This window comes from Callorhinchus milii, unplaced genomic scaffold (assembly GCF_018977255.1).
Source record: "Callorhinchus milii isolate IMCB2004 unplaced genomic scaffold, IMCB_Cmil_1.0 Scaffold1, whole genome shotgun sequence".
Taxonomy (NCBI): Eukaryota; Metazoa; Chordata; class Chondrichthyes; order Chimaeriformes; family Callorhinchidae; genus Callorhinchus; species Callorhinchus milii.
In genome coordinates, this window is record NW_024704742.1 from 48,371,541 (window position 1) to 48,656,737 (window position 285,197).

A 285,197-nucleotide genomic window follows, 5' to 3' on the forward strand; every position below is an offset into this window, starting at 1 on the left:
CGATGGTGGGGTGGGTCGGGCGGGAGACATGGAGCAGGCCAGAGCCCGATGAACAGAGGGAGTGGGCAGGTTGGTAGGGAGTCAGCAGGTCAGAGAGGTAGGAGGGGGCAAGGCCATGGATGGCCTTGAAAGTGAGGATGAGGATCTTGAATTCGATCCTCTGATAGATGGGGAACCAGTGGAATCGGGCGAGGGTGGGAGTGATGGGGTCACGGAGCCTGGTGCGTGAGAGTACACGAGCTGCAGAGTTTTGGATGATCTGCAGCTTGTGAAGGGAAGAGTTGGGAAGGCCGATGAGAAGGAAGTTTCCATAATCGAGCCTTGATGTGATGAATGTGTAGGTGAGGGTTTCGGCAGCCTGAGGGGTGAGGCAGTGGCGGAATCTGGCAATGTTGTGGAGGTGGTGGTAGGCAGTGCTGGTCAGGGCGTGGATGTGGGGGAGAAAGGACAGTTCCGGGTCAAACAAGATACCCAGGTTCCTGACTGACTTAGTGAGGTTGAGTGTGTAGCCGTGGAGGCTGATGCTGCCAGGGCCTGAGGTGCGGAGGCGCTGGCGCGAGCCAATCAGGAGGGCCTCGGTCTTTCTGATGTTCAGCTGGAGAAAGTTGTCCCTAGTCCAGGACTTGATGTCGGACAGGCAGTCGGTCAGGACGCCAGTAGTCCTGGAGTTGAGGGTGGAGGCAGAGAGATAGAGTTGGGTGTGATCCGCATTCATGTGGAAATTTACGCCATGTCTGCGGATGATGCCACCAAGGGGAGCATGTAGAGGGTGAAGAGTAGGGGACCGAGGACAGAACCCTGAGGAACACTGCATGAGACGTTGCGGGGGCTGGAGGAGAAGCCGTTTGCAGAGATGAAGTGGAGGCGGTGTGAAAGGTAGGACCTGAACCAGTCAAGGACAGAACCTTGAAGGTTGAGGTGGGAGGAGAGGCCGATGAGGAGGCAGAGGGAGCCCTGGTCACACATGGTCAGGATGTCATTTGTGACCTTGACCAGAGCAGTGGGCAGCACAGAATCCCGATTGAAGGGGCTCATGTCGGGAATGGGAAGAGAGGAAAGAGTGAAGCTGGGTGGTGATGGCTCTCTCAAGGACCTTATACAGAAGGTCTCACCCCCTCCCTTGCCACCTTCAACACCCATCTCATGACACTCCTCTTCGATCACCCTCTTTCTCCCCCCCCGCCCTCCACCCTCCCCCACCTCTGTCTGTCCAGCACCTTGGGATGTCCTCCCGACATCATCATAATAATCCTTGCATTTGATATAGCGCTTTTCACGTCTTCTCGACGTCTCAAAGCGCTTCACAGAATAGACTGTAAAGTGAATTGACTGCGTATTTGTGGGCGAAACGCGGCGGCCAATTGCGCACAGCAGATATGAAAGGCGCTTTACAAATATAATGTTGTTGTTGGTGCAGCTGCAGAGGATGGACATGTTTCTGAATTCCCGTTGCCAAGCAGGTCACCTTGGAGCAAGCCCTGCTCCCCCACTCAGCCCCTTCCTGGTGGAGCTCAGTGGTGTGTGGGGAGGGCAGGGCTGTATGGGAGTATGGAGAGGGTGGGGCTGGGGAGGGGGCGGAGCTGGGGTATGGGGAGGGTGGGGCTGTGAGGGTGTGTAGAGAGGGCGGGGCTGGGGGGAGTGTGGGGCTGGGGAGAGGGTGGGGCTGGGGAGGGGGCGGGGGAGGGGCGGGGCTGGAGAGGGGGCGGGGCTGGGGTGTGGGGAGGGTGGGGCTGTGAGGGTGTAGAGGGGGCGGGGCTGGGGAGGGGGCGGGGCTGAAGCGGGGCGGGGGCGGGGCTGAATCGGGGCGGGCTGGAAAGGGGGCGGGACTGGGGTATGTAGAGGGGGCGGGGCTGAGGACGGGGCGGGGCTGGAGTGTGGGGAGGGTGGGGCTGTGAGGGTGTAGAGAGGGCGGGGCTGGAGAGGGGCGGGGCTGGGAGGGGGCGGGGCTGGGGTATGGGGAGGGTGGGGCTGTGAGGGTGTAGAGGGGGCGGGGCTGGGGAGGGGGCGGGGCTGAAGCGGGGCGGGGGCGGGGCTGAATCGGGGCGGGGCTGGAAAGGGGGCGGGGCTGGAGTGTGGGGAGGGTGGGGCTGTGAGGGTGTAGAGAGGGCGGGGCTGGAGAGGGGGCGGGGCTGGGAGGGGCGGGGCTGGGGTATGGGGAGGGTGGGGCTGTGAGGGTGTAGAGGGGCGGGGCTGGGGAGGGGGCGGGGCTGGGGTATGGGGAGGGTGGGGCTGTGAGGGTGTAGAGGGGGCGGGGCTGGGGAGGGGGCGGGACTGGGGTATGTAGAGGGGGCGGGGCTGAAGACGGGGCGGGGCTGGGGTATGGGGAGGGTGGGGCTGTGAGGGTGTAGAGGGGGCGGGGCTGGGGAGGGGGCGGGGCTGGGGTATGGGACGCCGGAGGCGGAGCACCAGTTCCGGGAGGCACCTGTGACCACGTGCACCTCAGGGCAGAGCCGCGCGAGCTCCAGCCGCTCCACTCGACGCCAGCGTTACCATGGGAGCCGCTCGCGCCAGGCGCGGCAAACACCAGAGAAAGGGAGGGAGCTGCACGAAAGGCGCGAAGTAAACGGTTCAGTTTCTTCGAAAAGGCTTCGAGAGTTACAGATATTGAATTATTTATCAGCTGTACTGTTGTTGTCTTCCGTCGCCTCAAACGGAAGGCGGGGCAGGTATGTAAGGGGCTGCTCCCCCCCCCCCCCCCTCTCGCACTCCCGGGAGCGGTGGTAAAGTCCAGATTTGAATGAAACCGCCCAGAGCGCGCGCTCCGCTCATTGTCACATCTGAGAGGTACACAGTGGGGAGAGAGAGAGTGAGAGAGAGGATAGAGAGAGAGTGTGAGAGAGGATAGAGAGAGAGTGTGAGAGAGGATAGAGAGAGAGTGTGAGAGAGGATAGAGAGAGAGTGTGAGAGAGGATAGAGAGAGAGTGTGAGAGAGGATAGAGAGAGAGTGTGAGAGAGGATAGAGAGAGAGTGTGAGAGAGGATAGAGAGAGAGTGTGAGAGAGGATAGAGAGAGAGTGTGAGAGAGGATAGAGAGAGAGTGTGAGAGAGGATAGAGAGAGAGTGAGAGAGGATAGAGAGAGAGTGTGAGAGAGGATAGAGAGATAGAGTGTGAGAGAGGATAGAGAGTGTGAGAGAGGATAGAGAGTGTGAGAGAGGATAGAGAGTGTGAGAGAGGATAGAGAGTGAGAGAGGATAGAGAGTGTGAGAGAGGATAGAGAGTGTGAGAGAGGATAGAGAGTGTGAGAGAGGATAGAGAGTGTGAGAGAGGATAGAGAGTGAGTGTGAGAGAGGATAGAGAGTGAGTGTGAGAGAGGATAGAGAGTGAGTGTGAGAGAGGATAGAGAGTGAGTGTGAGAGAGGATAGAGAGTGAGTGTGAGAGAGGATAGAGAGTGTGTGTGAGAGAGGATAGAGAGTGTGTGTGAGAGAGGATAGAGAGTGTGTGTGAGAGAGGATAGAGAGAGAGTGTGAGAGAGGATAGAGAGAGAGTGTGAGAGAGGATAGAGAGAGAGAGTGTGAGAGAGGATAGAGAGAGAGAGTGTGAGAGAGGATAGAGAGAGAGAGTGTGAGAGAGGATAGAGAGAGAGTGTGAGAGAGGATAGAGAGAGAGAGTGTGAGAGAGGATAGAGAGAGAGTGTGAGAGAGGACAGAGAGAGAGTGTGAGAGAGGACAGAGAGAGAGTGTGAGAGAGGACAGAGAGAGAGAGTGTGAGAGAGGACAGAGAGAGAGTGTGAGAGAGGATAGAGAGAGAGAGTGTGAGAGAGGATAGAGAGAGAGAGTGTGAGAGAGGACAGAGAGAGAGAGTGTGAGAGAGGATAGAGAGAGAGTGTGAGAGAGGATAGAGAGAGAGTGTGAGAGAGGATAGAGAGAGAGAGTGTGAGAGAGGAGAGAGAGAGAGAGTGTGAGAGAGGAGAGAGAGAGAGAGTGTGAGAGAGGAGAGAGAGAGAGAGTGTGAGAGAGGATAGGAGAGAGAGAGGATGTGAGAGAGGATAGAGAGGAAGAGAGTGTGAGAGAGGATAGAGAGAGAGTGTGAGAGAGGATAGAGAGAGAGTGTGAGAGAGGATAGAGAGAGAGTGTGAGAGAGGGAGTGAGAGAGTGTGAGAGAGGGAGTGAGAGAGTGTGAGAGAGGGAGTGATGAGAGAGTGTGAGAGAGGGAGAGAGAGAGTGTGAGAGAGGATAGAGAGAGAGAGTGTGAGAGAGGATAGAGAGAGAGGATAGGGAGAGAGGATAGAGAGAGAGAGTGAGAGAGGATAGAGAGAGAGAGTGTGAGAGAGGATAGAGAGAGAGAGTGTGAGAGAGGATAGAGAGAGAGAGTGTGAGAGAGGATAGAGAGAGAGAGTGTGAGAGAGGATAGAGAGAGAGAGTGTGAGAGAGGATAGAGAGAGAGAGTGTGAGAGAGGATAGAGAGAGAGAGTGTGAGAGAGGATAGAGAGAGAGAGTGTGAGAGAGGATAGAGAGAGAGAGTGTGAGAGAGGATAGAGAGAGAGAGTGTGAGAGAGGATAGAGAGAGAGAGTGTGAGAGAGGATAGAGAGAGAGAGGATAGGGAGAGAGGATAGAGAGAGAGAGTGAGAGAGGATAGAGAGAGAGAGAGTGTGAGAGAGAGAGAGGAGAGAGAGAGAGAGTGTGAGAGAGAGAGTGTGAGAGAGAGAGTGTGAGAGAGGAGAGAGAGAGAGTGTGTGAGAGGATAGAGAGAGAGAGTGAGTGTGTGAGAGATAGAGAGAGAGAGTGTGTGAGAGGAGAGAGAGAGAGAGAGTGAGAGAGAGGGTTAGAGAGAGAGAGAGTGTGAGAGAGGATAGAGAGAGAGAGTGTGAGAGAGGATAGAGAGAGAGAGTGTGAGAGAGGATAGAGAGAGAGAGTGTGAGAGAGGATAGAGAGAGAGAGTGTGAGAGAGGATAGAGAGAGAGAGTGTGAGAGAGGATAGAGAGAGTGTGAGAGAGGATAGAGAGAGTGTGAGAGAGGATAGAGAGAGTGTGAGAGAGGATAGAGAGAGTGTGAGAGAGGATAGAGAGAGAGAGAGAGTGTGGGAGAGGATAGAGAGAGAGAGAGAGTGTGGGAGAGGATAGAGAGAGAGAGAGTGTGGGAGAGGATAGAGAGAGAGAGTGTGGGAGAGGATAGAGAGAGAGAGTGTGAGAGAGGATAGAGAGAGAGAGTGTGAGAGAGGATAGAGAGAGAGAGTGTGAGAGAGGATAGAGAGAGTGTGAGAGAGGATAGAGAGAGTGTGAGAGAGGATAGAGAGAGTGTGAGAGAGGAGAGAGAGAGTGTGAGAGAGGATAGAGAGAGTGTGAGAGAGGAGAGAGAGAGTGTGAGAGAGGAGAGAGAGAGTGTGAGAGAGGATAGGGAGAGAGAGAGAGTGTGGGAGAGGATAGAGAGAGAGAGAGTGTGGGAGAGGATAGAGAGAGAGAGAGTGTGGGAGAGGATAGAGAGAGAGAGAGTGTGGGAGAGGATAGAGAGAGAGAGTGTGGGAGAGGATAGAGAGAGAGAGTGTGGGAGAGGATAGAGAGAGAGAGTGTGGGAGAGGATAGAGAGAGAGAGTGTGGGAGAGGATAGAGAGAGAGAGTGTGAGAGAGGATAGAGAGAGAGAGTGTGGGAGAGGATAGAGAGAGAGAGTGTGAGAGAGGATAGAGAGAGAGAGTGTGAGAGGAGAGAGAGGGAGGAGAGAGGAGAGAGAGAGAGAGAGTGTGAGAGAGGATAGAGAGAGAGAGTGTGAGAGAGGATAGAGAGAGAGAGAGAGTGAGAGAGGATAGAGAGAGAGTGTGTGAGAGAGGATAGAGAGAGAGTGTGAGACGAGAGAGAGAAGGATAGAGAGAGAGGATAGAGAGTGTGAGACGGGATAGAGAATGTGAGAGAGGATAGAGAGAGAGAGTGAGAGAAGATAGAGAGAGAGAGTGTGAGAGAGGATAGAGAGTGTGTGAGAGAGGACAGAGAGAGAGTGTGAGACGAGAGAGAGAAGGATAGAGAGAGAGGATAGAGAGTGTGAGACGGGATAGAGAGTGTGAGACGGGATAGAGAGAGAGTGTGAGAGAGGATAGAGAGAGCGTGTGAGAGAGGATAGAGAGAGAGTGTGAGAGGAGGATAGAGAGAGAGTGTGAGAGGAGGATAGAGAGAGAGTGTGGGAGAGGATAGAGAGAGTGTGGGAGAGGATAGAGAGAGTGTGGGAGAGGATAGAGAGAGTGTGGGAGAGGATAGAGAGAGTGTGGGAGAGGATAGAGAGAGTGGGGAGAGGATAGAGAGAGTGTGGGAGAGGATAGAGAGAGTGTGAGAGAGGATATAGAGAGAGAGGATAGAGAGAGTGTGAGGAAGAGAGGGAGGATAGAGAAAATGTGAGAGAGGATAGAGAGTGTGAGAGAGGAGAGAGAGAGGATATATATAGTGAGAGGGGATAGAGAGAGTGTGAGAGGATAGAGAGAGTGTGAGAGGATAGAGAGAGTGTGAGAGGATAGAGAGAGTGTGAGAGGATAGAGAGAGTGTGAGAGGATAGAGGGAGTGTGAGAGGATAGAGGGAGTGTGAGAGGATAGAGGGAGTGTGAGAGGATAGAGGGAGTGTGAGAGGATAGAGGGAGTGTGAGAGGATAGAGGAGTGTGAGAGGATAGAGGGAGTGTGAGAGGATAGAGGAGTGTGAGAGGATAGAGGAGTGTGAGAGGATAGAGGGAGTGTGAGAGGATAGAGGGAGTGTGAGAGGATAGAGGGAGTGTGAGAGGATAGAGGGAGTGTGAGAGGATAGAGGGAGTGTGAGAGGATAGAGGGAGTGTGAGAGGATAGAGGGAGTGTGAGAGGATAGAGGGAGTGTGAGAGGATAGAGGGAGTGTGAGAGGATAGAGGGAGTGTGAGAGGATAGAGGAGTGTGAGAGGATAGAGGGAGTGTGAGAGGATAGAGGGAGTGTGAGAGGATAGAGGGAGTGTGAGAGGATAGAGGGAGTGTGAGAGGATAGAGGGAGTGTGAGAGGATAGAGGGAGTGTGAGAGGATAGAGGGAGTGTGAGAGGATAGAGGGAGTGTGAGAGGGAGGATAGAGAGTGTGAGAGGGAGGATAGAGAGTGAGGGAGGATAGAGAATGGGGGAGGGAGGATAGAGAGAGAGGGAGGATAGAGAGAAGGGAGAGAGAGGGAGGATAGAGAGAGAGGGAGGATAGAGAGAGAGGGAGGATAGAGAGAGAGGGAGGATAGAGAGAGAGAGAGGGAGGATAGAGAGAGAGAGAGGGAGGATAGAGAGAGAGAGAGGGAGGATAGAGAGAGAGAGAGGGAGGATAGAGAGAGTGAGTGAGGGAGGACAGAGAGTGTGAGGAAGGTTAGAGAGAGTGAGGGGGGAATAGAGAGAGTGGGGGAGGGAGGATAGAGAGAGTGGGGGAGGGAGGATAGAGAGAGTGGGGGAGGGAGGATAGAGAGAGTGAGGGAGGATGGAGAGATTGAGAGAGGATTGATTGGGGGAGGATAGAGAGAGTGGGAGGCTAGAGAGAGAGAATAGAGAGAGTGAGTGAGGGAGGGTAGAGAGAGAGAGTGAGTGAGGGAGGATAGAGAGAGAGAGTGAGTGAGGCAAGATAGAGACAGTGAGTGAGGGAGGATAGAGAGAGAGAGTGAGTGAGGCAGGATAGAGACAGTGAGTGAGGGAGGATAGAGAGAGTGAGTGAGGGAGGATAGAGAGAGAGTGAGTGAGGCAGGATAGAGACAGTGAGTGAGGGAGGACAGAGAGAGAGAGTGAGTGAGGCAGGATAGAGACAGTGAGTGAGGGAGGATAGAGAGAGTGAGTGAGGGAGGATAGAGAGAGAGAGTGAGTGAGGCAGGATAGAGACAGTGAGTGAGGGAGGATAGAGAGAGTGAGTGAGGGAGGATAGAGAGAGAGTGAGTGAGGCAGGATAGAGACAGTGAGTGAGGGAGGATAGAGAGAGAGAGTGAGTGAGGCAGGATAGAGACAGTGAGTGAGGGAGGATAGAGAGAGTGAGTGAGGCAGGATAGAGAGAGTGAGTGAGGGAGGATAGAGAGAGAGTGAGTGAGGGAGGATAGAGAGAGTGAGTGAGGCAGGATAGAGAGAGTGAGTGAGTGAGGCAGGATAGAGACAGTGAGTGAGGGAGGATAGAGAGAGTGAGTGAGGCAGGATAGAGAGAGTGAGTGAGGCAGGATAGAGTGAGTGAGGGAGGATAGAGCGAGTGAGAAGGAGAGAAAAGAGAGAGAATAGAAGTGAGGAAAGAGAGAGAGGAACGAGAGTCAGAGATAGTATAAGGTAAGAGAGAGGACGAGAGCAAGGTGAGTGAGGAAAAACTATAGAGAGAGAGAGTGAGAAAATAAACAGAGGGAAGACATAGAGAGAGGAGCGAAGGTAGGTAGAGAAGGAAAGACACTACAGAGACGGAGAGACACATGAAGGAGGGAGAGACAGAGACACTGACAGAGAGAGGAGACAAGCGAAGACACCACCAGCCATCAGGGAGAGGAGGGACAGACCTGTAAAGAGAGGAGACAGAGCAGGGAGAGGAGAGGTAGACAGACAGGAGAAGATTGAGGAAATAGTATTCAGTAGAGAGAGGAAGGCACAGACTGAGCAGTAGCCCCGCACTCCACCTCTCTGACACTTTGGTAAGTAAACAGTTCAACTCTAAAGACAAAACAACTTCTTAGAATTCTTTGAGGGAATTTAGGGATTTGGGGTTTTTTTTGGGTGGGGGGAAAGCACAATTCTTGGGGTATAGTCGAATTGTCGCCTTGAGTATTTTTATTGCGTTTTTTTTCTTGCTGCGGGGTTTTTCATGTGGGTTTTTCGTACAAAAGCTTGTATTTTGTACGGAGCTCGGATCGTTTTCTTTCGGGTGCAGATTATTGTAAGATGTTTTATTTTACGTTTGCAGCACTTATGGCAATTTAGAGAAAGTTAAGTGGAAAATATCCTTTACTTCGGTTACAGTCGTTGCTGAAAGTTGTAAATATTCGTCCACGTTTGTGAGAACATCGGTGTAAGCAGTTGTGTCCTGATCCTCCAAAAGCTGTTGTCATACAACTGCACTAACAGGGCTTTGATACCCGAGTGTTCTCTTGGTGCTGGCGTTTCAATATCGGGAGATTTTTTCAGTACCCGAAAGTTTCAGTGAAACTATTGTTTCTCTTTGGATTTGTACTGAAATCTGTTCTCTTCTCAAGATCAAGATTGTATTTTCAAAGCTTGAGAATTGGGAGAAGGTATTCTGATTGTTTACTCGGTTTGTACTACAATGGGATTTTTTCCTCACTAAATTTCTCCCCGCATGTTTAGTAGACTTATGCTTTTTCATTTTACTAGGGTCCATTTCGAAGACATCAGATCTCTCGCCCAAGCGCCCATTATTGAGTTGCAAAACTTGACTGTGATTCATGGTCATTTAGTTGTGGGAGTTTTGCAGCTCGTAAACTGATGTCAATCAACCAACGCAAAGTCCACATGGGTATCTCCAGCAGAGAGATTGTCACACTCTGAGTGCTGCCCATCTGAGATCACCAAACTCGACGCAGACCTGTTGACCAGACTTGGGATCTTCCTGGTTTATAGATCAGCCACTCATTGGAAAGACTGGCTGAGCCACCAGAGAAAATAAAGAACTTACAAAACACTTCACAAAAGAAAATAAAGACCTTGCAAAACAATTCAAAGGTAATTGCTGTGAAGTGTAGTCACAGATTTTGTAGACAGTCAGAAAGAGCATGCACACTTTAATTGGAGAATCGTTTATTGAAAAGTTGAATTGGGAGAGAAATAAGACATCCTTAAAGTTCTAAAGTAATCCTTCCATTTCCACAACCAAATATGGGTTGTGCAATCTTTACTCATCGATGGGAGTAGAAATGATGTTTCATGACTTTTCCATTCTTATGAAGTATCTTTTTAGATTATGTAAGATTGTGTTGCTGGTATAACCTACAAGGAAATTCAAAATTTTGCGAGGACTACTTTTAATTTTGTGGGAGTCTGAGGCAGTTAGTGAATGTGGTGAGGAAACAATGTGAAGGCACTTACTGTGACATCACAGACACTGAGGTTTCATGGGAGGTATTTTAATCGGTCCTTTTACTAAACACTCAGTGGTGATTTGACTAAAAGATTGATGCATAATATTTAACAGCAGGTAACGAGCAATAAGGGCAATGCATAAATGAAAGTAATCTAAGAAAATTAAATTAACTTTAAGATTTAATAACATTTATAGAGTGAAGAAACTTTAGCAGAACTTGGAACTTTAACTACGTGAATGTTTTTTTTGCAACGGTGTGGACAAGTTTTGTAATACTGTAGATTTACATCCATCGTCTAGACTTTAGAACTTTAAGGGTGTAAGCTTTTACTATTTGCTATAAATTGCGTTGGGAAAAAAACAATTTTTTACAAGTAATAGTTTAATGTGTTATCTAATCAGATATTTGAAGTCTGTTTATATGAATGTACTTTCTGACATTTTGCAGGAAACCTCACACTGATATGAATGAATGAATCTTTTTACCACTTGATTAGACTTCAAAAATGCTGCCTTCTAAAAGTGTAATGGTTTATTCGTCTGACATTCCATCTGAGATCTCGAATCTTGATGAACTGACCATTTCGAGTAAGAAGAGCACTTCATCTCACGGTGAAAAGAATGGCTACCCTGATTACATCTATGTTACAGCAGCTAAAATATTTCAGAACATTCATGCAGAAAAAGAATATGATAGACAACTTGTAAACTATGGGACGGATCAAAGTTTAACTGTGCCAGAAATCAAAGATGAGAGAGCGCAACGCTGGGTGTACGAGCTGGCCTTTAGCACCCTGAAGTGTAAGTGAAACTGGTGAATAAATGGTATATTTGCAGCAGGGGAAAAGTCCTCCTCAGTTCTCCTTTTAACTTTTCTCCTTTTCCACATACTTCATGGTGTCCAATTCCACATGTGGAATGATGCCAGGTTATCTCTGCCTCTTCCCTAGATTCTTGGACCACTGCTGTTTTGACGGATTACCTGTCAGACACCCAAGTTTTCAATAAGTTCTAACTTTCTACAGCTTAATGTCTCCCATCAGCACCTTTTCACCTCTGTCTGACTTGTATGCTGATTCTGGGACTTGAAATCAAAGCTGGGTCAGATATCTGTAAAAACAATGATTATATCATCATTTTTTTAGGAAGTGCAAAAACGCTCATCCTAACCTGCAGAGGTTTGGGGTTGTTCAGTAATTTGTCTAAAGTTTTTATAACGCTTAATGTCATAATGTTAATTGTTCTCTGTTTGCCTACAAATACAATCACCACACTTTACAAAAAAAAAAGGTGCTTTGAATATTGCACACAGCAGTGCATCACAAATGACCATTTTTTAAACCTGGGGGATTGTTAACCAGGACATGAGGAAAAATTGTTGTCTTTTTCAAGTAGTGCCTTGGGATTTTTGAACATGCAGACGGAACTTCTGTAATGAGACTGATATCAAATGAAAGGCTTAGTATTAGTTTTATAATTTCTATACCATTTCTTCCATTTTGTAAATTATACTTGTATGTTTCCATCGGGTACAAATAGCTTGCATTATTACATATTGTTAGAAATCAATTGAAATGTTTTCTGTTCTAAAAACATAGATTTTATAAAGTTCTTCAAGAACCTAATCATTTTGAGAAGTATTTGGGATGTATTATGTTTGCTTCGTGCCTTTGAGCTATTGCATTAGTACATATTTATTTTGAAGCAGAGTTTTCCATTGAATAATTATTCCCTTTTAACAGATCAAGAACTCTTAGAAGAAATATTGGTGAACAGTTGTTTTTATCCATCTCAGTCAATTGTAAGTAAGCACTTTTTATACTGCAGAAAATTCTATAATTTTCCATTTCAGTGCCTCGTGAATTCAAGAATTATCTGGTTTCCGATCTTGTAGTTCTCTGCTTCTCTTGGGAAATGTGGCTTCTTTATCCTTTCAGTCGTTCCAAAACAGTTGACTGTCATTTGAGTGAGGACACTTGACTATTGAAATTTTTTTTATTACAAATGTCACTGAACGTTGGCCATTGTTTGCACAATCTGTAGCCATTACGTAAACGTTTGTATACATAATGGCACGTTGGGAGATCCTCCCGACATGAAATATAATTTTGTATTGTATATAATGTTCAAGCTTGTCATATTGCTCAGTTTCCCTTAGCTAAAATTAGTTTTGGATTCCTGTTAATGGCTTCCTTTCAAACAACATACAAGCTTGGGTTCAGTTTATGATTATGTATATCTATCACAGAAGAATATTGTCCAGTTCCTAAGTGGTGTGTGTGTGCACTTAATGTCTCGTGGTCAACAATCCTCCAGATAATATTGTTCATTCACTTAACAGTTGTTTGTAGGACATTGCTATGTGCAAGTTGGCTGCTGCTTTTGCCTTCGAATACACTCCAGTACTTTGGAATGTCCTCCTGACATGAAAGGCGCTATACATATGTAATTTGTTGTTTACAGTAAATCCTGAGTAGCGTTTTGAGAATGTGATAAGGAGCAATAGTCAAATGAAAGGATGATTTTTCTTATAATCTGAACAGTGCCCAAGTTGATACGGGGCAATCCCATTACATGGCCGTGGTCTAGGTCCAAACGCCAATTTACGGGTCATCAGTTTGCTGCTGACATCGCATCACTGCATGAAGTGACGTTAGTAACACTTCTTTTGCATAACTGCATGCACAGCATGTAGAAAGTGACTGTGGCAACCAATCTGTAATCTGTAAATTGGGCCATTTTTTAGGGTAGTAAACTGGACAGTCTGCACCACAAACCAGAAGTATATCTCACTTCCAGTATCCACAGAGACATCTGTGTTAAAAGTGAACCTGTACTTTACCAATGAGGAGAAAATAACTCTTTTAGAACAAAATGGTAAGCCTTTCAGAACATCAATTAGTATGGCTTCTAGCTTACTGTGCTTTGCATATGGAGGAACTGAAAAGGATTGATTAAATGTTTCTATTGGAGAGACTTGGTCTGCTTTCTCTCTTGGGAAGGCTGTGTGTCAGTGGTAGCACTCTCGCTTCTGAGTCGGAAGATTGTGCATTTGAAATGTCAAACTGATGTCCCATCTGTCTGTTCAGGTGGATGTTAAAGATCCCATGACATTATTTGAAAAGAGAAGGGAGTTTCTACTGGTGTCCTGGCCAACAATCTCCCAAATAAAATTGGTCACTCACTCCATGGCTGTTTGTGGGACATTGCTATGCGTAACTGGCTGCCACATTTCACTCACAAAATACAGTCAATTTACTTTATAGTATACACTATGAAGCACTTTGAGATGTCTTGATTAGGTGCTATATCAAATGCAAGAATTATTATTATAAATTGGAAGCTTTGTATTTTTTAGTTATCTGTTTGCCCTGTGAAGCCTGTAGGTGAGTTTATAGAAGTATCATGATGTGAATGGGCTTCATTTGAAACAGCAAGAGCCCGTAATTTGTAATTAGGAATTCAGTGATATATAATGATGAAGAAATATTTTTGTGCTATCTTCAATTAAACTCTCTAATAGTAAGATGTCCATCTGTGTTTTGAAATGTGGATTAGTTGGCGAACAGTATAATCTTAGGATAAAATGCATGTTCTGTGAGAAATTTAAGTTGCTAAATTTCACATTAGATGGACGGCAGGTTGAAACGTTGGGCAAGTTTCGTTATTTGACGCGCCTCTGTTTACCTAGAAGTAAGTAGGAACCCACTTGTTAGCCGATTGGCGGATCGCTTTTCCGGGGATAATAATTCCTTCAAAAAAAAATTGGTCACTCAATTCCACGACTGTTTGTGGGTCACTGCTGTGTGTAATTAGATGCTGCGTTTCGCCCATAAAATATACAGTCAACTCACTTTACAGAACATTCTGTGAAGTGCTTTGAGATGTCTTGAAGATGTGATAAGGCGCTATATCAAATGCAAGGATTATTATCATATCATAGTGACTAAAATATGTTTCTTTTCAGTTTGTGTTTAATAAATCTAGTGATGTTCACATACAATATATTATAACTTGAGGCAGCATGTAAATTTTGTTTGACTTAAATATAAACTAAAGTTTAGTTGGAGGGAAGAAGATTATTCTTAAAGAAAAGGAAGTTAATTAGCAATGACCTGTCTATTTCTTCAATGTCATCATTTTAATTTCAGCAACTTTGATTTTGCAAAGTTTTGTTTACCATAACTACACACCAGGGATTGGAGAAAATGGATTAAAGCAGCAAATATTAGATCTACAGTACAGAAGTATCGTGATTATTAGCATTATGAAAAATTTTTGGTAGTGAAAGGAAGATTACAGCATTTATTTTTATATGAAAGGCATTGATTTGCTTTATTAAAATTCATGCCTTGGTGATGTGTTGGCAGCATCACAGTGATTTGAATATGTTTCTATTTGCAGCTAAAACTATTGTGAAGTCACTAAGTGATGAAATCTGTTTCCAGAGAGAAAAATCTCTCTAGTCCCCTTCTGCTTTCCTGAGACATTTCCTTACAGGGCAGCATTAGGAAGTTACAAGTTTACCATCTCCTGCTTATGATTGGGTGCAGCCTGGAAAGGCTGAGGGGAAGAGGAAAGAACAATAAAATTTAAATCAAAATAATTTGAAGTGATAGGAGGTTGACAAGAAGACAAATGTCTTAAATAGGCTTGAAGTATCGAGGACAATTGAGTCTCACATTAAGGAGAGCAAATAATAGTGTAAAATTAACTGGCTTGTCTTTTTTGAATAGGGTTGTGATAGTGAAAGCCATGTGTCTGATTAAAGGTTATATTTTATTTGCAATTTGTAATTTTTCTTCCCTTTCCCTTTTTGTTTCTGAATCTTTTCCAGAATTGCAAATGAGACGAATATTATAGAAGAGATTTGTTCCATATCAGCCGCACCACTTTGCTTCCTCCCTCCACATAGATTATACTACCAGGGCAGGCTCAGTGGTGTAGTGGATATAGCCGCATCTTACAAAATAGGAACTTGCTGGTTTGAATCCAGGCCTGTGCTGAGTTTGCTGGTCTCAACTGGGGGAGGTGGGTGGCTAAATCAGCTCGACCATCCCAGCATTAGGGAGGGAAAAAGTTCTTGGACATAAAGAGAAATAATTCATAATTGTTATACCTCCCTTCTGTTGACCACCCAAAACTCAGAAATTTTGAAAATACAATGCGCATATAGATGGAATGAGGAATGTTACTTTTACACCTACCTCTAAAAAAGGTGTTTTTTTTAGATTTAGTGTATTAAATAATTTGTTTTGGATTTCGGATTTAGGTGTTAGACAGAAAGCACACAATTCTGATATTTTTCTCATCAGCTACATTTCCCCCAGTCCTGGCTACATTTCTAACATCCCCCAAATAAAATCAGTTATCCCCCAAATAAAATCAGTTATTCACTTCATTGATGTTTGTGGGACATTGTGTGCAAATTGGCTGCCATGATCACCACAAAACCACAGCTTTTTACTGCACTTTTACAGTACATCTTGTGAAGCCTTTTGGGATGTCCTCCCGAAATGAAATGGGCTATACCAAATATAAAGATTATTGTTAGAATTATTATAATATGGAATGATCATAAAATAAGTAGTGTAAGGAATAGAGGTCTATCCTTGTGTATTTTGAGTACAAATGCTGGGTGACCCTGTTACAATGTGCCCTAGTTGAGAATTGGCTCGCTTATATATTGGCCGCTTTCGAAGTCATCAGAAAGCCTCAGATATGACTTATTTCGTGCACAGGAAGCACTGCTGACATTACTTCCTGTGCAGTATGTGCCTGGCACTTTCTGTGCATGTGCACAACCCGCAAGAAGTAAAGTCAATGGAGGCTACAACAATTTGCATTGATTTGGATACTTATAAACATGGTGATGGGATAATGCATATCAGACACCAAGTTGATCAAAACTTTTTTTAACTTTCAGTGTTGCCTTACACAAAAGCAAATAAAGGCATAATTTTTTGGGGGTACGGGGGTATCTTTTTATGAGGAATTATCTTGAAGTTTACTGTAAAATCTGTGTGAATGCAGCTCACAATTTAGTGAGTGACTTGGGCAGATTCATATGGTCATGGTATAGAAAAAGGTAACTTAATTTTCTGACTTTGAATGTCAGAAGTGAGGGTGGCGCATTATGTACTTGATGAATTTGCTTCAACTTTGAAGGTTGAATGATCTATTCAGTGCAATGGTATAGAATGGTTGGTTGGTTGGTCTAGTCACTATGACCGGATTGTGGAATTTAATCAACATTTGTCATAAATTTGACCTGCATTTTTGCCTTCAGCAAGCAGGAACTGTTGCTATGCTGATAAATCGGTCAACCTACCATTTAGCATGTTTCTTCACTCTTGCCAAAGCTGCCAATTGAAATATTCAAATGGTTGCCGGGACACAGCTGGGGATTGTTCAGGTTTAAGAAGTGCCAAAGCCAGCAATGAGTAAGAAAGCAGTAAATCTGGTTGAACAGATAATGAGGTTTGTCTTTGCAGTTCCCTTCAAATGCCAGTTGAGGACACAGCTAAAATTCTGCTTCATTGAAAATGCGAGACATTGAAAACTGTCAAATGGAGAGGTAACTAGGATGTTAGTTCTTAATATATAGGAGCAAATCTTGGCTTTTATGTAAAAGTGCTGCAAAAGTTATAGTTTGGTTTAGTATTGTAGCTGATATTCCTCCCAATTAATTTATTTTGTATTTTTTGGAAACAACTGTATTTCCTGACACTACTGGTGGCAATGAAACCATTTTTGGGGGGATTGTGGGGTCCGGCATGGCAATTGCTAAAAAAAATTGGATCATGCAAGCAACAACACCATTATACTGTATAGCGCCTTTCACGTCGGGAGGACATCCCAAAGCCCTGGCCAATCAGTGTACCGGACCCGAGCTGGGGGTCAGAATCAGAGGGGGTGGAGAGTAGGGGGGGGAAGGAGGGTGACTGAAGGCACGGTCGAAGTGGAGGGTCTTGAGATTGTTGTTGAAGGAGGTGAAGGAGGGGGCGAGACGGAGGGACTGCAGGATAGAGTTCCAGAGGGTGGAGGCACTGCGTCAAAAGGCCCGCCCGCCAATGGTGGGCCGGGTGAGGCTGGGGGCATGAAGCAGGCTGGAGCCCACTGAATGGAGGGAGTGGGCAGTTTGGTAGGGGATTAGAAGGTCACAGAAGTAGGGGGGAGCAAGGCACTTAATAATGTTAAGACCTAGATTCTGTTGTTTTCTTTAAGAACATGAAGGTCTCAAAAAAGCTTCACTATTTACACCATTTAATCAAATCCTTTTGTTTATTACATTTTGTTTGTGGAAAAGACATGCATTTGTTTTCTGCTTTCACGAATATGTAAAATATCCAGCATTACACATTTTGTTTATAAATGCTTTGATACAAAACTAAATCAAACAATTGAATGTATTAAATAGCTAATTACAAGTATTTTAAAAATATATCTGGTCTGGTGAACAAAAAAAACAACTTTAAATAAGAAAAGTAGTGTGAGAGTGCTTTGAATGTATTGGGTATTTTTCAGCCAAATCTTATTCACAAGATTCCGTGCCACCCACAGCACAGAAACAGCTTTGGTCAAAGTGACAAATGAGTTTTTGTCCATTTGCGACCAGGGCTGCCTTTGCCTCCTCGTCTTCCTTGATCTTTCCGATGCTTTCGATACCATTGACTATATCCTCTTCCACTGCCTCTCCACTCACCTCAACTTTCATGGTTCTGTCCATGAATGGTTCCGATCCTACCTCTCAGACCGTCTCCAGTCCACAAACGGTTTCTCCTCTAGGCCCTGCACTGTCTTGTGCTGTGTTCCTCAGGGCTCTGTCCTTGGTCCCCTCCTCTTCAATATCTATATGCTCCCTTTTGGTGACATCATCTGCAGACACGGAGTCCACTTCCATATATTTGCGGATGACACCCAACTCTACCTACATGGATGTACACTCCACCTCACTGAGCCAGTCCGGAACCTTGGCGACCCTCTTGTTTGACCCTCAACTATCCTTTCTACCCCACATCCGTGCCATGACCCGTGTGCCTTCCCTTACCTCTGCAGCACCGCCTGGCTCCGCCACTGTCTCACACCGCAGGCCACCGAAACCCTCATATTCGCATTCATAACTTCCAGGCTTGACTATGCAAACTCCGTGCTTGTCAGCCTCCCCAACTCCTCCCTCCATAGGCTGCTGATCATCCAGAACTCTGCATCAGGCTCTGAGTCCCTATCACCCCCATCCTCGTCCGACTCCACTGGCTTCCCATCACACAGAGGATACAGTTCAAGATCTTGGTCCTCACCTTCAAAGCTTTCCATTTCCTTGCTCCCACCTATCCCTGTGACCTCCTAACCTCCAACCAACCTGGTTCCCTCCGCTCAGCGGGCTCCGTCCTGCTTCACGTCTCCAGCCTCACCTGCGAGCCTTCATCCACTTTGCCCCACCCATCCTGTTTTACTCCATTTGTTTACTTTTTTACCTATCCATTTACACCATCCCACAGTTTCTCTGCCTCGCCGCCTCCCTTGCCTCCTTCAAGACCTGTCTCTAGACCATCCTCTTCGACCATGCCTTCGATCACCCTCCTTCCCCCCACTGCCCTCCACCCTCCCCCAACTCGGGTTCGAATAACCGATTGCCCTGCGCCGTGGGATGTCCTCTTGACGTGAAAGGCGCTATACAAATGTAATTTTGTTGCTGTTTTTGTTGTAGTTAGGACTAAGAAGGCCCTTTGGCTGATCTGATCTCATCCTTCCAGAATACCCACTATCTTACCCACTCTGCCAGCCTTCCATCACAGCATCAAGCTGTTTTTGAAACTAATCCAGTGTGCTGGCCACAAGCACGCTTCCTGGCAACATGGTCTAGTCATTAATTGACCTCTGTATTTAAAATACACTTCCTGGTATCTGTTTTGAAATTGGCCCTTGCAACTCTAAATCTATGTCCTTTTGGTCTGACCAGAGCTTGAATCTGATGTCTGGAGATCTAAAGTAATCTACTAGTAATTTAGCCCAGCACCCATTTGCCTTTTCAGATTTCCAGCATCTGCAGTATTCTGCATTTTGATCCCATTTGCCTTGTTTATTGCTGCCTCACAATGTTGGCATAGTGAGCAATAAGTCAAGTTAGTTGGAGCATCCATTTTAAAATGAGTGATAATGAAGACTGGTAGAAGAGCATCATCAACTTGAATTGGGATATGTTGCTCGCTAATATGTTAGAGAAGTCTCTGCAAATGTTTCATAAATACTTGATGCTGATTACATTTTCCATTTGGGTGGTTTGATTCCTACATATATTAATCAAGATGACTTGAGAAGGGAATTCGAAGAGCTGGGATCCAAATTGAAGTTGAGATCATCGAAAGTGGTAATATCAGGACTACTGCCTATACCATATGACAATTGGTACAGGAACAAACAAATTAAGGACTTGAACGCATGGCTAAAAGAGTGGTGCGGAACTCAGGGGTTTCTTTTTATGGGCCATTGGCACGAGTATTGGAGGAAACGAGAGCTCTTTCAGAGAAAAGGGCTGCATTTAAATCGTGCTGAGACAAATGTCCTACCTAAACAAATTAACAGGGAAATAAATAGGAAGTGGGGGGAATATATAAGTAAGAGAAACCATAAGTTAGCATTAGAAAAAGTAAAGATGACAGTGCAGAATAGCATGCCAGATAATAGGAATATGTTAACTAGGGGTAAGAAGCTTGGCAAAGCAGATAAGGAATCAGAGAGTAGAGGAAATGGTAGGAAATTAAAAATGTTATATCTGAATGCGCGAAGGATTTGGAATAAAACTAATGAATTAAAAGCACAGATCGACACATGGGTACGATCTAGTAGCCATCACTGAAACATGGTTACAAGGAGATCTAGGGTGGGAGTTAAATATTCCAGGGTTCTCAGTTTACAGGAAAGATAGGCACTGTGGGTGGGTAGCCCTGTTAATTAGGGATGAAATAAAAGCAGTGGAGAGGAAGGATCTGAAATCCGATGACCAGGAGGTCGAGACAATATGGGTGGAAATTTTTTTTAAAGGGCAGAAAATATTAATGGGAGTGGTTTATAGACCCCCAAACAACGATCACAATATAGCACAGGGTATCAATCAAGAAATCAGTGGCGCATGTAGGAAAGGTAAAGCGATAATAGTGGGTGATTTCAATCTCCACATAGATTAGAAAAACCAAATCGGCAACAGTAGGTCAGAAGAAGAGTTCATTGAGTGTATGAGAGAGAACTTTCTAGAGCAGCATGCCGAGGAACCAACTAGGGGCAGGCCATCCTAGACCTTGTTTTGTGTAACGAAACAGGGGTAGTTGGCAGTGTAGGTAGTAAGACTCCTCTGGGGCAGAGTGATCACAATATGATTGAATTCTGCATTAAGTTAGAGAGGGATATAGTTAAATCCGAGGCAAGTATTCTGAATTTAAATAGGGCTAATTTTGTAGGTATGAGGAAAGATTTAGGTAAAATAGACTGGAGAATAAGATTAAGAGGTAAAAATGTAGACCAACAGTGGCAAATATTTAAGGATGTAGTGCAAAATTCTCAGCGGTCGCATATTCCCTTGCGGAATAAGAGTACCACAGGGAAAGCAATTCATCCGTGGCTAACTAGAGCAGTTAGGGAAAGCATCAAATTAAAAGAAAAGGCTTATAAAACTGCCAAGAAAAGCAGCAAATCTGAAGATTGGAAGAATTTTAGAAACCAGCAAAATAAAAATAAAAAATTCATTAAGAGCGAGAAAAAGGATTATGAGGGTAAGCTAGCTAGGAACATTAAGTCTGATTGTAAAAGTTTTTACGGATATATTAAGGGGAATAGGCCAGTGAGGGTAAATGTAGGTCCACTTCAGTCAGAGACGGGAGAAGTTATAATGGGGGATAAGGACATGGCAGAGTCCCTAAATGGGTGCTTTGCTTCTGTCTTCACCCTAGAAGACGCAACAAGTCTGCCAACAATAGAGATGCACCAAAGGGATAAGGACAGGGAGCAACTTAGGGAATTTTTTATTGGTGTTAGGGAAACTGTTAGCACTAAAAAGTGACAAATCCCCTGGTCCGGATGGCTTGCATCCCAGATTTTTAAAAGAGGTAGCTTATGAGATAGTGGAGGCCTTGTGTCTGATCTTCCCAAATTCTTTGGATTCTGGAACAGTCCCCATGGATTGGAAGATCGCAAATATCACACCACTATTTAAAAAAGGTGGAAATTTCAGCGCCTTGGGACGTCCTCCTGACGTGAAAGGCGCTTTATAAATGGAATCTTGTTGTTGTTGTTGGAAATTTCAGCGCCTTGGGACGTCCTCCTGACGTGAAAGGCGCTTTATAAATGGAATCTTGTTGTTGTTGTTGGAAAGGAAAAGATGGGGAACTATAGGCCAGTTAGTCTCACATCAGTGATGGGAAAAATTTTAGAATCATTGATTAAGGATGTGGTAGTGCGGTATTTAGAGGAGCACAATATAATTAGGCCAAGTCAACATGGCTTTACAAAAGGGAAGTCATGTTTGACAAATCTCATAGAGTTTTTGAGGATATTTCCAGTAAACTAGATAAGGGTGAATCAGTGGATGTGGTCTATTTGGACTTCCAGAGGCCATTCGATAAGGTGCCGCATAAAAGGTTAGTCCCAAAGATAAGGGCCCATGGAATTGGGGGGAGCATATTAACGTGGATTGGGGAATGGTTAACGGGTAGGAAACAAGCGGGTCCTTTTCAGATTGGCGGGATGTGACTAGTGGAGTGCCTCAAGAATCAGTCCTTGGGCCTCAGCTATTTACCATCTATATCAACGATCTAGATGAGGACATCGAAGTTAATATATCTAAATTTGCGGATGACACAAAACTAGGAGGAAGTGTCAACACAGAAGGTGACATTAAAAAAATGCAGCGCGACATAGATAGGTTACGTGATTGGGCAGGTAGGTGGCAGATGAAGTATAATGTGGGGAAGTGCGAAGTCATCCACCTCGGTAGCAAAAACAGTAGAGCGGGTTATTTTTTAGAAGGGGAGAGACTGGAATGTGTTGGCGTCCAGAGGGACTCGGGTGTCCTTGTACACCAATCACAGAAAGTTAGTCTGCAGGTGCAGCAGCAATTAGGAAGGCGAACGGTATGTTAGCATTCAGTATGAAAGGATTAGAGTATAAGAGTAGGGAAGTCTTGCTGCAACTGTATAGGGCCCTGGTGAGACCACACCTGGAATACTGTGTGCAGTTTTGGTCTCCTTATTTAAGGAAGGATGTACTTGCCTTGGAGGGGTGCAGCGTAGATTTACTAGGCTAGTGCCAGGGATGAAGGGGATGAGTTACGAGGATAGGCTGACCAATTTGGGCCTATATTCTCTAGAATATAGAAGAATTAGAGGGGATCTTATAGAAACCTATAAGATCATCAAAGGGCATGATAGAGTAGATAGTGGGAGGTTGTTTCCCCTGGTTGGAGAAACTAAAACCAGGGCTCACAACCTTAAAATCAGAGGCCAGCCCTTTCGCACCACCCTCAAAGGGTGGTGAATGTATGGAACTCACTACCCCCAAAGGCTAAAAACATATTCAAGACTGAGATAGATAGATTTCTTATTGCAAAAGGGATTAAGGGATATGGGGATAAGGCAGGGTTAGGTTATTAGCTGGAGTTAGATTAGAAGATCAGCCATGATTGAATGGCGGGGCAGGCTTGAAGGGCTGAATGGCCTACTCCTGCTCCTTTATCTTATGTTAATCCTACCTATGCCAATATTATGAGCAGAAATGCTGGTGGGGGTGTTCTCTTGGCAAATGTTCATTGTCTTGCAATGAATTAATTAAAAATCTGTAAAGCTTTTTTATATATAAAAGTTGTGGTTTGCATTTTTAATGCAAAATGTTCCCCTCTCTAAAGTTCTGGCATTTGCTGGCAGAATTGGGTCCCAGGGTTTAGCCAACAAATATGGTAATACCCACTCATCCAAATAGCTGTTCTTCCTATATTAACCTCAAAGGTGAATGTCAGCAGGTTTTTGAACTGTGTAGATATTTGGTGGAGCATGATCCGTTTCTTGCCCAATATCCACACACATTTTCAGCAAATATTAGAACGCATGGGGGAAGGGGCATAGATATTAAAGATAATTGAGCACCTCAACTGCTTGCTTACAAACCCAGTATGGATTGGGAATCAAACCTTCTCATCTGTATAGCCTTTGTGCTGCACCTTTACAAATTGTAGCCATCTGGGAAAATTGAAGTTTCAGACTGAAACCTTTCTCCCTCTGCACCATGTTTGTTTAGAGTCCCCTTTCCCTTTAAGGATTGTTTTGGGGGTTTATCATCAACACTTTATTTTTTCCTGTAAACTTCTTGTGTATCCAAAATTAAATCCAAGCCAAACAAAACAACCTTTTGGTCCTAAAGGATTAAGTTCCTTGAATATCTGTTTTCTGTTTTGGAATGCTACAACAGTACATTGATTACAAATGGACTAATAACTCGGCAACACTAGTAATTACTCATGATGCCTATGTTATTCCCTATTGGCTCTGATGAAATTAGATTTAAAAACGCTTCCAAGCATAGAAGCTTCATTATGATTTCTTTCAGATTTTTCTTATCAACTCAGGACCAGGAAAAATAAATATTTCAAGATTTCATTCCTTTTCACTGTAAAGACTCAGGCTCCAGGGACAGCCACCTGCTATATTACATATTGGAAAATAATGGAACCATAAATTTACTGCAACGTCACCATGGTCACAGTTACTATTTGAATGTGTCATAGTAAAATAATGATCAGAAATCAAGATTTCTGAAATTATCATGATGCAACTTACTCTGCTCAGCAAATATCAGTCTGCTTCATGTCTGTGATCTACCTCTGGGCTTTGTGCCATTCTATCTCTTTGACTTGGCTTTTGGTCACGGTTCCTCTTTTTCCACCCACACCACTACCAAAAGCTAAGGTGGCCTCCTCATGTGAAGGGCATTACATACATGTAAACCTGGGGTGTCCTCATGACTTGAAAGTCGCTTTCCAAATGTAATTTTTTTTGTTGTTATGATCTGTACTCCAAATCCATATTCAGAACCTCACATTGCTTGCTAAGCTATGGAAGGGCCACCTCAATCATAGGAGAAATTTGATTCTGGATTCAGCAATTGAGGAAAGGCCTTTTAGACCTCTGATTGATGTCTTCTGTGAGAATATTCCTGGCTATAATGTATTCAGGAGGGATAGGGAAGGAAAAAAAGGAGGGAGTGTGGCAATGTTAATCAAGGATACGGCTATAGCCGTGGAAGGGGTCGAAGTGCTGGAGGGCCCCAAAACGGAATCTATCTGGTTAGAGTTAAGGAACAAAAAAGGAGCTGTTATGCTGGTAGGGTTATACTATAGACCACCAAATAGTGGGAAGGAAATGGATGAGCAGATCTGCAAGCAGATCTCAGACGATGCAAGGCCAATAGAGTCGTGATAATGGAGGACTTTAATTATCCCAACATAGACTGGCAAAACAACAGCGCAAAGGGCAAGGAAGGGGAAAGATTCCTAAAATGCATACAGGACAACTTTCTTGATCAGTACGTTTCCAGCCCAACGAGGAAGGAAGCAGCGTTAGATCTAGTTCTGGGGAATGAAGTAGGGCAAGTGGAGCAGGTTTCAGTGGGAGAGCATCTGGGTAATAGTGATCATAACATCATTAGATTCAGAGTGCATATGGAAAGAGACAAGGAACCTCTAAGGTGAAGATACTCAACTGGAAGAGGGCAAATTTCAGTGAGTTAAAAAGCGACCTAGCCAAGGTGGACTGGAAAGAAAGATTGGCAGGTAAAACAACTAAAGAGCAGTGGGACGTCTTCAAGGATGAGATAGCTCGGGGGCAGAATAACTACATTCCCACAAAAGGGAAAAGTAGGGCATCCAAACCTCCTTGGATGACGAAGGTAATTGTATCTAGAATGAAGCAGAAAAAGGGGGTGTATGACAAATGTCAAACCCAAGACACAGAAGACAACCAAATAGAATATAGGAAGTGCAGAAGAGGTTTGAAAAAGGAAATAAGAGGGGCAAAAAGATGATACGAAAAAAGGTTAGCGGGTAACATTAATGGGAATTCTAAAATATTTTACAAACACCTCAAGAAAAAAAGGTTAGTCAAAGGTAGGGAGGGGCCAATTAAGGACCAAGGCGGAAATCTTATTGTGGAGGCAGAGGGCATGGCTGATGTACTGAATGAGTACTTTGCATCTGTCTTCACAAAAGAAGTGGATGCACCAAATTCAGCAGTATCGGAGGAGAGGGTAGAGGAAATGGATAGGAAAGTATAAACAGAGATGAAGTACTGAAAAGGTTGACTGGGCTGAAGGTAGATAAGTTGTCTGGACAGGATGCAACCAAGGTTACTATGGGAGGCACGGGTACAAATAGTGGAGGCTAAAATTTTTAAATCTTCGTTGGACACAGGAGTGGTGCCAGAGGACTGGAGAGTGGCCAATGTGATTCACCTGTACAAAAAGGGACAGAAGGACAAACCTGGGAACTACAGGCCAGTCAGCCTAACATCAGTCATGGGGAAACTCCTGGAGACTATAATCCGGGACGAAATAAATCGTCACTTAGAAGAATATGGGTTAATTAAGGACAGCCAGTCACAGATTTGTTAAAGGCAGATCTTGACTAACAAATCTATTAGAATTTTTCGATGAGGTAACGGAGAGGGTGGATAAAGGTAGTGCAGTTGATGTAGTTTATATGGACTTTCAAAAGGCATTTGACAAAGTGCCACATGAAAGACTTGTAAGAAAGATAGAAGCCCATGGTATAAAAGGGACAGTGGCAGCATGGATCCAGAACTGGCTGGGAGACAGAAAGCAGAGAGTTGTGGTGAACGACTGCTTTTCTGACTGGAGGGAAGTGTACAGTGGCGACCCCCAGGGATTGGTATTAGGACCACTGCTCTTCTTAATATACATAAATGATCTGGACTTGGATATAGTAAGTACCATTTCCAAGTTTGTGGACGACACAAAGTTAGGTAGGGGAGTAAACAGTGAGAAGGATAGCAGCCAACTGCAGGAAGACATAGACAGAATGGTAAAATGGGCAGACACATGGCCGATGAATTTCAATGTGGAGAAATGCGAGGTAATGCATTTTGGTAGAAAGAATGAGGGGAGGCAATATAGGCTGGTAATACAATCTTAAGGGGGGTAAAAAAACAGAGACTTGGGGGTTTCAGTAAATGAATACTTGAAGGTGGTAGGACAGGTAGATGAAGCTGTAAAAAAGCCATATGGCTTTATTAATAGGGGCATAGAGTACAAGAATATTGCGCCCAGGTCTGGGCACCACACTATAGGAAGGATGTTAAGGCATTGGAAAGGGTGCAGAGGAGATTTACAAAGATGGTACCAGGAATGAGGGACCTTGATTATGAGGAAAGGCACGAGAGGCTGGGATTATTCTCATTGGAGCAGAGAAGGTTATGAGGAGACCTAACAGGTTTTCAAAATCATGAGGGGATTTGATAGGTTAGAAAGGGAAAAACTGTTCCCACTGGTGGGTGTGTCAGTGACTCGAGGTCACAGATTCAAAATAGTATCTCAAAGAAACAGAGGGGAGGTGAGAAGAAATGTTTTCACGCAGCGAGTTGTTTGAATCTGGAAGGCATTGCCTGAAAGGGTGGTCGAGGCTGATTCGATAACTACTTTTAAAAACGCGGTGGACGGGTATTTGAAGAGGCTTTGCAGGGTTATGGGGAAAGGGCTGGGGAGTGGGTTGACATTACATTGCTCTTCTCAAAGAGCCGGCACAAACTCGATGGGCCGAATGGCCTCTTTTTGTGCTATATGATTCTATGAAGTGTTATTAGTTTTGCAGAACAGTTGAACCATTCCAGTTGGAATTTTGTAACGCTAACACAATAGTATGCATCTGGGTGTTATTGGGCTGTTCATGGGCATGAATATCTTCAATAGCTTCATAATACCAGTACAAAATCTCTTCTAGGATGGTATTATTGAACAATAAGCATCTGCTTTGTGTGCTTGATGTGTTCCCAGTCTTTTTCAGAAACTGGCATATTGGTTTATTTTGGATCCAAGAATGTTGCGTTGGACTACATTCTAGACTGAGAAACGTAGCAGTTAATTAGCAAAAGGATCTACGTGTTCAGGTTCATAATTCTTTTAAAAAATTAGGGCACAGAAAGTGCAATAGGTTATCAAAAGACTAATGCAATGTTGGAATTTATTAGAAGGAAGCTGGAATACAAGATCCAGGAAGTGGTGTTACGGCTGTATAAAGCACTGGTCAATTCCCATTTGGAGTATTGTGTGTAGTTTTGGGCCATGATCTTCGAAAGTGGGGGGACAGGCTCAATAGGACAAATTGCCAACTCCTGTTCAATGTTCCTATAAATCCTTAAAGATGGGAAGGCAGGTGAAATAAGCTGTCAAGAAAGCAAATGAAATCTTAGGCATTATATGTAGGGGTATAGAATACTAAACCAGAGGTATTGGTAATGTTAAGTGCTCTGGGTTGCTATCCTATGCGAGAGGCACTATATAAGTGCAAGTTGTTGTTGCTAAACTTAGAAATCATTAGTTAGACACCAGTAAGAATATTGTCTAGTTTGGTCAGCCCGCTTTAGGAAGGAAATTCAGGCAATAGAGTGGGTGCAGAGCAGATTTACTGGGATAGTATCAACTTTGGCCTGTGAGCAAAGAGTGATAGCATATAGCTGGGTGCCGGTGACTACTATGAGGATCTTTGCATGGAAGTGCAGGTTGGAGAGAGCAGCAGTTAACAAAGGTTGAGGATGACTTTTAAGATAACAATGATATACTGCTTTTTTTTTGAAAAATGAGAAGCTTTCGGTGAAGTGTTTTGGTTTGAACTGGAGCAGGATACAAGATGGAATTGATTGATGCTTGCTTATGTTTCTGACTCCTTTTCTTTTCCCCCCCTGCCTCCCCCATAGAAATTACTTGGTTGAAGAGGAGGGTTGATCTACTCTCAGCCCAATGCCTGTTTCCTGTTTTCCTGTTAAGTTATCCTTATTACCACAACCGTTATAGTGCCTTTCATGTAAGCAAATGCCTCAAAAGGGTTAAAAGAAACAAAGTGGAAACTGAGTAAGGTGACAAGTGAGAGAGTATCAAATGGGAATTTTGAGGGATGATTCAGAGCGCTGAGGCAATTGTGAAATGGAGAAGTGGAGCAGGCCTGAATTCTTGCAGTGGAGGAAGTGGACAGAAGAGTGAGGTTGCTAGAGATTGAAGAGTAGGGGGGAAGCAAGGGATAGAGGTATTTGAAAATCAGAACTAGGATTTTGAAGTGTGTCTGCTGGGTAGCAAAGACTAAGTGGAGCCTGTTGAAGATCAGGTTGTTATCACCCACTAATGGGGGTGATGATAACAGAAACAGCTTGCATTTATATAGGGCCCTTCATGTGGGGTAGCATCCTGGAGCGCTTTAGAGAGGAAGGGCTGCAGAGTTCTTTATAACTTTAAGCTGAAGGTAGCACGAATGGCTCAGAGTAATTTCTTCTACTGGTCTTCTTTCTGTCCGGAGGAGTGTTGAGCCTTTTTAGAATGTCACTACAATCATCAAATCTTGTCTGACCTTCTGTCCTATTCTGCTGTTGTGCTATAAAACACTAAACCACTGCCTTCCCGGCAGCTGCTCGACAAGATGCATTGCTTCATTTCACATGCTTCACATTCTACAAGTGTCAGGTTATCTCTACTGGGTACTGAAATGCAGGGATGTATGGAGGTGGTAGTTACTTGTAGAATGAAAAACGCACAATTATCTTCATTCTGCATTCTCCACACATAGCTGGCTCTAGTAGGTACACTTTGGTAACACGTACTGAGAGTATCAAAGATGCCAGCATTATGTGAAGAGTACTTCAGGCTGAATATTTTAAAACTATAAACTCATTCATAATTTAAAGTATAAGCACTGTTAACTTTGTTGGCTTTGTTGGCTTAGAAATCTAATTAATCTCTTCTGGTTCATCTCCCAACAGTCATTTATTAATTGTTGGTCAATAAAGTTGATATAATAGATGCACTTGTTTTTAATCATTAGTGTAGAGCTCAAAGTACCTTCTTCTAACGAAAAGGACTGAAAATATGATTTAAAAGCGACAACTTGCACTTAAATAGCACCCTTCACGTAGTATGATGTTCAGAGCATGTTTCAGTGATTGGGTAGGTTTTAAGGTATGACATTAAAGATGGCTATAGAGGACAGGGGATTGAGGTAAGGGAGTTCCAAACGTTGAGGGCATAGAATCTGGAGTGGAAGATATGTAGCAAGATCAAGTTAGTCGAGTGGAGGGGCAAGCAGAGGAGTAGATTAAGGGAAGATCAGAGATAGTGAGATGTTAGAGCATGAAGGGACTTATAATTGAGGGTGACTAGCTTGAAGTTGATCCAATGGGTGATAGTGAAGCAGTGGAGTCTGGTGGGAACTGGACTAATAGATATGCGGAGTTTAGTGCGGGTGAGAAAATGGGCGGTGTAGTTTATTGATGCCAGAGCTCGGGAGACCAGTGTGGATTGAAAATGCACTGAACTTCTCATACCCAAGGGTACATGAGAGTACTTTTTGAGGCAGTAATGAGTTTGGGGGATTTATTTAAATCCAAATCCACATGCTTTATTGCTTTTACTAATAGAATAATGTAGCATGTAGTTATTTTTCAGTCCACCGGACTAAAATTTAACATAATTGGAACTATTAATCAAAAGCACTGATACATTTGATATAAATTTGCTGAACAGTTTTCACAGTACAATATTTCCAATCTGGAAGTTGGCGTTGTCTGCTTATAAGAAGGAATCCCCAAAGACAGCCATTATGTTAATCCAAGATGGATTGGCCTGCAATAATCTTTAGCTGTTGGGAGGCCACGTGGAGACAAACAGATATTTTTATTACAGGAGTCCATTCAGTCCTTTGTCTGTTCCACTTCCACCTGTCTTATTAAATCATTTTTTTTATTAATCCCATTTCCCAACTATTATTCTTTAATCCCTTTACTGCCAAGGTGTCCATTCCCCTTTGAATTATTATATTGATCAGTCTCAATAGCCACTTCTAGCAATGAATTTCAAACCCAAACTTTCTGAGTGAAGACATTTTTTCAAACTGCTCCCCTACTTTTACTGCTTTAGCTTCATTACAAATGTACCCAATTGAAGGTTTGTTTTTCCCTATTTTGCCCATTTAGAATATTAGACCTCTATTGTTCTTCTTTACTCTGGTGGAAAAATCCCCAATTTAGTCAGTCTCTTCATAAGAACATTTTGTCATACCTGCATCCATCCTAGCAAATCTGAATTGCACCCTCCATCTCTTACATGCTCTTGTAATGGATGTCTGAGATTGGGCCATGGAGAAATGCGCCTGATTTCTCTACAGAACCCTCTGCTAGTGTCTGCATGTGTGGCAGCTGAGTGGGGAGAAGTCAGGTTTGGCTCTGATGCCATCAAGTTGGCAACTGACCCACAGCCAAGCACCATACATGAACCATGGTCACCTGGTTGGGATACTGGAGAAGCCCAGTGCCTGTGCAATCACATCTAGCAAGAGGAGGCCGGAGCAGAGAAGCATATGTCAATGGGGAAAAAATTAGAAAAAATTGGACACACTAAACTTTTTTAAAAAAAATCCACATTGCTGTAGAATCTTAGAAATTCAAGACAGAATGGTTTTATTGGCTAAAACTAGGTGGAATTTCATACCTTTAATGGTTATTGGTTTGTTGAAGATTGGATGTGTGCTCTTCAGGGATATCCATGATTCTGAATGCACAGTTCTACCCAGAAATGCTGACAACTCAATATTCCATCACATTGAGAAGAGCTGTGGAATATCTAATGTGTCCATGAAAGTCCAATAATGTTTGGCTGATTATTTTGAGTGTTGGTACATTTCAGTTGATTTTCATTTGTCATGATGACAATTCATATTTTATTTCAGATATGAAGGAGTTAGGTAGCCGATTCAAGTTGTTCTTTCACTTGTAGAAAATTGGCTGAAATCCAGCCTTAACTGATGGGATGAGGTCCCACTGTGGTTGTACTAAGCATTTTGGGAAGTCACAGAAAGTTCCCTCAACCCAGATGTGAAAGACTGTTCTGATCCATTGCAGCACCTTGTCCCCTCCATGAGTGCCGAAAGCTCAGATGATTAATCAGGGTCATGATGACAAGTGGAAGAACTGATGTACCATTGCTCAGTGCAATAGTCTGTTCATCCCAATGTATTACTGTGCTGCAATCTAAAATTGGTTTTATAATAATGAAACTGAGTAGATTGTGTTGTCGCTGAAAATCACTGTTTTAGTAAAAACACTGTTCCAGACAGCTGATAACCAAGTGCAATATCATCCTTGCTTCCTATCATATAGTCACTGTGGTATGAAAATTGTCTACCACGTTTGCCTACAAGTACAATCACTACACTTAACATTAAAATTCTGTGAAGCACTTTGAGAAGTCTCAATGATGTGATAAGGTGCTATATCAAATGCAAGGATTATTATTTGCTGTTCACAAAAACTCCTATTGTAATATTCTTATACAGTAAACATTTTTTTAGAGATGCTGTCTTTGATCCATTGTACCCCTCCTCCAATATACTTTAGTACATGTGTCAGCCTGGCTCAGTTAGTAGCATTCTTGCTTCTGGGTCAGAAGGGTTGTGGGTCCAAGCCCTACGCTGGAACTTTCAACTCAGCACACTTCAATGCAACCCTAATGTAATGCTGCATTGCTGAAAGTACCGTCTTTTGGATGAGATGTTAGACCGAGGTCCCGTCTGCCTGTTCGGGTGGAAACTAAAGATCCCGTGGTACTATTCGAAAATAGAAGGAAGTTTCTCGCAGTGTCCTGGTCGACAATCTCCCAAATAAAATTGGTCATTCACTTCATGGGTGTTTGTGGAACATTGTTGCATGCAAATTTGCTGCTGCTTTAGTCTACAAGATACACTTTATAGTGAAGCGCTTTGAGACAACCTCCTGATGCTATATCAGATGTAAGAATTATTTCATTATTAATATTCTGGAATATCACAATGAAGATTCATATCTTTTGTGTTGGATAATTTTGTAATAATTATAAAACCGTGAGTCATGAATAAAAGTGAAGACAATTTTAAGTGAAGTTCAGGCAGATTTTAATTCAAACTAAACATGGATATGTTTTTAAATCCTTCGAAATGATTGACCAGTGACCGAATTGTCAAATATGGTGCAAGTGAACAAAACCATGAAAATATCACTGTGTGGAGTGCTTTCATGCCAGAAATATATAGAGCCTTTATCATCAGTCTATATAATCCATGCCAAACAAGGCTTTGTTTATAAACTGAAACTAGAACAAGCTTGAACATGTTGGTGCAGGTGTAATTGAGAGTAATGTCCTGCATTACAGAATTAAGTAGAAAGAACGTGTGCGTAGGTTACTCTGAATCATAAAAGTTTCTTTCATACTTTTCGTAATGTCGTCACAAGAACCTTTTCCAAAGGATCTGTTGTGCATGTGCTTTAATAGTGACCAGATGTATTAATGAATTTCTGATTTGGGAAACGGAATGCATACTGGGAGTATGGGAGGTTCCAAAATTGGGCAATCATGAAATTAATGATGGGCTGATCAAAACTTTAATGTTGATTCAACTTTGGGTTTACTACGGCTAATGGATTTCATTTAAAAAAATTGATCACTCAATTCCTTACTGTTTGTGGGGCACTGCTGTCGCAGTTGGCTGCTGCTGTAGGCATTTCACTTACAAAAGATAGTCAATTCACTTTACAATATATTCTGTGAAGTGCTTTGAGATATCTCAAAGATGTGATAAAGCGCTATATCAAATGCAAGGATTATTATTTTATCATCTCTATGTGTTCTGTATTTGCTCAGCAATCAGGCCTTGCTGATCCTCTAGCAGTAGGAAAAGTTCTTAAGAAAGGAAAGTTTTCTATGTCCCACTGGATATCCTCTCAATTTCCGTTTGGAGCAAATGTGTTTTCTTATATGAACATCCCACCCAGAATCCTAAATCTGTTTCAAATACTCCTGGTTTAGATTACTCATACTGATACCACTGACCTGGATAAATAAATTACCAGGTCAACTGGAAGAGGCTAAAAAATATATCGCAAAGCTACAGCAGACTACAAACTGAGGTCTCATTCTCCTGAACTGCTACTACTACTGGCAATATCATCTTGGGAAAAGGGGTGGGGGGAAAAGGTAAGCAGGGTCAATGTGACTTGATGACTCCAATATGACTTTCTTAATGATAATAATAAAAATCCTTGCATTTGATATAGTGCCTTATCACGTCTTTGAGATGTCTCAGAGCGCTCAATAGAATATTCTGTAAAGTGAATTGACTGTATATTTTGTGGGCAAAACCTGGCAGCCAATTGCGCAGAGGAGTGTCCCATAACAGCCATGGATTAACTGACCAAATTATATTCTGTAATTTATTTTGAAGGGATTATTACCCCTGGAAAAGCAATCCACTAATTGATTAATAATTGGGTTCCTATATACTGCTAGGTAAACAGAGGCTTGTGGAGTAAAAAAAACTTGCCTATCGTTTTGCCCTGCCCGGGAATTGAACCCAAGTCCTCTCGCTTGCGAGGCGAGTGCTCTAACCAATACTTGAGTGAACTCTGTGGCGCTCTTGGTTGTCGATTTCCTGAGCAGGCAGGTCTGCAGTATTCCAGGATACTGTTAATGACAAACCAGCCAGCCTGGCTCGTTTGGCAGGATTTGGAGGGACAGACCAGACCCAGAAATTTTCATATAGATTGCATGCATGTGTAGAATGCTCAGCCTGATTTGGACACTCATAAATGTGGTGATGGGTGGGCGTCCGCATTTGTCCGACATCCGGCTGGCCAAACATAAGTAATGGCAGAGCAAACACAATCAAGTCCTGATCCACTGTTCCGTTGATGACGACAGATAGTAAGAGTGTTTGTAGGTTTCTCCCATTGCGCACCATTCCAATGTCTCTGACTAATGTACTCCTGTTTGTTCAGTCAATCCCTCTGAACTGTGCTACTTTATGGGTGTGGAGAGATAATAATAATGCTTGAATTTGATAAAGCGCCTTATCGCGTTGTTGAGATGTCTTAAAGCGCTTCACTGGATTCACTGTAAAATTAAATGACTGTGGTTTGTAGGCAAAACACAATTAAATAGCAAGAATATTACATCTCACTATCAGAGTAATATGGGAATTGAACCAGCCTCTGTGACGGTCTCTACTCTGGTTCCTGAGCCAGGCGGGTCCACAGTATTCCAGGGTACTGCTGATGACAGCACAGCCCAGCCTGTCTCACAGTAGCATAAGTAGACCTTTTCTGGTCGGCTAGGTAGGCGTCTGACACACAAGAAAACCCATCGCTGTGTTTAAGAGTATCCAAAGCAAATAGAGTTCCATGTATCCAACAACAACTTGCATTTACATAGTGTCATTAAACTTGCAGCTATGTGAAAGGCACAATAAAAATGCAAGGCTGAGATGTGGTCAACAGCCTAAGAGACTATCAAAAGTATCAGCCACTTAGTGCAAACCTAACAACCCAGTTCTCAGTTCAGTTTAGATACATGGTCAGAATTCCACTTCATAAGGAAAGAATTGTTTGGATGCTCAGACAATTAATCTTCTACCCCATTTGCTTCTCATGCTACTGTTTTACAACCCCAGTCACGTTTTACCTGTAAGAAATAAATACAATTACTGCACTTTACAATTTATCCTGGGAAGCACTTTCAGATATCTTGACATGACAGGCGTTATGTCAAACACATGGAACATTATTGTTAAATGCGGGCCCAAGTGATGCTCTTCGATTTTTTCAGCCCTGCATGTGTTACTTGGATTAGTTGTTGACAATTAAGCAAAACTGATATCAAACTGCCAAATCCAGTCAATACATTGGTTCTGGTCTGTTGTATAATATAAATGGATATCATGATATGATTTAACTTATTTAAATACATTTTTTTATAAACTATTCATATTTTGTTCCAGTATTCATTAAAATATTTATGTATAATTCAGTAACAGACTGAGAATTTATGGTCTACTTTGACTTAAATAAGCCATATTTGTTCATGCCTCATAAAAGAAATGTTTTGTGCTACTGAGAGTTGTGCTTAGCGTTGAATGACCAGAGTTCAGTGGCAAGGGAAATGACAAAAGGTGTTGTTGTTTTACAACCTTTGACAACAAACATCATTGGCAATAAATGCAAAGTATTACCACCTGAGGATAATCTGAGTAACCACATCTACCCAAACCTACATTTCTCGGTTGAAGACCTTTCTTTTCGACCGCACCTTTGGTCACCTTCCTCCACCTCCCTCCGGCTCGGCCCCGGGATCTGTTTCTGAAGCGCTCTGGCATGGAGGGCGCTATATAAATCCAAGTTGTTGTTATAATATTTTTTAAAAATTCACACAACATCATTTTTTTGAGGAGTTAGAACTTTGTTTCAAGTCAAACGATATTCACATTTTTTTTGATTGAAACACAATATTCTTAAGTATTATTCAGGGAATTCATGGACTGTTATTTAATAATTTGGTTTTTTCACAAATCTCAAATATCGTCATGAATAGCTATAATAAAACCAAAATTATATATGTCACTAAGTCAATGAAATGTCTGTTCAGAGTTTTATATGATATGGTATGTTGCATTCAGCATATTCTGTTTTAAATTGTATGTTTCTTTTCTTTTTCAGTCCACTGATCTGACTGGTCTGGTGATGGTTATGTTATATGATTTTCAAAATCGGAAATTCCAGCCACGCAGCGTCTGTGAAGCAGATGATGTAATAGCTGATGTTAGAGATATAGAACAGCATCTTCATAAGTATGCAAACCAGTAAATTATTTTAATCTAATACAGACATTAAAGTTTGGTTTCATAATTTAAGGGAATTAACTATGGGTAGATAAGTTTCCTTTTTGGTCAGCTAGATAGGCGACTGACACACGAGGAAACCCATCGCCATGAATCCAAAGCAAATAGAGTTCCATGCATCCAACAACAACTTGTATTTATATAGCGTCCTTTGAGTACTCATTAAACTTGCAACTATGTGAAAGCCGCTATAAAAATGCAAGTTGTTGTAATTTGAAGGGAAACATTTGAAAGGAAAAGTCAGGGTGCATGATGTGTTAATACATAACGCATCATGCACCCTGACTTTTGATTCATCATTGTTGAATCTTACCACAAGGTTGGTAGGAATGGATATTTTAATGAACATATATCTCCCGCTATAATTGGTTCTTTGCCAATTAAAAGCTGTTGTACTGCTAGTCATAACCATATATGCACTTGTAGTATTTGCACTCAAAATTGATGTAAGTATGAAGTGACAGCTTAAAAATCGATCAATTGTTCTCATTGTTTAGATTTAAAACTAAGATTGCTGCTGCACTAGCTCGATGTCGGATTAAGAATGATGCAATCTCCATTGACTTAATTCTTCCTGAAGCTGTGAGAAACCAGGAAAAACGAGCTTCTACTTTGCCACTTTACGCCTGGGTAAATGCATTAAAGATCAGGTAATCAATGGAAATGTTCTCATAAATTAGTGTGTAATCCAGATGCCATTTGTTTTCCTGACGGGAAGCAGATAGAGCACTAATATTAACATTGCTTCTAGCACCATTCATCAGGCATTTTATAGTAATATTGAAAACTGAAGTACCTGACTGCTTATGATTGATGACCAATAGGTACCAAAAATGAAGAATAACCACCTCTTTTATTTGTAGTTTCATACCCTGGCTTACAACCAATGTATGTATAGTTCCAGTACCAATACATGCAATACCGAAGTGTCAGTTTTAATGTTAGTTCTCCTACTTCTAACTGACTTAAAAGTTCTGTTTGTTTTTAAACTTTTGAATGATGAAAGGTATTGACTAATACCATATATTGACCTGAACAGCCTTGAAGATGTGATGAATATACTGGAGCTGGAAGGCTTTCCAAAGGTAAAGTCTGTCAGCGAATTTCAGGGGCAATCTTTTTGTCAGGATCGACACTGCCAGGACCTACTACTTTTCCCTTCTCAGATAAAATGTATGCTCTATGACCTGCAACTTTTTACCAGTTACAAGCTAGTAATCCAGGTAAGTGAAGAAATCAAATGTAAATTATAATTTAGAAAAATACATTTTCATTTCAATTAGCATAGATCGAAGAGTGGCTAACAGGCAGAAAACAGAGTGTAGGGATAAACGGGTCCTTCTCAGATTGGCAGGTTGTGACTAGTGGAGTGCCACAAGGCTCAGTGCTTGGGCCTCAACTGTTTACAGTCTACATCAATGATTTAGATGAGGAAGTAGAGCTTATTGTATCTAAATTCATGGACAATACAAAGCTAGGTGGGAAAGTTAGCTGTGAGGAGGACACAAGGTGGATGCAAAGGGATACAGACAGGTTAAGTGAGTGGCCAAGAAAGTGGCAGATGGAGTACAATGTGGGGAAGTGTGAAGTTATTCACCTAGGTAGAAAAAGTAGAAAAGCAGACTATTTTCTAGAGGGGGAGAGACTAGATAGTGTTAGTATTCAGAGGGATTTAGGTGCACTTGTACACCAATCACAGCAAGTTAGTGTGCAGGTAAAGCAAGCAATTAGGAAGGCTAATGCCATGTTAGCGTTCATTGCAAAGGGGTTAGAGTACAAGAGTAGGGAAGTCTTGCTGTAATTGGTGAGACCCCACCTAGAATATTGTGCGCAGTTTTGGTCTCCTTACCCAAAAAGGATATACTCGCCTTAGAGGGGGTGCAGCGTAGATTCACTAGGTTGGTTCATGGGATGAGGGGGTTGACCTATGAGGAGAGGTTGAGTAAACTAGGCCTATATTCTCTAGAATATAGAAGAATTAGAGGTGATCTTATAGAAACCTATAAGATTCTTAAAGGTCTTGTCAGGATAGATAGTGTGAGACTGTTTCCCCTGGTTGGAGAATCTAAAACTAGGGGTCATAGTCTCAGAATTAAAGGTCACCTCTTTAGAACTGATTTGCGAAAAAAAAATTCACTCAGAGAGTAGTGAATTTGTGGAATTCTCTACCCCAGAAGGCTGTGGATGCTCAGTCATTGAACATATTCAAGATGATAGATTTTTAAAAACTAAAGGGATTATGGGATATGCGGATAGGGCGGGTAAATGGAATTAGGTTAGAAGATCAGCCATGATCTTATTAAATGGCGGGGCAGGCTCGAGTGCCCGAATGGCCTACTCCTGTTTCTTATGTTTTTATGTAATTTTAACAGTACTGTCTGGTTCTGAAATTTAAATCATATAAAGTATTAACTTTTGTTTTGAGTATTTGTTTCACAACCAATGGTAAATTCCAGGTCCATCCTTTCCTTGCAGGATAAAACTCGGAGTCTCGCACCACACTCAGTGAAGGCCTTGATGAATATGGATGATGATATCGTAGTTACTAATGCATGTTCACGGCTGACTGTTGCCCATATGTCTGTTCTGACTGATCAGAACTCATCCAAGGTCTATGTTTGTGGGGTGAAGGCTGAATTGCAACAAACTGAACTGAGGAGGCTATTTGAAGAAATGGGCTGTAAAAGTGCGTGTTTAAGTGGTTGACTGTTCATCATCCGTACCATTGCATCAGATTGGAGGTTATTAAATGTATATAGAAATATTACATTGTAAAGAGCAGAAGGTTGATTCTACAGCAAAAGATTTATTACTAATGACCCCCAGAATGGTCTTAGCAAACAGAGGTATTTGCATGAATGGATAGAAGGATTTTGTAGACGTCATTATTGCTTCTCTGACTTCTCAACTACGCTAACTCCCTTCTTGACGGCCTTTCCAACTCTTCCCTCCACAAGTTACAGATCATTCAAACCTCTGCAGCTCATGTCCTCTCTCGCACCAGGCTCTGTGAGCCTTATCACTCCCACCCTTGCCCAGCTCCACTGGCACCCCATCCCCCGAGAAAAAAGTTTAAAATCCTTGTCCTCGCCTTCCAACACTCTCCGTGGTATTGGTCTTCCCTACCTCTTTCTGTGCCCTGCTAACTCCATCTAGACCTCTGCTCAGCAGGCTCCTACCTGGTCAGTGTCCCCCCTCCCGGTCCACCCCACCTCGGCGATCGGGCTTTCAGCCTCTGCCTTTTGGAACTCTATCCCACAAGTCCCCCTCTCCTTGCTCCCTCCCTTACCTCCTTTAAGGCGCCGTCTCAAGACCCTCCTTCGACCACACCTTCAGTCACTCCTACACCTATCTCCCTGCCCTCCATCTCTCCTGATCCCAACCCCTAGCTGGGACATTGGAATGTCCTCCCAACATGAAAGGCGCTATACCAATGTCATTTGTTGTTGAGAGAGTTTTGTCTTTTCTACTCACCTAGTGACTCAGTTGTGCTTAACAAAACTATCAGACATTGGCTTAAAATAAAAGTTGGTTCAGTTCGTCTCAAGAACTTCCTGTTTGACTGCGCCTTTGGTCATCTTCCTCCCCCTATCTTCACTTCCCTTGGCCTCCACCCTTCCCAAAACCAATCTCCAGCTCAGGTGCAAATCCTCGATTGACTAGTGCCTTGGGATGTTCTCCCAATGTGAAAGGCATTATATAAATGCAATTTGTTGCAGTATCAAATAGAAACTGATTTTAGAAACTTGAAAGAACAGACTAAGCATGTGTCATTCTTTGGAGGAAAATGCAAAATACTGCAGATGCTGAAAATCTGAACCAAAAGCAAGAGAGTTGTGGACCTGAATCATTGATTCACTTTCCCTTCTACATAGATGCTGTCTAACCTGCTGAGTATTCCCATCGACTTCTGTTTTTGTATCAAATAATGTACATTTGGTGCTGATTTTTAGATTTGTTACTGGGCCAATATTTATTTGTTTTGATGTTGGTGTCAGTACTTTTATAGGAGAAACAGAACTCATAGAAAATATTATGCCCACCATAATTTAAACAAATTATAATGTAGTATCAATATCACTAAAGAAGTAAAATAAATACCTGAAATAAATAGGACCACTTAAGATTTGTAAAAATGTTTAGTTTCCAGGAAGTAAGTACATATTTATATTTAATCAAATGAAAGCTTCAGATATAAGCTCACTATGACTCGTCTTATTTAAATGTTCTACAGACGTAAAGCTGATACCTCAGAACTTCACTGACATTGAGCCTACAGATCCCCGATTACAGAAGGTTAAAGTTATTCTGCTTGTGCCCCAGTGTTCAGCGTCTGGCGTCAGCAACCCAGTGGATTTTATCTTAAATGAGCATGGAGGTAAATACATCCTACAGATATTTAAATAATTATAAATGCCAACTGTTGCATAACCAGAGTGCAGTGAGTTCAAGCCTCTGCTTTGCTGAGTACCCATCTTAGCCATGGTACATCAGGAATTTAAGTGGAGGCTCAACAAACCCTCACAGAGAACTGGTAAGCTAAATGGTATTTCTGGTTCGTGTCGTGAGGCAATGGTGATGCATGATAGTGTGGTTTGGGGATTTTCCCATTTTAACACTGACTGGAATTTCAGCCCATTAAGTAATTGGTTTAAAAACAAAAAGGGGTGTATGTTGAGTATAAGGGTCTATGTACCTTATACTCAACATATGTTCAGGAGTGATTGATAATCAAGATTGGAATGGATATCCCCAGACCAATTTGGCTTTGACATTTCAAATATACACGCACTCATAACATCCAGGCTCAATTACTCAAACTCCCTGCTTGTTGGCCTTCCCAACTCCTCCCTCCATACGTTGCAGATCATCTCTGCAGCCTGTATGCTGTCCTGCACCAGGCTTTGCGACCCTATCACCCCCATCCTCGCCCGACTCCACTGGCTTCCCATCACACAGAGGATACAGTTCAAGATCGTGGTCTTCAAGTTCAAAGCCCTCCATGGCCTTGCTCCTCCTACCTCTGCGACCTTCCAACACCCTACTAAATTGCCTGCTCCCTTCGCTCAGCAGGCTCTGGTCTGCTTCACGCTCCACCTGGCCCAACCCACCATTGGCAGGCGGGTCTTCAGCCACTCTGTCTCCACCCTCTGGAACTCCATTTCACAGTCCCTCTGCCTCGCCCACTCCCTTGCCTCCTTCAAAACCTATCTAAAGACCCTCCTCTTCGACCATGCCTTTGGTCACCCTCCCCAATCCCTACCCTTAGCTCAGGTCCAAAACCCTAATTGTCTAGGGCCTCGGGACATCCTCCCGACGTGAAAAGCACAAATTGTATCAGTTGTGTCTTTTGGAAAGAAAACCTCACCATATGTTGCTGCTTTCTATTTGACAACATCTCATTAGTATTGATAGCTACTGATCCTGTTATTCAAATCATTTTTGAATCTTTGCCTTCAAACTGATCTTAGTTCTTAAACCCAAGATTTTAAACTGGTACAGAAACATTCCAGTCTCCCTAGCAGTGACATTTTTCAAAATGTTGTCAAATCTAATGCTTTGAGGATGAAGCTGTTATATTGCAGTACTGAAAGTCAAAGGCAAATTAAATGTACACAGTCGCTGCACATACCAGTGAATCCTATTAAGCTCTTTGGGATTTTGTCCCAATGTCATAAAACCCAATATCAATTGCAAGGATTATTATTTGTTCATTGTTTTCCTCTGCTCACTATAAATCAATTTCTCCCTTTTCTTTGTGTGCAGTTGTTTTATTTAAGCATCTAATTGCAAAAATCAGTCTTTTGATGATTCAGTGATTACATAAATGTACCCGCTGCTAAAAAGAAAATGGCAGGTCTGCCTGGTGTAGGTATGGGCTGGCCTTCAGCTTATAAAATAATAATAATCCTAGCATTTCATATAGAGCCTTATCACGTTGTTAAGATGTCTCAAAACACTTTTATATATATATATATTTTATACATATATGTATATATATATGCAAAATATACTTTGCAGTATATTCTGTGAAGGGCTTTGAGACATCTGGAAGATGTAATAAATGCTATATAAAATGCAACGGTTATTATAGCACTTCTCAAGATTGACTGTATTTCGTCGGTGAAATGTGGCAACCAATTTGCGCACAGCAATGTGCCACCAACAGCCATGGAGTGACTGACCAATTTGATTTTGGGGTATTGTTGGCCAATACAAAGGGACAGTAACTCCGAAATGCAACACGCACGGCATTGGTTTAATAAAATCATTAATATTTAATGCATAAATGAGTATAATAAATAAACTGTAATTATAATTAACACAATTTAATAAATATTTCATTTGCTTTAATGAGATCTTATTGCCAAGTTTATTTTAAAATAAATTAAGTTGGACACTTAAAAGAAGGAAATATTGACCCTTTTTTTTCTTTTTCTCCCAGATACTGGTTTGCTACAGGATCTTTCTCAGGGAACAGTGTCAGAAGAGAAGCTCAATGTGCTGGTAAAGAGACAAGCTGAGGAATTAATGCATGCTATCAAATGTAAGTCAGTAGTTCTAAACTTTATTTTGAATTTAAAAATTCTGACAGTACCGAGGTGGTGACTGATGTGAAGCTGAATTGGTGCACAATATTAAGGTAGTATATAATTTGTCAAAATTCTGATTATATATGGATGAGTTATATTTTCATTTCTGATGTGAAAACAGCAACTGTATTTCATTGAGGCAGAAACTGCTTTATTTATTAATACACTAGTAGATTTGTTGCTTTCGTTAAAAGTAAAGATGATTCAAAGTGTAAGGACTTCAAATTTTATTCCATTTGTGAATCTTGATCTTGCTCAGTCTTAGCAATTTTCACAATAGGTTCGAATGTATAACACAGAGAGCATATTTTTATAGTTTTTTTTTGTTGCATTAATTTTCAGATTCTCCTTTTCCGAAGGGCCAGAAATTATTTTGAAATAATTTTACAGTATGTAACATGAGCTTTATTAAAATTAAAAGATTAGCCATTCAGTATTGAAAAGATAATCTAGTGTTTGACACACAGATTATACATGGAAATGAGTAGCTTTTGCAAGCTGATGATGTATGTTATTATTCAAGTGGAAATGTCTGCAAAGTCTCATTACGAATCAAGGATCCTAATTTCAAAGATAATCAATCATGTTGTTGGAATCGCACTTTTTTAAAAAAAAGCAAAGGATGGTTATTCTGCTGGGAGCAAAGCTGCTTTACCTTGGTAATACAATAATACAGGGTAGAAACTAGGATTTATACTGCCTGCTCCACTTCATGTTGAGAAAAAGCCACTCTCCCAATTTTATTGCCCCACCTTTGGTTCATATGCAGAATGCCAAAATTGTGTGCTGAATTTTTAATGCTTTTAAAGAGCTGATTGCACAATATCATTGAATACCTTAATCAAAGTTCCCATGCCGAAAGCTATGAATGAATCTCAGAGGAGTGATTCCAATGTGACTCACATCTGGCACATTTATAAATGTGTATGTTGTCCTGAAACCCACCTCCAGAAAATTGCAGGAGTATTGTTTTAGCATGATTTGCACTGTTTATATAACACTTTGGGCTATGAATTATTGCCAAGATAGTGATTTGCCACTAAAAGACAATATAAATACAGAACAAGAGTTGCAGTTTATCATAGGAGCAAAGGCTTGTTTACTAAAGGTCAATTGGTGAGTCCAGGAGGATAAATTCAGAGTAAAAATCTGTGAACTGAAGCACTTTTCATTGCTTGTTAAAAGGGACTGTTAGATGAAAGGCTACAGTCGTCTTTAAACAACCAGTGTTTAACCGGGTAATTTATCTGACTGAGTAGTTTCAATTTGATATTGTAGTAATTTATGATCTTCATTATTTTTATGTAAATAATTTTGGTTGAAGTTAAATTTTGCTTTGTCCACCTTTTAAAACTTTTGGTTGCGCAGAATATCCAGTAAGCAGGACAGTTGGTATACAATAATTAACTCCATTCCCACGTACTTTACAAGGCTGAACATAAGCACAGGTTCCAGGTTTGTTGGGGATACAGATTCCACTTGTGAGAAATTTGTGAGGGTGTTACAAGAAGTGACAGTACAGAAACATGAATCTTCGAGAGTCATGTTTTGCAGTTCTTCAATTAACCCAGTTCAAATTATTCAGCTAAAACCTATACCTATATATGGTTTTATTGATTTAAGCAAGAGCAGGCGGAAAAATCTATCTTGCATTTGATGATAGCATAACTTTGAAATGTACCCTCAGTTGTTTTAAATGGTAAGAAAATATTATCAGAAACCTCACCTGGAACGCAATGTATAACTTTAAAACAAATCCGTCCATATAAAAATGACTAAAGAAATTAACACAATATATTTTCCATATATGCAATGGTTCATAGTAGAGTATGCCTGAAATCAAAATAAGTGGATTTGAAAATGGCTGCTTTACAGCAAAAATGTCAAACATTTTGGATAGCAGTATATCAGGATAATTTATCCCGAAACTGTTAAAAGCAAAAATCTGTTGATGTAAAAAAAGTTGGTTTTAAATTATGCAATAAAAATGCTTTGTTGCAGGCTTTTTTGAAAGGACTATAAATACTGCAACAAATCTATTCAAATTATGTTTGTTCACATGGCTAAAGATATTTATCAGAAATAAACACCCAACATTAGTTTCTTAGATTCTTTATTTAATGTCTTTAAATCACTGTGACATTTTTATTGCAGAGCTTTAAATGTGTCTTGTTCTGTAGCTGGAGTTACTGATAAAGCCAACTCACACCCCCATATACATGATAAACGGCACGTTTTGGATCATTAATCAAGTTGCTTGATGTTAAATTCTTTGGATCTTGTGTGTTAGAATCTGATGTGTTTTATCTTGTGTCAGTTCTTGATGGATGACTGTTGCTATTTGTAGTTTGGGAAAAAAGCCCTGAGAAATTAGTTTTCTATTTCTAAGGGGAACAAATTCATGTCGCAGTTTTCAAATGACAAACTAGTTATAGCAGCAGTGATAGAGAAAACTGCAAGAAAAGCAGAGAAATCATTTTGAAGATGAACAGCACTGTATTGTTTCATTGGTTGCATATTGATCACAACTTGACACTTACACGTGAGCAAAATATCTCAATCTTGATGGCTAGTTCAAAATGTTTGCATATAAACGGAAGATACAGATTGCACTATCACAAGTTTTTTTAAAACTCTTGAGTATTTCCACCCGCCTATCCACAGATCACATAATAATAATAATCCTTGCATTTGATATAGCGCCTTATCATGTCTTCGAGACGTCTCAAAGCGCTTCACAGAATATAGTGTAAAGTGAATTGACTATGTTTTGTGGGCGAAACGCGGCAGCCAATTGCACACAGCAGTGTCCCACAAACAATGGTGGATTGAGTGACCAAATTATTTTTTAAAAGGGATTATTACCCCCGGAAAAGTGATCCACCAATTGACTAATAACCGGGTTCCTACTCACTGCTAAGTAAGCAGAGGCGTATGGAGTAAGGAAACTTGTGATTGTTTCCAATGTTTTGCCCCTCCTGGGAATTGAACTCAGGTCCTCTCGCTTGCGAGGCAAATGCTCTAACCACTGAGGTACAGGACTCCACAAACTACTCCAGCATATATGCTTCTCCATCCGTTTATTGACTGAAATTTTAAAAATTGCATATAAACTCCCTGAGTCCTAATGTTAATGAAGATTCCTAAAGCGAAGTGGATTGAGCTTCAAATTTTGGATTAGAGATTCCGGGATTTGAATCCCAATGGTTTCACTCAACCCTTCACCCTTTTAAGGTCATTAGCACCAGTAAGGAGTTGCACACTTTTGCACTTTTGATAGTTATTTCAGGTTCATGAATGAAATTTGGGGATATTGACATGACCTTAACTTTGCAATCAAAACCCCCAAGGAATAGAGTAATTGTAGCTGGACAATTGCAGTATTTTGTTGCCGATGAGCTGTGTAATTACCATTGACTATCTATTCTAGTATTTAGTTAGCATAGACAGGCTCTCCGTCACTCCCTCTCTCTCTCTCTCTCTCTCTCTCACCCACACACACACAATCTCTGAGCCTCTTTCTCTCTCTCTCTCTTTCTCACTCATACTGTCTCACTCTCATTTTGTTCACAAAACACAGAGTCACTACACTTTACTGTGTATCCTGTGAAGTGCTTTGAGACGTCTCAAAAACATGATAAGGGGTTATGTCAAATGCAAGGATGATTATTATAATAGTAATTATTACTATTCACAATTCACACACACTCTCTCTGATACAATGCACAGACAATCTCTCTCACACACTCTTATCACTCATAATTCCTTAAAAATTTGGTCGCTCAGTCGACGGCTTTGTGGACACTGCTGTGTGCAATTGGCTGCCGCGTTTCACCCATGAAATACAGTCACTACACTTTATTATATTCTGTGAAGCGCTTTGATACGTCTCAAAGACGTAATAAGGCGCTATACCAAATACAAGGATTATTAGCTTTATCAAGAATACTTTATCTTCATTGGAAAACCATAGAATTATCAATAATCACATCGAAATCTTTTTACAAGTTTGTTAATGGACACCATTTTATGTACATAGGTTCACTGTTTATTGCTCCAATATGAATTACCTTGCACTAAAATGATCAGATTATTTTGAATGTTATTTATCTGTGTTGTATACGTCTTTTGATAATTTAGCTTGGTATTATTAGACACTAGTTCAGTGACTTTGAGAAAGAGGCCAGGGAAGTTGAAAGAGATCTGAGCCTGAAAACAGATGATGTTTGTGGGAGCCAAGGAGGATGGCTTCTGTCTTATCCATGTTGAGTTGTAAGAAATTGTGGTTCATCCAGGCCTTGCTGACTTATAGCAAGAGGACAGAACATCAAAAGGCCCTGGAATTGAGACTGAAAGTGGAAAATGGATTTGGGTGTCTTCGCATGCATGTAAAGTGATTGCATCTCAGAAGACAGTACATAAGTAGAATCAAGTATTAGAAGTGGAAAAGTAGACTTGGTTGTCATTCATATGCATATTGGAGTACTTGGAACATCCTTGTAGGAACAGGATTACGCCATTGAAACTGACATTCCACCATTTTATCAGTTCATGGCAGATCATGGCTCAAGTGCCATTGTATAACAAATTGGCACTTTCTGTACTGCTCTAGAGTCTTTCCCAGTCTTCTACTGGTTTGTGGTGCAATTTCCAATGCTAATAGCTTTATATAGATATAATCCCATATCAGTAAGTTTTAGTTTGTCAAGGGCAAGAATGTGACGTTTATAGATTCAGAACTCTGCAGCTCATGGCTTCTCCTGCACCAGGCTCTGGGAACCCATCACTCCTGTTCTTGCCCGGTTTCAGTTGCTCCCCATTCCTCAGAGAATCAAGTACAAAACCCTTGTTCTTACATTCAAAGCCCTCCACTGTCTTGCTTCCCCCTACCTCTCCTACCTCATAACACCATATCAGCCTGTCCGCTCCCTCCAGTAGGCAGACATCGGCCTGCTTCAGGTCCCCCCATTTTCCGCCCCACCATTGGCAGTCGGGCATTCAGCATCTCTGCCCCCACGCTCTGGAACTCTAAGCCGGAATCCCTCTGCCTCACACCCTCTCTTGCCTCCTTCAAGTCCCATCTGAAGACCTTCCTCTTTGACCGTGCCTTCAGCTACCTTCCATTTATATGTCCCAGTAATGGTCACTTGGGAGAAATGGAGTTACAAAGACAATTGTCACTGAAGTGATTGATGCAGCCAGATACTTGACAGTGAAGTTATTGAATAGTTGTCTACCAATATTGATGGATAGTCTTTACATGAACAAACTTATTCATTTTATTGGTGATAAAAATGAGTCTAGGTCAACTTGAAAAGAGGCCCAGTGATGTGATTGATGCTAAACTGACACCTCTTCCATCTTTGTAAGCTTGGGATTGTGCTGATTCTTATTTTATTAAAAGGGTAAAAACAGCATTTTATTGTGATTGATGAATGTTGGTTTCTGTTGGGTGGGTGTAATGATTAGATAAATCTAGGCTTTGAATTTGGAGAGTCCAATATTCAGATTTGTTCAGATTATACCAGACCATCAAACCTTGAACAATCACCTCTTGATCATCTGACGTAACACTGATTTCACACACCTCTAAATCTGTAAATCTTTTACTACATGACCATGGATCAAAGGCACGCATATACTGGGAGTCAAACAAAGTTTAAGCAAATAAACTTAAAACATGCCACAAATCTATTTCTAGGCCTATGCATCGTGAAAGTATGAGAGTTCCATTTAGGAGTATTACAACTTCAGACACTGCGTTAAATGTTGTGTCAAATAAATTAATTATTAGCTTCTGATACATTGGGGAGGAGAAGTTTGCAGGGCTATGAGGAGAGAGCGGAGGAGTGGGATTGATTTGGATAGCTCTTTTCAAAGAGCCGGCACACATGATGAGCCGAATGGCCTCCTTCTGTGCTGCATAATTCTATGATTGTTGGATATAATAGATATGTTATATTTGTGCTATAGTATGTGTCTATTGTACATGTTTATTTCTGTAACATATGTAACTTTAATTAATTTCAAAAAGATCCATAAAGAATAATCAGGATATGAATCATGGGTGGTATATTTTAGTTATCTCCATAGTTTTACTACAGTAGGAGCAAACCAGGTCATGCTGGGAATAACAACCACCACAAAATTTGATTGTTAAATACCACAAAAGAGTGCATTCAAAAGCTGAACATTTTTTCAGAGAAAGAATTATCAACTTTCACCCAAAATGGTGTATTTTTGATGGAACTTAGTAAAAATCCTTTACTGTATCTAAGACTTACTAATGCAGGCCACTCACCTTTTGTCCAGAGGACAGGCACTATTGCTAATCACAGCAAAATAGGGCAATCTATTGATTTTGCTAATAACAAGGTTCCACTATATTGACCAATTCGATAAAAGGAAGTTTATGAACTCAGCTCGCAGGCAGTTCACTGGCCCATCTTTACAATTTTAATGTCAATAAGGAGCTGCCATTCTCTTTACAAAGCAGTCAGAATCTGGTCATGAGTTTCACACCAAAAGTTTATAATTCAATTGTCAATTTGGTGCCCTGAGTACAACTGCAGCAAATGTGGGTAAAATGTTTTTGTTCCAATGTCTTGATGTACTAGATCAGCAAAATGTATATATATTAGCCAATTCTGCTTCTCCTGTCTAAGGCTGACTACAAACAATGTCTGAAGACGCTGAATAATTAAAAGAGTTTAAGTTTGTGGTCTTAACAAATCCAATTACAAGACACATCAAACATATTCACAAAGTGCTTAGTTGCGCTTGATTAGTTGGAGACTGGTTCTGGTCTCCTGAGTGCTGTTGTGTTAGGAATGACATTTTATTCAAGCAAACCTATTTTTCAGCAGCATTCTATATGTAGTGACAACATATTTGAAGTTACACTGAATGTTGACTGCTCAAGCTCCTTCCCATTACCTAAACATCATAAGTGATTATGTCATTTGCCTACAAAACAGTTCTTGTGTACATTTAAATTTATGAATTCAGCTTTAACAAATATTTATTGCTGAAGCCATATTTTCAGTTGATATCTGCAGTCGGTAATACATTCACAACTGTTTCTGTATTGACATGAAAATGTTGCTGATCTCCTTTTGGATGGTACATTAACATGTGATGAGAAATAACTTGGGTACAACTTGAGGGAATGTAAGTTTGATATTTATGGAGGTAAACATAACATTAAGATTACTGGCTTAAGCTGAATGTTTTTAGCTGATACATTTTTCATTAATTTCATTAAAATTGTATGTTTCTTTTTATCCACTAAACTTCCACATCTCTCCATAGTTCCCAAGGTCCAGGCCATTGTGTATTCTACATGTTCAGTGTACCCTGAGGAAAACGAGCAAATAGTGAATCCAGTATTGGGCAAGAGAATAGAGGGAAGCAAACTGCAGCCGTACAGGTATATTATATTTCGCCCAGAAAATATACAGTCAGTTCACTTTACAGTGCAATCTGTGAAGCACTTTGAGACATAAGGCGCTATATCAAATGCAAGGATTGCTTTATTATTATATACACCATATTTATATATAAAACTATCTCACAAAACAAAAAAGTAAGGAACAAAAAGCTAAAAACTTGCTCATTTTCTTAATAACAACAATAACTTACATTTATATAGTGCCCTTTGTGTCCCAGAGCGCTTGATAGTGGCAGAGCACAATGCCAAGCATCGAGTCTTATTAAATAATACTTTTTTTTAAGATTCAAAGTCTTGACATGGCATTTACTTTCCATAGACTAATATTCAATTACCAACTGTTTACCAATGTTTATGGAATGAGAATGTATTGCATTCTTTATTTTCTTTTGTTACGTTCTAAACATTTATTTTGTAATCTGTGGGACTAATTTAGCAACTCAGTGAATCAGCCATTCTATGATTTAATCGTACCCTTTGGATACAGTTGCTTCTGAGTCAACCTAAAGGAGTATTGTGCCACAGTAAAGCAATTGTGGAGTTCTGTAGCTTTGTGGTTAGAGCACTCGCCTCGCGAGCGAGAGACCTGGGTTCTATTCCCGGCAGGGCCAAATGTTGGGCAAGTTTACTTACTCCACATGCCTCTGTTTATCTAGCAGTAAGTAGGAACTCAGTTGTTAGTTGATTTGTGGATCGCTTTTCCGGAGATAATAACGTCTCAAAAAAATCCAATAATTTGGTCACTCAATCCACGACTGTTTATGGGACACTGCTGTGCGCAATTGGCTGCCGTGAATCGCCCACACATATACAGTCAATTCACTTTACAGTAAATACTTTGAAGTGCTTTGAGACGTGTAGAAGACGTGAAAAGTGCTGTATCAAGTGCAAGTATTATTATTATATGATTGACAAAACCTAGAGCTTGTGTTTGTAAACAAAGTAGTGCCCAGCAACATGACTAGTAATGTGTGTAAGATTACTAGCTAAATCTGCAACTACAGTATTTTAAGTATGACAGCTCATTATCATGAGAAATTCCTTGGAAAAGTTTGGACAGTGAAGTTATGTGCATTATTCCTGCTTTTTTGAGGAATATTAGTGAACTTTGGGGGTTTGTGCTTATAATGAGTTGTTTGTTCTAATGGACGATCGGTTTACCCACAAGTCGATTGTAATGCATGTTCACTGCCAAAAGTTGGTCAATTCATTGATGAGGGCAGGGTAGCCCATATGGGTAACATTGCATCCAATATTAAGTGAATCACCTTTGGTGATGTTGATCACTGATGGGATATCTTAGTTATTTGTCCATTGCCTAAGGCTCTATTTGTAACTATGAACAGAATTTATCCCAACAATGTTTGTTACAATGTAATCTTACCTTCCACGTGTTTTTAGAGCAGGCTTTTGTGGGATCTTAACTTTTCCAAATATCTTCAATAGGACGATAATGCACTTTCAATTTAGTGTCCTGGAGAGTATGTCTAGTATGACCTAGTATTTAATTGGCTCTTTCTTAATTGCCTTTTGCATCTCAGTGTGTTATTCCAAATAATGTGTACACATGAGTAGTGGATGAGGTGTTCATGCAGTTCTTTGAAGCCTACATGTATATTATACATATGAAAGGTGGAAATTGCTGTGATGTTTCATGGCAATTTCACCTCCTGTTCCATCTTGGGCTCCTTCAGTTGCTTTGACTCTAGGTTTTGCTTGCTCTTGGCTATCTCCTCGCCATCAGACAAGGACACCAGGAAAGTGGATAATCTGGATGTGGATAATATAGATTCCACTCAGCTCTTTTTTTTCTCTCTCCACAGACTTAGTGCTCCTGTTATTCCACTGTGTTGTGCATCAGAAATAACCTGTGCTGTTGATAAATTCTTCAAGATTGAGCCATCAGAACAAGTCAATGGCTGTTTTATTGCCGTCTTAACTAGAGAGGTAGGTTTCACAGTAATTGATTATTCTGAATTTTGCAAGGTTACTTAAGAACGAGTTTACAATTCAGTGCAATTGTTGCTGTCAGATGCTAACAGACAGCAACACAATTGTTTAAAAAAGTTACATTTTAATAAAAAATGTGATTTATTCAAATGGTCTATAATAATACTTGCATTTGACAAAGCACCTAATATTGGATTCGCTCAAAGCGTGCAGTCTAATGTGCAGTTTATTAGCTGTAGCAGCATAATTTATGGCAAATATTAGTTTTGAAAAATGTGACTGAAAATAATTCAAATGGGCATGAATAAACAATTGTGAATTAGTGAAGCCTAACTCAAACTTAAGCAATTGTGCAACACAATGCACTGATTTTCATTCAGAACAAAAATAGAGATGTTTTCCTTTTGTTTGAGTATGGACAAAGAAGTATCTTTGGAAGTGCAGTGAGGGTATTATGCAGCCGTTTACGAAAAGAATGAATGTGATTTATTCATTGCTCTACCCATTTATTTAATTCGTACCTAACAGTTACATTTTGCATTGAGTAATATTATTCGTGATTAACGTTGATCTCCTGACATTCACAGTAAAAGGATTTTCTCTTGATGTCCTGGCCAACAATTCCCCAAACAGAAAATTGATCATTCACTTCATAGTTGATTGTGGACATTGCTGTGTACCAATTGGCTGCTGTGCTTACCTACAAAAAAGTACACTGAATCCTGTGAATCACAGAGTAATAAAGCTCTGTTGAATATGCCCTAGGATGCAAGAATTATTATTAATCACTCAGAATATTGTTCAGGCATTTAAAAGTTTTGATAGCATTTTATGAACTTGTACACTGAGGAGTATAAAGCCTGCTTACATTAATAATCCTAGGAAAAGATGAATTTTGCAGAAACTCCTGGATTTCGACGTTTATAATAATATAATAATAATCCTTGCATTTGATATAGTGCTTTTCGCATCTTCTAGATGTCACAGTACTGCAAAGTGAATTGACTGTATATTTGTGGGCGAAACACAGCAGCTAATTGTCTATAGCAGTGTCCCCGTGGATTGAAGCGACCAATTTTATTATTGGCTTTTTTTTGAGGGATTATTATCAGGCATGTGGAGTAAGGAAATTTGCCTAAGGTTTCACCCTGCCTGGGAACGAACCCAGGTCTCTCGCTTGCGTGGCGAGTGGTCTAACCACTGAATTTAAGATCCTCATCCTCACCTACAAGGCTATTCACAGCCTTGCTCCCTCCTACCTCTCCGACCTACTATCCCCCTACCTACCTGCCCGTACCCTCCGTTCCTCTGGCTCCGGTCTGCTCCACATCCCCCGCCCCAACTGCCCTATCATCGGTGGCCGGGCCTTCAGCCTCTCAGCCCCGAGGCTCTGGAACTCCATCCCCCAGTGCCTTCGCCGCCTCCTCCCTTTCCTCCTTCAAGGCCGGTCTCAAGACCTTTCTCTTTGACCGTGCCTTCAGCTCCCCTCTCAACTCTCTACCCCCTCCTCGCTCCCTCCCTTCCCTCCCCTCACTCTGACCATTTCCCCCCTCCTCGCTCCCTCCCTTCCCTCCCCTCACTCTGACCATTTCCCCCCTGCTCGGGTCCTGAACTGTCCAGCGCCTTGGGACGTCCTCCCAACGTGAAAGGCGCTCTATAAATGAAATGTTGTTGTTGTTGAGCAAAAGGACTTCTGCAGGACCAGCAGCATGCAAGCTATATCTATTTTTTAACAGTTCATAATTTCTTTCCTGCTTGAGTATTCCTCTTCCCATCATCCAGCACCACAACAAGAGCAAGAAACAATACTTCAGTTACAGATTTAATCTCGCAAGAGGTCAACTAATCAAATGGCTTGCTAGCTCAGCTCCCCTTCTCCAATATTGAAATATTAGAATAAAAGGAAGGAGCACTGTATTCCCTCCACGACCTGCTGCTTTTATCTGAATGTTCTGATGCTGTTAAATTTCAGTGAGCACTGCCCTTTTGACTCCCTGCTATTATTAAACCAGGAGGGAAGCATTTTCCTCCATCCTAAAGCACAAAACAATGCCCAATGTGGAGGAGATCTTCACACCATTGGGAGGTATGCTACAAGAGCACAGTCTGGTTTACCATGATTGTTGCACATTGTTTGCAGGTAAGGGAATATTCCTCTAAATAATGAATAATACTCAACAACAAAATTACATTTGTAAAGCACTTTCACGTCAGGAGGACGTCCCGAGGCACTGACAGACAGAGTTACGGACCCGAGCTGAAGGTCGGGGTGAGAGAGAGGGGAGGGCGGGGGGGAAAGCAGGGAGATCGAAAGCACGGTCGAAGAGGAGGGTCTTGAAGAGGGCGAGAGAGGGGGTGAGACGAAGGGACTGCGGAATGAAGTTCCAGAGGGTGGGTGCAGAGTGGCAGAAAGCCCGCCCTCCGATAGTGGGGGTGAGCAAGATGGGGGACGTGAAGTAGACCGGAGCCCACTGAGCAGAGGGAGCGAACAAGGTGGTAGGGGGTTAGGAGGTCGCAGAGGTAGGGGGGAGCAAGACTGGAGGGCTTTGAAGGTGAGGACCAGGATCTTGAACTATATCCTTTGTGTGATGGGAAGCCAGTGGAGTTGGGCAAGGATGGGAGTGATAGGGTTGCAGAGCATAGTGCAGGAGAGGATATGGGCTGCAGAGTTCTGGATGCTCTGCAGCCTATGGAGGGAAGAGTTGGGGAGGCCGACAAGCAATGAGTGCATAGTCGAGCCTCGATGTAATGAATTCGTATATGAGGGTTTCAGTGCCCTGCCGTGTGAGACAGTGTCGGAGCCGGGTGACGTTGCGGAGGTGGGGGAATACAGAGCGGGTCATGCCGCAGATGTGGTATAGAAAGGATAGTTGAGGGTCAAACAAGACCCCAAGGTTCCGGACTGGCTTAGTGAGTTGGAGTGTACAACCATGGAGTCCTGTAGCTCAGTGGTTAGAGCACTCGCTTTGCAAGTGAGAGACCTGAGTTCAATTCCAGGCAGAGCGAAACCTTGGGCAAGTTTCCTTACTCCACACAGAGCCTAATAATAATCCCTCCAAAAAAAATACAATAATAAATTGGTCATTTTCAATCCATGACTGTTTGTGGGACATTGCTGTGCGCAATTGGCTGCCACGTTCGCCCACAAATATACAGTCAATTCACTTTACAGTATATTCTGTGAAGCGCTTCGGGACATCTAGAAGACGTGAAAAGTACTATATCAAATGCAAGGATTATTATTATTATTATGGATGGTGATGCTGTCAGCGCCTGGGGTGAGGAGGCGCTGACCGGAGCCAATCAGGAGAACCTCGGTCTTGTCGACGTTCAACTGAAGAAAGATAATTCTCATCCAGGACTTGATGTCTGAGAGACATTCTGTCAGCACAGCAGTGGTCCTGGAGTCAATGGTGGAGGCAGAGAGGTAGAGTTGGGTGTCATCCGCCTACATGTGGAAGTTGACCCCATGTCTGCGGATGATGTCACCAAGAGGGAGCATATAAATGTTGAAGAGAAGGGGACCAAGGACAGAGCCCTGAGGAACGCCGCACGAGATGGTCCGGGGCTTAGAGGAGAAACCGTTTGAGGAGATGAAGTGCAGGTGGAGTGAGACCCTATTGTCTGTAGGGTCTGGGGGAGAATCATGTTTTTCTTGTTGGTTATTGGCTCACACTGCTTGGCAATATTGAGGAACAAGTAGATTAACATCCCTAGATCTGTTCCAGCTTCTTCCTTGTTGAGTTCTATTCCTTCCAAGGAGTGATTACTATATGTTTTCCTACATAACTTGCAGTTACCATTGTTGAATTTAATTTACCAGTGATCTTCCCAGGTGCATACCGCCATTAGCTTTCTGTAAGGTTTCACTGTCTCCTTAAACTGCACATACCCATTCCCCAGATTGGTATTACTAAATTTAAATGTTCTCATTGTCAGTGACAGTAAGACTTTATAATGGTTTATTTTTACTTGGTTATCATCTCTTCAGCATGCTTGGAATTTTATCCTTGCTACACTGTCTTAATTATTAGAATGGGGAGGGAATTTCCAAAAGAAGTTTCCCTTCTCCCATATACAGCGGTTCAATTTGCTAAACTGGCAGTTGCCACTGGTAGAAAAACAATTCAACAAATAGGTTTAAAAAAAACTTAGGCTGCGGAAAATGTTTTGGCTATTGGTTTAAAATATTCTTCTCCCATCAATGCTTTTCTCTCTTGAAAGCATTTGACTCCCTTTGGTACCTCACTTAAGTGGCATTATTGACTCTGTGAACCTTGACTTTAGTGCGTTTGTTAAAGCCACCCAACCCTGTTATCACCTGATAGTCACACAATCACAGAGTCAAGCAGGAATTTCCAGATAACAGGAACCCAGACTTTTTTCCCCTCTCTCCGCTCCAGATATCAGCCTGGCTCCATTGGTGGCAGTTGCTCCTCTTAAGTCCTCTAAAGAGTCCTGTAGCTCAGTGGTTAGAGCACTCGCCTCACGAGCGAGACACCTGGGTTCAATTCCAGGCAGGGTGAAACCTTGAGCAAGTTTCCTTACTCCACACGCCTAATAATAATCCCTCCAAAACAAAACAATAATAAATTGGTCACTTCAGTCCATGACTGTTTGTGGGACACTGCTGTGCGCAATTGGCTGCTGCGTTTCGCCCACAAATATACAGTCAATTCACTTGCCAGTCTATTCTGTGAAGCGCTTTGAGACGTCTCAAAGACGTGAAAAGCGCTATATCAAATGCATGGATTATTATTATAAATCAGAATGTTGTGGATTCAAGCCCCTGTTGGGACTTTGAACTCACAAGGTCTTGGTTACAGTGCTATGTTGTATTGCTGGAATAAAAGCATAAAAGTTCTTCAGAAGAGATATTGTGCTGAGGTCCTGTCTGCCTGTTCAGGTAGACATTAAAAATCCTGTACTAAAAAAGAAAAGAAAGTTTCTCCTGTGTCCTGGTCAACAGTCCCACGGATAAAATTAGTCATTCACTTAATGGCTATTTGTGGGACATTGCTATGCGCAAATGGGCTGCCCTGTTTGACAAAACACAGTAACTTTATAGTAAAACCTGTGAAGCGCTTTGAAGCGTTTACCTTGCGTGAAAGGCACCAAATCAACTGCAAGGATTATTTAACCCAAGAGCACTGAAACCAATTTTTGCCCCAGTTGTGATCATCTGACTTAATAGAGATTGGAATTTTAACTTATGATTTAGTGTGTATGATCCTCTTGCTGCTTTCATCTGTTTGGTCATTGAAGAGCTTATCATTTGTTTTCATATGAAAATAATGAATTTGATTGAACTAGTTCTGACCTGTAAAATTTTTATTGAATTTAAAGCGAGATTCCTCAGCAGTTGTGTCTGTAAAGGATGTTTTGGCTCGAGCTGCAGCTAAGGGTTTGCTGGATGGACCTGAACCAAACAAACCAAGGAAGAGAGAAGACAAGCGAAAAAAACCAAAAAGTCTCAACCAGAAGAAAGGATCTTTCAGTGGAACTCAGTCAAGGATTACAGATTTCATAAATGAACAAAAAACAGTTGTTGCAAATGAAAACACTGCCATGGTCAAATCATACTCTGGTGAACAAACCACTGAGTTAAATTTGGACGCACAATCAGCCCAGCGAATATCTGTTCCTGCCTTACCCAGTCGCCCAAAGAAAAGTATTACAAGCATGACTTCAGTGAACAGATTGTCTGAGAGGAAGGCAAAAAGAGAGAACAAATTAGTGTTAAAGCCAGTTGAGATGTTGCTTCCTCCAGTTACAATACGCTACCTTGGTCCAACAGGAAGTCATACACGTAGTTTTGGTCAAACTTTTTTTTACCAGTACAACGGACTAATTAGTCAACCACCGTTCCCATATTCACGTAATTCATTTATAACTTCCCTTGGTGTGAAAAGACAAAGAGATGTAGGTTCAGCGTCAAGGAGGCAGCCCCGCCCCTGGCTATAAATGAAACAACATACTGAGCCAGAATATTTCATTTCAGATTTTCTGGGTTGTTTATATAAAATATTCAATATATGTTGCAGTACCTGTGGTTAGTAATGACATCCACAGATTTGCTGATAGCAATAAAACTATTTCAGAAATGTATGTGCGCAATTTTATCGATTGAAAACAGGTATCGTTAACCAAATGCCCACCATATGTTGGCAGCACAAATATATATAGATATTAATATATATAGTGTAGATACAAATATATATAAAAGACATCCTATAATAATTACATTAGCAGCTGAAATGCAGTTAAATCGTAACCCAGAATGAACTGTATTTAAATTAGCATTTGTTTTAGCTGCTGATATTTGAATTAAGGTATACTGCATATACTGTGGGAAAATGAGCCAGAAAAGAAAACAGTAATTATTTTCCATTAAATGAATTCAGGTCCAAACCATGTATAATTTCTGTCCTTTCTACATGAAATGTGGGATTCATTATGCATTCCATGAGACTCTCGGACCTGAAAATGAAGGAGGAAAGGAGTTGTGTATAAAATAAGTGATTTATAACAGAAATGTTATATTTACAGGCAAGTGTATATGTGCAGGAATTCCCCAACCCAAAAAAAAGAGATGGGACTAGGGAGAAATTCATCCCAACTGATTGAGAGGAGAATGTTAAGTGTGGAATGTACCCATATTCAGAATATAACTGCAACACCTAAAGTGAACTGATTTAACATCTTAACCTGTTTTACTCTACGTACTTTTAATTAACCAATACAGTAACATTTCTCAGAATGCAGTTTTCACACATCCTCTGGAAGTGAACAGGGCCCTCTCAAGTGAATAAGTTGGTCATTAAAATCTGGCACACTAAACAAAATGGATCTCTGTCATTCAGTATTTAAAGAGAGAGTGGCATAATATACTCCAGATAATTTTTTCCCCTGTAATCAGTGATTCCAATAGTTGGATCAACTCCAGTGCAGTACGTGTTAACACCAGAAAAAACTATATGTTGTCTGCATATAAGATTATTTCTGTACCTGTCTTAACTCTTAACCACCTAAAAGATTGGACAAAGAGACTAGTTCAAAAAAAGTAAGAGTGGCACTTTTTTACCCTGACATGACTTCACCAGTGGGTTCCTGAAACTCCATATGGGTGGATAATTTGTGTAAAGGGTGATCATAGCAAAAACTATCCACTTTGCAACTAATGCAACCATTAGTGTCTCATCCTAGAAATAGTTTCCTGTTTCACTTCCATCTGGAGTTGACAGACCAGTTTTTTCCCTCCCTTCTCTACCTCCAAATGATTGTTTCAAGTAGCTTTTGAAGGTTTGCCTTTTGTGCACATAACTCAATATTTTAGATTTCATTATAATAACACTGTGACCCATTTTCAGATAAACACAGGACGAAACATTCAACCTCCATATGCATGTCCATGTGAAGGCGAGGAGGTTGAGGGAAGGAGGTTTAAGGATGCAACCTCTATCTAAATAAGAACTTGTTTGAGACCAGAATGCAGCCAAATTGGGATTTAATAATTTCTGGAACATAACGTGTCCCTCATTCTTTCATCCTTTCCAGAACTAAACACTATAAAAGTCCAGGTATGCTTTAGTTGCCCTTTTTGCTATGTATCCTGTAATATCCTTGAATGTCTTGATCAACTCCATCAATGGGCTTCTGAGGCAGTCTGTTCCATATTTTCACAACTATGTAAATATTTTCTTTCAAAACTGCTATTATCAACTTAATTCTGATTTTAAGGTTATGTCTTTCTGAATATTTTAACTACAATGGAGTCATTCTCTATTTATTGTAAATTGCTAGTACCTGTAGTACCTTGCTAATTATTTTGAACATGTCAATCAGATTACACCCTACCTCCTGATCTCCAATAAATATAACTCCAGTTTACTCGGTCTCAAATCATAGTATGTTCTTTCGTCCCAGATATCATCTTGTCAAATCATTGCTGGACTTGCTCAAAGACTTGTATCTCCTTCCCCAGGTAGGTGTCTAAAAATGAAGACAATATTCCAAATAAAGTTCAGACTAATACAAATCCGCAGCAAAATTTCTTTGCTGTTATTTAACATTTGCCATAAAGTTTAACAGTCCATTTATTCTTTTTGATTGCTTTCTGCATGAGTGAACCTGGCTTTGAAAAACCTGTATACCTGGACCTCTACATCCCTTTGTTCATTCTATATCCATTTGGGTGGTTGGACACCTTTTTTGCATATGAATATGTTTTTACACTGAAGATTTCTGTACTTTTCATTAGCACAAACCATGACTGAGGTATTTATTTACCACAAGTGACAAGCAGAATTCTATTTTGTTTTCTTTAGAAAAATGCTAGTGCTTAAGTCAGCTTTGCTTTAGTGAGTTGCACTGCAAAAAATAAATGTATGTACAATTTGAAAGCGACAATATAAGGTGTAGATTTTTACATGTGCCTCATCACCAAACCACAACTACTTAATTTTGTTCTGAAGAATTCCTTTGAAGGTGGACAAATATAGATCCCGGGCAATATCACATTTAAATTCCCAGTCTGTTGCTAATGATGTGGGGAATATTTTTTCAGTGCAGCGTTTGAATTTAGTGCCACTAAATGTGCATGTTACATAGCAAATTTAACAGGTTTCTGTTTATAAAAGTCTTTAGTAGTTTGGTGTTCTTACCTGATTTGTTGGAAAGTCTGAGCTTGAATAAGTCTGTTTATTTTATATATCTATGTTATTTGTGCACAGCATTTAATTTGCAATAAAACTATTAAATGTGCATGTTTCCCTTTGCAGTGTGTAGTCTGATTTAAAAAGAAAGCCATTTCTTTGTTTAAAGAGGCTAGACTACAAAAAGATGAAATGTTGCAAGTGGATTTCTTCCCCACATTACTGTGCATTATGCAGAACATTTGACACAGAATTTCACTTGGAGAAAATTTAGTTTTATGGGTTTTAAGTTCCCAAGCTGTTTCAGCAGGTTTGAAGTCTACAAAGTATGATTTGAAACTATGGTGTTTTGCCTGCTCATCAAAACTTTATAACTACTGAAGTTCAAATATAGATGGGTTTAAGTAACAGGTCAATAGAGAATGAAGATGTATTTACAAATAGCTTTTCACAAATGCTTCCAAAGTGAAATTAATAGACATTTGGGAAATGTACTTTTAAAATTTACTTTCAAATGGATGCATTGGGAGTTGTAAAAAGCTCAAACCTTTTCAGACATGAATATCTACACTAGTTTTTGATGCTATTTGGATGACAAATGCAGGGCAGTTACATGTATTTATTACCGAAGTAGTAATACATGCTTTCCATATGTAAATTGATGGAGTTGATGTGAGCCAGAGAAGCAATGAAGAAGGGGATCAGAGTTCAGATTTCATTGGAGCAGGTGGTAACAGTGGCTTCCCTTTCATTGAATCCAGGACTTCAAAATCATTGTGGTATCATGTAAAAGGCATTAAATCCTTACGGTTCAGAAACTTGGGGGAGGGGGAAAGATGGAGAGAAGACGTCACTGCAGTGGCATTTTAGAACTGCCTTTTTACAATACAGTAAGCACTCACTATTGCAATAGACTTGCATATTTTGCCGTTATCTTTATTAGAGGCATCCTGATTTCAAATCAGAAAATGGAACACTGGAAAAAATGGGCTGAATAGTGAATTGTCCTGATTTCCTGATGCGATCCCAAGGTGACGTTTAATATGTTTTGGAAACTTGGAAATGTTTTTAAGAATCCTTATTGCAATGCACAATTATAGTAACACCATCACTCAGTCAGCAGCAGACCATTGGTCCATGTAGCCTACAATCCAATTTCCCAAATAATTTTGACACATCCATTTAATCCTTGAAATAACCTGAAGCTTCCATTTTTAAGATTTTGTCAAACTCCTTTATAGTAATATAATACAATATAAATTTATATAGCACCTTTCATGTTGAGAGGATATCCAAGGTGCTAGTAACAGTTTTTACAGATAACTAAAAATATTTTTTATTTATTTGAATAGTGATGCCTTTAAAATTTGATAGGGAGGATGGAGTTAGAACAAAAGGCACATGTCGAATTTTGAAAACAAATCTTAATTCAGTGTAATTTGGGCCTTCACTAACAACTTTTAAGGAATGAGAAAATCAGCAACCCTACTCCTCACAACTCTCCACTATCACGGTCTTCATTCACCCACTCTTTATCTCCCAGGGAAAAGCTCTGCTTAGTGTGTTCCTGAAACCCAAAGAGAATTGAGCAACAATTCCAGTGTATTCATTCACATTTACTCATTATTCATCTGGATTATTAATTGTTGGCACTTTTCATCAGACAGCATTCTCTCTCACTCTACCTTTTGGTTTAGAACATGTATTTTGCATTTAGAACATTCTTTCATCAAGATGGTTAACTGAGGTTTTTCTGGAGTAAATTCAACCCTACAAAAAAATGCCCATGATTAAGTACATCGTTCATATAATTTAGTGAAATAATTGATGGGATTGAAAGATGTCGCCTAGTAAATAAAACATTTCGAAGTAACCACGAATGGAAAATATTGGTGGGGGAAAAGAGTGGATACCAACTTTTACTGTTCCTTCTGCAAATGTGCAGAAATCCAATCTGTTATGAGCCACATGGCTGATTTTGGAGGAAAGTGCTCCTGAGGTGAAATGAGGGAAGAGGAGCTTTGGTCTGTGTGAAATGCCATGTAAACACCAGCCAACAAAATGGAAATTGTTGGGGTTGACTGTCTGTACAATCCTCCCAGAGCCACAGCTCACATTATATACAATAATCAGCCATTGTGGTTGAGTTGCTCCTCCAACTCTTCCACATTTGCGCTGGCATAGGAAATATTACAAAATATCTGCATTTTCCCATGTTAATTGTATCCTCATTCTTAAGTGAAATTTAATGTTTTACTAAATATAGACAGCTAGCCCAATTAGCACCCTGCTTACTTCCCGATTAGCTACATCGGAAGATTGGAGTGATAGATGCAGAAAGTCTGATCCCATCCATCACTAACTGTATCACATCTATTGAAGTGCAACAGATGGCAGATATTCAGCATAGGAACATTAAGCAGGCGTGCTGCTCTACTTCAAACTTTAAAAAAAAGGAATACAAGCGTAATTTTAATTTTGTATAGGTCAGATTGCAAGCAGGATAACAGGAATAGACAAGGTACTCAGCAAAGTGCCAGGCCCTTTCCCACTGTTTATGTGACTCCTAACAACTAGTTACAGTGCTGAGAGACCCAGATAGAGAAGTCACAATGTTCTGGTGATGATAGTCAACCGAGACCAACAGAAATCCAATTGTATGTAATATAATCAAATTTCAACACACAAAGCAAAATGACAATCTTGCAGCTCTTTAAAACAACAGGGCAAATAAAATAATGGGCAACTTCTATTTTCCATCATAAAGTGTACGGCGTAGTTTGAAGTCAATTAATTTATTTAGCTAAAATGGAGTCAAAGGTGTGTTGCCCCATAACTATAAGGAGACTCTTGTGTGTTCAATTGTAAAATCAGAGGCAGAGTTAAAAATACCATCCGTATATGTAGTTTATTCTCACAACAGATTACATTTACACGTGTAAAATAAGTGGGAAGCAGAAGAGAACAGCTATTGTCCTGTAAATCAGCTGCTGAATGTCCTTGTGTACAACTCTAACATAGATCATATTCTATAACAATAAGTGTACATAGTTCTCAGAGGATAGCAGAGAATCAAAAAAAAAATATACTGTATATAAGCCGTCAAAGGCTTGCACAGCTCAGGCTTTTAGCAACATAGTCAATTTTAGACTATCAAACTGGATACAGGGCTATTGATATCAAGCTACATCTGAAATTTCAATTAATGTCTTGTCAACCAAATAACAGCTATTGGAATGCTGGACACAATTAGTTTACTAGAGTCCCAACCTGGATGCCGGGAAGGGGGGAAGGAGGAAAGAGGGAGCTTCTATATCTTGCTCTGTCTGTCCGGTGTGATATATTCGTGCTTATATTACCAGTGTTGCGCAAACATGACCTGGGACCAAATCAAGGACAAAGACTCAAGCTCAGAAGAGGAAAGGTGAACAGACCATTCAGATTTAATTTACACATGAGGATGGTGAATATGTGCAATAGGTTATGTCCTCTCATGATCTATTCACTGAAACAGGACTGGAGTTTAGAAGTCCGAGTACTATTGCTCACTCTTCTCTCTTTCAGCTCTCAAGAATATGTCTGGGGTACAGCAGTCATATTATAATCGTTACTATGTCTATCATCGGAAGAAAGGAATGGTAAATATTTAAAATTTAGCCTTTGAAGCATTTACAATATTGGGGCCCAATTCATGATATTCAAGAAAGGAATGGGGAAGCAATAATTGCCATTTTTGAAAGCTGCCTAAGTCTAGCAAGTGAAACGCCATCTACCAATAGGCTTCTGTTTGATTCACTGGCCTTTTTTTTCCCTTGCCCTTTGGCGCCTTTCAGAAATTGGTGATCCCTTTACCTCGCCTCCCATTTGACCTCTCAGGCTGACAGAGGAGGATCAGAATAACACATCCCATGCCTTTGGTGCAAATATTCTGAAATTAGATGCTGTTCCACTTATATTACCTTGTTTCAATGAGAAGGTTATGTGTTGTGCAAAACAGCGACAATACAAGATTAGTGAACACCAACTACTGTACATACTGTGTACACTGAAAATATTTTTGAAACCTTTTGAGTCCAAGGTAAACATTCCCGTTCGTCTTAATGTCCCCCTTACTTAATAATATAATAATCCTTGAAATTAATATAATGCCTTATTACATCAAAACATCTCAAAGAGGGAAGGTAAACAGACAGTAATTACTGTTAAGGGTAGTGACTGTAATTGTAACAAACACAGCAGCCAATTTGCACACAGCAATGTCCCAGAAATAGCCAGGAGATGAATGACCAACTTAGCTGAATGAATGTTGGCCAGGATACCAGGAGAAACTCCCTTCTCTTTTTGAATAGAATAGGATCTATAACGTTCACATAAACAGGCAGATGGCACCTCAATTTAATGTCTCATCCAAAGAACGGTACCTCTGACAATACAGCGCTCCCCAACACTGCAGTGGAGTGTCAACTACAACCTTAAAGTACCTCACATGGGACTTGAACCCACAACCTTCTGACGCAGAAGAGTGCTACCAGCTGAGCCAGACTGACACCAGTCGAACATTTTTACAGACAATTATTCCAATAGGTCAAAGGGGGAATTGTTCAGGAGCAAATTGATAACGCACAGTACATATCTGAAACATAACAAATCCTATTTAAACTGGCTGTAACACAACAGTACTTTGGCTCATTGATATTATAGTATGAATTTTCCCCCTCACACAATATTGTTTGAATAGCCTTCAAATCAGACTACAGCGATTTAGACATTAATTAACACTAGCTACACTGTGAGAATCTACAGTAAAACATAATGGAACATAATTACCAGGGATATTTCAATATAAAATACAATAAATAAAATAAAAATATTAATATGCATTTATTTTTAAAGTTCACTTGCTGTGCTGCTTAAAATAGCTATATGGCATGCAAAGCAGTAGTGACCGCAATTTGTCTGGAGAGCCACTGCTTGTAATGGATGCATAGATAACAATTTGTAATCTAGTTACAACCAGCTTGTCTATTCATTAAAAAAATAAAAAAAAGGACCGATATTCTTCTACAAGTCTTGCATTTTACAGTAACAAATAAAAGAGAAAAGATATAAAATTCAGGCTTAGATTCCATGTATTTTAACCAAATTGACAAAAATATAAATCAAAAGACAGAACATTTGGTTAAACCCGATCCAAGTATTTTTACACAGTTTTGGCTTTGCTGCGCATCTAACATTTTGAAATGAAATGTCTTGTAAATGCATGACATCCGTTCTTTGCGATCGCCCTTGGTTGTTCACAGCTTTCCTCTGTGCTTGTGGTGTTTTCTGTAGGTGCATAAATCTTCACTGTGCACTTAAATGTTCAGCAGCTGGTAAAACTCAAGAAACCACAGCTACACCTTTACTTGCACCACCCTTCTTCTCCCTTCCTGTCTCCTCCAACCAGAATGCAGAGCAGTATTTTTAATGGGATGTTATGATTTCATTACGCTGTAGAATTACAAAGATGTACATTCCACCCAAATGTACCATAAAATTAAAGAAAGCAAACTAAACAGGTGAACTGCCCTTGAAGCTGAGCAACACCTTTTGAAGTGCTCAAAACAGAAAGAGCGAGACTTGAGAGTTCTTGAGAAACATTAGTAAATATAGTGCACTCAAACATCACAAGCACTAACAATGCTGATCTGTTGCCGGATCATAAAGTAAGTGTACATTAATTCTTTGGGTTCATTCCCACTTGTCACGAGTCAACTGGGTATGTGCTCACAGTCCCACTTATAAGACCCTCTTTTGACTCCATTGCCCCATTTCCACACTAATGTATTATGGCTCTCAATGCACCAATAACAGTGGTTTTAACATTTTCACAACATTCAATGAGATCCCGCTTGTCCCTTTTGCTAGTCTAGATGCAGTCTCCCAGTGCATTAAATGGGTACCATACTAAATGAGTTTACCATTTTTCTCTTCCTTAGCTTTTTTTAGTTATTTTTACTTCAACTCAAATCTTAACCCTTATTTGAAATTAAAAATGTACAGGGAGATTTGAACTGCTAGTTTAGTGACAGCATTTGCATTATTGCTCAATCTAAGCAAAGAATTTAGATCACTAGTTCTATTAACATAGCAAAATATCCGCTTGTTTTTAAGGTCAGGTTGCATCCTTGAGATAACTGACATGTAGAATTCAACTTGGTCCATTTTTTTTAACCCGAGTACTTTAGTAAGACAAGCGCCGAATGTAACTTTGATTAAAGTCTCCGGTTTGCAGATTTTCAACCCTCGCTTTTTCCACTCCGCAACCCTTACCCAACAACACATCCCAAAGCCGAAGCTGACCGCTGGCATTCTGATCATAAAATAAAGCTAACACCAAGTGTGGGGAGAGACTCCGCCTTGGGTCTAGATTTACTGCCTTTACCATTTACACTATTTAGAGAGCATTTTAGAATGTCCAGAGTTCGGCAAATTGTTGGATTCAGTCTCAAATTTACAATAGTCTTTCTCTAGTTCTTCCAAAAAAACTGGCTTCAAATTGAAGTCAGTAGAGATATTTGCTAAATTCTAGATGCTCTAAAATGCTTCAGTAAACTGCTGATAACCTGATCCCAGCTTAAGTTGTCACTACCACTTAAGTCATCGTGCTGTCAATATCCCGGACAGATTTATTTACATACAGTATTTATATACGCCTAACTCCCCACTTTGAATAACTCATGACCTTTGGAGTGCCGAGTTATCAGGAGTTTATTATACTTAAATAGAGTCGATCTAGACCGAGGTGAAATTTATTTCGAAAGGAGTATGTTTTAAATAGAAGTAGACCAAAAAAATCATTCCCCAAAGCAATGGAATAGACACAAGTATCTGGGCACTTTCTCAAAAGGTAAGAACGTGGATTTCATCAAAGAATGGTTGAACCGATGAATAAAGAGATCCAAGTGAAGCCAACAATTAAAGAGCAAACATTTCAAGCAGCTTCTAAAAAACAGTCACAAGTCGTAACTCCAACAGTATGGGCTTATCATGAGCGAGTGTATTATATTAGAGGGAATATGTATGTCTTATGCTAGAGGGCAATGATAATGTTTATAAAGCTTGTCATAACCAGTTAGAGACATGCATCCACCTTTCAATATTAATCTGAATTGTTTTAGTCAGTAAGTGCTCCGCAAGCAGGAAGCAGAGTAACAGAAGGGTCTTATAAGTCAGATACACATAATCACATTGACTGCAACGACCAAAAGGATAACAATGACAAAAAATAAGCAGCCCTATTACAGTCTAAGCACCACTCACTACATTGCACCAGTGTTAGTGACAGAAAAAGTGCACTAGTAAATACTTCCGATTTGAGCTTGGTTGTGAGATGTCCAGCTTTTAGTAGACAGCAAGATGAATTGCTTGGGCACCATTTAGTCCAGGGCTTATAGAAATTCCAGACACCTTCCATCAGTTAGTGAACTGAAACGATGATAGCAGAAAGTTATTCATGCGCCTCCCGATACCACGTCATGATGAAGAATGAGATAACATGCTCGTCTTACATTTATTCTGACAATAAACAATATATGTTGAAGACAAGAGGTTCAGCATATATAACTGGAAGGCTCAACATCCGCATGGATCATGAAGTGTTATCTCAGTTATTACTAGACTCTAGTGTTTAAAGAGATCTTTCCAGATCCTCTTCAAGGCGATTCAGATACTGGTTGCTTTTGTTTCAAAGTGTCAATGAGAGACAAAACACCACGTTTTACACTGGTCGTGACCCGTCTTGTCACAGAGTCTGTTGGAGGACCAGAAGAACACATCCTTGGCGGGGGAGGTCTGGCCACTAAACACTTCTGGTACCGAAGCTGTAATAAAATGAGATTAAATACTGTTATGTTTTCTAGATATCGTTCCCACCAATAAATCATGCACTTCTCAGCTTTCAAAAAATTCCAAAAATAAAATCCTTACAAATGTTCACATTTTAAGAATAAGAAATTAAACCCACAAAATAATTAACATGCAATAGTTCCTCGGTTTGATAGCTGTAGCTGCAGGGTATAAAGATAGTCCAGTTTGCAGCAGGCTGAATGGTCAAATACAAACAGACCGAAAAGTAACCGACAGCAAAATTCCTATTTAATTACAAAATTGCTATAAATTTTTCAATGAAAGTCAGCATTATGCTGGTGTCTATCCTAGACAAGACAAGTTTTGTGACAATCAGCAGTCAGTCTTGCAGTATCTAGGTCAGCAGTCTAAAAGCGGCACATTAAGAATTCTCTGTCTAACGTGGGAACATTTCAATATGTCGAACAGATCCCATTACCATCAGAAGCTTTGGTGAATCTTAAATAGTGATGTTCATGTCGGAAAACGTCTCAAGTGCTTTATAACAACTGGCACTTATATAGAGATGGGAGTGGGAGACTGAGCAAAGTAGGAGATTGGGGGAGGGAGGGGGTAAGTGGGAGATGACCAAAGGCACAAAGAGGCTTTTCATTGGGTTTTGAAAGCAATGAGGGAGAGTTTGAGGCGGAGGGATTTAGGAAGAATTCTAAAGAGTAGGGGCAACAGGTCTGAAGGCTCATCTGATGATGATGAGGCAGAGGGGGTGGAGCACATGGATGGGTCCTGAGTTGGCAGAGTGGAGGAAGTAGATAGGAGAGTAGGACTGGTGAAGATCACAGTAAGGGCATGGGGGCATTTTAAAGTTAAAACAAGAAGTAAAGCTTTGTTCAGAGGGTACACACCATACATGCTGCCTGAACAGCCTCAGATACGTTTCCTGCATTTGGCTCACACCAGAACACGTGACTCTCATAGCGCTGGTTCCCTGTGTCCATAATGAAGGCGAACGAGTGGATATCCTTCCCCACTCCGATGAAAGACAGAAAACGGACTCGGCACTCCAACAAAACCTCATCTTCATTCTGCTCAAAGTTTAATAAAGCGAAAGGAATTAGTTATAATGTGAGCAATATAACATATAGGAGATCAAATTAATTTTGTGAAGGTGTTCAGACATTGCACCAACTCAACATTTGAAGAATTGGAAGAGAATGGACTTCTTTACCTTCCAATAGCAGAGAATCATAGAAAATGTACAGCACTAAAGGAAGACATTAACTCCAGCATGTCTGTACTGGCGCAAGCTCCACACTGATTCTAATCCCATTCCCTTTCAATAGTATTTGGCAATTTTCCCTTGAAGTGTGGTTGAGAATTGCCATTGAACAGCCAATACAGCACATTTCACATTCCAACAACTCTGCAAACAATATTCCAACCTGTCCCTTTCTCCTTCATAGAGACTTAAATCACCAAAATAGCAAATTGGAGTCAATGACACAGAAAGAGTTAAGCCAGTCACCAGTGAGCCCCTCATTACATTATTGCCTCAGACAGTCCTATCTGAAAACCTGATCAAATGGTAATCTGCCGATAATGTTCTCTGGGATGAAAAATGTTCATATGAAAAGAAAAGTACAGAATAATGAGGGCACTGGGTGTCTGACACTTGAGAAAACTCATTGCCATACTAAAGTGTATCTAGAGCAGATCAGACTGAGAGTTCCACACGTGTATGCCATCTATATATGGAAATGTCCCTGTATCTGGATGGAATGAACACTCTCTCCGTGGAGGGACATACCCTGCTTATCTAGTTCTGGAGACCTAGGCTTGGGGACCTTTGGAATACTGCTGTAGTTCAACCAGCCCAAACCACAAAGCTGCACTATTGAAAGTACAAACAATGCTCTACAATACAACTTACTATAAAGGGAAACAAACAAGCATTCAAAAAAAGTGGTCTGTAAAATAGCACTTTCATTTCATTTACTGTATCAAGGTGTCACTTCCTAAAGCAGTTCACACAATGAGGTAATTTGAAGTGTAGTGACTGCTGCAGCACCAGGATTGACATCACCTGTTAGGTGGTGAGGGGTAGCTCAGTTTCTAATTCAGTGTTGTCAACGTCTCATGGCTTTAGGTTGCATTAACATCATCTCAGTGGTAATGTCTGGACACTGTCCTGAGGCCACTACAGTCAAATTTGACAAACAAATACATTTGATCAAGTTTGATTTCAGAAACCACAACAAACTAAAAGGCCCTCTTGCACAGCCTATAGCAACGTGAGGGTACAGGCTCAATCTCACACCCTAAAGTCTGATACATGGAGAGTGTCAGGCTGAATATATATTGTTTGCTGATATCCAAATGTGAGTCACACTGACCGATGGGAACTATGCACTGACTCACCAGTTGTCTGGTTCTGTCGGAGTTCTTATAATCCAACGAAAGGTACAAATCCTGAGTGAATCCTGAGCCAATGCAGGTTGCAATTCACACACTTCAGAGCCAACACAGCACAGCTGTCAAGACCACTGTCAGGAGCAGTGATCTCAGGAGGTGGTGGGTGGAGGGAAGTAAGGCATCCTTTTCCTTCTCCACCAGGGGGAGCCCTCCCTGGTCCTTCCTCACGTGCTCTGCTCTGGCAATCAGCTTGAAGCGGAGGTGATGGAGACTTCAGCCTCCTTCCTTCCTTCCTCTCAGCTGCTGACAGAACAAGACCCCAGGAGACGAAGGGAACCCAGTGAAAAAGAGGACATACAAACACAGACAAAAATGTTACCACTTACCTTCTGTCTTATCACTGTAACAGTGGCATCAGCAACGTTCATGATGACGGTTAGCCAGTCTGCTTTGTTAGTTGTGGCCAGTAAACTGTCTATTGCCCCGTTCAGTATTTCTATACCTACAGATCAAGTAAAATGGAAGAATTAGCGGGCAACATTCTCTTACTTTTATCTCATTTGGTTTTCTTTCCCTTTATGGCACATTATTATACCAAATTATTATTGCATTAACTTGTTCTTATTCTGAGTAATGGCAACAGCAATATGAAGTCAAATAGGCAATGTAACTAGTACTCTGTCCACCCAAGGCATCAAGGAGACAACTTACCTAGTGGCTTGGCCACAGGTAACATGCCCAGGTACTGAACATGAAACTTTTGTACCAGTTCCGTCTTTGGTGTTGGGAAATCTACTGCATAGCATGAAAGAAAAATTAAGACACGTCAAAATTAACTTTACTGCGCTGCAAACTTTGAACAATATGTTAACAATAACCATCATATTACAATTAGGGATATCAACTCAACAGAATCATAGAAATGAATAATATAGTAGGAGGCCATTTGACTCATTATTTTGTGTCAGTGTTTGCACTTCCAAAAAGCCACCCACCCTAATCCCAATTCTCTGCTCTTTCCCTATACCCTCCAATATTCCTCCTCTGCATGTTCTTGTCCAAGTCTGCTCTAAAACCACTTCTGAACCTCTCTAACTCCCCAAATCACAATGTTGATTTGCGCTGTCTTGTCCTTGAGTTCCCTCCCAGCAGAAAGTTTGTCGTGATTAATTCCCTCAAACCCTTTTATTAGCTTAAACACCTTGGATCATATAACTAAATTGAAGACACCCGTAGAGCTGGAACTACATTTCTGGATGTCGTTTGATGATAAAATTCAGATGTCACCCTGCCTCAGTTGGTTGCATTCAGCTGATTGTTTATTCCTGCCCACATTGGAAATTTGAACTCATATAGTCAAGGCTGACACATTGGTGTCAAAGAAGTTGACTCCTGACAGTGCTAGGGGTGTGCTGAATTTTTGGAGGTGTGTCCTTCAGATGAGATGTTAAACCAAGGTCCCACTGCCTGTTCAGATGGACATTAAAGATCCCATAGCACTATTTGAAAAGAAATGAGAGGCCTGGTCAACTGGATAAAATTAGTGATTCACTTCATGTAAGGACACTTCATTGTGGGAGATGCTGTCTGCAAACTGGCTTGTCTATAAAATGTGTTTGTCTATAAAATACACAGTTACTACACTTTGCAGTATACCCTGTGAGGTGATTTGATATGTCCTCTCAACCCGAAAAGGTGCTAAATCAAATGTAAGTTTTTTTAAATTATTATAATACATTGGACATCAGCTTTTATATCATGTAGGCCATGACATAACAGTCAATAGATTTTGTGTTTTTCAATCAATATTTTTCGAACCATTGATCATCCATTATTATTATTATTAATGATAATTAATATCATCATTAACTAAGAATGCACCAGGAATATTGAAACTATCGAGTACTCACTAAGGGTCTGTGGAATAATTTGTGTCAATTACGTGGACTCCCGACATGTTTCTCAAAAGCCACACCAGTGCTTTTGTTTTTAAAAAATCCTTTTAATTCTACTTCTGGCCACATCTGAATGAACTGGAAGCCACATCGAGCCGTGAAGCTGTATTTTATTATTGCAACCATCACTCTGTGAAAGGCAGTCGATGCAGTTGATGAAAATACGCACTTAAATATTTGACTGTACAACTTCACTTTGACATCCTGCAATATTTAAGTGCAGTGACAACTTTAGAAATTCATTCTTAATTTTAAGATGTAAACCTGATTTGACTTTCATATCCTGTCATCAGTCAATCTAGTTCACCCCACATAAAAAAGAGATCTGAGACTATAGTTAACTATGGTTAACACCACAGGTAAATGAGGACCGAGATAAGAGTGTGGCCTTACTTCTATCAAGCAAGATGCATCTCAACAACAACTTGCATTTATATAGCGCCCTTCATGCCGCACGGCATCTCGGAGTGCTTCCGAGACGTGAGCCAACTGAGTGGCCACCATTCTGAAACGTGCCACACCAAGGACAATGAACAGCCCTGAGTAGAAGATATAGCAACATTTGGAGCCAGGGAGAACTTCCAAGCCCGTGACAAGCCCGTGACAAGCCCAACTAAAGTTGGAAAACAAGTCAATTTCTAAACTGGAAAATGTCCACTGTGATACAGTGTCAATGATAGCTAAAGAAGGCAGTGCTGCTGTTTCTGGAGGTGAGTATAAGAAACTGAAGCCCATTGCAGGTGTGGGCTGAAGTCAAACATTCATTAACTCAACAAAAGACACAAGGTGACAATTGGAAACTGGGTCATAGTGGTTTGAAACACACTCGAGACTGGGGAATCTGTGCTAAAATAATCAATTTGAGAACTTTTCTGACTGTGAAAGAAACACTGTGACAGCCAGCAAATGGAGGAGGAAGAACAAAATGTGGTGTTGAGTGGTGGTTCATACACAGTATAGGCTTGGAAATGGAGCCGGGTGGAGGGAAAGAATCATGTGGCTGTTGTGATTGAAGCTTGTAAAGGAGATGTTCCTGTGGGCCTTTCTGTGAGGAGGTGACAGTAACCTGCTGTCTGTGCAGGACAAATTAATAAAGAAGAACATGCAGTTGTGGCGAGCCACACAACTGAAGCACTAACTAATGCTACACTGACCTCACATGTTAAAGCTACTCTTCTGTATTTATAAATCAGGTATGGAGCTACAATCTCATCCTAGCTTCTTAACCATTACTCTCATATCCAATTTAGGGTTGATGGACCTGTGAAGTCCATCTTTCTCAGGAGGATTTTCAAAGTGGTGGCTGAACATGGAAACAACACTCACTTATCCTGAAAGTAGATGGTGTCAGACTGAGATTCTAACACTACTGATACGATGCATTGTTATGCAATACTTGATATTAAAGCTTTGAGGGACAACATTTCATCTAAATTTAGGCTACAAGACTGTTTTGTCTTAAAAACTAAGAGCATGCAGAATTGTGGAAAATTCTTAAATCTTATATATTGATAATCCTTTAATTTGATATATTGCCTTATCAGGTTGTTGAGACGTCTCAAAATGCTTCACAGGATATCCTGTAAAGTGGATTGGCTGTATATTTAGCTTGAAAGCAGGTTTTCTGAAGTTCTTAAAAATACCAGATTGTAAATTAAGATTGAATTTTAGAACTTTACACAATTTGGGGCCTCAATTGTATAAAATATGATCACAGCAATTGAAAACTATAGACAAACTGAAGGTGTCTCACTTATGTCTCATTTTCATTTGCTTTACTTTCGTCATGGGATATATAAATTTAAGACATGTCAAAATGAGCGGCCTCAAAGAGGTTTATTTTTAAAATTCTCAACACATTGTGCATCCAGCTGATGTTATCGAAGCATTACCTTGCAGAGGAACCTCAAGGTTTACACTGACTCGCTCCTGGGAGACGCTGCAAGCCACAGCTTTGGCAGTCCTCCGTTCCGCCATAATCTGCAGAAATTGAATAATAATGTGATTATTATTCAAATGTTGAAACACAATAAAGATATTGCTTTATATTTATGGGTCCTGATACCCAAGCTGAATGGGGCTTGTTGTGAGACAGATCAAGATCAGACAACCTGTCCAATGCAGTATGAACAATAAATCTTTGAATACTTACAGTACACCAATATCAAATAGTATTCTGTCTGTTAGGTAGCTCAATGCCTCTTGCTCTTTGCTTCAAAGCAAAAGTGTTTTGTTGGCAGTGCTCAACCTTTATGTACTGACATTGCTCTTAATACCCAAGTGAGATGCCCAAAGATGGAAAAAGAGCAACACCAAAAGTGTAAGCAAGATAATTAACACAAGATGAAAAATGTCCTTCACATAATACTATTTCTTCCCTTTTCAGTAATCTTGTAGAGGAACATATGGGTCAGAAATTTCACCAGCCGCTTTTGTTAATTGAGCAGAATTCAAAATGTTTTATTCCTATTTTACATGTAAACATTACTGAGGCTCTTTTTAAACCAGTGATTTATCATTCCAGAACTTGGCAACATGATGGAGAAAATTCAAATGTTTCTTCCTGTTAGACAGATGAAACTCTTAAATTGACTATTATGCTGATGTACTGCTGTGCATGTTGTCTATAATGGAAAATTACTGAACACTTGTACTGATGTACCTTTAAGTGAAATTTTGCTAATAACTTTTGTAAATTGCTAGGCAATGTTAATGAGGAAGGTCTTTTCCTTATCCAATGTCCTTGGTGTGTCTAGCATGGTTATGAAGAAAAACGGATGCGCTAACAGACGACCTTTGTTATGTGAGATGTAAGACAAAGAACAGGTATCTGTGATAACTAGGTCACCCAGCAGCTATAGTATAATAGCTAACATTGAAGAAAGGCTAATTTACAAATGTAGTAAACAAGTTGGGTCTAAATGTAGCTGAAAGTAACTGTTGTATTTAGAACAGACCTGGGAAGAAAGCACAGAACCCACTATGCATCTGTTCTCCAGATTAGGTAACTTTGTCTTTTCTGTAGCTTTGCACTGTCCATAGTAAAGAATAATTGAATTAAACTGTTGTTGTGAGCTTGATTATCTGGTGTCCAAAACCAACATTCCTGAAAAGATTTTTTTTTATTGCAATACTCTCCACCCCCAAACTTTAAGAACTACAAAAGAGGAAGTTCACCAGCACTTGGCACAAAGGACAGCTTCTAGGACATCACAGTAACTGCTTTCTTTGTGAGTCTTAGAATCTGTAAATGGCCGCTCAGAGAAAATGTCAACAAACTCACTTTGACTTCCAGTAAGTACCAACAACAAATTACATTTGTATAACTCCTTTCAGGTCAGGACGATGTCCCGAGGCGCTGGACAGTCAAGGAGTTGCACCCGTATTTGGGGTTTGGGATCAGGAGAGGTGGAGGGCAGGGAGGGAAGGGGTAGGAGTGTGTCCAAAGGTGCAGTCGAAGAGGAGGGTCTTCAAACGGGCCTTGAAGGAAGCAAGGGAGGAGGCGAGGCGAAGGGACGATGGGATGGAGTTCCAAAGGGGGAGGGCAGGCCAGAGTCCACTGAGCAGAGGGAGCGGACAGGTTGGTGTGGGAACCCAGATGTAACATCTCATAGTTACAACAATAAGTTAATGTGTATTGTAATGGAACTTTGCACTGACCGAAGCCTCTCTGGAAAATATCCTAAAATTTCAGTGAAAGCGATGTAAAATTGTATGAAAGAAGGTTGATAAATTCCACTTTGCCACAAAATTATTTTTGCTGCAAAATACTAAGCAGTAGTCATAGACCCAAGAATGATGAAATAAAAAGCTGTAAACACTGAAAAAATTAATTAAAACAGGAAATGCTGGGATGACTAGCATCTGAAAGAAAAAGGTAGATTAACCTCTTGAGTTTTAGCTTCAGACAGGGAGCCCTGCCTGTCAGCTGACTTGAAACCAACACGTTTTGAGTTTGATTCAACCTTCGATCTTTCAAGGTTGGAGTAAATGGTAACTCTTTGGGAGAGACATCAGGAAACCCAAGTCAGGTCAACATCGATGCAAGGCTGAGCATTTAAGACTTGAAAGTGCAGGCATTTCCTCAGTACGTAAGTGCTTTGAATTTGACAGGGCCAGTACAGATAAGCTGTGCGGAGCCAAGTCAGAAGAGTTCAGCCTCTGAAACGTTAACTATCCTTCCCTTTCAGGCACTGTCTTGTTTCTAATTTTTGATCACGATAGCAACGCAAAAAAAAAGCATATTCCCATACAGACCAGAAACAGTATTTATAATTTGTTCAGCTTCCTTGCAGACACAGCACAGACGAGAAGGAAGGTATTGCAAGGACTATATTACTTAATACTGCAAAAATAAGCAAAAATATTGACCTGAAGTGTGGGGCTAATTTCTCATTCAAACAGATCTTTAAGGCAATATTTGCGCATTGGGTTTTACATTGAATGCATCTGAGAACAATTCCACTTGCAAATAATAAGGACGAACACTCACAGAGCAGGGAAATGAATTATTTTTACTGTCAATCATATTAGCACTGTTTGGTCTACAAATTTACATGTTGCCATCATTTACTTTAGAATCAAACTATTCTTTCATAACTCTCTCTCCAAAGCCTCCTACCCATCCTTTCCCTCTATGTTCTCAAATAGCTGCTGAAGACCTACATAATTGATACATAGACATGGATAAAACTCTCCTTGCTAATGAAGACAGTTTTATACCATTCAGCCAATGGGGAGAGTGTAATGTTTCAGATGGCACTGTTTGCCTTCTTTTCTTCCTCCTTCAGATACAACTTTTTCTCTTAAACATTCATAACTGTTAAGAATACCCACCCCCCCCCACCCCCGTTCCCGCTCAGCCTATGTAAGGTGCTTTGAGACCTTCTCCTAATGTGACAGGCACTAAATAAGCAAATTGTTCTTATATAATTGTTCCTGGCATATTCAAAATTGTTTTCTCTTTCTTCAATTTTAATACTTTGTGAGACATTGCTGCTGCTGTGTTTCACTACATTCTGCACCATTTTATTATTTATTTTCAGATCATCATCCCACTCTTTCATATGGCATGATAAGCCAATAATCAAATACAAGTGTTATTATATAACAAGCAGTTATTATTATTACTATCATAATAGTGTCGGAAGCCCACATTTTTCCTAATGCGAGTTGACAGATATAGGAGACCTAATTACAGCATTCATTTTTGAAGCCCATTTCTAGAGCCGTAAACCAACACAAATAACATTCTTCAACCCTGACAAGAGGCATTGACTCAATTGTAACCAAGGCTGTGTGCAACAGAATTGTTCAAATAGCACTGGTCAGGTAATTAAACTGAAGAAGTGCATAAGATTTAAAGACATGGTCAAGTCATGAAGCATATCAGTGTTGAGCATTGTGTGCATGCTGAGTACTGAGGTTGTCATGAATGATCATTTCAGCAGAAGAGACGTTAAGAGCTGATTGATGTGATTGTGTTGAACAAGTTAATATAAAATTATAGAAACACTGACATGAATGAAATCATTTTCTAATGTCAAGTGTTATGAGATATTCTTGAATTACGAGAGTTTGTCTGAAATACTTGAGCCCTAGACCATTCATGTTATTGAATTATTGCCCCACACCTAATGACATGAATCTATTGATCTCTAAAACATCCATCTCCTTTTTAATGAAGACAGATGAAACCATTCAGCCAATGTGGAAAGTGCGATGTTTCAGATGGCATTGCTTACCTCCTTTGTTCCTCCTTTGGATACAACTTTTTCCCTGAAACATTCATAAAGTTAAGAGTGTACTTTGGGTGCCACACACCTAGCCTTCCCAGGAGGGTTCTTTTCAGAGCTCAATGCCTCAACCCAGCAAAAGATCAGTCTGTGACAGTTACAGTGCAGATAAAAGCAGCAGACACACATAGGGGTAGGAATTCTACCTGGATCTAGACTCAATCTATTTTCTTAGCATTGTAGAGCACATAGAAATCGGCAAATTCTTAATGTACAGTCTTAATTTTGAACCCAGAAATGATGAGCAATACATTAACATACAGAATTGCAGCAAACATTAAGATTTCAGGTACTTGAATGACAGTTTACACAGGCAGCAACAGTGAAAATATCAAGTCTAATACAATAAAGATCCCCCAGAAGTTGGTCACTTTAACACATAAACTGGCTGGTGTACAAGGAACAAATGGGCTGGCTGAGTGCATGTCCAGTAATGGGATCGACACTGCCACTGTGTTACATCCAAATTTGCACTATAACGACATACGTTACAACGGAGCTGCACTGTACAATTATTTAAATTTTAGATTCAGGGAGTTTAAAGCTAAGACCAAATTCAGCAATTTGCTAAATTCTTCATGCTAAGAAAATAAGAATAAATCTAGACCAGTGGGGATTTCTCCCCAAAGGTTGTGATGAAAAATAGGTAGAATCCTTGTACTGAAAAAGGCTGAGAATATTTTACGAGCTCAGTTATGCTCGAAGCATCAGGCTATTATTCATCAGTAGCTAGCAACTAAAGTACATTGTACCCTTCCTCTCACCTTGGAACAGATTTCGTGAAGACTGGTTGCGATGGCTTTCGCTGGTGTATCACACCGGAACACATGACATTTTAGGATTCGTGTATCTTTATCTCTTGCAACATAGGCAAAATCCCTGCATAAACAAGAACACAAGCCATTAGTTAGTCCACGTCCCTGCAATTATTTTCCAATCCATCTTTGGTGCCATTTTCACTAGAAGATCAGGATTGATCTTAAACGAGTGCCATGCATTGATGCATTAATGAGTAAAGTATCATTTAACAGATGATTTGTGCATTGGAATCAAATAATAATAATCCTTGCATTTGATATAGCGCTTTTCACGTCGGGAGGACGTCCCAAAGCGCTTCACAGAACACACTGTAAAGTGAATTGACTGTATATTTGTGGGCGAACGCGGCAGCCAATTGCGCACAGCAATGTCCCACAAACAGTCGTGGATTGAAAATGACCAATTTATTATTGTTTTTGGTTTTGGAGGATTATTATTAGGCTCTGTGTGGAGTAAGGAATCTTGCCCAAGGTTTCGCCCTCTGCCTGGAATTGAACTCAGGTCTCTCACTTGCAAAGCGAGTGCTCTAACCACTGAGCTACAGGACTCCACAAAGGGTAGAGGGAGGATTTATTGATTTATTTTGGGGGGAAAAAATTAACAGATTAAACCAGCAACTAAAGGTAACCAAATTAGAAATCAGTAATTCAATTTCAGGAAGCAGGTTCCCAACAAACTCAAGATGGGCTCTTGCATTCAGAGAGCCGTTGAATATCTTAATTGGATTACCATGTTCTAAAGCTCACAGATATGTTGGTTGAAAGGCAATTGATGGCTTAAAGTATTCCTTGAACCATTTTTCAGTTTCGGGAGGCAGAAAAGGGAGGCAGGCACAACATCGGCCAGTATCATATACACAAGTGACACACAATGCATTTTTATGCAATTCGCAGGATGGCGTTGTGCATTTTTAAACAAGAAGACCGGTCACAGGCTTTTGCATCAAATCAATTCACTTTACAGTATATTCTGTGAAGATCTTTGAGACATCTAGAAGACATGATAAGGCGCTATATCAAATGCAAGGATTATTATTTATTATTAAGGTGCAACCTCTCTCATTGCCGGATGATAAATTAATATTTGTTTTTATTCATCTCGGGATATTGAGGTGGGGCGTGAGGGAGAGGAAAGAGTGAAGCTGTCTGGGCTAACATTTATTGACTATCCCTAGTTATCCTGGTGGTGGTGATGGGTTTTCCCTTTAAATACTGCAGTGCTGGGATGATGGTGATCCCACATGGTGTTGAGGAGGAGTTCTGAGATTGTAGATGAAGGGCTGGAGATATATATCGAAGTCAGGATGACAAGTGACTTGGAAGCACAATATAAATTGATTCAATTCCACACACTACACATAAAATAAAGATTGAAGCACCTTCACACACTACACAGCAAAATACACTCAAAACACGCTCCATTGTCGTTATTGCAATAGTTAATTTTTCGGGTCGCTCACTTTTTTTGCCTCCTGTAATAATTCACGTCACAGGTTACAGGTCTAATATTCCTTCAGATTCCACCTCGTGTGACAACTTGAAAAGGGATTTGTAACATGGCATTCTGATGCTAATAATATGACTGTGTAGAAGATTATGAATTTTCTTTATGGCTTTAATGCAAGGATTCAGGAGCAGATGTACAAGATAAACTACTTTTTTTATTCTTGCAGAACATGTCCTATGAACCCTTCTGCTGTTACACCACAGGTTGATTGTTAGAAAGCTCTTGTGATGAGATTTTCCTCAATCAGTTTGCCCCTTCTCAAGAAAATTGGAGATCACTGCAAACGTCAGCAAGATACCATCTATCAAACTTCCAGCTGAACATCATTTTTATGTAAAGTTAATAACAAAAACTGGTTAACCAAATGTAGCTGAATTGGCAAAAGAACTCTGAACAGCACCACAATCTTGTGGAGTCGATTGGCGGATCGCTTTTCCGGGAATAATAATCCCTCAAAAAAAATGTGGTCACTTAATCCATGACTGTTGTGGGACACTGCTGTGCACAATTGGCTGCCACGTTTCGCCCACAAATATACAGTCACTTCACTTTACAGTATATTCTGTGAAGCGCTTTGAGACGCCTAGAAGACGTGAAAAGCGCTATTTCAATTGCAAGGATTATTTATTATATGGAAGCTGGCAAACATCGGTTTCATAACTACAGAGGCATAAAACTGGAGGCTTTGTGGTGAGTGTGACATTCACAGGAATTCCAGCCGTTCTACCACCTATGTGAAATTGGAACATGTAGTAGACTTCTCTGCTGTGGTTTGGAGCAGTACAGAAAGCAAGCAGGAGTGTGTATGTGTGATCAGAAACAAGAGGATGTGGAGGGGATATTCTCATTGGCAAGTAAATATACAGGTCGCAGCTGCTGTGCGAGTCTGTTGGTCAATAATAATGACTTTCACACTGCCCAGATCATTGATAACAACTCACATTTATACAGTGATTCACATACAGGAACAGCTCAAATCACACGAGCAGCAGGCCATCCAGGAATCTACAGCCTGTCTCCTGTCCTCCATCAGGCTCAATGAACCCATCACCACAATCCTCACTCCTCTCCACAGGCTCCCCATCCCCCACCGGATTCATTTGAGATCCTCAACCTCATGTTCAAATCCCTCCATGTCCTCGCCCCATCCTACCTCTGAAACTTCCTACAATCATAACAACATGGACACTCCTTGGCCAGCTACCAGTGGCTTACTTGTGTGAATCATTTGAGACATCTTCCTGAAATTAAAAGCACTGTATAAAAACAAACTGCTGTTGGTGCACACCATGCAGCGCATTGACAGGTTTAAAGATATTGATCCAAGGCATGGTTGTAGAGACCCATTATTTATAGATTTTGAAGGCAGGGAGATGTAAGGTGAATAGTAAATTTACTGCCCAGCTATGCACTCTTCATATCAAAGTTGAAGCAGTGCGATATGTTAAATTTAGTAACAGTCGTTAGCCATTGTCACCTGGGTACTAGGTTTCTAGAGCATAACCGACAACCTTTTTCATTCTGTGGCATTTTTATAGTGGGAACAGGACATATGAATTCCCGATGTGTGAGCTGTCTGCTCTGAAAACACAGAGGTGGAGGTTTCCCATGGTTTAGAATTCACCTCTCTAACCTGCTTTCAAAACTCTTCTAAAAACCTACCTCTTAACCCTTGCGTTCAATCACTTTCTCCTTACCCTCCTTTTCGTTCCAACTTGCTGAGTGTCTGAAACTGTTCATGTAATTCACTTTGAGATGTTACTCTATGTGGAAGACTATATAAGTGCAAGTTGCTGTTGGTTGAAACTGCAGGCCTGTCGTTGCTGCTAATGTCACCAAAGGAGCCTCTGGTAAAGTCATATGATGCTTTCAAAGGTATGCTTATTGTGTGCCAATTAAAGGGACCCTACAGACTGGGGAGCATGCACATTTAAGTGAAAATCATTAAGTCATTAATTTTTATACAGTATATAAAAAAATGAAATGCAAGTTCTATGAATCATGTTTGCACCTTTCCTTCAGATTTCTAAACACCAAAAACTCTGACTGGTTTAACTTTAAGGCAACAATTGGGAAGAGTTACTTATCAATTGTTACTGTCCAGTGATATAAATTGTAGGCTAGATACCAGATCCACACCATCAATACACCACAACAGGCATTCTTGGCTATGATCATTGTTTGGCAAAGTATTTTTATTTTCAGTGAATGCTGTGCCTACAAACCACACTTGGTACCAAGCAAAGTCCTGAGACTATTTAACAATTAATTCAAATGCAAATTAGATAGATTTCTTTTAGAAAATAATATTTGGGGATACAGTATATGAGTAATTTGAGACATGAAATATAGTAAGTGAGGTATGTTTGAAAGAACTAAGGTCTAAGGTTCCCAAAGCATTCCACTGTGTTGGTAGTCTGATCCATAAGGGATTAATTGTTATCAACATCTCCATTTTTGTAGCAAGCGACTACCAGGATGGTAGAATGCAGACTTGATGGACCTTGGTCTTTTTTCGTCTAACAATTCCTATGTTCCTAATATTCCTATGTTCAATAAGTTACAGAACTGGTTCAATAATAATGTATTAGTTCAGAGTTTCTGTAAGCCTTTTTTGATCACATACCAACATGGGAGTGTACAGGTTTACCCACTAATGAATGCCCATTATTGTATGTTCAGTATCGAGTTTGCATTGAACTGAAAGCACCAGAGATTCAGTCTATTAACTAATTATTTGGGAACTACTCTTCCATTCTACACAAATAAATGACTTCTGGCTCCTGCAATGATCAACTGATTTATGCTGGATCATACGCTGTTTTAACAGCAGCTAAAAGCTATCAGGTTTACTGTTCTAAGCTATTACTGTTAATTGAATATTTTTCCTGACCCATTCTATACACAAGGGATATGTAGCACACAATGATTGCATGCATTCTGCTACTCAGTGCAATTTATGTGATGTTTCTGTATTTATACCATCAAGCCTCAGTTACAGATATTCAATACCACATCTAACTGAGAGAAAGTCCTTTCACTGTTTCCTTCACATTAATCCCGTCAGTATCCTGGTAATTATTTTTACCCACAAACTTCATTCCTTGTCAAAGATGTGGCTAAGAGGACAGAACAGCTTAAGTTAAACACAGTGGATTTTTAAAAATACATATAATTATTTTTTGAAAAAGATTAGTTAATGCCTATTGTTTCTCCTCCGCTACTGCAAACAAGGATTGTTTGCTGGGGTTGGGTTCTATAAGTGGAAAAGTTTTCAGGTAATGCATTTTAAAAAAGCATTTATATATTTTTGAAAATCCACTGTTTCAATAAAACTGAACATAATGTAAATGTTTAAATGATAACTTATAGACTTAAGATGTTCTGATAATTGATTCACACTCTAGGTTGATACTCTGATGCACTGATGGCAGAGGGAGGGTGCTCTTCAGTTATTGGAGACGCCGCCCTTTGAATAAGACATTAAACCAAGGTCCTGTCTGCTTGTTCAGCTGGACCTTAAACATCCCATGATCTATTCGAAAAGAGAAGGCCATTTCTCCTAGAGTTCTAGCTGACAATCCCACAAATAAAATTGGTCTCTCACTTTATGGCTGTTTTAGACATTGATGTGTGCAAATTGAGTGTTGTGTTTGCCTATAAATACACAGTCACTTCACATAAATGTTCAGTGCACCTCCCAATACACGCTTATCTCAGTTATTAATCTGTGGTTGAGCTTTTCCCTAAGTTTACAAAGATGATTGAGTTTCTGGGATCAACTGTTCCCACCGTGTTGAGTAAGCAGCTCCTCCATGATGATGTACTTATTGGGTCCGTGAAAGTTCTTCTCATCCTGGAGATGGTAAAATGTATCTTTGAGCCCCACTCTCAGAGAGTATGTGTGTGTTGGGGGGTGGGGGAGACCATTATTTGGTTCCCATGAAGCCCTATTTAAATTTAGGAATATACTACATGTTTATCATTTTAAACACAGTCCTGATCTGGGCATTGTCGTGTTGTTCTTTGAATATATAGGTTTAGAAAACAAGGTGTTCTGTGTCAGCTCATTAGAACGGAAGACATTAGTGACAACAACATAATTATGTTCATATAGGCCCTTTCACGTCGGAAGGTCTTCCCAACGAAGAAACGAATGAAGAAACTGATGCTGTCTGGAAAACATAACTTAACAAAACCCAGTTCCAAACATTGTCCACCAGATTCTGAATCATAATATTATATTACAATATCCACGAAGAGATTTGATGGGAAAGGGGTCAAAGGTTGTAGAAAAGTGTAAGAGGATACCAGGGAACTAACAGGGAACAGATCAAGAGGACAATGGATTGAGTAAAGAAACCTACAAGGTCAGAGACATATTTGAGGTTTATGTTCTTCTGTGCTGTAAATTTCTATAAATCTATAATTTATTTTTTTGGCGGTAAAAATAGCTTCCCTTTGCTTAACGTAGCAGTGAATAGCAGTTTGCATCATTGGGATAGAGGTGTGGAGCTGTATGTGAATACAACCATATACACCTCAACGTTAGGTTACATTTATTCTGACAAGATTTACTTGGCATGAAGAAGAATTCCCAAGGGTGTCTTGTACTGATACATTAGAGGTTTACTTATCCTAAGGGAATGCATTTATTCCATAAAATAAAATCCCAAACTACAATTTTAAAACTCTTATGGTTACAGCACTCCTAGTAATGTACTGCCAGTTCATATTTAGATCTTATGTCTGATCTTACAAAACCTATACCTGGTAATGAACATACGTGACTTAAACATAAGTTTGTTGGCTCAGTTGGTAGCACTCATTGTTGAGTGAGAAGAATTACATAGCACAGAAACAGGCCATTTGGCCCAACTGGTCTATGCTGCCGTTATGCTCCACATGAGCCTCCTCCTGCCCTTCCTCAACTAAGCCTATCAGCATAACCTTCTAAGATCCGGGGTTCAAAACCCAGTGTAAGGGCTCTGAACGTATCTAGTTCAGGCTGACACTCCAATGCAACATTGAGGGTTTGTTGCATTGTTGGATGCGTCACATCTTCCGATGAGATAAACCAAGGTTCTGTCTGCCTATTCAGGTGGTCATTAAACATCCCATGACACTTAAACTTCCTGGCCAACACTCGCCCTAAATAAAATTGGTCATTCACTTAATGGCTGCTGAGCACAAACTGGCTCTACAAAATGCACAGACAATACACTATAACAATATAACCTGTGAAGTGCTTTGAGACGTTCTCTTGACAAAGATGCTATGCCAATGCAAGGATTATTGTTGAAAAGGAATTATTTCAAATGGGAAGCTACTTCTTATAGCTTCACATTTGAAATAATAATTATTATATTATTATACACTATAGCATCTAAAATAACATTATTTTCTATATCAGCAATGATTACAATCAGATCTTCACTGCAATACACATAAACCATTAAAAAATTCCATTGGATTTGAAAACTAATTTAAATAAAATAATAATCTTTACATGTGATATAATAATAAGTCTATAGAGCCTTGCATATCTGAAGGATGTCTCAAAGCGCTTCAGAGGATTTACTATAAAGTGTAGTGAGTGTGTAATTGTAGGCGTACACAAACATAAAGTGGTAATATTCCACTTAATGTTTACCTTTTTAATATTTATGATTTTTTTTCAGGAGTGAATCTTAGCTGCGATACTGGACATAAAATAATTAGTTAAGTTATGCAACTTTGAAACTATCAACGCAAAACAATGTGTAGTACATCGGGAGATAAACAGGATTTCCGGCTACAGCATGAGCCGGTGGATCACCTGTACTAACTGTGCAGTTTGCTTCAAGGCAGATTGGGTAGGGAGCTGTACACCACACATCATCTTTAACAAGGGACCTAAATAATGAGCTGTCCTGAAGGCAGATCCAGCTGCTAAATATAGCTAGCAAATGCGAAAAGCAGTCTGGGAAAAGACGGTTCTTAAAAGAAATCAATTTCTTAACCACAAGTAAATGCTCAGCTATTTACACTTTGGGCAGCAACTGCAACAAAACACAAGCTACAATAAGAAAGAAAGATGTATTACCTCTCTCTGAGTCCAGGAAAGCAGAGGGAATAAAGCAGAAAGAATGCAATCAACAAGAGGAGAATTTTTAAACCCAGAGAAAAAAAGGGCAACACAGTGAAATACAATTATCACAATCCCAGATTTACCCAAACACTCATAAATTTGTCACACTTTGCAGTGGAAATTAGGCGAGAAAACAGACATGTCCCCCACAGTTAAGCAGCAAATTGCCTCAATACTTCTATCTACATCAGTGCTAGGGGCAAATGCAAATCAAAGAAAGGTTTCCTTTTCCAGAGCTGAAGAACTTGTTTCATTACCCAAAGTTTCAGACAAGGTGTATTTTGTGCTGTAATACTTATGCGATTTTAACACCACCAATCTCGACTCTGCTAAAAACCCAGAATGTAAACCCACCAAATTTAATGATGATGAATGACCTGAGACCCTTCTCAGAGTTGGATGGGCTGCTGTTTCTGCAGAGAGTTGCTTTAATCTCCAAAATGAAAAGCCAGAATGGCATCAGAACAATGGGAAATAGCGACTTTCCAAACATTTCGCCCACAAATATACAGTCAATTCACTTTGCAATATAATATGTGAAGCCCTTTGAGACGTCTAGAAGATGTGAAAAACGTTATATCAAATGCAAGGATTATTATTTTATTATTATTACATACTCTCCACATTGTGTGTGTGGTGAGATGATGACAAGATGCATCACACATGTGCAAGCTTTTTGAAGTTTATTTTCCTTGTCAAACGGAACCTGGAAAAAGACTGGGATTAAAATGAAAACATTCAACCCATTGCCTGATCTCTGCTATTATTTTGCCAGCGATGATTGCACAAAATGCGTTTTTAAAGCTTTTGTGTGTGTGCAATGTGTCTGTTGTCACTCTATTTGCACAATAATGTCACATGTTACATGTCACATGTTCCCTCTCCTCCTTTGGACATGAGGAGGGAATGAATGAAAAGGTGGTGTGTACTCACAATAAACTGTTGAACTGTCAGTGCATCCACTTTGGCACTAGCGTCTGTGCCACAGAATCAACAATATAAAAGCAGCATAAAGGTCATTTTTCATCAATTCTATACCTACCTGAGGTGTCAAGTTGCTTGTGCTTGTGGTACAAAATCAGCAAACGTAAGGAAATGGACCTGTACTGAGCAATTCTTATTTGCACAAATTGCACAACCTGGTTACTTGTTGATCCTTGGATTATGAAATTATATTTACTTATGGAACAAATAATTCGGCACACCGCTCTTTTCACTGTGTGCCCATGGCTTCAGTTAGCTGCACAAACTATTTCATCATTTGTTTGTCCTCCATCCAGGGGTCAGCCCCTGGACCCAATACACACACAATGTGTACTATAGTAGGCTCTGTAACCATACAGTCTAACAGCTAGAACTTGGTAAAGAGGAAAGTAGACAATATCAGCCACTTGCTGTTTGATCCATTCAGGCAGCTTCTATTCAGTGTCATTAAAGATTCTTTCATGTAGCAACACTACTACAATCAACCATACATTACGGTCCTGGAGAATGCTCAGCAATACATGACTGGCTTTCGTTAAAGATCTATTCTTATAGAAAGAACCAGGGTTCCTTCTTTTTCAAATATATTTTTTGTGGATATAAACTAATCTGCTTGGAATTAATAACCAGCAATGAAAGAAAATGAACATTATGTACTGCATGTTATGTTACAGCTATGAACAGTTGGCAAATTTATCTTTGAATTTTTCACTCCACAGATGCCATTATGGATGAAGAGAGAAAGAGGATGGGTGGCGGGGGGGAAGCAGGAGAGAAAATGCAGATCAATTGCATGGGAATTACTTACCATGCAGAACTGCAGTTTTTCTTCCATCTGATGTTGCTTATCTCCAATAAGCAGTTGTTAAAACACATACCATTCAAAACGTATCCAGCAATCACAAGCACGTTAATACTGTATGCAGCTAAAGGGCAGTAAGGAAGTAGCAGCCTAGTCATATCTGGTTTCTGAAGCACTGCCTTAGCATGTCATTCATTTAGTGCTGAAAGACTCACCTTCAACCCCAGAATTTAAACTAAGACTGGAGAGGTATCATAATCTATGCCTCAGGCAGGCAGGAAGATTATTCTTCACTACAACAACTTGCATTTATATGGTGCCCTTCACCTAAGGTAATGGATTGAACAGCGAGTTATGGGGGTTGTGGGGGGGGGGGGGGGGGGGCAAGGAGGAGCTAGCCATACACACATTCAAGAGGTATGACTTAAAGACAGAGAGAAAGGAGGTGAGACGGAGCAGTGGATTAAGGGAGTTCCAGAGGTTAGAGGTGTAGGAACTGAAGGCTCAACAACAACAACAACAACAACAAGATTCCATTTATAGAGCGCCTTTCACGTCAGGAGGACGTCCCAAGGCGCTGCACAGTTGGGTCATGACCCGAGCAGGGGGGAAATGGTCAGGGTGAGGGGAGGGAAGGGAGGGAGAGAGGAGGGGGGAAATGGTCAGGGTGAGGGGAGGGAAGGGAGGGAGCGAGGAGGGGGTAGAGAGGCGAGAGGGGAGCTGAAGGCACGGTCAAAGAGAAAGGTTTTGAGACCGGCCTTGAAGGAGGAAAGGGAGGAAGCGGCGAAGGCACTGGGGGATGGAGTTCCAGAGCCTCGGGGCTGAGAGGCTGAAGGCCCGACCACCGATAGTAGGGCGGTTGGGGCGGGGGACGTGGAGCAGACCGGAGCCAGAGGAACGGAGGGTACGGGCAGGTAGGTAGGGGGATAGTAGGTTGGAGAGGTAGGAGGGAGCGAGGCCGTGAATGGCCTTGTAGGTGAGGATGAGGATCTTGAAATCAATCCTCTGGGGGATGGGGAGCCAGTGGAGGCGAGCGAGGGTGGGAGTGATGTGGTCCCGAAGCCTGGTGCGGGACAGTACACGAGCTGCAGAGTTCTGAATGATGGTGGCACGGCGAGGGTGGGGTATGAACAGCAAGCTTGGATTAGTTGATTGGAGGGGCAGGCAAAATTACTGACTATCAACTTAAAATGATTTTACACCCAGTGGGTTTACGACACAACCTTCCTGGCTATTTACTGTCTCGTCCACTTTTCTGAGATTAGAACATCTCATTGTTTCTCTACCACAAAGGAACATAAGCGTATGGGAAGCGAGCAGTAAAGGGGAAACAGATTAGGTGGTTTATGTGGAAAAAACATCAGGATAAGCTTGATCGGCCAGATGGTCTACTTCTATATTCAATTAGTATATTTAACTTTCATGCAGTATAATAGTGTGTAATTGTGTGCAATCCAGTTGTGATTGAGCTCTAGTTTCCCATCAAGACACAGGTACACTGTACGGTGAACAGTGGTAAAGAGAACACTCACACATGGTACCAAATAATTCCTAGATCTTCAGTGATATAAAATTTTAGCTAAGGTTCAAAGCCGTTAAACAGTAGTTTAATCCCCTTTGTACCAAATGAAATCCTTTGTGTGATTTAAATAGACATTTGGTTTCAGACACTGATTACCATAATTCTATAGCTTAAATGAGTCATAGTAATATGTGGACTAAGCTGTTTTGTGTTTCTGACAAAGAACCACTGCATTTTTTTATTCTAATACAGAAACAAAATACAGATAAGTGTCACATCTCTGCACACTGAAAAACCACATGCCCACTTAACTGCACTAGGATAGAGGTAAAGTCACACTGAAATTTAGGCATAAAATATTTAATGGTGCTCGCACTTACACCAGGAACTGTCAAGAGAATGCCCTTAGCTTGTTTATTCAGATAGAGGTATAGTACAGAATTAGAAAGAGAGAAACAAAAACTGAGACACAGATAGTGAAAGAGAGATTCAAAGAGAGAGACTAATAAGGATAGTGAGACCGGTAGACAAACAACAGATGTGTGTATGTGCGCGTGAGAGATAGAGAGAGAGAATTTTCATTCATTGAAGCCTATATTTCAGTGGAACCGTTCCTGAGTTGATGAAGCAAGCTATTCATTTTAGTAACCAACATTTCTGCTTCAAACCTAAATGTCTCAGTGGTTTCTAAATCAGTCTTATACATTGTTATTTCCAACATAATTAAAAGGAGATGAAGCTGTTTACCCATTCAGCTACCAATTGCAGCAGTTATGGTTCAAATAAAGTACTGGAGGAAAGCTAAGGTCTCACAAATTAGTGGCTAGCACACAAAATAATACATGACAATATGAAACTGCGTGATTTCTGTTTCTAAATTGAATGCATTCAGGCTAGACAGCTTTATGCAAGGAACCATCAGGGTCACTGACTGGAATTATGGCAGAGCACATTCAAGCAAAACCAAAAAGGGGAAGGAAAGGCAGACTCCTTTTAAAAGGATTTAAAATCTGGGAGTTGGAACCTGGGTTTGCAAAGGATTCATAAATATCCAATCTTGCCAGCAACTGATGTGTGTCATGTTGATCTTGTTGGCCTTCCTCTCTGACGTGCTCGGAAGATCGTGTTGGAGCAAAGACCACACTTCTTGGATTGACGATCAAATATTTACAAATCCAGATCTCAATTCCTCCATTTTAGATTCCAAAGTCACTTCTGTATTCACAATTGATTGAGTAGTGCAAATGCAAGAATTATTATTATTATTATTATTAGTAATAGTAAAGATAGGTGAGATTGTGCTCAGAACATCGCCAGGCCATGTCGCTTCAACAAGTCTGACCCTTATGATTCTCAAACCACCTCCCTGTTTTCTCACCCCATCTCTCACTTCCTTCCCTCTCTGGAAACACACCTAGTTCCCTCTTGAACCCGCTTACACCATTCACTTTACAGCCCACACCAGTAACATTCCACAAGCTTTCCACTCTTTAAGACTTCTGACTGTTTTCCACATCAACATGTAATGATCAAATTAAGGAGTGACAAAATTAATTGTAAAGTTCAATGCTGATAGATAATTAAGAAAGTACAGCCATCAATAGGAACGTTTCAGGCTGTGATGAGATTTTAGGCAGGACACCCAAGGGATTAGCTTTCTCAATACCCTTCAAAACCTTAAAAGGCACAATCAGGCCACCTTGAAATCTTACCGTACTAAGAGGAAGGAGCCTAATTTCATCAATGCTTCCTTTTAATTTCAAATCCAAATTAAATCCCTACTTTCTCCTAAACCAAGGAGACCAGCCCATACTGGGACCGAGAATTAGAGGACATAATAATGCTTGCATTTGATATAGCTCCTTTTCACACCTTCGAGACGTCTCAAAGCTCTTCACAGAATATACTGTAAAGTAAATTAGTTGTATGTTATGTCGACAAAATGCGGCAGCCAATTGTGCACAGCAGTGTCTCACAAACAATCATGAATTGAACTGACCAATTTATTATTGTTTTTTTTCTTGAGGGATTATTATCAGGCGTGTGGAGTAAAGAAACCTACCCAAGGTTTCGCTCTGCCGGGAATCAAACCCAGGTCTCTTGCTTGCGAGGTGAGTGCTCTAACCACTGAGCTATAGGACTTTATTGATGTGATTCCTCTGATAGCTTAATGGTTAGAGCAGTTGCCTCGCAAAGCGAGAGGACCTGCGTTCAATTCTCGGGCAGGGCAAAACGGTGGGCAAGATTCCTTACTTCACACGCCTCTGTCTACCAGGCAGTAAGTAGGAACCCGGTTGTTAGTCGATTGGCGGATTGCTTTTTCGGGGATAATAATCTTTCCAAAAAAAACCAATAATAATAATTCAGTCACTCAATCCACGACTATTTATCGGACACTACTATGCGAGACACTACGAGTCCTGTAGCTCAGTGGTTAGAGCACTCGCTTTGCAAGTGAGAGACCTGAGTTCAATTCCAGGCAGAGCGAAACCTTGGGCAAGTTTCCTTACTCCACACAGAGCCTAATAATAATCCCTCCAAAACCAAAAACAATAATAAATTGGTCATTTTCGATCTACAACTGTTTGTGGGACATTGCTGTGCGCAATTGGCTGCCGCGTTCGCCCACAAATATACAGTCAATTCACTTTACAGTGTGTTCTGTGAAGCGCTTTGGGACGTCCTCCCGACGTGAAAAGCGCTATATCAAATGCAAGGATTATTATTATTATTATTATGCGCAATTGTCTGCCAGGTTTTGCCTACAAAAGACAGTCAAGTCACTTTGCATTCTGTAAATTCTGCGAACCGCTTTGAGACGTCTTGAAGATGTGATGAGACCCTATATCGAATGCAAGGAGTATTATTATTATAGCTTGATGGCACCTACTGCAATAGCACTGACAGACCAGAAGGTTTGAGGATTGAATTGTATTCAGTGCTGAGTTCGTCAACCGTACAGTACATCACTGTACAGTGACCCTGTGAAAAAGTACACATGTGGTAACGCAAGTTCAGAGAATGATCAGGCTCAGCTATAATCTTCGCAATAGCTGGCAACACCTGATAGTATCTATGCTCATACATGAAGTATGACCACTTGGGCAAAGCAGCCCTACCAGGGTCAGAACTCCAACAAGAGTCCTCTTTGTGGAGAAGAGAATGCATTGGCACGGCTGGGACCATAGTTCGTCTGGCTAAGGAGAGTGCTTCTTTGCCAGACACTGGCCTTATATAATTTTAATGGTGAAAATATAAAGATAAAAAGTCAAGGAAGTGGCTGTGACTCCAAACTCAGCTCATACTAAACTGAAACAAAACATAGCAGTCAAATTAACTGTAAGACACCCGAGGGAGAAACCATTCTCCCAGAGGCGGGGTGTGTGGGAGAAGGCATGTTCAGGTCCTTTATCAGACATTAAAATCTTAAAAGTTTTCATGCAGTTTCGTAACTGCAAATGTCTGTGGAGTCTGGGTCACTGTCTGCAAAGGATTTCTAAATATCCAATCCGGCTAGTAACAGATGTGTGTCACGTCAATCCCCCAGGAACTCCACTGCGATTTCCCCGGAAGGGGAGATCACATCACTTGGGAGTGGGGATGAAACGTGAAGCTCCAGGTTATTGGCAATCATGAATCCAGGTCCCGACTCTCTCATTTTAGACCCAGTCACTTCTGCATACAGACAATCAATTGTACAAACATATTGGTTGGATTGTGTACTAGTCTCGAAATGACACCAATGAAAATTAAGGAACGGAATTTCGTTTAGGAATACTGTGTAATTTGGAGACTACTATTCTATCGGCTGTAGTACAGTAGAGAGGAGAGGTGGAGGAGATTGAGGGGGGAGGAGAATACGACTGAAGCGGGAGAGGGGGAGGAGACTGAGGGAGAAAACCAAGGAAAATTGAGTGAGAGAACGGAGACAGGGTGTTTGACTGTATAATATAATTTAACTTCAATCTTACAAGAACTTGCATTTATATAGTGTCTTTCATGCATGGTAGCATCTCAGAGCAGTGTATGTTGGTGGCATTGAATAGCGAGCAAAGGAGAAGCTGAAGGTGATCAAAGGAGCAGTCAAAGAGGTAAGTCTTAAACTAGGATTTAAAGATAAATAAAGGTTAGTGGCTGACCACAGCCACTGATGTTCCAATACAAGCGAATTGGCAGCACTGGTGGGAAGACTGCTGGGAATCATTTATGAGGATTACAGCAGAAGAGTCCATATCTCGATCAGCACGAGCATTTATTTTATTGATTATTTGCTTTCTGACAAGTTCTTCCATTAAAATTATTTTTTGGTTCACAATCTACATCTGCAGAATATTGATTTCCAATGATTGTTTACAGTTGGATTACAGACAATCATTTCATGAAATGGGATTTAATCGTTATTTGGATAATTGAAAGATGACCATCTGGTTCCCCACAGATTTATTTGGTGAAAGTGTAAAGGGCATAAGAATAAGAATTGTCCAAACAATCAATAATGGTCTCCCTTGAAGTAAAAATATTTAACCCAAAAACAATTCAGAAAGCCTTTCCTTAAAGCACTAAGTACTACTAGTTGAATGCTTTTACATCCAACAACCATTTATCATGTCAAAGTGGTTTTCATTTAATAATAATCTTATTTTTCATGCAGCCAGAGAGTGGCATTTGATTTTGGGGGGGATGTTTTGCAACCAATCCTCACTCGTGTTTAAAAACTACTGTGCTCAAATTTCTTTTTAAAAAAAATCAAATCTACTTATCAACCCAAATGTTAATTCTACACAAAAAAATCAATTTGCTGCTTTAATACTCCGAGGACAAATTAGCATTTTTATTTCTGTCAAAAACGTGGTGAGAATACCATAAACTGATGCCTTTTATAGGAATCTGTGGATTCAAAGTTTTTGCAAATTAATACAAGGATTTAATTATCCTGTGCGACGCATAATTCGATTGCGAAAATCCAGCTTCTTATTAAACAAGGAAATGTGCTGCCTAATTAAAATAAAAAGCCCAATGTGTATTTGTTCACTATTCAGCTCCTTCCAAAAGGCTGCAAGGAAATATGTGGAGCAAAGTTATAACATAGTAGTTGGGGAGAGGGGTCCATAAAATCACATCAAACACTATAGTAGGTCACTATAGCCAGTCAGCACGCCTGCATGTATATAGAAAGATGGCTCATCAGCGCTCCAAAACCCTGGCCATCATATGGGAAACCAAAATGCCAACTTACAGGTCATCAGATCAATAATGTTACTTTCATGCGCACAGGAAGTGATGTCGGCAGCGACATGATAATCCTAGCTATTTTGACTTGTTGTTATTTAGAAATGCCAATAGAGCTAGCAAATGGTTTTTCCTCCCGCCCTCGCCTGGTCACCTGTGGGGTACCCCAAGGCTCTATCATTGGCTCCCTTCTTTTCTTCATCTACATGCTCCCTCTCAGCGATGTCATCCGCAGACATGGGGTCAACTTCCACATGTATGCGGATGACACCCAAATCTGCTTCTCCTCCTCCAGCTGCTGATGTCCTGTCAACTTGTTTGACGGACATTAAGGTCTGGATGAGCACAAATTTCCTGCAGTTAAATATCATCAAGACAGAAGCCATACTCTTTGGATCCCATCAACATCTTCTCTCCTGCGGGTCTGAATTCCTCAACCTCCCCGGGTTCTCCCTCAGACTCTCCGAACCCATGCACAACTTAGGGGTCAGGTTCAATCCCCAGCTTTCCTTTCTACCACAAATCCATTCTCTTTCTAGCACCGCTTTTTTTCCACCTATGTCACATTGCCCACCTCCGTCCGTATCTCACAACCGACACAGCTGAAATCCTCGTCCATGTCTTTGTCACGCCCATCTGAACTATTCAAATGCCCTCCATACTGGTCTCCCCAGTTCCACACAAAATCCAATTAATTCAAAGCTCCGCCGCCTGGACACTCACCCGCACAAAATTCTGTACCCCCATCACACCAGTCCTTGCCAGGCTCCACTGGCTTCCAATCACCAAATCTTGATTTCAAGATCCTCTCAATCGTTTCCAAATCCCTTCATGCCCTCACACCTCCTTATCTGACCTGCTCACCCCTACTCCACCACGGGCTGCCTCCGCTCGGCTCGCTCTGGCCTCCTATTTGTCCCTCGTCCCCTCTGTTCCACCATCGGTGGCTGTGCATTCGGTCACTATGCCCGAAACTTTGGAACTCTCTTCCTCAATCCCTCCATCTTGCCGCCTTCCTTCCCACCTTCAAATCCCGCCTAAAGACCTTGCTTTTTGATCATGCTTATGATCACCTCCCCTCTCCCCCTGGCTCTTTGTCAGACTCCGCCACTGTAAAGCCCTCGGGTTTTGCTCCCCCGCATTAAGGGCACGGTATCAATGCTAATTGTTATATTTCAGGATTTTGGGGTAAGTCAATTTTAGGGGTTCATAAAGTGATACAACAAAGCGAGTTATAATAAGGATTCTACTGTGCTACAGCAAAGTGCTACAGAAAGAACATAAAACAAAAAAATGGCAAATTTATTTCCGAGCAGAACAATCGCGTAATTCAGTTCTATTAATATTATCCAAAACATGATTTTGAGCGGGTAGAGAAGGAGATAAATGGACTCACGTGGGATGAACTAAAAGATATTTTCACCACAATTGCACGCCTCAGGATACATCTATATACATCCTCTCATAAACTGAATGCAGTACCAGAAGTAAAATAAAATAATAATCCTTGCATTTGATATAGCACCTTATCACATCGTCAAGACGTTTCAAAGCTCTTCACAGAATATACTGTAAAGTGAATTGACTATATAGTGTGTGGGCAAAACGCGGCTACCAATTGCTCACAGCAGTGGCCCACAACTACTGTGGATTAGGTGACCAAATTATTTATTTATTTTGAAGGGATTATTACCTCCAAAAAGCAATCCGCCAATTGACTATTTACTGCTATTCTTAAGGAAGAAGCAGGGAAACTGGCTTAGAATAGTTGGCTCCAGTGGGAAGGCAGTACCAGCAGAGACATGATGTGCTTCCTTCTGTGCTGTAAACTCTCTATGATTTTGCCACCAAAAATCTCATAAGACAGTTTTACTTCAGCATCCTCTCTCCGTCTGCTCCTTTCTCATAATAATAATAATCCTCACGTTTGATACAGCCCTTTATCACATCATCCAGACGGCTCAAAGTGCTTCACAGGACATATTGTAACTGACTGCATATTTTGTGGGCAAATGTTAGATTACATACTAGAGGTACAATCCACATGATCTTTTCAATTTCAGCCTCCATCTTTGGAACAGAATTACTGTCATCTACTGGAAGGGAGAATCACCTGGAGACATACAACAACAACAACAACAAGATTCCATTTATAGAGCGCCTTTCACGTCAGGAGGACGTCCCAAGGCGCTGCACAGTTGGGTCATGACCCGAGCAGGGGGGAAATGGTCAGGGTGAGGGGAGGGAAGGGAGGGAGCGAGGAGGGGGGAAATGGTCAGGGTGAGGGGAGGGAAGGGAGGGAGCGAGGAGGAGGAAGAGAGTCGAGAGGGGAGCTGAAGGCACGGTCAAAGAGAAAGGTTTTGAGACCGGCCTTGAAGGAGGAAAGGGAGGAAGCAAGGCGAAGGCACTGGGGGATGGAGTTCCAGAGCCTCGGGGCTGAGAGGCTGAAGGCCCGACCACCGATAGTAGGGCGGTTGGGGCGGGGGACGTGGAGCAGACCGGAGCCAGAGGAACGGAGGGTACGGGCAGGTAGGTAGGGGGATAGTAGGTTGGAGAGGTAGGAGGGAGCAAGGCCGTGAATGGCCTTGTAGGTGAGGATGAGGATCTTGAAATCAATCCTCTGGGGGATGGGGAGCCAGTGGAGGCGAGCGAGGGTGGGAGTGATGTGGTCCCGAAGCCTGGTGCGGGACAGTACACGAGCTGCAGAGTTCTGAATGACCTGCAGCTTGTGGAGGGAGGTGGCGGGAAGGCCGGCGAGGAGAGAGTTCCCATAGTCCAGCCTTGAGGTGACAAAGGCGTGAACCAGGGTTTCAGCAGCGTGAGGGGTGAGGTAGTGCCGTAGTCTGGCGATGTTCCGGAGGTGATGGAAGGCGGTGCCAGTTGTGGTGCGGATGTGAGGGAGAAAGGACAGCTCAGGGTCGAACAAAACGCCGAGGTTCCTGACTGGCTTTGAGAGGTGGAGAGTGCAGCCTTGGATGCTGATGGTGTCAGCGCCTGAGGTGCGGAGGCGCTGACGTGAGCCAATCAGGAGGGCCTCGGTTTTTTGCACGTTGAGCTGAAGAAAGTTGTCTCTCGTCCAGGACTCGATGTCGGACAGGCAGGCTGTCAGGACATCGGTGGTCGTGGAGTTGAGAGTAGAGGAGGAAAGGTAGAGTTGGGTGTCATCCGCATACATGTGGAAGTTAACCCCATGTTTGCGGATGATGTCACCAAGGGGGAGCATATAGAGGGTGAAGAGGAGGGGACCGAGGACAGAGCCCTGAGGGACACCACATGAGACAGTACGGGGGGTGGAGGAGAAGCCATTCGTTGAGACGAAGTGAAGACGGTGAGAAAGGTACGACCTAAACCATTCAAGGACAGTGCCTTGAAAGTTGAGGTGGGAGGACAAGCGGTGGAGTAGGATAGTGTGGTCGACCGTATCGAATGCTGCCGATAGGTCGAGGAGGACGAGGAGACAGAGGGAGCCCTGGTCACAGATGGTCAGGATATCATTGGTGACCTTGACCAGGGCAGTTTCTGTGCTATGAGCAGCACGGAAACCTGACTGAAGGGGTTCAAAAAGAGAATGGGTGGAGAGGAAAGAGCGCAGTTGGGAGGCGACAACTCTTTCCAAGACCTTGGAGAGAAAGGGGAGGTTGGAGATGGGCCGGTAGCTTGATAGCTGCGACGCATCAAGGGAGGGTTTTTTCAGGGTGGGCGTGATGATGGCAGTTTTTAATGGAATGGGGACAGAGCCAGAGGAGAGGGACAGGTTTATGATGTCAGTGATGTGTGGGACAAGAAAATGGAGCTGGGAGATAAGGAGTGGAGTGGGGATGGGGTCAAGGGAGCAGGTGGTTGGTTTTAGGGATAGGATGAGTTCAGTGACAGAGGGTGGGGAAACGGGTACGAAGGTGTGTAGGGGAGGATGGGTAGGAGTCGGAGTGTGGGAGGGAAGGGGTGGGTGGTGGGTGGAAGTTGGAGGGGAAGTGACCGCGGAGCGGATTCCCTTGATCTTGGATTCAAGGAAATCCAGCATCTCCTCGCAGTGAAGGTTGGAGGAGATGACCTGCGCGGGGTGGCGGGGGGGACGGAGGAGTCGGGATGTGGTGGAAAACAGTAGCCTGGGGTTGTTCTTCGCCTCCAGGATTATCCTGGAGTAGAAGGACGACTTGGCCGAGGCTAGAGTGGAGCGGTAAATTTTGAGGAGGTCCAGCCAGATTTGTCGGTGGACCGTTAAGCCGGATTTGACAAAGGTGCGCTCAGCAGCCCGCACCTGGCATTTCAGTGAGCGGAGGTGGGTGGTGTACCAGGGGGAGGAGCGGGAGTAGGAGACAGTGCGGGAAGTGATGGGGGCAAGAGTATTGAGTGTGGAGGAGAGGATATTGTGGAGGAGGGAGAGAGGAGAAGAGGGGTCGGTGAGGGTTGAAGGCCAGAGGGAGAGGAGTTCAGAGGACTCCAAGGCATCGGTTAGGGATTGTGGGGGTAACTTCTTCCAAGGGCGGTAGAAGATGGTGGTGGGTCTGGTGGAGGTGGGGAGGGGGGTGGAGGTGGTGAAGGAGATGAAGTAGTGGTCGGAGATGGCCTTGTCGGTAATAGTGACATCCGAGACACTGAGGCCCCGGGTGATCACCAAATCGAGTGGGTGGCCGTGACTGTGAGTGGGGGAGTTTATGTGTAGGGAAAGGTTGAGTGAGGAGAGCAGGGAAGAGAAGTCTGTGGAGATGGAGCAGGAGGGGGTGAAGTGTAGGTTAAAGTCGCACATATTCCTTTAAGAAATGTTTGCAGTGGCCCTTGGTTTAGAGAGTGCTCTGCACTTCCATACACTGAAGTACATATGACCTTGTTGTGAGCCACAGGCTTAGTTTGCTCTTTGACTACAAGCAACCTAGAGAGCAACAACATCATCCCAAATTATCAAACCCCAACAGAGCTGTGCAGCATGAGGCCAGGAAGGGGAGATGGCTGAGTGGCTAAGTGTGAAGGTTGCATTCCTTTCAAAGAAAAAACAGATCTGCAGGAGGTATTCAACATTCTTCCTCAGTTATTCAAACTCCACATGCGAATATGAAGAATAACCAAGTTGCATAGATATAGTTGGTGGTCGAGGCCTAATTGCGCAGTCCAGCTCAGAGCAGCGTATATGCCTTTAGATCAAGGCAAGAGCAAGATTTGGGAAGTTGTGTGGATGGATTGGATGGATTAATTGCTGTTAGAAACTCTATTTAAATATATATATATATATATATATAACGTGTTACTCTAAACCTTAAATGAGTTAGGCGACAAGTTTAGAAAGAACAGATGGAAAGAATTGCCTGGCCAAAATCAATCTTTGCAGTTGATTCAGCATCTCATTGAAAGTGTCAAACCTTTACAGATAATAACCATAAAAAGTTGTAAGAAAATGCAGCGAGTTTGTACGCAAGTTCCCAGAACAAGCCATTCATCTGAACAAATGTTGGCCAGGACACAGAGAGAAACTTACTTCTATTTTCAAACATATATGTGGGGAGCTAGTCTCCTGATCACTTTACTAAGACTGACTGCTTCGAATTTTAAACATTTGGGATTTTATCAGACTCAGGTTATAACGTGGATTCAGGCAAACGATTTTTTGTACTATGTCCACCACCTGTGAAATGCACTAGATTGTGTTTTCAAATTAGGGTTTTGTCTGGAACAAGTTTGTTTTAAGACATCAAAGCAAATACTGGTGGTTACACATATGTCATTGGTGGTGGGAGCAATGTAAGAGCACCACACAAGTGGCACATTATACAACATTACAGTCCAGTGACCCGCACTGTGAAGCCCATTCACACCTTTGGTGTAGCATATTGGAGATTAATACACAAAATATGCCCAACACTGAAAGCGACAGGAGAAAGGTCAAATAGTGGATAAATATTTAGTACTATTTTCAGAGATCAGCCAAACTGCAGACGCTTTTGAATAAAATAAATGTGCTTTAAGAACTTCCCTCTTTACTTGTCAAACAAGATATCAGATGGACGTTGTTTATTGGATTGGCCAATAAACGTGTAGCTTATTAACCCTTAATTAGAACTCAAATAAAGGTTTGCAAAACACTGTTAAACTGGCATACAGGAGAGAGACAGTAAACTCAGAGCAACGCCTTTGGATTGGCCGAGGCAGAAGGAGATGAAGACTCTGGTCCAGGATTGTAAAATGCTATGGAGCATATACTTATTTGTCTGTTTACACAGAGAATAATCAAAAGCTGAAATAGGTCACCAAGAAAAGCAGTAGAGGCCAGGACTTGGACTCTTTTAAAAAACAGCTTCACCCCATCTTGGGAATACGGTGATCTTGGCATTTCGGAAGGACAAAATTAAATGGTTCCAAAAAGCCTTCTTCATTCAAGCCTACCTTATGAATCCTAGTGACAGTGCTGATCTGTGTTATAGGAAATTCCATTAACTCTAAAGTAATCTCTGATTTTTCAGAACTACCCTTTAAAGTATAGACATTAAAAATTAAAACCAGATGCTTTGGCTGATGGCCTCCCTCACTGCTGAGTTGGTCAATCATAAGATCAGTTAGTATGGGTGTCAATGGATATCATTAGATGGTTTTCAAAGGGATAACATGACACCAGTTTTAGTGGCTCAGCAAACAACAATTAACAACTCTGATCAAGTTTCCTCACAGACAAGCCATCTATCTGTCTCATTAAAGGGAAACAGAAGAAGCAATTATTGTCTTCTCCAACTGAAACTCCAGTGCCTGGCTAATTTTTTTGTTGTAGTCGTGTAAATCTACCATCTCTGTGAATATCTATGGACCCTGCAATTTGAAATTCAATGGAAAATTGCTGACCAATTCAGCCTTCATAATTACAGTAGCTTCTGAATCAGACTGGAACTGTGACTTCTGTTTGAGAAGGTACTCAATCCTGTAGCGTTAATTTCGTCCGCGCAGGTGCCCCATCTGAGTAAGTCAGTCGGGTAGAACTTGACCACACCCAGTGGATTGAGCTTGTGACATATCTCAAATGTAGTTTCTCAGATGGAAGAAGGCTGTAGATTATAGTTATTAGATGTGGATCAAAATCCTAGAATGAAAGGATCGGTGACCTCTTGTTTCTTTCTTCCACTAAAAAAAGTTTTTAATTATACAATTCTGTGCAAAAGCTTCAAGCAAGTTAGCCAGCAGCCAGACATTAACAACAACAACAAAATTACATTTGTAAAGCACCTTTCACGTTGGGAGCTGAACAGTTGGTGATCAGGAACTGAGCGTGGAGGACAAGGTTGGGATGAGGGAGGGCAGAGAGGTAGGAGAGCGGCTCATAGTGCTGAAGTAAAGCTCGGCACTGCCAATATCAAGAGAAGTCAAAGGACTCAAAGAAAGTGCTGTTGTGGTCATCCACACAAAGATTGCAAAAGGCTTGCTACTGCAAAGAACAGTATTTATTGTCACCAACTGCTAAATCTAGAGACTTTCCATCACAAGTCACGGGGTAGGAGGGGAAGAGGGAATAAACATACACACAGTAGATACAAATACACACATTACAGGAATGTGTAACGTGCATGGATAAGGGTTTCGCTTGCGTTGGGTGTGAAGGAGGGCTGGAGGCTCGCGATGTGGTAGAGGTGGAGGAAAGTATTCCTGATTAGGGTCCGGATGTGGTGTAGGGGATCAAACTCGACTCCCAGGTTATGCACTGCTTCAGTAAGTTTAAGACATAGGTCAGGAGGTTAAGGAGGTCGGAGCTGCAGGTCAGAAAACATTGATGGGAAGATGACTAACACACACATTTCAGATTGCTACTGTATGAATACAATATGTGCTGCATCCAATGTACTTAAATTTTATGGCTCAAAAATTGTGATAGGGAAATGTAGAGCTTTCAAATGAAACCTTTCAAGGAAAAATTACAACTTAAATAAAGCCCCTAAATTTCAACCCTCAACCCAATCACAGATCTAAAGCAAAAATACATTTAAACACAGAAACCATATTACATGTCTCGCACCTGCAAATTTGACACTTTTCTGCATAATCTAACCCCTGAAGCACTAGGGCTGTAATAAAACGGAATACTAATACAAGAAAATTCGCTGGGAAAGTTATTACATACAGAAAAAACATGACAGATCACACTGTAAGGGAATGCTGCCATTAGCTTCAAAATCGATCATCTTAAACAGAGTTCACAGATTGCCTGACTATGACCAGAGGAAACAGTGAAACACTTTGAAGAGAAGAGTAAGGGAGAGTAGAACGATTGAGAGAAATTGAACAAGTAAACTAAAATCCAGCCAAAAGATAGCAAGGCTATTCCACATGCAGGCATTTATAAATCATTAAAAACTACAGCACATGCATGCATTTTTTTCTTTTTAAAAAAAGATGTTATTCCACCAATGCCTTCCGCTAGTAAACCATCTCTACTTACAGTTCCAGTCAATAAATGTTCTTTAGTGAAAAGCTTCAGGCCATCCTATCCAATGCCATTCCACCTCATTTAAAATTCACCTCAGCTGCATCAATGTTAATAGGCAGACACTAGGCAGAAAAAGAAATTCCACTCTCGGTGTAAAACATGACAATCATGCACACCTAAGAGAATAATTGTCTCTAATTATGAACTGGCGCTCCCATATTTTCTACCAGGCAGACACATTTGCAGCTTTTACGGATCACTTAAAGAACAGATACAATGGCAGGAATTACTATCATATGTTGGTTGAATCAACATGCAGCCAGTAACAGTGCAGATTTATCAGACCAGAAACATGTCACAGCTGCTTCCATTCCACTGGCCTACTTAGCAGACATGCCTTCAAGTGATACTGATAACCAACATAATATAAAAAATACATGTTTATATTATTTTCCCCAAATCTGCTGCTTTAAAACTATTTTTAACAAATTGTGCCACTTTGTGGAGGAATGGTGCCTGCCTTTTCTTATTCTCATGTAGAAATGACCTTTGTCTCTCAGACTTGTAAACTATACCCTGCACCACATGGATTCATGCATAGCATCCTCCCTCACAGACCCATCCCGGCTCTAGCTCATCCCATACACCAGTGTTGGCACCATTCAGCCCAGCCATCACAGAGCAATTACACAGGATTGCCCTCCACTCTCATTGAGATCTGGGTGATTGAATGCTATTGCACAAGGTAACCTTTGCCACAAAAATGCTTGTATTTACTGAGGCATTTGCCTCCAAAACAGCGCTTGACAAACAAAAAGCTTATCCTGAACACTCACCGCTTGCTGCAACTGCAAATCCATACCCTGAAAGTTGCTCCTCTTTCAGCTGCTGTATGTTAAGCACATCTCACATCATATTCATTACCAGCATCGATTTGGATTAAAAAGAAGAGAAGCACTGAGTACTTACAGTGCTGCAGACACACATTTCTACACTGGGAACCTGCTGTCCTATGGAACAGTGAATGACAGCACACAAGCCAAACACCTGGATTTCTTTCTCATGCCAGAAAAATTGTAGCTTCATTTCACGCTCCACTAGCTCAGAGATCTTTGCAGAAAAGAATGTGAACTGGAGCCCAGTCCTCTAGGAAGTGTGCCGCCCGGATTGCAAATACATTTCTCTTCCTTACCCCCTTCATGTGCTGCAGCGGAGAGGAATTAAAGTGCTGAGCACGTCAGATTGCCTTCACACTACAGACAGCACGCTGCCCGGATTCATTCCCACAGGCTTTAGCATGAATCAGGTGATGCTGAGTGCTCGTGATACAGCCATGTACTTTAATGACCTGTGGAAACCTCTCCAGAGTGACAGCTCACTCATTTATTAATACAGTAATCCAGGTTCTCTCAGCCCCTACATTCCTCCCCCTCAGACAATACCCTAACTATATCTCCCCATGTCTCGCTTAACATGAACAGATGCCATGGGTGTAGCCCCGGTCCTTTCCCAATGCTGCACACCCTCGGTAGCCTTCTTTCTCTACATATCCATCACCGTAGCAAAGCAATCTACCAGAGTGATAGCGATGGGAATAATCTAAATGAGAGAATATATATACACACACACTCTGCTGCATCTCTGAAATATTTTGTATATTTCAATTTTCTTTTTATTTGTTCCAAACCACAAGCCTGAAACAAATAGTCCTTACATTTCTCTAACATTCAAATTCTGTGATTTTCCGTTCTGGTACATTAGTCAATGTAAGAATAGAGAGAGAGAGAGAGAGAGAGAAAAATAGCACAGAGAAAAATACGCTGAGAAGAGAAAAATGACTAAAGTAATTACAAGTGTAATATTTCTAAACTTAGCTGAAACACACATGCGTATTAACCCTTGGTGTGCCATGGGTGAAATCTGTGCCTGTTTCTCTGTAATGGTGCTTCCTGCTGCTGCTGTGTGTGAAAATGTATAGGCTATTGACCTGGCCAAATCAATGCTGCAACCATGTCAACTGTTCCTTTTCGGTCTGTGCACAAAAAAGGGGTGTGTTAAAAGCTCTGGCTTTTGCAACTTGCGCCCTCCTCCAATATGTACAGTGGGAGCAGAAGGAGGAATACAGGCAAGAAACATCTTTCCAATTAGAGTTTCAGCAAGGCATAGAAACACTGAATTAATATTCTTAATTCATATCCTGTAATACAGTAGTCTGGAATTAACATTCAGTTATTTGAGATTTTGAAACAAATGCCTTTCCAATGTATACTCTGTGGGCGACAAGTACAGCTCCAAGTGACCAATATTCATGTGAGAGCCTTGATGACAGCAAGTATTGACAGGCCATTTGACTGTGTGGACGATCTGATCAGAGCCCCATCTTGTCCTAACCCGATGACCACACACCTCCAGCAAGGTTTACTCGACAATAAACAACAACTTGTGTCCTCCACATAGGATATTTCAGAACAACCAATAGCAATCAGTAGCTGAGAGTCCAAACAACAACTACAACAATAACTTACATTTATATAGCGCCCTTTTGCAGGGTAGTGTCCAAGAGAGCTTTGAATCAAACCTGGAGGATTCATGCCGATTGTAATACCCTGCTTGCTGGCCTGTCTGAAAGAAGCTAAATCAGCACCAACAGGTCAAACTCAATGCCTTCCCAAGTTTACATGCCCAGATACTCACTGGCTAGTCCTGGTGACCAGTGGTGAACTTATTTCAGTACTTTTAGTTTTGAAAATAAAAACACATTTTGATGATTTAAAAAATTCCCTTGGGAAACAGACATCCAGATCATCACTACCACCACCAACAACAAACTTACATTCATATAGCGCCTTTTATGTCGGGAGGATGCCATAAGGCGTTGGACAGTGAAGGGTTTGCCCCTGAGCTGGGGGTTGGAGTCAAGAGGGGTCACTCCAGCCTGTGCTGAGTTAATTGACACTAGTCAGTGCAGCAGTAGGGAGAGCTAAGGCTAGTCTGAGTGCATGTGGCTAGCAATATGAGAAATCAGCCTGGTTCCTGCTCCAAATGACCAGCCAGGGACCTGTGCTGTGCATAGACAAAACCTGACCTGCCTGTGATGACCCCTCACACACAGGGGTTTCCGGTGGAAATTTGTTCTACTCTGTTGGTAAATAAGTGCCTGCTCTTATCCTAACTGATGCTTTCATTTCAAACACACGCTCCAGTTCTGCCCTCGCAGTCTAGGACAAACATCTACATCATCTATAGTGCTCTTCATTTTAAATCCTGGATCACATCACCTTTAAATTTTTGTTTCTCCAGGAACAATTTCTGCTCTGCGATCATTCCTCACAACTGCACCTTTCTGTCCTGGAGACACCACTTTTTTGGTCTTCTCTGTATCCCCCTCAGCACTTCAATTTGTTCTCTTTAGGAGTCAAAGCAATCTTTAATGATAAAACGTTAATAAAGTTCAGGATTCTTCCCTCTGGGTACAAGGTTATAGTTCATCCTCTGAGACCACAGATCTCATCCACTCTCTGTAAAACAAATTTCAATTTCTCAGCTCAGTCATACAACATGGACCAGCCTTCGTGGAACTTATTCAGCCTCACACCATAGTCTGTAGCCTTACTTGAGGGAAACGGCTCCAGATAGCAGAGGATGCTTTCACCGAGATTCCACTCTTCAATTTGCTCCCAAAAATTCAGCCCCTCGGATATATTTCGCCTCCTTCGATATGCAATGGTATCTTTGTTCATGTCTGAGCACCATGCAGTTAGAGCAACAACAACGGCAAACCCACTACTTCAATCACGTCTGCAGCAGTCCTTCACCCAAGCAGCAGTGGAGCTTTCAGACAAACGCTACACAATTCTTTTTCCGCTTGTGTGCTTCAAGAAGAATTTTTCAGTGCAGTCCGTCACTGTAATTTCAGCGAGGGACTGCAAGAGTCTTTTTATTTTTATAAGCGAAGGACCCACAGAGAGCGTTACAAGAATTACGGCTAAAGACATTAGTGCCAGAGGGAACTAGCATTCTCAAGGATTAAACTTTTATCAGCAGTTACCTATAATTCATCAATCTTTCATTGTGGTCGCTCTTTGGGGGGAAAAATTATTGGGTCAGAAATCATTAGTGATACTTTCATTATCTGCGATTCTGTGTTTCAAAAATAAAATCACTGAGAACATTAGAAATGTAAAAAAAATGACAGTCGAGGTACTATCTGTCATCTTTAAGTGGAAACCTGAGATAATAAAATGTTTTACTGGAATTCTTGATTTACAACTGCTCCATAGGAGAGGTCTGGCCAAAATCCTCCAAATAAAAATTGGTCACTCACTTCATGGCTGTTTGTGGAACATTGCTATACACAGATTGGCTGGCATGGTCACCCACAAAATATATAATCTCACTATTTTATATAGTTTATATAGTGTTTTCGGGGTGTCTTCCCTATGTGAAAGGCGCTGTACCAAACGCAAGGATTATTATTATAATTTTTATTATGATTATATCCCTCTGTGTGTCTAGTGCTTGCTCCCTCAGGGAACAGTTACATTGCGGTATTGGCCAATCACTAGTCCACTGAATCCAGAGTTTGGTCTAAAAGGGTCACTGTCAACATGAATGAAAAGTGTTCAATAGACATTTTTTCTCGGGGGCCAGGGCAGGAAGAAAAGGAGGGGTAGGGAGAACCACATGGAAGAAACCTAGTGAAGAACCGGTAGGAACATCTCTGTATTGTTAGCTTTTAAATAATAATAACAATAATTCTTGCATTTAATACAGCGCTTTTCACGTCTTCTCGACGTCTCAAAGTGCTTCACAGAATATGCTGTAAAGTGAATTGACTGTATATTTGTGGGCGAAACGCGGCAGCCAATTGCGCACAGCAGTGTCCCACAAACAGTCGTGGATTGAAAATGTCCAATTTATTATTTTTTTGTTTTGGAGGGATTATTATTAGGCGTGTGGAGTAAGGGAACTTGCCCAAGGTTTCACCCTGCCTGGAATTGAACCCAGGTGTCTCGCTTACAAGGCGAGTGCTCTCACCACTGAGCTACAGGACTCCGACAAACCAAAGAAAAAATTACCTTCAGATAAAAATATTATCTAATGAGGATAACATGCTTATGCTTTAACATCGATATCGGGTTAAATAAAACCAGTTGAGCCCGACTGATTTGATGTCTGATGATAGCTAATTATAATAATAATCCTTGAATTTAGCTTATTATTTGTGTTTCTTTTTCATATCTTTTCTTACCGAATCTGACCTTTAACACTGGCAGGACAAGTAATCATTCTGAGCAGCTTTAGGCTATCATGCATTTGCAACGTCTGGGCAGGAACAATAGTATTTTTTTTAAAATGGTGAAGCTCTTGAAAAACACAGGCCCTGCTGCTGAAATAGCCATGTGGGGATTGTGCTCGCTAGAGTTACAAACATCGGCTACAGTTTGCGCATTTGCCTTACAATTTCTGGCAAAGCACAGAGGAGCCATTCACAACATTAATAGGCTACTTCTTCAGTGATATGCAGCCGTTTGTGTCATGAGACAATAGAAATGGTGTGGAATACATCATTACTAACTATCCAATGAATAAACAGCCCATCAGCTTCAATAACATATGTTTATATAGTGCAGTATTTTTCACATAAAAATATCTCAAAACGCTGAAACGACAATAATAATAATCATTGCATTTGATGTAGTCCCTTTCACATCATGAGGATGTCTCAAAGGGCTTCATAGGATTTACTGTAAAGTGTAGTGACTGTGTATTTTGTTGGTGAATGCAGTGGCAAGTTGCACACAGAAATTGTCCAACAAACAGCCAAGAAGTGAGGCCTGACTTGACAAGTGTGGTGATGTACACCAAGCAGGGATGTGGGAACTTCAAAGATATGGCCAAAAGCATGGTTGCTGCCATATGTCTTTACCAGGTTTTTGAAGGTAGGGAGAGAGGCAGCAAATGGCTTTTTGAAGAGATTTCCAGAGGATGGATGCTTGTTTGCTGATGACTCGGCTACCAAAGCTTCTGAAGAATGGACGTTGGGAGCCCAGCGAGGAAAGCTTTGGAAAACCCAACCCTGGAGGTGACATCAGTGCAAATAATATTTTGGCTGCAGTGAGGATAGATCAAACCCATTTCCAATTCAGTTTACATAAGACCAATGAGCTGCTATCACTTCCCTCTCTCATCCTATTCATCCTGTACTCTGTTCCTAATCTTATGATAATTTAGCTGAGGTGTGAATGACCCATAAGCATCAATCAACAGATACTGACCTCCTTTGAAAAAGAAACGTTAAACTATGCAGCAAGGTACTCGAGGAGCTGGGATCACTCTACCGGTTAAAAATGTGTCTTGTCCCCCACCTTTAAGTCTTCCTTGGATAATAGCAGACTTACAAGGCAAGAGCTACTTCATCTCCAAGGAGATCCCTCTTACATCCTCTCAATAAGATTTAATTTAAAGACACAGTGCTCATTTTATTGAGCTTGAGAAGTTGAAGGGTTATGTGGACCCAGAGTTTGATTTGAATCCAGAGCCTGACAGTGGTCTTAACTTAACCAACATAGCTGCCCAGGATGCAAATTAAGTCCCTTTTAAAAGTATAAACTGACCCAGAATTAACAGGGAGTCTCTTCCATTCAAGTACCAGCATGTGTCGAAAGATCCAGCCTAACTCCAGGGCAATGTTACTGAAAAAAGGAAAATGAATCACTGAAAGCTGTTCAAATTAAGGCTTCCAATACCTTGTTTAGATGTATCTACAACTCTCAGATTGAAGGAGCTGCTGGAAAGAGCAGTTGCCCGCAGGAATTCAGAATTTGCTTTCAATCTATTCAGCAGAGTTTGTGAACAAGCTGTTTTGTGGAGTCCCATAGCGCAGTGGTTAGTGCGCTTGCCTGGCAACTGAGAGGCTCTGGGCAGCATGAAACCTTATAGGCAAGATTCCTTGCTCCACACACTTCTGTTTAACTAGCACTAAGTAGAAAGGAACCCAGTTGTTAGTCGATTAGCAGATTGTTTTCCAGGGGTAATAATCCCCACGACTCTCAAAAGCATTATTTGTTACTAGTAGCATGAACATTTGGGGTATGAAACACCATATATAAAGTGCCAGCTGGCCTGGAATGCACAGCTGCAGTACAATGTCCAAATATATATATATATAAAATATATATATGATCACTTTACCAGAGACTCTAATTTGATATCAGTCATCTCATTGATTCATTCGTGCATTTTTGATAAACAATTTAAAATAATAAAATATCATTCACTACTCTACACAGTCTGAAAAAAATAACATTCACTGATCTAGATCAGTACTGAAAAGGGTGTGTGGTTAGCTTCATAGCTTGCTCTGGCTACAGACCCTCAAACAGCTAGGTGAACAATAGAAGTGCATTATTTCAATGTACTTCATGGGTCCATTGCTCTTTTACATTCATTTTGAACCAAGTTCTGATCTCTGTCCTTTGCAAATTCATCCTTATCCAATTGTCAGTTGGGGAGATTTGAAGATTACCCTACATCCTGTGCCAGCTCATTCCTCCACAATATTTTGAGAACTCAAGTGAAAAGCTCAGAATGGAGGACACCAACAACAACTTGCATTTATATAGAGCTCCTCAGGAAGGATAGCGTCCCTGAGCGCTTCACAGTGGCAGAGCATGCCATGAAGATGCCATGAATAGGGAGACGGGAGGAGCAAGGCAGAGGGATAGAGGGAAAGTGGTCCAGAGTTCCATCACCAGGGATAAAAACAGCACCAGAGAAACAAGATACATCAACAATGGTTAGGTAACACCAATAGTGGACACAAAAGACTGACAATTTTATGAGGAATGTAATAATAATAATCCTTGCACTTGATATAGCGCTTTTCACGTCTTCTAGACATCTCAAAGCGCTTCACAGAATAGACTGTAAAGTGAATTGACTGTATATTTATGAGTGAAATGTAAAGGAATGTAAAGGAAGAAAGGAGGTTTCACACTTGAATTCCTTAGAAGACTATCTTAATAGAGTTGAATTGGCTATCATAATCTCTCCCAGAATAACCATATGCTGCTACAGCCTACTGAGAAGACATTGCCCAATAGCGTTAACCTATTTCAACGATTTGGCATCCTATCAATGAGCAGTCACCTTTGTAGTGCTCACTGGACATCTTTAAGTAAAAAAGTTGCCTACGTAACAGTTGCTGTAAAATCAGATTTTTATTTGAAACATACATCAATTAGTCTGAATCCACTTCCTGGAGGTGTTTTCGGGGCAGGTCTCAAAGCAAATCAATAGCAATTTATACTACAGTCACGCAACACTTTTAGTGCCATTTTGAGGCAAAACCTAGTGGAGCAGAACTTGGACATGTTATTCCCTTCATTGTACAAAGCTCACAAATCAAAAATAACATGAATGTTCGGAGTATGTTGCAGCGTTGTTCACAGAACTGACCCACATTAGGTCATGTGCCACTGGATCCTAGTACTACAGCCTACTTTAAAAGCACTTGTTATGTAACCAGTCTATTTTACTTCAAGTCCGTTTGGCAATACAATTTAGATTTGCTCCAACAACAATTAGGAATTACTATGAAGACCTACTCTGGACATAAATGCCTCCAGAGACAGGATTTTAGCCAGGAGGAATTCTGCAATCTAAACCTGGTGTTAATTATTAGCATTGCATAATTGAGATTGAGAGTGAATACATTTTGAAATAAGAGAAAGGAAAAAAATAACATATCTTGTTGAAACCCAATCAGTAGATAGAGAGGTCTACTAACTTTTTTTAATCTTTCTAAACCAAAATCTATTCCCCTCCTAAACCTACTCAGTGATTCAGGGACATTTCTCTGTCTGCTAACAATGGCAGAAAAACCATCTGAGAGCCTTCATTACCAGCACAATGCTACTAAGCATTACACACCAGACTCACTCCTTCTCAAATAGGAGATAAAACACTTGGGGGCAGAAATTCCATCTGGTTTACTCTATTTAGGTAGCATTTTAGAGCATCCCAAATTTGGCAACTTCTTGAATTCAGTCTCAACCCTGAAGTCAGTCTTATGTACTTCTTAAAAGTAAACTACAGAAACTGGCGTCAGAACTACAACAGAATTTAAGAAACTGCAAAATTCTGGATTCTCAGAAATGCTAAGAAACTAGATTAAATCTAGATTTAGGTGGAATCTCTTCCCTTTGGTTCCCAGATAAGCTGATCTCCTGGAAGTTGACTTTACCAGGCAATGGAGGCTGATGTTTTCTTTCAACAGGTGATGTCTAGACGGACAAGCAATAGGGCAATGCCACACGTATAGCCTCAGCTCCTACTTCAGAGGAGAAAATGCTACTGGAGTGACTGCAAATTTGCAGCAGAGTGACAATGTAGGGAGGGAGAGAGCGAGAGGAAAGAGACAGAGAGAGAGAACAAATTAAATGGGAGCCTTGTCCTAGCATATTTTTCAGTGATGCATTTGTCTATTTTTTGGCTAAATTTACAGATGCCAAATTCTCTGTAGTAATAGTAATAAATCTTGCATTTGATATAGCGCCTTATCATGTCTTCGAGACGTCTCAAAGCACTTCACAGAATATACCTATAAGATTCTTAAGGGTTTTGACAGGGTAGATAGTGTGAGACTGTTTCCCCTGGTTGGAGAATCTAAAACTAGGGGTCATAGTCCCAGGATTAAAGGTCAGCCCTTTAGAACAGAGTTGAGAAAACATTTCTTCACTCAGAGAGCAGTGAATTTATGTAATTCTCTACGCCAGAAGGCTGTGGATGCTCAGTCATTGAACATATTTATGACTGAGATCGATAGATTTTTAAAAACGAAAGGGATTAAGGAATATGGGGATAGGGAGGGTAAATGGAATTAGGTTAGAAGATCAACCATGATCTTATTAAATGGAAGGGCAGGCTCGAGGGGCCGAATGGCCTACTCCTGCTCCTATTTCTTATGTTCTTATACTGTAAAGTGAATTGACTGTATATTTTGTGGGCCAAAAATGGCAGCCAATTGTGCACAGCAGTGTCCCACAAATAGTGGAGGATTAAAGTGCCCAATTTATTATTTATATTTTTTTGCAGGAATTATTAGTCCCGGAAAAGCAATCCACCAAACGAATAACAACCAGGTTCTTACTTACTGCTCGGTAAACAGAGTGTGTGGAATAAGGAAACTTGCCCAAGATTTCGTACCACTCGGGAATTGAACCCAGGTCATCTTACTTGCAAGGCGATTTCTCTAACCAATATGTTATAGGACTCCACGAATAATAAATAAAATCAAAACCATCAGCACAGAGGAAATTCAGTAATCAAACTCACCCCCTGTAGGGTGCGGAGTCCAGAAATGTGCAAATTCAGTGAAGACAGCAGCAAGGAAAACAAAACAAAGCAAGCCTTGGGCCAAGAGAGGATGTCGAAAAACATCTATGTCCTTTATATCTTTTTAAAAAATCTAGGAATCAAAAGCTTTATTGTATCCTCGCTGTGGATCCCCAAGGGCAAATAGCACAGCTTTGCTGCAGGCAACGTTCCTGTCACACAAATACAATTATCTATACGTTTGTAATCCTGGAAAACAATATAAAAATAATCTCCTACTGAAGTGTTCAAAACCACAATGCCAAGGATTTTCACAGCCGAAACCAATGTTATTTGAGGTTGAATCCTCAGACAGGGAATTGAAAATGCACACACTATGCTGTAGAAGCTCTTTTTCTTGCGTGAAAGAAGACAGTAGAGTTGGGCTACAGGAGAGCAGGCTGCTGCTGTGTCTGCACAGTGAATCGCTGGTTTAGTGAATGCCTCTCTAAACAGCTGATAACCTCAGGCAAAACTCCTCTGTTTTACACATTTTTAAAATTTTATTAAAAAATATTATTCAAAGCTTGTTGCACAGTTGCATGGTACCAGTATACCCAGGCTGACAAGAACCTGGATAATTGGGCTTCTGAGAGGCCTTTAACAAGGCATCTTTGTTGTTCTCATAATGAATCCTTCCAGAGCAATGATTACAATGCTTACATTGAAAGGGGAATCCAAAGCAACAAGGACACAACTGGGCAAGTGAGGACACAGGCATGTAGTCAATGCACTGTCGCGAGCTGTGACATTTATTTCTACTCATATATCTTCCTTGATCCCTAGCCGTTGGTGTAAACTTTCAGGGCTAGCCTACAGAGGTGGGCTGATACCTCAGGGCCCCCTGGCCAGAAAAACACAAAAGCCAACGTTCCATTTCTCTTACTGTCCTGGGTGCTGTTGCCTAGGGAAGTGGAATGAAGACCCACTCTGGGACTTGGAGATAAATGCCTCCAGAGACCAGATTTCAGCCAGCAGCAACGCTGCAATATAAACTTGGTGTTAACTATCAGCACTGCATAATGGGAGTTCCTATAGGAGACGTTAATGTTGTGTCCCAAAGGTGGGTCTTCTGTTCACTTTCTTAGGCATCACTGTATAGTGGGAATTCCTGTATCAATATATACAGAAATTATTCTTATCCATTAAATGCATAATATTAATGTCAATAGTTCATCATAAAAACATTCACTGGCTAGGTAAACATAACGAACACTGATGCAGAGCTTGCTGAAACGTCCTGAGACGTGGAAGAGATAAAGTGGTTGTCAAATTTGTCCCATTTGCTCTGCAGATGTTCCTGAAGGCTTTCGTTTTTGTGTGTGGAGGAGAACAGCAGGCACATTCTTAACTCTGTGAATACCACGTTTAAATTAATATTTATTTGTCAGTGCAACAGTTGAAGCACCCAATGTTCCTCCAAACCGCATGATTGTACCTAGAAAAATGTCAGATATTTGCACAAACAGCAGTCAGATCCACTGCATTTGCATCAGGTATTCCTTTCACTGCCTTTCACATCGGGCGAACAAGCTGCCCTGGTAAAAGAGTCAAGCAGCTACCCTTCCTACTCTGACAAAAAGGCTCCATAACATGCCCCCTCAGCATGCACACGCACACACACACACACACAGACCCAGTGTAATGGTTGTGTCTAGAGATTCTTGTGTTGCCATTGCTGTTTTAGATCTTTGATCACATAACTGAATGTGAGAAATGAGTCAACCCTTTTGTCTGGGCCTTGAGCCAGGCAGGTCCTCCAAATCACTGCTGATGACAGACAATTCAGTATGGCTTGTCAGTAGGATTTGGAAAGGGCAAACTAGTCAATGGAGCAAGGATTCTTCCCATCCAGTTCCTGTTAACCCTGCAAGCCAAAGCCCTAACAGCTAGAATGGTCCAAACTGGACAAGCAACAGGATGCTTGCCAGTCAAAGCTTTCACTGGCAAGTTGTGTGTTTTTAGCTGGCTAAACAACACATATTTGGGGTCCATAAGCCTTGGTTCTTGCAATCTGCATCTAATACTTTCGAGGGCAAGCAGGGTACATCCTCTCCAGAGAGACTGCTCATTTAATTTCCAGCCACAGGGACATTTCCACGTATAGGTGGCATATACACAGTATGTGAAACTTTCAGTCTGATTTGGATACTCTTAAGGGTATAATTCTGTACATTTTTTTTGAAATATGGCTCATGTATTTTTTAAAAAGGTGTGGCAGTAGTTGTAGTCATTGTAAATTCTTCCACTTCACCATTGATCACTTTTACTTTGGGTCCTAGGAACAAGTGAATAGGTAACAGGAGCCGCTTCATTTCAAACGTACATCAAGTCACCAGTTCAATGACTCCAGTGCCATTTTTACTGTTGTCGCGTCAACTGTCCTTCGAGGAAGAAGCCTGGAAGCTGCCAACCTTGAGATTAATGCTCAGCTGGGAAATTCAGTTTGTATTGAAATCTCGATAGTACTTCCACGCTGTTTTTCCTTACAGACCGAATTAGAATAATCATGTACTTCTTTTCAAATGAAAGTAGAGTAAATTTAAGGGACAAAGAGGAAACACTATGTGTGGCTTAGCTCAAGCTTACACTATAATCATTTGTACTCAGTGAAACCTCTTTCCGAAGCATTGCTTTGTGTTCCATAATAAAGGACAGACACAACTCAGGCTCACCCTCCAATCCAATTCACCTCTTTAGCTGCCACCCATATACCCTTCAAACTTCAGGGCCCTAAGGCATGCCTTAGTTGATTTATTGGTTAATCTGTCCCTGTCAACTGATAGGTCATTCAAGTTGAACTGTTTGTTTGGAGGATAGCTCCAGTTATCATCTTTGTAAAATAACTTGAAACTGAACAGTTAGAATGAATAATTCTTTAAGATAATAATCAAATCCTTTCATTTGATATAGAGTCTTTCACATCAGGGTAATATCTCAAAGCGGATCACAGGATTTCCCTGTAAAGAGTAGTGACTGTATTTTGTAGACAGAAACAACGTTTAGAAGGAAATTCTATTGGCAAAAAGCCTACATCTACTCTATGTCATCCTATATCCAAGTTGCTCTCTCTAGCTCCTCTTGAGAAAGTAGTGTTTTATTGCTGGTATCAGCAGTTCCATAGTAATTCAACAGTTCCAAAGGAACTAGTACCATTCGATACTTTGCCAAAGTGACTTCTCTTTGTGTCTGATCCTAAACAGTGAGTACAACCGAGCTATTTGACTGTGAAGTGATCACAGTCAAACCCGATCCTGTTTTCTGCTGACATTCACACACATTCACTTTCCAGTGTTGAGGAGGAAGTCATTGGGAATCGGAGCAGGTAGCTTGGCTTATTTTTACTCTGCATAATCCAGTGGACCATGCCAATTCCAGATGTCCCTTTCTCCACTGCTAAGAATTCACCCAAGCCAGGGATCTAAGTCTCTTGATCTGGAATGCTTAATATAACATCAGACTGTTCGTTTACCTACATATCAGAGGGCTCTTATTTGTCCAATTTCTGAAAGGTGTCAGCCTGGCTCAGTGGCAACACTGTACATCAGTCACAAGGTTCAAGCCACAGGTCAATACTTTGAACTCACAGTCTGGGCTGATATTCCAAAACATGGCCATTTACTTCATGGCTGTTTCTGGGACATTGCTGTGCACATATTGGCTGCTGCCTCGCTTACAAAATCACTTCACCACCTTTCACAGTAAATCTTATGAAGTGCTTTGAGACACCCTCCTGACATGAAAGATGTTATATCAAAGGCAAACATTATTAATATAATGGATTTCCTTAACAAGCAATCTGACTCAACAGTGTCTGCTTCCGATAAGCAGAAGTATGTCATGGCAACCTGGGGAAACTCCATGCTGACCTTTAAGCATGCAGGATAAGAATTGTGATTTTTAAATATTAACTTAATGTAAATGCTGCTTAGTTATTGTGTCCATTCTGACTCTTTCCTATTGCAATTAAACAAAATTAGTACACCACACTACATAAACACACACACACAAACACACATAAAACACTCCTTGTATCTGTGTTAGTAATTTAGAAGCAAGCCGGATCTGACGCTTTTACTAAGCATATGGCAGGACTGGAAATAAAGGGGTGTGATCTTTGGGAACTGAGTATCATCTGGAAATAGGCCAGGAACACAAAAACAAGCAAAAGGAACAAGGCCTTCAGGGACTGGCATCGGGCCCATTCATTGTACTGAATGTCACTGTGGCAGGACTGAAACAGTACTTAAGTAATAGGACACTCATCTCATTCCTAATATACCACCCACAGCAGTGAGGAATCTCATTTGTAGTTAGTCAGGCTGACATAACAAAGCACGAAAGAGAAAAGGTTATTAGGCCCATTAATCGTGCTCCTACTCCTTCACAGACTCTGTCCAGCTCATTTAATCCACCAAGGATAAGATCTGTAAAAAATTCTCTCAGATCTCATCAAAAGTAAAGCAACCAACATTCCAGCATTTCTAACCTTATATCCTGCTTTGATCATTCTTCACTACTTTGCCTTGGTTCCATCACCTCAAGAAAAATCATGTAGCTGAGAGTAATTCATCACCTCAATCCATACATCTCTCTATGAACTTCATTCCCATTCTTAACCAAGAGATTTCTCCAGCATTTGTTTCAAAGGTGTTAATTGACACAGTTCAAGGTCAATCTACATCTACATTCATAACAGTCAAAATAAAATATTTTGAATGTTTTAAATCTTATTTTGCTCCACACAAATTCCTCTATTCCTCCTCAGTCACTTAATTGCTTAGAATTCATTCACTGGCCTCTTTTTTAGCCTTTTAATGTTGTCTGCCTTCAAAGAGGTGTAAAATGTGTAAAAAGTGTAACACACACTTTTAAGATGCTGCATAATTATAAATTATGAACATTGCTCAAGTATCACTATTTGAAAAGAGAAGGGAGTTTCTCCCAGAATTCCAACCAACAATCCTCCAGGGAAATTGTTTATTCCCCTCACTTCTGTTCGTGAAACATTGCTGTGTGTAAATACAGTCACTACACTTAACAGTAATTTCTTGTGAAGCTCTTTTGAGACATTTCGACCTGATAAGGTGCCATAAAAATGCAAGGTTCTCTCCTTTCAACTCATCTTGTCACAAGTAGGTTTGCCATCAACAGGACCCATAATGAACAGAGAGCAACAGTGATGTCAGTCACAAGTCAGAACAGTGCTGGCAAACAGGCATCAGAGAGACCCACTGTAAAGTAAGTCCACATCACATGCTCAACTTATATCTTCAAAAAATAAGGGTGCAAATTATACACTGCTGCAAAACGACAGGATTTAACTACAATGAAATACAAACAGAGTGAGACCTATACACCCCAGATCAAAAATGTTTCCAAGTAAACAACACAGCCTTTGTTTGCCCGCTCCGAACATTCAACAACAAGTTACATTTATATATAAATTTTCTTCTTTAATAAATATATCAAAGAGCTTTACAAGAACAACATATATTTATTTAACCCCCTTCACATAGGATAACATCTTGGAACATTTCACAAAGATGGAGTCAGGCATTGAGCAACAAAGAATAAGGAGATAACTGTGGGTCCAGTCGAAAATATAGGTTTTTGACAGCATTTAAAGGCAGATAGAGGGAGGCCAAGATAGAGGGGTAAAGGGAAGACGTTCCTGTGCTTAGGGGTGCAGTTGCTGAAGATCTGGTCACCGATAGCAGGCGCAAATTATTTAATTACAGAGTAAAACTAATTGGAATTGAAGGGAATGTTACTATGTGGGCATAGTTCCACCAGTAACTTCCTATGAGACGTTTGTTGGATGGGCTGTGTTTAAGCCCTGAACAGAATCTTGCCTCAACAGCACTAGTTTGATTTTATTCCCATATTCCCTCATGTTAGTACAGCAACAACATTTTTGGCAAATTAATTTTTAACACTTGTCAACACTGTCAAATTTCCACCCATGCCTGAGTTGTGGAGGGCACTGGAAAGGGGAGTCTTTCAGCCGTGGCTAACAAGGGCAGGCTTCAAGTCCAGAGAGAGATTTGTCAGGAACATGAAGTAACCATCTAAAGGTTTGATCAGCTAGTTCTTTAGATAACTTGTAACCTTGTCTAATATGCAGCGGGAGAAAGATGTCTGAGCGCGATTCCACGGACTGAGTGCTGATAAAAGCTTTTTGCTGTTCCTTGCACTGCACTCAGCGGCAGATTTCGCTTTCGTAAGTTCCAAACTTCTCAATATGTCAGATTGCATTGCTGATCACTCTCTTGGCATGTTGGCCTGAAAAGAATAACAAAACTTCCAATAGCGCTGAACAGCCATAAGAATCAGGCTATGCACTGCACTGTACTCCTGTGAATTATATATGTTCTGTTGCACTCATATATTAGGTTTGCTGGGCTGGGAAGCGATGGACATAGTTGCGCTAATAAAGTGCTCAGATAGGAACATGATGTGTACATAGTGGAAGCTCCAAAAAGCACATCTTGGGACATCTCTTGCAAGGAATCCTATGTGCACCAGGCCAACTCGAGCAAATTCTACTCTGAGTGCCTCTTCAACCCCATTCTCATACATATCAAGTTCAATAATAATGAAAATGTAATAATATAAAAATATAATAATAATAATTATATAAAAATGTACACCATTAAGCATTATTTTTTTAAAAGTTAGCGTATAAGCAGCAAGCAAGATGGATTTCATATAATTTCTAACACCTAGATCAGTCTGACCGAGACTGAACAACCTGTTTGAAGTTTGGCTGGTACAGGTGAGCAGCTTTATAATCAGAAAAATGTCTTGCTGTTAATCTGTTAAATGACGACGTGAAATCACTATGTATATGAAAACACACTGCTCAAAACCCAGTGATATGAGGCCGAGATAGTAAAGCCATTGACCTCACATCTGCATTCAGTTATCCCGTGCAGCAACTTGACTCGAAGCATAACTACCTGTCTCTTTCCAAACAATGAGCCAAACTGAGAGTAGTACTTTATGCACCATTTACACAGGGCTTTGCTTGGCTTATGAAACATGTAGTGAATAAAACAGTGCGTGACCTTAAAGTGAGTTCAGCTTCTGGGGCAATCAGTCCCAGGCATGGATTTGCATTGCATTTGCACAGGATTGTGAATCAATTCAAGCTCTGCTCAGAAAAGGATCAATCCATGTGAAAATATATGTGGCACAACTTTTAAGGTATTTAATTGATCACTTAAATGTCCTTAAAGTGCTGAACATTCTCTTTAAAAATATCATGCAAGTGCCAGACAATGGAACAGCTCCTCAGAGCAGGTGGAAGTGCTAATTGTAACCCAATATTCTCCATGTCTGGAAGCAAACCTGTTTATAACCAGAGCTCAAAGTCAGTTACTGTGATGGAAATATAGTATTTTTTAATTCTATTTTAATAGTTGCAGATAAAACCTCAATTTAACAGTATAATATCACACCAGAGCACAGGCCTACCCCAATGCTATAATAGTACAGCAGAAAGCAGAACATAACCCAATGATATTACACTACACCAGAACACAAAACTCAATGATATCATACTCCAGAACATAGAACATAACCTAATAGTATCATACTCTTGAACTCAGAACCCAATGAGATGACGCTATATCTGAACATCAAATCTCTGAAAAAAACTTACCGACCGTTGTCACGGCCGACACCCCAGACACGAATGCTCACAATTGGTTGAGAGTGAAGAATGGTGCGGTCCATTGGGTCGATTAGATCCAACATATTGTTCTCCAGGATGAGGTACATATCCTTGCCCTGGTGTTTGACAAGAGAATAAGTCAGGTCACCATCCACTCAACATTCTTCAGGCTGTTCAGTCTATGTGGAAACTTTCATATTTCATTAGGGAACAAGTTGTGTTTATATTAAGTTAGTATTTGCAGCACAGAAACGGCACAGAATAATAATTTGAAGAGCACAATACTGTTATTGGAATCATTAAATGGGCTGAACTTCCTCTTGTAGCAGATGACACAAGATTCCCTGCTCTCTTGCTGACAGAAAACTGCAAGAGTTAATTCGCATTGAAAGTGATTTTATTAGAACTCTGCTGGATATGGTCATGTAGAGGGTAAAGCACCACCTGCTGCAACACTAGGCTATACTGACTAAGGTTGCAGGTACATGTTAGGTTAGTGGATAATAATAATAATCCTTGCATTTGATATAGTGCTTTTCAGGTCTTCTAGACGTCTCAAAGCGCTTCACAGAATATATTGTAAAGTGAATTGATTGTATATTTGTGGGCGAAACGCGGCAGCCAATTGCACACAGCAGTGTCCCACAAACAGTCGTGGATTGAAAATGACCAATTTATTATTGTTTTGTTTTGGAGCGATTATTATTAGGCCTGTGGAGTAAGGAAATTTGCCCAAGGTTTCGCCCTGCCTGGAATTGAACCACAGGTGTCTCGCTTGTAAGGCAAGTGCTCTAACCACTGAGCTACAGAACTCCACACTCTCAGCTCCCTATGTTTAAATAATCTTCTGCACTCACTGTCAAGATACTGAGAATAGTGCCACAGGGAGTGGGGGTAGTGGGGTCCCTCACATATTATTCCCAATCATTACATTAAACCATGTGTTATATCTCGATGGCCAAGAGAAATCCTGAACACACCTGGAATCCCTCCATTCCAGCACTGGCACTGATCACTCTGGACATGCTAAGGATTCAGTAAATCAAACCATTAAGAAGGACAGAGGACAAAGTGACTTTTGGACTGTGACGGTCAGGTTAACTCCCTTTTTTTAAAAACGTAATAATCGGACAGGTAGTTGATAATAAAATCACATTAGCAATTCTGCTGTTCACACAACCTGCCCAAGGCATATTAATTCATTAAAGTCTCTATTTAACAACACCCTCTGATGAGACAACATTCCTTAAATGTCAGGATCCATTTCCAAACAAAACCTAAATGTCAACTTCCCATTGGGCTTTCAATTTTAAACAACTATTGAGAGAAGTTTTAAGAGTCATAGGGACATACAGAGTTTGAGGACTGGGAAAGGGCATTGCAACTGGTTTACCTGGATGATCCCAAAGCAAATAATAACTATGGTAACTCATTTATTACCCTGTCCCACAGTCCCCAATCGAATTCCTTCCTAAATAGCCATCTAATTCCCTCCTAAATTTCCTGATAAAATCTGCCCCCATAAATCTGACCCCCACCCCGCCTGGTCTCACTGGCTCCCCATCCGCTTCGCCTTTAAAGTCCTCCACAGACTTGTTCTGCCCTATCTTTATGACTCCTAAAATCCTACCAACCTATCCACTCCCTCTGCTTGGCAGGTACTCACCTGCTCTACATTCCTGTCAGCTCCTTTTAGCCTTTCTGCACCCACCCTCTAGAACTCCGTTCTGGCGTCCCTCCGCCTTGCCCCCTCCTTTGCCTCCATCAAGGCTCTTCTCAAGACCTTTCTCTTCAACCACGCCTTCGGTCACCTTCCCACCACCACCACCCTTGCCCTACACCCTCTTGACTCCAGTCCGCAGCTCAGGTGCAAACCCTTAACTGTACAGCACCTACTGACATCCTACCAACGTGATAGGCACTATATAGATGCAATTTTTTTATGTTATTGTTGCCTCTACCATCCAATTAATATATGCACCACTTTGTGCACAGCACTCAAATCTATATTGTCCTTTCACAGCTTTAATTATAATTTCTATGAATTTTTCAAAGATGTATTTCGTTCGCTTGGGTTTTGCTTCTGTAGTTTCCTACTGGCCTCCAAAGCACCAATTTACATCAATCAAATCATATCCGCTCCAAAATCCTGTTAAGTGAATTCTTTTATCACTCAACTTACAGATGTTAGTTACTGAAGCTTGAATCACAAGTCTGTGAAAATGCTGCTGGGTTTCTCTTTTAGTGATCAAACACAAGGAAGAGCATTCTTACTCTGGAACTGTTATCCATTAGAAATAAATGTATGCAAGAAAGTGGGAAACAGATGGCAAAGAATTCAGTGTGCATTTTTGACAAACAGCTGTGGTGAGCAGCAGACTGCTCACTGTGCAATGTGCTTCACTACAATGAAGGGTTTGACCAAGAAACAATGCTATCCATGGCGGGGGAAAAACACAGTTGAAGAATCACTTTATTTTAGTGGGATTCACCAATAGGGACTCAGTGTTCCTAAAGGTGAATTCTACACACAATACATCACTGCCAATTGCCAGGATCTCTGCTCCGAAGCATTGGAAGTAGATGGTATGTTGTGCAGATCCTGTGAGTCGCTATGATGGACTGCCAATAACCGGCAGGATTTCCTGTTGTGATGTACTTTCGCTGACCCTGAGGACACTCTGGGCCCTGTTAGTGTATCTTGCTGTGAATCCTAATTATTTGCCGTCCGGCATGGAGGGTGCTATATAAATCCAAGTTGTTGTTGTTGTTGTTCTTACCTCTCCCCAAATCCCAACTGTGTCCCTGATATCATTCTTGCAGTAGGACAGTTGCCGGATGCAGTTGTTCACAGCTACACTGCTCTTGCCAGGTGCTAGATCTTCTTCTGCCATTTCCACCCAGCCCAAGGAGCGCACAGCAAAGCACTGAAATTCACAGAACAATCAGGTATTAAAATCCAAACACAGCACAAGGTCTTATTTGGTCACTCAATCCACGACTGTTTGTGGGACACTGCAAGGTCCAATTGTCAATTCACTTTACAATATATTCTGTGAAGCGGTTTCAGATATCTCAACGATGTGATGAGGTGCTTTATCAAATGCAACGATTATTATTATTATTAAAACATTTGAGCAGCATAATTAAAATGTATTTTTGTTCAAAAAGGTATATTTTTAACCTATTCAAGAAATATGTTTTGAAATGATGCAAACGGCAGTACAGTATCTTGATCATGTACAGCACAGTGGGATACAGATTACCAATAGCTTTCTGTTGAGCAATTCCATATTGTACTCAAGACTTAAACCTGTTTTAAAAGGTCATCTAAAGTCAGTGTAAAAGAACCATCAGAGACTGGCTTAACTACATATGTAAATAGCAGTCACTATACCCCTAAGCTCCTGATTAAAACATGGTAAAAATGTATTAATGAACGTCAGTAAAAAAAATCCAACTGACTCAGTTTACTAATGGGATAGAATCACAGTTTCTCAGAACAGTCCTTATGTCTAAACTACATCCTCCTCCTCCCTTGCTGCTCTGATTCCATTATAGATTGAAACGTGAAGACAGAGTTACTGTATTTTCTATCAAGTACAATCTGATCTTGTTATAGGAACGCAGGAACAGGAGTAGGTCGAGCCTGTTCTGTTATTTTCATAAATCATTGCTGATCAGTAACTTAATACCATTTGCCTGTTTTTCTTTAGATAGTCTTACTCACTAACTATTTATCTACTTCCTTCTTAAACATTCCCACTGATTTCTTTGCAGCAGTGAATTTCACAATCCCACAACTATTTGAGTAAATAAATCTCTTCTGACATCACTACTAGCAGGTCTAGATCATTTTTTAAAAAAAGATTATGTTCGCTTGTTCTGGACTCTACAACCGTAACAATGAGTCTCTTATTTATCCAATCCGCCAATTCCCTTTACAATCTTTAACACTTTGATCAGATCATCTCTCAACCTCCTTTGTTCAAGGGAGTTGCAGCCCCAGTTTACCCCATTCTATCCTAACTAAAGACCCTTCAATTCAGGTATCATTCAGGTGAATCTACCTTGCGTGGGCTCCAAGAACAACACGTCACAATATGCTAATCACCATTAGCTTTCACCTTAATGTTTACAATATCAACTTGTTAGCTTCTTCTCAATGGCTATTATTTTCTTGTTCTGGCTCCACTCGCTTTTTCACTGTCCTGTAAAAAAGGCCTCTCTACTCAGTGATACCAGCTTTGACAGAAGTGTCTAACTCGAAACAAATCATTTATCTATTTCTAACTTTGATCGCCCTTTTGTGGCTATCAGCCCCTTACTGTTTTATTTCAGATGTAAGGAAGGGTCTTTAGAATTTACTGAGGGCTGGATTGTGACGTGAAAGGACTATGCTGCCCTCAGGTGGCTATTTGTTGCCATTAATATTTAACATTATTTAACATTTAACATTTAAATATTAATAAGTCCTTCCACAAATACCATTTACTTTCCATCTTAGACATCTTCATCCTCAGACCAAATCTTTGCAAATTATCATCGTCCCTGTTCACAGCAGCAACGTCACTATAACAGAGATTAACTATACAATCATAAACCACTGCACATGGAATAAACTTTCAATTATTTCTGTACATGCTGCCACACTGACAAAAAAGGAGCTTGAAATTGAAATTGTTCTTTGGAATCATTTTCATTGTAAATGGTCCAGGCGCCATAAGGGGGTTGGTCAAGAATAACCTTGTGATCAATTTGTCAATCAAATGTTATTTAAATGAAAGAAAGATCCATGGGTGTCTTAATAGTGAATGTAAGTGGGATTCAAAGGATTGCTCTTAAAAGGACCAGCACAGACACAATGAGCTGAATGGCCTGTCAATTTCTGGCTGTCGTAGGATTCTGTTAATAAATGAACAAGAAAGTTTAAGTGGATATTCAGGTCACATTATAAAAAGGAAACGTACCTTGCAGAAAAAATAAAAGCCAAGTAAATACAGTATATAGTTATAAGTATGTATGAAAAAAGTGCCCTTTGGTATTTCTAAACACACAAAGATGCTGAGTGTTAGTTATCGAATTGTTATTACAGATTCAAAATTCAACATATATTCCAATGGGAATTACCAAACAAGGACTTGCCACAACAAAACCTTCTGATTTGTGATGATCTTGTGAAAAGGATCACCTTGACACTGTTGTTTCATGATACAAAGTCAATTTTAAGCATCTGAACTCCAGTCTGACTCAACTCTCCCAAAGCAAAGGCTTGAACCAGCACAATTGGTCACTTACTCAGCATTTTGCTGACCTCGGCAATGCTGAAAGCATCTTGTATCTGATAACATAATCACAAGAAGTTTAGCACTCATGGTATTTGAGGCAGTTAAAGTGACCCCAGCTCTTCACAAGGGCATTGAAGCTGGAAAACAGCTCTAGAACGATTTCCCCAAATAAGTACTTTGTGAGCCTTTAATTTCAATTTTATCCAAAACTTGGCCGTTCAAATTCTTTCGCTCACTATACTCCATATATCCTTTACCCTCAACCAAGCACTTCAATTGATCTACTTTAAGATTATTTCCCTCCCTATCAATGCAATTGCCTCCAGCTCTCTATGTCTGACTATACTTCCACATTGTAATACTGGTCTATTATTCACTCCCATTCCTTCCACCCCACCACCATTCATTCAGCTGTTCATGCTCCTTATCCTCTGAAACTCTCTTCCTGAACCAACAAGAGTGTTAAACTGTAAATCTGAGCCCAGGCTGTGAAAGTTAAACAAAGCCAACATCTTAACAAAAGCAGATTGCAAAATCCATACCAACAGCCAACCATTTTGTATGGTTTCTAAGACTTATGATGCCTTCAAAATTTAATCAGCAGCTCTCACCTCCTTCCTACATGAACTGTTTGTGAATTTGACATTAAAGAGTTATTACCCCAAATGTACATATTGTTATTACTAATATCCACCCTACTGTCCTCCCATCCTAGTTTAACATCAAGCAGAGTTCAGCATGCTGGTCTCAGCCAGGATTCCTGATAACCTGTTTTAGTCATTAATTACCCTTTGGGTAAAGAAATATTTCCTGGTGTCTGGCTGAAATTTGTACCCCTAAAGCTTGTTCTGATGTCTTGGCTCATCCGAAAGTAAAGATGTGGGCTTACTTTCTCGATCTCATTTAAAACCACAATCTTAAAAGTCTCAAGTGTCCAGCTTGTTTAGCTTACTCAATATTTTAATAACGAAACATACTCACTGAAGGAAGAAAACTGATTCTTTCTCCAGTGGATTTCCTTAGCGAGTTTAAATAGAGGTCATTTCCTCTAGGTGCTGCATTATTTATCTACTGTCAAATGTTGTCAGAAAATGAATATTCAGCAAGGTTTTGGAATCCACTCTGTAAATTGCTCCTGCAAGAATATGCATTGCTGTACGCATTGGGGCATTAATTACCAGGCATTAGGAGACATTTCATACATTGTGTAAAATCTACATATTGAAACTGGAAGTCTGGAAGTAGAGTTATGCTTTGTCTTTCAAACTAAATTTAATGGAGGTTTTACAAGTAAGGATTCATAGATAATGACATTACAGCTAATCCCTGCATACCTGCTGCAACAATTATTTTTCCAATAAAAGTATTCCAACATCCAGAGGGCAATAAATCATTGGACAAACAACAGCAGAGACCAACCAGAATGATAGATTACAGGAATTTCTTAAAGGGGAAATTCCTAACAGGTAGATCTAATCCTATGCTGTATGGAGGATGTGAGAATGAAGAAAACCTCAGTGCAATAAAAATGGTAATCCAAATAATTCAGGGATTAACATGTGAGAACATTAGATCAGGGATTCCCAAACTAGGGTCTGTGTACTGCATGGGGGCCACAAGATGGTTTTAGGAGGGGCCGTGGAGCCGGGAGACACACTGTAATTGCAAAGGCTATGGAAGTCTAGTTGGAGTATGGAAAACCGTGCAACCCAAGGAAAGAATGAGAAAGGCACGTTCCTATTGTTCCAGTGCAAGGTATTTCAGGGCCGCCTTTTGTGGAGGCTGGAAGGAAGGGAGGGAGGGAGGGAGGGAGGGAGGAAGGGAGGGAGGAAGGGAGGACTCATCCACAGGATGTCGGCACAGCCCGATGGATGGTCCTCAGTCAGGATACCTAATGACCTGGGGGCCTGGAGCCCAGAATATTTGGGGACCCCTGCATTAGATGAAGCAAAGCCAGGAAAGGAGCTGGTCTATGAAACATTGAACACAAGAGCCTCGCGAATAAGGGTGCAATTTATTTTGGTAACAGGATTTAAGGTCCTCCAATGTTCTCTTGATCTCAGATGTTGTACAGTATTATTTACATTCATACAGTCTTTCACGTCAGGAAGACATTTCAAAGAGCTTTAACAGAGCTGCATTTTATGGTGGGGGTCAGGGAAACAACCTCACCCACACCTATATCACTTGTGAAACGTTTCGTTAAAAATTGGAAGTGCGTTATAATAAATAAAACGCCGTGACCTTGGAACTTTTGATAAAAATAACTACTTAAATTTTTAAAAATCTCTTGCAACATTTTCTTTTTAAGTAAAATGCACTCACGTCCAAGTGCTGCATTATTTATCTGCAATCCTTTTTACTTCCACAGCAATGAACGCGTTTTAATGCTCTGACTGGCACTTGGCCAAAGCTCTGCTGCAGATGTCCCAAACTCGTGTCAAGTTAAGTCAATGCGGTGCTTGGCAGCAACCAAACACCCAACAGTGAGCTGGCAGTGACACGGACACTTAGTCCCATGGCGATCAGAAAAATTGGACTCGTCTTTCTTGCACCACTCTCCACATGCACAAAATAAAAATTCCAAAGAATTGGCAGGGAAATTGCTTTTGCTCCTCTATTAGAGGAGAGCACTGCTAATGGTACCAATATTCTCCGATCACTGTATTTACGGATCTGTTAACATAGAAATGGGTTTACATTAATCCACTTTCGGCCTTCCCAACTCTTCCCTTCACAAGCTGCAGATCATCCCAAACTCTGTAGCTCGTGTACTCTTGCGCACCAGGCTCCGTGACCCCATCACTCCCACCCTCACCTGACTCCACTGGCTCCCCATCCCCCAGAGGATCGAGTTCAAGATCCTCGTCCTCACTTTCAAGGCCATCCATGGCCTTGTCCCCTCCTACCTCTCTGACCTGCTAACTCTCTACCAACTTGCCCGCTCCCTCCGTTCAGCGGGCTCTGGCCTGCTCCATGTCTCCCACCCGACCCACCCTACCATCGGTGGCCGGGCTATTAGCCTCTCTGCCCCCACACTCTGGATCTCCATCCCACAGTCCCTTCACCTCGCTTCCTCCCTTGCCTTCTTCAAGGCCGGTCTCAAGACCCTCCCCTTCGATCGTGCGTTCAGTCTCTCTTCCACCTCTCTGCCTTTCCTCACCCCTACCCCACCCCTTCCCCATGCTCAGGTCCTGATCCCTGACTGTCCAGCGCCTTAGGACGTACTCCCGACGTGAAAGGTGCTCTGTAAATGTAATTTTGCTGTTGTTGTTGTACATGAAGGCCCATGTCACATATCCCAACATATAATAATAATAATCCCAGCATTTGATAATCGTTGAAACGTCTCATGGATTACATTGTAAAGTGGATTGACAGTGTATTTTGTGAGCAAAACATATAGCATGTGGAGAGAAAACAGTTGGGGAAAGACTCATTGCTGTTGAGAAATGTACAATCTGCGTATGAAGAAGTCATATACATGAGATGAAGTATGTTTCAGTTTACATTAGTAAAAAAGAAATTCCTTAAAATCTGTTAAAAGTCCAACAAGCCTGCAGTAATGAGTTTAAATGCAAAAAACACGTACCTCTCCCAGTGGAGTTTTTGGCGGATGGGCTTTATACATAATGAATCATTTAGAGTTAGGTGAACGTGGGCACTGGTACGGAATGACCTAAATACAAGTTGGGCTTGTGCACATTAAACATAATGTCGATATGTCGCAGTGCTTTACACAAAAATACATGGATTATCCAAATTAAAAAAAAATGTTTTATTAGAGTTTTAGATTACAGGAATCGATGCCAAGATCTATATAACATTTAAGACTTTAAACAATGCTGTTATTTATTGAAAAACAGACCATTAAAGCAGGAAAAGGTTGAAAATGCGAGTTAATCAGCAAATTGCAGCCCAGACTAGTTGATAATTTTTACATAGAATTACAGTGATACAGCACGGAAACGTGGCTTACGGCCCAACAATTCTGGGCCAGGAGAAATATATATATCTATATTATATATATATATATATATAGCAGGACCAAATTCTGTTCCTCAGTGCAAATTAGCTGCACCCTTGGAATTCAGTTCCTTTCTAACAGAGTCATCTCACTCACAAGCTAGAAGCATGATTGGAATATGAGCAATGGAAATATCACACTGTAGGGGCCGCTTTAAGGTTGCGATTAGTTTCTCAGTGAGTTGTTCCTCATAAACCTATTTATTAAGGCCAATCACCTAACCATGTTGTGGCCCATCTGGTTTCGCCACGACTCATTCCATCATGACAGTGCCCTGCTCCACTTGTCCCAGCTATTCACTTAACTCCTCACTTCATTAAAAAATGGTTCAGGAAAAAAACAGAAGAGAACTGAAGGTGCGATGTTCCTTTAGTTTATAGTATTAAGAACAATATCAGCAAACTGACCAGTTCTTGAAAAGTGAAAATGGTTTGAATCTTGTCAGGAAGGCTGACTGAGGATAGCACATTGAACTCATTTTAAAAAAAAACAGTTTGATGCTAATGATGGGAGGATAGGAGGATGGTATTCAGGAAGGATGAGATCAGATGGATTGAAGGGCATTTTTTTTTAATCTTGTGAACCCTAGAACCATAGAATTTTACAACACAGAAGGCTTTTTGACCCGCCCATTCCTGAACTCCTGCAAATGATTTCCTCTCTAGATAACTATCTGAAGATCCTAGATTCTATAAATATAAAGTGATCGTGTTTTAGTTGCACTTCCACAGATGTGATGTACAGTGACACGAACTGAGAGGTGGGCGTACTGAAGTGTTATAAAGAGAGACAGAAGCTCATAAATAAAACCTGACATTTATTTTAAAATTAGATCTGCCAAGCCAAACAGAATTTATTTCCTCACGGCCTTATTTAAATAATGGAAAATAAGTACATTGCATCATGCAGCACAACATTTAATGCATCATTATGCAAGTTGACTGTCTGTTGCTTTGTGTGTCAGCCTGGCTGAGTTGGTAGCACTATCTTTTCAAGCCCCATGTCAGAAATTTGAACCCACAAGTCTAGACTGACATTCTAATGAATAATAATATTAATCCTTGCATTTGGTATAGCGCCTTATTACATTTTTGAGACGTCTCAAAGCGCTTCACAGAATATACTGTAAAGTGAATTGACTGTATATTTTGTGGGTGAAATAAAGTGCTGGGGTAATGCTGCATTGATGGAGATTCCATTCTTCAAGCGAGACATTAAACGTAAGACCTTAGACTGCCTGATCAGATGGACTTTAAAGATCCTGTGGCCCTATTCAAAAAGAGAAGGGAGTTTCTCCTGGTGTCTTGGCTACCAATCCTCCAGATAAAATTGGTCATTCACTTTGTGGCTGCTGTAGCACATTGCTGTGTGAAAATTGACTGCCATGTTTGCCTACAAAATACAGTCACTACAATTTACAGTAAGTCCTGTGAAGTGCTTTGAGGTGTCCTCCTGACATGTTTAAGAGCTCACTGCAGATAGTAATGTTCAATGCAGATGTTAGCCAGTCAGGAGAGACAAAAAACAGGATGTGTAGAATTATATAGACTGTACAGCACGGAAACAGGTTATTTAGCCCAACCGTGCCAATGTTTATATGCCACATGAGCCTGTACTTCTCATGATCCACTATCAATAATAATAATAATAATAATCCTTGCATTTGATATAGCGTTTTTCACGTCAGGAGGACGTCCCAAAGCGCTTCACAGAACACACTGTAAAGTGAATTGACTGTATATTTGTGGGCGAACGCGGCAGCCAATTGCGCAGAGCAATGTCCCACAAACAGTCGTAGATTGAAAATGACCGATTTTATTATTGTTTTTGGAGGGATTATTATTAGGCTCTGTGTGGAGTAAGGAAACTTGCCCAAGGTTTCGCCCTCTGCCTGGAATTGAACTCAGGTCACTCGCTTGCAAAGCGAGTGCTCTAACCACTGAGCTACAGGACTCCACTCCATCAAATACCCTTCTATTTCCTTCTCCCTCATGTGTGCACCAAGTTTCCTCTTAAATATGTCGACAATTTCTGCTTTAACCAGTGTTCAGAGAGAGGGAATAGAGAAGCATAGATGAGGGGAAAAGGAGCTGTGGTTGGGGGCTTATGGGATGTACTGTATAAACAGCAGTACACTAGTGTTTAGCCAAATGGTCTGTATCAGGGTTGTATCACTATGTAGTGAGTCCTACGTTGTCACCGTCCTAATATCCTCATTCAATTGGATATTGCCTTCCGTGCCTGTTCTAACTCGGTTACTCGGCACTGAGGTCAGTTTTGTGTTACTGTGTTGTTATCAATGCTGTATAATATATATCACTTTCACAAGCCTCAGCGTGTTGAATATGTACCAATCGAGGCACTTACACAGATGACAATGGAGCAGTTATTAATTTATGTTCCTTCTGGTGAAGGAAACCAGCTATCCATCCAAGATTGGTTTCACCTATGCAAAGGAACACGGGCAACGAGAGCGGAACAATGATGGATTGTATGACAACCAGAAAGGGATGTAATAAAAGAGGAATGCAGTGCACTGATTACTATCTATGCATAAAATATGCACACAAGTTACTGCCAGGGAAATCTTACAGGTAATGGTGCTACCTTGTTAGAAATGCCGTCCATCTTTTCAATGAGACATTAAACAGAGCTCTTATTCACCTGTTCAGATGGATGTTAAAGATCCCATTCGCACTATTCAAAAAGAGAAGGGAGTTTCTCCCAGTATGCTGGGCAACAATTGTCCAGATAAAATTGGTCATTCACTTCATGGCCGTTTCATGGGATATTGAGTGTGCAAATTGCCTGTTGGGGTTGCCTACAAAATATACAGTCTGACTGTACTTTGCAGTAAAATTCTGTGAGAATTTTCAACAGCATAATAAAGTGCCATAACATATGCATGGATTATTATTATCCAACATCATCAGTCTCCAGGTTGTTAACACTGATTGGTGATTTCCTAAAGAGCTACAAACACGCAAATTGTCTAGAGTACAATTTGTAAGGATCAGCAATTTCTACGATCGTATAAAAATATTAATATCAAAAGGCAATAACAATAATCCTTGCATTTGATATAGTGCCTTATCACGTTGTTGAGACCTCTCAAAGCACTTCACAGAATATCCTGCAAAGTGACCGTATATTTTGTGGGCGAAACAAGGCAGCCAATTGCGCACAATAATGTCCTGGGAAAAGGGATCCATGAATCGACTAATAACCAAGTTCCTATTCAATGCTAGGTAAACAGAGGCGTGTGGAGTAAGGAAAATTGCGTTAGGTTTTGCCCTGCTCACTAATCATACCCGGTCATCTTGCTTGCAAGGCAAGTGCTCTAACTGATACTCTATAGGGCTCCACCAGTCAAATGAGCTTTCTAAAGTTAATAGAAATCTTTAATATCGAATATATTCTGTGTTGCTTCTGTTCATTTTATCTTCTCAACTATGCACCAGCCCTGTGAACGTAAAAAAATGGACTGTATTCAGAGCCAGGTGATGCCCCCAAGTGGCTGGATTTTACTGGAAGTGCTGTACACAAAACATTACTGTGTAATGACAGTAGAAACCCAGCAGGTGGAACCAGCATTCTGAGCTTGTGTATTATCAAGACATCTCAGCCTTTTCTGCCTCCATCACATTATTTTGTTTCCCAATTACTGTTGCCCAGTGGTTTGTGTGTGTTTGAGCAGTGGCCAGATTGTCCCACTGTTGCTGAGACAGTCAGCCATTCCTGATAGTACCCCTATGGAACAATATTTTAAGATAATCTTCAGAAGGGGGATGATGAGAATTTTTTTTTAACGGTGTTACGGTCTGGAATGCACTGCCTGAAAGAGTGGTGGAAGCAGATTCAATAATGACTTTCAAAAGGGAATTGGATAGATAATAAAAAGGGAAAATCTGCAGGGCTATGGGGAAAGCGGGCGAGTGGGACTAGTTGATAGCTCTTTCAAAGAGGCACGATGGGCCGAATGGCCTCCTCCTTGGAATCATAGAATCATACAGAAGGAGGCCATTCAGACCACTGTGCCCAGGCCGGCTCTTTGAAAGAGTAATCCAAATTAATCCTACTCCCCGATCTCTCCCCATAGCCCAGCAAATTTGTCTCCCTAAATATCTATGATTCGATAAGGAAATTCTAAATTCGGAGTCAACACAAAGGAGGGCAATGTGGGGACTATTCTGATGTTACAATCCCAATCAGATCTTCAGAGAACAGCCAGGAAGGTGCACAAGTAGAAAATAAACTGTCTGAGCAGTAGTATTGCCATGGTTACTGTGCATCCCAACCTGTGCAGTGTAACCATGGCACATCCCACAGCACCAGAGACTGCATAGACTTCAATGGGAATGAACTTACTAGATAGCAGTTAGAAATATAAAACAAAGAACTTGATTTTAAATGGCCTTATCACGCTGCTGTATGTGATGGTACGCAGCTTTCTGTGGCTGCCTAACGTATGTTTAGAGGTGGAAGTTTAGAGAGGACTGACCTTGGCTTCGGGGTCACTGTTGATGGTACAGGAATCATCTTCCTCAGCTTGCAGTGGGGTTCTATGAAGATAAAGCAAGAGTCTGTATTTCATCAGGAAAAGATTGCAGAACAAACAAAAAGATGGGACTGGATTGAAAACTGTTCAATATTGAACTGCATTAGTGTTTACCTCAGTTTCAGAGAAGCGTAGCGAAGTGTTGCTCCCTCAAACTCCTTCAGACTGGGGTCCGGGTTCTCTGTAGCAGCATGCAGGTCCTGCAACAACACAATTGCCACTTAGGTTGAAGAAACATTCAAGTCATATTTCTTAAAAGATTCAAACTATCACCAGTGGGAAGCAGGGTGCTTGGATGATGACGAATGTCACTGTTGTGACATTCCTCATCTTTGGATGAAACATTAAGGTGGCTGAGCAATCTGGGATGCCACCCTATGCAAGAGGCGTTATATAAATGCAAGTTGTTGTTGTAGGAAAAGAGGTTTGGGAGAGGGGATTAGGTAGGGTAAAAGTTGGGGGTTCAAGCCTCAAATCAAGACTTTGGGATCTCTCAGCGGGGTACCTCAAAGAGAGCGTCTCTCTGCAGAGAGGTTTAAACAGCTCCTACTGGCTCATCCTCACCGAAATGAAGTCTGCTTCCCGTGGAATGGAAAGATCTGCCTTCCCTTTCGCCCTTTATACAATCTCGAAATCCCAGGATGCTCTTCAATGAATACCAGGATTTGGGGAGCACCATTTCCAAACGGTTCTTGGGATTTAAATTCCTGGGATTGAGTGCGCAACCCTTACAGCGATGTCCCACAAACAGCATGAAGTGATGGACTAGTTTTATCTGGTGGATTTTTGGCCAGGACAATGGAAGAAACTCTTTGCTCTTCTAGAACAGTGATGATACGGGATCTTTAACAACCAGACAAAACCTCAGGTCAATGTCATACAAAGCACAGTACCTCAGACAGAGAGGCAAAGCCTCAGCATTACACTGAAGTGTCATCCTAGACTATGAGATGAAGTCCCAACGTGAGGTTTGAACCCACAATCTTCTGACTCAGAAGTGAGAGTCAGGCTGACAACCTGTCTACTACTTTGGATGAGTGTGTTATAGCCACATGCTCATACTTTACATTGAGCCATTACCCACTGCCACAAATGTTGAGTCTTTAAACCTACAATTCCATTTCTTCACTAGCTTTGATTTTCAGAACTGGTCATAAGGAGACTCTAGTGGGCCATTAGAACACATAAAACACTCAGCTGTCAACTCCAACTGTGGAATAACACTAAGGTATCAATACCAACGGTTTGCAAGCAATCCCTGTTGAGCCCTTCCAGCAAAACCAGTTCATCGTAAGCTCACAGCACAAAAGGAGGCATTCGGCTCACTGTGTCTATGCTCGTGCAAGCTCTCTCATGTGATCTATCTGGCCCATGCTATTCCTCAGTTTAATATTATTTCAATTAATATTATTATTTTTCATCAAGCATGTGTCTGATTCCCTTTTAATGCTGTTATGGACTCATCTTCAATAGGCCATTATGGAGAAGCATTCCGCAGTTTAGCATAGTTAACATTAAAAAATTCTTCAAATCAACCTATTTTTTCTTCTGGTGATAATTCAATTGGTGCTTTGAGAGTCCTCCCAACATGAAAGACTTTATACAAATATAATTTGTTGCTGTTGTTGTTGTTACTACTCAATGATTAGTGGAAATAGTCTCTCTCTATTTATCCTGATCAAAACTATTCAGAATCTTATGAACTTCATTAAGAAATCTAATTGAGTGGTTCCATGCTGGGCAAAGTAGCCCAGCAACTGCCTTCATAACATATGTTGAATGTTTAAATTACAGACAGAAATTGACTGGGAAAAACACATCTGAAATGTTTTTTTTCCCGACACTGGATGACATCTCACTGCATTCATGAAACAATTCCAAAAAAATCCGACATTGATTTGAAGTAAATACAGTACTTTGGAATGTTTTCTTTCCTTAGAAATAATATCCTTTTGATTATGCATCAGACTGTACTTGCCTTCTACCCAGTACGTGCATTCGAATAAATGCAGATATTAAATGGGATTGGCTTGATTTATGATATGCTATTTGGTTAATACAATATTTCACAAAATACTTGCCTTCCAAATGTCACTATTAATCTTTCCACCATTCAGCACAGCAAAGTCAGTCCACGGTTTCTGGATACATAATTATTCATGGACATAGAGACATATCCAGAGATGTGAAAGAAACACAAGACACTGCTGTTAGCACACTGGACTAATTAGTGAGACAACATTGTACAGTTTCCAAATTCTACAGCAAACATATTACAAACTACTTACTCTCTAAAAAGTTTGTGGCTGAGGTTTCCATCAGAGTATGACACAATCTAATGCAACAAGGGTTAATGCTGCTGGAGAAGAGCTTGCATTTCTGTTTGTAATATTTTATCTGGTAGCAGAGCTGAGCAATTCTAGGTCACACAGCATGTGTCAGCAATAATCTGAAACTTCCTCTCCTTTTCCCCTCACACATCTTTATACAAACACTGAATTGAGGTCTGTTTAATCTGAGGAACACTCACAGTTCCTGCAAGTAGAACAACACCGATGTCTTGAATGTATACTAGAAATAGGTTATTGGGGCAGCCCCAGTGGTGAAGTAGCCAGAGCTACAGCTTACAGTCCAAGAGCTCACAGTTTTGAATTCTTGTCCATGCTGAGTTTGCTGGTCTAACTAAGCTGAAGCTGTGTGGAGAGGATAAATTGGTCCCTGCCTTCCCCTAGAGAAGGGTAAACCAGCCAGGATCTCAGTTGCTGGTGTTGGTTTTGCGTGTGTATGGCAGTCAGGTGAGGCGAGGTCAGGCTCATCTAAAGTATCCACTACAGTGGAATGACTGACCAATCCCCAACTCTGCATAAAAATCAGCCATTTGGATGGAGCACCAGAAAGCAACCAGTGACTGTGGAACTACCCCCAGATTGAGGAGACCAGAGAGGCAACATAAACAGTATAGGTAGCACAGTAATGCAAGCTCAGGTACACCACACTGACATTGCTTAATAATAAACCCATCATTCATCAAGTTCAGCCCAGACCCTGGGACACTTGGACATCAACACTGTATACAGAGAGCCCCGATTCCCACAAACAGAGAACATTTAACTTTATAATTTGAAAGATATTTTTGGATTCGAGTTGGGCCTTTCAACATTGATATAAGAAGCAGTTTACACTTCGTCACTAAAAGCAAAATGAATAGGAAATCAGTTACTCTGAGGGAGCAAAAAAGGAGGGCAGGAAGTTGGGAAGGACAGAAGGCAGGAAGGAGTGGAGGGAAGGAGGAGTGGAGGGAGGGAAGGAGGGAGGGAGGAAAAGGAAAGCTGAATTTCCCTGTACCATCCTAGCTGAGGAGCAATAGAAGCAGAGTGGTAAGTACCCACTCTTACCCAGGACACCTTATGCAATGCACAAGCCCAAGGATGGTTGAGAGAGAGAAAGGAAAGATTAATTATCTTAATGCAATGTAGCAAGAACTCGCAGGTGCTCACAGAGAATGTACACATTATGATTAGGAAACACTAACCAAATGAGATTTCAAATCAAACATTCAGAAGGATTTACCTCACTTTCTGGAGTGGGAGATGGGGTGATGGAGCTCAGTGAGCCCTTTCTTTCCTCCAGGACCTGTGCTGTGGGAGAGATGGGGCGTTCCCACTGAGTGGTGCCTGTTGGTATGTGCCAGTAATAGGTGCCGGCAACATCGTTGATTTTCTTCCATCCTGGCGGGAGGTCTGGGTCAGTCTGAAAGGATTGGTCGCTCCATATGTCTGCTGAGAAACAGAATTTCAAAAAATATTAAAACAGATGCAAAGTATTGGTTTGATTCCTTCATGCACCAGATAGAAGAGGCTGAAGCTTTGTAGAACAGTTAGTTAATGGGGCCTGGGCTTGAATGCAGCTGATTATTACATTTGGTATAGTGCCTTTCATGTCAGGAGGTCATCCCAACGCTTCACAGGATACACTATATAGTACAGTGTCTGTATTTTACGGGCAAATGCAGCAGCCAATTTTGCGGTCGGTAACGCCCCATAAACAGCCACATTACCACCTCTTCTTAGATGGGCACCAAAGATTTTATAAGTCTGGGAAGAATCAGCTGGCTTTCAAGCAGGTACAAAGCCACAGTTAAAGACAAAAGCTCTCAATAAATCAGCTGGAAATTCTTCCATCAAAAAATGTTAAGATGCAAAAACATTAAGATGAGATAAAATGTCATAAATAAATAAGAAGTGTAAATATTGTGATTTCTAAACCCCTGAACTGATATAAACCTGGATAATAGTTGGAAAGACCATTTCTCATTTCGTACCTCATATGTTCCAACTCTATTTTGCCACAGAGTAGAGTAAAAATGGACTATTTTTACGAAATGCAAGGAATATCATTATTATTATTTATTGCAGTTACCTGTTAATAATTATAATAATCCTTGCATTTGACATAGCACCTTTCACGTCATCGAGATGTCTCAAAGCGCTTCACAAGATATACTATAAACCTTCTGACTCAGAGGCCATGATAAAATTAGTTATTAACTTCAAGGTTGTTTGTGGGACATTACTGTGCCAAATTCGCTGCTGCATTTGCTCACAAAAATAGTCACTCCACTTTACAATATACCCTGTGAAGCTCTTTGTGATATTCTCCCGACATGAAAGATGCTATACCAATGTAAGGATAAGTATATTATGACTATGTTCTTGCTTCAAGCACTGTTTTGATAGGGCATTCCACGACCTAATGACCTGCTGTAAATTTCTCTGAACCACTCCCCAAGTTGTTTGGTAATGTTCTTATATTTATACCCTCTGGTTACTGACTCATCAATGGGTGGATGTAGTATCATGGACTGGGAGTATGTCAGGAGTATGTCATACTGTGTACTCACCTGGTTGGAATAGTGTAGTCTAGTAGTCAGACTCCGAAATATGCACACATTGGAGTCTCACTGTCTATCTGGGTGCTGCCTGTCTCACATTCACTCCCTTTGTCCCCTAACTACCCAATGAGGTACCTAATGGGTTTAGAAGTCTCCCACACAAAAGCATTCACTACTCGACAATGATGTACATTTATTATCACATTTTCCGGAGTTACGTTAGTCACCCATGCTTAAAGTTACACCACAATTTTTCTCCTTCGCAACAAACACGCTGTCATAGGAACAGGAGACAAATATTTGTCCTATAGAAGCGAATCCTCCTTTTTATTAGATGATGGCAGCTCCTTATCTTCTTACCCTATTTCCTATTTTTTTCCAAGTACATCTCTGTCTTACACCTCAATTGATTCTACATCTATGGTCTATGAGGTATAGCATAACACATTCTCTCAACACTTTAGAATAAATATTTCATTTAATGCTAGGTGCATTGTCTTTGCTGAGGTCAAACACAAATGACCTCAGCAAAGACAGTACGCGTAGCATTGTCTACCTCTCGACCTACCTCTGCGACCTACGAATCCCTTTACCAATCGTCCCGTTCCTTCCGCTCCGCGGACACTGGCCTCTCCACGTCACCTGCCCCACCATTGGCCGGAGAACCTTCAGGCTTTCTGCCTCCACCTTCTGGAATTCCATCCCGGAGTCCCTTCACCTCGCCCCCTCCCTTGCCACCTTCAAAGCCTGTCTCAAAACCTTCCTCTTTGACTGTGCCTTCAGTCATCTACCCACACTCACCCCCTTTGCACTCCAACCCTCTGGATTTTAACCCCCAGCTCAGGTGCAGATTGATTGTCCAGCACCTTAGGATGTCCTCCCAATGTGAAAGGCACAATGTAAATGCAACAAATTGCAATTATATTGTGCCTTTCACATCGGGAGGGCCTTCAGTATAACCTTCAAAAGCATAAGCAGCGTAACTGAGAGCATTTTTATTTTAGGGGCTCAATTCCTTAATACTGTTTATTTTGGGGAGGGGCAAAATAAAGCAGAGTACCAATACTGAACTATGTTTCAACCAAAGCAGTCGTGCTTTGCGAGGGTTCAAATACATTTCGGGTGGGTCTGCGTCCTTGCTGTTGAAGCTTCCACTATTTTGAATGTGGCTACACTTCTAATAGACCACAACTGCACTTTCCCAGCCACCTGGAGCATGGACCCAATCTCCAAGCAGCTCTGGCTCAATCCTAGAACAGGCGTAGTATTGTTTCCAGTATTTGAACTGAACCAGAGGATCAAATGAGTCAGGATCTGGCAGGCAGGATTAGTGTATTGATTCGCACATTTAAGGGAAGTAAAATAAATTAAAAATACTTTTATTTTCCAAAAGTTAAAGCTGAAAAGTATCCTTTGAACATTTAAAAAAAATGCTGTTATTTCTTTGCTATTCTGGCCAAAAGCAGCAATATGAATCAATATGTTCCAGAATCTTTTCAAAGTATTTATTTTTCTGACAATTAAGCAAAATGAACTGTTTTGTTAATGCTGTCATGCTTTCACAAAACTACAAGTTATGTTAGTCTAATGTGAAACCAGGGCCAAAAAGAAGCACAAAGCTTATGGTTGAATTATAGTCACACTGATGTCCAATCTAAGTTAGGTGTCAGCCAGACTGTGTTGGTAACACTCTTGAGTCAGAAAACTGAATTCAAGCTTCACATCAGGACTTTGACCTCATGTAGTGCTGCATTTTGGATGACACATTAAACAAAAATCCCATCCACCTATACAGGTAGATGTTAAAGATCCCATGGCACTAATCAAAAAGAAAAGGGAATTTCAATCATTCACTTCATGGCTGTTTGTGGGATATTGCTGTGCACAGATTGGCTGCTGCGTTCACCTACGGAATGCGCAGTCACTACACTTTGCAGTAAATCTTGAGAAATGCTTTGAGATGTCCTCCTAACATGAAAAGCGTTATATCAAATGTGAGGATTATTATTTGTAGAATTATGTATGTGGACTTTAGCCTTGAACAGAGTAAATGCAGTATTAAATAGCTCAGTTGTTTTTTATTTGAACTTATCCACTCTATCCCCTCTTGAGTCTCCACATTAGCTGGTCATTCACCCCATTTGACCGCTCTGACGCACAACAGCTGTCAGTTTTGCCTACAAAAAACAATAAATACACTTGAAGATAATTACTTGTGAAGCACTTTGCGATATTTCAATATGATAAGGCACTGTAAAAATGTGAGTTCTTTCTTTGAACTTATGTATGCTGTTCACTTCATTGGCTTTCCCGGGTAATACATTCTATGTCTGTTAGCTGCCGTATGAACAATCCTGCCCAAATTACAAGCCGACCTCCGAGAGGACCAACATTCTCAACAGTGGAAACAAACATGTTCTGCATAGGAGGGAGCCCTTCTGCTCCTTGTGTTTGTGTCACTGCCACCTATTTTGCTAAATTGTCCTTTTATAATCTATCCCACTTTTTAGCTCTTTCCCTCTTCAAACTTATCATGCTTCTGAAAACCTCTGTAAGATCATATCACTACTTTTCCAGAGAGAGCAAAGTTTAGCCCTCTTTAAACCTTTCCTCATACCTTAGATTCCTGAGCGCTGGGATAATTCCATTTTGGTTTACATTGCACCCTACAAAAGGAAGTAATATCCTCCCCAAGGTCTGGAACCAATGCAACATGTAGCTCTCCAGAAATGTCTCCCCAGTGGTTTACAGTCATGGTATCAGTTCTAGTGATTTATATTTCCTGCTAATGCAATCTAGCACCTTACATTTCTTTCTCTTCATTATTTCCTCCAAAGATGGTTCCATACCATATATGGTTATCAGATTACTGGCTTTCGAACTTTCAGTTCACGTTCAGATTAAATCATTACTTGGCAGAATTGGCTGATAATTTGCTATGCTTGTTGAGTTCTGTATTGCGAAACCATCGACAGGCACTCACAGAAATGTGAGATCAAACCAAACAAGGCAGATGTGCGTTAGAGCCTAGTTAAACTGAGCAAAGGACAGCTAAGGCTGACAGCTCCTTGAGTTACACAACTGTATCCAGTTTAAATCGTTCACGTTAGCCGCTCCTCATTCCCAGTCTCAATGTCCTCATGAGTCACAAATATTTCAATGAATAGATCATCAGAGAACTTAAAAGCGTAATTTACTAAATTTGTTTTAATCACCCAAAACTGACAAAACAGACTTACTTGTTTGCTGGTTCTGGAGCAAGTAAACTATCCCTAGGCTGAGGGGAGGTAGGGTGGGGATGGAGAAAAGAGAGAGAACATACCCAACATGCTGCCTATATCTGGAGAATACAGAAGTGGATTGACAGATCCAAGGCATTATTTTTGTAAGTAGGATGTCTGACACATGTGGAGAAATGCGATCTGATACATTTTGGGAGGAAGAATGAGGAGAGGCAATATAAGCTGATGGTACAATCTTAAAGGGGGTGAAGGAACAGAGAGACCTGGGGGTTCATTTGTGGAGTCCTGTAGCTCAGTGATTAGAGCACTCGCTTTGCAAGCGAGAGACCTGAGTTCAATTCCAGACAGGGCGAAACCTTGGACAAGTTTCCTTACTCCACACACCTAATAATAATCCCTCCAAAACCAAAAACAATAATAAATTGGTCATTTTCAATCTACGACTGTTTGTGGGACATTGCTGTGCACAATTGGCTGCTGCGTTCGCCCACACAAAAAAATATACAGTCAATTCACTTTACAGTGTGTTCTGTGAAGCGTTTTGGGACGTCCTCCCGACGTGAAAAGCGCTATATCAAATGTAAGGATTATTATTATTATTATTATATAAGCAAATCTTTGAAGGTGGCAGGACAGGTAGATAGAGCTGTTAAAAAAGCATACGGGTAACTAGTCTTTATAAATAGGGGCATAGAAAGGTCAGGAAGTTATGACGAATCTTTATGAATCACTGGTTAGGCCTCAGCTCGAGTACTGTGTTCAGTTCTGGGCCCCACACTTTAGGAAGGATGTCAAGGCATTGTAGAGGGTGCAAAGGAGATTTACCAGGATGGTACCAGGAATGAGAGGCTTCAGTTATGAGGAGAGGCTAGAGAAACTGGGATTATTCTCCTTGCAGCAGAGAAGGTTAAGGGGAGATTTAAAAAAAGGTGTTCAAAATAAAAAAACAAAGGGGAGATGAGGAGAAATTTTTTCACACAGTGAGTTGTTCGGATCTGCAATGCATTGCCTGAAAGGGTGATAGGAACAGATTCGATAACAACTTTCAAGTAGAAGTGGATAGATATTTGGCGAGGACAAATTTGCAAAGGAGAGCGGGGTAGTGGGATTAATTTGGATAGCTCTTTCAAAGAGCCAGTACAGGCACGATGGACAGAATGGCCTTCTTCTGAGCTGTATAATTCTATGATTCGATGATTCTAACATGCAGAAACCCATCACCATGCTTAAGAGTATCCAAACCAAACTGAAAATTCAATGCATCCCATCTACACATGGAAATCCAGGAGATAGATTATTGGAATGGAATGTCCTGGAGGGATGTATTCTACTTACCTAATTCCAGAAAGTATTAGGTACAAATGGATGGGATGAAAGCAGGTTAGTGTTCTGGAAGGAAACTCAGAAGTTCATGGTAACCTGGACTGAGACCCTTGACCCTTTGGTGAAAAAGTAATCACATCAGCAACTATACTACATTACTGGGTTCCCATTCCAATTTGTTACAAATAACCCTTGCATCCAATATAGTAACTTTCACAATAGGAGGACGCCTCAAAGCACTGGTTAGGGTGACCTTCATCCTGTCACAGTAGAAGTCTCAAGTTATGCTTTGCAGTCACTGCTTTGTGATTCCTTGAAAGAATAGAATATGTTAGACCCTCAGGCAAAGTTTGATAAACTGCTCGTAAGTATGTAGCAAGAATGGCCAGAGGCTCTGCCATTTATATCAGGGAAGCACTGAGTATGTATTACAATACTTTTGTATTGCTTTCATCCTCTGTGTGAACATTAGATACTGCGATTTGTAAGAGAACTCTTTCCTAAGAATATTTATTGCAACTTATTAGATAGAATAAGTATTTTCTACTGTGATAATTTTTTGCTCAAATAAATATTACAGGACTATTGTACCATCAACTATTTAAGTAGCTAAATAATTATCTGGGGAGGAGATGTTTGCAGGGCTATGAGGGGAGAGTGGGGGAGTGGGATTGATTTGGGTGGCTCTTTTCATAGAGCTAGCATAGACACGATGGGCCGAATGGCCTCCTTCTAAGCTGTATAATTCTATGATTCTATGATCTAAGTTCATTATACTATGACCATAGCTAGAATCCGCCTTGCAATCTAAATAGTCATTGCTGTTTGTGAGACAATACTATGCACTAATTTGCCATCACATTTACTTATAAAATACAATCACTCGTCTCTACAGTAAATCTTGGGAAGCGCTTTGAGACGTTTCAAAGATATGATAAGGCATTATACCAACTGCAAGGATTATTTTTCCCTAGATGCAATGAGGCCAAGTATCTAACGCCCAATGCAGCTGAAACCCTCATTCACACTTTCGTGACCACCCTCCTTGCTTTTTCCAATGCTCTCCTCGCCAGTATCCCAGGTCCACCACCTACAAAATCCAACTGATCCACCCATTTTCACCCATACCAGGCTCCGCACCCCTAATATCTTAGTCCTTGCCAGGCTTTACTTGCCCCATATTGCAGAACTGATCAATTTCAAGATCCTCACCCTTACTTACAAATCAATTCACAACCTAGCTCCTCCCTGTCTCTCTGACGTCCTTACACCCCACTCGCCCCTTCGCTCAACTAACTCCAGCCTTCTACAAGTCCCTCATCCCCTTCACTCCACCAACAGCAATCATGCTTTCAGCCACTACACCCCAAATTCAGGAACTCTGCTTCAATCCCTCCACCTCTTGCCCCTTAAAGATCTACTTTCCTCTTTGATCATCCCTACGGTCACCACCCGTCTCTCCCCAATTTCATTTCAAGTTCCACCACAGTTTGAATTGCTTCAAAATTTGCTGGAATCAGCACCTCTAATGGCTATCTTTGACGCAAATTATTTTAGGCCATGGTGAGTAATGTTTATGTTTAGCTCTGTTCTGACCACAAAACCGTTTTGAGGATTTTGTTCCCAAAACAATTATGTTGGTGTATTTTTGTTGTATCCTGAATAATTCTCATTCTTGGCACCGTGCTTTAATACTTAGTAGCACTCTCGCCTGAGTCAGAAGAATGTGAGTTCAAGGCCCAAGTAGGGACTTTAAGCTCAAAGTACAGGTTTAAACTTGAAGTTCAGCACCTCCAATAATATTGAGTACAGGCAAACTTTAAACATCGCGTGACACAACTCAAAAAGAAAATGGAGTTTCTCCCGGTTTCCTGGTGAAAAATCCCCCAGATAAAAATTGGGCAGTTGCTTCAGTGGGACAAACGCAAGCACAGATTGGCTGTGTGTTCGCCTACAAAATACATAGTCACTACACTTAATAGTATATCCTGTGAAACTCTTTAAATGTCCTCCCAATGTGAAAGGAGCTATATCAAATGTAAAAAAATTACATGATTTTTCTTCTCACCAATTTTCTTCACTTTTTTACAATCGCATTTAACTTATCTTTCCTTCTACTGAGGTACAGTCCATGAATACTCCAATATTTTGTCTGAGCTGGCTTTATTCAAGCATGAACCTCAACAGTATGTGTTGGTTGGGGTAGGAAAGAGAACATCACAGTTGAGTCCACCTACTTACGCACACAAACACACACACATAACACAGGAATTCTAGAAAGTGATCAGGAATGGGAACCCTGGCAATATGTTTCCCTTCAAAACCAGGGACACTAAAGCCGAACTCCAAATGAGATCAACCAACTCAACACAGACCTAGGGTAAAACATTGGCTGTCCAGCTGACTCATTAACTCACTGAATAAACTCTCCAACCCATCAGAAAAGTGTGATTTTTGGCAAAGTTTAATAAAGCTTTCAGTCCACATAAAGCCATCCCTTAATTTCAGTCACATTGCAGGATAAGGAACGAGCTAGAAATCAGGAAAACAGATTGCCCTTTATGGCTCTTCAATAATCTCCAGTTATTATAATTCATGCACGTATTAAACAACACCACTACACATTAGATCTGAAAAGCATTTGACTAATACACCCAAATAGATCATTATGGTTTCTTGGCAGACGTGCTCAAAGGGAGGAATGATTGCTTCAGGCTGAGAATGGAAATGTTTTTCAAATGCAAACACAAAGCACCTCTTTCACTGTACCGTCAATGCTCTGAAACACACTTTTTACTGTATCTACACACAATTCACTCCAGTTGGCCAATTCTGCTGCTGCTCAGCAATGCATATGGTACAGCTCCGAACTCAGGATTCTCCACCTGCTATTGCAGCAAATCCACAGAGGGCTTGACAAAGTGCTCAAACAGCTAAACCATCTCATCAGTTGTGCATTGTGATGGGGGAAAAAAAGCTGTACGATGCAAACTTTATTCTGTGGTTTTCTAAGGAGATCTCAGGGTGGTGGTAGCTCAATTGACTGCTGCGTTTCGCCACAAATATACAGTCAATTCACTTTACAGTATATTTAGTGAAGCACTTTGAGACCTCTAAAAGACGTGAAAAGCGCTATATCAAATACAAGGATTATTATTATTATTACTATTATCACTACAGAGAACAATGTCAATGTTGACTGTTAATGGGGAGGTAAGAATAATGTTTTTTCAAACAGAGAGTTATTTGAACATGGAATGTTTATTTACATTCCATGTAACTGGCTATTGATGCTAAGATCGTGACAACTTTGAAAAGGAAACTGAATACATATTTGAACATTGGGGAAATGTGATTGATATACATCTGTATATACAGGGTGACCAAAACATCATCATAACTACCCTATTATCTAAAAAAAATCATCATTTCTTTAAGACTTATTAGATATTGTAATAGTATCACAACGTTTTGGTTACCCTGTAGTTGTTCCAGTGATGGAGCTTGCATATAGGTTGCAATAGGCTGAATGGCCTCCCTCTATGATTCTACATAGAAACTCCACATTCAATAAAAAAAGGAAGGCTACAAAAAGCATTGAATCGATGAAGGATTTCAGCTCTCCACTCAAAATGGTACTCTCTTCTGTCCTGACTTGCCTTCCAATACTGAGGATGATATCAGGGATGAAAGGATATGATGACAAGCTGAAAATCTGAGGGTGTATTCACTGGATTAGAGAAGGTTAAGAGGGGATCTAACTGAAGCATTCAAAATTACAAAAGGGTTTGAGAAAGATAAACACTGAAAGATTATTCCACTGTTCGGTGAATCGTCAACGAGATTATCACCAGAAGCATAAAGATGGAGCTTAGTTAGAGGAGGTTTTTTACACAAAGCATTATTATGAGGTAATAATCAGGAGCATTATACAAGTGTTTTTTGAAGCAGAATCACTAAATTAAACAACACTTGAATAATTACAATATAAAAGATCATGGGGAAACAGCAGGTAAATAGGATTAGAGTAAATAGCTCTCGTGGGGAATTAGAAGAGCACAGACCCAATGGGCCAAGTGGCCTTCTATGCTGAAATGTCTATGATTAGGAGTTAAATCAGGGAACTGAATTGCAATGAAGTGAGTGAACTAAATCTTTAAATAAGTTATGCAAATAAGCTGTCATTTACATTATATTACAGAGCAGGTTTTGAAAGATGTGGCAAAAACAAGAAGCGATGTATTAATTTGGTAAATTTATACAATCATCTCTTAGTTCTTCACTGATACGGTTTAGACTTTCAACTCATCGTTCAGGGAAAGCCTAAGAGCAGATATTTTGGGTAGACAAGTGACCATTTAGACAAGGACAATGAACTGCGGGTAATTTGAAACCATTAACCATAAAAGTATCTTCTACCATTTACGATCACATGAAAATTCAACGGAACATTCATCCTCTTAATATAACTGAGGTGCTAAAAATGTCAAATGCCTATAAGGAGACCACTGCCTATTGACCTACCCTTCATCTTGCAATTTAGGCTTATTTATGCTTTCCAACTGCTGCCACAGTCCATTTTCCATTTCAAATGTCCTTAAAAAGGCTAATCTACACCATATATTTTCGCCCACAAAATATACGGCCAATTCACTTTACAGTATATTCTGTAAAGTGCTTTGAGATGTCTCGAAGATGTAATAAGGTGCTATGTGCAAATGCAAGGATTATTCTTCTATCTGTTCCAGGCTCTTTCCAATCAGCAAGCCCACGAGCTTAGCACAGGATTAACAGGCTAGTGCACCAGCATCTGTTTACCTTTAACATTTAGGAAGATGTAGTACTTCAGTAAATACCCTTCTAAATAAAGTGGCACTCAAAACAGTTTGGGGGAAATCAAGGTGTGTGATATTATCGCCAGTGATACTTATTAAATCAAACAGAAAATGCAGTCAAATCAATCAATTGATATTGGCCTCATGATGGAACACTCCCAATTCCAAGGCCAGTGATAACTTCTGACCACAGTTCTTGTTGGTATGATACTATCACTTACTGCGNTTTTTTCTTAGTGGAGTGACAATAAGCAAGGCACATTTCAGCACCAATGAGTGAGATCATCCCTGTGATATCCAATTATGCGGCAAAACCCCATTCTTATTTTTTCCATATAGGAAGCTGTTTCCTCACAGGGTGAAACTAAAAACAAGTAGCGTCAGATTGCTCTCAATCACTTTCCCTCCACGGTCTTGCTCTTCATTACCTCTATCACCTCCTTAAACCTTACCAACCTGTCTGCTACCTCCCCTCCCCGGGTACTGGCCTGCTCCATGTCCCTCCACCCTGCCAAAATCCTTTACATTGGAGGTTGGGCCTTTAGCCTTTCTGTACCAACCTTCTGGAACTCTATCCCGGAGCCACTCCACCTAGTCTCCATCCTTGCCTCCTTCAAGACCCAGCTCAAGAACTTTCTCTTCGACTGTGCCTTTGGTCATCTTCCCACCACTAACCCCCTCTTGCCCTCCACATCTTGGGACGTCCTCACGACATGAAAGGAGCTGTATAAATGCAATTTGTTGTTGTTTCTAGCAACCTGCTCAAAATCAGTAATCTTACAGGCAAAGGCACTTGCATAAGTTGCAGCCCACCACATTTAACCAACAGAATGTATGTATTCCTTTTGCTAAGAATGTGACTAGTATCTACGGCTGAGGGGCAACTCTCTGAAATTAACTCATCAGACGTTAAAGTAATTTGCATTTATATCGAACCTTGCGTCTTGATATCCTTTACAAAATATAACTAATGGAAATCATGGACAGAGTGCCTGTAACGTCAAAATGTCTCAAAGTGCTTCACTTAGGAATTGCTATCTAGGATAATGATTATATTTGTAGGCAAACACATCAGCTGGGAACAAGAAAAACCCTGCAAACATTTACGAAGTGAGTAACAACAACACATTTCATTTGTGTAGTGCCTTTCAGGTCAGAAGTACATCCCAAAGTGCTGGACAGTCAGGGATCCGCACCCGAGCTGGTGGTTGTGGGACCAATTTTATCCAGAGGATTCTTGTCAGGACACGAGAAGAAACTCTCTTCTCTTTTAGGGGACCTTTAATGATAATCTGGAAAGGCGGATAGGTCTTTGGTTTAGCATGTCATCTGAAGGACAGCAGCAATGCAATGCTGTACTCTCCACCTAGCATTGCACTGGAGATAACCCCTGGCCTTCATTAAAGTGAGAGTAGATATGATCTAAGCAAATGTGGCAGTTAATCAACGCCAGCAACATCACATGATGTGCAACATGAGTAACCAATTAATTTGAAGTTGGGGTCCATTTTGGTTCCGGTAGATACGGTAGTGCCCCAGAGGAAAAATAATTGACATTTTGTTTCAAGAAAGGAAAACTTGTGGGCTTTGAAACAATGGTTAAAATTGCTCCCTGAGGCTTACAAAAGATGATATAGTGCGAGGAATGATGCTGGACACAGTATTATGCCACATTAAAACCTCTTGCATTTGGAGGTAATATTATAATGCTGCTCTCCGTAACTGATCCCATTGCCCCCATAGAGGAAAAAATAGCTATCTGTGCAAAGTAATACTGCACTTGATTTGATCCTAAAGTGAGTCCAACACATGGATTGACTATTTTCTCCACAAAGCATCTTTATAGCGTTAAACACTTTCAAGAGTTTCGTTGTTAAGACTTCACTCACTTTATTCACCCTGGGGAGGTACATGGGAATGCACAGGACTTGAAAAGATCATTGTGGTTCATTTAGCCATTCTCCAACATAGTAATAATAATATAAAATCCTATGTTACACAAACAACAACTTGCGCTTGAATTGTGAACTTTGATGCATAAAAATAACTTCAAATCCCTTCATGGAGACAGAATGGGAGTCTGAGGTAGTGGTGTGAACTGAAGGCTAAGAGGGTTCTTTGAAAGTGCAGACAAAGAGAAAAAAAAATTCTAGATGGGTTTGGCAAGTAGAGAGGGAGGGTGCGAGGTGGGTGGATTTAGGAAGTATTCCAGAGAGTGGGGGCAAAGTGGTTGAAAGCTCATCATTGACCGGGGTGGGGGATATGGGGGAACTCCTTTATATAGCTCATGTATCTCTCATACTCCTCAATGACTTCTTCTTCATATAGCTGTCAAATTCACTCTCTAAATAAGGGAGGGAGGAGAAGCAGGGCCTCCTTGGAGATGAGCTGGCTCCAAGGTGATGTGATTGGCAACAGAATGTCAGAAATAAGTCAACCATCTTTGATGGTTTCCTTAGTCCGGATCCTGAGCCAGGAGAATGCACAGTATTCTAGGCCATTGCTGATGACAGACCAGCAAGCCTGGCTTGTCGGAAGGATTTGGAGAGATAAGCTGATCACTGGAGCGGCAGAGATTCTTCCCACTTAGCTCATGTTTTCCTTGCAAGTCAAAGCCCTAGCCGGAGAGAGGTCCTAGATAGATATGCAGCAGGAAGTTTGATAGATAGTGGTCTAATACAAGTTATGTACAGTGGTAAGGTATGCAGAAATTTCCATGCTTAGGTGGTATACCTATGTGGAACTCTTCGTTTGGTTTGGATACTCTTAAATATGGTGATGGGTTCCTACTTGTCTCAGGAAATGTGGCGTTTCTCTTGGTATCCTGGCCAACAATCTTTCAGCTAAAAATGGCCATTCACTTCATGGCTATTTCTGTGTACAAATTGGTTGCAATGTTCACCTAAAAATACACAATCTCTATAACTGTAAAATCCTGTGAAACGCCTTGAGATGTTTTGACAATATGATAAGGTGTTATATTAAATGCAAGGATTATTATTATCTAATCCTTTCTTAAAAACTAATATGGAATCTGTTGGAACCACAGTTCCAAGTAGGGCATCATATCCTGAGTGTAAAAAAAAATCCCCTATCTAAAATTTTCTGAAATCTATGCCCTCTAGTTACTGACTCACTGATCCGTGGAAATAATTTCTCCCTGTTTACATTATTGAAACTGCTCAGAATTTTAAAAACGGTATCAGATCTCTCAAACTTCTCTCTTTTCAGGAAATTAACCTAAATTCTCCAATCTTTTCTCACAAGTAAAACCTCTCTTCCCCGGTTTATGTCTACAAACCCATTGAACTCTTTCAATATACACAACTACACACATTTTAACGACTCATTATTGTTTATTGTCAGTTCCAAATAGCAATGAAAGAGCATCTGCTCCATCTCCATGTACAATCTTTATTCACACTTAGCAACGTATGGGAAACTCTGAAATGATCTGGAAAATGATAATGTGGCACTTGTTCCTTATTGAGTTATTATATCTGTTGTGTGCAATTGGCTGCTGCATTTCGCCCATAATCAATTCACTTTACAGTATATTCTGTGAAGCGCTTTGAGACGGCTTAACGACGTGATAAGGCGCTATATCAAATACAAGGATTATTATATTCAAACAGTCAAACCAAGGTCTCGAGTGACTATTCACTGTTTTTTATTCAGTTGGAATATGGTGCTATTTTATGCCCAACACCTATTTTTAATAAACATGCCTCGCTTCTATAAGACTGCTACGTCTAATTTAAATGCACACCTACAAGGCCTCACCTACAAGGCCATTCACGGCCTCACTCCCTCCTACCTCTCCGACCTACTATCCCCCTACCTACCTGCCCGTACCCTCCGTTCCTCTGGCTCCGGTCTGCTCCACATCCCCCGCCCCAACCGCCCTACCATCGGTGGCCGGGCCTTCAGCCTCTCAGCCCCTCTATCTCCCAGTGCCTTCGCCGCCTCCTCCCTTTCCTCCTTCAAGACCGGTCTCAAGACCTTTCTCTTTGACCGTGCCTTCAGCTTCCCTCTCGACTCTCTACCCCCTCCTCGCTCCCTCCCTTCCCTCCCCTCACCCTGACCATTTCCCCCCTGCTCGGGTCCTGACCCAACTGTACAGCGCCTTGGGACGTCCTCCCGACGTGAAAGGCGCTCAATAAATGGAATCTTGTTGTTGTTGTTGTTGTATTGTAGGCAAGCTTTTCAGTATGTAGAAACAGCGTCTCAAAGATAGTACCTCTGACAATGCTGAGCTCCAAAATCACTGCAGTGCCAGGTTAGACTGTGAGCTTAAAGTCCCAACAATAGCCGTGAACCCTACACCTTGTGGCTCAGCCGAGAATGCTACCAACTGAACCAGGCTGATCTGAGATAACGAAGAAGAAAATTTAACAAGCACAAACACCATGAAAGAATATATTTGCTCAGCAAAATACCATATTTGCTTAAATCTAAGGCACATTTCTTTCATCAAATGTAACTCCAAAATCAAGTTGCAACCTAAAATAAATGACATTTTATAATGTCAATACATTTATCTCCCTCATCTCCCAAACCTGCCAAACTTTTCCTGCATCTCAGATCCAGGGGCACCTTAGATTCAAGTAAATCCAGAATTACAATTGTGATATATCTGCCATACAAATCTCTTTTTGGCGAGTGTGAATAAATATAGGTGTTCACCTATAATATATGCAATGAATCCTATGAAGCATTTTGCGATGTCCTCCAGCCGTGTGAAAGACACCATATCAAATGTAAGAATTATTATTATTATATGGATGTTAGTTCACTAGTCTTGTTTCAGTCTTTAATAAATGATTGCACGGCTGGCAGACACAAGTAACTCTAATCATTGATTTCTGGCATCATCTATTGAGTTGGAGGTTCTATCAGGATTGTTTGGAGCCATGGAATGGTCTGGGGCGGAGTGGGCTGAATAACCTTCTCTGTTCCTAAATAACAATGCTCCTAGTGAATCTCTGCTGTATTATTTCCAGGACTTTCTTTAACAGGGTGCCCAAACAGGATGCAATGCATCTAACCAATATCTTGTTCAAATTTAATATTGCCTCCTTGCTCTTGTATTCAAAGCAGCTACTGACATTTCCATTTGCTAACAGGCAACGAAAGTTCTGCTCACTCCTCGGAATACACTGCACAGATTTTCAATATGAATATTTACAGCTGCGATCAAGAGTATATGTGAATGCACAGGAAGACTCCAGGAACATGGAAGAAAAGCCTACAGACAGTAACAAGGCGAGTTTCCTTTGAAAGGGGGGAAAAAAGCAAACACTACTAACTTTATATAGTCCCAGCTAGGGCCTCCACTATACTGAGGAGCGAAAAAAAGTACATTTTAGATTCTCACCTGCATAAATACTGCCCCCACCACATACTCCCAGAGTGTTGCTGGCAGCTTGGCATGAGCTCAGCTTGTGTCACTAATTTTTTAAAGGACTGATGATTTTCGCTCTCTTATTTTCTTTTCTGTGAAGTCCTGTACTGTAGTGGTTAGCATGCTAGCCTCGCAAGTGAGACGATCCGGGTTCGATTCCCAGGCAGGGTGAAACCTGAGGCAAGTTTCCTTATTCCACATCCATGTTTACCTAGCAGTTAAGTAGGAACCTGGTTGTTGGTCGATTGGCAGATGGCTTTCCAGGGTAATAATCCCTCCCCGCACCAAAAAAAATTGTGGTCACTCAATCAGCGACTGTTTGTGGGACACTGCTGTGCCCAATTGGCTGCCATGTTTCGCCCACAAAATATACAGTCAATTCACTTTACAATATATTCTGTGAAGCGCTTTGAAGACATGATGAAGCGCTACATGAAATGCAAGGATTATTATTATTAACAAATGTACACACAAATCCGTGGTAGTTTCACAGTCTTAAGCTTTTCCACTCTGATTACGTGTAACTGGTTAAATTCCATGGATCACCCCCTTCCCCATTCCCCCTCTCCCTCCCGCTCAGCAATCAATATTATTTCAATGCTTCTCTATAAACAACCTGTGTTTGTTTTAAACAATGAAAGTATGGATCGTTGTGTGTACAGATGCCTGAAGTTTTACCTACCCTCACAATTCACCACAATGATGGCCAGCATGTAATCGTTCCCCAGCATCATCGTACGCATGCATACACAGTCACACACAAAAAAAGAATTCTCCCAGGCAGTTTTAGCTAAAAATAAACTGGCTGTGAAATGCGACCTGATCAGACTGAAATATTCAGAGCCCAGACTTGCTCGGCAAAGTCTGGGGAGTCCTGTTCATCCCTAATAAGATTAATAAACAGGACAGATCATTTGGTGCATTCTGTCTTCTCCTTCCTCTCAGCACGTCGTGTTGTTATGACAACCGCTAGGATGGGTTTCTCAGCAAAGCAGTCACGTGGCTGAAGAGATACAGAAGTGGGAGGCAATTTCTTTTTATCGATTTATAAGGTGTACAATTAAAACGGGCTCAAAAGGTACAAGCTTAAGATGCACACCACTCAAATATGCGAGGGTAAAACGTCTCATCTGGCATAGGGGAGGAGCGAGACAGAAGGTTAAATCCCTTCTGCGACATTGTCTGCACTGCAGCACAGAGAGTCAATCCCTTACTGAAGTCATTGTTATATAATAATAATCCTTGCATTTGATATAATGCCTTATCACGTCTTTGAGACGTCTCAAAGCGCTTCACAGAATATACTGAAAACTGAATTGACCGTATATTTTGTGGGTGAAAAGCAGCAGCCAATTGCGCACAGCAGTGTCCCACAAACAGTCGTTGATTGAGTGACCAAATTATTATTTTTATTTTAAGTGTCAGCTTGACTCAGTTGGTAGCACTCTCACCCCCTGGTTCAGAAAGTTCTCAGTTCGAGACCCATGTCAGGGACTCTGAGCTCACAGTCTAGGCTGATACACTAGGGGAGAGCTGGTTGTCCTTTAGATTAAACATTAAACCATGGTCCCATTTGCCTGTTCAGGTGGACGTTAAAGAAACCAAGGACATTATTTGAAAAGGGAAGTCTCCTAGCCATCAATCTCTCATTCTTCCTACACGTTAAACTATGTGAAGGGCAGTATGTAAATGTAAGTTGTTGTTATACACGCATGGGCTAAACTATTCATCTCTGTCCTGCTGAATTTAAAATCCAGCATCTGTAAACATGAGCTGTACTGTGGGCGGGAATTTGGCCCCGTGTTACTCAGAGAAGTAATGTTTACCAAGAGCATGATGAGGGCTTGTTCCCTTACCCCAGCACTGAACTACCATCCTTCCTGAGAAAGCCTCAGCAGGTGTCACATTTTATCAGCAAGCATTCAGTAAAAGCTGTGTCAGATATTTAATTACCAGTAATGTTACTTTTGTCAGCTTGACTCAGTTGGTAGCATTCTCACCCCTGGTTCAGAAAGTTCTGGGTTTGAGACCCATGTCCTCCCGAAGTGAAAGGCGCTATACAAATGTAATTTTATATTGCACTTTCATTTGATGTAGCACCCTATCTCCTAAAAGTATCTCAAAAGTGCTTCCCACAAGTACTTACTCTGAAGTGTAGTAATTGTTATTATGGGTATAAATGCAAACACAGGAGCTAATGTCCATTAAGCAGTAATGAGGTGGATGGTCAATTAATCCATTCTTTTGGGGAATCAAATGAGAGAAATATTGGCCAAGACGCTGGCAATCCTGGTTAGCATCCCGATTCCGAAATGGCTCACGGTCAAAATTGCAGCATCAGACTGAATTGCTTGATCCAGATACTGAAAGAAATGCATTTAAACTCGGGAACTGATGCAGTTGTTGTAAATCTTACCAGAAGTCTTAAATTTGTGTAAAATAATGGAGGGCTGGGTGAATTATGGATACATATGCAATCCTGAGATGGTTTTTGGCTCTTAATCAATCGTGCTCATAAAAAGACCATTACTGGTTACAATTCATTCCCGGTTATTGAGTGTGGATGATCCAGGGACCTATTTTTCTGACCTGTTTGGGTGTTGCCTGCCCAAAATTGCAGAGAATTGTTGAACCTTCTTAAATTCAGACTTAATTTGGAAGAAGATTCTTAGAAAAGGAAATGAATTCCCCCCAATTCTGCATGCCACCTTAAATTGTATGACAAAATGGTTTTACAGGCTAAGACTTGGAATTTCAGGCCTGTGATGTTGAAAACTATCGTTGACAGTAGAATCCTATTATAACTCGCTTGTTCACTTATAGGGTTATTGGGATGTGGACGCCAATATTTTCTTCGCAAAAAATCAAAAATGTGTGCAGAAACCTTGCCTCAGATCACATTGTCTTGTTTCAAAGTTATTTTGCAGCCTCCCATGTGCTACAAAATGTCAATTTCTGGATCATAAGGTTGCCGCCAACATCTCTTCCAGTGGGCTGCGCTGTGTAGCAAGCAGGAAGTGACACCATCAGTGACCCAATTACCTTGAAATTCACCATTTTTAGCGCAGGAAGTCGGTCCATGCATGGGGGTTGGTCAGCCTTCTGCACACGTGCACAGAGAAGGGAAAAGGCTGATGAGCGATCGTGTCTCGTTTTAAGGTTAGATATTATAATAATCCTTTCAATTAATATAGCACTTTTCATGTTGCGAGGCATCTCCAAGCACTTCACAGGATACACTGTAAAGTGTAGTGACTGAATTTGTAGGTGAATGCAGCAGCTAATTTGCACAAAACAATGTCCCACAAATCCCATGGTTGGGATTGTATAGACATCTCCCCATCCCCCACCCCCGCTCCACTGTAATTACGCATTTGTGGCTTGTCTTCTCAAAATCATCTACTCCCACAATATCATCAGAACAATCCGGACACTGATCTCCAGGAGACAGACAACACAGCTCGTGGTACTCACTGCTAAGAAGCCTTCCCTCCTTCCCTCTAGGTATATGTGCTTACCCACAGTTTGCAGTTAAGCACCAGTTCAGAGACCTCAAATTGCATTGACGATAGAAATTACATTTTTGACGACGCAACATTGAGCTTCAATAAGTGTTTACATCCCACTGGACCTGGGTTGAATCTGTCTGGGTATTTTCAGGACATCGCCATGCAGCTGACTGAGCAGCACATTTCACAAGCAGTTTGTGGGAAGGCAATTTGAAGAATTTGTTGGCAAGGAAACTTGAAAGGCACAGAAATAGCAATATTAATGCTCCTCTCATTGCCTATGTAAAGGAACAAAATAAAAAATGCAACCAATTTAAAAAGTACAAAATTAGAAATGGTTTGGGGATGGACACGCAGTAAATTTAATATCAGTCAGTTGGGTTGCATTGGTTATGTTACCAGATGTTCAATTTCCCAGCAAGGATCCCGTTGTTTATAGGAAGGGAAACAGTGCTTCAAAAGGCACATGTCTGAATGCACAAACAATAGTCTTCCTAATGCATCCTCCCCTCATCAAAATAGTTCCCACTCCAAATAGCATTGATGTGCAACATTTGATAGATTTATATAACCATAGAATGTTACAATATAAAAATGACCAGTTTGTGCTCGTATTTTTCCTCCACAAGCTTCCTAATCTACACAGTTACTCACTTATCTGTGAAGTACTTTGAGATAGTTCAGATGCTATATTATTATAATTATTATTTTTACAATCTAATCCCCCTCTCCTGCTCTTTTCACTTCTTTTAATATTTCTGCTCTTCAAGCATCGATCTACTTACCTTTAAAAATAATTTAAGAACTCATCTTCAACAAAGATTTGTGGTGGAGAACTTCACATTCCACTACCCTCTGCATTAAGAAATGTTTTCTCACCTCACCCTTAATTACATTTGTGATCATCTTCAATTGTGCCCTTTTGTAACTGAGTCTCTGACTAGTAGAAATAATCTATTAATATTTATCCTGTCATATTCCATTGTAATGTGTGTCAGGCTGGCTTAGTTTGTAGCGTTCTCACCTCAGCTCAGTAATTCTATGGGACAGGCTCCCTCGGGAGACTGTGGAAGCAGAAAGTGTTGATTCTTTCAAATACAAATTAGATAGATTTCTTTTAGGAAATAATATTTTGCATAGAGTATGTATGAGTAGTTCAAGACATGATACATGTATGTGACTGCCAGGATGATGGAAGGCAAACTGAATAGACCTTGGTCTTTTTTCCTCTAGCATTCCTCTGTTCCTATTTTCAGTGAATTCAGAAGTTGGGTATGCACTGCATTTTGCCCACAAATATATAGACAATTCACTTTACAGTCTATTCTGTGAAGCGCTTTGAGACGTCTAGAAGACGTGAAAAGCGCTATATCAAATGTAAGAATTATTATTATTGTTGGAGATGCCATCCTTCGGTTGAGATGTTGACCGAAGTTCTGCCTTCCTGTTCAAGTGAATGGTAAAGATCCTAAGGCCCTACTCAAAAAGAAAGGGGAGTTTCTCTTGGTTGTCCTGGCCAACAATCCCTCAGATGATATTGGTCATTCCCTTCATCGCTGTTTGCAGAAATGTCCCCAAACTCAAACGCATCATAAAAGTGCTCAAATACTTGGACATTATCCCAGTCAATCTAATTACTGAGCTGCTGTAGTTACGTAGATGAAATACAAAAGATTTGATTAGAAAGTCACCAATTTTAATCCTAAAATTGTATCAGGCTAATACTATAAAATGCACTTCCATTAAAAACAAAGAATAGCCAACAGCAATGTTAACTTAATCCCATCTGAGATATACAAAACATTACAAAACTACCACATGCCTTTAGCCTATACGAAATAGAGCAAATTAGAGGAATGCATACTTTAATTGTCCATTAATGAGATGATTTCATACTTTGATAGGTCAAATCCTGGCTTGTTTGGGGGCACGATAGGTCTTAGATCTCGAACAAAAAGATTGTGAACCCATTAAAGCCACTTAAAATGTAACTCGAGCCTAGGGTCTGTTACAACGATAAATAAAGCTGTTTTCAAACAATTTTTTTTCAATTTTAAACAGGTTGACAGCTATCCATTTCGAACAATTTCATCCTCACAATGATATCTAAGTTATTTTTAAGTTAGGTGTGAGACTGGCTCAGTTGATATTACTCTTGTCTCTGAATCAGAAGATTGTGGCTTCAAGTCCTAGACTTGGAGCACTAAATCTAAGATGATACTCCATTGCAATTTTGGGGGAATGTTCCGTCCTTTGAAATAGATGTTAACTGAGGTCCCGTCTGCCTACACAGATGGATATTAAACATCCCTTGACACTATGTAAAAGAGTTTCTCTTGATGTCCTGGGAGAAACAATCTTCCAGATAAAAATAAGCATTTGCATATGGCTGTTTATGGGACATTGCTATGCGCAAATTGATTATGTTTGCCTAAAAATATATGGTCACTACATTTCATAGTAAAGCCTGTGCAGCTCTTTGAGATGTTTTTAATCACACGATAAGGTGCTATATCAAATATAAGGATTATTATTACTATTTCCTCACATAAATTTCCGTGAGAAGGGAAAACGCATAAATGCGAATAAACCAGTACTTTGAATTGTTTTTGACTTTGTTGCTCACCCATCAACAGACTTTCCACTCAAGAAAGAGAACTGATTTTAAATACAACTGCAATGTTTGGAAAATAAGTTTTAGCCTCAGAAGAATGCAAGTTCCATTCAAATTCCCAAGCATTAACTTCTAAATCTATTTGGACAGTTAATGATCTCGTGATACACAGTAAACATGCATGGATCCGGACAAAGTCAGTATTTATACTGAATTTCAATTCAAACTTCAATGGTTCAGCAGGACTAAACTCATCTCAAAAGCTAGCACTGTCTTGTGCTCAACTTATCAGCGAGATCCATCACTACATCATTTGTGACTAGTGTAGGGTCTGCACACTGAAAAATTAAGCACCAGCCCAAACAAAATCCAATTGATGTCAATACCAAAAATACTTTTCAATTAAAATGATCACAGGAAATGTATGCTTAGAGATATTTTGGGATACAGTATATAGTTTGGGACATGATAACATGTGCAGAAGTGTTCGCCTTCCACCATCCTGGCAGACTGCCAGGATGGTGGAAGGCGAACCGGATAGACCTTGGTCTTCTGTCGTCCAGCAATTCTTATGTTCTTAAGGTCCTCGTTCTCACTTATCAATCCTGCCACACCATAGCACCTCCCTATCTTTGTGAGCTCAGTTCAGAGGATTGTTGCCCATTATATTCAGTGTTTCTATTTGATCATTCAGCATTAGCAAATTTACTATCAAAAATGCTAAAATAACAGAGCCTTTTTAATGAAGCAGTGTGTATTAGAACTTAGTCTTCAAAACATAAAAGTTGCGTGACTGACACTTACTACCCAGAATGGCATAATTTATCAATCCATATCTAGGCAATTTAGAAAGACCCTTCCTGTGTTAGATGGCATTCAAATGTGGTGATTTTTAATGGGCTTTAATAAGCACTCAAGAGCAGCATTGTAGCCGTCCTCTGGTTATCACTCTGACCAGTGGAACCTGGACCCTGACACCATCTGCTTCTGGGGTTTGACGCAGATTAGGTCACGGAGGGTATCCCCACTTGTGACAGGAATCCTATTAGAAATCACCATGATTTAGACACCAATGACTTCAAATATCAAATCTATAGCAGGCATTCTATCAGAGCCTGCAACTTAAACAACATGGTTGCTATCACCATGAAGGTTTGTCCCAGGACTTAAAATAAAAGACCTTTTTAATCAACCTCATATTGACGATCTTTCACAATCTGCCACTGTAGATTATACTGCAGACAACATGTACAGACAAACTACCAGAAGTCCTCCTTTAGATAACTAGTCTCATCGTTCTCTCCCCGAGGCAGTTAAATTATCCAACTGTCACAGATATTTTTAAAATTGAAACTAATACACATCTTTTCCCAAGAAAAAACAGAGTCTTTGCTAGTTTCCCATTTGCTGCCCTTTTATTGTCTTCTGACTCATTAAACAACTTTACACTCTCATTAGTTTCTGTTGTATTATAGCTGTCTTTTCCTCAACAACAAGCTTAATGTCGCCACCAGAGATTTGATCGTTTACAAGATTTTCCATTATAATATTTAATCTCGATAGAATGTTTGGAGTCCTGTAGCTTAGCAAGCGAGAGAAGTCATTCAATTTCCGGGCAGGGTGAAATGTTGAGCACGTTTCCTTCCTTCACACGCCTCTGTTCACCTAGCACTAAGTAGGAACCCGGTTGTTAGTCGATTAGCGGATCACATTTATGGGGTAATCATTCAAATTTTTAAAAAAATAATAATTCGGTCACTCAATCCGCGACCGTTTGTGGGACACTGCTGTGTGCAATTGGCTGCCACGTTTCGCCCACAAAATATACAGTCAATTCACTTTACAGTATATTCTGTGAAGTGCTTTGAGATGTCGCGAAGACGCGATAAGGTGCTATATTAAATGAAACGATTATTATTATTATTGTGTAATCTATTTGAAAAGTAAAGGAAGTTTCTCCCAATTTCCCGGTTAACAATCCCCCAAATAAAATGAGTCATTCACTTCATCACAATATGTGGGACATTGCTGTGCACAAATGGGATACCATGTTTGTCTACAAAAATACAGTCATTGCATTTTACAGTAAATCCTGCAAAGCGTTTTGAGACTTTTCTTGGCGTGAAAGGCTCTATTACACTATTAATCCTTATTATATTATTACATTATTATAAAACAGGGTGTTGAAAGTCAACATTTTGTTTTGCAATATTAGCTGACTGTACTGAAGGAGTCAGTGGGAAAGAATGCACCTCATGGATCTAGAGTCAATCAACAGTTATGGACAAGTCTGCAATCGAGAGGAGGGAGGGAAAGGGGAAAAAACATAGTAGAAGGCAGGGCTCATTGAAAAAGTCAGTGCTCTACTTACTGTTATCAGCTGCTTCTCTGCACTTCAGCTTTTGCTGATCTACTACCAGCATTCTCCAAACTAAAGGCACTCATTTTCCAGCAGCTTCATACTCTCACCCTCCACCACCAACATCACCAGCACCATCAACACCACTAGCACCATCAACAAATCCCCTGTCGCCAGCAGAATGCAACAAGCAATCGCTTAACTAACATTACACAGAAACGTCCTGCACACCATTGCTCGCTGCCAGCGTTTGCAGCAGCCCAGGCTCCTGCAAGAAGGGCATGCTCACAATATTAATGCAGGTCCACTCTAATAAGCCAGACACAAGACAGCCATAAAGAAATTACAGCAGCACAAGCATACATTGCAGTCATCGACTCAGCCTGGCAGGACAATGATGTAGTTACAATCTGACTCCCGTTTTGGAGTTGACGTTTGGAAAATTGTACATTTTGACTGGTAGCATTCAATTATCAGTCCTTTGCCATAGATTTCCATGTAAATGAGTGCTTTCCAGCAGCAAAGAATACTTGCAGCTTGCTCTTAAAGACACTTAAATCAAATGGAATAATGAAGGAATCAGCTAAATTACTTAGAGAATGCTAACCACTAATCTTACAGGGTAAAATGCTGTTTGGGTTTCTAACCTTCAGCTCCCTGTAGGTGCACTGCCGCTCTGGCATAAATTGATTTAGTGGGAGACTTCTATTAGCTAGAGTGCTTCTCTCACCACCAAGACCCTCCCTGCCATCCAGTCGATAATTCAAACTGAACCCAAGAGTAATGTCAATCACCCCAAACTAACCAATCAGCCCTGTGGTGGAATGTGTCTCCAGTGATTGACTGCAAGTCTTTAACACAGAAGAACTATTATTATTATTATTAATTACTTTGCACAAGGACTGGCGGCTAGTATCGGAGGTCAGTGGCCGAATGCTTCTCATCCTAGTTGGTGCAGGCCTGAGAGGTGTTTAACATTACTCACTGTAAAAAAAGCACACACGGCCAATAATTAAGAGTGAAGTGCTACAATCTTTGTTCTGTTTAAGGAGCAGTAAGTTGGATCTCTGAGATGAATACTTCGGCATAACCAGAAAACAACACATTAACACTGGTTATATAGCCTACCACTCAGTAGAGGAGAAAAGTACAATAAATATAGCCACCCACAGAGGTTATAGTGTATCTTGTCATCATGTTAAGCAATGATTGTCCACCACAGCTCTTTGCAAGAGCTATCAAATGAGTTCCCCACCCCCCTCTTTCCCCATACCAATGCAATTTTTTCCTTTTCAAGTACCTATCTAATTCCGTTTTGAAAATTGTTATTGAATCGGTTTCCACCACCATTTCAGGCAGTGCATTCCAGACGGTGTATTAGCTATATAATGCCTACAACTACAGTCACTCAACTTTACAGTAGATCCTGTGAAGTGATATATGTCCTTTTGACATATCAAATTGCAAGAATTATGATTATTGATTATTATAATGCAATTAATATTAACACTATTATGGAGTAACCTTGTGATATTTCATAACAAATTAAATTTGATATTATCATATATAAATCATTATGCAAATCTATTATGAAATATCATAAACTTCACATCTAGATTACATTCTGATCATTACCCCTGAACTTTATACTCTCCTGTGGTAAACTGAAGTGGAACTTAGACAAAGCATCTACATGAAGAATAGTTGATACACTGGCACCATTCCCACCCCTTTAAAAACGGCCATCATCACTCCTATCCTTAAAAAACCCTCCGTGGACCCATCCCAGCTCTCAAATTACCACCCAATCTCCAACCTCCCTTTCCTTTTCAAGGTCCTGGAACAAATCATTGTTCCCAGCTTCGCTCCTTCCTCTCCCACCACTTCCTCTATGAACCCCTTCAATCGGGTTTCTGTGCCACCTCAACCTTCACAGTTCTGTCTTTGAATGGTTCAGATCCTACCTCTCACACCGTCTCCACTTCATCTCCACAAACAGCTTCTCCTCTAGCCCCCGCACCATCTCGTGTGGCGTTCCTCAGGGCTCTTTCCTTGGTCCCCTCCTCTTCAATATCTATATGCTCCCTCTTGGTAACAGCATCCGAAGACATGGGGGTCAACTTCCACATGTATTCGGATGACGCCCAACTCTATCTCTCTTCCTCCACACTTGACTCCAGGACCACTGCTGTCCTGATGTCAGACATCAAGTCCTGGATGAGAGCCAACTTTCTACATTTGGATGTCTACAAGACTGAGGCTCTCCTGATTGGCTCCCATTAAATATTCTATGGCACTATTTGAAAAGAGAAGGGAATATTTTCTGGTGTCCTGGCTAATAAACCCCCAGATAAAGTTGATTGTTCATTTCTTAGCTGTTTGTGGGACATTGCTGGACCCAAATTGGCTGTTGTGTTCTACAAAATACACAGCTACAATGTTTCATAGTAAATCATGTAAAGCAGATGTCCTTCAGACATCTCAAATGCCAGGATTCTTAAAATATATTTTATTTTGCTTTGGAACTGGCTAGATGGCCCGCAGTGGTCTTTCCTGGTCCTATGCATTCTCATGTATATTCATCTCCAAACAGCTAAATTAACTTACTGACATTAAACTCATCACCATTCATCACCATTTGAGGGACATTATCTACTGGCCCAGATATCAAGCATATAAGCCTTCTGTTGAAACTATACTCTGTCATTTACAGAGGCTTCCATTCCCCTATAGCACATATTTTATTTAGTTTTTTTAAAAATATTAAATACAGCTGAAGAATTTTGAGTTCACTGATTCCTCCTGAGCCCACCCCTGGCTCGTGGAGAGGAGTGCGATAGTGAAACTACCATGTCAACGCTTGACATGCAGGTGAGGAAACTGGGTAGGCAGGAGTGAGTGGCCAGCCTATTTGGCACACTCATGTTAGACACAAGCATCCTGTCAGCACAGGAGGCATCAGCCTGCAATCTGAGCAGCTTGATGGACAGAGCTACCAACACAGATCAGGCTAATGTACTAGTACTTTACATAGAAATACACTGTAAGATGTAACCCACAATGCAAGTTTTTAGAAGTGACCGGTGCTGATACATTTTTAGCTTCCAACATTATCTACTGGCCCAGATATCAAGCATATAACTGTTGAGGGTAGTGGGATCTCTCGTGAGCTGATATGATACACTTCAGCTTCTCGCCCCAGTGAGTGTTATTCCCGAATGCTGACATCTCTAAGACCAGCTAAGTTGGCACACAGTGCAAAACAGAGACGATAAGACACAGAAAAGTGGGTAATGTCAGTACCTGTTTCATCAGGTGAAGCAGTCAATGACACACTGTCTTGTGACAGAGTTGTCCAGCTCGAATCTTCATCACTGGGAATCAGGTTCTGCATTTTGCTCAACGCAAAGTCTGCCCTTCCTCCTGGCCTGGGCGGGTCTTTCTTGCCTTCAGGACTGGAGGAAATGGTGGCCATTTGGCAATCTTCAGGAGTGGCAGAAGCACTTTCTTCACTGGCCAGAACTTCATCGCTGGATGCAGATTCAGTGTGTGACTGTGTAGCCCTCTCCTCACTGGTGGTGGGGCTATTGCTCTGATTCTGCACTAACTCCTGAGTGGCTGACTCCAGGTCTACATAGTAATTCAGAAAGCTCTTACTCTTCCTTGGCTGTGATGCCACGGCCTCAGTGCTGGGGACATCTTGCGGATTTGCCTCCTTGCCCTCCAACTTTTCCGAGATGATATTTTTAACAACGTTCCCACTGATGTTCCTGTTCATGTCCTGCTGGCCCTGCTCTGCTGCCTTGCGCAGCTGGTTTTCCCCATTCTTGGCCAGTTTGGAGTTTGCGGAGTTGTTTACTGGGACCGGTGGGGGAGGCATGTCGCCCAGGCCCATGGCGGCCTCGATGTTAGTCAGGGCGTATTTCTTCCTGCATTTTGGAGGGGTGCTATTCTTGATTTCAGCATTCACCAATTCATTGTGTGAGGAGCGAAGGTTGAGAGTGTTGGGCGGGGTGGATGAGCCGTTGCGATTTGCCACATCTGTCTGACCGTTGCTGGTTGCGAGGAACACGGACATACTGTCCAATGTGGAGTCAACTGCGAAGAGCAGAATAAGCCAAAACTAAGTCAAATACAAGAGTATTAACAATGACAACACGGTTACTTCAAAACTCTGATAAAACATGCACTTTTTAAAAATGTATCCAATGGTGTATTTACAACGAATAAAGACTATGCTATCAGCACATGTGTTCAGATTCATTAATGCCTAACTTGGTGTTGGGTGATTTATGTGGTGGTGGCAGGAATGATGGATTTTAGAGCAAGCTGGCAATGCTTACACTATGGAAATTCAAATAGCTCCAGTGGGAGCTAGACCCAGCACAGATCTGATGAAGCGAAAGGTTAACCTATGAATCTACAAAAGCCCTAATCTGGGACCAATAAAAATTGGGGCAACTTTTATTCCTGGAACAAGAAGCCCTTTCACTTCCCTATTAATGAACACTCAAGATTTAAACAAATAAAACAAGAGAGCTATGATAGGATTGCTCAGTTTTAAACCAGATTCAGCAGCCAAACCTTCTCATATTCTCCTTTCCATGATCATGCTGAATTTCTGAAAATTCTTAAATTCAGTTTCAATTTGTAAACTGGTTTTACATAGTTCTTTTGGGTATGTTGTCGAGAATCAGTCACCAAGTTAAGAGTGTATTTAAGACCCTTTGTTAAAATTATGCATAATTTTAAATTTTAAGGCAATAGTCTTAAGGCTAAGAACAGGAGATGTTACATGCACAAGCCTACAAGGTGTTAAATCCTCCTTCAGGGAAACAGTCATCGCCACAGTGGTGGTACAATTCATCAACTCTACATAGGCCGTAATAAACATGGAGTTCCCTACATAGTCTGTAATGCACACGACCGTGTTGGGAACAATTATGGTCTAGGATTGAAATGAAGTTATTGACCTTCTGACTCTTTTGAACATTTGTATAAAGAATTACTTTGGTTGTCTTGCAATCTGAGATGGAGTCCCAGCTCTAAGTAGGAGAATTACTGCGTAGATTTGCTACAAATGGAAGTTTGAATGCCCACAGGAAAGAAATGAGAATGCAGCCTTTAGGGTCTTGCTACAAAAACCTCAGTGAAATATCTGTGTGTGCCAGCAAACTAAAAACTCACCAATGTGAACTGAAAAATAAAAATAAATGAAACCCTCAAGGTTGCCAAAGCATTTTGTTTGACTATAGATTTCGTAAAATTTAAACTGCTTTCAATAGTTTCTTCACCTCGGCAATCAATTCAAATTCTGTTTAAAATTAAAGACTTGTATCTTGTTTTCAATCTGTTTGTATTTTGCAATTTTAATTTTGAAGCTGTATAACTTCATTAAAGACTCTTGGCTGTAGAATTTCTGAAATATCATCCATTCTACAGCACAGCCCTGTTATAACATGGTGCTTGGGATCCATAAAATCTCACTGCGTGTCACGGCGAGGAGCGATAGCAGGTTTGACTGTGCAAGCGCTCTCTCCATGCTAAAAGCAAAAATGTCCGCCTTCTGAATCATCAGGTCTCTGCAATATCATCTCCTGTTGATGCGCGTGTGCAAAGCAGGAAGTGAAGTTGAACAAGAAATGAACAAGAAATTGGTCGTTTTAGCACGAGAATCCGGTCTGCCGCAGGTACTGAGCCAGCCAGCAGCATGAATGTGCAATGAAGCGCAACCGGGCTATAGGAGAACTTGAGCTATGGAGAGGCATGTCGTACCGGGGCTGTACTTAGGTTGAAAATTCAAAGAACAGCACAATAAGGTAGCAACATTGCAACAAATTAAAATTGATGCAAGAAGTGAAGCTTAACAAGGTGAGGAGCACAGAACATTAGGCATGGGATTATACCTGCCATTCACGACATGGAGCAGGTACTTAAGAGAAAGCAGTTTCCTTGCAGTGAGGCCAAGTGACCATAAGTAACTGATGTGCCTTCCCATGACCGCAGGCAGAGCAACATTGACAACATACTAAATGTGGCGGGTTAGTCTGATCCCAGTCAATTAGGGTATGGAGATTGGGGAACAAGCCAACGAATACTACTTGTGAAAATACAACAACAACTTGCACTTATATAGCACCCTCCACATAGGGTAGTATCTCAGAGCACTTAACAAGGGCAGAGCATAAGCACGGTCGAATAGGAAATTCTTTAGGCGGGACTTGAAAGAGGGAGAGTGGGGCAATGCGGGGGATTGAACACGAGTGTGAGGATCTTGAAGTCGATCCATTCAGTAATGGGGAGCCAGTGGAGCCTGGCCAGAACTGGTGAGATGTGGCTACGGGGCTTGGTTCGGGTGAGTATGCAGGCAGCAGAGTTTTGAATGAGCTGGATCTTGTGAATGGTGGAGCTGGGGAGACCGGTGAAAAAATGAAAGCTATTAAAAAGAAATCACAAAAACTGCAGTGGGATCTTGTGATAATTCAGTGGTTTGGGTCCATCAAATCAAACTATAAAGGTGAATTAAAATATGCTGGTCACCACTAACGTCCTTCTTATTGATATGTGTGCAGGAAGTGCCCAAGTTACTTCCTGCATGTTGTTCATGCTATTTGCAGGAAGCTGGGCAGCCAGTGCTGGAAGCCAGATATGTACCACCTTGTGGTATATGGTGTGTCCATAAGTAGACCTGTGATATGTTATAACAGGGTCCAACTGTAGAGGCAAGGAAACTGGTGATCGTGATGGAGAGAGAATGAGAGAAATGCAGGTAGCAGCAACATGGAAGCATAACAGTCAAGAAAGGCCCGTCACAAAAGAAAAGCCAAGCAGGGACGTGCTCAGTGCTACACGTTTAAAAGAAAGAACATTTATATTTACAGCTAACATTCTAGGGAGCCTTTATTGATTCCCACAAGTCATACATCATATTTGCTCTCTATTTAAGAGGCAGGCCTGAGAATTTACAGTGTAGAACATTTCTGGTTTAAATACTCTCAAAAAGGGAGTCTTACTTTGACCTGGAAGCACTTCTGATAGGGATCACAGGGCTTCAACAATGAGGATACTGGAGTATAGGTTATATGAAATCTGGAAAGAGGGATCATTTAATTAAACAAAAACAATACAAAAAATAAATACAGGAACAAAGAATGCAAAATAAGCATCAAATAACAGCAACATCTGGGGAAAATGCAAAATTAGTGGAACGTATTATGCAGACAATTAAGACCAAGGGTTCTGATCAAGGTATTTTGCACTTAAATTAAGGCACAGGATTTTGCAAATCATACCATCTTATCAAGGGCAACAACATTAGGTGTTATCATGCAAGTTGTTGCAATCTGAAAACCTGCTGGGGTGTAACTCAGTCTTGCACCAGTGCAATATTGATTCTTTTGCAGTGCAAAAACAGAGGGAGACCAATGCACTGATGCAAATCTGTGTAATGGTAAAGGAATGCAGCACGAGACTGCAATGTTTGGATATGTCAATTTAGAGTGGTCAGTCCAGTAAATATATTGCACACTGGATATTGCACAATCCAATTCACAAAATCACAAGATTGGTTTGGATAAAGATCAGTTGTTTCAGAGAGCCAGCACATGCATGGTGAGACGAGCTTCTGATGCCATGTGTATTGGGTGCATTGCGTTGTGCACTGAAAAGAGTGAGTGAACTACAAACGGCCTGTCATACACCAGGCCCATCAATCCAAAGTTACAATAATAACGTAGATCATCCTTGTTGACTTTGAAAGCCAATCTGTACTGGATTTATTCATTATAAATTGGGACCACCCACTGTGCAATTCATATGAACAAAAAATGAATTATTCAAATGCTTTAGTAGCAAATGGGTTTCTGAATCACAAACAAATTACTTTCTCGCTTGTAGAGATGTTACATATAATTTCAATGTTTGCAAAAGGCTTGGTTATTACTGCCTAAAAAAATGGCTATTTCTGCTTAGTTTACCACTTTTAAAGGCATATGCAATAACAATGGTAAATCAGTAGTCATCTAGTTTATGCCATTGGCATATGATGACCCTACCCCTTTACGTAACCATATTACTGTGATTCACCAAGTAGAATAACCTTGAAAGGACCTTCCATTGTAAGTTTAAGTTCAATTCATATCTTGGTTTGCTATGTAGAAAGGTGTTATTCTCTTCTCCCTCACATACCGGGATTACTAGGCAAGACGACACCAACTTTCTGATAACCAGACCACCCGCCTCCCCTTCGCAAGCTGCAGAACTTGTAGCCAGAATTCTGCAGCTCGTGTCTTTTCCCACATTAGGCTCTGCAAGCCTATCACCCCCATCCTCATCTGGCTCCACATCCCCTAACGTATTGAGTTCAATGTCTTACTTTTAAATCCCTCCATGATCTTGCCTCATCCTACCTCTACGACCTCCTGAAACCCCACCAACTCGGTTGATCCCTTGTCTGCTTCACGTCCTACAAACAAAAGGTCCAGAATTCAATCTTGTTTGAGGGAGGAGGGAGAACTGCTGGCCAGGACTCCGGGAGAACACTATGCAGTGCCGAGAGGGAATTGGATTATTTTAGAGGTTGAAGGGGCTCAACAACAACAACAAATAACACCTGTGTAGCTAGCCCTTTCACATCAGGAGCATCTCTTAAGGCGCTGGTTAGTCAGGGATTTGGACCCGAGCAGGCAGTTGGGATCAGAAGAGGTGGAGGGCAGGGAGGGTAGGGATAGGAGGGTGGTCAAAGGTGCAGTCGAAGAGGAGTAGAACAAGAGAGTAGAAGATGGAGTTTAATGGTCTTTTCTGGTCCTGGCCAATCCAACAATAATAATAATCCTTGCATTTGATATAACACCTTATCACATCATCGCAACACCTCAAAGTGCTTCACAGGATGTAAAGCACATTTTATTGTGTATTCTAGTGGGTGAAACACAGTAGCTAGTTTTTGCGCAGCAATGTCCCGCAAACAGCCAGGGGGTGAGAATGAAAGAAGTGCGTTTATGTCAGACTCTGATTATTATCCTGTTTACTGTTATAATTTCAAGATAGATTCAAACTTACAGAGTACACCGAATGCGTAAGCTTGAAAAACATCTGCACTTCCACAGAATTACTTCAAATTAAAGAACTCAGCAATGAGTTTACAGTACTTTCCTGTTGCAAAGTGCAGGAAATAAAACTAACAATGCTTTAATTGAAACTGACGAGCAAACTGCTGTTACAACTATAATAAAGGAATGGCTGCATCAGGGACCCAAAATCAAGACGAACGTCTGGTTTCCTCATAACTGCTCAGCAATGTTACCTCAGAGGAGCATAAAATCAACTAGGTCCACTGTTAGCGAGTTGGACACTGACATTGCCAATTTATGTCTTTACCTCACCACTACTGCTGCTGAAGTCCTCATTCATGCCATTCATATCTTTGCGCTATCCTCACTCTCTAAACGTAGCTCACAACAATTCAAATCTGTTTCACCTACACCCGCAATCTCATACTGTAATTGGATTTGATCAGCTCACTACGGATTCAACACAGAGGACAGTGCAGCTGGTGCTGTGCAATTTAAACAACATAAATGATTCAGTTCCTTTCGGATGAGGCAGAGTAATTGAGTAATGCTGATTAGAACAATCCAGGAAGGGCAGATACAAGTTCCCTTTAGTTAGGTTGTTGATTCCGTCTAGCATTAAAAGGGGCCTGTGGGAGATCAAATCCCGCCCATGTGCTCTGATGAAGAGGGACTGACAAGGATCAGACAGGAACACACTTCCTGTATGAATGTTCAAGACCATTACGATCGCTTTGGCCGTTTTCCATTTCATGAACCATCTCTCTTCAATCTCACTTATTCCCAGTCCCCTTCGTCCTCAAATGTTTAATTCCCTCTCAGCAATGCTGCTCACGCTATTATTTTTAAAAGGAAAAACAAGAAGTTCTTCCAGCAACCTGGCCAATATTCCTCCCTCATCCAATTCAATGCAAACCAAATTAAAATCTCCACATTCTATTTGTGGGAAAATTCATAGTACAGTTTAAGTGTCAATTTTGCCACCATAACTATAGTTATTGTGCTTTAAAGTAACTATTTGCAGTTGAACAGGCTCAATGGTCAAAGTGACAGAAAATGCACCTCTGAAGTAAACTCTTCATTAAAGGAAATCCCTGTATGTTACCCAATTCATAAGATTTCGATCCAAGATCTCATCGGAGCAGAAGTCTTGCAAGTCAATGTCTTGTACAGAGACTTCCTTGAGAAAACAAAATTTACCATCAATGTCAGCCTGGCTCAGTTGGCAGCACTCTCCCCTCTGAGTCAGAAGGTTGTGCAATCAAGCCCCACGTTTGGATTTTGAGCTCATAGTCTCGGCTAATACAAGTGCAGTGTTGGGGGAGCACTGTATAGTCCTTTGGATGAAAAATTCAGGTTTTACGTGGATGTTGAAGATCCCATGGAACTATTCAAATAAAGACAAGGGAGCCTCCTTATAGCTCTTTGTGGGACATTGATGTGCACAGATCTGCTGCTATGTTCGCCAACAAAATAGGCAGTCATTACACTTTACAGTAAATCCTGCAAAGAGCTTGTCAACATCCTCCTGACATGAAAGACGCTCTATCAAATTAAAGGATTATTGTTATTATGAGATCGTAAACCTAGGTCTTGTCTGCCTGTTGAGGTGGATGTTAAAGATCCCATGGCACCACCCAAAAAGAGAAGAGTTTCTCCTGGTGTGCTGTCCAACAAGCTCCCAGATATACAATACAGTCCCTACACTTTACAGTAAAATCCTGTGAAGTGCTTTAAGACTTTTGGATGCTATAAGGTGCTATTTTAACACAAGTATTATTATTATTATAGATGTTTTTCTGCCAATTATGATGTCCAAGCGCTTCTCCAACTTCATTGTGTGAAACGCTTTCAGACATTTCAACAGGATAAGGCATGACGTCATGGGTAAGTATTATTATTAGCAATTTAATTATTAATTTCCCTGCAAAGCACATCCTGTCTGAAGTGCATATGTGAAAACTTCTAGTTAAGTTCTGGAAGGAATGGTTACGACATAGACAATGCAGGGAAATTCCCTGATGAGCTCAGTCCTAGGACAACAACAAATTACATTTGTAAAGCGCCTTTCACATCATGAGGAAGTCCCAAGGCACTGGACAATCAGTGTTTCAGACCTCAGCTGGGGGTCAGGATCGAGGAGGGTGGAGGGCAGGAGGGAAGGAGGGCGATTGAAGGTGCGGTCGAAGAGGAGGATCTTGAGATGGGTCTTGAAGGAGGCAAGGGAGGGGGCGAGGAGGAGGGACTGTGGGATGGAGTTCCAGAGGGTGGGGGCAGAGAGGCTGAAGGCCCGCCCGCCAATGATGGGGCGAACAAGACGGGATATGTGGAGCAGGCTGGAGCTATACAGTCCACTGCTGTCTATGACTACAGTTTATTGGTCTGGTGGATACCCACCACCAACAGCAAAGACCAGTCCTGGCAAGAGCATTGGTCAGATCTGGACGACGGTGAGAGAATCTAGACCAGCGAATCCAATGACAAGTTGTGCAGGTTGGGCAAAAAACATGTCCCCTAGTATAAAACGCTACATCAAATGCAAGGATTATTATCCAGCCATATGCTTATGGGATCAAAACGGATGTCTGTCTGTTGGATGTCTGGGCCCAGTGTTTATTGTGACAATCCAGACCCTAATTGATCACTGCTGTAGTTTGTGATGTGAACACTAAATTAAGTGGAGGCATGATTAGCTTTCAAAAGGGAACTAGAAAAATGTCTAAAAAGGAGTAAATTACAGGGGAACGGTGGAAAGACAAGTAAATAGGATCGAAAGGATTTCTCTTTAAAAGAGCCAGCACAGACACGATGAGCCAAATTGCCCTCTTATGTGCTGTAAATTTCTATGGTTCCGTAGTTCTATGATAAATCTTCTACGGTCCATCTAACTTAGCCTCTACTGGGGATTGCTTATGTCCAATGTGCATTACTACATTAAAAGAAAACTGGAGAGCAGATAGCAGGGCAAACCAACAAAACATCAAGAAAAAGAAATTTGAGAAAATCTGGAGTAATAGCTCTATTTGCAGCGTATTTATACCCAGGATAATAACTGGCCCATTTTGAACATATCCAAAGAATAATACTTCTTGCATTGGATATATCACCTTCCATGTTGGGAAGAGGCCTCAAAGCTCTTTGCAGAATTTACTGTAAAGTGTAGTGACTGTGTCTTTTGTAGGCGAATGCGGAAATTGGGCACTGCAGAATTGAGTGCTTTTTCAACAGCAAAGAGTTAATTTAAAGTACAGTAACTGTAGTTATAGAAGCAAATAAGAGTTAAACAGCACCGAGAATACCATCAGAAGAAAGAGAGACGAGTTTTGAATATTTATATTTTATACACAAAGTTGTCAGAATGTAGTATGTCGTGTCACAAATGACTATTGGAGTGAAGCTTATAACAGCATATAAAAGAGGAACTGGAGAAATATTATTAACAGTTACGGAGAAAGAGCAAGGGAAATGGCATTGTGATAGGGAATGGGAATGAGGTCCAGCATCAGCACAAACAAGGTGGGCTGACTAGGCTGCAAATGTTCTCTGAAGTGTCATATCTGGTGCTTGACAGTGGTACCAGGTCAGTGATGGGCACAGCCTTCGACATGTGACCAACATTAGGATGAACAGAGCAAAGCACTTTAAAAAAACGTAAATTGTGTTTTTATTTAGTAGTTCACAGTGAGAATTACAGCAGGTAAGAAGTTACAGCTGTAATATTAAAGGGGTCTTACGTACAGAGTGATCAGCCCACGGAGGTATGGGTTTGTGAAGACTTGCCTAGAGCAGACCTGAGACAAAATGACAACTCCATTTCACAGTTCGCAAAAATTTTCCATCCTTGCTAAGGTCCTATTAACAGCTAAGAGACAATTTACAAGATCAAGGTTTTTAAATTAAGTTGTAACAGGTATTTACTAAGAGTTTCATGAACAATTTCATGTATAACTTTCCTTGTACAGTCCTACTAGTCAGGAACCTATTGTTCCATGTATCTGAAGGAAGCAATTCCTAGTCGCAGGGTTTGGTCCTTTGCTGTAAAACCATCAAGTAAACAGGTTTTGATGAAATCAATAAATGTGTCAGTTGTATTCAAGCTTGGCAATAATCGATTTGGTTTCTTAGTAAGCATTACAATTTCAGTGATAAATACAGCAACAAAATATATTACCTTTGCCACCGGTGATTTATTTAAATCTATTTGTTCACAGAAACAATAATTTGATCGTAGCAACATTTTATATTTATGCTTCAGTTTCCTTATTCTCTACTACTCAATTAATGGGTTGTCAAACTGTGACGGCATTAGAAATTCATGGATTTTTTTAAAAAACATTCCTTAGCTGAATTTGCTGCCTTACTTTGCCTGTCCTGGTCTGCAATGATTCCTTTTAGACACTTTTGGTATTGTTTGGTATCAGTTTGTGTTCTCTCTTGTTAGTTTTTTCCCAATTTCTCAATCAACGTAGCTCAGTGGTTAGAGCAACTCGCCTCGCAAACGAGAGACATGGGTTCGATTCCTAGCAGGGTGAAATGTTTGGCAAGTTTCCTTACTCTACACGCCTCTGTTTACCTAGTAGTAAGTAGGAACCCGGTTGTTAGTCGATTGACGGATTGCTTTTCCGGGGGTAATAATTCCTTCCACAAAAAAATAATAATAAATTGGTCACTCAATCCACGACTGTACGCAATTAGCTGCCATGTTTCGCCCACAAAATATATAGTCAATTCACTTTACAGTATATTCTGTGAAGCGCTTTGAGACATCGCAAAGATATGATAAGGCGCTATATCAAATGCAAGGATTATCATTATTAACAGTCCCCAGATTAAAATTGTTCGTTCATTTTGCACCTGTTTTGCTGCGTTTGCCTACAAAATACAAAGGCATTACATTTAAAATTACTATAAAATGCCCCCTGACACGAATGGTACTATATCAAATGTAAGGAGTATTAATGATAATTTTTTTCCAATCAATTTTCTTCCCTTACTTCATCATTTGCTTCAGGTGTCAAAGTGGAGTACAATCCCAAAATTTACAGACCATTGGCACATGGCACATGCTTAATCAGCCAGTCCACTGCAAAGAGCCTCTTTTTCCCTCTCGAGAACATTGCCCATTTACACACTTACTTCACCCGTTCTGCTGTTGGAATCTTTGTTCAATTCTCTGTCATCGAGATATACTGCTCCACTCCCTGACCCACTTTCCTGATTATATCATCCATAAGCACCAACTCATAACAAACCTCTGAAGCCGGTATGATCTCCACACGCCCATTACTACCAGCACTGAATCAGGACCCACACATTGAGGAAGCTGGGCGACACTTTCTTCACAGGGTCTCCAGCTAAGAATTAGTTTCTATTAAAAAGCAGACACTTCCAACACAGCTAATACTGGAGAACTCACCTGCGCCACCTAGTACTTGAGAGCTCAGCAAGAGAAGTGACTCCAAATATACGTCTCTATATGTACTACGACACAACTGGGATGTTAGAGGTACTGGTTGAGAAACAGACCGCACTGAGAGTCTTTATGTTGTGTTGGGTTGTGTCACTTGCGCTAGCCAACGCAAACATACTATCGTGAAATATACTCAATGATAGGCGCAACTCCTCTCTTATACCTAGTATCTCATATCTGCAAAACACTCTCTTAACTCACACTTTTTGAACAGTGCAGGTAATTGTGCCCGGTTCTCAATTTGCCTCTCAGTTTCCAAGAGCCCATTTATGTCTCAGGGATCAACAGTTTACAACAAGTGCAGCATTTTGTATCTTACAAACATAAAATTCATTGCGGCATTTTTCTCAGGAAAAGGCATGAATAGATGAATGGCCCACGGGACATCAGGTGTTTAAAAAAAATGTCAGGAACTTCAGAACTCTGAATGCCTAGAGTCAGATACCACCACTACCAACCCCTGCATACACACACACAAAGAATGAATTCAAAGCACCATTTAATCACCACAGATATTTAAAGGGACAAACCACCTAGAAGGATAAGTAAATGACTGAGTACGTAAACAAAAATAGCAGCAGCACTAAGACAATGTGAGACTATGGGGAATGTCCAAAAAATGTCCAATTTTGATTGAACCATAGTAATAATTTGGAAATCTCCAAGAAAATGTTTCAGGAACCGTTGCTCAATTGCAAACTCCCTGCTTGAGGACCTCCCCAACTCCTCCCTCAGTAGGTTGCAGATCATCCAGAACTCTGCAGCCCATGTCCTCTCCCGCACTAGACTCTGCAACCTTATTACGCCCCCCCATCCATGCCCGACTCCACTGGCTTCCCATCACGCAGAGGATACAGTTCGGGGAAAAGGGGAGAAAAAGGAAGAGAAAGATACGTTATCGGAATAAAACCACTAGAGATGTGGCATGGATAAATATTCTGGAGATAATCTTTAATTACTTTTAGGGATTAGAGGGGATCCCACAGGGAATATGATTGGAAGGAGTCCATAATGTTTTTTTTTTGTGTGTCTGTTAAAAGCAGATTTGATGGGCTTCCAAGTTCTTGCCTCAAATTTTCAAGTATTATTGTGAAAATTGTAGCCAGTATTATTGATGGACCTTTATTTTAATTTACCACCCTAACACACCACAATGCAGATCTGTGCCTGTAATTCCTCACACAGTGATTTCAAGATCTCAGCCTCACCACCTTTCATGTCTATGTATTGTGTATGTCAATATCTTTGGTAAGGGATGATCTCTAAAAGAAGGCAATCTATCTTCTATATGGTTTTCCTCATTCTTCAAAGTCCTTTATCCTTCACAACACCCAACCTCGAGGAAAATCACTGACAGAGCTCCTCTCTGAAGCTTTATACTTTGAAGACTTGAGTCTTGCAAATTTTCCTTGATTCCATGTTTGAATCAATGTCACCCCTGCACACCAGACTTCAGTGTCTAGACTACAGTACAGGGTTTTGTTACAAAACAAAGCATATATATTATCCCAACTAAATTTGACAGTCCACGTTCACTGCTTTGTAAAGGTTTGAAAGTCTATTCTATGTGGCCTTCCTACCAACATAGTAATTAGAAGCTCTCATGGCATTAGCCTGTCACCAGACAAACAAACCCAAAAACTGACCAAGGCTTGAAATCCTTCACTTTACCTCACTGTTGCTGTAATAAATAATAATAATAATCCTTGCCATTGGTACAGCGCCTTATTATGTCAGAAAGACATCTCAAAGCGGTTCACAGGATTTACTGTGAAATGGAGTCACTGTGTATTTGTTGGCGAATGCGGCAGCTCAATTGCACAAATGTCCCACAAACAGGCATGAAAAGAATGACCAACTTTTATTTGGGAGATTTTTGGCCAGGACACCAGGAGAAACTGCATTCACTTTTCGAATAGTGCCATGGGATCTTTAACGTCCACCAAAACAGGCAGACAGGACCTCGGTTTAACATCTCATCCGAAGGACATCACCTCTATATCAATACAGCACCACATTGGAGTGTCAGCCTAGACCATATGAGTTCAAGTCGTGACTCATGTGGACTTAAATCTGCTCAGTAAGAGAGGGGCCACTGGTTCAGACAGCACAGTTACTCAGAAGATCATAATTTGTACATTGGTAGGAAGAATCTCCTAAAAATGGGAATAATTGTAAGGGATTTTTACGATGAGATACATATTCCTCTGTGTGAAAGTCACTAAACTCTAGTTATTATTATTAGAAATATAATAAGTTTTTGTAGGAAATTCACACAACTTCAAAAGTGAACAGCACATTGACCTGGCAATATGAACCCTATGGCACTGCCATGCATACCTATAAGGAGTAGTATCAATATTCTGCCATGCAGCATCAAGCTTTTTGGCAGACAGCCTATAATAGTTGAACTATTCTACTGCAGTTGAACTGCAGTTCTCTTTCCCCCAGTTTAAGGTGAAGTTGAGCCAGTGGGGTTCTTCTTGCCATCCATTTGCATTGCCCATGTCGCCAAACTCGCCGTGACACATTCAACTGCAGTTAATATGACTGATAACGGTTAGAATTTGTCTACTGCTCCTTACGGTAGAAACATTAATAATATACGGTTTATAAAATTCACATCAGAAAAGTTTTGAGGACGACACCTACTGTACACCAATTAGAAATGAGAGTTTTGGGACATCCTCCCAACATGAAAGGTGCTACATAAACATAAATTGTATAATTGTAACTGTAGGCCAGTTACCATAGAGCTCGTAACAATCCCAATTTATTGTGTTTAGAATCTCTCCTTTTCTTTTCCCGCTTTTCCATGATACATCGCGACCTTGAAATGGGGCTACTGGAATTGGGATTATTCCCATAGGCTGTACATTGAAATCCAGCTAAATGCCTGAAACCAAACTACTCTATAAATATCCCAAATCCATACAATCCACATCCCACATCAGGCAATGCCACAAAATGTCTAATGCCGGATCACCCCAAAAGTGAAGCCCTGAAAATAAACTGAGAATGACTGCTGTGTTCATACATACATGTGCTGTGTGGCCGGTGGAATGCCCCTGGGTATCGTCTGCCCATAGTGACCAGTCAGTACATCGCAGAGTCTTATAAGCAGTTGACAAAGCACTGCTCAGGGAAATTCCAAAACGCAGCTCTGGAAAACACAAAACAAATTTTAAAATTTACAGCAATCATTCGGCTTCCACTGCTCAAATATTAATGGATACTGCAAAACCGGGGACACATAAAGCCACACAAAATTAGCTTCGGCATATTGAGCAGTCACTCAAATGCACCTGATCACAGATACTGTATCGGTGCTTATGATACCTATTATTACCAGGCTGGCAATGTTAGCAGATTCTGTATCAGAGTTTCCAAGAAACCTTTCAGTGTTGTACGTGGATTGAATTTAACTTCAAACTCATGCATTTCTCCAATAGCAATAAAAAGGAGAACTGACACTTTGTTACATGGAGCAGTCATTTCAGAATTACAGTAATGCCGTTGTAAATCAAGAACAACAGGCAATATATGATATCCATGCTACCAATATGCAGTGTCCAAAGTACCCACAATGAGCCACAAATAGCAATTTGTTAAGTATATATATGTGAATATATTAAGTAATGGAATTTTCTCCTTCTGACTTATTACAACAACTTGCATTTATATAATGCCAGGTATTATTACAGTAAAGCGTCCATATTGTATGCACATTGCAATGCGCTTTCAGTCGCGAAGAATAATATGGTTATAGCAAATGGGCAGCAGCATGAGTAAAGGCCAGTAGGATTCCTTTATAAGGAATCTCAGTCACGCAAATGAGAACGAGGTACATAATTTCAAACTGTGGGAACATCACTCCAGTGCAATCTACATCTGGAGTGGAGTTCCTTGAATCAGCAAGAATTCTGTTAAGAAATGCTTGAAATTAGGGCCCCTTGCATTCATTGCTATGTACACTTTTTTTGTTAGTGTGGTTTACTGACTGAATTTTGGTTGCATTAAAAATGTTTTCAGTTCAGTAGATTGCATTTCACATGATGACCTGACATCTGCACTGTTTTCATATCCACAATTAGTCCCAATCCACAGTTGAATTAGTGGACATACCTGGATCTCTACCATGCAGCACCACAGTAATTACAACAAGAAGAACAAAATTACATTTGTATAGCGCCTTTCACGGGACGTCCCAAGGCACTGTTAAATATTCTGAAGCCAAGCAAAAATGCACCATCAACAGTATGAACTATGCAATAAACAATTTTCAAAGGAACTGATGCTTCAATCTGATGTTCATGGTGCTTCCTGTGCATAGTGTGCAGGGAAGTGACATCACCAGCGATCTGATGACCAGAAGGTGGCTATTTTTAGTACAGGGAGCCTGTTCGTAAGCACCAGAGGCCGGGTGTATAGAGTAGACTCTAAGCATGCCCCGAATGCATTCCAACAAAGTCGCCTTGCAGTACAACTTCACATCAATGCCTGGCTGATACTTCAACTTACAGATAAAGTATCTGCAACTTAATAATAATAATCCTTGCATTTGATATAGGCCCCTTACCACTTCAGTGAGACTTCCCAAAGTGCTTCACAAGATATATGGTAAAGTGGATTGACTGTGTATTTTGTGAGAGAAAAATTGCCGTGTTTCTCGATACAGGGTGTCCCACAAACAGTCATGGAATGAGAGAACAATTTTTTTTGAGGGATTATTACACCCAGAAAGTGATCCGCTAATCGAGCTGCAGCCGGGTTCCTACTTGCTGCTTGATAAACAGGGCTTAATTCACAGCTAGAGACCAAACAGTGACACCATACAGTGCAAATTCATTGCTGGGCTCCATGTCCAGCACTTTCTGTTGGCTGTTGTCTCCATTCATTAACTCTTCATTGAAATTGTGCCGCACAGAGAGCTCTGGTTCAATTCTGCAATGTTTTGGAAATCTGCCTCAGTTTCATTTGTTTCCTTAATGGGACATTGTAGAAGTGCCATCAATTTGATTCGAGCAGGGATTGTTCAGACAATTAATGACTGTAAAGGATGTCATCCCCAGCCTATAAACGGGTTAGTTAATTACAACAGGTTCAATTAACAGCAAAATGCACCAACATGCAAATTTCTGGCAGCAAGGCGCCAGTAATTTAGTTAGCTATATTGAGAGTGCAAAGCAGTTTCATTTTTGGGCCATGAGTCAATATAAATAGCAGCTATAACTCTCCCCACTCCTTCATCCACTACTTCGCAGAGGCAGCTAATTAGCTGCAATGTGCCGTCAAACCATCTACAATTCTCCACTGCAATGAAAATATTCTGCATTGCCTCACCCAGTGTACGCTTTTAATATGCGCATCAGGCCATACACCAGACTACCTTTAGCTGTGAATTAATCCACAGGTGAACCTGGGACACAAACTGACTTCCTCCGATGTATGGCTGCTGAGCTGGGTAATTCCCCGCAGTAACAGTCCTGACAATGAAGCCACAGACAACTTAAGCTTTGTGTACTGTAAGTTTATGAAGGTCATCTCCATCGCACTGTAATTATCTTACAGGTTTGTTCTATAATAAGTTTTATCAAGCACCAGTCCATGGAAAATCTTCCTTCCCTCGCCTCACATTTTTTGGTTAAATTATTCTCAAGAGAGCCTTTATATCTAGAAATAAGTCCTGGAATCAAAAACAGTCTTGAACCTACAGGATTAGTGACAGCCAGGGGCTCTCCTGATGGCTCAATGAGCAGCTGAGCCAGAGAGGTTCCTAGTTTGAGCCCTGGTCTGTGCCGAGTTTGACGATTTCAGCCCAGCAGCACGAGTGGTGCTAAACAACAAATTAATAATAATAATAATCCTTGCATTTGATATAGCGCTTTTCTCATCTTCTTGATGTCTCAAAGCGCTTCACAGAATAGATTGTAAAGTGAATTGACTGTATATTTGTGGGCGAAACGCAGCAGCAAATTGTGCACAGCAGTGTCCCACAAACAGTCGTGGATTGAAGTGACCAATTTTCTTCTTTTTTTTTCTTCAGGGATTATTATCAGACGTGTGGAATAAGGAAACTTGCCCAAGGTTTCGCCCTGCCGGGAATCGAACCCAGGTCTCTCGCTTGCAAAGCGAGTGCTCTAACTACTGAGCTACAGGACATTTGTATAACGCCTTTCACGTCTGGAACATCAACCAGAGTTCCCTCTCACAATCACTATTGATAGCCCTTCACTGGAGGGTGGAGTGTGCCCTGAGCCATCGAGTGGAATGGAATCGGGAGCAGGATTGAGAGCGGGTGGGATCAGGAGCAGGATTGAGAGCGGGTGGGATCAGGAGTGGGATCAGGTGTAGCTGGGTTGCTGCTGTGATTGTATAATCTCCTGCTACTCATCCCCGAGGATCATACATGAATTACAGGTCACGCAAACGAGATTCCAGAGGGAGACCAAACCTGCGCATCCTCTTCCCGGAGGGACCCATCCTGCTGGAGTTTAACCAGTTAAAAACGCACAGGAGGGAAACAAAGGAGATAAATCAACATCTGCAGGGGAGAAACTAGTTACAACAGCCTAAAAATGATCGGTGTCCAACACTCAGTGAAAAGAAGTCAACATCCCACTGCGGAGCAGACTTCAATTGTCTCCTGAAAAAAATTATGGTATTATTTGTGCCCATGCTGCCTTTCCACAACAGCAGCACGGTGGCAGCTTTGCTGCCTCTGGAAGTGCTTTTACACAGTGGGTCCCGAGGGCTGGTTTCCTCAGTATCCCTCGGAAACAGTAGCAAAGACAAATGGTTCCTGGGGAAGGACACAGGCTGTCATTTATTCTGGTTGCCAGCAGACTGAGTGCTTGACCTGCCTGTAGAGCCCAGTGGTGCAGTCTCCTCAATTGCTGATCTTCCCCAGCAAGTTGGTGAAGATACAGGAGTCAGAAAATAGTTACAAACATCAAGTTAAATATAAGACTGCCAGCGCAAGCTTGCTTACACATGCATATGTTCCTCGTTACTGTGGAATCTGCCCAACTATATAAATGGGGTTCATCCCTCAGCATCATCAGTCTGAGGATATAACACACCCACTTCTGCTTGAGGCAGTTCAGTAACACCTGCTCTGTTTACACTGGAACCTCCTGCAGAGCCACTTCAAACAGGCATTCAGCTTGCTGCCTGCTAACATTGCTGCCGCCCCCAGAGGCAACAACAACTTGCATCTATATAGCGCCCTTCATGTTAGGTAATGTCTCAGAACACTCCACGGGGACACGACTAGACAGTGAGCAAGGGAGAGCGGAGGGAGAGGAGGAACAACAACAACAAAATTACATTTATAGAGCGCCTTTCACGTCGGGAGGATGTCCCAAAGCGCTGAACAGTCAGGTGTCAGGGCCCGAACATGGGGGAGGGGTGGGGTAGGGGTGAGGGTAGGTAGAGAGGTGGGAGGGTGACCAAAGGCACGATCGAAGAGGAGGGTCTTGTGTCCGGCCTTGAAGGAGGCAAGGGAGGAAGCAAGGCGAAGGGACCGTGGGATGGAGTTCCAGAGTGTAGGGGCAGAGAGACTGAAAGAGAGGAAGGGGAGAAGGAGATGATCAATGCTTTTGGGGAATCACAGGTAGCAATGACAATTGGCCTCAATCAATGAAAGTGCAGTATTTCAGCATTCCAAGATGCTACCCCGCGTTGTAATATAAATATGGCATTAAACCAGTATGGCATTCGGTAGTGACTGAAGTCATACGTTTTTAAAGAACATTGGCTCTGTCAGGCATTGAAGATCAAAAGAATAAAGCTCCCAATACTTCCAAGATGTTAATCAGATTAACTTTTTTGAGCCAGCCATGTATCTGACCACATGGAAACTCATCATCGTGCTTAAGAGTACCCAAACTACACTAAGAGTTTCATGCATGTCACCCATGTGAAAATTCCCATGTTTGGAATGGAATGCACATCCTCTCCCCAGAGGAACAGATCCTGCTGGAGTTTAACCAGTTAAAAACACATAGTTTCCCATGTCCATCTTAGACCATCATACCTGTTATGGCTTTAGCTTGCAGGGTTAAGAGGAGCGGAGTGTGAAGAATCCCTGTACCCCATGTATGCCCCACAAAATCCGACTGATGAGCCATGTTTGCTCATCTGCCATCAGCAGTGCCCTGGAATACTGTGCACCCTCAGGAACCAGACTACTGAGACCACAACAGAGGATCAACTGGATTCTGACATTATGTTGGAAAACATGTCACCTTGTAGCCAGTTCCGCTACAAGGAGAACCCCCCAACCCCCCACCGGGAGGATACTCACATTAATTCAGTAACTCATATCAATAATTAAATAAGTAGTAATAATAATAATAATTACTTTCATTTATATAATGCTTTTCACACAAGTATCCCAAAGATATAAACATAATCCAAATCAGAAATGCTGAATTTGGCTAGATTTCTCTAGATTACAGCTGATGACTTTGGGACCATTATATTTATAGGAATATTGTACTGTGAAGAGATAAACAAGGCAACAAGGTGAAATACAGTAAACTGTCCTTTAAATGACAGTTTAGATAATTTTACGCTTCACTCTTCCCCTCTTCCATTGTTCTTGAAATATGACAAAGCACTTCACAAGTCATCCCCTCACTCACATATTGCAAATAGAGAACAGTGCAAACAATAACTTACACTGAAATAACAAGCATAGAACCAGGCAGCATTTTATTGACTAGCGCAGTCTGCAAAACAGAGATTACAGCAATTCATCACATTCACGAGGGAACGTCGCCTCAAGAGGTTTGCTTAATTTACAAGAAAATGATAACGGTTGTCAGAATGAAGTTTCCCTGAGTCATTTTTTTGCAACACTATCAAATATTGAAAAAAAATACAATGTACTGCATCTGTGCTCTGTACTGCCCTGTACATAAATAGCTAAAGCCACGAGCTAATAGGCGTGCTAGCAACCTGAGCACTTTACTGACTCCTTGAGCTTCAATTATGCATATTGTGCAGACACCGTCTTTCGATCATTCTTGAATTCCTTTGTAAATCGTGCTACACCATTTGCTTGTCTGTCGATCAACAGGCATGGTTACCCCTTAGATACTTGAGAGTGTCGTGAATATCCTACGTGAGTGCAGGTTCCTCACTGTGAGCTACTTCACTGAGCATCTCAAGCGCACACAGGAACCAAAATTGCAAAGTACAGACTAACCTTTTGTTACTGGCCACCAACCTCCAAATATAGTAATCTAACCAAGGCCTTCCTGACTTTGACTTTAACTTGCCTTCCTCCAACTCCTTTCACTCTCCAAAAATAAGGAAACAAATAACTGATAATCTCTTAGACGTGTTAGATCAAGGATGGATTAGTGCCAAAGAAATCTGATCTTTCATTGATAACACAACTTCTAAAAGAATGGTAACCAGCTATTCATTCACAATAATAGATGTGCCCTACAAGTCTTAACAAAGGGAACATACTACGGATCTGATAGATCGTACTTAAGCAAAACTGATATAGAATTTGGGCAAGGCACTTACCTACCAATTGTAACCAAGAATTGTTCAGATGCAATGGAGCAGCAGAAGAAATAAAGGTCAGAATGTGCACTCAAAATATTGTACTTCAGTCCTGCAAATGTATCACTGATGTAACACAGCAACTCACAAAAGCTCTTGCATATTAACCTCAGGGCAACCAGCGCGGCTGCAGAATAAAACTGAAGGAGAAGCCATAAATTCAGGCTCGTCGTCTCAAGCTAAATGTCATGGATGGCCCGCATCCCATCTGTTATGCCTTTCAACTCTTCCCTCCCTCTGTCCCCGCTTTCCAAACATGTAACACAATGACCGACAGTCCTGTCAGAAAATTAATTACAATTTTTCACTAAACCAGCAGAGGAGGAAAAAATACATGTCTTTACTCCAGAGACTGCAGAGAATTGTAACATGTCTCCCATCACATCTGTGTTCATTTCACACCACTGCTCTTCCCCCCCCACCCACCCCATCCCTTCTCTTCTTTTTCATTGTTCAACACATTACGGGCTGCAAAGTCTGAACCTAACCTCACGTGTTCTGAATTCTGGATAAAAACTACTACTGTTGCAGGCAATGGTGAAATAATGAGTTTCAATTGTAGGTTACTTTGTGCTGTTTGTACGCTCTGCATTCCGTCGTCTCCATAAGCAACATTTTGAGGGGGATACCAGGGTACAACCATTTACAAACCCAGCTGGAAGAGTGACATTAGTGCATTCTACTCTGCATTGGCAAATCCAAGTTTAAAGCAGTTTCCAAAAGCAAATCAATTAGAGGCCTGAAACCCCATCTTGTCTAAAAAAATCAACACAGAAATTGTGGAGAATTCTTAAATTCTAACTTTTCTTTTGGACATGGTTCCCAAATTAAGACTGAATTGAAGAATTTTCCACAATTCTGCATGATCTTAAATTTCAACACAAAATGTCCATACATGCTAAAACTCAGTGGAATTTTATGCATTAAATCTTGTACTGGGACATTTAGCAACGTGATCTAAAGAACAAAAACACTGGAAAACACCACCATAAAGTGTGTCAAAACACATTCTCCACAAAAACTGTTGCCTTGCAGATGTTTTAAGAACGTGCTGCAGCTCTGCTCTCAAATACCTGTTTTCAAATGTCAGGAGGAACCAGTCAGGAACCTAGGTGTCTTGTTTGACCCTGAACTGTCCTTTCTCCCCACATCTGCGCCATGACCGGCACTGCCTATCATCACCTCCGCAACATTGCCAGATTCCGCCACTGCCTCACCCCTCAGGCTGCCGAAACCCTCACCCACGCATTTGTCACATCAAGGTTCAATTATGGAAACTCCCTCCTCATTGCCCTTCCCAATTCTTCCCTTCACAAGCTGTAGATCATCCAAAATTCTGTAGCTTGTGTACTCTCGCGAACCAGGCTCCGTGACCCCATCACTCCCACCCTCGCTCAACTCCACTGGCTCCCCATCCCTCAGAGGATCGAATTCAAGTTCCTCGTCCTCACTTTCATGGCCATCAATCGGTGGCCGGGCTTTCAGCCTCTCTGCCACCACACTCTGGAACTCCAACCCACGGTCCCTTCACCTCGCTTCCTCCCTTGCCTCCTTCAAGGCTGGTCTCAAGAACCTCCTCTTCGATCGTGCCTTTGATCGCCCTCCCACCTCTCTGCTTTCCCTCACCCCTACACCATCCCTCCCCCATGCTCAGGTCCCGACACCTGACTGTTCAGTACTTTGGGACGTCCTCCCGATGTGAAAGGTGCTCTATTAATGTAATTTTGTTGTTATTGTTGTTGGAATATATCTACCAACACTCTTTCTATGGTGTCTTATTGCAGAGTCCAGCCCCATTCTTATTTAATACTGCAGTGTGACTTTCAGGGGCCAATGTGCCAATAGGTTGAAAGCAGAGTCAGATGGGATACATGTTTATTCTTCTTTATCACTTCAGATAGTCTCAAAAGTGTTTACATTGATTCCCCCAAGTATAGTGACCAGCGGCAGACTGGCTATAAGGGAAATCACCTTTTTTACATCAAAATCTCAAGCCCTTTCGGGAAGCCAGCCTGCCACTGATAGTGACTATTTTTATAGTGAAACGCGGTTGCCATTTGTGTGCAGGAAGGTCCCACGAACAGCCATAAGGTGAATGAGTTATTTTATTTAGAGGATTCATAGCCAGAATGCCTGGAAAACGCCCATGTCTTTTTGAATATTACCATGGAATATTTAATATCCATCTGGTGAACATCCATCCAAAATAAATAAACCATCCATTGGTTTAATGTCTCATCTGAAGGACTGTCCCTATTACAAAGCAGTGCACCTGCATTGAAGTGTTAGCCTATACTGTAAGCTCAAGTCCAGATATGAGACTGGAACCCACAATTGCCTCAGAAGTAAGAGTGCACCTGATCTAAATTGTTGAATTCAACCTCAACTTTGAAGGCAGTTTTCTGTTGATCCTAAAAGAAAACACAACTTCAAAATTAGGACTGTATTTAAGAATTTGTAAAAGTCTGCGAGTTCTAAAACACCAAATAAATAAAGTAAATCTCGACCTGGGAGGAATTTGTTCTCAGAAACAGTATTTTTGAAATAAATGTTGGTGCTGTCAGCAACACCATATTATGAAATAAATATAACAACTACATATTTTTAAACCAGATCAGTTGCATTCACCAATTTTATACTTCCTTGGTTACAACCACGAATAGATTCATCTTTTGGGGATTGGGGATGTCTTATGATCTAGAGCTAACAGGTATAAATTTCAATAGCTTTTGTTTCCAGATAGTTGTCCAGCTTCTTTTAAAAGTAGATAATCAATAAAGCATTTACTTTTCATGCAGTTTATTTGATACATCTATCACTCCATGAGACAGGAAAAAGCTGTTTGTAAGGATGGCCAATTTTGTTGTCTGCTTAGCTCTGTCGGTAGCAATCTCACCTCTGGGTCAGGAGGTTGTGGGTTCAAGACCCACATCAGGATTTGTGCTCATAGTCTGTCTGACTCTTCAAGGCAGTCTTGCGGGAAAGCTTCTCCCAGCTCTGACCTACATGGGTTCTCACTGGAACTCTGTTCTCTGGCATTGATAAGCCAAAGGCTAAACCACCACCCACACGCCTCACGTTAAAGAATGCAAAGTAGATTTAAAGGAGAGTGGTGATCCAATTTGTGCACAGCAATACCCCACAACCAGGCCAAAAGATGAATCCCTAATTTGTCTTTGAGGATTGTTGGCCAGGACACCAGGAGAAACTCCTCTTTTCCGATAAAGTCAGGCAGAATGGACCTCAGTTTAACAACTCTTCGGAAAATCAGCACCTTCAACAATGCAATGCTCTCCCAACACTGTACTGGAGTGTCAAACTAGATTATGAGCTCAGAATTCCCAACGTGACTCCTGAAATCTTGACCACTGATCCAGGGGCAAGAGTTCTACCAATTGAGGCCAGGCTAACAAGCTTATTACAGTAAGTGTTAATTAAAAATAAGTCATAGGGGTAAAATTTATTTTTGGGGGTCAGCCGGGTAACTGACACATGGATAAAACCTTCACTGTGCATAAGAGAATCCAAACCAAACAGATTTCCATGCATCCTACCTACACATGGAAATTACAGAGATTTTTTTGGAATGGAATGTGCATCTGAATATTTTAGTAGAGTGGAGAAGGAAAAGGATTTGGGTGTGATTGATTGCTCACTGAAGGTTGCCAGTCAATGTGAAGCTTTTATCCACAAAGGTAATTAGATCCGAAGTCAAATACAAAGGACATTTGATTGTACATCTAAACAAGTTGTTGTAACCTTGTATGGATCAGTAGTGAGGCTACATTTGGAATACCATTCTTCGGATGAGCTGTTAAACCAAAGTCCCGTATGCCTGTCAGCTGGACATTAACAATCCCCTGACACTATTCAAAAAGAGTTTCTTAGTGATGTGGGGAACAATCCTTCATATCAATTACTCATTCACCTTATGGCTATTTGTGAGCCTTTACTGTGCACATGGGTGACTGCCATGTTTGTCTACAAGTGCCTAGACACTCCAATTTTCATCAATTACCCGTGATGCACTTTATCATTATTCTCTTGATATCAAATGCAAAGATTATTACTATTGGAACAAAAATTCAGGAATCACAATCTTTTTAAAACTGCAGAAAACTGGCTTCCAAAAGATCTTCAACAGTCCTAATGCCTGCGTCAACACATTGCAGCAATCAGAGGTTAAGAATGTTCCAAACTTTTGCACAATCTTAAATTTTAAGGAATCAAAGCTTTTAAGACTAAGATTATGAAGATTTTCTCGACTCTTAGATTTTTCAATAGAAGGGTAGTCTATTATACTCAATACCCACAACAGTTATTTCAGTGCAGTATTTCTCCAACACCAAGCAAGGTTTTCACGTCCTCCTGACGTGAAAGGCGCTTTATAAATGGAATCTTGTTGTTGTTGTTGTTGTTGTTGTTGTTGGGAATTCTGAGCTCATAATCTAGTTTGTTGTTGTTGTTGTTTTTAATATAACATTTTAGAAAATGGATTGTTTCAACTTATTAAAGGGTTAATAGGAAAACTAGAAAAGTCTCTTGTGCTATAGACTGGAATGTGTTTTTTTACAATAGCCTGGATGCCTGCAGTAACACACAGCAGCTGCAGCTGTCAGCTTCACAGGAAACAATGCTTCCCCAATCTCTTCTTCACATCCAGCAACCCTCTGATATAGTGAGCACTGTGACACGCTGACATTTGGACTGTCACCTAGCTGTGCTTCCCTCACCAAATATTTAATGGTCTTTAACATATGAATGTGAATCAGATCACAAAAGCAGGACGTGGTCCTTTTCAAATGCCAGGTGCAATTGAGCAGCCGTTCCATCAATGCAATGGAATATGCCCAGGGCATAGACACCACTGAACTGCAAAGAACAGGATAGCTGCAACTTGGTACAACAGCAAGTATTTGGTACAAAATAAATCATGATTTCTTCATCAGTTTAATAATGTGTTGACTTTAAGCATATTTTAAATCTACAAATAGATGTTTAATGATATATTTTACTTTAGTTTACCATCCTCTTTTAGACCATATATAATTAGTTACATTTTGTTTTGGTGGGCCAACATAGGCAGAAACCCATCGCCGTACTTAAGAACCATAGAATCATACATGAATATTGCAGCACTGCAGAGAGTTCAGTGTAGATTTGCAAGGATGTTACCAGAGATGAATGGATACAGGTATCAAGAAAGATTGGACAGGTTGGCGCTTTTCTCCCTGGAGATGAAAAGAGGGAGAGAAATGTTTAAGATTATGAAAGGGTTCATTAAGATGGATGTTAATAGGCTGTTTCCACTTATTGCTGAATCCAAAACAAGGGGCGTAAATATAAGATAACAAGTATAATTGTAGGCACAATGCTAGAGGAGTGCCAGGAGGATTTTAATGAGGATAAATGCAAGGCTATGTATATTTGAATATGAAACAGTGAATATGTAGAAATCAAGGTCTTGGAGGAGGAAAGGGCGAAAAAAAATGATTAGGGTCTGATTATTGATCAGGCACAGACTATTCCAGTCAATGTGAACTGCAGTCGACAAAGCTAATGATATGCTTGTTTACACCTCAAGGGCATTTGCTTATAAGTTGAAAGATGTTATTTTAGCTTTGCATAGATCACTGGTGAGGCAGTTTTGTGGGCTGTACCTTCAAAAAGACATTGAAGCATTGGAAAGGATTCAGAGAAAAATGAGGATGATTCTAGGCCTTTTAAGCTTTTTATCATGAAAAGAAGCTAACCTGTTTTGATTAAAAAAAATTGAGGAAATGTGATCCAGAAACAATGATTATTTAGACATACGAACGTTAGTGGAGGGGTCATAAAGACCCCTTAAAATGACTACAAAGATTAACACTAATGTCAACATCCTCTTTGTTTTGGTATTCTGTTTAGTTAATTCTTTTCAGACTATTTTTATTTTAAGCAGATGACATTTCAGACATCATGACACTTGCACTGGAACTAATGCTGCGTTTTGATCACAGTATGACAAAAGGCACTGACACAAGGTGTCACTCTCAGAATCACTGCAGATTTACATTCAAAATGGTGGTTCCTTTCCAGCTCTCTGTCCTATGCACACACAGACCCAGTGATATCATTACATTTGTGGCCAGGACACATGAAGAATATGCTAATTCCTGCAATGAATCAAACTATAACTGTAACTAACAGCAGTGGAGGCTGTACATTGTAATAATATTCCTTAACTTTGGTACAGTGCCTTCCTCCCACAAATATACAGTCAATTCACTTTGCAGTCTATTCTGTGAAGCGCTTTGAGACTTGTAGAAGACGTGAAAAGCGCTATATCAAATGCAAGGATTATTATTATTTTATTATTATAAGGTCTGCCTAAATTCTCAGTCAGGGGCCTTTTACATCTCATCTGAAAGGTGGAACCTCTAACAATGCAGTACATTCATAGCTTGGCACTGGAGTATCAGACGAGACCAAAGTACTGTGTGGGGCTTGAACCCACAACCTTCTGATTCAGAGGTGACAGTTCTATCGACTGAGCCAAGCTGACACACACTGGTTGTGAAGCAGCTTTGATCGTGGCCTATTTTCTGCCCATGTCATTTAGCTGCACGGCTGGTCATTACAGGCTTCACCAAGCTTCTGAACGTGTTGTCAATTGTCAGCCAGCAGCAGTAAATAGACACAAGAGGGCTACTGTCACAGACACACACACGCAGCCTCAGCCCATCAAAGCAAAAAGGTAGTCAATACTGCATAATTCCTGGATTTAGGATGTTATCATTTGATCTTCTAATGATTCATAGCACATAGAGGCTTGGTGTGAAGTGGAGGGATTATGACAGGAAATACCAGCAAGCTGAAAGCTGAATGTGTGATGCCAACTAGCGGTGCAAGGGACAGGCAAAGTGCACCAGGCCTGAGTATACAGAGAGGAGGAAGAGTGGAGCTGGAGGAGATCACAGAGCATTCACTGTTCAAAGTGTTATTAAATATCAAGCAAAATGATCAAAAGCAGATAAAAGCTGGCTCCCACATTTTTGAATCTGTGATTATTAATAGGGCTCCTTATGAGAAGACTTTACCCGTTGCCTCTAAACAAAATGCTTCTTTGAATCATCTCAGTATAGTTTCTTGCTTTGATTAAGGAGGAACACTGAATTGGAGCAAACGATGCAGAAATGTTGGAAAGCAGATGAAAAGGGCTTTGTTACAATTCTCCCACACTTCATGTTCTAGTTCTTACTGTATTATAGCAGACACTAGGACCCCAGACGGGAAGGCTAGAGAGATGAAGCCTGATTTCCCTTCTTCAGGAGGTGCTGATGCCCCACTTTCTTTCTTGGTGCTGGGGCTGGGCTGAGAAGGGTTAGCCTCAGGTTAGTTAATGGTTAGAGTTGTGAGGGGTGTGGGGGGAGGGGGATTGCAAGTGCGCAGGTCTGCAAGAGCCCTGGAATAAGCTTGTGTGATAGTGAGAGACTCCGTGTGTCTGCATATCTGACTGTCTTCAGTACTAAGTGTTCTGAGACACACTACCCTGCGTGAAGGGCACTATATAAATTGAAGTTGTTGTCAGCCTAACAATCCTCACAAATTCATAATACATGTCAAAAGCATATTTTAACCTAGAGAGTATTGTGACATACTTTTATTACCTGGATTTTATTAGCAAAGGTGTTGTTAAACTTAATATAAAATGGCTTTCACAATTTTAAAAGATTGTTTATATAGATTTATATAGATTGTACAGCACAGAAATGAGCCATTTGGCCCAACTAGTCTACACCAGTGTTTACACTCCAATGTCCATCCATTACTTATTCCCTCTCTTACCCTTCTATTCTGTGAGAGATTACACAGGATATAATGATAAATATTCCTGGGAATCATGACAAGCCAATAACCTTAATCAAAATGGGTTCAGGCAATCCCAAGCTAATAAAACAAAAGTCACATACTGCTTCTAATTAAATTAAAATATATTTAATTTGCCAGCTGTGTGACAATCCTCACCTTGATGAAAGCAGACATAAAAAAATTTAAATTAAAAAAACACCAAATACTTTTTACAAGCACAGGATGGTTACAACCAAATGTTAAGAGACATTGGATGGCAATTTGTTTTAGCTTCACTTGCAATTTGTGACACTGTCCTGTCTGTTTTGTTCTAACCTTGTAACACACTTTAAACTCCCAAACAAAAGTGAATTAAACTGCACTTTAGATGCAGCAACGCTTCCTGGAATGAAGGGAGCCTCTTCCGCAAGGGAAATATAGTACAGATGCAGAAAAGCGCAGGGGACATATCTGTCCACTGGGAGCTGCCCTGACAGATCCACAGAGGTGCCCATCTATAGCTTCACCTCCATCTCTAGTTCAGCAGGGACATAAAACAGAACAAAAAACATCGAACATAAGCAAAATTGTGAAGACAGTGAAATCAATAGCACGCAGTTCGCCAGGGCATCAAGCCCAGCCCCTACGATCAATGGTTGCGATCAATTGGAAGGTACACTGCAGATCAGCATCCCTCCACTTCGTGATTACATTGTCACAAAGATCAAGCTGCAGGATCATGAAACACATTACTAAACATCAGAGGGTTAGGAGCATTAAAAGTGCACAGCACTCATACTGGTGCCCTAGCACCATCAGGTAGAAACAAATAGGATGTTTAAATCATTTAAAGTAAACCACATCAATAAAATTCATTTACGGTTAATTCCTCTAGAAATAGCAAGCAATTTAATTTCAGACAATCATTTCTTAATTTCCTTCTCTCACCATATTAAGATTGTTTTCTTCCCTTCTTTAAGGTCCCCCAGGGCTAGCACCATTCCTCAGCCAACAACATCCTGTGAAATAACTCCAGATCTTTTGCAACCCTGAACTATCGGTGGCCACTGTAGGTCTATTGAATCGACAATTTTCAATTGCCTCTGTGGTCTCTCACAGTCAAAGCCTCTCACCTCAGTGACACACTGAAAGCAGGATTGCACTAACACGGTGCTATCCTCTTCAGAATGAATAGATAAGCAAGGACTCTTCAACCTTGAAAGAGAAGTCACTCCAGCCTAGAAAGAAAGACATCTCAGAGGAACCTTCCAAAGGTATACCTGATGATTAATAGGATGGAGAAAGTCTTGATGAATACTTTGAGATACCGCATGGCAGCACAACAAGAGGGCACAGGTTCAAGGTTGTTAAGGTCAGGGTTAGGAGAAACACTGGGATATATTTCTTTCACAGATCTTAAACAACATTTATAACATGTTACAAGGAAGTTAGGTCACTGCATTCATTTAAGAAGCTTGATGCTGTAATGGAAAAAAAGGCCAAAGAGCTTCACTTGTAATAAGGGGATTTTTTCATCCAAACTTCTCCTGATCCTCTGATAACATCTAGGTTTACACTGAGATCTAATTTGTGAAATTTAACAAATTTCTTGACACAAAATGCTAAATTATCAAATTTCTTCAACATCGAATGAAGATGAAGATTCCACAATTTCGAACCCCAACACACGCCAAGTCCTTGTAAAGGTCATTTGAAACAAAATGCAAACTTGTGAGTGATCTGCCCAAGATTAGCATCTAAACATTTTTTGACCTAAAGCTAATTGCTCCTCAGATTCAACCTACAACCTATTGTCAATTCACTTTATAGTCTATTCTGTGAAGCGCTTTGAGACGTCGAGAAGACGCGAAAAGCGGTATATCAAATGCAAGGATTATTATTATTAATTAACTTTGTTGACAGCAGGTTCACACTCAATGGAAACCTTCAGTGTGTGATCATTAATCATACCTTCAATCTTTTCCCTCTCAACCTCTGCTATTAAAAACATATTTTACACATTTACTCTGGGGTCAATTTAGTGATACATTCAAGATTCATCACCATGAATGTCCCTTGATGTATCAGGAGTAATTCACCCCAAACCACCACCAGCACCCACTCAGGACCACTCTCAACACTGGGTTCACACCTTCTGGCTGGTGTGATCAGGGCATTTGACTGCTCAAAGAAGCCCCACAAAGTGGTATCCCACAAAGTGGCACAAAGGAATGCCTCAATCCGTCAGCCACAAGCCCTGTAAAGAAACCTATTTAGAATTATTTGCGAAAGGCCTGAGTTGGCCCGATACTGTTGTCTTCTGAAAAGCATCTTGATGCTGTAATTGGAATATGGTAAGGTTGGGATTCTGTAAGAATGAGATCAAAGTATCCTTCTCATACAAACTTCTCCTGTAACATTTTTAGGAGTAACTTCCATCATTGGTTCTTGAATATATACATGCAGCTACATATCTTTATTGCAACTAAAAATCGTAGATCTCTTCCACAACAATCTATTCATAATAATAGTAAGAAATTAAGCCTTGCATTTGGTATAGTGTCTTATCTCGTTATCAAGATATCTCAAAGGTTTTCATGGAATGGTGTGACTGTGCATTTTGTGGGCAAATGTGGCAGCCAGTTTACACACAGCAGAATCTCACAATTAGGCATGGAGTGATTGACTCATTTATTTGGGGGATTGTTTTTGGACCAGGAGAAACTCTTGTGCCTATATCTACCGGAATAGGCACAAGAGACCACCAGCCTACAGATGTACTCAAAGTCATTCCAGATCAGTTCACCTTCCCATAAATTCACTGGATACAAGGAGATGATGTTGCAACTCATCTCTATACATCGCAGATTCATATCAAATAATAAAATGAGTGTATTCTGAACAAATGGTTCAGGTTTTGTAACGCCGATTTCTTGCATTACCCACTGAGCACCAGATGCAACAGCCAAAGAGCCAAAATGCAATCTTTGGATAAAAGCTATAAAACTGCAGCTTCCTTGATAAAGATATACTGCACAAGCAGCTCGTCACCTTTCACCAATTAAACTAATTGAGGCCAATGACACTATAACAGTGCTTGATTATTCCCAATGATAATGTTTTTTAACTTCATAGTTCATCAAAGAAGGTATCAATAGATATAATAATGGAGTAACATAGCGAATATCTAACTAAAATTCAGATCAGTTCATACGAGTGAAGCTAGGGAGTTCACATTCATCAGTCTTTGTTTTTTAATGTCTTTCAAGAACTCAAGAATCATCAGTGCAACTGATGTTTCAACAACCATAAAATTGTGCTTGAAAGGTATTGGGTGCCCAATGGATTGTCCTGAATAAGAGCTATCAGGAATCTATGGGGCTGATTTTGTAAAGATTGAAATGTTTCTTTCACAGTAAAGGCTCTACATAACTGTAAGTTGTTGTCATCTTAACAAGTATTGTCAGAGAGATGCTGAGCACATCCAGGCATGGTCCAGTGAGTCAGTGCACTGTGTAAATTAGCTGCTGTGTAAATTGTTCAACAGTACAAAAATTATGGTGAAATTCTCTTTTTTTTATTACTCCAATGCCCCCTCGCTCCACAAGCAGTGCCTTACTAGCATACGTGGAATCCTGTAGCTCAGTGCTTAGAGAACTCGTCTTGCAAGCGAGAGACTTGGGTTTGATTCCCGGCATGGCGAAATGTTGGGCAAGTTTCCTTACTCCCCACGCCTCTGTTTACCGAGCAGTAAGTAGGAACTTGGTTGTTAGTCAATTGGTGGATTGCTTTTCCATGGGTAATAATTCCTTCAAAAAAAAATTGGTCACTCAATCCAGGACTGTTTGTGGGACACTGCTGACCACTATTGGCTGCTGCGTTTCATCCATAAAATATACAGTCAATTCACTTTACAGTATATTCTGTGAAGTGCTTTGAGATGTCTTGAAGACTCGATAAGGCACAATATCAAATGCAAGGATTATTATTATTATTATACAGCTCCAGGGTTCATGGGCATCTTCTCATTCCTGTCCAAGTACGCATTTTTCATGTGACCCAAATGACAGTGAGAGCGGCTAGGTTAATTCAACTGGGGAGTGGGGATGGGATGTCTGATGCTCAAACCGATTGTCTATGCTGGCAGGGGTCACTGATAGCCCAACACATTTTTTATAACCACAAAAATCTTCAAGAAAAGGTCATCATGTCAAAGGGTATTTGTAATGGTGACAAAACAGCTGCCAGGCTGTGAAACTGTTTACAAAGGATGTAGTCATTAGACACGCACTGTTACAGGACACAACAAAGTGACTCAGGAAAACTGCATCTCACAGAATCTGTCAATATTCAGTCCGCACACAGGACTTAATATAGCTCTGGACCGTGAAGTCAAAGAGCCAGGCACCACTTTATGGATGAGGTACTGCAAAAGGCTTGACTCATCACTTGGAATGGTCTCACTGTAGCTTTTTATAAAATAACATTTATTTGGTGACACGTAGGGTAGCAGCTTAGAACACTGAACCAATGATTGATTTTAAAAGTAATTAACCAACCAAAGCAGAAAGAAACAGAAGATTGGATTTTTATAGCACCTCAACACAACATCTCCAAGCACAACACCAACAAAATGACATTTGTATAGCTCTTTCACGTCGGGAAGGCCGTCCCAAGGCACTGGAAGTAATTACTGGTAACAACAACTTGCATTTATATAGCTCCCCTCACGCAACAACAACAACAACAACAACTTGCGTTTATATAGCACCCTTCAGGCGGGATAGTGCCCTGGGGCGCTTGATAGTGGCTGAGTCGGACTCCGAACCAGGGGGAGAGGTAAAGGGTAGGTGACCATAAACACGATCATCAAGGAAGGTCTTTATGGTGGTGTCAGGGTACTGTCTCGGAGTACTTGAACTCTAGTGACTGTTAGTGACCAATGAGTCAGCCATTTGCACTAGCAGGATCCTTCACACCACAGGGCGAATAACCATTAACTGGAGAATTGTTAGTGGGGGGATGCTGGGGCAAATTCCCTTCTATTTTCAAATAGTGTCACTGAACCTTTAACCACCTGAACAGGCCTACGGGACCTCAGTACGGGACAATGCAGTGCTCAAGAATGTTACAAGATCCCAAATGGATATTGAACCCACAATCTTCTGCCCAGAGTGGGACCAACTGAGCCAAGCTAACACCTTAAGTTTTGTGCTCCTTATTCTTTCTCGATTTTCTCCTTCACTGCCGAAGTTCTCATTTTATCTCCCAATTTGCATACAAATCTTTTGTAAAATACAACTATAAAACAGCATTCTATAAGCTTCAAGGGATAACATTTTTTTTGAATGGGATTTTCCTACTTTAAGGACACATTGTGAAATGTTGCTGCAGTTATCAACAAGAGAAATTTCTCACCCTTTTTTATAAATAGACAAGCAGTATTTCAATAACTCACTGGCAACTGTGTAATAATAATAATAATAATCCTTGCATTTGATATAGCGCTTTTTACGTCGGGAGGACGTCCCAAAGCGCTTCAGTGTGAATCACGATGTTCACATTAGCTATGGCTCAGCATGGAGCCCCATTCTCACAAAGGTTGTTGAAGCAGAAGTTCCTCATCATCAGACTGAACGCTATAGATTTCCAGAGAGTGAACTAACTTCTGATCTATTCTCTTGACGTAACTTTTCACTAAAAGGAATGAATCGTCATGTAACCAATAAATGTCCCCAGCCTGTTGTGCCTGTGGATGATTCATTCACAGCTTTGTTGCTAATGATTTATGACACTTTCCACATACTAATTCATTGCACTTAATTTTCAGCATTGGAGTCAGTTCTTTCCACTCCCTGTTCCCCTCCACCTGTAAAATTAGCATTTATGAAATGCAACTCTTTAAAGCAGACAGGTGAAGCCAATTCCTGTCCACCTGCAACTCCCCAGCCATCGTTGACAAGCCTACACCGTAACTCTTACAAACTAGAGAGGTCAACTGTATTTTTATGTCCCTTATGAAAATAAAATGAACAATATTCTCACAATGACATTCAACAACAACTTGTGCTTATATAGTGCCCTCCATGCTGGGTGGCGTCTCAGAGTGCTTAACAATGAGGGAGCCGAAGGCTGAGCCAGGGGAGGGGGTAGGTAACCATAGGCATGGTCGAAAAGGAAGGTCTTCAGGTGCAACCTGAAGTTGGAGAACTAGGGGGTGAGGCGAAGGGGTTGAGGGAGACATGCCATGGTCTGATCAATTGCAACCTACTATGCCTCCCTCTAAGCAAATGCTACGCACATGATGATTCTGACATAGCATGTGTAGGCTGTTTGGTTTATCAAAATAACTTTTTTTTCTCTTCAACAACCGGTAAATGGAGTCCTGTAGCTCAGTGGTTAGAGCACTCGCTTTGCAAGTGAGCGACCTGGGTTTGATTCCCGGCAGGGTGAAACCTTGAGCAAATTTCCTTACTCCACACGCCTGATAATAATCCCTCAAAAAAACAGTAATAAATTGGTCACTTCAATCCATGACTGTTTGTGGGACATTGCTGTGCGCAAATTGGCTGCTGCATTTCGGCCACAATTATACAGTCAATTCACTTTACAGTCTATTCTGTGAAGCGCTTTGAGATGTCTAGAAGAAATGAAAAGTGCTATATCAAATGCAAGGATTATTATTATTATTATTATTATGCTGGCAAATGTCGGTACAGTGATTTGAATGAAGCACTTTGAGATATCAAATGCAAGGATTATTATTATTACAGGCCTTGTAATTCTTTGAATCCTATGAGCAAAAGATAGTGAATCAGCTACTTTCTGCTCGCAGGTTTCAAACTGAGTCAATGTCAATATCCCTGACCACTGAAGGGCTGCGAGCACAGTGAGAATAATTTTTTTTTAATTCATTTCAGGCCTGGTCTGGCTATGTTCAAATTCCAGATACCCAGATGGATATAGTCCAGTAAGGATACAGTCCAGTAAGTTGGGGGTTACTGTATTATAATTATTATTATATACATTTAGTCCCATTTACCTGTCTTTCCTCAGACTCCTGCAAATGAGCAGAACCATAAAAATGTACAGCCATTCAACCTTAAATGTTTGAACAAGATTGTAATGCTCCATAAGCACAATTTGATTAATTCAGCAGAGCTGAATTAATCAAATTGTGCTTATGGAGCAGTACAATCTTGTTCAAACATTGTCCTGTTATCTAGTCCTGTTATATAGGGAAGTACAGGGCCAGAAAAGACCATTGCAGACCATCTGGCCAACCCTGGAATTCACAACATGCCATACCATATTCCATCTCTTTTAACCTCAAGCATTTCTTTCATTCATCTTGCTGCTGAATTTGCGAAACTGTCTGCTTTTATTGTATCACTGGAGAAAGTAAGCAATATTAACCACAGGCATAATTCCACCTTAAGTGTTAGCCTGTAAAACCATTTTGTCTTAAAATTTCAGAATGCACAGAATTGTAGAACATTCTTAAATTAAGTCTTAATTTAGAAGCTATTTTTCAGCAGTTCTTAAAGAGAAATTGGCTTCCAAATCTGAAATTTAAAAACACAATAAGCTAAGACTAGGAGGAATTGCAGCCCACATGTGCATAATTTTGTAAAATATAGCATTATTTTTAAAAAATAGAGAATAAATGTATCACACAGCAGTGCACCTTTGAGTTACCATACAGTTAATCCTTTCTGATTAAACTATCTTCACTGAGAAATTTCCCCTGCAGGGGTTCAACGTTTTGTAGTGAATGAGATTATTCAAAATAGGCTCACGGCTAGATAAAAAAGCTAATTCTCTCACAGTTTCCATTTACAGTAACAAATATGACAATAAAGCATAAACATTGCAACATTTACCGGAATTGATCTTACCATTAAAACTGCACAAAGGAACTGGCCTCAGGCAAAAGTAAATAATATAGTATTTCTCTATTCCATTTATGAGAATTTGATGATACATATTGCCCTACATCAAAAGGAGGCTCTGCCAGTGATTATTAATGCTGTTTAATTCAAGCAGTTAAGTACAAGATTCCTAACCAGAAGTAACTGAGTCTAGGTCCCCAGGTCTGACAGGTCCCTTGACTCAGCAGTGGAACTTGGTTAGGCTGCTTCATGATCTAATAAGGAAAGCGGATCCCAATTCTTCCCACTGTAAAATGTGCTTCTGGTTAGAGTACCTTGGATGAGGGGCCAAGAAATCATCGCCTTCCAGCTCAAAGGACTGTGAGACCAGGTAGCAGATAAACAAATGAAAACAAATGCAAATACAACAACAACAACAGCAAGATTCCATTTATAGAGCACCTTTCACGTCGGGAGGACGTCCCAAGGGACACCGCACGAGACAGTGCGGGGGGTGGAGGAAAAGCCGTTTGTGGAAACAAAAATTAAGACGGTGGGAGAGGTACGACCTAAACCACTCAAGGACAGGGCCTTGAAGGTTGAGGTGGGAGGACAAGCGGTGGGGAGGATAGCGTGGTCGACCTTATGACTGCTTCAAAACACCCATTCCAAGGTTGTGGAAAAAGCAAAGCAAAAAGCAAAGCAATTACTGTATGTCTATGGATGCACTGATCAATTTGAAACAAAGAGCAGCCATGGAAGTTATTGCATCAGATTTGTGATGTTCCAATAATCCTGCATTAATCATGGTTCAATCATTACTTTCTCGACGAATGGCTTCTCCTCCACCTCCGCACTGTCTCATGTGGTGTCCCTCAGGGCTCCGTCCTTGGTCCCCTCCTCTTCACCCTCTATATGCTCCCCCTTGGTGACATCATCCGCAGACATGGAGTTAACTTCCACATGTATGCGGATGACACCCAACTCTACCTTTCCTCCTCTACTCTCAACTCCACGACCACCGATGTCCTGACAGCTGCCTGTCCGACATCGAGTCCTGGACGAGAGACAACTTTCTTCAGCTCAACGTGCGAAAAACCGAGGCCCTCCTGATTGGCTCACGTCAGCGCCTCCGCACCTCAGGCGCTGACACCATCAGCATCCAAGGCTGCACTCTCCACCTCGCAAAGCCAGTCAGGAACCTCGGCGTTTTGTTCGACCCTGAGCTGTCCTTTCTCCCTCACATCCGCACCACAACTGGCACCGCCTTCCATCACCTCCGGAACATCGCCAGACTACGGCATTACCTCACCCCTCACGCTGCTGAAACCCTGGTTCACGCCTTTGTCACCTCAAGGCTGGACTATGGGAACTCTCTCCTCGCCGGCCTTCCCGCCACCTCCCTCCACAAGCTGCAGGTCATTCAGAACTCTGCAGCTCGTGTACTGTCCCGCACCAGGCTTCGGGACCACATCACTCCCACCCTCGCTCGCCTCCACTGGCTCCCCATCCCCCAGAGGATTGATTTCAAGATCCTCATCCTCACCTACAAGGCCATTCACGCCTGCCCCCTCCTACCTCTCCGACCTACTATCCCCCTACCTACCTGCCCGTACCCTCCGTTCCTCTGGCTCCGGTCTGCTCCACGTCCCCCGCCCCAACCGCTCTACCATCGGTGGTCGGGCCTTCAGCCTCTCAGCCCCCAGGCTCTGGAACTCCATCCCCCAGTGCCTTCGCCGCTTCCTCCCTTTCCTCCTTCAAGGCCGGTCTCAAAACCTTTCTCTTTGACCGTGCCTTCAGCTCCCCTCTCGACTCTCTTCCCCTCCTCGCTCCCTCCCTTCCCTCCCCTCACCCTGACCATTTCCCCCTCCTCGCTCCCTCCCTTCCCTCCCCTCACCCTGACCATTTCCCCCCTCCTCGCTCCCTCCCTTCCCTCCCCTCACCCTGACCATTTCCCCCCTGCTCGGGTCATGACCCAACTGTGCAGCGCCTTGGGACGTCCTCCTGACGTGAAAGGCGCTTTATAAATGGAATCTTGTTGTTGTTGTTGTTGTTGTACTTCGTGACTGTTTACGTCATCGTGCATCAACTGCATGGAATGAATGACTGTACAACTGTCAAAACCCAACACCAATCAAGATATCATCTGGAACAGAATACAGCATGCTGCACATTGCAGAAGCCCATTGGATGTGGTACCTCAGGAACTATTAACATCATTCGAGCTTCCTCCTCAGGTTTGGATGATGTCCTAAACTAAGAAAGGAAAGAAGTACATAAAGGGCAAAAAGTTTGTAGTCTTATCTCGCTAACTCCCAACCGCATTGCCATTTTCATCATCACCCTAACTCCACAATAACCTGTTAGAATACATTCAACTCTCAGCATGAGAAAGGGTTTGAAAGTTCCCAGCAAAGAGAAGTTTTAAAATAACTAGTTATTTTCTGAAGTCCAAAAGGAACTTTAAAAAAGTTTTTGTTCCAGAAAGGAATACGTTATATATAATTAGAATGTCTGTAAGGTAATCAAGGAAATACCTCAGAATATTTATCCATTTATTATTATAATTATTACAGATTAGCCGTGATCTAGTAGGATGGAGGAACAGGCTCAAGGGGCTGACTGGCCTCCTCCTATGTTCCAACAATAACTTTCATTTATATAACACCCTTCACATAGGATAACATCATGGAGCGCTTCATAATGATGAGGTTGGGTGCTGAGCAAAGAAGAGAGGAGGGAGGAAGGGGAAGGTGACCATAGGTACAATCAAAGAGGTAGGTTTTATGATGAGATTGAAAGACAAATAGCCAAGAGGTGAGACAGAGAGAGGGAGAAGAGGGTCAGCCCAGATCATGTGTTCAAAATCCCGACGTGGAGTGTGAACCCGTAACCTTCTGACTCAGGAGTGAGAGAGTAAGAGTCCTACCAATTGAGCCAGGCTATTGGAGGCTGCCTAAGTAAAACTGAAAAAAATATATAAAGTTAGGAGAGTGAATTTAGAGATAAGTCAACATCGTCCCTTCCATGTATTGTATCTTCAGGTGTCTGGTTCAGGAGTTTAGTATGAGATGAATCTCATCGGAAGGTGTCTCGCCATCCTGGGGAATGGGGAGGGGGAAAACAAGGGGAGAGAGAGAGAGAGAGAAAGTGTGACAAGGAGAAAATAATGAAGACAAAGGAAGAAAGCTACAAGAGTAAGAAGATAAAACAAATTGAATAATTCACAGCTTTTCCATGTAACTGAAAGCTGTACCATTTTACAAATATAAAAAGGAAAACATACACTCAATTTGGAAATCTGTGAAGATCAAAAAATGAGCTTTGTCAGTTCTTTAAAGTGTAGCAAACACACAATCCAAGCTCAATAAAAGATATGATAGCAATACTAAGTCCAAAAAGATATTCACTATAGATCTTCACCAAAGAGCAGCGAGAGATGACATTTCCATTATTCTCGTCTAAATCCAAAAACACCGCGTGGGTTGAAATTACAAGGCAAGTCAAATCACAGAAATCCAATTTCATCAACGCCAAGCTTGATGCAATGAAGCATACAAAATTGATAAGATCACAAACTGCCAAAGATTAAATTTAATTGTGTAGTCGTATTGCAATCTAGTTGGGATTTCAGTGTAATTTAAGTAATTTGTTTCTGTAGAAACACTTTACTAATTTACAAAATCAACAACATTGCCTTTGGGTTACTGTAGCTAATGACCATCTCCCAGTAAATACAGACAAGTCACATCCTGTGCTGCCTGGAATGAAAGGCATCTTCGGCATGATATTCACAAGTGAATGGACTCCCGGGTTAACCTGCAGACACTAAACCCTACAGGCAAACACATTCACATTCCAACTCTTGACCACATAATTTCCTCTCCCCCCCTCCCCCACACACACCCAAAGGCAATGAAACTAAGCACTTCTGCCCTGCACTTTCAAAACAATTCCAAATACAGTTCCTGCTTCTGCAAGCCAAAACCGACCTTTCAGTAAGACATTTTCAGGTATCGCTCAACTCTTATCAATGGGCTTATTAATTAAAGGTTTCTCATGATGCATTAGGGCAAGTAAAGCTGACACGCATTAAAGCAACATGTTACGTTAAAGGTAATTTTGCGGTTGAACGTCAAACCTGGGAAATATGGATTTCAGTCCCAGAAATGACGGGCCTTTATGCTTGAAAATCGATTCAAACTCAAGAAAAATTTGAAAAAGCGCTTATCTGAACACAAACACAAATGCAATCAGATTCAGTCAAACAGGAATTTGTCTCGTCTTTTCTCTGCTTCCAAACATTCAGGAATATTTCCAGTTGGACTGGAAGGGCCTCTGACTAAGCAGACAGCAGGCAACTACAGTAAGATAACAGTAAGATACTGAGTTCTGTAGGTATTCTGTCTGGATAATAATAAATAATAATCCTTGCATTTGATATAGCGCTTTTCACATCTTCTCGACGTCTCAAAGTGCTTCACAGAATAGACTGTAAAGAGAATTGATTGTATATTTGTGGGCGAAACGCGGCAGACAATTGAGCACAGCAGTGTCCCACAAACAGTTGTGGATTGAAAATGACCAATTTATTATTGTTTTGTTTTGGAGGGATTATTATTAGGCGTGTGGAGTAAGGAAACTTGCCCAAGGTTTGGTCCTGCCTGGAATTGAACCCAGGTCTCTCGCTTGCAAGGCGAATGCTCTAACCACTGAGCTACAGGACTCCACTGGATCCAGATTCACTCCATTAACGTAGCATTTCGGAGCGACCAGAAAACATCAATCATTAAATACTGCCTTTGATTTTAAAATCGGTTTTCTATAAGTTTATTTCAACAATTACAAAAAATGGGTTTCAAAGTTAAACCTGAATTCAACAATTTACCAAATTCTAACAGGTTTGAGGGCTGAATAAGCCTTCTCATGTTCCTAGATCCTCACTAACCTCAATGGCAATCTCAAAGACTGGCTTGAGCCAAAAAAGTAATCATACATGCAATAAAATGTTCTTAATTCATTTACATTTATTCAGTGCCTTTTACGTCAGGAGGATGACATCTCACAGCACTTTGCAAAATTGGCTGGAGGAATAATAATAATAATCCTTGCATTTGATATACTGCCTTATCACATTGTTGAGATGTCTCAAGGCGCTTCACAGAATATAATGTAATATGAATTGACTGTATATTTTGTGGATGAAACTTTCATCTTTAAACATGGTCAAAGAGGCAGGTCTTAAGGTTGGTTATAAAAGCGAGAAGGAGGGGGTTGATTTGGAAGGGCTCCTGGATTGCCAGCTATGTGTAAAATTGGAGAATACTTTTATAGCTTTTGAATCCATGCAGTCTGATTTAACTGCTGAACATCCTTTAACAACTTAACATCCTCATATAAAAATACACATCCGCCTATAAACATACTCACTTTACAATAAATCACGAGATGTCATCCTGATGTGAAAGGTGCTGTCTCAAATGTAAGGATTAGTTATTTAATCCCTTTGGACTGTAGTTCTTGTAGACCAAAAGTATCTTTCAAAGTGGCTTGAGGCTCAAGAAATTCTTTCTCAAAGTGCTGAGTGGCATTCCCAAGTTTATAGCTGAAGTCTCATCACTGGCATTGTTCCGATTCAATTGCTGCAGTGAACAGCTGAGAGCTTTGCAATGTTGGCTAAGATATGCAAAGTGACAAAGTGAATGCACTGCAATGTGACCGCTGTACATTGTTGTGCACAGCGGTGCAGATGAAAAGTCAAAAGCCTGTCACTGACTTTGCAGAGATCACCACCGTCAGAATTTCTTCACGCTAGTTTACAAACAGGAAGCTCTTGAAAACAGCATTAGTAATTGATGCATTTGTTTATAAAGTCAGAATTGTTTCTTTAAACCTCAAAATATAGTGTTGCACCAGTGGAAATGGGAAATTAATCTAATCCATTTTGATCAAATTTCTATAGAATTGGATTTTGATTTTGGATATCACCCCAAAACTTGTGGATTATATATGTAGTCTTGTTAAACATAAAAATGCTGAAGTATTCATTATGTTTAATTGTGATTTACAGAACATAGAAACAAATTTGTCTTCTCTCATAATAATTTTTAGGAATTTTTTAGACATATTGAGGCTTTGACTGTATCTTCAGACACGTTCCACAGCCCCCCATCCACCTCCCACCCACCCCACTCCATCCCACCACCTCCACCACCTACTTGGGATCCATTTCTGTCCTCGCAGAGCGCTTTCCAATGTGAAAGGTTCTGTACAGTGCAATGTGTTGTAGAAACACAGAAACAGGAGTAGTCCATTTAGCTCCTCGAGCCCCTGTTCTGTCATTCTATAAATTCATGGCTGATCTGTACCTCAAGTCCAATTATCCACCCTTGCCCCAAATCCCTTAATACCCTGACCTAACAAATATATATCCACCTCAGTCTTGTTACTTGTGTTGTAGGAATCAAAGCAAATTCTTCATGTCCCAGAACATAGCAAAATCCTCACTATTAATCAGCACCAGCCAACACTTACTGGTTATGTTCTGATAAGTAACTTTGCCCTTTTTATTTTTTATTCAGTTGTGGGATGTATGAGGTTTGTATACAGAAAAGCAGTACAATTTTGCAACAAAAGCCCTGCGCTCTGAAAAAAAATCCATCAAAAAACACTCACATGGCGAAGTTGAGTCAGATTGCATATTGGTTATTATTGCACTGTCCTGACAAACTTATTGTCTGACAGCAAAATGCCACATCAATTTGACTTCCAATTACAAAGTAATTATTACTGTGTACAGTTACTGACACTGGTGTAAATAGGCACTGCTGTTAATTCAGTCGTACTCCAGCATTCCCTATAAAGCATCGCAACTAATACCAGGTAAAGGATCTGTACCAACAAAACATTAAGTTATCGTAGATTTGCATTACAGATTGTGACAGAAGGAAAATGTCTGTTAATCAGTTGTATTGCTATAAGCATTGATTGAAGTAAGGAAAATCTTGAGCCCTAAGACTGTAGTCAATTTCTTCCTAGTTTACCAGATTGTGGCCACAACACATCAGTCATTTTGACATCCACGAAGAGACAAACAAATTCCTCCTTATTTTATGAATTCCAGCAGTTACATCTCCATTACATTTTACTGAAACAACTTGCACGGAAAAAAGGAGAGACATCTTTTTTTCCATTATAGGATTGAGTGCTGTGAAGACAAATGTATTTTAAGACTCAAGTCTGTGGAACTACAGCCGTTTCCAGTAATTGTAAATCATGAACCTTTTTCAAATTTTTATCGTAAGTTTATAGAAATTGCAAACAAAAACTCCGACACAACAAAAACAAAAGAATTCTGACCTCTATTAGACTCCGATCGCCAGCCACCAAAAGATTTCGGTGACAGTCTGTTGTGACATATTTATGCTGCATTTCTTTTGCTGCTTGTGGCGTATGCATAAACAGCAAAATACAATATTTATGAATGGCATTCAGGTTAACAGCCAGCTTTCAAAAATCTATCAATTTAATGATGGCTTGTCTCAGGAATTGGTAAATTAGATTCACTTTATTTACCATGCTTCCATTTTTTGCAGTGGTCTAACCATGGTTCCTACAGACAGATTGCTTGTCCCCATGACCTTGACCTCTGCACCTTGTTACCATTCTGCCTTTGCAGCATCCTGGACCCTGTAAAGGGATTTACAGTTATCCCCATACCAAGATCTTCACACTAGATTTTACATCCCCATCACTAAATGCTCTTTGAATAGCCACAGCATTACGACACAGAGCAGATAGTGCATCTTCAGACTAAAGTGAGCTAATAATGTTAATTACGGTGATATATGAAACTGTCAGTGCTATTCACAAGAGAGGTTTGAATGAAGAAGGCCATGTCAACCATACTTTCTTTCAATTATAACATCAAGCTGCTGTTCCTTCATTGAATCCTGTTTCCTGGCCTCAACCACCCTTCCTAGTAAGGGTAAACGCCAAAGGTTAATCCAAAGTTGTTGTTCCAGATTTGCTCTCTTCATCTCTTTTACTGTCTCGTATACCTCTGTCAGGTTGTCCAAGAAAGTTCACAAGACTATTACCTGTACTGATGGGACTTAGCTATGAAGAATGGCTGGGTAGACAAGGGTTAGATATCACACTGGAGATTAAGGGATGATTTGATTGAAGCATTTCGAATAATTAAAGAAATTGACAGGCTAGATAGTGGGTAATTCTTTCCCTTGGTACAGGGATCCATTACTAGTGGGCATAGCCTTAAAATCAGAGCCAGGAGTGTTAGAACTGAGGACAGGAAGCATTTTTTCACACAAAGATTTGTGAAATTTTGAAATACTCTGTCCCAGAAAGCTATAGAGAGGAAATCAATAGAGCTGTTTAAAAGAGATTGACAAATACTTGAATAGTAGATGTATTAAGGGGTATAGCGAAAGGACAGGCATTGGGAATAAAAGATCTGCCCAAATCTAGTAAACTAGTGAAAAGACATGATGGGCTGAATGGCCTTCTGTTTCTGCTTTCCTATGTTCCTCTATTTTTGAGAATAAAGAGCCTTAGATTATCTTGTCATACCTCAAATGAGAGCCATTAATGCCAATGATGAATGCATTGATTTATACTATAAATCAATAATAATAATAATCAATGTTCAATCAAGAAAAACTGGAAACGCACTATTGTTTTTAAAAAGACTCACCTAGACTAGTGCGACTGTTCTGTGGGTAACTTCATGACAGCCCATGGGCCATGGGTTGGCCACCACTGACTTAACTTTAGCCAGTTCTAGTAGACCAATGAATGACTGCAGTACTACTGACAAAAGAGGAAGGTTGGACACTTACAGAATTAAAATATCTGGGGGAAGGGGGTGATGGTCACAGATCACAATGTGTGGATCAAAGTAAAAGTGCACATTGTTCCACTGACCCTCTGGGAACTTTTGAGCAATTTGGAGGAACATCCACAGCATCTTAAGAACAGACATGACTGAAAGGCTGAGATTGCTCGGATCAAAACGATCAGAGCAATCTCAGACAATGGGCACGTTTCATTCTGCAAACCAACCTAGGTCTGGAGCCCCGAGCATTGTCCCCTTTTCAATCGTGTATTTATCTCTATTTGAAGAGAGAAATATCCATCAATGGCCTCGGATTTTAATTCGTTCAGACCTTATATCTTCAAGATAGGATATTCATCAAGATGGCTAACAAAAATATTTCATGTCAAATTAGGACCATGAATAATGGAACAAGCTCAAGGATGAAAACTACCAACTATAATGTGAATGTTTATCACAATTACTACGAATTTTGCTTGTTGCTTTTTTGAGCTAACCGCTCTAGCCCTGCACCGAAACACTGTTTCACTTTAGTTTAGAAATGTAATAATATATAGAATCAAAAGAGATCAAAACAGCCATTGAAGCAAAAACGAACAAGGAGAATGCTAATACATGTGGCTTTCAATAACAACCCTTCCAGGTGGGTAAAGCACAAAGATCTATAGAAGTGGCAGATGTTCTAGCTGACAGCACTGCACTGATGTTGTCAAGCTGACTGCTTTATACATTGGGGAAAAAAGAACTGATGTGTGTTTCAACAGATTCTCGTATCTAACCATAATATCTCCCAATAACAATATTCAATTTACTGGCCAGATATCTAACCGAGTATAATTGATTCCAGGGTCCAGCCTACAAAGCAATAATCTAAGAGAGGATCTAAAACAATCACAAAGCACCATAGCCGGAGAGATTTATGGCCATTGACTAAATCCCTCGGCTGGATTACTGCCTTTTAATCACTCCTCTATTTTTATAATATGCAGGGTTTTAAATTATCATGGGGGGTGGGGGGTAATTTCACCTTTTTTTTGTGCTGCTAGAAGAGATCAGAGGTAATCAGCTCTGGGTGGCTCATCTCTGATGCACAATTCACAATGGAGGGCTTGTGTCTACATTCCTAGTGCCACAACTAAATTCAATGAGAAATAAACAGTCGTTGATCCCTTTAAACTTCTATGGCACTGTCTATAACAATTCCAAAGCTATACAGCAGCTGGAGTTGTTCTGAGCTTGATATATTGACCACTCAAAGAATCAGGGGTTACTAAGTGCAGTCACCGTGCCTATGTATGTGTCCAGCTCTGCTCGCTGCAGGTAAACAGTTGATGGAATACTCAATTCTTTAACACCAGAAACGTAGATACATATAAATATGATATGGAGGGTTACCCAACTACACTACTTTAAAACTGCACATTTCAGCTTCAGGAGGTCCTTTTAAAAGGAAGATAGGTAGATACAGTTTAAAGAGTTTTTTTGGAGAAATTATAGGACACTAGAATAAAATTTAAGTAGAATATTACAAATGTGTACACCAACTGCTTCTCTCAGACATCAATATGGAAGTGATGTCAGGCTATGATGCCGGGAAATTTAGTTGCATGCATATGCGCAGGGTATCGAGGGTCATATTTTTAATGGCCTGAGAGGGCAGCTTGAGGCAAGTACATATTAGAGAGAGAGACACACACACACAACAGACAGTTAGAAAGGAAGAGATGCACACAGAAACATACAAACATACCAAGACCCATTATCCTCACTGATTTGGTCCCAATTAGTATGGATAGCAGACTCTCTGCTGATGTAACAAGCAGCAGAGCTGGAATAAATGGCTCACACAGTCTATTTCTCTTTCGAATGTTCAGTGTACTAACTACCTAGATGGACAGCACCTTGTTCCTGTGCACAAAGTGGCTGCTGTGTTGGGCCACAAAGGATACAGTCACTGCACTTCACAGTACGTCCTTGAGGCGCTTTGGTACAGGCCTTTCATGTCGGGATGTCCCAAAAGTAAGGATTATTATAATAATAGGAAAGGCACAAGTTTTGTAACTGAGCCTTTTCGCAAATTTCGCCAACCAGCCAATGTGAAAACGTGTTATATTTTGTCACTGTCACTCAATGCCATCCATTTTCCTTCCCTTCTCAGGCACAAACATTTGACACTTTTCCCAAATGAATAATCTTTAACAAGTCACTAGTGATAAAGCGTGGCTGCCTTGTTTTCCCACTCCAAGAAAACCATTTTATGGAATTTCAATAAGAAAGTAATTATTTTCAAACTGATACAGCCCTTTCCCTTTCAAATCATACTCAGAGTTCATAAGGCTTATAACATGCACAGTGCAGCAAATCAGAGCGCTCAGAAAAAAATGCTGCATTATACACACAAACTTAGAAACAATATGAATTCTTTAAAAATATGCATTTATCAATTCCAGTAACTTGCAGGACAAATTATTGCAGAAACTCCCATTATAAAGGTGCCGACTGCTACTTTTAGTAACAAGTAGAATAGCACTCGCATATATATATTTTTAAAACTACAAATAAAGAAAATTCAAATCTTGGAAATATTTCAAATGTCTAACATTGGACAAATGTTTAAAGTTGCGAGAATTACACTAACATACAAGTACCGTGTAGACATGAATAGTATTGCATGTACAAAGAGACTACAGTAATTTGGTGATACACACCAGCAAATTGTAGAGCAGGTGAGAGCTTTAATCTGTAAAACACATAACCTCAAACACCTCCAAACATTAAAATACTGAGTCTTTTCCTCATATACTTCAGGGTACGGTGACTGTGAGATTTCTCATCCCCCCGCCATGAGCGCACATTTCTTCAGTATTATATAAGTTGGATGACTTCAGAATACTTTGACTCACTATCAAATATTCAGCAGTTGTCGCAAAATGCAACATGCCACTGTTGGGTGCAAACCACATCACTGGAACAGTAGTAGGCTATTCAGGCTGTCAAACTTGTTCACCCATTTTTTAAGATCAAGGCAGATTTTTTAATCCCACTGCTCTGCCTTTTCTACACATCTCTTAAAACCCTTGATGTTTGTGTATCTATCTTGTTTCCATTAAACATCCCAATTGATTTTGCATTTGCAGCCTTGTGAGGTAGTGCATTTCAAATTCTCACATTTGTTTGCACAAAGAAATATTTTCTGATTTCACTTAAGCAATCACTTATTCATGTATAAGCCTAGACACACAGCAGCCACATACACACACAGACACGTTATACTGTATGTAGCTGTTTTGTCTTTGTAGAAATCTTATCACTGGCATGGAGGTACTTTCTCTGTAGTCTTATAGCCCAGCAAAATGGCGATCAAATTTTTGAACTCGCTTAGTCTAGGCTGATACTCCAATACAATGCTGGAGTGTGCTGTATTGTTGGACATATTATCCTTCAGTTTTACCATAGTCGCATCTGCTGCTAAGGTTAAAGATCTCATGGCACTATTTGAAAAGAGATAAGAGTTTCTCCTGATGTCTTGGCCAACAATTCCCAGATAAAAATGGTCAAATGCAAGGATTATTATATCAATGTTCCCTCATACCATATTGCCATTACAGGAACAGCATTCATATTGCTTCATATATATATTATATATATATTCTGCAACTGATCACATCTCATCTTCTGTGCATGACATGTAATTTGTCCCAAAACAGTTCTTTCATCCTGTTGTGTAGAGTTATGCAACATAAAACCTCAGTTTGTAATAAATAGAAACAAGGTCTTAACAGGGCAAAATGACAGCCATCAAGAAAAGCCGATTGGAAATATTCCTTTTCCAATCTGCTGCTCTCTGCTCCTTAAACACGAGCGCGCATTCTATCATAATATACACACAGCGCACTGGACCACAGACTTCAAATTGAAACCACAAAAAGGTCAAGCCACAGAACAGCTGTAATTTGGTCACAAATCGTAGCATCTCAGTTTAGAGCACTCGATACAGAATAAAACAACTACTGCGTTTTGGTTGCTAAAACCTTGCAGATATTGACAGTTGAACTAAATGTGCACAAGGGGCAGAGGTTTAAAATATGAAAAATATAAACATAGGGTAGGTAAATAATAAATAATACCTGGGGCGAAGGGGGGGGTGGTGGGGGTATGGGGGGGTGGGGTGGGGGTGGGGTGGGGTGGAGGGAATCACCAAGAGAAAATGTTGGAAATGTTCAACATAACACTTCACAAAGCGAGGATGTGATCAAATGCAGCAGGGCAATGAAAAATGACAGTCTGGATGAAGGAAACGGGTCAGTATTTCACATTTTAAGAGGCGTTGCTAAAAGCCTGGCAGTGAACTGGGAGCTCAGTCCTGCACTTCCATGGTTACAAGCTTAGCACCAATGGGCTCAGGTGAAAATAACGATCTTCAGCAGTTCTCAGGTTTTCTATTCCGTTCAGTGCCTCACCCTTGGGGGAATCGTGTTGCTGATCATAGGATGCTTTCTTAGTCAGTCTCATTTGTACTTGCCTGAGGAGCTAATGTGTATAATACATTATATAAAGAAATACAGAACCTCTCTCTCTCACACACTATTCTCCTGGCTAATGACACTGCTGGAGATTAAAGAAACTAGACATGCAACTAAATATGGAGAAAATAAAATATGAAGAGTTCCATATGGCGTAAGTAAATGCCAGTGTTTCTATAGGTCGAGAAACAAAGAGCTATGATATCCACTGACTTCCTTTTTACAACAGCACTGAACAGGTCCAAACATCAAACACTGCATCTACAGAGCAACCCAACATTGGCAAGAGCGCTTGAAAATACTTTGATAGACTTCCCATTTGTATGCTGCCTTTCTTGTTAGGAGGATGTCCCAAGGCGTTGGACAGTCAGGAATCCGCACCCGAGATGGTGATTGGAATCAGGAGGGTTGGAGGGCGGGGAGGGGAGGGGTGGGAGGCTGACCGAAGGCATGGTCGAAGAGGAGGCAGCAAATTGAGCATCAGCAATAAAGAGTCTGCGCAAACGAAAAGTACAAAAGCTCCTAATTCTTTGCCCAGTGACACAGGAAGGTACAACTGCAACTTTATCTTATCAATCAATCCAAAATGTATTGTTGTGAAATCAGAGAGGTGAGGCTTCACACCTTGCTTCCCCTGTCAATGGAACTCTTTCTCCCACAGTGTAGACATCTGACACTCTGAAATTCTGCTCAGAAGTGACAAGAGAGCTGACCACCTCCTGATGAACTATGCTTCTACCCAAAGGAAAGCTCTGAGCTTGCTTCTGACAGACCAATACCCATTCTTCAGCCTTTTCACATGCTCAGACACTTGGACTACACCTAGTGGGCAAAGGCAACATCTGAAGTAGCATTAAACCATGCTGACCAGAAGGTCAGTGATTCAATCGTCAATGCGTGCTGACATAGCTGATCTCAAACAGGCAGTAGTTGGGACACCACTATCAGCTTAAGTGCCCTGGCTTAGAGAGGAGAGCAAACATCAGTCAGACCTCCAGATCTCTATCCAGTGACTCGGGTGGAAAGTGCAAATGTTGTGTGAGGAAATTTAGCAGTGGATCTAATATGGAGTTCAGGAAGAACTTCTTCATGCAGAGGGGGCTGAGAATGTGGAACCCACTGTTGGAAACTGTCTTTGAAGTAAATAGCATCCATGTATTTAGGAGTAAATTTGAATCATAAATGAGAGAGAAAGGAATAGAGGGTTATAGATAAGAGGAATAGGAAGGATGCGTTGCCCTCTCCACAGACAAAAAACAGCCAACGCTCACTGTCTAGGCTCATTAAATGCCCTGGCCATTTGATAATTGAGAAAGCGTTATTCATGTCGGGAGGACATCTCAAAGCATTTCACAGATTTACTGTGAAGTGAAGCAACTGCATTTGTAGGTGAACATGACGCCCTATTGTGCACAGCAATGACTCACAAACAGCAATGAAATGAATGACCAATTTTATTTGAGGGATTGTTGGCCAGGACACTGGGAGAAACTCCCTTCTTTTTTCGAATAGTGCCATGGGATCTTTAGCATCCACCTAAACAGGCAGTCGGGTCCTCAGTTTTGACGTCTCATCTGAAGGACAGCACCTCTGACAATGCAATACACCCTCAGCACCACATTGGTGTGTCATCTTAGACTATGTGAGTTCAAGTGCCGGTATGGGGATTCTGACTTGAAGGGGAGAGCGCTGCAACTTTGCCAGGCTGACATACATCTGTATAAGATACCAGAAGGAAACCAATGCCCTTGAAATCGTAATCCAGAAAGAGTCAGCACCTTCACAAGAGATAGGGAAAAGAGGGGAGAAGATCGGGAAGAAAACTCAAGTTCACTCATCGACTCGAGAAAACAGTAGACAAGTCAACCCAATGCAGTACTTGAAGGAAACTCAATCACTTCATAAACAACAACAAACAACACATTGCATTTATATAATGCATTTCACGCCAGAAGGAAGTCCCAAGGCATTGGTTAGTGAAAGGTTTGCACCCAAGCTGCGGTCTGGAGTCATCGACCAAAGATTTTACAAGGTGTCTTCTGTCAGAGCTGTCCAGGAAATAGACAAGATACAAATTGTACGCGAAGGGTTTTACTGACAAATATGATCAGTCAAAGCACAGCTCATTGTACTAAAGATGTAGTAGTCAGCATTACACAGGATTCAATATTACACAGCAACATTACTAAGACTCCTGCAAAAGCTGTAACGTTCCACTGTTGTCATTGGGCTTACCAATATGGTCCTGCGAGTGAGGGGGAAGGATTTAAAAACACACACAAACTTAATGTTCTGCCACTATACTTTTGCGATATTCTTATTCATCACTTGAAAGTGTTCCAAGCAACATATTTCACCCCTGAGTTATGCAGCTCCAAATATTCTTCAAGACACAATCTTGAAGGACAAACTGTAGAATTGGTCTGCTGGGTGCTTTTCAGTTTACGTGGATGCCTGGGAAACATGTCCATATCACCACTACGCTTTACTGAAATCCTGCTAGAAAATAGCCTGCGGTGTAGCTGCTCAGAGATTTCAGTCGTTCCCCCATTACACTACACAGACTTCCCAGAGACAACACTGCGCTAGGCTCCACTTTTGTTATTCTTTAGCATTCTTAGAATAGTCAGTTCTAAATAGACTCTTTTTTTTAGAAAACTAACTATTCATTCACTTATGCCCTATTTATACTGCACTTTGATTGATACGAAAATAAAGATAAAATGATGCCAGAAACACAAAATTAATCACACGAAATCTCACTTGAGGAGGGGGCTTTGTCAAAGAGCCAAGTTTCATCAGTGCAAGATAAATACAGACAAATTTCAGAATGGATTTGGTCTCTGCTCAAAAATAAGCCCTTAAAAGTTTGTAGTCATTCCAATGGATTGCACTTCAGCTTTTTAAGTTTTTTTTTTCAAGTTTAACCACTTGCAAAGAGAAATATTAAAGCACATGGGGAGAGCTGGAGAGTAGATAAGACTGAGTGGCTCATGTGGCGAAAACACAAGCACAAGCTTGATGGGCTGGATAGCATGTTTCTTTCCTGCTTTTGTGAGTGCTATCAGATTTATATAAGTGACTGCCTTCAGTGCCGGTTAGCGGAATTCTGCTCATATGCATCTAGATGGATGAGGAGAGCTCTCTCAGCCCGCAAATCGAATGGTTTTGCCAGAAATATAAATTATTTTTCTTGCTCTGAATCCATACACGTTCTCTAAAATAATAGTGTATTTCTGTCACCTATGGCAACCAGCAAATGAAGAAAAAAAACAAGTCACCATTGATCAAATAACCTGTAAGACAATGAGTCACTATTACACATTTAGAATAGCTGTGTGAAGCACTTTGAGATATTCTCTGGATGCGAAAGTGCTATATAAATATAAATTATTCTAGACATAATAGAGATGAGATGTATTACTGATTTGTAGGGTGAAATTACTGATACTCTCTGACATTCCCAGTGACAAAGCTTTGGAAAATTGGCATCAGCAGTTAACAAGGAACCCTGTAAACAAGATGACCTGTGGGACTCAATTTATTCAATGGAAACAGATCTCTCTGCACTCTGTGGTGAATGAGCTGCAGGAATTTACCTTTGCACTTAGCCTCTCCTAGATCCTTTCTACACACCCTCCATTTTATAAGTTACTTTCTTCGCTGAGTAATACTTAATGGGGTAAAATTCCATGGCTTCTGAGAGGGCTGACAATGGGTTGCCTGTGTACCCAAGTTACTAATCATCCTTGCATTTGATATACTGCCTTATCACATCGTTGAGATGGCTCAAAGCACTTCACAGGATATATTGCAAAGTGGAATGACTGTATTTTGTGGGAGAAACGTGGCAGCCAGTTGCACTGCCCCACAAACAGCCATGGAGTGAGTGACCAATTTATTTTGGGGAATTATTGGCCAGGACACTGGGAGAAACTCCCTTCTCTTTTCGAATAGTGCCATGGGATCTTTAAGATCCACCTGAACAGGGAGATGGGACTGCAGATTAATGTCTGATCCAAAGGACGGGTTAAGGAACAATTGAAGAGAAATTCCACAAGTATTTAGATTCATTCCTATTTTCTTAGCACTTTCAAACTGTCTAGAAATTGGCAAATTCTTAAATACAGATTTTAATTTTGAAGCCGGTTTCTGTCATTTTTTTAAGAACTGCACAAAAACGGCCTAAAAAATGAATATTGAATCCAACAATTTGCCAAATTCTGGATGCTGTTTAATACTAAGAAAATAGATAAGTCACAGGAATTTCTCACCAATTGTTTCTTAACCAGAATCAACAGGCAACCCATTCGCCATCCTCTCGGAAGTCGTTAATATATAAACAAGACTGACTGACCCTGTTTTTGTCTTTGCTTACACTTGATAGGGGAAGACACCATAAAAGTGGTCAATGCAGAAAATCCAACTCATGGTACAACACACCAACACCTCAATGTATTGTTATCACTCACTTATCATTTACACTATCCATACTTCACTCAATTACAGCCTTGGAATACTCTACAACTCAAAATATATGCTGTATGTTCATGCTTATATCCTAACCTTTTTGATCATGTCTATGGTCACCTCTCCCATTCCCCGTCCCTCTTTTCCCTTTCCCTTGCTTGGTTTTGTAAAGCATTCCAAAATGTTACCTTACCTGATGGGCACCATATAAATACAACTTGTTATTGCTGCTATTGTCGTAAAATGTTGTTAATTTTTTCATAATATTTGATGCATACATCAAATTGTTTTGCTCATCTCTTTATATCAATGATTCCACATGAAATTATCCTTGGCCCAGTGTTAAGTTCTATCACAAAAATGCATGATATTAAAAGGGGCTTTCATACATTTAAAATGGTGATTTAAATATCCTTTGGTACACTATATGCATCTCCATTAAAGAATTTGTGTCCAAATTATGAGATGAAATAGTTAATCAGGACCATGGCAATAATCTTGCTATTGAAGTGGAACTCTAAAAATGACTTTGCAACTTTTAAAGTTTGAGACCTTTATAACAATCATCTTTGCATTTGATGTATGGCCTGGAGCATTCAAACATTTTAAAGCGCTTCACATGGAATATTCATGGCTGGTAAAATTGCTACCTGAAAACAATTCTTTCAGGAAAATCAAATAATCTCGACAGAAACGCCTCTATAATCAAACCATCATTTTGAGTTGTTCAATATTTAAAAGGTCCTTTGATAGTATCCTGCTCTCATTTTATCATGAAAATATTATGTGAGGAAACACAAATTCTAACACTAGATGTTGGTTCCAGCACAAAACAGGTCAAATTCAACACAAACAGGGAGAACTTTCATTGGGTCTAGGTCAGTGTTGTCCAATAGAAACCGCTGACTAGCCACAGGTGTGGCTACCAAGACACTATTTTAGCCATGTGCAACTAATTTGAATGGAAAACGCACACAACACTAGTAAATGTACTTGACATATATGTTGAATGCCCTGCCCCCTCGCTTCCCTTTTTCCAAGTCCCGCCTGAAAACCTTCCTTTTCAACCCGTGCTTATGGTCACGTTCCCCCACACCAGCTCGGAGTCAGGCTCCACAACTGTTAAGCGCTCTGAGATGCTACCCTGTGTGAAGGATGCTATATAAGTGGAAGTTGCTGTTGTGTTCTCATTTTTTCTTTCAAGAGATGTGACAGACCCCTCCACACCTGCTCTCCATCTAGCACATGGTTGGACGATGCTTACCCTTTGCCATGTTGGAGCTGATTGCTATTGGCTGAATTACTTTCTTCTACTGGCCTGGAGGAGTTGTTTGGATCGGTTGAGCTGACCACAATTGACAGCTCCCCTCGCCATACAATACTGTTTTTTCCACGGTGCTGAAATCCAGTGTTTTCACCTGTTTTACACACCATTTTAGCAGATAGCCAATAAGCAGTAACCAAGGAAATAAAGCACACACCATATATATATATGCAAACTCATATATAATGCCTTCATTTTGAAGTCGATTTTCTGTAAATTATTTCAAGAAATGCAGAAAAACAACTTGAAAGTTAAGATTGAATTCAAAAAATTGACAAATTATGGACACTGAAATGTTATATAAATAGACCCAGGTGAAATTTCTTCCAATATGTTTTCAGTCAGGCAAATGGCTGGTGCAGTAGAATGTGCTTCTCTGAGTAAGTTGGGGTTGAAAGCAATTTTTAGAGCAGTAAAATCTATCTCTGGTTATGTGAGCCCTAATGCTAGAATGCTGATCAACATGTACAACCGCATGTTATATAACATGCCATATGCAGCCACTTCTCAAACATGAACCTTCATTTGTCAAATTTACTGGATGCCGAGATATAAAATACCGATTGTCTTAGCAACACCTAATTTCACTCAGAATTATTGCCCAACTTCTTGTTCTCCCCATCTCTGGGATAGAACCCAAGATTCATATTCTTTAATTAACCGGACATACAGTAGAGTGGACTGCATCAAGGGTGCACAGTCAACCCCAGAGGTTTCTCCATTCATTTTCACATGCCTTCTAAAGTTGATCTGCTCCAGAAGAGTGAAATTCAGTTTCCTGCACAAGCCAAAGTACCAGCACCAAACATCAGTCAGTCTTCGATGCTCTACTTCAGACTGGAGGGCAGGATTGTCTGGCTCACACATTTCTCCAGTATCAACGCAACTCTATGGGCAACAGGAAGTGGGCTCCTGCTATCTTTACTCCCATTTGAAACCCAGGAGTAAAACTTCAACGCTAAAGAAAATAATTCAAAAGACTGCAGTTGGAAAACGCAGCTCGTCCTCTGAATAACCTAATTTTTTGGAAAGCTCTGAACACATGGTCATACATGTAACGGAAAACACTATTTACCAGGGAAATGAAAAACAATGCTGGGCATTTGGTAAACAAAAAACTCAACCCAAAAGCAAATATTCCTTTAATTAAATTGCTGTTTCAAGGCAGATGACTGGCTTTCCTTTACCAGATGTTCAAACACTGAAGGTTTCCAACTAATTACATTTCACAGCTATAAATACTATACACCTCTGTGTACTTGCAAGAACAGCAACAACTCCTGTCTGAAACTCTGTGTATGGAAAGCATGCAAAGACAAATTCTTAATGCACTTTCTGGCCTTCCTAACACCACTGCCAAAGGCAACATATATGGGAGGTCATCCTTACATAATGAAGAACAGACCTTTATCAATGGCATCCTCAGACTTCTTTTCTACATCTGAATCCACTGCCAAATCATTACTGTGTAAAGTAACTCTTCTTTTATGACTCTAGGATAATACTTACATTGCACCACAGCTGAAGAATGGGTATTGGAGTATTTAGCAAAGCGAGACCATGACCAAAGAGCAACATTGGAATCTGGATCACATATCAAGAATTCAAAGGTAAAACTATGGAATTTATCAAATCCCAAAGAGTATGTGTGCGTGCGTGTGTTGGAAGAGGATTAAAATATGAAAGTGCTGTGTGCCAGCAGAGCCCACAGAATAATGTTTATAGTCAGTTGCAGTGATTTGCCTGAGTTTGGCAGTCTGCACAACAGACTCTGTGAAAATGAGCCAAAATAAATACATTTCTTTCAAATTAGTAAATCTGGTTTGAATAAACTAAGACTCAGCACATGGGCCAACAAATGTCTCTCTTTCAATGAGAACTATGTTGAGAACAAAGCCTATTGGAATTTTAAATTGAAAGTTATGTGTTCTCCTCAAGCTGAAATATGAATCTCGAGCAGAAAATGCGTTCAAATACTCAGCTCTCAGGTTAGCGGAATCTAGGATCCTGTGTCGACAAAGCTGTTTGTATTCTCTGAACATAGTGCATGCCTGCTCTTATAACTAAATGAACTTGAAGAAATAAACTTTGTACTTGAATAATACGTTATGGTATTTTCACAACCTCAGGTATCAAAATATCAGGCCCTAAGCAAAATGCTCAGAGAAGCTAGTCAATACTTCATCAAAGTTAGCCCTGTCTTCACTCAATCCTTTTATATACCATTTGTCATTCAATTCAGGACTGTTTGTTAGACTTGCTGTGCACAAATTGGCTGCCATGGCATCTACAAATACACAGTCCCAACACTTCACAGTAAATCATGGGAAGTCCTTTGAGTCACCCTGATGACACGATATGGTGCTATATCAAATGCAAGAATTATTATCTACTGAAACAGTGATTTTAGACATTTAACTTACAACTGTAAAAAAAAGGAAAAAGCATCTCGCTTGCACAAATGCAGTAGTTTACTAACTGACTCTCCACCTGAAGATCATGAAGAGTTTCCATTCAAGAAAGGGCAATACTAAGACCTCTAACTGGTTGACCAAACCTCCTAGAAGATTACTAAACAACATCCACAGAGGGTTTCAGCACATGCATCGTCTTATATCTACCAAATGCAGGAGTATGTTATGCCAAGAATCCACAAGCCAAGATAATAGAAGAACAATTAGAATGTCTCTCCAATCTCCTCGAGCAATACCTAAAGGTTAGTTCCCCCCTATCCCCCCACCCCTCCCCATCATTATGTACTAAAGTCAGTGAATCATGCATTTTCACTTGTTTGGAGCATTTAACAATATGTTAGCTAGTATTGCCAACTTTTCTTTTTAATTTGGCTTTCAAGGTCTACATTAACATTTTGCCCAGAGATAATCTATTTTTCCTATTTTAGATTTTTGTGTCTGTTCTACACATGCTCTCGTTCATATGACTACAGTTTGCTAAATGTTAAGCACTCTGAGACTCTACCCTGCATAGAGGGCACTATGTAAATGCAAGTTGTTGTTGTTAAATGACCCCAAAACATAACTGGTGGGCTTATGATGTGGCTAAGACACAGTCGATGTTTAATACACATTTACGTGGTACATTAAAACTTTGAAAACAGAGCGCAAAACATCACTTCTTTATACAACCAATTTTCATACAGCTACATATCATCAATCTCATTTGAGTCTTGCAAAACTAGTCATGAAGTAATTCACACCAAAACAACACATGATGCAACAGAAGATGTTGAAATGCTGTTAACAACTGTTTGCACGAAATCCATTGATAGGATTCTAAGATACTGATATGGAATTTGTTTGCTAAACTAAGGCATAAAAAGCAGAATTTTGGGGAACAGAAAGCGCCAACCTTCCTTCTCACATCTATGTTGCTATAGTAAGAAATTCCATCTGTCTAGATTTGCTCTATTTATGTAGCATTTTAGAGTGTCCTGACTTTGGTAAATTATTGAATTTCTTATTAACTGTTTGTGGGACACTGCTGTGCATAATTGGCTGCTGTATTTCATCCACAAAATATACAGTCAATTCACTTTACAGTATATTCTGCGAGGGGCTTTGAGACGTCTCGAAGACGTGATAAGGTGCTATATCAAATGCAAGGATTATTATTCATTATAAGTAAGTATTCTGCATTTCTTAAAAGAATTTACAGAAAAACAGATTCAAAATTAAGACGGCATTTAAGAGCTTGCCAAATTCTAGACGCTCTAAAATGTTACATTCACAGAATAAATCTAGACCTAGGTTGAATTTCTCCTATGGTTAACTCATCATGACCCTGTATTTGAACACTTCACCATAACAAACGATTTGCCAGGAGCAGCTCTCTCAACCCTCTAAATAATGTTGAAAACTTATTCTTCCAGTGAAAAAGACAGACATTCCTTAACCTCTCTTGCTGAGAGATTGCTGAGATTCAGAATCAGCTTGGTAAAGAACAAGAAAGAAAGAAAGAAAGAAAGAAAGAAAGAAAGAAAGAAAGAAAGAAAGAAAGAAAGAAAGAAAGAAAGAAAGAAAGAAAGAAAGAAAGAAAGAAAGAAAGAAAGAAAGAAAGAAAACCTGGAACAAGAAATAATAATAATAATAATAATCTTTGCATTTGATATAGCGCTTTTCACGTCGGGAGGACGTCCCAAAGCGCTTCACCGAACACACTGTAAAGTGAATTGACTGTATATTTGTGGGCGAACGCGGCAGCCAATTGCGCACAGCAATGTCCCACAAACAGTCGTAGATTGAAAATGACCCATTTATTATTGTTTTTGGTTTTGGAGGGATTATTATAAGGCGTGTGGAGTAAGGAAACTTGCCCAAGGTTTCGCCCTGCCTGGAATTGAACTCAGGTCTCTCGCTTGCAAAGCGAGTGCTCTAACCAAGAAAGGCACAAAAGGCAAAATCCTGCAGATGATGGAAATCTGAAATAAAAACAGAAGTCACTGGGAACACTCAGCAGGTCAGGCAGCATCTATGGAGAGAGGAAAGTGAGTTAACATTTCAGATCAATGACCTTTCATCAGAACTCAACGAAAGGTCATTGACCTGAAACAAGAAAGGAACATTTGTCCCAGCAAGCAATAATAATTTTTCAAATAACTTAATATTCCTCCTCAGTCTACATGCACCGTATCAGTGTAGATTCTTCCACACACACAAAGGCCTATTTAATCTTTGAAATGTTACATACCTTCTCTCCAAGCCCCAAAAGGTCATCAAGCTAAACTACAAAATATCTATTCCTCCTTCACACAGCTACCTTCAACCTTTGCAGGGATTCTTCAAATAGCCTTTGCAGCATTTAACCAAATTCTGGAATCTCTGAAATGCTACAACTACAGAATAAATCTAGACCTAGATTGAATTTCTCACATGGTTAATTCATGACCCTGAATTTGAACACTTTACCATAACAAACAATTTGCCTAAGCAGCTCTGTCAACCCCTTAAATAATGTTGAAAACTTATTCTTCAAAGAAAAAGACAGATATTCCTTAACCTCTCTTCGCAAATTAAGATTGGGAGTGTCTTAATCTTAATCTACGCCAATTAAAATAATGCCCATAGCTATTTCTTTGGTTAATCTCATAACTCTCAATCCCTTTCCTCAACAGATCCTTTTATTTAAAACAGTTTTCTAATGGACTCAGACTAACTGCTTTATCTGAGTGTCTCTTCCACATATCCACATCCGTGCATAAAAAGAGGTTCTTCTAATCTAGCTGGAGGTTAATAAGTGTTGTGTTCTCCAGTACTATCCTCTGATAAGGGTAAATATGCTTTCTTATATCCATTGTATTTACATATGTCAGCATTTTGAAGACCTTGACTCCCCCCTTTAATCATATATTCTCTGAAAATAAGTTTACCTCCGGGACTTCAAAATTGGACCTTGTAAAGTCATGGCATTATCCTGGTCACTCTTCTCTGAACTCTGACCAATGCATCAATGTTCTTTTAACAAAAACTAGAGATCATATTCCAAACATGGTCTTGCCAATCATCTTCACAATGTCAAAAGATTTTGTTCTGACTTTTAATCGAATGCTCTCCACATGAAATCCTATATCTGCTTTACCTTATTGGCAAGTGACTGGGTATTTCAGACAATAGTCAAAGAGCACACAAACCATTTTCCACCTTTACTAATGGAGACATATACATGCTGTGCACACACTCCACTTTCCCTTTCTAGTTCTTCTCAAATGCACCAAATTTTACTGCACCGTGATTTTAAAACTGCCTTTGCCACTCGAAAAGGAATCGGATCTATATTTAGTATACACAATAAACATACATAATCTTACAGTGTGTATTTAAATATAATGCTTTGATTTATAATCTATCCCACTGCAAATGTATTTTAGAACATGATTTGTCTTCCTTTTGCTGTGGTCAAGCACTGAATTGCTGTTATGGATTTATACTAAACAACGCCTTGGTCCCTTTCCTACTCAGTTTCAAATGCAATGAATCTGCATTGGGTATATCGTAAACCTGTGCTAACACATATTGCCTACAATATACACAGTCACTACACTTTACAGTAAATCCTTTGAAGTGCTCAGAGACATCCTCCCAATGTGAAAGGCCCTATATCAAATGTTCATACTATACAACAATAAACAGTTGACAAAATCTAAAGGTATATTAAATCCAGACTGTCACCTTTAATATGCAATCTGCAAGTATCTATAAAAAAAGGGGCCCTCCAACAAGCAGTAGTTGTATTACATTATCAAATACATAAATTACACCAATAAATCCAATATAGTATATCTATTTCACAGGTTATACTACATCAAAATACATTACATTTTGACCTAAACAATTAAGTGTTCCTGAAATGAGGTGCGAGGTGTCTTCTAACTGATAAGCCATCCACTGAGTTCAGAACTGTTCTTGACACTAGACACAAAATGTGCAGCAGTAGCTACTTCTGCAGTGAAGAAGGAAATTTATGCAGCCAGCGTCTGCCACATCAAGATCCATTTGAAAAACACAATCTTAGTTCAGAGCTGATGAACTACAACAGCTGTAACAAGTTGCACTTAGACCAATGTCTCAAACTGTATTGCAAAGGTAATGGGTTCACCCTAGAGGGAGGTAAGGAGGAGGCATTTGAGGGTGTTCATAAAAAAAGTCTTCACTCAATCCACTAATGTTTGTGGGACAGTTTTGCGAAATTGGTTGCCACGTTTCACCCACTAAATACACAGTGAATTAACTTTACAATATATTCTGTGAAGTGCTTTGAGACGTCTCGGTGACGTTATAAGGCACTAAATCAAATGCAAGTTTTATTATTATTTTAGCCACAATCAAAGTGATAAATGATTTAGAAGGGAAAGAAAGCAGGAGGAAAGGTGTGCAAGAATCAGTTTGTGCCTGGAAGTAATTTTGTACAGATCAGTGATATCCTAGGAACTAAATGTATAACTGGAATTAAACAGCAAGAAAGGAAAACTGCTGCATCTGTCTTAAGAGACTATGTGGTATATATTAATATCCGGGATTATGCTCCTTCAAGTATTGTAACATAATGCAAAACAATCTTTTCTTTTTAAAATATCACATTAGTTTATAAACATGTTTTATTAATATCCAATTTCAATGGAAAGGTCAGCTATGCAATGAAAATCAAGTCAGCAGTATTACTTTAAGGATCGATCTCCAATAGGTTTTATAGAATGATAAAATATTAGAGCACAGACTCAAGCCATTTGGCCCATCAAGTGGAAGCTGGTGTTTTTGTCTATGTGATCCATCTCTTCTAACCCATTCTCCTGTTCACTCCCTTTAATATTTGTTTCCAAAATCTATGGACTCCACATTCCAACTAACCTTTCTGTAAAGATATTTCTCTAACCTCACCTTTAATCCATTCTGTCACTAACTTGAATTTGTGCCCTATTCTTACTGAATCACTGGCTAGTGGAGATTAGGAACATAGGAGCAGGATTGGGCCATTCAGCCTCAAGCTTGTTCTGCCATTCTTCTAGATCATGGCTGATGATTTTCTGTAATTATTTACCGTATCATAAACCTTCATATTGACCCCCTCTATCAGGTCACCCCTTAACCTTTGGGGATGGGGGAGCGGGGGTGGAGGGTGGAAGAGTTTCAGTTGTAGAAGAAGTAAACGCAATCTCATATCATTATGACGTCCTCCCGATTTGAACGGAGTGATACAAATATAATTTGTTATTATTGTATTATGATAAATGTCCTACATTAAAAAGTGCTCGTAAAGGGAAGGAATTACTCCGAAAACATATTAGTCCAGATTTCTAAAAACAATTGACACAGACATTTAAAAGGAATCTCTAGCTGCAGATCAACTCGGACAAAGGCTACTTTGGAGGGGGAAAGCTGGATATTTTCCAAGTTTATGACAGTAAAGGCATGAAGGATTTCTGCAGACTTACCACTGGAGGGGGAGCAGGATAAGCTCAATTAGCTGCAATAAAGTACAACAGAACCCATTCTTCTAACAGCTGCAAGCAAACACCAGCCAGACGTGGAACTGAATAACATTGCCACCCCCACTGTCCATCCCCCCTTCCCCCCACTGTAAAAAAAGTCAATTAAGGAGATACCGATTCAAAGACTTAGCACCCGTTATAAGGACTGTAACCTGAAACCTACAAGCCCGCAGCCAGACAAAGCATAAAGGTACAGACAAATATGATCATGTTGTAAGCAGATGGAGACCTGGCTGGATTATCTGAGGACAGATAGCTGGAGAGAAAATTTTGTTTCGCCCACGAAATACACAGTCAATTCGCTTTACAGTATATCCCGTGAAGAGCTTTGAGACGTCTCGAAGACGTGATAAGGCGCTATGTCAAATGCAAGGATTATTATTATTAATTATTATTATTATTGTTGTTATAAGAGGGGAGGGAAAAAACAAATGTCTAAAGGGATTTTACTTTGCTCTCTTGGGTCTGTGAAATGCAAGCGCTCACAGATCCGCAATTCTCCCTGATTTTTGGGTTACATTCCTGGGCATTTCAATAAATTCTGCGAAAGTTGATTCATCTGCAGTTAGCTGTTGGAACTGCACGAGTTGTTTCCAATGGGGACCAGAAGGTGTTGAAGGTCCTTCATAAATACATATGCAGTAAATGGCTAACAGCATGCAGCAGTCCCTCTGTAATAACCCCCTCATCTGTGCACTGAACACAGCAACCACCGCAAGACCATCAAACACGCTGTAATACACGCAGTGAGTCCACTCTCACTGCTGCTCTCTCTCTCTCTACCTTTCATCCCTTCTGGAGAGACACAATTCACTTCGGATTAAAAAAAAATACACTCTTTAACGTCCATCCGCAGTGGCAGCAACAACCTTAACACAGATCCTGATCACAGCCACATTTACACACTTACACACACTCACTCACTCACTCACACACTCACACACTAAGTTTAAAGGGAAGGAAGCGCTGGTTTGGACGTGATGGTCGATGAGATGAGCTCGTCCTCACCGAGTGTCCTCTGCCACACAGATCTCGGTGTCTCTCTGTCTCTCTGCCTCTCAAACCTACCGCATTTTCTTCTGCTGTACCTGTCAAGATGTTTCCCACCTGGGAAACTGCAATGTGTCTGTCCCTTTTGTCCCTTTGCCGCGGATAGGAAAGGAAGCTGCTCTCACTCCGGAATGCTGGCTGTCTTGTTCCTTTCAAACGCACAGAATAACAGCACTGCAGCACAGCACAGTGTAGTGTAGTACAGTGTAGTGCAGTACAGCACAGTAGAGTACAGTGTACTGCAGTGCAGTACAGTGCAGTGCAGTCTAGTACAGTGTAGTGCAGCACAGCACAGTGTAGCACAGCACAGTGTAGTGCAGCACAGCACAGTGCAGCACAGCACAGTGTAGTGCAGCACAGCACAGTGCAGCACAGCACAGTGTAGTGCAGCACAGCACAGTGTAGTGTAGTACAGTGTAGTGCAGCACAGCACAGTGTAGTGTAGTACAGTGTAGTGCAGTACAGCACAGTAGAGTACAGTGTACTGCAGTGCAGTACAGTGCAGTCTAGTACAGTGTAGTGCAGCACAGCACAGTGTAGTGCAGCACAGCACAGTGTAGTGCAGCACAGCACAGTGCAGCACAGCACAGTGTAGTGCAGCACAGCACAGTGTAGTGCAGCACAGCACAGTGCAGGAGGTGGGGAGGGCGGGCGGGCGGTGGTAACCCAGCAGCCCGGGGCTGGCGCAGCGCGGTCGGGTGCAGTGTGTGTGCAGAGCACAGGGACCCTCCAACTGTGCCGACTGCAGCTCTCAGTACATTTACAACAAAACAAACGCCACCATCCGCCCAGAAACCCAGTCCTCTCCCTCCCTCCCTCAACCCCCTCTCTCCCCCTCTCCCCCCTCCCCCTCTCCATCTCCCCTCTCCCTCCCTCCCCCTCTCCCCCCCTCCCTCTCCCCCCCTCCCCCCCCCCCCCCCCCCCCCAGGCTCCCCAGATTGCTGTTGGCTGCTGTCATTTTTTTATATACCTTAATCTATACAAACCACAGCACAGGGCTGTACTCACCCCGTTATTTCTTGTCAGCTGCTGCTCTCTCTCTCTCTCGGTCTCAGTCAGGGCTATGGCTGAGGTGGGTCTGGTCTGCAGAGGAGAGAGAGCTGCTGTAGCTCCTGTCTCTCTCCCTCCCTCTCCCTCTCTCTCTCTGCCGCAGCTTCTAACTGTGCTGCAGCAGTGATCTCCCTCTCTGTGCTGGAGCAGTGATCTCTCTCTCTCTCTCTCTGTGCTGGAGCAGTGATCTCTCTCTGTGCTGGAGCAGTGATCTCTCTCTCTCTCTGTGCTGGAGCAGTGATCTCTCTCTCTCTGTGCTGCAGCAGTGATCTCTCTCTCTCTCTGTACTGGAGCAGTGATCTCTCTCTCTCTCTGTGCTGGAGCAGTGATCTCTCTCTCTCTGTGCTGCAGCAGTGATCTCTCTCTCTCTCTGTACTGGAGCAGTGATCTCTCTCTCTCTGTGCTGGAGCAGTGATCTCTCTCTCTGTACTGGAGCAGTGATCTCTCTCTCCCTCTCTGTGCTGGAGCAGTGATCTCTCTCTCTCTCTGTGCTGGAGCAGTGATCTCTCTCTCTGTACTGGAGCAGTGATCTCTCTCTCTGTACTGGAGCAGTGATCTCTCTCTCTGTGCTGGAGCAGTGATCTCTCTCTCTGTGCTGGAGCAGTGATCTCTCTCTCTGTAATGGAGCAGTGATCTCTCTCTCTGTACTGCAGCAGTGATCTCCCTCTCTGTGCTGGAGCAGTGATCTCTCTCTCTGTGCTGGAGCAGTGATCTCTCTCTCTCTCTCTCTCTCTCTGTGCTGGAGCAGTGATCTCTCTCTCTGTAATGGAGCAGTGATCTCTCTCTCTGTACTGGAGCAGTGATCTCTCTCTCTCTCTGTGCTGCAGCAGTGATCTCTCTCTCTCTCTGTGCTGGAGCAGTGATCTCTCTCTCTCTCTGTGCTGCAGCAGTGATCTCTCTCTCTGTACTGGAGCAGTGATCTCTCTCTCTGTACTGGAGCAGTGATCTCTCTCTCTGTGCTGCAGCAGTGATCTCCCTCTCTGTGCTGGAGCAGTGATCTCTCTCTCTGTGCTGGAGCAGTGATCTCTCTCTCTCTCTGTGCTGGAGCAGTGATCTCTCTCTCTCTCTGTGCTGGAGCAGTGATCTCTCTCTCTGTAATGGAGCAGTGATCTCTCTCTCTCTCTGTGCTGGAGCAGTGATCTCTCTCCCTCTCTCTCTGTGCTGGAGCAGTGACCTCTCTCCCTCTCTGTGCTGGAGCAGTGATCTCTCTCTCTCTCTCTCTGTGCTGGAGCAGTGATCTCTCTCTCTGTAATGGAGCAGTGATCTCTCTCTCTGTAATGGAGCAGTGATCTCTCTCTCTCTGTGCTGGAGCAGTGACCTCTCTCCCTCTCTGTGCTGGAGCAGTGATCTCTCTCTCTCTGTGCTGGAGCAGTGACCTCTCTCCCTCTCTGTGCTGGAGCAGTGATCTCTCTCTCTGTACTGGAGCAGTGATCTCTCTCTCTGTGCTGCAGCAGTGATCTCTCTCTCTCTGTACTGGAGCAGTGATCTCCCTCTCTGTGCTGGAGCAGTGATCTCTCTCTCTCTCTGTGTGTGCTGGAGCAGTGATCTCTCTCTCTGTAATGGAGCAGTGATCTCTCTCTCTGTGCTGGAGCAGTGACCTCTCTCTCTCTCTGTGCTGGAGCAGTGATCTCTCTCTCTGTAATGGAGCAGTGATCTCTCTCTCTGTGCTGCAGCAGTGATCTCCCTCTCTGTGCTGGAGCAGTGATCTCTCTCTCTCTCTCTCTGTGCTGGAGCAGTGATCTCTCTCTCTGTAATGGAGCAGTGATCTCTCTCTCTGTAATGGAGCAGTGATCTCTCTCTCCCTCTCTGTGCTGGAGCAGTGATCTCTCTCTCTCTCTCTCTGTGCTGGAGCAGTGATCTCTCTCTCTGTAATGGAGCAGTGATCTCTCTCTCTGTAATGGAGCAGTGATCTCTCTCTCCCTCTCTGTGCTGGAGCAGTGATCTCTCTCTCTGTAATGGAGCAGTGATCTCTCTCTCTGTAATGGAGCAGTGATCTCTCTCTCTCTGTGCTGGAGCAGTGACCTCTCTCCCTCTCTGTGCTGGAGCAGTGATCTCTCTCTCTCTCTCTCTGTGCGGGAGCAGTGATCTCTCTCTCTCTCTCTCTGTGCTGGAGCAGTGATCTCTCTCTCTCTCTCTCTCTCTGTGCTGGAGCAGTGATCTCTCTCTCTCTCTCTCTGTGCTGGAGCAGTGATCTCTCTCTCTCTCTCTCTGTGCGGGAGCAGTGATCTCTCTCTCTCTCTCTCTGTGCGGGAGCAGTGATCTCTCTCTCTCTCTCTCTCTGTGCTGGAGCAGTGATCTCTCTCTCTGTAATGGAGCAGTGATCTCTCTCTCTGTAATGGAGCAGTGATCTCTCTCTCTCTGTGCTGGAGCAGTGATCTCTCTCTCTGTGTGTCCTAAACGCAGTGATCTCTCTCTCTCTCTGTCCTAAACGCAGTGATCTCTCTCAGACAGTGAGATCTCTCTCTCTCTTTGATAGAGGCAGTGATATCTCTGCGTGTGTGTTGTAGGCAGTGATCTCTCCCCCTCTCTGTGCTGGAACAGATCTCTCTCTCTCTCTCTCTCTCTGAGAGAGGCAATGATCTCTTTCTCTCTGAGAGAGGCAATGATCTCTCTCTCTCTCTCTGTGTGAGAGGCAATGATCTCTCTCTCTCTCTCTCGGTGAGAGAGGCAATGATCTCTCTTTCTCTTTCTCTCTCTGTGTGAGAGGCAATGATCTCTCTCTCTCTCGGTGAGAGAGGCAATGATCTCTCTTTCTCTCTCTCTCTCTGTGTGAGAGGCAATGATCTCTCTCTCTTTCTCTCTGTGTGAGAGGCAATGATCTCTCTCTCTCTCTTTCTCTCTCTGTGTGAGAGAGGCAATGATCTCTCTCTTTCTCTCTCTGTGTGAGAGAGGCAATGATCTCTCTCTCTCTCTGTGAGAGAGGGAATGATCTCTCTCTCCCTCTCTCTGCTGGAACAGATCTGTGTGTGTGTGTGTGTGTGTGTTGGAGACAGTGATCTCTCTCTCCCTCTGTGCAGGTTACAGCAATTACCATTGCTCCTCCATCCCTCCCTCCCTCCCTCCCTCCCTCCCTCCATCCATCCATCCATCCATCCATCCATCCATCCATCCATCCATCCATCCATCCATCCATCCATCCATCCATCCATCCATCCATCCATCCATCCCTTCCATCCCTTCCTCCCTCCCTCCCTCCCTCTCCCTCTCTGCCGCAGTCTCCCTCCATCCCTCAAACCCTGACATTCCCGAAAGAGATTCCCAGCCTTTTCCCCTCGAAACCAATGCGCAATCGGGCGGACACGGTTCCTCCTGTTTTGCATTGCGCCTCCGGAGAGCTGCGAAGCCTTCCCGAGCCCTCGGCGGCCACTCCCGGGGTCAGACAGCATTGGGGAGGGGGGAGGGACCACGTGGGGACCCAGACACGTGGATCCAGATGGTACCACCGCCCACATCTGGAGATGTGGATGCCCAACAACATCTGCATCAGAAACCCTTCACTGCAACTCGTAGTCGGAATAACCCTTTCACCTTTCATGCCTTGACCGCCTCCTTCCGCGTCTCCCGAGACGTCTCGAAGCGCTTCTCGCGAGGTCCCCCCGGGGCGGTGACTCGGCTGCGTTTGCTTTGCGGAATCCACAAGTGAAAAAAAAACGTCAACGTTATAATAATAATAATAATAATAATCCTTGCATTTGATATCGCGCTTTTCACGTCGGGAGGACGTCCCAAAGCGCTTCACAGAACACACTGTAAAGTGAATTGACTGTATATTTGTGGGCGAACGCGGCAGCCAATTGCGCACAGCAATGTCCCACAAACAGTCGTAGATTGAAAATGACCAATTTATTATTGTTTTTGGTTTTGGAGGGATTATTATTAGGCGTGTGGAGTAAGGAAACTTGCCCAAGGTTTCGCCCTCTGCCTGGAATTGAACTCAGGTCTCTCACTTGGAAAGTGAGTGCTCTAACCACTGAGCTACAGGACTCCACAAACGCGCTGCTTGCAACAGCCCTGCTTCGTGCTTTTTTCTTATTTCCAGGCGTCACCTGCGCCCCGAGGAACTGCTGCGGTCGTTGTGTTTATTATTAACGGTTGCAGCGGCAGTTGAGGTTTCTCGCTTCTGTTATGCACGGACAGATTCTCGGTACATATCCCATCTGCTCCTGTTTCAAAATGCTTCAGTGCGTATTGTTTGTGTCTGGAATTTAAACTGTGGCAGTTGTGCAAAATGTACAGTCAATTCACTTTACAGTATATTCTGTGAAGCGCTTTGAGACGTCTCAGCAATGTGATAAGGCGCTATATCAAATCCAAGGAGTATTATTAAATTATTTAATTCTCAAGCTACAAGAGTTCTAAATTTGAAATTTCACAAACTGGGGTTCAGGAAAGGTCAGACTGAAAAACATATTAAACAGAAAATAGATAGCTCAGAGTCATCTGGTAGAGGGTTCAAATGGCATCATAAAAAACCACAAGAAGGAAGCCAGAGTGATTTACTCTTTAAGTCATTTGATCCTCCATATGAGATCACAGACTTAAAATGGCTCCAGGGTATTTTATTTTGAAATATGTACAGTAAACTTCATGGGTAATTTTAGACAATTTAGAGGTGGGGTTGTCAACAGACACCACTCCAGCTTAGTGTTGATACAGTGCAGGAGGACAACTACAATGAAAGATGGAGAATGAATTTGTGAATTTGTTGAGAAATAATATCCAGTTGATGTGACCAGTCTGGGTAATAGAATTGCACAGTGAATATGTATTTGTCTGTGGTGGATTACAGTATATATATATATGGCACAATGAATAGTTTATTTGTTTGTAGTACATTCATATTGCAGTGAATTTGTTAAGAGTAGATTGCAATATATATTGCACAATGTATAATTTATTTATTAGTAGTACATTATAAAAAATAATCCTACATTTGAAATAGCGCTTTTCACATTGCATCCTTGGGAGGACCTCTCAGAGCACTTCACAGGATATACCGTCTAGTGGAGTGACTGTGTACCTTCTGGACGATCGTGGCAGACAATTATGTACTGCCATGAAATTAATTACCAATCATTTTTTAACAGTTTGAGTAACTCTCTGTATTTGATGAGGCTTATTTCATTCCACCTGGTGGCCCTGACAGTATATTCTGTGAAGTGTTTTGAGACTTCTCAATGATGTGTAGTAGGAATAAATGAAGTGACAGGAAGATGGTGGCAAGTCTCTCTTGCATTTCATGCTAATCTGTGTTGCTCACCAGGAAGCTTGCAGGGAGTTCCTGGTACCTGCCATCAACCGGTGAGGGATCAAACCTTTGCGTGTTGGATGTCAAATGACCATCTAGTGACTAATCTCCTTGGGGGTGGGGGGGGGAAGCGTGTTCTCCTTTTTAGTGACATGTTTGGCAACTGAATGTCGGAATCGAGCCAACCCTCCGTGGCAGTCTGGCTAATCCGGGTCCTGAGCCAGGGTCCAGGGCATTGCTGATGATAGCATCAGATTGTCCAATCTGTAAAACTTAGATGGTAGACCAGTCACCGGGGCCAGGGAGTCATCCCTCTCAGCTCTCATTAACCCTGCAAGCCAAAGTCCTAACTGGGTAGGGTGGTCTGAGTTGGACAAGCAGTAAGAAAGCTTGTTAGGCTGTGCTCTCAATGGCAAGCTATGCTTTTCTTGCTGGTTAGACTCCAGCAGTATCCCAATGCACACTCTGGGGTCCCAAGCCTTAGCTCTTGCCAACCTGCACCTAATACTTTCCAGAATTAGGTAAGCAAGATGAATCCCTCTAGGAAGAGATTGCGCATTCCATTCCAACAATTTATCTCTGGGATTTCCACATGTAGGTGATATGTATGGAAATCTGTTTGGTCTGGAACTCTTAAGCAAGATGATGGGTTTCCGCATGTGTCAATAAAAAAATGATATGGGAGTCATTGGAGGAAAGAAGCCAACCAGAAGCAAATAGCAGGGCAAGATTGAGAACTACTGTAGCAGAGATTTATCCCCATCTCCTGACCAATATTCCTCCCTTATTTAAATTAATTAAATATAAGATTCTACTTGGTCATTCATCTCATAGCTATTTGTGGGATATTACTAGTGTACATCAACACCCCACAACATTCACAGCGCTTCAAAAGATTTTGAGGGAGTGAGAATTCTCAGTGAGACCACGAAACTGTACTTATTTTTGTGTGTTGACTATCTTTTGATGTGAATGCCTCAGGACCCTGCACAAGTTTGGGCTGGTTACATTTCTCTTTTGCTGTGTATACTCAGGTGTTACACCAAAAAGAAACATTTTTGCCTGACACTTTCATACCCCAAATTAAACATCAGTGGTGATATATGCGCTCTTAAAGATTTAGAAATGTCTAAAAGAAGAATTAAACTATATAATGGAACATATTGGATATATATCAAGTGAGTAAAATAACCAAAATGGTAGGGACCTGAAGAGGGTATGGTGCAGTATCTGTCCACTTCAAGAGAGATACTTAGTTCTAAAGACGTGGGAAAACGACATGCAAGTAGCATTGGCCAGTGATATATCTTAAAGTAGGCTACTGTATTATTTTTAGAAACCTTTATGATTTAGTAATTAATTTGAGATGGATGGAGGAGTTGATTGATCATTTCTCAAAATAGAGGAGAGCATAATAAAGATTCTGTAGAGTCACATCTACATTCCTCTAATGGATCTAAGGTCATAGGAGGAGAGTGCAATATTAATAGCTAGGTGTCAGTCTGGCTCAGTTGGTAGTAATCTCCCTAGCCCCAACATCAGGATTTTGAATTCATAATCTAGACTGACATTCCTGGCCAACATTCCCTCGAATAAAATTGGTCACTCACTCTGCATGGCTGTTTGCGGGACATTGCTGTTAGCACTTTGAGATGTCTCAATGATGCGATAAGGCAATATATCAAATGCAAGGATTATTATTATTATTCCAGTGCAATGCTGGAGAAATCTGCATTGTCAGAGGTGTTGTCCTTAGGAGGAGACATTAAACTGAGCTTATGCCTGCCTGTACATGTGGGCGTTAAAGTTCTCATGCCATTATCTGGAAAGAAGAGAGTTTCTCAGTCCAACAATGAGCTCCCAACTAAAATTGGCCATGGCTGTTTGTAAGACATTACAGTGCTCAAATTGGCTACTGATTTTACCTACAAATACACAGTCACTACACTTCATTGTAAATCCTGTGAAGTACTTTGAGATTATTTGATAATGTAATCAAGTACAATATCAAACACAAGGTTTATTATTATCATAATCTTGTTACGGTTCACATTTCCAAAGGAATTCTGTATACTGTATATATTCTACATTTTCTGAACTGAGGAATTTATTAAACAAATGACATCTATCTGAAAGTTAGGCAAAATGAATATCTGCTGAGGATTAAGTCATTCGTAAACACAGCTGTATTGTGCGCTATGTTAAATACATGAGTGCAGAGAGAATTACAGGAGCCCAGAATAATGTGATTTACAACCAATATTAAGGAATGTACTAATTATGTAATTAGCCAATCCTTTTTATCAGTTGTTAATTATACAACTGAATTTACAAATGTTTACACTTGGTGCAAATAATTTTTTTACTTAGTCAGACATTAATTTCAAATGTTGATGAAAGCTAGTATCAGTCAGGATTATTACAGTATTTATGACGATGACCCAATGATTATCTCAACAGGAAGGGCCCTAACTAAGGACCATTACATTTTGTTTTATCCAGGGAATAATTTGAACACATTTGATTTAGCTCCTTAACACATCGTTGAGATGTCTCACAGCGCTTCACAAGATATACTATAAAGAGGAGTGACTGTGTATTTTGTAGGCAAAACGCATTGAAACTAACTCAAATTTATCCAACACTAATGATTAGGATGAAACTCAAATACTATTCAGACATCTCCCTGTCTCTGGGATCTTTTTCTACCCACTCTGCTGATTGCCTCCTCAGTTAATTCACGCCTGTGTGCATTCTGCACCACCATCAGTGACCAAGCTTCTACCTCAAACCACTGAAAGTCTCTTCCTCTACCAGTCTGTCTGTTCTCCCTCTATCTCTCCTAAAAAAACTACCTCTTCAACAGCGCTTGCAGTTACTTCCACCTTCCCCTCCCCCTATTCTCCCCGCCTGTTTTGCTCAAAGTCGACACTGTCTTTGTGAAGCTCTCGGACATTATCCTAGGTGAAGAATGGTATATAAATGCAAACTTGTTGTTGCCTTTAGAGTCTTCCCTGTTGCTGATCAGGTAGAGCTAGTGCTAAATTGCTATAATTTGGGCATAATAATTCAAAAAGATAAGGGATTTTTTCCCAGTGGCGTGGCCAACAATACCCCAGAAAAAGAAAGCAGTCATTTACTTGATGACTGTTTTTAGGATGTTGCTCTGTGAAAATTAACAGTTCTTTTGGCCGGCAAATACAGTCACAACACTTTACAGAAAACGTTTCAAGACATTTTGACATGATGAGGAGCTTTATTGAATGTGAGGATTATAATTCTGTTCTAACCATAGTCTGTGAAGAAACCTGCAGTAAGATATTATATGGGTCAATAGCTTCAGATCCCAGAGCTATTAATTAAAAATTTTCCCTCAAAATTATGAAGCTACACAGCAATTAATATCCTTAATCAATGTCAGCAATGTAACTGGTCACACTCATGCCCCAGTGATTTCTATCATAGGCTGTCTAGGTGTTGTTTCTGCAGGATGTCAGTTTTCAGTCTTTGAAAGATTATATTAAAGAAGAAAGATTCTTTGTCTGACACAGCGATGAAATAACCATGTGATCAGCTGTACATAGATGTTCCAATGCTTAAAATATGTTAATTAAAATGAGTGGAACTTCGGCAAAGTATTTGAGAGGCAGGTATCCTTTATAAAGAAATATTCCAATTATTTTGACTGGAAATGATATTTAGCTTATGATTTGTCAATTAATTCTGAAATGACTGTTTTTATTATTATTTATATTAAGTGGGATGATTAAAGATTTTTTTCCTCTCTCCAATTGTACCCTTTCCCCTCCATCCTGAAGATGTTGGATTCCTTTTTCCTTCTACTGGGCTATAGTTCCATGGACACATGGTGCCCTTTTATGCCTTGTTCAAATGGCTATTATTCAAGTGTGAAACCAGAGAGTAAATGTTGCCAGGCTAATCGACCGTGGACGGCATCTTAGCTCAATCTCTCACCTGATGTCCACACATGCACTACTGTCAGGGATTAACGAATAGCAACCAGTAGCAGGAATCTTAGCTGTTTTTCTCTCTCTAACCTACAGTCACTGAAGCCATTATAGTGCTTCAAATGCAATCAGCTAGCTCAGCATAAACTGGGACTCGAACAGTATCTCAGGTTAGTGCAAGTCCACAGAATACCAGTGCTTTAGGCAATGCTATGCTAAAATGAGGGGGGAGGGGTGGCCCTCTTTTATGTACACTTAATCTGAGTGAAGAGTATGGATTTATGCAATATAAGGTAACATGAATCTTTACTGACCAAAATGTCTAGCAATTTAGATGCTACTTAAAAATAATGCTTCTATTCTGATATTCTGGAGAAAAACCTCAGGGTTAAAATTCTATGCTCTACATAGGAAACATGAATTGGACGGGTAAATTTATATATCAAGTGCAGTGGGTTGTTTGCATGGGATTTGTGGAGGCACAGCTGTGAGGAACAATGATGACAGCTTGGCTCCTACCATCTCATTCACTTTCCAAGGGTGCAGAGGGTGATCAATTGCACTCGCATTACAGTCTGAGCTCCAACCAAAATCCTTTGTCATTGCTGATAAAGAAGGCCAATGATAGATTCCCAGGAGTCGCACACGGCCTCAGTAAGCTTCTTTCTGTTGCTATATCAATTATCTTTTAAGCTTGCTGATGAATTTCATTTCTGATTATGAAATAAATTTATAACAAAACAATCATGTGCTCAAAATTTATGTATGGTGTAGTACACAACAAAAACAAATTTCACAAGTATATAATCCCTAACTCTGTCCCTCCCATCAGTGCGCTACGGTTTGTGTTTCTTTTCCTTTCCCTTGAATCCAAGATCAAGGGAATCCGCTCCGCGGTCACTTCCCCTCCAACTTCCACCCACCACCCACCCCTTCCCTCCCACACTCCGACTCCTACCCATCCTCCCCTACACACCTTCGTACCCGTTTCCCCACCCTCTGTCACTGAACTCATCCTATCCCTAAAACCAACCACCTGCTCCCTTGACCCCATCCCCACTCCACTCCTTATCTCCCAGCTCCACTTTCTTGCCCCACATACCACTGACATCATCAACCTGTCCCTCTCCTCTGGCTCTGTCCCCATTCCATTAAAAACTGCCATCATCACGCCCACCCTGAAAAAACCCTCCCTTGATGCGTCGCAGCTATCAAGCTACCGGCCCATCTCCAACCTCCCCTTTCTCTCCAAGGTCTTGGAAAGAGTTGTCGCCTCCCAACTGCGCTCTTTCCTTTCCACCCATTCTCTTTTCGAACCCCTTCAGTCAGGTTTCCGTGCTGCCCATAGCACAGAAACTGCCCTGGTCAAGGTCACCAATGATATCCTGACCATCTGTGACCAGGGCTCCCTCTGTCTCCTCGTCCTCCTCGACCTATCGGCAGCATTCGATACGGTCGACCACGCTATCCTACTCCACCGCTTGTCCTCCCACCTCAACCTTCAAGGCACTGTCCTTGAATGGTTTAGGTCGTACCTTTCTCACCGTCTTCACTTTGTCTCGACGAATGGCTTCTCCTCCACCCCCCGCACTGTCTCATGTGGTGTCCCTCAGGGCTCTGTCCTTGGTCCCCTCCTCTTCACCCTCTATATGCTCCCCCTCGGTGACATCATCCGCAGACATGGAGTTAACTTCCACATGTATGCGGATGACACCCAACTCTACCTTTCCTCCTCTACTCTCAACTCCACGACCACCGATGTCCTGACAGCCTGCCTGTCCGACATCGAGTCCTGGACGAGAGACAACTTTCTTCAGCTCAACGTGCGAAAAACCGAGGCCCTCCTGATTGGCTCACGTCAGCGCCTCCGCACCTCAGGCGCTGACACCATCAGCATCCAAGGCTGCACTCTCCACCTCTCAAAGCCAGTCAGGAACCTCGGCGTTTTGTTCGACCCTGAGCTGTCCTTTCTCCCTCACATCCGCACCACAACTGGCACCGCCTTCCATCACCTCCGGAACATCGCCAGACTACGGCATTACCTCACCCCTCACGCTGCTGAAACCCTGGTTCACGCCTTTGTCACCTCAAGGCTGGACTATGGGAACTCTCTCCTCGCCGGCCTTCCCGCCACCTCCCTCCACAAGCTGCAGGTCATTCAGAACTCTGCAGCTCGTGTACTGTCCCGCACCAGGCTTCGGGACCACATCACTCCCACCCTCGCTCGCCTCCACTGGCTCCCCATCCCCCAGAGGATTGATTTCAAGATCCTCATCCTCACCTACAAGGCCATTCACGGCCTTGCTCCCTCCTACCTCTCCAACCTACTATCCCCCTACCTACCTGCCCGTACCCTCCGTTCCTCTGGCTCCGGTCTGCTCCACGTCCCCCGCCCCAACCGCCCTACCATCGGTGGTCGGGCCTTCAGCCTCTCAGCCCCAGGCTCTGGAACTCCATCCCCCAGTGCCTTCGCCGCCTCCTCCCTTTCCTCCTTCAAGGCCGGTCTCAAAACCTTTCTCTTTGACCGTGCCTTCAGCTCCCCTCTCGACCCTCTAACCCCTCCTCGCTCCCTCCCTTCCCTCCCCTCACCCTGACCATTTCCCCGCTCCTCGCTCCCTCCCTTCCCTCCCCTCACCCTGACCATTTCCCCCCTCCTCGCTCCCTCCCTTCCCTCCCCTCACCCTGACCATTTCCCCCCTGCTCGGGTCATGACCCAACTGTGCAGCGCCTTGGGACGTCCTCCTGACGTGAAAGGCGCTTTATAAATGGAATCTTGTTGTTGTTGTTACTCTCAATCAGTGACTTCTCATCAACGACTGTTCACTCGAACGTCTCGAAGATGAGATAAGGCGCTATATCATATGCAAGGATTATTATTATTATTAAGAGGGTTGCTAGGCCTTGACCTGATAGTGGGGTGGCACTAGTGGCTCCTTTCCTTCTTCGTTCCTCCTCAAAGCCTAAGCACTCAAAACATTTTCGAGAAAATACTCATTGGTTCATTGTTAAGTCACATAAAAATAATAATCCTTGCATTTGATATACAACAACAACAACAACTTGGATTCATATAGCGCCCTCCACGGCTGACGGGGTCTCAGAGCGCTTTACAGTAACAGATCCCAGAACCGAGTCAGGGGGAGGGGGAGGAAGGTGACCAAAGGCGCGGTCGAAGAAAAAGGTCTTCAGCAGAGACCTGAAAATAGGAAAGGAGGGAGTGAGACGAAGGGAGTGAGGAAGGCAGTTCCAGGGCCTCGGGGCATAGTGGCTGAAGGCACAGGCGCCTTATCAGCACCTTATAGCACCTTATCATATCATTGAGGTATCTCAAAGTGCTTCACAGGATATGCTGTAAAGTGAATTGACTGTATATTTTGTGGGTTATTTTTTTTATTATTATTATTATTATTTATTTATTTATTTATTTGTTTGTCTGTCTGTCTGTCTGTCTGTCTGTCTGTCTGTCTGTCTGTTTATTTATTTGTCTGCCTGCCTGCCTGCCTGCCTGCCTGCCTGCCTGCCTGCCTGCCTGCCTGCCTATCTATCTATCTATCTATCTATCTATCTATCTATCTATCTATCTATCTATCTATCTATCTATCTATCTATCTATCTATCTATCTATCTATCTATCTATCTATCTATCTATCTATCTATCTATCTATCTATCTATCTATCTATCTATCTATCTATCGATCGATCTATCGATCGATCGATCGATCGAAGGGATTATTACCCCTGAAAAAATTTCACCAGTAATCAGAGGTGTGTGGAGTAAGGAAACTTATCTAAGTTTTCACCCTGCCCGGGAATCCAACCCAGGTCATCACGCTTGCGAGGCGAGAGCTCTAACCAATACGCTACAGGACTCCAAATAGATGTCCATTCACAGCTGTTCAGCGTAGTTTACAGATTAATGAAACATGTTAAAGGTACGAGAAATACGTGCACCTGTGATGGATTGTGCCATCACCTCAGTTAGGAATGCCTCTCGCAAATCTATTTATGTACATAGAGTAAGAAAGATGAAACATCAACAGAAAAAAAATTGAGTTTAAATCAGTGTTTATCAGTTCATTTCAATTTATATTGCCTATGCCTGTAAACATAGTTATGTACAAGAAAATCCTATTACTGCTCATCTGGAAGACATAGCAAAGACCTCTGCCTGACACCTCTATAATTATATAGCTTCTCTGCAAATCAGATACTGATAGTGTAAAAAGAACAGATTCTTCCTTTTGCTTTTTCAAGTCTTACGTAGATATTTTAAATGTAATGTTTCACCTTTTTTTTACTATGGAGTGACAGGGGTATTGCACAGTAAGATAGCCTCCAGCAACCTAACTACCTCTTCACATGGAAACTGAGCATCGTGTCTGGCTTTAACCCATGGTGCTGAGGCCAATTACAGCACCCTGATTTTGTTCAGCTAACTCAGCAGAGTTATGAAGAGGATCAGTGCTATCAAGCATTGGTGTCACAATCTTTAATATATATATAGCAATTTAAGAAAGCAAAAATAAAGCCCTAAATGTAACGAGTAAAGGAAAACTGAATTACTTTTTATTTTTAATAGCCTAATTTAGATCCGGAATAAATAATTAAGTTGTGGCTAATCCATTTTGGGTACCAGTGCCTGACTACCTCAGTATTGTGGAAGCAGAATTACAAGATGATAAAGATGAGCATTGGAAGTTCAGGCGTGAAGATTATAGCAGATGATGCAAACTGTTCAACTGTACCGTTTAGAGATTTCATGAGCCTCCCACGTTCATGACCATGCAACATTAGCAAGCCGTGGGATCCAAAAATGGGCATTTAAGTAGTGAGGTGAAAGTACTGGATTGTCAAATGCCCATCACATCCCAAACACAGTTAGAGCAAGATGACATCTTAGATCTTTCAGCGTTTTCTGATGTCATCATTGTCTCTAAATATTTAAAATCATTCCACTTTGTGACTTGTCCTCATCAATGAGGTTCAACTTGTCAAAAGTTTTGTTTTATTGATGCTTTTATAGGCTTCCTTCCTTTGAGTAATCATCTGGTATGGTTGCATCACCAGCAAGATCAAAGTCACTGAGGACGTTTGCATATACCTACTTGACAGGTGGGGATGAGTCATAACACCAAATGTGGTGTTTAATTCAACATAAAGTCATGAATTCTAAAATAAAGAGCTGAAACATGGGAATAAATGGAGAGCTTTTTCAGAGAGCCAATGTTAGGACTGATAATGGACTGAATTGGCCTCCTTCAGTGCAGTGGATTTCTATTGTTCTAACATAAATCTGAAGGACTCTAGAGGTTAATTTAAAACTTTATCAGTGGTAGAAAATAGAATTTTTAGTGTTTTTCCAAAATCTTTGATTCATCAAATAATCTTTTGTGGTCATTGTTGATCAATACCTTCTTCAAAAATACAGTATTATTCAATAATAGCAAATCAGCTATGTATTTTTAAAATATACGTATCTCCCTGGGATAGGGAGGTAAGCAGGGTCTCCTTGGTGCTGAACTTAATCCAATGAGACATTTCTGATAAGGACAGGTGGTTCTGCAGTAGTTCAAGGCAAATGTGGAAGTGTACCTGTGTCCTCAAACCCTAAATCAAAGTATACATGGAGTTTCATGGTATTCAAAGTCACAACAATAATGAATGGGGTGGGGTGGTGGGGGCGTTGGCTGGGAGGGTGGAGAGTCACTTGAGGTAGTTTATATTCTTGGTGAGCTTCAGGTTTAGGCAACATCATTATTGTTGAGAACATTAGTTTTCACCTTGCATCTGTCAAAAAGGATTAGATGTACATCATAGCTTCTTTAGCTTCTTTGATGCTGCCTGGAGCCATTGCATCTGCAGCCTGCTGCTCCCCTACCACTTCAACGCAAGTCTGCCCATTTTTAGTGAGAGCCATTGTAGAAAGAGGCTATCTGCCCCAGGTAGATGGGAAAATTCTGTTGCTTTGAGCTAAAGTAATAGTTAGGGAGAAGGCAACAGTTCCAAGCACCAGGGTTCTCACGGATGAGAAGGTGGACACAGGATCAGCAAAGATATCAGGGTAAAGTGGGATAAAGTTGGCACCCACAAAATCTGAATTTTGATCAATCAAGAGATGCTGGGATACATACAATGTCATTTCATAAGTCCAACACATTGAAGGATAGTAGGGAGAAACCACTGGGATCACAGCCAAAATATACTTGTAACCCAAAGTCAACCAAGTACTAGCCCAATATTATGTGTTGCCTCCTATGGGTAGTGGGGTGGCCAATTTACGTTAGGAAAACAAAATATTTTGCAGGTTTAAATTAAAAAATTTAAAATTGGGCACCTGCCCCAAGCTGTTTTTTCATGCTCAGTACAACAAAAACACAACAATTGGCATGAATCCGCCTAATCTGGCAATGTTGATCACCCCATAGTCATTAGCCATCAAATGACACCATACATTTTGAAGGATGCTTTCTACCTTTCTAAAGAATTTAATATAAGGCCACCACACCAAGGAATATGATTTAGAAAGCTTGTTGCTCAGACATTTCAAAAATCTGTTTTTTGTGTTGGATCAGGTAAACTTCTATTGTCAAAGTCAATCTGAACTCATGTCCAATAATGCAACACATATTAATTTCCTGAGTCCAGTAACTTTGTTCTGAAGAGCAGCCAGGACTGTTTGGTGACCCCTCCCCCCCAGACCTATCTCTTCTGTACAGAAAGTGTGGGTCGTTATTCCTTGTGCATAAAGATCTGGGCAGAGAAAGATCTGATAAGAGGTGATGTAACATCTTTGCAAAACTGACTCTTGTCTAAGATAATGACATTTATGGTAATGATGGAAATTGCTGAAAAAAGAGTGTTTTAGTTAAAGGAATATGTTACCCATTGCTTTCTGAATTGTCATGTTAATTCCATCTATATTAACCTGTAGCATGCTTGTACCAACAGTTAACAGCTGTAAATTAATGGTTGACTAAAACCAGTCTAAAACAACAGAATTCACAGGGTAAACTTTGCTGTTCCACAGCTCACCTGTTAATAAGGACCAATTAAGGTTTTACAGTGATTATATCAAACAATAACAACAACAAAATTACATTTGTAAAGCGCCTTTCGTCGGAAGGACGTCCCAAGGCGCTGGACAGTCAGTGTTTTGGACCTGAGCAGGGTGATTGAAAGCACGGTCGAAAAGGAGAGTCTTGAGATGGGTCTTGAAGGAGGTAAGGGAAAGGGCGAGGTGGAGGGACTGCAGGATGGTATTTCAGAGGGTGAGGGTAGAGTGGCAGGAGGCCCGTCCACAGGCGAGGCGGGGGACATCGAACTTGTAAAGCAGCAAAAAAATACCTCCAGAATTTCTTTCAGATTTTAGCACGGGGTGTGGTATTTTACATTCCATATTTCATCATTAACTCTGCAAATGTTTGGATAAAAGTTGGGGCCCATAATGGTTTAATATTCTTTATGAAATGCATGTAATTAATTTCACTGACAATAGTAACTGGATCTGGTCTGCAGGCTTCACTTGTTTCTTGCTAGAGAAGACACGTTTAAGAGGGCACTTAATAGAGATGTTTAAAATTATATAATGGTTTGATAATGTTAGCATTATTAGGCTGTTTGCACTGGTTGGTCCATAACCAGGGCACGCAAGTATAAGATAACGACTAGGGGATCTAAAAGAGAATTTAAGAGAAACTAATTCACACAGAGGGTAGTGAGATTGTGGCACTCACTGCCTGAAGCACTAGTTGAATCAAATAGTGTAAATGCATTCAAGAGGAAGCTCGACCTTCACATTGAGGTAGAGGGGAATCACATGGAGTATAACCACCGGCACGGACTAGTTGGGCCGAGTGACCTGTTTCCGTGCTGTACGTTCTTTGTAAATCTGTGTAAACAGTAGTAATGAAGAATTGAATCTAAGCTACACAATGCAGACTCATTGGGGTCAAACACACTCTGTTTGCTAATGCTATCAAACTTTTTGTTCACATATATATTAAAAAAATCACAATTATGAAGGGAATTTCACAATTCTGTTACCTTTTGTCCCTGTGTATTTCTCTCATCCACTTTTACCATTTTGTTTTTGCTTTTTTTATACATTAATTTCCTCTTTATGTTCTCTGTCTCCATCTTCACAGTATGTGAAGGACATATGATTTTTATTTCCCTTAGCAGAATAGACAAGTTAACTCTTGATTGCTGAACTACTGAATGAGTTACAGTCTGCCTCACAAGTGGGATTTAAAATAATATTTCGCTGCTTGCAGCGTGTGTTTTATATAAAATCCTCAGGTGGCTTTATGATGAAATCATTTTTGTATTAATTTCAGCTTTACCTATTCTTAATTTATTCCCCAACACCAACACGTTGATAATTAAGAAAAATCCCCTCAAACAATATCAACATTTTTGTGTAATTATGGTGGAGTTCTGTTGAATAACCTGAATGTTCTGATGCAGGAAAGTAAGTAACTTCTCATCTCTCTCTAGAGATTATTCTTTTTGTCATTTTGAAAATCCATTAAACAGGAATTAAGTGATCAAGTGAAGTTAATTCTATGTGATACATTGATTGAGAATGAACAATAGAGTTTCTCAATGTTGATTAAAAAAAAGTTAGGTTTGTTTAATGAAATATTCCATTTACAGCATCCCTCCCTGTAGCTCTGTAAATCTCTAAGGAGATTATTTTGCCTTGTGTAGCAAATCTTAAATTATGTGCTTATAATGGAAAACCCAGTTATGGACCCCCCCACCCCTTCTCCTCCCCCCCCACAATTTTAGCTAAGATACATGGTCCAGACTCACTGGGGTCCAACTCACTCTGCTTGTGAATGCTGTGAAACTTTTTGTTCACATATATGATAGGTGATTGTACAATTATGATGAGAAATTGTGGCATGCTGAATATTCTAGCATTATTGATCAGTGAGTGTTCATCACACTTGGTGATATTAGCTTGGGGATCACATTCTGAGGGTCTCTCCGGAATGAAGATGTTTTTTGTTGACCTTATATCTTGATAGATTTTCCATTTTATTAATATCTCAACAAGGTCTATTAGTTTCAATCTCAGAAGGTCAGCACATAGTTGACCAGGGTGAATTTTCGATAGCTTGAACCAGTAAATTTTTATGAGATTGCAATATGGAATGTTTTATGTCCTCCAATAACTGCTCAAAAACCATTTCACTTGGGTCCCTCACAGCCTGCAGAGAGAGGAGACCTCCATCAATCCCAGGTGTGACAGGAAACTGATGTAATCCACTCCACACCATACCCTTTGTATTATTTCACCTAAAGCAGTGTGATATTTCATCACCTTCAGTCTTCGGCACACACAATAACATTCCTCACTGTATTCCCCTTGTATAAAACTGTTACGTTTTGCTTTCAGCACTGAAAGTAGTAGTGGGGGGGAGGGGTCCAATACGATTTCATAATAAGGAATCTGAGTGATGAAGTACAATTCAATACAATTTACATTTATTCAGTGCCTTTCATGTCAGGAAGATACCTCAAAGAACTTTTCACAGCTGGCTGGAGACCCAAGCCAGGGGGAAGGGGGAGCAATGACCGAAAATGTGGTCAAAGAGGTATGCTTTAAGGCAGGCTTTAAAAGCGGGGAGGTACTCCGGGATGTAGTAGAGGAACGGGGGCAGAATGGTTCAAAGCTCGCGCATTGATGTTGGGCGGATAAGACAGGGGGCATGAAGTATACCAGTGTACACTAAGTGAAGGGAGCAGCCAGGAGGTTGCAGAGGAAGGGTGGGGCAGGGTGTGGAGGGATTTGAATGTGAGGAGAAGGATCTTGAACTGGGGGATGGGGATGGGGAGTCAGTGGAGCCGACCGAGGAATGTGGCGCTTAAATAGCTAATGGGCAAGCCTGGACATAATGAAACAGCGAATGAGGATTTTGGCAGCTCAGGGGGACGAGGAGAGGTGGGGGTTTGGGAGGGGGGTGGGGGGAGGGAGAAGTGGCTGATACTGCTGAGGTGAGGGAAAGCAGCACAAGTGAGAGCCTGAATAAAGGGCTTGAAAGACAACTGGGATCAAACAAAGGTTCCACATCAGCTCTGTAAGGAAGAGTGAGCATGTGTATGCCTTGCAGTCAGTGCCTAAGGTGTAGCTCAGTGGTTAGAGCACTCGCTTTGCAAGCGAGAGACCTGAGTTCAATTCCAGTCAGGGCGAAACCTTGGGCAAGTTTCCTTACTCCACACGCCTAATAATAATCCCTCCAAAAACCAAAAACAATAATAAAAATTGGTCATTTTCAATCTACGACTGTTTGTGGGACATTGCTGTGCGCAATTGGCTGCCGCGTTCGCCCACAAATATACAGTCAATTCACTTTACAGTGTGTTCTGTGAAGCGCTTTGGGACGTCCTCCCGACGTGAAAAGCGCTATATCAAATGCAAGGATTATTATTATTATTATTATTAAGCGCTGATGGGATCAAACAGAAAAGCTTAGCGACATTCAGCATATTTCAGTGCCTTCTGCTTTCAGAGTTTTTAAAGTTTTCAGAGCTTATCCAGGACTTGATTTCTGACAGGAAGTTGTTCAGAACAGCAGTGGTCCTGGAGTCAAGGCAAAGGTAGAGATGGATGTCATCAGTATACATGTGGAAGTGGGCCCCATATCTGCAGAGGATATCACCAAGTGGAAGCATATAGGTAATGATGAGGAAAGGACCGAGGATAGAGACCTGAGGAAAGCTGCATCTGACTGTGTGGGAGCGGGAGGAGAAGCCATTAGAAGAGACGAAGATAACGATGGAGAAGACACAGGAGTGAACCAGAAAAGGACAAAGCCGTGAAGATAGAAGAGTGAGGAAACAACAACAAAAACAAATTACATTTGTATAGCGCCTTTCACATCAGGAGGACGTCCGAAGGCGTTGGACAGACTGGGGAGAGGGATGGAGTGGCCGACTCGGTCAAAGGTGCACGATTATGTCACATGAGGAGAGTGAGGAGACAGAGCAAAGACATTTTCCTTCAGTGGAAGAATGTCATGACCTTCAAGAAAGAATTCCACTACAAAAGTAGATCATGTTGGAGTGGCATTTCAGTGGACTTCCGTGGTGTCTTATTAATGTTTTCTTATCAAGAAATAAGCAGCAGAGTGAGGTATGCAAGCAGAGTGCCCAGGAAATGCTCTCAGAACATTTCAAAAATTACTTTGATATAATTTTACTGGACTTTATTCTACTTTTGTAAAATGAATCCTGACAATTAATATTTAAGTAAAGCATTTTAAAAATGCATTTATTCCTATTTGATTTATCATCCTTCAAAATGTGATAAAAATTATATGAGATCATATCCAATCTCTTGATTTTCTTTATTAATTCATGCTTAGGAGGCATGTAACTCTTATACTTCAAAAACCTTATTACAATACAATGTTTGATGGCATTTTTAAATTTCAACTGTACAAAATTGCAAAACCATAAAATTCAAAACTATATCCAGATTATCAAAATTAAATAAAAACTTTAAATCTGGCTCACTTGGTAGTACTCTTGCCTCTGAATCAGAAGGCTATAGGCTCAATCCCCATGTTGAGATTTTGAACTCAGTCCTGTTTAACACTCCAATCAGTGCAGTGCTGAGGTAGGAACTTTCAAATGAGACGTTAAACAAAGGTCTGCTCAGGTAGACAACAACAACAACAAGATTACATTTGTATAGCACCTTTCATGTCGGGAGGATGTCCCAAGGTGCTGGAGAGAGTACAGCATTTCAGACCCGAGTTGGGGTCGGGGAGGGGGGGGGGAGAAGGGAGGGGAGGGGAAGGGGGGTGGCCGATGGTATGGTCGAAGAGGAGGGTCTTGAGGCAGGACTTGAAGGAGGCTAAGGAGGGGGTGAGGTGGAGTGATTGGGGGATGGAATTCCAGAGGTTGGGGGCAGAGTGGCTGAAGGCTCTCCCGCCAATAGTGGGGCGGGTGGGTTAGGATTAAATTAGACATTAAAGATCCCATTGCACTATTCAAAAAGACCAACAATCCGCCAGATATAATTGTCATAGCTGTTTGTAAGACTTCGCAAAAAATATTTTTTTTACTATTGGCTGCCATGTTTGCCTACAAAAATACACTATCACTTCATTTTACAAGGAATCCTGTGAAGCACTGAGATGTCCTCCTGAGGAGAAAAGTGTTATATCAAATCCAAAGTTTTTGTTTAAATTAAGAATATTCCTACATATTTGTTTCTCCTTGTGTAGACATCTGCACATCTGACAGAATCACAGAATGCAGTTTTCCAAACAAAGAGAAAGTTAACGAAAGATAACCAGGAGCAAACTGTCAGAACAGGGGCACCCACTGTTGTAGGCATTCTATGAGGGTGGCTGAGAAGGAAGGTTTCCTGTTAAAAGCACAGGAAGGCATCTATATGCTGGCATGCACCAGTGTCAACCCCATAAACATCAAAGCTCGGCACTCTTATAGACACAACCTGTGACTCGGCATCAATTGCCAGTCGGTTGTTGTTCAGCATTAATCATAGCACAGAAGGAGGTCACTTGGCACATTGAGGCCATTTTTGGTGCCAGCTCTTCCACTGGACCTTTGTATTCAAATCCCTCTCTTTCCCCCGCCCACACACTCTTTTATATTGTTATTATTAATGATAAATAAATACTTCAGATGCTCTTGTATATATAAAAAAGTCCACAATCATCCTGCACTTAATAATTTTCAATTTGAGAATACTCTTTCAATTGCTACCTTTCATGAAGAGTAATATTAAAAAGTAATTCCTGTTAAGTAAATGATCTGCTTTCCACATTGCAGTCATATTTTAGGACGCAATAGCGAAATATTAATATTTTTCTGTGTTCCTGCTTGCTGTAGTTTTTTATACCATAAGTGCACCTTGCAACAAAACCCTGCTATACTCTCACTGTTTCTATATTTATCTCAGTGCAAGCTCCCTTGTATTGGAAATCACTACCAAAATAGAGGCAATAAAATCATAGGCCAAAGAAAACATTGGATCATTATCTTGGAACACTAACTAGCTGGTATTTACTTGACAGCTAAAAGCATACAGTTGTCAGAGGTGAAAACAAAATGTGTGTAGGTGGATTTCCAGTTTTTCATTTCTATTCATAATCCTGCAATTTATTGGTTATTAACCTAAGTGGAGTTGAGTTTGGAGTTATACAGCAAGCAAGAAGCTGTAACGCAAGAGTACAGATTAAGCTCTCGGGTAACATTAAATGTACAACTAATGCTTTTACTGTGTCAGAAATAGAGGGTGTGTAATAGGCAAGTGTGTAATATCTATTTATATGTCACTGATGAGAATAACCTCATAACTCACAAGCAATGAGTTGTGTAGGGGATACTCTGTGAGCATAAAAAATATTAGATCATCTGAAAACATCTGTTATGAATAAGGTGGAGTGCCACTTAAAGTATTTTAGGTAGGACTAGAGTCAGGAGAAACTTTAATTTCAAAACTAGATCTCAGTCTGTAAAGGTGAAAGGCTTGTATTCTAACCAACTGCATCACACAGTCCACATAATACTACACTCCATTCTCTGCGTTCATATGACTTCCATAAATCAAACTAAATTTAGAACTTTTTTTGCAGGGCTCCTCATGTCAGATCTAAGTTAACCTTCTGCAAGTAATTTCAATTCTTGTAATGCTTGGCTGCAAGCTATAGATTGAGAAATATCTTATTCTACAGTAAGTCCAATCATACATTCAGCTGCTGGCACAATACTGGCCCTCACAGTGAGAGAGGCTCACTGCTGCTCCAGGAAACCTCTGGTCTGTGAGCTAAGCTGCTAGGAAGATGCAAAGCTCCAGATAATAAAGGACTCAAATACACAGATTTCATTTTGCTGAGGAAATAACAGGCAATCATTTTAATTTGTGAGCGTTGTTGTGCAACGATATTAATGTTAGCGTAACGCTGTAGCCTGTATATTTATACGTGGGCAGATGTTTGTTCACAACAATCAGGAAAAAACCTTTTACAGTGTATCGTTTGCTTATTGCTATTGCTTTTTGCTATTGTGGAGTCCTGTAGCGTAGTGGTTAGAGCACTCGCCTCACAAGTGAGAGGACCTGGATTCGAGTCCTGGGCAGGGCAAAATGTTAGGCAAGTTTCCTTACTCCATACCCTCTGTTTACCTAGCAGTAAGTAGGAATCCAGTTCTTAGTCGGTTGGCGAATCGCTTTTCTGGGGGTAATAATCAAGGCTCAAAAAAATAAACAATCAATCCACGACGGATTGTGGGACACTGCTGTGCGTAATTGGCTACTGTGTTTCATCCACAAAATATACAAACACAACAACAACAATGTTACATTTGTAAAGCACCTTTCACGTCAGGAAGAATTAATTCACTTATACAATCCATTCACTTTACGGTATATGCTGTGAAGCGCTTTGAGACGACTCAAATACATGATAAGGCGCTATATCAAATGCAAGGATTATTATTATTATTGTTGCTTATTGTTTTACTTAAAAAAAAGGTCATATCAATACTACAACAAACTTCAGGTGATCAAATGTTTTAAACTTTATTTTGAAAAAAGACAGTTGAAACCATTAACACTTGAGAAACCATCATGCAAAATTTCAGCTTCAGATTTACCAAAATGAAAAGAATTAAAGCACATTAAATTCGGGAAAAATAAACTGATAACTGGGAACCTGTGTGACATGTTCTCTGGAGGCGAAATTATAAATGACTTGTTACTTTGCTTCCGAAGCGAGAGAGGAAACAATGGTATACATTTATGGCTGTAATGGAATAGGATAGGGCGAGTTGGGCCAAATGGCCTGTTTCAGTGCTGTACGATCTATGGAATTCTTTGTAAAAGAGCTGCATGAATAACGGAAAAACACGAGATGTAAATGAAGCGTAAAAAAGACTGTAACTATTGCGTATATACGCATTCTTTAAAATCTTCAAGAATAATAGCAGAAGAACAATCAAGTGAATCAGTGAATGCTTGTCTTTAAATACACTAAATTTTAAAGAAGGCAGTGGTTGACTTGTGGATTCAGAAATGGATTTCTTTTCTTGAACAGAAGTCACATACAGCAATTGTCATCTCTAATTTCCCTTATGATTTGTGATGTGGTATTGCCATTGCTTCATTTAACCTTGATGAATGTCCAGTACAGATGGTTAATGGCTCCCGGATGCTTGTAAGCCTCTCGTCTCTAAGCCTATGGAGATGTATTTTCATCTCCATAGCCCTGCAGATGTCAAATGAAAATGAATTGGAAGGAATTGGTGAATTGGGACAAGAAGAGGGAGAAGTGATGAGGTTGATTGTGATCAAGAAAAGGATAGACTATGGGCACATTATTGTTCGGGAGTCAGAGTGAAAGCTATTGAGGGTTGTTACTGTCTGGAAAGGTTAATGACAATTGATCAAGAACCCAAAAATAACCTGGTTCAATGATGCACTAGAATGGTCAGGTATAAGAGCAGTGGTTAATCTGTTTAGAGATTCTGGAGAGCAAGGGGTTCACTGGATTTCAGCCAATGTATCAGAGAAAGCACCAAAGAACTGATCTGAAGTCTTTAATCACCCACATATCAGCATTCAACGAAGGATTGAAGGGTCTAAGGTTCAGTAATTACTGCTGAGGCATAGAAAGAGGAAGTCAGACAGATGCAAATGCTTGATCTCCAAGAGATGGAATATAATTAAAATTTTCCTTATAATTGGCAAAGCATTTTGAATTGACCCTAACCTCAGATAAGGTGAGTGTGCAGATCCCACTGCGAGAGCAATGCAACATTGTGCATTGAAGGGCAGATTACAAAAGGCAAGGTCTGGAGCAAATTCAATATTCACATAGGGGAAAGGTTAAGAATTTTGCCCAGGGTCACAGTCACGCAGGGGCCCTGTCTCTCCCTTAAATTACCATGGAGATTGCTTATTCTTTCAGGGAGAATAGAGACTCTTTCTTCCTCTATCTCCATTCACCTGCTGCCTCCTGTTTATTGCCACTAACTGACCGAGAAGCATGTTTGTGCCTGTGTTTTACAGTAAGAGAACATTACTAAGACACTGAGAATGTTAGTCTTAATCAAGGCTGTCAGAGACACTGGAAAATTTCATACAAGGAGTGAGTTATTACCATTACAGCCTCTAATTAAAATCTAAATGGAGATATTAAAGCTTGTCTGTCAATATTACTGGAGGGATTAATAATCCATTGGAAAATTTGATCAGGCATTAAGTCCTGTGTTAAAGAGAGGAGAATGCATTACTGCCAGCTCTAATATCAGCAAGTGAAAACTCAAGGCTTGGTGTAATTTGCAATTATCTCCACCCTCTTAATACTGTCTCAGGTGCTGTGAATTTTTCATATTATAAAGTACTGTAATGCTACTGTGTTATATACCCATAACAAAGCATAAAACAAACAAAAGATGAAAATCAAGGTCCAGGAACCTTACTTGTTATAATATACGTAATAGCACTGATGTAACTTAAAGTTCTCTGTAACACAGATGGGGCATAAACATGTAATCCTTGGAGCATTACATTGGTTTGTATTAGATCAGTGGTGGCCAATCCATGGTCTGTGGGCCAAAAGTGGCCCGCCATGGCATCAAGAAGTGGCCTGCCAAAAATTGCCACTATTCTAACTAAATCTGTGTTAAATCAATATTTTGTTTCCAGTAAATTCTGCGCAGTGATATTTATGGTGCGCCCATAGATCAAGAAATATTCAATCAAAAATAATGTATTTGATTAGCCAACCAAAAAGGTTTCAACAATCTATCTCTGGGATTTCCATGTGTAGGTGGGATGCCTGGAAATCTCAGTTTGGTCTGGAAACTCTTGAGCATGGTCGGACACCCGGCTGACCAAAAAAGAAGGTTGGCCACCACTGTGTTAGATTACGATGCCTCATTTAAGTAACCACCTACCTTTGGTACTGAGGGTGTAGGCAATTCACATTTGGGGTTTTTTGCTTCAACCTCAGACACTGGTGTTGAGTTGAAGTTAATGCTGAAACAACATGATAAGGCGCTATATCAAATGCAAGGATAATTATTATTATTTACCCTTATTATTGTGGTGGGGAGCCTGCCATCTGCTCAGTTGAGTATCTTTCTCCTTCCACTCATGAAGCGCGTCCCAGCTTCAGAGTGTAACATCATGGCACCAAAGAAAATTTGCACCAGTTTATAATTTAATAAGAGTTTACTCTAATATTGTCAAACTTCATCCCCATTTTATGTTTCCTTCTTTTTTGGCTGTTCTTGTGCATAAATCTATTTCATATTAGATTCTAACCAATTATCATTTTCAGGCTATTAATGAAACTAATTAAAGATTCATGAATGGTAATATTCATTGTTTTCTGGGTTCCTGGTTCAGGATCAGAGTACACTGAAATCTGCTCGACCTGAATTGAAAGACACTGCATCAGACAGATTGCCACAAGGGAAAAACTCAGACTGTCTCATTAATATCAGTGTTGGTAGGTTTTTTTCAGTGTTGCAACATCCCTGGATAACTCAGTCAGTGAGCAGATGATTGTAGGTTCCTGGTAAGTCCACTGAGCATTTCCTGCTTTCAAAGCCAATAACACAAGTTTCATATCTAAAAGCAAATGTCCTTCTTGGTGGGGGAAGTAACCAGAATCCCAGTGTCCCTTAAGTAAAGAAAGCTGGCAGATACGCATTAATTCTTTGAAGATTTTTTTCACATTTTTTGAAGAGGTGACTGCAAGCGTTGATGAGGGAAATGCGGTGGACGTTATTTACATGGATTTCAAAAAGGCTTTTGACACAGTACCGCATAAGAGATTAATAAAAAAATTAGAGGCCCACGGTTTTAAGGGGACAATGGCAGTTTGGATTAAGAACTGGCTGAGTGACAGAAAGCAGAGGGTGGTGGTTAATGGGTGTTTCTCGAAATGGAAGGAGGTGTGCAGCGGTGTCCCCCAGGGATCGGTATTGGGACCACTGCTCTTTCCAATATATATTAATGATCTGGACTTGGGCATAGAGAGCACTATTTCCAAGTTTGCAGATGATACAAAGTTAGGTAGAGTAGTAAATAGTGAGGAGGACTGTAACCAACTGCAAGCAGACATACACAGAATGGTGGAATGGGCTGACATGTGGCAGATGGATTTCAATGTGGATAAGTATGAGGTGATACACTTAAGTAGGAAGAATGATAGGAGGCAATATAGACGTGGTAGCTCAATCTTAAGGGGGGTGAACGTACAGAGAGATCTGGGTGTTCAAGTAAGCGAATCATTAAAGGGAGCGGGGCAGGTAGATAAGGCAGTAAAAAAGGCATTTGGTGTACTGAGCTTTATTAGTAGGGGCATAGAGTATAAGACTAGGGAGGTTATGGTAATCTATACAAAACACTGGTTAAGCCTTAGCTGGAGTACTGCGTCCAGTTCTGGGCACCTTGCTTCAGGAAGGACATTAAGGTACTGGAAAGGGTGCAGAGGAGATTCACGAGAATGATACCAGGAATGGGGAACCTTAGCTATGAGGACAGGTTGGAGAAGTTAGGACTTTTCCCATTAGAGCAGAGAAGGTTACGCGGGGACCTGATAGAGGTCTTCAAGATCATGAAAGGTTTCGACAGGCTAGATAAGGAAAAGTTGTATCCGCTGGTAGGTGTGTCTTGACCTGTGGACACAGTCTTAAGATAAATAATAATAATAATAATCCTTGCATTTGATATAGTGCTTTTCACGTCAGGAGGACGTCCCAAAGCGCTTCACAGAATATACTGTAAAGTGGATTGACTGTATTTTTGTGGGCGAACGCGGCAGCCAATTGCGCACAGCAATGTCCCACAAACAGTCATGGATTAAAAATGACCAATTTATTATTGTTTTTGGTTTTGGAGGGATTATTATTAGGTGTGTGGAGTAAGGAAACTTGCCCAAGGTTTCGCCCTCTGCCTGGAATTGAACTCAGGTCTCTCACTTGCAAAGCGAGTGCTCTAACCACTGAGCTACAGGACTCCACAAAATATCTACAAGATATCTACCAAAAGAAGCAGAGGGGAGGTTAGAAGAATTTTTTTCACTCAGCGAGTTGTTCGAATTTGGAATGATCTGCCCGAAAGGGTAGTGAAGTCCGATTCGATAACAGCTTTTAAGAGACAACTGGATAGGTATCTGGGGAAGACGGGTTTGCAGGGTTATGGAGAGAAAGCTGGTGGTTGGGGTTAGTGAAAGTGACTTGCTCTGTCAAAGAGCCGGCACAGACTCGATGGGTCGAATGGCCTCCTTCTGTGCCGTAACATTCTATGAATCTATGAATCACGATAATCTTGAATATAGAGACACGTCCTGAACTCTGCAAATCAAGGCCCTAAAACTATTCTAGTTAGCCAAAAAATAATAAAAAAATAGTAATTCTTGCATTTGATATGGTACCTTTCAGGTATTTGTTTTAAAATGCTTCACAGGATTTATTGTAAAGTGTGGTTACTTTTTTTTTAGGCAATAAATGTACAGGATTTGTGGATACCACTTTTTATATCTTTTACCATCCCTCACCAGCACCTTTACATCCCTCACCAGCACTGCTTTCTTCCACCTCCGCCACCAATACCTCTCCCCAAAAGCCGCTGAAACCCTGGTCCATGCCTTTGTCACATCTCGGCTGGACTATTCTAATGCGCTCCTCGCCAGCCTCCCCTCCACTACCATCCATAAAATCCAAATCATTCAAAACTCTGCCGCCCACATTCTCACCCGCACGAAACTCCACTCCCCAATCACCCCAGTCCTTGCCAGACTGCACTGGCTCCCTATCCCAGAGAGGATCGATTTCAAAATCCGCACCCTTGTATTCAAGTCCCTGCACTCCTCTGCACCTCCCCTACCTCTCTGACCTCCTCTCTCCTCAAAACAGTACCCATTGCCTTTGTTCCTCCGGGTCTGGCCTCCTCCTCGTCCCCCGAGTCCTCTGCTCCACCCTCGGCGGCCTTCAGCCACTATGCCCTGAGGCTCTGGAACTGCCTTCCTCACTCCCTTCGTCTCGCTCCCACCCTTCCCATTTTCAGTTCTCTGCTGAAGACCTTCCTTTTCGACCGCGCCTTTGGTCACCTTCCCCCCCCTCCCCCTGGCTCGGTCCCGGCATCCGTTACTGTAAAGCGCTCTGAGTCCGTCCGGTGTGGAGTGCGCTATATAAATCCAAGTTGTTGTTGTTTTTGTTTATTTTATTCTGCTGTCCTTCTCTCCCGTTTGACAATTTCTATTCACTCTTTATTTGTTCGTGTAGTGGTTAGAGCACTCGCCTCACATTCGAGAGGACCTGGGTTTGATTCCCAGTAGGGTAAAACGCTAGCCAAGTTTCCTTACTCCACACGACTCTGTTTACCTAGCAGTAAGTAGGAACCAGTTGTTAGTTGATTGGCGGATTGCTTTCCGGGGTAATAATTCCTTAAAACAATGATAATAATTTGGTCACTCAATCCACAACTGTTTGTGGGACACTGCTGTGCGCAATAGAGTCAATTCACTTTACAGTATATTTTGTGAAGCGCTTTGAGACGTCTCAATGACGTGATAAGGCGCTATGTCAAATGCAATACAGTTCTAAGTAGCATCCTCTCTGCACAATAGGATACCCTTGGCATTTGATTGCCAATCTCTCACCCTAGGATAATCTACCACTAGCAGCATTTTCTAGGCACGGTAGGAGGCACTCAGCAATTTGCAAGTCCCTGGGACACCGACCACACTATTTAAAACTATTCAAAAAGCACAGAAACACTCAGACAGAGAAAACACTAACTGAGGTGCCAAATGCATTATTAAACACCAGCCAGGTTGATGAGCAATTACATTTTTAGAATCATATTTTTGTACCTTTTGAATTTGAAAAATGATTTGTTTCTGATTTTGTTTCCAGCAGAGCAGACACACGCACAACTTGATAAATCTATGTCTTGCCACGTTTTGGCATGCAAGCTCAAAAAAGTTCATCATTATTACTTTCGATCACTGGTTCCAGTAAGTAGGGTCACCATCTGTGCTGTTGTTCTCCATTGTTCCTGTACACTGCCACTCAGTGGAATAAACCCTGTACTACAATTATACTACTATTTATTGGTGAAATTGAAGTTATAACAATAATATAATCCTGTGTTTGATATATAGCAGTGCCTTATCAAGATGACTCGAAGCACATCACAGAAGTTTAGTGACTGTGTATTGAGAGATGAACGCGGTAGCGAGTTTGCACGCCGCAATGTTCGACAAATAGCCATAAAGTGAGTGATCAATTTTATCTATAGGATTGTTGGCTGGGAGAAACTCCCTTCTCTTTTCAAATAGTGCCAAGGGATTTTTAACATCCACCTGAAGAGGCAGGCTGCTGCGTTCCCCACAAAAAAACAGTCACACTGCGCTGAAGTATATCTTTGGTATGTCTTCCTGACATGAAAGGTGCTATACCAAATTTAAGGAATATTATTACCTGTACTATTAGATGATGAGGTAAATATGTCAAAGGAATCGTTTTGAGTTGTGTTCTATTCCTGCTGACACCAATAGTGAAAGATATTAACTGTATCCAGTGCCTTGGGATGTCCTCCCAATGTGAAATGCACTGTAAAAATGCAATTTGTTGTTAATATATCTCATGCACAAATTATAAGTGTATACGTGTAAACTGTGGGTGCTGCTTTTCACCTACAAAGTTATTCATTACATGTTGCAGTAAATCCTTTGAGGACTTTGAGACATCCTCCTGATGTGAAAGGTGCTATATATCAAATGTAAGGATAATTTATTTTTATAAATATAAATGGAAAGGTTTGCCGGACTTATGTTAGATTTATATGGCACACCTTAAATTGGCATCTGCAGAGGTAGAAAAGCTAAATGATAATAATAATATTCCTTGCATTTGATATAGTACCTTATCACTCGTTGAGATGTCTCAAAGTGCTTCACAGAATATATTGTAAAGTGGACTGACTATTTTGTGGGCAAAATGCGGTAGCATAGCAGTGTCCCACAAACAGTTGTGGACTGTGTGACCAATTTTTTTTGCGGGGGTGGGATTATTAACCCCGGAAAGCGATCCGCCAATTGACTAACCACTGGGTGCCTACTTACTGCTAGGTAAGCAGAGGTGTGCGGAGGAAGGAAACTTACTTAGTTTCACCCTGCCTGGGAAATACAATAATACCCACCCATCAGTTGCTTGATCAAAGCACTCATACAATTTAATGCTAAAAATCCTGATTATAGGCTTGATGTCAGAAGCATAATGATATAGTCTACAAAAGCTAATGTCGCAAAAGAGTGTTCTGTAATCTTGAACTAGAAATTCACTGTTATGTAATACTATACTTAGCCATCTAATTCTGTGTGGTTGTAATTCTGAAATCGAAGTTATTATTATCTATGTGATGATTGAGCCAACAGTTGTATTCTCCTTACAAGGGTCATAGAAATTAAATTAAGTAGATGTCGTACAGTCCATGACACCTTTTACCTAAGTAAGCTCGGGTTGAGAATTCAACAGTGTTTTTACCAGCCCGACATGACACTGCTGTTAACAACGGAGCTGTACATTTCTCAGATATTGTGAGTCAGTTTATTTAAGGTGTCTCAAAGCGAAGTAAAGCAGGCACCACACATGCACACACCAAATCCAATCCACTAACTATATTACACATCATATAAATGTGTTTCTGTGTGAATTTATTCTACAAAGAAAAAACATAACATTTAGAAGAGTTTAGCAATGTATTGGTGCTTACCACAGTTTGAGTGTTGGTTTCAGCTTATCGAACACCCTCAGTAGCTCCTTTCCGTAAAGTACATCTACCTTGTGGAACTGCAAAAATGGTTCATTTTAAGCCTGCATGGCAATTTCTGGGTTTGCATAGGTACTGAGATAAAGTCACACTGTTCTGACTGGGCAATATAAAAAAACAGAATAAGGTGGTGACAAGGTACAGTAGTTCTTGTTGCTGACTCAAGTTGTTGCTTGGATTCAACAACTCAGGGCTTACAGCTCAGGCCCACGGCTTTTGGAAGGAGGATGTCAGCCAGTCATCTTTCCCTTAGATCACCCTCCCTGCTCAGTCCTCTTCTACATCTTCTTCCTACTCCTCCTGCAGAATGGGAATGGTTGATATCCACCTTGAAGATTTTGCTGCTGCTTGTGCTGCTGTTGTTGAGGTCCAGGGGACGTCTGCTCACAAACCGACGGCGAGTCAGTGAGTCTGAAAGACAGAAATCAGAAGCCTATCGGTAATTCTCATTCATAATCCAGAAGTACCCCACTGAAGGACATTATGGCAACAAAGCATGGGTCTATAACAGTAAACAAAATATCTCATCGGTAACACAGTCCCTGTCATGTCCTAACTCAGGTTCCCTACTATTTAGTCTCTCCCTCTTTGGCTATGAGTGATGAGCAAAGCTATGGATGGATATACCTGTAGTCCACCTGCCCTCTCCCCTATATTGGCTGCAGTTGTGCGCCATCAAAACACATCATCACTGCACTTTACAATATATATGCTGCAAAGCGCGTTGGGACGTCTTCCCAACATGAAAAGTGCAATACCAAATGTAAGGATTATAATTATTTATTTCTCCATTGTGTGGGCCCCATTTTTGAGGACAAATGCAAGATATGGGTGTGTTAGAATAAGACGACCTCTTCTGCTCATCTTACCGTCACATTTCTCTTCAGTTCACCAAAAGCCATCCTGATCTGCAGGCAAGACAAACTGGAGGCAGTGACAACAACAAACCAATGCCTTACTGCTGACCATATTTTCCACCTTTGTGTGCAACAGGAAATGTTGCCAATGGCTCCAAAAAATTTTGTCATGAACGACGCCATGGAAGGTCATTCATTTTCCAATGAAACGGGCATATATATGTGACCAACAAGTCCAACCTTACACTCAAATGGCTAAATTCCTGTTGTCAGGTTTTGGCCTTTCCAGAGACTAACACTCAACAAGTACAGTTTTCATGTGTTGATGTTTTGGTTCCAAAAATAAGACGGAGACAATCATTCAAACCTCATTCTTCAAGTACTGGATGGCTACTGGAATTTTTACTCCAATGTTCAGAAGCACTTACAGGAAATTCCATGTAATTTAGCCCTGTCTGTTGTGATTCTTAAATATCAAATACTGCACTCTCACAAAAATCTGAATAATATTCCAGTAATGTCATCAATAATGTATGCAATTCGAGCCTTAGATCAGCGCCCAGGGTATACAAATGGTACAACATTGCTGGCCAAAACCAATGATAGAATGGAATAATTAAGCACACATTACAACCTTTGTCAAGTTAATTGCAGACATATTCTGCAAAGCTGGGTTGAAACAGACTTAGCATTTTCAAACTTGGCAGCGTTTTGATCTTCTGGGCAACCCAGGCTTCACATAACTGAATGAAATCCATCAAAGATAAAAAGAAATTGAGTTAAAGACAGCTGCAGTTGCATGTGATGACTTTGACAATCTTATACAAACACTTTTGCATATGCATTGCTTGCATAATAGTGATCATAGCTGATGAAGAATGGAATAGCCTCAATTTCCCCCCAAAAAAGATCTTTTTGTTAATTGTTTGGAATGGGATTTCCCAAGTAAATGTACAAAATGTTTGCTATGTTTAGCTATCAGAGACCCAAAGGTGTAAGCAGCATTTTTCAACGAACCCCAAATCTGGGTTGAGTTTGAGGATAAATACTGTTGTATCCTGGAAGTTGTGATACTCAAATCAGATCCTGAAATTTGATGCAATTATATTTAGACTCAGGAGAAATATTAGTTTACTTACTCAGATGCATTACCAGTAGTTATCTACTTCTCTCAGGGGATTGAATGGTAAAGTGGTAAACTACAACCCTACTGTCTGGCTGCTTCTTCTGTTCAGCAAACACTGGCTTGCTTCATCTCCACCTGACCCACCCCACCATTAATAGGTGAGCTTTTAGCCATTCTTGCACCACTCTACGAAACTCCCTCCCTCCCTCTCTCCCCACCTTTAAAAACCCATCTTAAGACCTTTATTTTTGATCATGCTTTTTGTCACCTTCTCCCTCACCTCCCCTCATCTTCAACTTAGGCTCCCAGACAGCTCTATGAATGCTCTGAGACTCTTTCCCAATGTGAAATGCTCTAAATAAATGTAAAATTGTTGTTGTTGTGTAAATTCACTATAAGGCAAATTGTACATGGTTTGTGAAAAAAACAAGCTTGATCAGGCTGAATGGCCTCTTGGTATTCTATACTTTCCTGTGTCTTTTTAATCAATACTGTGAATAGTTCTATATCACAGTCAACTTTTATGATAAATGAATCTCAATTACAACAATTCACATGAAGATTGAGGAAAATTCCGGTGCAGTACTGGAAGAGCACTGTATTTTCATATTGGGTTCGAAGGTATATTTAGCAATAGGGTTAACCACATTGTTGTAAGACCAGCTTATTCTGTTAGTCAAAATTTTATATTAGGAACCTATGAATAGAGGAACCAAAGTTACTTGTATATTATATTTTAAAGCTCATTTGCTTAATAAGGCAAAAATGTTGCATTAGTTAAATAAAATAGGCAAGGTTACGACAAACAATATTTGCTGTGTTGCTCATGTAGAGCAATGTTACTGTAATGACAATATCAAAGTCAATATCAAAGTCAATAAGTTCATAAGCAGTAGGCGAACATCTCTTGCTTGGGTTCGTTCGAAGGTACAGTCAGTAGTACAGGCAGTTGTACAGCCAGTAGCAGAATGAACGACTCTGTTGAGCCTGGGAGGTATGGCCTGTGGTATTGTGAATGCTCTGTTGAGCCGATAATAGCAGGGGTTGAATCAAAGAACCAAAGGTCTCATCTCTAGAATTGATCATTAATCAAAGAACCAAAGTTGAATCTCTAGCAGTTGTGTTGCAGCTCTGTATGCTCATATTGTTGCAGTTCTGTTTTTTTTTGCTTTTTTCTGATGTTGCTGGAATTGCTCGAACCTTGGAACAGTCAAGGTCGAGTGGCTTGTGTCGGGTAGAAGTTCTGTCCTCCTGGACAAGAGTAAAACATAGACGCCCTCTCACTAACTCGAACTGAACCCTCAGATGATCAATTCTGACTGAACAAAGTATAGCTTAGCCATACCTCTTTTACAATTGTCCTTTTTTAAAACATTAGGATGGTTCGTGAAAATCTGCACGTCCTCACCCACCTGACAGTTGTTTTCAGGCTGGTTTTTACAAGCTGGGACCGTCCTTGAGTGCCATACCCATGAGCTGATTCTAATTAAAACAATGTCGGACGGTTACATCAACAATTAACAAGAGAGCTGCAGCTGTGATAAACACATTTATTACTTCTGAACCAGTTTAATTCTTCAAGGCACACGCATTGTCATTTTCGCTAACATTTTCATAGAATCTTACAGCACAGAAGGAGGTTACCAATCCACCCACCAGAGGAAATAGTTTCTCCTTATCTATTCTATCAAAACCCATCATAATCTCTATTAAATCTCCGCTCAACCTTCTCTGCTCTAACGAGAATAATCCCAGTCTCACTGGTCTCTCCACATAACTGAAGTCCCTCATACCTGGTACCATTCTGGTAAATCTTCTTTGCACCTTCTCCAAGGCCTTGACATCCTTCGTAAGTGTGGAACCCTCATCCCTGGTACGATTCCGCATCCGTGCCATGACCCACTCTGCTTTCCACCACTTCCGCAACATCGCCCAGCTCCACTGCTGCCTATCCTCTCAGGCCACTGAAACCCTCATCCACACATTCATCACATCTAGGCTTGACTATGCCAACTCCCTGCTTGAGGGCCTTCCCAAATCTTGCCTTCGCAAGCTGCAGATCATCCAGAACTTGCACCAGGCTCCGTGACCCTATCACCCCCACCCTCGCACATTTCACTGATTCCTGAACCCCCTGAGGATAGAGTTCAAAATCCTTGTTTTCGTTTTCAAGGCTCTCCATTACCTTGCTCCTGCCTCTGTGACCTGCTAACCCCATATCCACCTGTCCACTCGTCCGCTCAGGAGGCTCTGGCTTGTCCCCCGCATGGCCTGCCCCACCATCGGCGGCCGGGCCTTCAGCCTCTCCGGCCACATGCTCTCTATGGGATGTACACTCCACTTCACTGAGCCAGTTTTGAACCTAAGCATCTTGTTTGACCCTTAACTGTGCTTTCTCTCCCACATCCATGCCATGAGCCGCTCTAACATCCCCCATCTCCGCAACATCACCCAGCTCTGCCCCTGCCTCACCCCTCAGGCCGCTGAAACCCTAATCCTTGCATTTATTACATCTAGGCTCAACTACGCCAAGTCCCTGCTTTGTGGCCTTCCAACATGCAGATAATCCAGAATTCTGCTGCTTGTGTCCTATCCTGAACCAAGTTCCATGACAACAACAACAACAACAAGATTCCATTTATAGAGCGCCTTTCACGTCGGGAGGACGTCCCAAGGCACTGTACAGTTGAGTCATGACCCGAGCAGGGGGGAAATGGTCAGGGTGAGGAGAGGGAAGGGAGAGAGCGAGGAGGGGGTAGAGAGTCGAGAGGGGAGCTGAAGGCACAGTCAAAGAGAAAGGTCTTGAGACCAGCCTTGAAGGAGAAAAGGGAGGAGGCGGCGAAGGCACTGGGGGATAGAGTTCCAGAGCCTCGGGGCTGAGAGGCTGAAGGCCCGGCCACTGATGGTAGGGCGGTTGGGGCGGGGGATATGGAGCAGACCGGAGCCAGAGGAACGGAGGGTACGGGCAGGTAGGTAGGGGGATAGTAGGTCGGAGAGGTAGGAGGGAGCGAGGCCGTGAATGGCCTTGTAGGTAAGGATGAGGATCTTGAAATCGATCCTCTGGGGGATGGGGAGCCTGTGGAGGCGAGCGAGGGTGGGAGTGATGTGGTCACGAAGCCTGGTGCGGGACAGTACACGAGCTACACCATTAACCCCACCCTCGCCCGACTCCACTGGCTCCCCATCCCCCAGGTGATAGGGTTCAAAATCTTCATTCTCGCCTTCAAGGCCCTCCACAGGCTTAACCCCCTCTGCGACCTGCTGACCCCACATCAACCTGTCGCTCACTCCACTCAGAATGCTCTGGCCTGCTCCACATCCCCCACCCGTCCCACCCCTCCATCGGGGTCGGTCCCTCCAGCTTTTCTGTCCCAACCTTTGAACTCCATCCCACAGTCACTTCGCCTCACTCCCTCACTTGCCTCCTTCGAAGAAAGCCTGAAAACCCTTCTTTTTGACCGCACATCAGCCACCATCTTACTCCTACCCTCCCTGCCCTCAAACCCCACTGATCCAAGTCCCCCGCTCAGGTTAAAATCCCTGACTGTCCAGCGCCTTCGGACGTCCTCCCAACTTGAAAGGCGCTATACAAATGTAATTTGTTGCTGTTGTTGATGGTGGTGCCCAGAATTGGACACAATACTCCAGCTGAGAACTAACCAGCTATTAGTTATACCAACTACCCCCTAACATGCGTCACTCTTAAACATAAACTCTACAATTTAGCTAACTCTGATTGGGTTGATAAGTCTACATATCATTCCAATACGTGCTAACTATTGCATAAGCATTTCTAATTGAACTAAAATGATATACTCAAGCAATAGCATATTTCTAATTCAACATTCAGAAGTACCACGCTTTAGTTGAGACGTTAATCCAAAATTAAGTCTGCTTCTTCAGGAGGACATTAAAAATCTCATAACACTATTTCAAAAGAGGGCAGTTCTCCTAGTGTCCTGGTCAATAACCCTATCGATAACAAAGGGTTATTGACCAGTTAAGCTGTTTGTGTGATATTGCTGTGTGCAAATTGACTGCCACATTTGCCAAGAAATGCAGTCAGACATTTTGATGTTCTAGGCATCATATCAAATGAAAGGATTATATTATATTTATATATTTTATTATATTATTATTTAAACTCTGGCAGACATAATCTAAGAGCCCCATCAGCCATTTACTCTAGACAGTAATCTATATGGTCAGTTTCAAAGGAAGAAAATTAAAATATTTTGGAAATATTACTGAAAAAAGCATTCACAAATAATTTGTAAATATTGAATCCCACAGACAGCCGAATCAATGTCATGTCTGAATACATTTAAATGTAGATAATATAAAGTTTTTTAAACCCATATTCAGAGTCGGTCATAAGGAATATTTTGTGCACTAAATCACTGAGTCTCTGACTATTGTACTGGAGCTATTAAATTGTGTCTGTCATGGCAAACTCTAGCCATCTGTTGGTTCACTGTAAAAATATTTTTTAATCTCTGATATAAAGTAATATATCCCTGAGATGGATTTTTCTGTTCTTCCTAGATTCTGGATCATAACCAAATCTACTGATATTTTGCTGTTGCTTCGCCACTTTAATTGGAAAAAAACTAATAATAATTCTTGCATTTGATATAGCGCCTTATCACATCTTCGAGACGTCTCAAAGCGCTTCACACAATGTACTGTAAAGTGAATTGACTGTATATTTTGTGGGCAAAAAGCGGCAGTCAATTACGCACAGCAGTGTACCACAAACAGTCGTGGATTGAGTGACCAAATTATTATTACTTTTTTGGAGGGATTATTATTTCCAGCAAAGCTATCTACCAATCGATTAGGATTTAATATGACTTATAATAATAATAATAATCATTGCATTTGATATAGCGCTTTTCACGTCGGGAGGACGTCCCAAAGCGCTTCACAGAATATACTGTAAAGTGAATTGACTGTATATTTGTGGGCGAACATGGCAGCTAATTGCGCACAGCAATGTCCCACAAACAGTCGTGGATTGAAAATGACCAATTTATTATTGTTTTTGGTTTTGGAGGGATTATTATTAGGCTCTGTGTGGAGTAAGGAAACTTGCCCAAGGTTCTGCCCTGTCTGGAATTGAACTCAGGTCTCTCGCTTGCAAAGCGAGTGCTCTAACCCTGAGCTACAGGACTCCACTTATGCAAAGTATGAGTTATGTCAGAATTGCATAAAATATAAACTCTTGAATGGAATTTGGGCAGATGTTTGACTCAGATGATTATGCGATGACATCCATCAACACAGTCCTATTTTCTCCAATTTCTATATTCACTGTAGATTTGCAGGTCTCCGAAATACTATTTAATGTGTGAAGAGCGTTATGTAAGTGCAAGTTGTTGCTGTAAGTGAAGGTGCCTCAGTATTTGTGATCTGATCTTTGTATGTGTGTGTGTGTGTGTGTAAGTGTGTGTGTGAGTTCTTTCTGGTGTTGACCCAAGTGGCATTGACCTGTAAGGCTTGGCAGGACGTGGAGGTCTTCACCTCAAGTCCATTCAATGTGATAAATATTATACGGTCACACATAAGGAATCTGTCACTTTATTTTACTAAATGATCAAATTGTGAGAAAGAAATAGAGGATGAGATCTGCTGGGAATTTCAACAGGTTTGCAATAAAAACAGGATTATAAAACAGGATTATAACAACGGTAAGATCTAAACTATTTCAAGGTTTGAATATCCTGCTTCTTTTTCTCTAACTTCTAAAATTTACCATTCAAACTTCTTAGCGTAATTACTGGATGCTTATTTACAGGGGTGTTATTCTCCAACAGAAGCAAAAGATTGTAGTTTCAAAAGAAAACCTCCTTTGTCGCACATTTCTTGTAAACCATATTGTAAATACACAGTGCTGACTATCACAGTGCTAAGTGGAGAAGATACTGAGGATGCTTCTTAGAAAACAACATTCTGAGTTTGCCTTGTGCTTGGATATGGAACAGAATTGCTGGTACAATCCTCCGAGGGTTAAAATCATATCACTCTCTAGCTCCATTTTGGTAAGAAGTGCCTAGAAATCAAAAATATCCATGAATCGTGGTGAAAGGATTGCTGAGTCACTGCATCACACAGCCATTTTACAACATGCTGTGATTTCTGTGAGATTGCTCTGTTTTCTGAAAAAACTAAATAATGAATAGACACAAGCAGGAACTTCACTCCTTACATACACCTATTAGGCTCATTCTGTCCATCGTTTACTTTTAAATGTGATTATTCAAGTGAGTATAATATCTTGCTTATGTTACTAAAAATAACAATTCAGAGTAACAAAGAAAATCAGGGTGAAAAGTGCAATGTTTCTAAATAGATTTGACGTGTTATCAAATCTGTTAATAAAAAAAGCACATTTTTAAACCCATTATATATATATCAAGAATACCAGGAATTGAGAGGGATTTCTAGTTTAAGAAATAATTTAATGCATACAGCAACAACAACAAAAAATTACATTTACATAGCACCGTTCACGTCAGGAATATAGTATTGTGATAAAGTATATTGGCTTCAGATGCTGGACAAGAAAGAAAATGAATATTTTCAGACAATTGTTGCAGTTTCATTTTGCTTTTCTCAATCAGGGAATCTAAAAGGAAGTGGAGAGAGAGAAAGCTGATTGCCTCCAGTTGCATATCAAATCTGATTGAAGCGCTCCGAAACGCTATCCTGCATGGAGAGAGCTATATAAGTACAAGTTGTTGTTGTTGATGATTAAGTCACCCCACACAAAACATCATGCGAAATCTGACTGGTTTATTTTTGGAGCTGAAGCCAATATACTTTATCACAATACTAGTTACCCAATAGTCAAACAGAAATCACATTCACAAATGCATATACTGTTGGCAATTTGCATTCAGATAGAATAACAATGGTAATTTCTAAAGACAATGTAAAAAACGATGAAATCCAAAGATCTCCCACAATAACACTGAATGGTGGCAACTCAGCACGTAATAAAACTAATAATAAACAGAGCAGAGCGGCAGCTATATTAAAAAAATCCTGGTTGTATGTCCTATCTGCTTATGTGCTGAATAATGATGCTGTTAGGCAGATCAATTTAGACATGGCTTTAAAATGGTATTCACTGCTAAAAACTGCAACAAACAGGTTAGTATTGTGTAATAGAGTTATAGGACCCAGCACATGGCATGATGTGGCTGGTTCTTTATCTCAGGCCCTGCAGTTAGTACCAAAAGCAAGCTGAGCATTTCTCAACAAACAGAGAGAGAGAGAGAGAGACAGAAACCCAGATTTTCCACAGTGATATACCAGGTTTATATTAATCAATAAATAAAACACAAAATATTGCAAATGCTGGAAATCTGAAACAAAAACAGAGAGAGCTGGGAAAACTCAGCAGCTCAGGCAGCATCGAAGGGTCGTGGACCCGAAACGTTGACTCACTTTCCTTTCTCCATAGATGCTGCCTGACTTGCTGAGTTTTCCCAGCTCTCTCTGTTTTTGTTTTATATTAATCAATGTAGACTGTACATTCAGTGTGATAAATATTGAATATATCGCTAAGTTGCCTCAAATAGGGATCCATTACTGAACAGTATTCATTATAGCTACTGATGATAATTGCAAACAGTGAGCTGTCATTTTTTTCTTAAATTGTTGAATTGGTGATTAACAGAAACTTTAATAGTTGCACTTTATATGCCATATACTAGCCACCAGTAATGGAGCTTGTGTTCTCAGCCCTTTTTTTTTATTCGAGGTAAACAGCTGCTCGTGCCCTTGTGACCAGGGTTTGATTTCCTGCACTAGTACAGAAGGATGGATGTGGCCAGAAGTACATTGTCATTTTCGCAAGGTTGAGGTCAGCCGTTACGTGCAGCGATGTGCGATTCAGTGAAGATTTATCACAACTTTATGCTTGCACAGCATTTATGAGTGTGCACAACTGTTATATTGAAACTGAAATCAAGAGTATTGATAACTATGGACTGCTTCTGTCCCTTTTTGTGCACATAATAATTAATACATCCCAAGCCACATTTTTTCACCCTCAAAAAAGTCTGTGAACAGGGGAAATAATTATCTTCGCATTTTTTAGAGTGTGAAAAAGCGCTTCACACGGTTTCTGTGATATGTAGCAACTTAGCAAATTTGTACATAGCAATGTGAACAGTTGTGAAGTTAAAAACCAATTTGCTCTGGGGGATTGTTGGCCAGGACTCCAGGAAAAATTTCCTCTCTTTCAAATAATGCCCATGGGATTTTTAATGTTCAGCTGAACAGGCTAGGGTTTGACATCTCATTCCAAAGGGTGGCACCTCTTACAATGGAGCACACCCCATCACTGCACCGCACTGTGAGTTTAGACTCTGTGAGTTCAAAGTCCCGATAGGCATGAAACCATTGAAACCATAGCATTCTGACTCAGTGGGCAGAAAGCTATCAACTGAGCCAGGCTACCTACAAGGCATAATCGTCTCAACCTCAAAAGTGGAACGTCAACAGACAGTTCGGGTTACACAGTGGTGAATGTGGAAAGTGTGGGCAGTTCCACAAACAAATTAGATAAATTAATGATATAGAAGGGGTTTGAGTTTATAATGGAGTTTGGGATTGGATGTAGAAGAGGTAGGATGTGAGATATTGGCAGATGATCTGTTTTGGTCTTCACTGCTTTTGTTTCCTATCTTTACAGTATGACCGTTCATTTTTTTTCCGAGTCGGGTGTCTGGCAGTTGTGGAAACACATCACTATGCTTAAAAGTATTCTAAACAAGGCTGAGGATTGTACACATTTATACTACCTATTAGGACCACCTTGCCTGTTAGGGCTTTGCTTGCAGGGTTAACAGGAGCTGAGCAGGAAGAACTCTTGCTCCTAGTGATGGATCTGTGATGGGATGAATGGCATTTCATACTACAAAAAAATGTATCTGTCCCTCCAAGTTTTGCTGATCAGCCGGACTGGGTGGTCTGTCATCAGCAGAACCCTTGAATACTGTGGATCTACCTGGGTTAGGACTATGGAGACCACCACAGAGGATTGACTAGCATTCTAGCATTATGTTGCCATTCACGTCAAACTGGAGCCTGCTCAATTTCAAGTAGACCTTACTTAACTCTCCCACCCACCCAAGGACCAGACCCTGGGAAACCTTCATAGGTAAGATCTTTCTTTTAAAGAAATATAATAGTTTGGTCACTCAATCCACAACTGCTTGTGAGACATTGCTACGCACAATTGGCTGCCGCATTTCACTCAAAAAACATACACTTCACAATATACAGTATTCCATGAAGTGCCTTAATAATAATCGTTGCATTTGATGTAGCGCTTTTCACGTCGGGAAGACGTCCCAAAGTGCTTCACAGAATATACTGTAAAGTGAATTGACTGTATATTTGTGGGCGAACCCGGCAGCCAATTGCGCACAGCAATGTCCCACAAACAGTCGTAGATTGAAAATGACCAATTTATTATTGTTTTTGGTTTTGGAGGGATTATTTGAGACGTCTCAAAGACATGATAAGGTGCTATAGCAAATGCAAAGATTACATTATTATTAGGTATTGTATTGATTTACCCATGTAAGACGTTCGGGAGCAGGTCTGAGTTTTGCTGACTATGACAGTAAAACAGGGGGAGTTCTAAGTTTCGCCCTCAATTCACTTCTCTTGATTTCAACACATCAACCGCAGATTAAACATTTCAGATTCTTATTATTGCTGCAAGTTCAGCAATTAGAAGATTGAGGGCAACCGATGTATTTCAGTAAAACTTTTGAAACCCTAAAAAAAAAGAGTCCCTGAACTGACTCAGATTAACTCCCCAACCCCCACCATCGTTTGCAGTGAAATGATTTGCCAGCAAGTTCCCACATGGATCAGGAGACTGGACTGTGCTAATGCCATGTTACAGTGGGCTCCAGCCTTTCAGTAAAATAAGGCGCTTACCTGGACACATCTGGGGTTGGTTGCCATTCGTCAGAGCAATCCGAACCAACAAAAATTACGTGGAGGTATTGCAGTTCATTGCAATGTTTGGCAGTTTATTGTGATCCCCCCCCACCCACCCCCTATCCTGCAGTGGAAGCACTCCTGTCTGTATTAAAGCCCCGCCTGCTGTCTGCTCCTCACTGATTCCCTGTATCTCTGTGTGTGGTGGAGCAGCTCTGAACTCGGTGCAAGCAATGGAGTGGAAGGCAATGGAAATCAACCCCGAGGTAATGTGGCTGCTCTGCTCGTGCACTGCACGGCTCAGCGCTGTGTGTGATGTTTGCTGCCTTTTGCACCAGTGTTCACACGTCCTGATCCTCTTTGCTTTTCTTCTGTTTCAGATGCTGAACAAAGTAAGTGCGCAACGCCTGTCACCCCCGTCCACCCTCGGTGTCCGCGAGCCTTTCTGCCTTCGTTGCATCGTTCATTTTTACACAAAAAAAATGTAGGGTTTTAACCCCCAAATCTGTTGCTGCAGTTTGGGATGTGTTTTAAGCCTTTAAGCCCTGTTATTAGGGTGTGGTCATTACTGGAGTTCTCTGTGTCGAATTATGAATGGATCAATAAATGCATTACATTGCTGTGTGGAATTAATGGGGGGAAATGCAGTATATATTTTTTTGTGTAAATCCAATGTGTTGCATATAACTGAATGTGCCTTTACTGCACCAGTGCATGACTCGACTGGGCGTGGCAGCGAGCTGGAAGTTCGTGGATGTTTTGGGGCTGGAGACTGAATCCCTCTCCATGGTGCCTTCCCCAGTCTGCGCTTTGTTGCTGCTGTTTCCTCTCAGTCAACAGGTAGGGCGCTGTCCAACGTGTTTCCATACAAGAAAAAAAAAAGCTCTCTCATCACTCATGTTAATGCAATAATAATGACACTTCTTTTGTTCCCACTTGGTACTGAGGGTTAAGGGACCTCAATGGATAACTTTCCCCATCCAGTTGTTTCTTCAGTCTTTGCGTATTCAACTGTAAGCAATTCTAGGTGGTTTTTTTTTTCAAATGAAGCTGTAAACTGACTTCAATTGAAACTGGCTTTGCCACGGTTATTTCGTATTACTGTATTATGAGCCATCTTATTATTAATTATTATTATTGCAATGCTGCAAGAGGTGACAAATGGCCCACAGTGTCTCCTGCTATTGTTGGGCTTTCCTTTTCACGGTCTGATTTTATTCTTATTTTGGGGAGGGTTGTAAATCTGGGATTGTTAACCAGAGGTAACAGAAGTAGGAGATGAGTGTCAGCTGGAAGCTGGAATACTGTATTTGCCTAACTATATTGGCAGAATCCCATCTCACTAAAGGGTCCTAGCGGTGAGATTGAATTTCTAGTTGACTATTAACACGGATGACAGTGCATGTTTCCTCTCAATTGCATGACTTTGAACTCATCTAACAATTCTTCAGAAGGGTCTAGCAATTCAAGATGGATCTACTGCATTCTAATTTCCCGTCTTGAATAAAGGCTAGTATCAAAACTTAATTTGTGGCTCTATCTTTCAATTTGCAACTATTTTACACTAATGCCTTTACATGGGACATTGTCCCATGGATTTATCATCAATTGCACTTTGGTGCTTCGCATAATTTGGCAAATGTGGCTGCTATTCTGTGCAGCAATATTATGCACCAATTATCTCTATTGGTGAATTTGGATGAGGAGTGAGTATTGTCTACAANTTTTTTTAGCTGATCACTAGAGCAGGCAGATGGAAACTTTTTAATATCATCTGGAGCTGGTACCTCCAGCAATATAGCGCTGCATTGGCTTAAATTTAAAACTCAAGTCTTGGTGTTTGTAAACTTCTGACCTTGACGTGAGAAGGATCCATTAGAGCTATAGATGAACTGGGGACATTCCCTTGATCGTGAACCACGCCTGACATGTAAAATGTGTTGTTGTTACTACAGGAATATGTGCTGAACCAATAAAAATGAGATGCCTAAAATCAGCCATCTCTCCGATTATGTTGTGGAGATGCTGTAACTGGCAATAAATTTAAAGAATCTAAAGTTTATTTGGTTCATAAACATGATGTGCTCAGATGCATTTTAGTGTCTCCACTGCATTGCAGATCCTCAGGATCTTTGCTCTGGACTGCATTCATATTGAGTCTGTCTTAAATGTGTATTCAAATGATACCTCTGGCTGACCTAACTATACTTAGCTATTGATTATGTAATTCAGTATTGTATTTCAGTAGAGCTGCCTCTACATCTTTTTGTATGTATCTTTTAAGAAGACTGGTTATTACAGTGAAACCATGTTATGGTTTATCACCTGAATGATTGGGGTGTGGCCACTGACATTTAATTACAAAAAAACACACATGCTTCTCACATGCTAAGTGACTTCTGGGTTCCCACTGATATCAGTAGTTCCATGAAGCAACTGACCATTTTACCCGCTTCATAATGCTGATTGATATTTTATGTCCCCACAACTATTATAACTGTTTCATTGTACCGTATATATTCTAATTCACAGCCTCTTGTACACTATTTAAGAAAGCCTTCTCTTAAGTGCTAGGAGACTAGAAGCTTCCCAATGAGCTTTCCTATTAAATAGGATAGATTCTTTGGCTTGCCTTAATCTTAGCTTGTGCAGGCTGTTTATTCCAGATACCAAAGCATGGGAATAACATAGAAAGTAATCTGAAAGCAGCTGATCAGAAGGAAATCGTTTTTGGGGGAAACTAGCAAGCTAGTTATAAAATTCCCTTGTTTAGGGAATTTTTTTACGTATCTTGATTTGGTAAATGGGAGAATAATGTTGATCTGTATCTTTGAAAAATCATCCTTCTCAACAGCATGAGTCTTTCAGAGGAACCCAAACCTCAGAACTGACTGGGAAAGGTATTGACTCTAAAATCTACTTCTTGAGGCAAACCATCTCGAACTCCTGTGGCACTGTGGGACTCGTCCATACTATTGCCAATAATCAGGATAAATTTACATTTGGTAAGTACTGATCAAGGCTAATAGCAACCTGTTAACACTTAATAGCTTTTGTATGTGTAATTCTAATTATTTTTGCTGGTAGCTTTGACTAGTTTATTAACCTCTGCCTAGGAACAAGTGCCACTACCTGCTGTTTAGTAGCAATGCTATGCAAGTTCAAATTAATATGTGACGGGAGGTGTTGACAATTAACGGTAATTTATTTAACTATTGGTTAGAATGATGAGTGATAGTTATTTTCAAATGAGAAAATGGCTTGCTAACTATATAGAGGGACTCATTTCTCCATCTCTGGTTCTGCTTCAGTGAAGATTTCCCTCATGCTGACTCATGCTGCAGTTTGACTCCATGGACGCAGTCTGCTGTTTTGACATGAATGTTAGCAAGGCCTTGCCTTTGTAGATATTTTCCAGCAGGGGTATTGGCAATTGAAAATCTTTCTGTTGTACAAAATAAAATCTGGTAACTTAAATATATATATTTTTTTGTCCCCTCCTGTGCCTTGGGACGTCCTCCTGACATGAAAAGCTCCATACAAATGTAATTTATTGTTGTTGCTGCCAGGCTATTGAGGGAGCTGAAAGGTAAAATTAGCTTTCAGCAGCAGCTAAATAAATAATTGTACCACTCTGCTATTCTCTTAAGTTTGTTGCAATTATGATGGAATATTTCCAGTCACTTGGTTCCTTGTGGATATGCTGAGAGATAAATTAGAATGTTTTCCCCCTGTTAGACAGATGAAGGATGATGTAGCTGAATGGGGTAGAGTTAACCCACAAGATAATTCTTGGATACATCTATAGAATGGGCTATTTGGTTAAGTCGGGGCTCAGATTTTGAAAGGCAGTTTTAGGGACCAACACTGGAATTTTTGTCTAAATATAGGGTTAACAGTTGGAGCTGAATAATCCTTACATCTGCACCAGGATGCTAGTAAGAGTGGCCGGTCAGGATTTCAAACTTGAATAAAAACCAAGCTGTAATGGGAAGATGGAAGGGTGGGAATTCTGAATGGATTAGATTGACTGACGGTCTGAAAGGCCTTCATGCCTCAAACTAACTTTGAGACTGTTCTGTAGTGGAAGGCTCAACCCTGAAGAAGTTCCTGACTGAAACTGCAGATCTGTCAGCAGAGGAACGTGCCAAACATCTGGAACAAAATAAGGTGAGAAGCTCTTGATTACTGATCAAGGTATTGATGTGTTATTTAAAGAAATAAAAAAAAATCACTCAGGAGTTCTTTTTTTAATAGGATATTCATTCAGCGCATGATGCCACTGCAGAGGAGGGCCACTGTCGGGTAAGCTTGTTTTACAGTAGCTATGGTTGCTGAAGTCCCTTGCCTAAATTATGCTTCTTTTAGTAATTACAGAAATTGTCAACAACAACTTAATTTCATCCCACTCCTGGTAAACTGTGAAAAACTCTTGGAAAAATGCAATAATCACTTAAATGACTAAGTCAGATGCACTGACTCCATCTAGCTAACCACATATACACTATTAAGTAAAGGCTTGGGATCACCATTTTCCTTGTATCATATTCACTTGTAACTTGTATTTTTTTGAGCACTAGTAGTGTTATTTTTAATTCAACAATCTGACTGGGTGAGTAATGGGTCTTTGGCAAAGCTTTTAATCACAGAAGAACATCCTGTCTATTCTAACTTTCTTCACAGATACATGAAGATGGTACAAACTTCCATTTCATCGCTTTTGTTGATGTGGACGGACACTTGTATGAACTGGGTGAGCATCTTTGTCTGAATTTCACTTTTGGAGGAAGTGTCTGGAAACCTTGTGGGTTGATTTCTGATTTCAGTATTGCAGAGAGCAGCTGTATCTAACGCTCCAAAACTAAAAGGGAATCTTAAATTGGCGTCCTAGATATGTAATGCATATTAAATGTATTCAGTTTGCTATTGTGAACCACAGAGGAAAGTTGATTCTTTACAATACACTTTCTTATAGATGGAAGAATGCCATTCCCCATTGACCATGGTGAAACATCAAAGGACACACTGTTGCAGGTTTGTTTTGAAGCTATAAATTCAATTTCCTATTTGTGTTAAAATAGGAAGGGAAAAGAGAAACATTCAGTTGGGCAGTATTTAACTTAAGTATTTAACAGTGCTAACTTGCAGTTGATGCCTGAAGAATGACTTGTGTGACTTTCTATGAACAAATGTGATCCTTTAACCATTCATTTACTGGGCCAGCTCTATAGCAGTTACATTTCATGAAGTACTAAGTCATTAAAATATTCATGTACTTCCTTTTCCATTGTCAATGCAAAAAATCATTTGCAGCATTTCTTGAAATTTGTACCAGGTGAAAGACATTCTTTGAAAATGTGTCACTAGGTATTGAGGGCTGGATATTCAATTCATTCATGCAAAGGGTAATTAGGGAAGCCTGGTCACAAGGAAGAGATACAAGTATTCCATTTCCCCCAAAGTCCTACTTTGCTCTAGTCATACCATGTACAGTTGCTTTCTGCAACAACAAGATGCTTAGGCCTTAGAAGTGTAGAGAAGAATGAGGGTGATTGTTCTCTCTTTTTCCCCACCCCATATTGGAAACCATCTATGTAAGCAAGTAGACCGTCTAATGCTTTTTAACTTTAAAGTGACAATTCAGATCTTGTAAACTCATGAGGATTAAATTAAGTTGAGAAAGTGAACTTGAAACAATACTTTTGGATGCACCAAGACAGACGGTTTAGGGTTACAAAGGATAAGTATTTCCTCAGGATAATTAACAACTAGATCAAGTTATCAGGAAGAGTGATTGAGGTCATCATGCTGCAATAAAATGCTGGTAGCTATTCTGAAAGGGGGAGATCAAATGGGCTGAAGGACCTTCATCCAAATCTCTTATGAGTATTCTCATTTTAAAATGAATGCTGACGATTAGTGCAAGTTTTCTGTGAGTGCTGGAAGGCTTTTGACAGCAAAGTCAAATCCTGTGTGTAGTTTGGCAGATCACGGTTGGCCTTATGCAAGAACATTCTCTTCCAGTTTGGAACACTGGTTCACTTTTTAAAACCACACCTAGTACCCCAGTTTTTTTTCTTCTTGTAGTTTACTACTATTGAGGCTGTTGGGAGCAATCTCTAATCTAATAGAAAAATGCTGAAAATTGGCTTGACTTCTAGCATTGTCAAACTTTGTGCCCTATTCCTGCTGAATGCCCTTGGTGTATAACTATTGGATTGTTGCCCTCTCTACAGGATTCTGCCAAGATCTGCCGACAGTTTATGGAACGTGATCAAGAAGAAGTCCGTTTTACTGCTGTGGCACTCAGCAAAGCCTAAAAGCAACATGGAACTGTATCAAAGCTGCATGAGTCAGAGCACAGTACCACAACTCTCAGCTTAGGTGGTGTTCTAAAGCTTTCCCAATGATTTGCTGAAATAGTTTTTCATTTTTGTATGATGCACTTTGATGTGGGACATACACTGCCTTTACACTAGTATTTCTGCACATAAGACTCAAATATCTAGGTAGCAACATTTGTGTGCAGGATTGGGTGTGCTGTAGAGTTAGTAATGTAAAGGTTCTTGAGAAATGTGTTCCATGAATATCCACTGTAGTGCAACTGTCTGCATCCTAGTAACACCACAGCTAGGCCAAAGGTGACTTTTTTTCCTTTTTGCTCGAACAAGGGGAACAAAACTGAAGAAGTGTACTAGAAAATATGATAGATTTGCAGGGCTTTGTTGGAAGCTTCTATTTGCGATCGACTCCACATTGTGCCTATCTTTTTACAGCTTTTCTGTAATGAGTAGTTGCTGTAATGTTTAAAAAATAAAACTTGGTTGAAACAACTTCAAAAATGTTTTGGTTCATTGCCTCATACATGCTGCATGAAGTGAACTACCAAATTATCTAAAACTTCATGCAGTAAAACATTCTGCATAGGCCTAAAAAATTCATGTAGGTGAGTTGGTCTAGTTTATTATTATTATGCAAGTAATTCCAAAGAACCTGTCTTTCAGGCAAGATGTCTTACCATGTTTATTCTTTGAAGGCTAACCATACACTGAATGCAATTTCCTTAACCTTTGAGACAATGATGGCATGATACAAATTACACTTGTACAGTATTTTTCATTGTTGGTAGGACATCTCCAAGTGCCTGACAATGCTGGGGGAAAGATGACAATGTACAGTAAGAGACTGAGGTGAGCTTAGGGAGTGGAAAGTGAGAGGTCAAGTCTGAAGGACTCCAGAACTGAGTTTTGCTCAGATAGTTTTCTCTGAAAAACTGCCACATCATTTTCAGACTTCTACAGGCTTATACTATTGCATCCTCTCTCAATTCATACGCTGTCTGTGTCCTCCATAGCTTCTACTTAATTCTTGGCTTTGTCTAGCTAAGGATGTCACATCCTTATACCTCCTGGTACTCTGCTTGCCACAGTAATAAATACTTAATGCTTCAGTAGTGCCAGTATCAAAATTAGCACAGGCAAAGATCCTCATATTCTCCAAAGGATAACTTGTATTCATTTATTCATAGGCTTTAAAGTATCTTAATCTGTTTACAAACCGAAATATCCAAGCTTGCTCTCTAGTGTATTGTAGCTACATAAAAATTGTGCACGTGACTTCTATATCATTAAAGATTATATCCCTGGTGTGCCTATACCTGCAAGAGATGAGTTAAGATAGTGTCTCTCCAGGCCCCAAGGTTTCAGATATCAGAATTTGCTGTCTAATTTCCAATGAAGGTTTTTAATTTGTTGAGATGGCAGTAAGCCCTAAACTATGCCATCAATAAAATCAATGGGAAGCACAGTAAAATATGAATGGATGTTGCCAATTTACCAAAAACAAGACAACCCAAAGTGTCTAATGTCCACATCAACTCAAAATTTCAATTCTGTTCCAACTCCCATCCCTTTGTCTGGGACACAGAAATTGTCAGCCTCAATTAATGTTGTCTTTCTATCTAGTGGATAGACTGGATTAGCTTCCCTGCTGCAATGATGAGGCAGGTCATTACTGAATGCTACACAGAGGCT

General features: G+C 41.1%; 3 protein-coding genes across 11 annotated transcripts; 2 read left to right on the forward strand and 1 right to left on the reverse strand.

The window, feature by feature from the left end:
- The first annotated feature begins 8,187 nt into the window (after positions 1-8,187).
- LOC103175869 (putative methyltransferase NSUN7) lies at positions 8,188-60,660 on the forward strand. 3 transcript variants are annotated; one of them, XM_007889152.2, is made up of 13 exons: positions 8,188-8,565; positions 9,263-9,610; positions 10,417-10,769; positions 11,711-11,769; positions 35,744-35,874; positions 36,423-36,575; positions 36,965-37,148; positions 38,401-38,611; positions 40,160-40,303; positions 42,371-42,472; positions 49,830-49,947; positions 51,792-51,915; positions 57,265-60,660. In XM_007889152.2, exons 3-13 carry the CDS (start codon positions 10,475-10,477, stop codon positions 57,880-57,882), a joined length of 2,139 nt encoding a protein of 712 aa, XP_007887343.1. In that variant the 5' UTR covers positions 8,188-8,565; positions 9,263-9,610; positions 10,417-10,474; the 3' UTR covers positions 57,883-60,660. The 3 variants fall into 3 exon arrangements, with proteins under 3 accessions (XP_007887343.1, XP_042197457.1, XP_007887347.1); XM_042341523.1 differs by lacking the exon at positions 51,792-51,915 and having other exon boundaries at positions 57,265-57,366; XM_007889156.2 differs by lacking the exons at positions 8,188-8,565; positions 9,263-9,610; positions 11,711-11,769 and having other exon boundaries at positions 10,747-10,769.
- Positions 60,661-66,559: 5,899 nt separating this feature from the next.
- apbb2b (amyloid beta (A4) precursor protein-binding, family B, member 2b) lies at positions 66,560-233,248 on the reverse strand. 7 transcript variants are annotated; one of them, XM_042341543.1, is made up of 16 exons: positions 233,130-233,248; positions 181,657-181,778; positions 167,378-168,172; positions 139,468-139,673; positions 137,979-138,038; positions 136,012-136,097; positions 135,841-135,901; positions 124,805-124,951; positions 122,013-122,140; positions 86,990-86,995; positions 79,344-79,458; positions 74,677-74,764; positions 71,541-71,621; positions 71,216-71,331; positions 69,323-69,502; positions 66,560-68,434 (listed from the first exon to the last, which is right to left on the reverse strand). In XM_042341543.1, the coding sequence occupies exons 2-16, from the start codon at positions 181,700-181,702 to the stop codon at positions 68,267-68,269; spliced, it is 2,283 nt and encodes a 760-aa protein (XP_042197477.1). In that variant the 5' UTR covers positions 181,703-181,778; positions 233,130-233,248; the 3' UTR covers positions 66,560-68,266. The 7 variants fall into 7 exon arrangements, with proteins under 7 accessions (XP_042197477.1, XP_042197471.1, XP_042197467.1 ...); XM_042341537.1 differs by having other exon boundaries at positions 71,541-71,624; XM_042341533.1 differs by having other exon boundaries at positions 71,541-71,624; positions 139,468-139,676.
- Positions 233,249-277,342: 44,094 nt separating this feature from the next.
- Positions 277,343-283,989, forward strand: uchl1 (ubiquitin carboxyl-terminal esterase L1 (ubiquitin thiolesterase)). Its single transcript, NM_001292791.1, is given in 9 exon segments — positions 277,343-277,430; positions 277,545-277,556; positions 277,876-278,004; positions 280,019-280,169; positions 281,249-281,334; positions 281,422-281,469; positions 281,848-281,917; positions 282,140-282,198; positions 283,401-283,989. Coding segments are annotated over 9 exon segments (672 nt in total). The 5' UTR covers positions 277,343-277,397; the 3' UTR covers positions 283,485-283,989.
- Positions 283,990-285,197: the final 1,208 nt, after the last annotated feature.

Bases quoted from the DNA above. Each gene is read 5' to 3' on its own strand.
- apbb2b (XM_042341533.1), bottom strand. From the start codon at position 181,702: ATGGGCAGACGATACCCAGGGGCATTCCACCGGCCACACAGCACAT. The intron at 139,677-167,377 runs GTACTGACATTA...TCTGTTTCTCAG, and splicing joins TGCTTCACCTGATGAAACAG to CAGACATATGGAGCGACCAA. The intron at 136,098-137,978 runs GCAAGTATTTTG...GTGTTGTTGCAG, and splicing joins TTAATAGTGACATTTGGAAG to GACCTGCATGCTGCTACAGA.
- LOC103175869 (XM_007889152.2), top strand. From the start codon at position 10,475: ATGCTGCCTTCTAAAAGTGTAATGGTTTATTCGTCTGACATTCCATCT. The intron at 38,612-40,159 runs GTGCGTGTTTAA...AATGTTCTACAG, and splicing joins TGAAGAAATGGGCTGTAAAA to ACGTAAAGCTGATACCTCAG. The intron at 51,916-57,264 runs GTAGGTTTCACA...TTGAATTTAAAG, and splicing joins TTGCCGTCTTAACTAGAGAG to CGAGATTCCTCAGCAGTTGT.